Raw genomic sequence first — 288,358 nt, 5'->3', positions numbered from 1 at the left:
GAATGGGAAGCAACTGGAAGGAGCAGGAAGTCTTCTCCCTTTCAGCCTTCCACTTGCCCTGTAGTGCCGCCATGGGCAATGTTTATAGAAAGGCAGCTGGCAGAATACAAAGGTGGTCTCCAGAGTCCTAGCCCAGCATCACCGAGCCACTTATAGAAGCTTTGAAGCTGAGAGACAATAGCTCAATATTTAGCTCATTAACTTTATCCTAAATTAAATGAGCATATGTATGTGGGTCTATTTTGAGACTTTATTCTGTTCTAATGACTTATTCATCTATTTCACCACCAGTATCAAACTTTTTATTATTATTCCTTTTATACATTTTAGTATCTGGTTGGGTTAGTTTCCTCTTCTTAGTCTTTTCACAAAAAATTCTGGTTGTTTTAATAAGTTTGTTATATAAATTATATATTATATATCATTTTATCACTTTCTTTTGGGAGCCAGGGGTACTGGGATTCAAACCCAGGACCTTTGGACTGAATTACACACCCATCTCTTTTTTGTTTTTTATTTTGAGGCAGAGTCTGGAAGTCACTAAGTTGCCAAGACTGGGCTCCAACGTTCAATCTTCCTGCCTCAGCCTCCCAGAGTGCAGGGATTACAGGTGTGCCACCCTACTATTGTTATATTTTGTTGTAAATTAGAATGCTCTCATCAGTGATTAAGATTACATTGAATTTTTATATTATTTTAGAGGTCTAGAGAAGTTTACACTATTATTTTTAATCCAAGTTTTATCTTTCAATTTGTTAAAGTATTCTACTGAGTTTGCTCAATAAATTATTATAGTCTTAATTTGGTGGGGATGTTTTTGAGATGGGGTCTCACTGTGTAGTTCAGGCTGGCCTTGAATTCACTATGTAGCCCAGGCTGGCCTTGAGCTCACAGAAATCTTCCTGCCTCAGCCTCCAGAGTACTAGGATTACAGGCATGCATCATCACGCCCAGCTATAGTCTTATTTTTTTGGGTACTGAGGAATTTTTAATTTTATTCTTAGGTATCCTAACTATTAACTAGGTATAAATATACTAGTATGTCAGATAGCAATAAGATTATTCCTTACTTTCTTTTATTTTCATCTTTCATTCAACTAGGAAGCTAATTATAAAATTAATATACAGGATGCATTTCATCTAGAGTCACAAAGCTCAATTAGGACTGGAAGACAAGCTACTAGAGAGTGTATGTTAGGACAATTTCAAGAATTCACTAGCAGGGCTGAATGAACAGCTAGAACCTGGAGTACTGAATTTTCTGTCACTGGAGGAGTTCAAGCAGGTGCTGGATGAGTGGTCAAGGATGTTGGAGAACACTATGAAGTATGCAGTTGGGGTTGAACAAGGAGCTGAGTGTTAGATGGGTTTGTAAATATCTGAAGTTGGTTCTAATGGCCACTAGGTGTCACTCTTGTGTACAAACATTGAAAGCAGCAAATTTGTTTTCTAGTAGAGTATGAAAAATCAGAAACTTAACAGACTAGCCCAGGAAAGTGAAGTTTTATTTTAAAAATAAACATCTTTGTTATATGCAATTAATGTACATAAGAAAACTTAAATAACACTTGAAGTGAAATTCTCCAAGATTTATTCTCGAAACCAGATTAATTTCTAAATTTTCTTTTTAAATGTCTTCTGCTATTCACAAAATTCAATATAACTTACTTCTGTCCATCCACATCCATCTGTGGACCTCTCATCTGTCTTCTTTGCCTGCTATAAGAGATAGGAACTCTGTCTTGCTCTTTTTTTTGCACTATGCAGCACTTATAATAATGCCACTATAATATCTTACACTTCTGTTGTGCTTACCTAATCCATGTAAAATCAAGTGGTTAGATATGAAGAAACAGGCTGAGAGGAATTAAGAAATTTGCCCATGGTCATAGGTAAGAAAGTGCTTCCCAATTTTTGTGGTATTGAGCTATGGAGGCTCAGGAAATACCACAGGCTGTATATACTCTCCTGTTTGTTCACAGTGGAACTTGTACTAAAAGGCACTGAGAACTCCTGGAGTAAAATACCTGTCAAAAAATGTCTCAAATAGCTATCTATTTCTATCTATATCTATCAATCCATCTGTCTTTTTTGGAACATGAATATTTATTTCAACAGAAATAGAATGCTAAATAGAAATACCATGTGATGAGTGTCAAATTGAAACTACTCTCTCTTTAATTTAATTTATTACCAATGTTTCATAATCCAGAGCACATCAAGAACTAATAGCCTCAATTTTGCCATAGCTATTCAGTTATCAAAATAGGTCATTTCCACCCAGATGTTCTCTATGTGGAGAACTTGTTTTTGTATCTTCTTAGCCCTTCAGACAAACTGCATCTAGTAAGTGGAAGTTTTGGGGAGAGTTTTCATTTCTTCTTATTCCACTGACTTTCCTGATGAACCCAAAGGAGTTGGCTATGTGAGAATCATCTCATTTTCCTATACTAATTCTATAGCTTAGGCACAATAAAAGCCATTCAGCTTGTTCTAATGGCTGTTGTCTTATGTGATTTTAGAATGAGTTCAAAATGTCTTCATTATATTCAGTTAGAATATTAAGCCTAACCCCTGTCAGAACTGGTCACAACTCAGGAGATATTCTCTGAAAGGCTAAATATTGCTTTAAACAGACTAAAGGGTGAGAAGCCATTCTGGTTGGCTTAAGTTGGCTTTTGAATGGCAGCTGATATAGTTGGGAATCTTTTCTGTCACATGGGTGACAACCACAGAGAATACCTCCAAAAATACCAGGTTCCTCATAGTGGCCTTCTTATCTCTGTTCCTTAGGCGATGGTGTTTGGCATGGGCGGTACCATTCCCTAGAAAAGGGAGATGAGCTTGTGTATTAGGGCCTCCTTGTCTGTTCCCAGCAGGTCCTTGGCCTTGGGCTTCCTATACACAAAGAAGGTGGTCCTGTATGAGACAACCACAACTGTAGTGGGAAGGATGAAGACATAGAAGACAAAATGAATAGGACTGGGGTTTCTGGGAAGATCACATTGGTCACAACCATGCCGATTACATTGATGGACATGTCAAGACAGGCCAACTTCAGGACAGCCAGGTGGAGTGATTGATGCCATCATCCCACAGAAAGGCAGCTGCATTGCCTTGGATGCATACACCATAGAAATAGTACCAACAATGCAGGGTCAGCAGCCATGGACACATAAGCAGCATTGGCCGTGATCACAGGGTATATGAAGGGGTTGAAGATGGCCAGGTAGCAATCAAATGGCATCATGCTCAGGAGCACACACTATGTCTGCCATGGCAAAGGACAGTGCCACCTGCATAGCACAGGTTGAGAAAGCAATGGTTTTTGAGGTAAGGGGGGTAGGGTGGCAGGACGCTATCCAGGATGAGTGTGACCGATGAGGTTGTAAAACAGGTGTCCAGGAAGGAAAGGTTGCTGCAAAGAAGTACATGGGCATGTGCAGGTGGAGTCAAGGAACATCACTAGGATGAAGACCCCATTGTCCCAGCAAGACCACCAGGTATATCAGCAGATGAATACAAAGAATATTTTCTTCAGCTTTGGGTAGTCAGAGGACCCAGGAGATTGAAACCAACATGGAGGAAGTCTGATTGGCCTTTTCCATGAAATATTCCCTCAGTCATCAAAGCACAGAGTGTGGGGGTGAAGGGTGCACAGGTAATGGGGAAAAAAAATAAAAACCAAGATATATCATGTACAGGTACAAACACCCAATGATAAATGTAAACAAATTGTATACCCACAGCCCTGAATTTTTATATATACCTTGTGTTTTCTAATCCTGCTAAATTCAAATACAAGTTCTAGGGGCTCCTAGAGATTTCTTAGTATTTTCTCTGTGATGATCATTTCATCTACATATAAAGATTTTGCTTCTACCTTGCCAATCCTATCCTAATTGTGTCATTTTATTGCCAGACTATTTTGGTGGGGACTAGGTTTCAAAGTTTAATGGACAGATAAAGAGTAAGCATATCTGCCCTTGTTCCCCACCTTAAGGAGAAAGCATTGTATTTTCTCCATTCATACAAGGCATTCTTGCTGGAAGTATGGAGTACATGTGTTTAATCTATTGAGAAGGTTCTCTTCTACTTTTAGTCTCCTGATAGCTTTTACCATGAACAGCTGTAGAATTTAGTCCAATACTTTTTCTCCAACTAGTGACAGGATCATATGGCTTTCTCCTTTTCTCTGTTAAAATGATAACTTTTGGGGGTGGATCTTCCAATGCTGAACCAACACTGCGATCCCTATAACAAAACCGCTTTCGACATACTGCCAGATCTGACTTCTAATAGTTTGTTTTGTTAAACAAATTTCTATCTATGTTCATACTTTTTTCTTCTGTTATCTTTATCCAGTTTTAGGATTAGCATAATGTTGAGTTCCTAAAATGAGGGGAGAAGTGTTCCTTCTTTTTTCTGCTTTAATTGTTTGATATAATTTATCAGTTAAAATGTTTATGAGCCTGCTGTTGTCATATAGGTAGGTTTTCAAGCTAGGAATATACTTTCTTTAATAGGTGCTATTCAAATTTTATATTTCCTCCAGAGTTAGTTTCATTAATTTGTCTTGTAAATTACTTCTCAGAAGTTGTCAAATTTATTTCAAAAAAGATTTTTGAAATATGCTTTCTATATCCTTTTAAATTCTGTAAAATCTGTGGTAATGTCTCCTAGATCTTGATATTGTAACTTAAAAAATGTATAATTGATATTGTGTAACAGGAAGAAAAGGTCTAAAGGAGCAGGGGAAGTGGGAGGGGTGGGGGAAAGGAAGGGAAAAGAAAAAATATGAGAAAAGGAAAAAATGGAAACAAGGTCTTTGCAAATAGGGAAGGGTGGAGGGTGTGAAGGGAGGGCAGGGGAATGGGGAAAAAAAAGAACCAAGAGACTCATGTAATGGTACAAGATCCCAATGATGAATGTAACTGTATTTTATACCTAAAGTGTACCAATAAACATAATGGGAAAAAACCCCCCGAATTGTATACCTAAAATGTACCAATAAAGAACTAAAAAAAAAACAAGTACAGAGTGCACGTCAGGCTTTCTTGGGAAGACTCTTAGGCAATTTGTATGTAGTCAAGTTCTTGCTGCCTAACAGAACATATATCTTTAAGAGAACAATGACTGAAAGAGACTGTAGGAGTGTTGAATGGCGCTAGAAGAGAGAAGGTCAAAGCTGGACCTGCATTGGGAGAGGGCCTTCAATGTTCCAGCTGTGTGACAATTTTTTTCTGACCCCTTCCCAACATCCAAAAAGGTAACTGAAGCCTAGAAATGGGAAATGACCTCTCCAAGTCTTCTGAGCAAGGTAGTGACGGAGGCAAGACTTGAACTCATAGAACGAATGCATGGCCCAAGGCAAGCTTTTCCTCTATATTATGCTTAAGAGCTGAAAATTCTATGAGTTATTTTACCTTAAGTCATATTTATACAAATTTCATTCAATCTGGGCTTTCTTAGATGCTCAGAGAGAAAAATCCCCAAGCAGATCCAATTTTTAGAAGAAATTTCTTTAATAAACTTTAATTATATATGGTAGGAACTTGTATAAAAGTGTTAATCCACATACACAAAGACATAAGTCAGCTAAAGACTTAAATCTAAAGAGAATTACTTCTTTGGTCTGCTAAGACTGCCCTGAGGTTTACATTCATGGCTTCCCCCCCTCCAAAATGAAAATACCCTTTTTAATTCTCCTGTTCATGTATGATTGTTATAAATACATTCACATAGGCCTCACATTTTTTGATTCATTTTTCTGTAAGCAGTTTTAAGTTTTGTGATGACTGTGAATGATACATAATCACTTTATCATAATTTCTTATTAGTTTCTAGTAGAGCTGCACTCTAACTTATTTCTAATAAACAACATATCACCTGTGATACCTTATTCTTTTCTTTTCAGTATTTTTATTCCTTTCTTTTTTCTGATCTAGAGTCAGGTGGTAGTCTGGAGACTGATGTTACAGACATTGATAGCAGATGTCCTAAGAAGTTGTTGGTGTTTTGCCATCAAGTATGCTGTTTGTCATTATCCTAATATATTCATTTAGGTCAAGGATAGTTCCCTCCTTAAAGTATGCTAATTTAAAAAATTGTAAATTGCCAGTCACTGTGTCACACACCTGTAATTCCAACTACACAGGAGCCTGAGGAAGTGAATCCCAAGTTTGAGGCCAGCTTAGTGAGACTCTTATCTTAAAGTAAAAAGTAAAAAGGGCTGGAAAGGTAGCTCAGTGGTAGAGCAAATACAAGGCCCTGGGTTCAGTCCCCAGTAGAGCAAAAACAAAAGTCTTAAATACACGTGGAATTTTATCAAATGACTTCCCAACATTTGTTGATATAATTATTTTTCTTTTTAAACCTATTAACAGAATAGAGTACAGAAATAAATCCGCCAATGTTCATAATGTTAAAAATGTTAAAATTCCTTTAAAAATTCCACTAGATAATGTGTATTATTTGTTTTATGTACATTAATTTTTAATCTGCTCAGATTCAATAAATAACTACTTTTACTCTTTATTTTTTCATGATCATCTAATTCTTTGAAAAGCCTTTATCCTAATACTAGGCTGCCCGTACTGCTCTTAAAATTTAGCCCAGCATATTAAGACTTATATTTCAGTATCAGTGCAATGAATTATATTGTAAGATCCACCATCCCAACACACCCTTCCTAAAACAGGCTATTGTTGAGTTGTAACTTTGTCTTTCTCCATCTCCCAGCTTGGAGAAGTCATCCAGAATTGCAACCTGAGTTAGATCGTTGCTTTGTTGTCACTGTTTACAGGTGTCTCCGGAGAAATGGAGAAACAACAGTTGAGTGCTGCCATGCGGAGATAAGATGACCAAGGCTTCTCATGTCCAACTGCTCAACTGCCTTTGCTACCAGACTTGTTTAAAGTACCCAGTAGAGAGGATCACTGCAAAATTAGAACACCCTACCCTCTACAACCTTAGCGAGAGCAGCCCTCTCCATCATGCACACTGTGGCTGTCGGTACAGGGGACCCGGATGGAGACTGCTATCTGGCCCCATCTGGTCACCATGCCTAGCTTGAGGGTCTGTAATAAAAATACTTCAACTTTCTCATTTTGATTGTGCCTTGGAAACCATACCTGTAGCCAGACCCTGACAGAGAGGCCACTGCAGTGAGACCCATGTAGGTGGACCCCCTGCAAGTATCCTTCTGTCTGGGCCTCTGGTGACTGCTGAGTATAGTAGCTACCAGCTAAGTTAGTAGAGGAACTAGAAGAATTTCATTTTTTAAAAAATTCTTTTATTGGTATATTTTAGGTATACAACACAATTACATTTCTCATTGGGAACTTGTACCTTTACATGTTGTGTCTTGGTTCTTAATTTTTCCCCATTCCCTGCCCTCCCTTCATCCCCTCCACTCTTCCCTATTGACAAAGACTTTGTTTGCATTTTTCCCATTTCTCATAATTCTTCCTTTCCCTTCTTTCCTTTCCCCTACCCCTCCCAATTCCCCTACCCCTTTGGACCTTTTCTTCCTATTTCACATTATCAATTATTCATTCTAATCATTGGTACATTTTAGGTATACAATATAATGACATTCATCATTGGAAATTTACACCTTTACATGATCTCTCTTGGTTCTTATTTTTCCCCCCTTGCCCAGCCCTCCCTTCAACCCCTCCATCCCTCCCTATTTACAAAGACTTTGTTTCCATTCTTCCATTTTCTCATATTAATTCCATTTCCTTCTTTCCTTTCCCCTACCCCTCCCACTTCCCCTTCCCCTTTGCCCCTTTCCTTCCTATTTCACATTATCTATTATACCTTTTAGTCCTTATTTATACTTTCAGTTTCTCACACTAGAGAAACTATTCGGTATTTACACGTGTGTCCTATTTATTTCACTTAAGAGGATCGCCTCAATGTGCATCCATTTAGCTATAAATGTCTCTAATTAGAAGAATTTCATTTAAAATAATATGCTTTCTACTAATTCTTTCCTATTGTAATCTGCAAATTCGGCATCAACAATCAATTAGACTTTATTGGTCTTTTCATTGTTTGTACTTCTTAATTCCCTTTGTAGTATGCTTCTTGTGTAGCATGTTTGTCACGTTCTTTTAAAATTATTTCTTACAGTTTGTTGTGAGAACTTTCTAAAGCAATGTTTTTCAGAAGGAGGCTGCAGGAATGTGGGCTTTCATGTGACAACTGTCACTTTAACACTGATACCTGTGCACTGGTTGGTTATGTGTAGAACTTTGAACTCAAAACTCACTTCCTCCAGTATTCTGTAAACATTGTTTACTGAACATCACATTAGGGCTGCAGCACAGAAGACTAATGTTAGTCAGACTCATTCTTTGTTAAATAATTTTAACTTAATTATTAACTTTAGTCAGTAAATATTAACTTTTTCTACTATCAAAGAGTCAATAGAATATTTTGGTATACACTAGGACCAAAACATATCCTTTGATCTAGATAAAATATATATTTTCCTGAAATTCTTACTTAGAAGCTAGTGAGCTCTTTTGATCAAGAACCAAAAAGTCTTCAGAGAAAATTTTGTTTTTTCTTTTTGATCAATATTTGTCTCTTATCTGATCTGTTGTCGTTTTGTAGAATTCTGTGGTGGATTTATCATAGAATATAGCCCCCTGATCTGTCTTTTATGTCTCTCATATTTCCTCAAATAATTTTAATCTTGTATTGTTTTTATTCTGGCATTGAGACAAACATTTTAACTTGGTTTTGAGTTTAAAAATTATTTTTACTGGGCCGGGGATTTAGCTCAGTGGTTTTGAGGCCTGCTGTGCAAACGCAAGGACCCGAGTTCAATCCCCGGTACCAAAAAAAAAAAAAAAAAAAAAAAAATATATATATATATATATATATATATATTTACTATTGTCTTCTCTATTTTTCCATTTATTGATTTTGACTTTCATCTGATAAATAATGTTTTCTTTCTATTTCCAAAAAATGTTCTTGTCTTCCACTCACATTTTCTTTTAGACTCTTTTCATAGACTGCCCTAGACTCAAAGGCCTCTCACTTCTACTGAAAATATTACAAAGAATTAAACCCAAAACACATAAAACAAGCCACCAAATAAAATTTCCTCTTTTGCGTGCATTAACTCCTTTTCAGTAAAGACCAATTTGTTTGATTGTCAGTTTTGTTCTCTTTTGGGTCGATATCAGTGATTTTCTGATTATTTCAGTTTCCACATTACTCTGATGCCTCATGGGAGACCACTGCTTACTAGGAACAAACCCAGGGATGAACAAAATCTTCAAAAAGAGAAAAAAGAGCCTTTAACCTTTGCATCAATTTTTCCATACCTTCCGCATTCCACTGTCTTTGAGAATGAATGATTTTCTGGTAAGGACCTTGATTAAAGACAGAGATTAATTATGGAAACATAGGGAAAAATAATTCAGAAAACATTTATTAAGAATTTATGTTACAGTGAATAGATCAGGAGGAAGATAACTATTACCAGATGCTAGTCTATGTTATGTATTCTCAAGGTATAACTTAATATGGAGTACATAGTACTATAGAAGTAAAAACCTACTTAAATATGCTCAAAGAAGCCAATAGTAGTTGAACAGAAGACCTGAAGACTAGGGATTTTTATTTGCTAAACAATAAAAATTGGAAGAATCACCTTTCTGTGACCTCAGTTTGGTTAGTATTTATGACAAAGTGTGAGAACTAGGAGGCTAGACAAATGATGATATACATTTTGTGGAATTGCTCCTAGAAAGAGCTGGGAAGAGTTCTATGAAAAATTCCCGATTCACCTACAGCCCTTAGTGTAGTGGGATTTACCTATGTAATCTTTGATGAAATTGGCCCTCATAGTGATTTCATTCTCTGAGACAATCAGGTGGAAGTCACAGAGCACAGAATCATTGGGAAACCCCATTTCTCTCTTACCAGGCTCCTCACAGCAGCCTTCACATCTTTGTTTCTTAGGCTGTAGATGATGGGGTTCAGCATGGGGGTCACCACCCCATAGAAGAGGGAGATGAGCTTGTCTGCAAGGTCCTGCTTGTCTGGCCCCCATGGGTCCTTGGACTTGGGCTTCCCATACATGAAGAGGATGGTCCCATAGAAGACGACCACAACTGTAAGGTGGGTAGAGCAGGTGGAGAAGGCCTTTTTCCTGTCCTCAGCAGAGGGAATCCTCAGAATGGTGGCAAGAATGAAGACATAGGAGAAAAAGATGAACAGAACTGGGACTCCTACATAGATCATGTTGGCCACTGCCATGCTGATCACACTGATGGAGATATCAGCACAGGCTAACTTCAGGATAGCCAGGATCTCACAGGTGAAGTGGTTGATGACACTGTCCCCACAGAAGGGAAGTTGCATTGCTAAGGATGTCTGTACAGTGGCAGTGATACTTCCAGCTGCCCAAGAGCTGATGGCCATGGGCACATAAGCAGACTTGCTCATGACCACAGGATACTCAAAGGGATTGCAGATAGCCACATAACGATCAAATGCCATCATGCTCAGGAGCACACACTCTGTGGCTCCCATGGCAAAAGATAGAAACATCTGCACAGCACAGACTGAGAAGGAGATACTTTTCCTGGGGGTCAGGAAGCTGTCAAGAATGAGGGGGATTGAGGAGGTTGTGTAGCAGATGTCCAGAAAGGAGAGATTCGCCAGGAAGAAGTACATGGGCGTGTGTAGGTGGGAGTTGAGGATGGTCACCAGAATGAGTACTCCATTGCCCAGCAGGATCACCAGGTACATTGACAGGATGAGCACAAAGAATGTTTTCTCTAGCTTCGGGTGGCCTGTGAGGCCCAGGAGAATGAATCCCAATAGAAGGAAGGTCTTATTGGACTCAACCATTGTGTGTCCTATGTTACTTACAGGAACTCAGAAGGTCAACTTCATGATTCTCTAATGTCTAAAGTGAGAAAACCTCTTCTTGCCAAGCAACTGGAGAACAACTCTGGCAATCTGTGGAAGCAAGTTCTCTATGTTGTTCTAAATAAAATGCAGGAGAGTTGATCAACATTTATTTGATGGTGTCTAGCCATCCCATAAAGAGATCTGAAATATCACTTGACTGCATTTAACTATCCTGATCATACTCAGGACAGACATCACATATTTATTTCACTTTATACCATATGTGGATGATTCATTTTATTCAAATTTGGTAAAAAATATTAAACTTTGTTTTTGAAAATTTCTCCCCCTTGAAGCCTAGAAAAACCTGGTTTTCTTTGTCCGCAATTTGTTACTATTTTCATCTGTAACCACCGTTACAGAGTGCTCCTCTCTTCTTTTCTGAGTTCTTTCTCACAATATACAGGACCTTGATCTGTCTATCTATCCATTCATTCATTCACTAACTCACTTGCCAAACTCATTTGGAAGTTATTAGAGAACTGACATTCACTGATCACTGATATTTGGCTGTACATGGGAATCATTGTGTCCTCTTTCCTCTCTGGGCCTCTTCTCTCTAACATTCACTTTGGATAGGTTATTATTAGAGATATTCCATCTCAAGGACTAAATGACCTCATGAATTTCTCCTTCTTGGGCTTTCTGCTGCACCACTTCCATGTTCTTTCCTCTCACCCTAAAGAGCCTCCCTAAAGAACCTCAATGCCACTTAGTCTCCAGGTATGAAGGCAGGGACGGGGTGATCCTACAAGAGTTTCTGTATTCTTTTAAAAGTGCTCTCTTACCTTTCCATAAATATGATGATAAAGAAAATCACTTCTCCAAAGTCTGAAAATAACCCACAAGCCCCAAATAGGCAATCTAGTAAAAAAGCAGCAGACAAAGGAATAAGCACCTTAAAATGAGTGGAAGTTAAGTTTTCCTGTCTTTGTTCTGTATCTGGGTAAAATCCATGAAGGAGCATTCACTGCACATACAAAGTCATTTAAGTCCCACTGTGCTATTGGGATTCTCCATTCCCTGAAGTGATTTAAAGTTTTGAAACCAAAGTGATAAAGTTAAACTTTCTATACATCTGGGATTGAGTCCCCAAGATCCAATTATTCTGAAGTTTCTCCAGAAATACTTTTCTTCTCTCCTTCCTGCTTTTTCTACCCATTCAGCTAAACTGTTGGAAAACATTAGAGAATAAAGATCATTATATTCCTATTATAATAAACCCCCAATAAATGAGAACCCTCACCAGAGCACATAAAAAACTGGGCCATTGTAAAACTTATCAAGCAGGACAAATCCTTGTGGCTCAATATCCTTGGCCATTTCTAAATTCAAGATCTCAGGGCCAGATAAAGCAAGCCACTTCAAAGGTCTCATCTTACTAGGACTCCACCAAATGGATTGTAAGCTTCTACCATAACCCAGGCTTTTAAAGGATATTAGAAGGTCCTAAATACATGGGGCCATGGCTTTTGCCATGGGAGTTTCACATACATACGGGCCATGGATTTAAAAAGCTGATCACAGAAATGTTATCCATTGTTTGAAGTCTTCATCTGTGTGTGCCTGTGTGTATGTGTGTATGTGCATGAGTATCCTGTATTTATTCCTTGGTTATAGTGTATCTACTAAGTTATAGTGTAACTACTGAGATCCAGAAACTTTAATTCTAAGATCCAAAGCTAAGAGCTGTGATCACCCAGGCAGCAGCCAGAAGCATCTTCAACTTGGACCATTGTTTTCTGAGATGCTATGGTTCCTTAGCCACTTTCTAGTTTTGTGCTTCTCATTTAATTCTAATATTAGGAATGATGGATGTCGTATGTGTTGAGCTCTCAGTCCACAGATGTCCTTGGTGTACAAAAGAAGGTTGTCTAGCATCAAGAACAAATAAAAGACTTGGGCAATTCCTTCTGCCTCTTCCACAAATGAAGAACACATCTGCCTTGTGTTTTGGATTCTAAATCCTACAATCTGCATTCATAGTTGTAAATTATTGTGTCTTGCATTTTTTTTTCCTGTGAAGTATACTATACATACAGAACAATATAAAAAGTATATGTATACTATTTAAGGAAAAATAATAAAACACACACCATGCTTACTCAGATTAAGAATTAGAGTGTTCCAACACATTACTCAGCTGTCATCTTGCTTGCCTCCTTGTCCCATTACCTTAGAAGCCTCCCTTATTTTCTTCTCAAATTATATTCCCTTCTTTCCTTTCTTCTAGAGTTGACACTATTCCAATTTTTATATAAATTACTTTATGCTAGCCAGACAGGAGGAGCTTGTCTACCATCTGGAATAAAGACTCCACCCCACCCCATGATTTCCATCCTCTCATGATCAAACACTACCTAGGTACTGCTTTGAAGGGATTTTGTCATTGTAATTAAAGTCTCAAGTCAGTTGACCATAAGATTAGAAGATTATCCAGGTGGGTCTGATCCTGTCAAGTAAGAAGTCAGATTCAAAGGATGGGAAAGACTCCACATATCATTTATGAATTTAAAGCTGGAAGACACTACAAGCAAAAGCCAAAGAGCTGTCACAAGGAGGTAAGAATGACCTTTTAGAAAAGTCATCAGGGACACTGGGGCCACAGTCCACCAGCCACAAGAAACTGAAATCTGTCAATGACCTGAAAGGGCTTGAAAGATAATTTTTTTTTCTCAGCACCCACCCTAGCTCACCCAGACTTCTCACAGAACTATAAGATAATTGAATGTCACTTTATTTTTTATTTTATTTTATTTTTTTCTTAAATTCTTTTATTGGTACATTTTAGGTATACAATACGTTTACATTTATCATTGGGTGCTTGTACCTGTACTTGATGTATCTTGGTTCTTATTTTTTCCCCATTACCTGTGCGCCTTTCACCCCCTCCACCCTTCCCTATTTACATAGATTTTGTTTACATTTTTTTTTCTTTTCTCATAATTTTTCCTTTCCATTCTTTCCTTTCCCCATCTCCTTCCACCACCCCTACCCGTTTGGACCTTTTCCTATTTCAAAGTATCAATTATTAGTTATTAATCCTTTTAGTCCTTATTTACACTCTCAGTTTCTCACACTAGAGAAACTATTTGGTATTTACACATGTGTGTCTTATTTATTTCACTTAAGAGTATGTCCTCAATATGCATCCATTTAGCTATAAATGACTCTAGTTTGTCATTCTTTATGGCTGAGTAGTACTCCATTTTATAAAAAAACCACATCTTCTTTATCCAGTTTCCAGTTGATGGGCACTTGGGCTGTTTCCAAGCTTTAGCTATTACAAACTGTGCCGCAATAAACATGGGTACACACATATCTCTGTGGTATGATTCTTTTAATTCTTTTGGGAAAATACCCAGCAGGGAAATAGCTGGGTCAAATGGGACCTCCAGCCCTAGTTCTTTGAGGTATCTCCACACTGATTTCCATAGTGGTTGAACCAGTCTGCACTCCCGCTAGCAACGGAGAAGGGTTCCTTTCTCTCCACACCCCCGCCAGGATTTGTTATTGGTTGACTTCTTAATAGCAGTCACTCTTTCTGGGGTGAGGTGAAATCTCAGTGTTGTTTTCATCTGCATCTCTTGAATGACCAGTGATGTTGAACATTTTTTCATACGTTTATTTGCTGCTTTTACTTCTTTGTCTGAGAAATGTCTGTTCATTTTCAGATGCCCATTTTTGAATTGGGTCTTTGAATTTGGGGGGTCTGATATTTTTCAGCTCTTTATATATTCTAGGTAGTAGCCCTTTGTCTGAGTTATAGCTGCTAAAAATTTTTTCCCACATTTTGGTTGTCTGTTAGCTCTGTTGGTGGCTTCTCTTGCAGTGCAGGTTTTTAATAAGATGAAATCCCAGTTGTTGATTCTTTCTGCTAGTTCCCATGCTACTGAGGTTTTGTTCATAAAGTCTTTTTCTATGCCAAGGTCTTCAAGAGTTCTACCTAACTTGTCTTCCAGCAAGTTTAATGTTTCTGTCTTAATACTTAGATCTTTAATCCACTTAGATCTTAGTTTAGTGCATGGTGATAGATATGGGTCCAGTTTTAATCTCTGACAGGTTGAAATCCAGTTTTTCCAACACCATTTATTAAATAGGCTATCTTTCCTCCAATGAGGGTGCTTGGCTCCTTTGTCAAAGATGAGGTGGCTGAGTATGTCCGAAGTTGTTTCTGCATCTTCTAATCTATTCCACTGGTCCTCAGGTCTGTTTCTTTGCCAGTCCCATGCTGTTTTTATCACAGTAGCTTTGTAGTATAGTTTCAAGTTGGGGGTTGTGATACCCCAGCCATGTCTCTGTTGCCTAGAATTGCTTTTGCTATTCTAGGTCTCTTCTGGTTCCAAATGAATTTTTGGATTGTTTTCTCTAGCTCTGTGAAGTGTATTGTTGGAATTTCAATCGTCATTGCATTAAATCTACATAGCAGTTTTGGAAGTATGGCCATTTTCACTATATTGATTCTTACTACACAGGAACAGGGGATGTCTTTTCATTTTCTTTTTTTTTTCCTTAATTTTTTACCTTTCTGTATTGTTAATTTTAAAAACTGCATGTATAGTATGCCAATAGGCATTTATCACTGGTAGGTATATTGGCCCATTTTTTCCTTCTATTTAGTAGACCACAGTGTAAAGAAAGGACACATGATTAAGCCACTAAAAAAATCAACATGTCAATCTTTGTGTGTAGAATTTCTTATACAGGGTTTCAAAAGTATCACAAATACAATGCTGGGGGATAAACAGCCTTTTGAAGTCAGATATTTAATATTTAGTTGTTCCAATACAACTTCAAGCAAATACCAACTGGAAGACCAAGTCCAGGAATTCATAAAGGAAACAATCTCCCAAACAACAAGGAATATCAAGATCTTCTTCCATTTGAGTTGTAGTACTGGTAGTATAATGCTGCCAGTCAACCAGTATATTCAGATTATCAAGTGTTCACCACATCATCAATTTTCAAAATACTCCGGACAGTTTCAGTTGCTAGGGTCAGAGCACTGACTGAAACCAACAAAGGCTGGACAACCATTTCCTCCAGAATGTTGGAAATACCACCCTTTCGGATATTAATGCTTGTAGTTTTTTCTCCTTGGGCATGCTGGCTTCTTAGTTCTGTTACTGTAGAAATGGGATTCAGGCCAGCATTTTCAGCTAGTGTAGATAGAATGACTTCCATAGCATCTGCAAAAGCACAGACACAGTAGGATTCCATACCACTCAGTGTTCTTGAATATTTACTCAATCGGAGGGCCAACTCTATTTCTGGAGCACCACCTCCTGCAATAAGAGTTCTCGTCTTCACTAAGCAGTGAATAATACACAGGGCATCATGAATGGAACGTTCAGCTTCTTCAATCGCCAGTTTATTAGAGCCACGAACAACAATTGTAACTGTTTTCCCAGTGCTTGCACACCCAGTAATCTTGAGCAGTTTGCCAGAACCATTTAAATTGACCTCTTCAGCTAACTCAGCAGAACCTAGCATGTCAGCAGTGAATTGGTCAATATGAGCAACTGGCTTGGTTCCAATTGTCTTACAAATGAATTCAATGTCTTCTCTTTCAATATCCTTAACCACCATAATTTTCATCTTGTTCAGAAAATGTAATGCAAGATCACTAAGAGTATCTCTTAGGATAGACTTCTGTATGAGAAGGACATTACACCCTGTTTTTTAAATTTGCTTCACTAAATTTAAAATATAGGCTCTCTCTTCTTGCAGCACTTGGTCCATTTGGGCATAGTCAGAAACTACTATTTGATTATCCATATCTGTTTTGGGAGCAGATAAGCAAAACTGAATGAGCCCAATCTTAGCCTTTTCAACTCTGGTTATGCCGGAATTTGCCACTGTTTGGGTAAGAACTAGCCCTTCCACCAACTCACAGTCATCAATTGTCCCACCAAGCTTCTTAACTATTTTAATATCTCTAAGATCTACACTAGTAGCGACGGTGGGGTCAATCGCTTTCGTTACCTCATTTACACTCATTGGAGAAAGCAGACTTGAATACTGGGAAACCACCTTTGAGTCCAATGAAGTGGTTGCACTATTTAACAAAGTTTCTCTGTCACTCAGTTCCACAGGCTGAGACACGTCAGTTAAGATTTCAAGACCCTTTTCCAAAGCCTTCTGGAATGACTTGGAAATGATGGTTGGATGAATCCCTTTCTGAAGAAGCTTAGTACAGGAATCTAAGAGAGAGCCAGCAATGATGACCACTGACGTGGTGCCATCTCCTGCTTCTATATCTTGAGCCTTAGACAGTTCCACCAGCATTCTGGCTCCTGGATGTAACACTTGCATTTGTTTCAGAATGGTGGCACCATCATTTGTAACGGTCACATCACCTTTTCCATCTTGAATCATTTTATCCGTTCCTTTAGGTCCAAGGCTTGCTCTAATAGCATCAGCAACAGTTTTGGCTGCCGAAATGTTGCTGAAGCGGATCTGGGCCTGCTTGTCACGGTCCTGATAGGCATATTTTCCTCGGCTGCCAGCAGTCCCAGCAGGGGCCCCACTCTGGGGTGCCATGTTCTCTGGCATGGCAAATTTAACTAAGTCTGTGCTGCCTTAGCAAGGATGGATGGACATGGATTTTGGTGAGCTGTGGAGTATGGTACGTGTACACTGCCTTCAAGAACCTTCCAGTTTCCATTTTCTTATATCCTCCTCAATCTCCTTTTTTGGGGTGCTGTAGTTTTCAGTGTAGAGGTCTTTTGCTTCCTTTGTTGGATTGATTCCTAGATATTTCATTTTTTTGGATGCTATTGTAAAAGGAATTGTTCCCCTAATTTCTCTCTCAATGAGTCAGCTATTTGTGTATAAGAAGGCTATTATTTTTTGAGTGTTGACCTCATATCCAGCTACTCTACTGAATCTGTCAATTAAGTCTAGAAGTCTTTTGGTAGAGTTTTTTGGATCTTCTATGTAAAGTATCATATCATCAGCAAATAATGAGAGTTTAACTTTTTCCTTTCCTATCTTTATTCCTTTTATTTCTTTCTCTTTTCTAATTGCTGTGGCTAATGTTTCCAGAACTATATTGAACAGGAGTGGTGATAGTGGGCATCCTTGTCTTGTTCCTGTTGTTAGTGTGAAAGTTTTCAGTTTTTGACCATTTAGTATGATGTTGGCTGTTGGTTTTTCATAGATAGCCTTAATCAGGTTGAGATAAAGACCTTCTATACCAACTTTCTGTAGGGTTTTTATCATGAATGGGTGTTGGATTTTGTTGAATGCCTTTTCTGCATCTATTGAGATGATCATATGGCTTTTGTCCTTGACACTGTTAATATAGTGTATTACATTTATTGACTTATGAATATTCAACCATCCTGGCATCCCTGGGATAAATCTGACTTGGTCAGGGTGTATGATCTTCTTGATGACCCTCTGTATTCTGTTTGCCAGTATCTTGTTGAAGATTTTTGCATCTATGTTCATTAGGGAGATGGGCCTGTAGTTCTCTTTTTGGGTTGGGTCTTTCCCTGGTTTTGGAATCAAAGTCACACTTGCTTCCGGGAATGAGTTTGGAAGCCTTGCTTCCCTTTCAATTTCCTTGATGAGTTTAAAGAGTAATGGCATTAGTTCTTCTTTGAATTTCTTATAGAATTCAGCAGTGAAGCCATCAGGACCTGGGCTTTTCTTTGTTGGTAAATTTTTTATTACATTTTCAATTTTACACATTGTAATTGGGGTGTTTAGAATTTCTATATCTTCTCCATTTAACTTTGGCAATTCATATGTATCTAGGAATCTGTCTATTTCTTCTATGTTTTCCATTTTATTAGAGTACAGGTTCTCGAAGTAGATATTGATAATCCTCTGGATTTCTGCTTGTTCTGTTGTGACTTCCCCTTTTTTGTTCTTAATTGCATGGATTTGACTCTTTTCTTTCCTTTTTTTGATAAGGTTGGCTAAAGGTTTATCGATTTTATTTATTCTTTCAAAAAACCAACTCTTTGATTCATTAATTTTTTGTATCATTCTCTTAGTCTCCATTGCATTGATTTCTGCTCGGATATTTATAATTTCCTCTCTTGTACAAGTTTTGGGTTTGTTATTCTCTTCTTTTTCTAGGAGTGTGAGGTTCTGCATTAGGTAATTTATCTGAGTTCTCTCTGTTTTCCTAATATGGGCATTCACAGCTATGAATTTCCCGAATAGAACTGCTTTCATTGTGTCCCATAGATTCCTAAATGTTGTACTAGCATCATCATTTACTTGTAGAAACTGTCTAATTTCTTCTTTAATTTCCTCTGTGACCCATTGGTTGTTCAGGAGGGTGTTATTCAATTTCCATGTGTTTGTGGGAGTTTTGCAGTTTCTCATGTTATTGATCTCCAATTTTATTGCACTATGGTCTGATAATATAGAGGGGGTAATTTCAATTCTTTTACATTGACTTAGACATCTCCTATGAGCTAGCATGTGGTCTATTTTGGAGAATGACCTATGTGCAGCTGAAAAGAATGTGTATACTGATTTTGTGGGGTGGAACACTCTGTAAACATCTATTAAGTCCATTTGTTCAACAGCTTGGTTCAGTTCTAGAATTTCATTGTTAATTTTTTGTCTAGATGATCTGTCTATTTGTGATAGTGGGGTATTGAAATCCCCAACTACAACTGTATTAGTGCTTATTTGGTTTTTCACGTCCATTAATATTTGTTTTGTATAGTTGGGGGCATTTGTATTTGGTGCATATATATTTAGGATTGTCATCTCTTCCTCTTGGATTGTTCCCTTCACAAGGATGTAATGACCATCTTTGTCTCTCTTAATTAGTTTTGGTTTGAAATCTACTTTGTCTGCAAATAAGGTTGCTACCCCTGCTTGTTTCTGGGTTCCTGTTGGGTGGAGAACTGTTTTCCATCCTTTTACTTTCAGTCTATGAATTTCCTTTTGAGTTAGGTGTGTTTCTTGTATACAGCATATTGCTGGATTTTGCTTCTTAATCCATTCTGTCAGCCTACTTCTTTTGATTGGTGAATTGAGGCCATTAACATCGAGAGTTATAATTGATAGATATTGACTCATCCTTGTCATGATGTTTCACTGTTGTTGGCTCGTTTCTTTTTCCCCTTTCCCTTTAGTTTCTTGCCTTGTCTGGTGGCTTTCCTCTGTTGAGCCTCATGGAGTTGTGACCTTCATTGGCTTTTTCTAGGATATTGCTTAGAATTGTTTGAAGTGCTGGTTTGGTGCTCATGAAATTTCTCAGGTGTTCTTTGTTATGGAAGTATCTAATTTTTCCATCGATTTTGAAAGATAATTTTTCAGGATACAGCAGTCTAGGTCGGAAGTTATTTTCTTTTAGGGCTTGAAATACTTCACTCCAGGCTCTCCTTGATTTGAGGGCTTGTGTTCAGAAGTCTGCCATGATTCTGATGGGCATTCCTTTATAGGTGATTTGTTTCTTTTCTCTAACTGCATGTAGGATTTTGTTCTTCTGTTGGGTTTCTGGGATCTTGACTATTATATGTCTAGGTGTAGATTTTTTTTTTATCATGACTGGGTGGAGTTCTATATGCCTCGCTTATCTGTATGTCCAATTCTCTATCTCTGTCTGGGAAGTTTTCTACTATTACTTCTGTGAACAGTTTTTTTATGTCAGTTGTACTTTCTCCTGTTTTTTTGTGGACTCCTATCAGTCTTATGTTATTCTTCTTTGCATCATCTAGCAGCTGTTTAATTGATTTCTCATGGTCCCTTACTATTTTTAAGAAATCTCTGTTTTCATGGTCCTTCACTGCAATCCTGTCTTCTATATCTGATATTCTATTTTCAGATTCTCTTAATGTGCTCTGCATGCTTTCAATGGAGCTTTTAATCTCCTGAATATCTGTTTGAATCTGTTTCATGGATTCCATTTCTTTCTTCTGTTGGGCCATCATGGTTTCCATTTCTTTCTTGTGCTGGGCATTCCTGGCTTCCAGCCTGTTTCTGAGCTCCTCTATTTTTTCTTATCAGTTTGTGTTCTAGAACCTCTAATCATGTCTTTCACTGTGTTCACCATCTCTGTAGTTATCTGGGAGATTATTTCTGCTTTGAATTTTTCTAGAGCCTCATTCATCTGTTTTGTTATTTCCTGTGCTATCAGTTCAGGGTGTCCAGGTGGTTGATTATCAGACTTTTGCCCCTCATTTCCCCCAGAAATTGCCTTATGTGGGGTGGAAGTCTGGGTTTGTGACTTGCTTAAATGCCTTCTCATTTTTGTTTTTGGTACTGTCCCTGATTTAGTTCCTGGGTTGATATTATGAAGTTGTTTATTGTAAGTATCTTTGTTGATCTATTTAAAACCCTTATGGAATGATTGCTTCTCAGAGGTGTCTTCCAGATATAGCTGGTCTTTAGGTTTTGAGTCTCTAATGACTCTGAGGCTGTCTCATTTTCATTATACCAGGAAGGAAAACTGTTTAGATAAATCACAACACCTTAGCCCAAGTCATACAATCAGCAACACCATAGCATCAAATACCTCTTAAAGAATGACAATTTGTGGTAGTTATTAATCTATCACCTTTAAAAAATAAAGGGCCGCCTTCAAGGTGTGTCTCTGCTGTCACAATAGACAATGTGGGCAGCAGTGTGCAGTTACAAGTCAATGAGTCTCAGTAAGTTAGTCCCAGACCCATGAGATTCAGGGAGATTTCTAGTTGCAAGTCCTAAGTTGGCCTCCCTGTCCTCCTGCAGGGTTGCACTCTGCAAGTTTCTACTGCATGTTTCAGCTGCTTTTCCCCTGAAGAAAGTCCAGTTTCTGATGGGAGCTGATGATCCCTCCAACTTAGCAATCACGGTGGTCTGGTGTGCCTTTATTGCAGAGATTCCCTTCACTTTTCCAGTGTGCTTGTTTTCATCAGGGAGCCTGAGACAGGCACTCTCTCTGTTGTTCACTTCTGGAGCTCAGGACAATGGCTTTTATGTCCCTCTGTGCCTCTGCAGTGTGTAACCAAGTAGCTGAACAGCCCAAAGGCCAGAGGCCAGGGTGAGGGGGAGTATTGTTGGAGGTGCCCACGCAGCCCAGTTGGCAGCTGGTAGGCCTGCCCAGGGGGGTCCTCCTTACCCTGTCCTGGTGACTAGGGGCAAGCTGGTGAAGTAAGCCGGAGCCTGAATGTCACTTTAAACTGCTAATTTTGGGTCATTTGTTATGCAATGATAGGAAACTAATGAGCACTTTAAAATTTCTTTCATAACTTTACCATCTATAAATATATCAATGTACAATGAATTTTTCCATTTTGAAAAATGAAATGACAATTGCATACGTGGTTTTTAAGGAAAGGGAAAATTGCTACTATTTAAAGGAGGACTCCCATGAAAATAGAAGTTCGTGGTCTTAATAGCCCCTTCTAAGTAGCCAGTTAGGACTATAGTGTGGCCAACTAGCAGATATTTGGTACCAAATTTCATCAGAGGGAGTGGATTTTTTGATGTTTTCTCCTAAGCTCTTACTTTGGTCTCCTTTCTACTCGTAGGAACAGGTTAAAGCAGGATGCTGTGTTGGATGGAATGAATGTCCTTGACTAATCCCAGCAGCAAGACAAGGAGAGAGAAGAAGGAATTTTATTCATGTATGGTCAAGCTAAGGAAAGTGCAGGAAAGAATTTGGGCTTGGCTGTCTAAAGCATTGTATCCTCAATCATCATAGGCAGCAGGGGTCTATGACAGAGAGCCCATAACAGGCCTGTCTCTGGACTTCCAGGGCTTCCCTCTGTGGGCTGCCTTCTCTGTTGGGAGGATAGCCACCATGCCAGGATCTCCTTTCACCATCCTGGGGATTCCATACACTTCTGCTACAGGTTGGAGCTCCTGTCTTTTTTTGTTTGGTTTTTTTCTTGGTACTGGGGACTGAACTCGGGTCCTTGCACCTGCGCAGCAGGCGGTGAAACCACTGAGCTAAATCCCCGGCCCAAGAAAGGAAGCCTGTTTGTTTTTCTTTTAATTTTTCTTTTCTTGGTTTACTTTCTTGTTTAGGTGGGGCACTTACTTGATAGCTTCTTGAGAATGGCACATAGTATTCACATTTTTAAGACCTTATGCATTTGAATATATTTTTATTCAACTCATAAATGACTGATATTTTGTGTATTTATGTGTTTGTATTTTGTGTATTTGTATTATGTATTTGTTGGGGTTCTGAAGAAGAACAGAATATGCAAGGGGATTTATTAGGTAGGGTTACAAGATCAAAGACAGGAAAGTCCACAGTGGCCATCTGAAGGATCAGAAGCAAGAGTCCATGAGGGCCATTTGTTTGCTGGAGAACCTGATTATCCAATAGCTTTCAGCCCAAGAAGATAGAAGGTACAGAGCAAGAGGGATCAAAGATGCAGCACAGTCGGAGGTTGAAGGCTTGGAAGCTCACTGTAGAGTTGCTGATGTGAGCCTGTGTTGGAAGACTAAGGAAGCTGAAGATGGATGTCCAAAGGCATGGGAAAGATCGAAACTCTTCTAAAATGAGAATACTTCTGGGAAGAACATGGTGGCACACACCTGTGATCCTAGCACTCAGGAGCCCGAGGCAGGAAGATCACGAGTTTGAGGCTAGCCTGGCCTATATAGTGACTTCAAGACCAGCCTGAACTGCATAGTGAGACCTTGTCTCAAAAAACCAAAATGGCAACACTCCCTTCTTCTTTTCCCCTTTAACATGTCCCGGCTACAAGCCTATTGATTTGGGCCATTCAAACCAGGGATGGGTCTTCCTCCTTCAGTTTGCTTGGCTTAAAGGTCAGACATCCCCACCCTACCCCCCTGCCACCCCCTAGAACTGTGCTCCACTAATCTAGGCATTTCTTAATCCATTCAAACTGGCATACCATAATTAGTGGTCACAGTGGATTAGTCAGGGTTCTCCACAAAACAGTACCAAATAGGGTGTGTGTGCGTGTGTGTGTGTGTGTGTGTGTGTGTGTGTGTAAGTGGCTTATATAATTGTGTAGGTTGAAAGTCCCTGAAAATGTAGCCAGCAGGTGAAGATCCAGGAGAGCCAATAGAGTAGCCAATAGAGCCAATAGAGTAGTTTGAAGGCTGAGAAAAAATTAATGTCTCAACTCAAAGGCAAGAGGACTTCCCTCTTACTCATCATTTTTGTTCTATTCAAGCCTTCAACTAATTCTGTGTTATGTGCTTATGCATTTTAACCATTGTTTGTTGCCTACTCCAGTTCTGCTAGAATATTAGTTTCAGAGAGGTAGGATTTTTTTCTGAATTGTTCACACATGTATTCTTAATTATAAAAACAGGGCCTGGCTCACAGTAAGCACTCAATCCATAGCTGCTGAATGAATTATGAATGAGTTTGTGACTTACCCTTGTTTTCCTCTAATTTTACCCCATGTCAGTTTGATTTTAAATCCTATTTCATCTTTATCCCATCTTTCTGAATTTCTATTTTTAGAAATGTTGTAAATGTGCATAACATATTGGTACATAGGTCATGTATATATATATATATAAAATCAAAACAGTCTAAGTTATAAGGAAGCATGATTTTAAAATCTTGGAGATCATGAACGCCAGACATGTAAATTCCGACTATGACTGCACTTTTCCAAATATTCAACAAACCTCTCTTTTCTAAGCAGCTTGTAAACACTGGGAATATCTATTTTGAACAGAGCAGAGGTGCAGGATTTAGGGTTTCTGGCAGTGTTCAGAGGAGATATGCCAGCTTGCTTTTGGTTTGCATCACATGAGCTTTTTTGCCAGAAGTTGCTCTTTGATGAATGGAGCCCCATGGCAGCCCTCACCAAGATTTAGGAAAGTTACTGCTAAGCTATGTGATGCCCCAAAGTTTCAGCTTAGAGTCTTTCTCTCCTTGCTTTGGTCAATCTTGCAACTCTTCCCCAGCCCTCTGCTCCCCAGCGGCCCATTCTTGAACTCATCTGCTGTGGGGAGCTCAAGAACAAATAGAGGAGAAGAACACACACAGTCACCCAGGCCCCAGTACTCCTGATATCTCGGAAGGCCACTCACCTCCAGACAAAGTGACCCATTCAGGCCAGCTGTGCCCATGTCAGCTCTTGACATCTCATTATGTTTGTGTAACTTTAAGCTGTCTGAACTTTTCTAGAATAAGGGTAGGATATGCAAGAAGGAGATACAGGTATGAAGTCAACAAAGTTAGGTCACAATTCTGTAGCTTTTATATTGATTCTTATGGATGCACAATGCATTTGATCTAAATCTAAATATATTTGACTTAAACATGAATACTTGTACAGGTTTGTTTGGTTTAACAAAAGGGAGACTTTCTGAGAAATACATTGTTAAATAGTTTTTTCCTTGCGTGAACATCATAGGGAGTACTCACACAAGCCTAAATGACACAGCAATTACACACCTGGCCTAGATGGTACAACCTATTGTTTTGCCAGATTACTCTGATTTCTTCTGCTATTGCTCTTGCTAGATTTGCTCTAGCAACTTATTTTCTCCCACAATCACCTTAGGTAGAGTTTCAAAAAATTCTTCAGTTGCCTTCACATCGGCACTCATAGATTCTCCACTCGTTCTCATATCATGTAATAAATAACAATTCTTGAGTGGTTTAAACTACCCATAACTAGTGGTAAATTCAATATCACAGCCAGGTGGTCTTTTCTTTCAATATTACAAACAATTTTTTGCTTTGGCCATGATTGTCACGGTGTTGACAGGAATACACTTCTGTGTCTGGTTTTCTTTTAATTTTATTTTATTGGTACATTTTAAGTATACAATATAATGACATTCATCATTGGAAATTTGCACCCTTACATAATCTCTCTTGGTTCTTATTTTTTCCCCCTTGCCCTGCCTTCCCTTCAACCCCTCCATCCCTCCCTATTCACAAAGACTTTGTTTCCATTTTTTCATTTTCTCATATTAATTCCATTCCCTTCTTTCCTTTCCCCTACCCCTCCCACTTCCTCTTCCCCTTTGCCCCTTTCCTTCCTATTCCACATTATCTATTATACCTTTATCCTTATTTACACTTTCAGTTTCTCACACTAGAGAAACTATTTGGAATTTACACGTGTGTCCTATTTATTTCACTTAAGAGTATAGCATCAATGTGCATCCATTTAGCTATGAATGTCTCTAATTTCTCATTTTTTTATGGTTGAGTAGTACTCCATTTTATAAAAAAACCCCACATTTTCTATATCCAGTCTCCAGTTGATGGGCAATTGGGCTGTATCCAAGTTTTAGCTATTACAAACTGAGCTGCTATGAACATGGGCGCACATATATCACTGTGGTATGATTCTTTTAATTCTTTGGGGAAGACCCCCAGCAGGGGAATATCTGGGTCAAATGGGACTTCCAGTCCTAGTTCTTTGAGGTATCTCCATATTGATTTCCACAGTGCTTGCACCAGTCTACACTCCCACCAGCAGTGGAGCAGGGTTCCTCTTTCCCCACAGCCTCACCAGCATTTGTTGTTGGTTGATTTCATGATAGCAGCCGTTCTTTCTGGGTTGAGGTGGAATCTCAGCATTGTTTTCATTTGTATCTCTCAAATGACCAGTGATGTTGAACATTTTTTCATATGTTTATTTGCTAATTCTACTTCTTTGTCTGAGAAGTATCTGTTCAGTTCAGATGCCCATTTTTGGATTGGGTCTTTTTATTTGGGAGGTCTGATTTTTTAAACTTCTTTATAGATTTGAGATAGTAGACCTTTGTCTGAGGAACAACAAGTGAAAATTTTTTTTTTCACATTGTGGGTTGTCTCTTCACACTGCTGGTGGTTTCTCTTGCTGTGCAGAAGCTTTTTAATAAGAAGAGATCCCACTTGTTGATTGTGCTAGTTCATGGGCAACTGAGGTTTTGTTTATAAAATCTTTTCCTACACCAAGGTCTTCAAGAGTTCTTCCTAAACTCTCTTCCAGCTGGTTCAGTATTTCTATTTTAATATTTAGATCTTTAACACATTTCAATTTTAGTTTAGTGGATGGTGAGAGATATAGGTCTAGTTTTAATCTTTGGCATGTTGAAACCCAATTTTTCCAGCATCATTTATTAAAGAGGCCATCTTTCCTCCAGTGAGGGTGTTTGGCTCCTTTGTCAAAGATGAGGTGGTTGAGTGTGTCTGGAGTTGTTTCTACATCTTCTAATCTGTTCCATTGGTCCTCAGGTGTGTTTCTCTGCCAGTACCATGCTGTTTCTATCACAGTAGCTTTGTAGTATAGTTTCAAATTGGGGGTTGTGATACCCCCTGCCATGTCTCTGTTACCTAGAATTGCTTTTGCTATTCTGGATCTCTTCTTGTTCCAAATGAATTTTTGGATTGTTTTCTCAAGGTCCGTGAAGTATGCTGTTGGGATTTCAATTGGGATTGCATTGAATCTATATAGCAGTTTTGGAAGTATGGCCATTTTCACTATGTTGATCCCTCCTACCCAGGAGCAAGGGATGTCTTTCCATTTTCTGATATCTTCAATCTCTCTTTTCAGAGTGCTATAGTTTTCAGAGAAGAGGTCTTTGATTTCTTCTGTTAGGTTGATTCCTAGGTATTTCAGTGTTTTGGATGCTATTGTGAAAGGAATTGTTTGCCCTATTTCTCTCTCAGTGAGTCTATTGTTCGAGTACAGGAAAGCTATTGATTTCTGTATGTTGACCTTGTATCCAGCTACTTGACTTAATTTGGTTATTAAGTCTAGAAGACTTTTTGTGGTGTCTTGGGATCTTCTGTATAGAGTAACATGTCATCTGCAAATAATGACAGTTTGACTTCTTCATTTCCTATCTTTATTTCTTTTATTTCTTTCTCTTGTCTAATTGCCACAGCTAATGTTTCCAAAACTATATTGAACAGGAGTGGTGATAGTGGTCATCCTTGTCTCGTTCCTCATTTTAGTGAAGGATTTCAGTTTGTGACCATTTAGTATGATATTGGCTGTTGGTTTTTCATAGATGGCTTTTATCAGATTGAGGTAGAGACCATTGATTCCAATTTTTTGTAGGGTTTTTATCATAAATGCGTGTTGGATTTTGTCAAATACTTTTTCTGCATCTATTGAGATGATCATATGGTTTTGTCCTTTGCTCTATTGATATAGTGTATTACATTGATTGATTTGCATATGTTGAACCATCCCTGCATCCCTGGGATGAATCCCACTTGGTCAGGGTATATGATCTTCTTCTTTTTTTTTTTTTGTTATGGGGATCAAACTCAGGTCCTTGTGCTTGTGCAGCAGGCAGCAAAACAACTGAGTTAAATCCCTGGCCCCTTATATGATCTTCTTGATGATCTTCTGCATTCTATTTGCCAGTATCTTATTAAGGATTTTTGCATCTATGTTGATTAGTGAGATTGGCCTATAGTTCCCTTTTTCAGTTGGGTCTTTCCCTGCTTTGGGGATCAAGGAGATACTTGCTTCCAGGAATGAATTCAGGAGTATTGCTTCCCTTTCAATTTCATCGAAGAGTTTAAAGAATAGCCACAGTAGTTCCTCTCTAAATGTCTTGTAGAATTCATCAGTGAAGCTTTTCTTAGGACCCAGGCTTTTCTTAGTTGGTATGTTTTCAATTATGTTTTCAATTTCATTGATTGATATTGGGTTGTTTAGAATTTTTAGGTCTTCTTCGTTCAACTTTGGTAATTCATATGTATCTAGGAATCTGTCCATTTCTTCTGTGTTGTCCATCTTAGGTTCTTGAAGTAGGTATTGATGATCCTCTGGATTTCTGCTGGGTCCATTGTAATGTCACCCTTTTCATTCCTAATTGCATGGATTTGGGCCTTTTCTTTCCTTTTTCTGATAAGGTTGGCTAAGGGTTTGTCAATTTTGTTGATTCTTTTGAAGAACCAACTCTTGGCTTCATTGATTTTTTGTATTGTTCTCTTAGTCTGCATTGCATTGATTTCTGCTCTGATGTTTATAATTTCCTCCCTCATATGAGCTTTGAGTTTGTCCTGCTCTTCTTTTTCTAGAAGCTTGAGGTTCAGCATCAGGTTGATTAATTGGGTTTGCTCTGTTTTCCTAATATGAGTATTCACTGCTATGAATTTTCCTCGTAAGACTGCTTTCATCATGTCCCATAGATTCTGATATGTTGTATTGTCATTGACATTTAATTGAAGGAACTGTTTGATTTCTTCTTTAATTTCCTCTGTGACCCATTGGTTATTTAGAAGTGTGTTGTTCAATTTCCATGTGTTTATGAAACTTTTGTGGTTTCTTTTGCTATTGATCTCCAATTTCTTCGCACTATGGTCTGATAATATACAGGGGATAACTTCAATTCCTTTGCACTTACTTAAACCTGTTCTATGAGTGAGTATGTGGTCTGTTTTGGAGAACGACCCATGTGCAGCTGAAAAGAATGTGTATTCTCATTTGATTGGGTGGAACACTCTGTAAACATCTGTTAAGTTCATTTGTTCAAGAGTTTGATTGAGTTCTAGTATTTCGTTGCTTATTTTTTGTCTAGATGATGTATCTATTTGTGACAGTGGGGTATTGGGGTCACCCACTACTATTGTATCAGTGCATATATGACTTTTCATGTCCATTAGTATTTGTTTTATATAGTTCGGTGCACAGGTGTTTGGTGCATAGATACTTATGATTGTCATCTCTTCCTCTAAGATTGTTCCCTTTACAAGGATGTAGTGTCCTTCTTTGTCTCTCTTAATCAGTGTTGGTTTGAAATCTACTTGATCTGCAAAGAGGATAGCTACTCCTGCTTTTTTCTGGGTTCGTGTTGCATGGAGTATTGTTTTCCACCCTTTAACCTTCAGTCTATGAGTTTCTTTTTGAATTAAGTGTGTTTCTTGTATGCAGCATGTTGTTAGAACTTGCTTCTTGACCCATTCTGCCAGTCTATTTCTTTTGATTGCTGAATTGAGACCACTAACATTGATGGTTATAACTGATACTTATTGACTTATCCTTGTCATGACTTTTTCTTTTTGTTGGATTCTCCCCTTTCACATTTAATTTCTTGTTGTGCCTGATGGATTCATTCTGCTGTGCTTCTTGGGGTTGTGATCCTCATTGTCTTTTCCCAGGATATTGTCTAAAATTTTTTTGGAGTGCTGGTTTGGTATTCATGAAGTTCCTAAGGTGCTCTTTGTCATGAAAGTATCTTATTTCTCCATCAATTTTGAAAGATAGTCTTGTAGGGTACCTCAATCTGGGTTGGAGGTTGTTTTCTTTTAGGGCTTGGAATATGTCACTCCAAGCTCTTTTTGCCTTGATGGTTTGTGTTGAGAAGTCTGCTGTGATTCTGATGGGCTTTCCTTTGTATGTGATTTGTTTCTTTTCTCTGACTGCTTGTAGAACTTTGTTCTTCTGTTGGGTTTCTGGAATCTTAACAATTATATGCCTATGTGTAGAATTTTTTTGGATCAAGGCTAGTTGGAGTCCTATGTAGCTCACTTATCTGTATGTCAAGTTCTTTTCCCCTGCTTAGGAAGTTTTCTGCCATTACATCTGTGAACAGTTTTTTAATGTTATCTGCAGTCTCTCCTATTTCTTCATTGACTCTGATCAGTCTTATGTTATTCTTCTTTGCATCGTCTAGCAGCTGCCGGACTGATTTTTCATGGGTCCTTAAAATTTTAAAGCAATTTTTCTTTTCCTGTTCTCTAATTGCAATGTTATCTTCTATATCTGAAATTCTGTCCTCACATTGGCTCATTCTGCTGTGTAGACTTTCAGTGGAGTTTTTAATCTCCTGGAAATCTGTTTGCATCTATTTTATGGATTCCATTTGTTTCCTATGTTGGGATTTCATCATGTTCCTCAGCTCCTCTCTAGATTTATTAATCATGCCTTGCACTATGAGCACAATCTCTGCTGTTATCTGAGAAATTATTTCTGATTTCATTTTTTCTAGATCCTCTTTTGTTGCCAATTCAGGGAGTCCAGGTGGTTGAGTATCAGAGTGTTCCATCTCCTTTCCCTTTGGGGTTGCTGTAGGTGACCTGGAAGTCTGGTTTTGAGACTCGTTTACATGTCTTCTCATTTTGACAGGGGCTGGAAGGGGTGTGTGTGTTGCTCGCGCCTGGGTGGCTCACCTTCTCTGCACTGGGAGTGGTAGTATGGCAGCCAGAAGTCTCTTCCTCTGTGCGTGGAGAGGTGGTACGCTGTGTCTGGTTTTCAATTCAGATAATTAAGTTTCTCTCTATGTGTTAAGTCCTTGAAGTTTGTTAGTCTTATTGCCTTAAATGAAGGAGATCCTTTAACTACTTCTGTAAACTTGTTCTTGTTTTTCAAGATGGCTATGATGAAATGGGACATGCTTAACTTGTAAGCAATAACCATCACTGACTTATCATTGCTCTAGTCCTTCTCACTTTTAGTTTTGTTTCCAGGACAATCACTTGACATGGCCTCTTAGTGGGAAAACTCACAGTGGGTTCTGTATGATGAAGGACCATGTATGATGATGAAGAAAACAACATGAAATTAAATGAAGCACAAGAACAAAGGATGCAATCAAAAGCATGGTAAATGGGAGATGTCTGAGACTGCTATCACTGCAATATAGCTTACTACTATAAACATTCATAAGTAGAATGAGTATGCCCTAAAATAACACTACATAGTATAGTGTAGTAAATACATAAACCAGTAACATAGTTGTTCATGATCAAAATCAAGCTGTATGTACTGTACATAATTGTACATGCTATGTTTTTATATGACTGGCAGTGCAGTAGGTTTGTTTACACTAGCATCACCACAAATACATTAGTAATGCATTGCAATATTCCAAAGGCAATAGGAATTGTTCAACTCCATTATAATCTTATGAGACCACCATCATATATGTGATGTGGTATATCATTGATGGAAATGTTGTTAGCACATGACTAAATAGATAGATTTTGATCAAATACAGAATATATACTTTATATTCCCTTCTTTTTTTCCACTAAAAGGGCCTAAAAACCACGACAAACTCAATAGCACCTCTAGCAACCAGATTATAGTTTTTAAATACCATTTCTCACTGAAGGAAATGAGAGCTTCTTAGAGAAAAGGGTTGTTTCCAGTCTACAGAGGAAGTGTGAATGTTGATCCTGGAACATCTTGACCTACCAGAAAGCAGGGAAGTCATCGAAGATGATACAGTCATGCAAATAGTCTAGGAGCCATGGATTTGCAACTACACTTACATGAAAACTCCCAAGGCTTTAGATGTGATAATTAATTCATAGGAAATTCAGACAGACACCACAGAATGGCAATCAGCAAAATGCAGACCATGGTAAACTTTACAGTGTCCCATAGTGGGAAACTGTCCTTCAGAAAAATCAAGGAGCATAGTGGTGGGAGGAACAAAGTAAGGGGGAAAGTGGAAAAAAAGGGAGAGGGAAAGGAGAGAGAAATACAATTAAAAGAGGTAAATAATATATGGTTTTATTTGGATGCTGGTTCAATCAAATGAAATAAAGCATTTATGAGAAATTTTTAGGCATAAAAATTCTGGCTAATTGATGCTATCAAGTGATCATTGTTGAGATTTAGATATGATAATGGTAATTTATTTCTACTTTTATAAGCATACCAGTAATTTTTAGAGATAAATACTAAAATACTTAAACAAGGAATGTATGATTATCTAGAACTTGTTTCAACAAATCCAGGAGAGGGAAAAACAGCCCAAAGGGGGTTTGGATGAAAAGATTGGCTATGAGAAGATTATTGTTGGATCTGAGAGATGAATACCTGATTATTTCCTCTACTTTTCTATTGCTTTAAGTAGTACCATAAAATAAAAGTGAAAAAGATCTCAAAATTTAGCTCTTGTGTTACAATCTTTATTTCTGTTTTCATATGGATATGCTTCTCTTTGAGTATGTCATCTATCTCTGTAGACCAGCTTTCTCTTCCTCAATAGGCACATGACTGGGCCAGGCATAGTGGCTCACCCCTGTAATCCCAGCACTTAGGAAGCTGAGGCAGGAGGATTGTGGAGAGTTTGAGGCCAGCCTGAGATACATACTGAGTTCAAGACCAGCCTGAGCTACATACTGAGATCCTGTCTCCAAAAAAAAAAAAAAGAAAGAAAATTGGCACAGGACTTCAGTAGTTCCAGCTTTACATGGTTACTTTGTTCAAAAACTCCATGCCAACTAGGAGGTATCTCTATATTCAAATTCTAATTTCTTTGGAGAGAAAAATCATAGTATGAGTCAAGTCTGAAGTTATCTGTGGCCAGAGAAAAGCACAAGACTGCTGTGCCAACAGATTCTAAGGGAGGAGAAATTTTGCCATAGGCAGAAATTTTTAGGTAGTTGCTCCAGGCCACAAATGTGCCAAACCCAGGGTCTCCCTGGGGTCACCAATCCTGACCTATAGTGAATAAGCCTCCAGGTGAATTGCCTTCAGCTGTGGGTAGATTTACCTACTTATTCCGGGTTGCTGTATTCATCCCATTATTCTCTGTGTTTCGTGGCAAGAGAGTTTGAGAAAGAGGTGGGGCAGTGTGTGAATAGAAGATAGATTTCAGAGACATTTTCTACAATAGGAAATAAATCTCAAGATTATAACCAAAGTGCACTCTGAAGCTTCTGATACTAACAACACTGTACTGCCTTATCCAACTCTTCCTGTATGGTTTTTGTTAAATATTGTCAGCATCCTTAGATTCTGGAGAGAAAAGATCCATGTTATTTGAACATTAGAATTTGTGTGGTGTTACAGTTCAGGTTACCCCTGGGTAATCTGAGACAGATTAGGTGCAGGGGATCAATACAGGTGGAAGGGAAAGGAAGGAGGCAGTATTGGGCAGAGAGAAGTTGGGCAGTGATGCGGTCTCAACAAAAACCTCAGTCAAGCCTGCAGGGAACCATCGCATTGGGATGGCCCTTCAAAACTGTCCTTAGTGGAGGGCAAGACATATATATATATCCTTTTGTAATTGCCCGTGGGCTGAACCCATTAAGGAGACATGACCTTGAATGAGTCACTCATTTCAACCTAGCCTCTTCATTAGCTAATTTCCCCAAATAACTGACAGCTGAAGGGGTGTTCAATAGCAGTAGTTCCAGCAGCTAGAAGAACACGTCCCTCAGTCCTGTAGAAGGATCTAGATGGAGAACTAAACACAATTCTCAAAACTTGTAAGATAAAGTATGTTGAAAAGAAATTTAGTTTTTCAAGGGTATTTCATTTTAAAGTCAATTCTTGGCTTATGAAATTGGAATTTATCCAGAGTTGATGCCATACTCTCTGCAGCAGGCCATTAAGGGTATGAGTGGGCTTTATGATCAAAGACAAGGTCACACCAGGGCAAGACAGGTCACAGTGGGTTTGACATGATTAAACAGGCTCCTGCAGGCTGGGAGACTATTTCAAGGGTTACATAGGCAATGACTCAATGCCCACATTCTGCCTAGTATGAGCAGAAAGGCTCTGGGGAACTGAAGAGAGTGACCGGCTACATCCCAGACAAGAGAAGGCTGGAGTGCCCAAAGAAGGCCGGCACAGATGCTTTCCTACGAAATTTTGATTCTGAGGCAAAAATCATCATCTAATTGCCTCAAGGATAAAGAGACACTAAAAATTCTCTACCTCACAATATCTTGGCCCTTTTATATGTCTCTGGAAGCTGAGATACACACTTTATCCTGGACCTCTCCTGAGCTGCATGATGCACTGGCTCATGTCAATTTTCCCATTCCCTTCTGTCAGTCATCTTTGCTCTAGGCCATGATTTCCAACTCCTACCGGTCCTGTTTTGCCATCTGGGTTCCAGCTTCCCCTAGACTGCAGTGTTGCCTTGCTCTGCTCTTCCCCAAAAGTCCATCACTCAACTCTCCAGACTACAGGGCTAGACTGTGTACTTAAATGACACCTGCTAAGGGAAGGAAAATCAAGCTTAAAACTGGACACTAGCTGTGAGTGTCCTAGGCTAGGATTATCCACAAGTGTTTCAGGATCTGGCTTACTTGCTCTTAGAAGAAATGGTCTGCATGGATTCTACTTGGTCCTAACTCCTCTGGGCCCAGGGAAAGGAAACAAAACAAAACAAAACAGAGTAACTTCTTTCCCATCTCCAACCCCTGCCTCCAAGAAAAATAAAATCTGAAGGGATATAATTACATCTACAATGAAGATATATTTATACTATATTGTGAGCATAGTATATGACTACAAGCAATGTCATGAAGTTTGGCCTCACATTGTCTTCAGTGCCTCCTTTCAAGGAAATTGATATTGACTTTAGTTTTTTGTAACACAAATGTACGGAGAATAGGTTTTTTTTCTCCCCCCCAAAAAGGGGCCAATCTACTCACAAAGATGAATTCAGACTTGTACACTGGAATTAGAAAAATTGCTCATTTTTCAGCAGCACCTGCTTCCATCACTCAAGGCACACACCCAAGGGGCTTTAGATGTCATCATTTTTATTGTGTCCAGTAACAGCCAAAGCTCTCCAACACATGTGTAATTTGATTTTCTGGTAACCGCTCTTCACATGTATCTTGTTTGGGGAACACATTCTTCTGAGATTTGTGGATGAAGCAGCCAAGAGCATAAAACTCTGGTTACATCTATTATCCAAACATCACTGGGTGAAGTGCTTCTGAAATACCACCAGGTTCCTCACAGCAGCCTTCACATCTTTGTTTCTTAGGCTGTAGATGATGGGATTCAGCATGGAGTCACCACCCCATAGAAGAGGGAGATGAGCTTGTCTGCAAGGTCCTGCTTGTCTGGCCCCCGTGGGTCCTTGGACTTGGGCTTCCCATACATGAAGAGGATGGTCCCATAGAAGACGACCACAACTGTAAGGTGGGCAGAGCAGGTGGAGAAGGCCTTTTTCCTGCCCTCAGCAGAGGGAATCCTCAGAATGGTGGCAAGAATGAAGACAGGAGAAAGAGACGATCAGAACTGGGATTCCTAAATAGATCACATTTGTCACTCCCATGCTGATCACATTAATGGAGATGTCAGCACAGGCCAACTTCAGGACAGCCAGGATCTCACAGGTAAAGTGGTTGATGACATTGTCCCCACAGAAAGGCAGCCTCATAGCAAGAGATGTTTGAACCATGGAGGCAGCACCTCCAGCTGCCCAAGAGCTGATGGCCATGGGCACACAAATAGCCTTGTTCATGACCACAGGGTACCTAAGGGGATTGCAGATGGCCACATAGTGATCAAATGCCATCATGCTCAGCAGTACACACTCTGTGGCTCCCATGGCAAAGGACAGAAACATCTGCCCAAAGCAGGCTGAGAAGGAGATGGTTTTCCTGGGAGTGAGGAAGCTGTCAAGAATGAGAGGGACTGAGGAGGTCGTGTAGCAGATGTCCAGGAAGGAGAGGTTCCCCAGGAAGAAGTACATGGGCGTGTGCAGGTGGGAGTCAAGGATGAATGTGCAGGTGGGAGTCAAGTCACCAGGATGAGGACCCCATTGACTAGCAGAATCACCAGGTACATTGACAGGATGAGCACAGAGAAAGTTTTCTCCAGTTTTGGGTGGGCTTAGAGGCCCAGGAGAACAAACTCTGATGCTGTAGCTGTGTGGTTGGCACTTTCCATGGTGTGTTTCCTTTGTCACCTGAAGAAAATACTTAGAAGTCCAAACTCAACATTCTTTGGCTTGCATAGGTCCAGGGCATCTGATCTGGAATCCTAGTCTGGCTGAGTTATTAAAAGAAACCCAAAAAACAATTCTGAAAGCCCACAGGATCTATTTATTTCCAAGAAAAAGTGCAGCAAAAAAATTATTTTGAGGCCATAATACACCACATTTACAAGGTTTAAAATGATGACTGATGATTTAATGCATTTGATCCATGACAAAGACATACAACACATTCATTTAGTGATGCTATATCCTATATGGAAATTTGTCGCTGATCAGAAAATTGATTTTGTTTCATGTCCCCCCCACACACTTTGTGCCAGATAGTATTGACATTAGTTATGAATCCTTACTTTATAACTATCTCTTCTCTCTAGATCATTTTCACAGAATGATCCCAAGATCTTTTTCATGGGCAACAGTATCTCCAGAGCTTTCTACTCATTGATCCATTATGCTTCCTTCCTTCCATCCATACACTGATCCACCCAACCGTTAATTTATCTGCCATGTTTGAGCATTCACCCACCAAAACTCTTATTGATCAGCCAATATGTGGGTATGACAACTTCCATGAGGATTGGAGGTGATGTTTGGCCCAGGTTTAAATGGGGTCACAACCTGGCATGGAGGATAAGCATAAGAGTTTGGTAGAGGCCAGAGTATTCAAAAGGGCACCCTCAGTATTGATGAGACCAGGAATTATAGAAGGATGTCTATAATACATGTAACACAACTGGATCTTTAAAGGAAAGAGAAGGTTGGACATAGAGAAACACAAAGGAAAGAGGAGTGATTTCCAAGGTGACTTCAGGTTCTGAAAATTCTGATATGTCCCTACTAGTTTGAATCTGGTATTTCATGAAGATGAACAGAGATCTGGACCCAGAAATCCACAGTGGCTCCCAATTTCTGGAAATCCATTTCTTTTAGGCAGCTAAAATAGTGCTTCATATGAAAAAAAAACCCCAACTATTCTACTATGTTTCCTTTTCTTCCTTCTCTCTGGATGAGTGTCCACCCAGGAATCAGTGAACATATAGTCCTTGATCCTTTTGACTCAGCTATAAGTATGTCACCCAGACTTAGGTTCTGACACTGATTATGCTCGCTGAAAAGTCTAATCCAACTTTCTCTCCCATTCTAGAGTCTCTCCTTCACAACACTGATGCATAGCTTTTCAGTTTCAGCTTGATCTATTCTGGGGATGGAGAGCTTACCTCATTCCCAAACAGCTTATTCCATATTTTTAGAGATCTGTAGTTTCAGAGAATTTCTCTCCTTTATGTGATGGTGGTTCAGCCTCCTTCTGGAGTTGCCAGTTTGTGGAAGGTTATCAAGAGATCATCTCACTTCTGGGGAAATCTCTGAAGATACACAAATCTGAGAACTAAGCCTGGAAAATTTCACAGGATCCTTGCCATCGAGAATTGCTTCACTGTGTCCTTTCTCAAGCCCAAATCCCTTTGTAAAATCAAGTCACAAGTTAGGAATGTTACAGTGTGCTCATAAAAGGCTGAGATTACTTTTATAAGAACCTTTACTTACTGTTATCAGGAAACTACTGAGAAAGAGTGCTGTGGCCTAGGAAGAGTAGGTGGGCTAGGAATAGCAACATTAGTTTAAAAAGTCTAGACAGAGGTGGTACATGTGATTTGAAGAAGAGAGGAAAAGTTAGTTTTCCTACTCAGCATTGGTTCTGATTTAGGCAAAATCTTCAAATGGACAACAAATATCTGTAGAAAGCAGTTTGAAGTCAGAGCAGTGATTGGAACCATTGTGCTCTCTGAAGTGATAATAAGTTTGGCAATAGAATCATACAGTCAGGAAATGTTTTATACTTCTGGGACAATGTCCCCAAGATCCAATTATGTTGCAACACTCCAGGAAGACCTTTTCTCCCTTCTTTTATCCTGCTGAAACTTTCCACATTTAGGCCCACTGAAAGACATCAGGGAAAGAATTTCCTTGCCTATTAACATTCTTGCAAATTTCAAAATGACACAAATTCTTGAAGCTGGGGAGCCCCTCTAGGACAGCCCTGATCTGGAAAGAAGTTAGGTTTAAGTGTGTTGGTCGGGTCTGACATAGATGAGGCAGCCCTATAAAACATGTGAAAGAACACAAGCAGTATATTACTTACAGATCCAAGAGAGAAGAGGGTAACAGTTCTCACAGGGTCAAGAGGAAGAAAGGGGGCCACCCAGGTCATGTGTGCTCAACCAGTGAGTGGGAAGCAAGAGAGAGGGAGTTAAGGACCTATAAATCAAAGCTTTCACTGAGGTTCAGTTCATTCCCAAGCAGGTTTCCTGCAGGGACTTCTAATTGGTAGGTTTACAACAAGCAGGCACAAGTTCTATGGAGTTGCACTGTGACTGAGAGGTGCTCACTGTGCACGGTCCGTGCAGTGGGGTGAGGTGGGTAAGTTGTATCTATATGTCACATAAGGAGCTTGTCATCAAAAGGCAGTTATATAGGACTAAGCACTGCCTCTGGTACAAGGAGTCTGTCTTAGTTACTTTTCTCTTGTTGCTGAGACAAAATACCTGACAGCCAAAGTTAAAGGGGGTCAGTTTACTCAGCTCACAGTTTGTAGAGGTTTCAGTCCATAATCCACTAACTCCAAGGCAGGGTGGCATGGCAGAGGGGAACTGCAGAGAACCAGTTCATGGTGGGCAGAAGGCATAAAAGCAAGAAAGGGACCTTAGCAGCTTCTTTCTGCCCCTTTTACACTCTATCTAGGCTACCAGGATTAGGGCGGTGCCAATCTAATCAGTTGACTCATTTTGTAATCACCCACCCTAAATCCCAGCATCACACACTCTAGATTCAGCCACCTCTGAAAAAGCCCCACCTATGACCACATGAGGTTTTGGGGAGACATCTAGACACAAACCATAGCAAGGTCAAACCTCTATTCAAAAAGGATACTCAGGAAATATAAAATTTAAAGAATTTACTAGAATCCTTTTTATTGCTGAATATTAGTCCACTATATGAGCATCCTCTTTGTCCATTTTCCTTGTTGATGGAGATCTGGGTCATTTCCAGTTTGGGCTATTATGAGTAAAGCTATTGTGAGCATTCTTATAGTCCTCCTGTCTCAGCCTCCCAAGTAGCTGGGATTACGTGTATGTGCTACCACACTTGGCTTCATGCAAGTATTTTTGTAAACATAAATTTCAATTTCTCTTGGCTAAATACCTGAGAATAGGACTACTGGGTGATACCATAAATTAATGCTTAATTTTATAAGAAAATTATTTTACATTGCTGCCAATAATGCATGAGAATTCTAGTTATTGTCAGACTTAAATTTTAGTAACCCTAGTTGATGTGCAGTGATAACTCATTATGGTTTTAATTTGCATTTCTTGATAACTAATGATATGGAACACTTTTTAATATGCCTATTGGCCATTTATATATCTTTCTTTGTGTACTATTTATTCAAATCTTTTATCTGTTGCCATTTTGTTGTGTCTTTTAAAATATGGAGTTAGAGGAATTCCTTATGAATTTTGCATTAAGGACCTTTTTGTCAGATATGTGCATTGTAAATATTCTCAAGTATGGGGCTTTAATATTAATTTTTCTTGAAAAAATGGAAACAAAGTCTTTGTAAATAGGGAGGGATGGAGGGGTTGAAGGGAGGGCAGGGGAAGGGAGAAAAACAAGAACCAAGAGACTATGTAAAGGTGCATATCTCCAATGATCAATGTCATTATATTGTACACCTAAAATGTGCCAATAAAAAGATATAAAAATATTCATTTTCTTAATCTGTCTTCTGCTGAATAGATGTTTTAAATTTTGATCATCTCTATCAATTTTCTTATTTAGTTATTACTTTGTATGTCCTCTCTAAGAAATTTTGCTTACCCCCAGTCACAAAGATATTTTTTATGTGTTTATTATAAAAGCTTTTAGAATTTATGAGTTTTAGATTCTTATTTGGATGATCCATAGTGAATTAATTTTTGTGCATGTTATGGATTAGCAATTGAAGTTCACTTTCCTCCATCTGGATATCCAGGTGTCTCAGCAACATTCATTTTAGAAGAATTTTCCTTCTCACACTGAATTACTTTGGCACCTTTATCAAAAAGTCAAATGACCATCTACATAGGCATACTTGTCTATTCCATTTCTTTTATCTACTTCCATTTTCCTGGCCAGTATCATATAGGGTTGATTCTTGTAGTTCTATATTAAGTCACGAAGTCAGGTACATCTTTGTTCTTTTTTCCTAAGATTCAAATTTCTTTTGCATTCCTATATAAATTTTAGAATCACATTTTTATTATCTACAAAAAGTTCTTCTGGGATTAAAATTAATATTGCACTGGATCTATGGCTTAAATAGGAGGAGATTGGCAGTTTGGAATTTAGCAGATTGATCATGAGATGTCTATATTGAGACTTTCAATCCATGAACATGGTGTATCTCTTATTTAAATCTTCTGAATATACAGCTTTCTTTCTTTCTTTTTCTTTCTTTCTTTTTTTTTTTTTTTCAGTACTGGGTATCCAACTCAGGACCTTGTGCTTACAAGGCAGGCACAGTGCCACTGAGCTAAATCTCTGGCTCCTGAATATACAGTTTTTAATGTAAAGTTCTTGTACATATTTTATTTAAGTTGTATATATTTTTTCTTTACTATGAATGGTATTTTATTTCTTTTGAAAAATTTTAATTCTAAGATGAAATAAAAATAATGAAAACCTAAAAAATCAAATGAATGGCTTAATGAATTTTTATTGGGCAAACATTACTTGGTCAAAAAGCAGAAGTGGAATTGTGTCTGGGAATTCCCAATGTGCCCTATCCTAATACCAACTCCTTCCTTCGTAATTGATGATTATACAACCTTTATAAAAACCACCTTTTTGTATTTTCATTTTAATACTTTTATGTCTCAATGACCATTCCTAGACATAATAATTTAGTTTTACTTTACATTACAACTTTTATTTTGGGGAGATAAATCCTACTTGGTGATTGTCTTAGTCACTTTCCTTGTTGCTGGGACAAAACAACCAACACTTGCAATTTAAAGGAGGAGAAATTTATTTTGGCTCATGTTTTGGAAGTTGCAATTCGTGAAAGGTTAGCAGCATGGTGGAAAGACCTGGGCAGAAGAAAGCTGCTCACATCACAGCAGCCATGAAGCAGAGAAAGTAGCAAGGAGCCAGGAAGGAAGATAACCCTACCAGATCACATCCCCAGTGTCCTCCCTCTTCTGACCAGGCCTCATCTCCTAACATCACATTTAGCTATAGTGCTCTCTTGTTTCAATCATTTTAAAAAATCACTTCTGAGCACATGAGGCTTTGGGGGGGCCTCTAAATATAAATCATAACAGTGATTATATATTTTCTATAATATAACATGATTTCTATAATTATATATAATATGTGGGTATATGTATGTAGAGATCTCTTTAAAATACTGATTAATTTGATTTATAATATTTTGTTAGGGTGTTATGATAATTAGGAAATATTTTCATCTCTATTTTTTTTCTAGGATTTGTGATTTCTTCCTTAATTATTTGATATAACTCTTCAGAAAAGACATCTAGGCCTGAAGCTTTACTTATGGCTTTGTTTTTAATAATATATTCAATTTCTTTAATATATATATAGACTTCTTCAGATTTTCTATTTTATATTTTGATAGTTTTTTTTTTTTGGTACCTGGGATCAAATTCAGGACCTTGTGCCTGCCAGGCAGTTGTGGTGCCACTGAGCTATATTCCTGGCCCCTATTTTGATAGTTTTGATAAATTATATTCTTCAGGGGATTTGTGCAATTTAAACTAAATTGTCCAATTGATTGTCCTAAAGTAATTCATAATATTATCTTATTATTTTAATGTCTACAAGATCTGTAGTTACCTTTTTTAATTCTTGATTTTGATAATATATTTTTTCTCTTTCATTCCTGATTTTGATAATATGATCTCCCTGTCTCTCTCTCTCTCTCATCTTTCTCAGTCATTCTTTTTTTAAATTTTTTAATTTTATTGGTACATTTTAGGTATACCATATAATGACGTTCATCATTGGAAATTTGCACCTTTGCATAATCTCTCTCAGTCATTTTTATTAGGTTTGTTGTTCTTATAATATAAATTTGGATTTGTTAACATTTTCTATTTCATTATTTTTGTTCTTATCATTTTCTTTTTCTACTTCAGATTTATTTTGTTCTTTTTACTCTAGCTTCTTAAAGAAAAAAACTTACAAGGACCCGAGTTCAATCTCCAGTACCAACCCCCCCAAACAAAACCCTTAGATTATAATTATAGACCAACATCCTTGATGAACATAGATGCAAAAATCCTTAATAAGATACTTGCAAGCTGAATTCAATAGCACATTAAAAAGATCATACAACATAGCATCCAAAAAACTGAAATACCTAGGAATAAACCTAATGAAAGAAATCAAAGACCTCTTCTCTGAAAACTATGGCACTCTGAAAAGAGAGATTGAAGATGATATCAGAAAATGGACAGACATCCCCCGCTCCTGGGTAGGAAGGATTAATATAGTGAAAATGGCCATACTTCCAAAACTGCTATATAGATTTAATGCAATTCCAATTGAGATCCCAGCAGCATACTTCATAGACCTCGAGAAAACAATCCAAAAATTCATTTGGAACAAGAAGAGACCCAGAATAGCAAAAGCAATTCTAGGTAACAGAGACATGGCAGGCAGGGGGTATCACAATCCCCAACCTGCAACTATACTACAAAGCTACTGTGATAAAAACAGCATGGCACTGGCAAAGAAACAGACCTGAGGACCAGTGGAACAGATTAGAAGATGCAGAAACAATGCCAGACACACTCAGCCATCTCATCTTCGACAAAGGAGCCAAACACCCTCACTGGAGGAAAGATAGCCTCTTTAAAAAATGGTGCTGGAAAAATTGGATTTCAACTTGCCAAAGATTCAAACTAGACCTATATCTCTTGCCATGCACTAAACTAAAATCAAAATGGATTAAAGATCTAAATATTAAAATAGAAACTCTGAACCAGTTGGAACAGAGGTTAGGTAGAACCCTTGAAGACATCGGTGTAGGAAAACATTTTATGAACAAAATCTCAGTTGCCCGTGAACTAGCACAAACAATCAACAAATGGGATCTCTTCTTATTAAAAAGCTTCTGCACAGCAAGAGAAACCACCAACAGTGTGAAAAGACAACCCACAATGTGGGAAAAAATCTTCACCAGCTCTTCCTCAGACAAAGGTCTACTATCTCAAATCTATAAAGAACTTTAAAAGATCAGACCTCCCAAATTTAAAGACCCAATCTGAAAATGGGCATCTGAAATGAACAGACATTTCTCACACAAAGAAGTAGAAATAGCAAATAAATACATGAAAAAATGTTCAACATCACTGGTCATTCGAGAGATGCAAATGAAAACAATGCTGAGATTCCACCTCACTCCAGAAAGAATGGCTGCTATCATGAAATCAACCAATAACAAATGCTGGTGGGGCTGTGGGGAAAGAGGAACCCTGCTCCACTGCTGGTGGGAGTGTAGACTGGTGCAAGCACTGTGGAAATCAGTATGGAGATACCTCAAAGAACTAGGACTGGAAGTCCCATTTGACCCTGCTATTCCACTGCTGGGGATCTTCCCCAAAGAATTAAAAGAATCATACCACAGTGATATATGTGCACCCATGTTCAGAGCAGCGCAGTTTGTAATAGCTAAAACTTGGAAACAGCCCAAATGCCCATCAACTGGAGACTGGATAAAGAAAATGTGGTTTTTTTATAAAATGGAGTACTACTCAGCCATAAAAAATGAGAAATTATAGATATTTATAGCTAAGTGAATGCACATTGAGGCAATACTCTTAAGTGAAATAAATAGGACACACATGTGTAAATACCGAATAGTTTCTCTGGTGTGAGAAACTGAAAGTGTAAATAAGGACTAAATGTATAATAGGTAATGTGAAATAGGAAGAAAGGGGGCAAAGGGGAAGGAAGTGGGAGGGCTAGGGGAAAGGATAGAAGGGAATGGGATTAATATGAGAAAATGGAAAAATAGGAACAAAATCTTTGTAAATAGGGAGAAATGGAGGGGTTGAAGGGAGGGCAGGGGAAGGGGGAAAAATAAGAACCAAGAGAGATTATGTAAAGGTGCAAATTTCCAATGATGAATGTCATTATATTGTATACCTAAAATGCACCAATGATTAGAATGAATAATCCATAATGTAAAATAGGAAGAAAGGTCCAAAGGGGTAGGGGTAGTGGGAGGGGCAGAGGAAAGGAAAGAAGGGAAAGGAAAAAATGATGAGAAATGGAAAAAATAGAAATAAAGTCTTTGTAAATAGGGAAGGGTGGAGGGCATGAAGGGAGGGCTAGGAATGGGGAAAAAGTAAGAACCAAGATGCATTATGTAAAGGTACAATTCCCAATGAGAAATGTAATTGTGTTGTATACCTACAATGTACCAATAAAAGAATTTAATACAAAAAAAAAAAAAGATCATACACCATGACCAAGTTGACTTCATTCCAGGGATGCAAGAATGGCTCAACATATGCAAATAAATAAACATGGTACATGACATAAATAAAATCAAGTGTAAAAATCACATGGTCATCCCAGTTTACTCAGAAAAAGCCCTGAACAAAATTCAACACATCTTCATGATAAAAACCCTGAAGAAACCAAGTATTGAAGGGTCATTCCTTAATGCATGGCAGTGAAGCCATATATGAAAAACCCACAGCCAACATCATTCTGAATGGAGAAAAGTGTTTCCACTAGAATCAAGAATGAGGCAAAGAAGCCACTCTCACCACTCCTATTCAATACCATTCTTGAAATTTTGGTTACAGCAATTAGGCATGAGAAAACAATAGAAGGGATACAAATAGGAAAGGAAGAGATCAAATTATTCTTTTTTGCAGATGATATGATCCTGTACTTAGAAGACCCTAAAGATGCCACCAAAAGACTTTTAGAGCAGATGAACAAATTCTGCAAAAGGATATAAAGTCAACATTAAAGGATCAATAACTTTTCTATGCACCAATAATGGACTAACTGAAAACAAAAATAGGAAAACAATTCCTTTCAATTCACAATACTTAAAAAAAAAAAACACCTAGGGATAAATCTAACCAAAAAGGTGAAAGACCTCTACAATGATACTTTCAGAACACTGAAGAAATAAATCGAAGAAGATGCCAGAAGATGCTAAGACCTCCCATGTTAATAAATTAGCAGAACTAATATTGTTAAAATAGTCATGCTGCCAAAAGAAATCTACAGATTTAATGCAATCACCATCAAAATATCAATTACATTCTTCATTGAATTAGAAAAAAAATCCTAAAATTCATATGGAAACAGAAAAGCTCCAGAATAGCCAAAGCAATCCTAAGCCAAACAGCAAGGCTGGAGGCATGACAATACCCAATTTCAAATTATGCTATAAAGCCATATTAACAAAAACATTATGATACTGACACAAAAAACAGATATGTAAATCAATGGAATAGAATAGAAGTCCTAGAAACAAACCCACACAAATGCAGCTATCCGATTCTCGACAAAGGAGCCAAATATATATATATATATATATATATGCAAAGAAATTGAATAGACACTCCTTAAAAGAAGTGCAAGTGGTCAATAAGCATATGAAAAAACTTTCACCATCTTTTGCATTAGGGAAATGCCAGTCAAAGTACATTGAGATTCCATCTTACCCCAGCCAGAACGGTTATCATTAAGAATCCAAAAAAACACCTTTTCTTCCTATTTCACATTATCAATTATTCATTCTAATCATTGGTACATTTTAGGTATACAATATAATGACATTCACCATTGGAAATTTGCACCTTTACATAATCTCTCTTGGTTCTTATTTTTCCCCCTTCCCCTGCCCTCTCTTCAACCCCTCCATACCTCCCTATTTACAAAGACTTTGTTCCCATTTTCTCATATTAATTCCATTCCTTTCTTTCCTTTCCCCTACACCTCCCACTTCCTTCTCCTTTGCCCCTTTTCTTCCTATTTCACATTATCTATTATACCCTTCAGTCCTTATTTACACTTTCAGTTTCTCACACTAGAGAAGCTATTTGGTATTTACACATGTGTGTCCTATTTACTTTACTTAAGAGTATCACCTCAATGTGCATCCATTCAGCTATAAATGTCTCTAATTTCTCATTTTTTATGGCTGAGTAGTACTCCATTTTATTAAAAACCCACATTTTCTTTATCCAGTCTCCAGTTGATGGGCATTTGGGATGTTTCCAAGTTTTAGCTATTACAAATTGTGCTGCTATGAACATGGGTGCACATTTATCACTGTAGTATGGTTCTTTTAATTCTTTGGGGAAGATTCCCAGCAGGGGAATAGCTGGGTCAAATAGGACTTCCAATCCTAGTTCTTTGAGGTATCTTCATACTGATTTCCACAGTGGTTGCACCAGTCTACACTCCCACCAGCAGTGGAGCAGGGTTCCTCTTTCCCTTTCCCCACAGCCCCACTAGCATTTGTTATTGGTTGATTTCATGTCCAAAGAGGTAGGGGTAGTGAGAGGGCCAGAGGAAAGGAAAGAAGGGAAAGGAAAAATGATGAGAAATGGAAGAAATGGAAATAAAGTCTTTGTAAATAGGAAAGGGTGGAGGGGGTGAAGGGAGGGCAGGGGAATGGGGAAAAATGAGAACCAAGATATATCATGTAAAGGTACAAGTTCCCAATGAGAAATGTAAATATATTGTATACCTAAAATGTACCAATAAAAGAATTTTTAAAAAAAGAATACAAAAAAACAATAAATTCTGGCAGGATGTGGGGAAAGAGAACTCTTCTACACTGCTAGTGGGGATGTAAATTAGTACAGCCACTATGGAAATCAATATGGAGCTTCTTCCAAAATCTAAAAATAGGGCTGCCACTTGATCCAGCTATACGACTTCTTGGTATGTACCTTAAGGAATTAAAGTATACCATAAAGCTTCCTGCATACCTGTGTTTATTGCAGCACAATATACAATAGCCAAGATATGGAACCATCAACAGATGAATGGATAAAGTATGGCACATATACACAATGGAGTATTCAGTCATTAAAAAGAATATTTTGTCATTTAGAGAAAAATGGGTGAATCTGAATATCATGTTCAGCAAAATGAACCAGACTCAGACAAAAATCACATGTTCTCCCTGATATGTTGGATCTAAAAATGATGACAAGAAAGTAGAAGGGAAACTATTATTAGACAAAAGAAAGGGAGGGAGGATGAAGAGGGATGAAAGGGCAGGTAATAGGGAGCATATATATGATCAAAATACATTGAAATGCCCCTTTAAAAAAATATGTGAACTAGGAGGGAGTATCACTGACCCAGGAAAAGATCAAATTTAAAAATTCAAAGGGTGATTTCTACTGAATGTATACAGTTTTCACACCATTGTAAAGTCAAATAATTGTAGGTCAAGCCGTCATAAGTTCAGGACCATCTGCATTCCTACTAAAATATAGGTATGTACTTGTACTCAAAGAGGAGTTGAAGGCCAGCAGTCATATAGCTGAGCTCTTGTTAGAAATGTAAAATTTCTAGTCTCACCCCAGATGTAATGAAGGATATTCTGAATTTTAACAAAATCCCAGGTGCTTCATTTGCACATTAAACTTTGGGAAGCACTGTCTTCAGTAGTTCATTGACATTCTGGAGTAACACAGAGCAAGTGTTAGATAAGTTACAATCCTTTTTTGGCTATGTCCTTCACTTCTAATTTTTGTTGTTGTTAAATTCTTTTATTGGTACATTGTAGGTATACAACACAATTACATTTCTCATTGGGAATTGTGTCTTTACATAATGTATCTTGGTTCTTATTTTTTCCCCATTCCTAGCCCTCCCTTCACCCCCTCCACCCTTCCCTATTTACAAAGACTTTATTTCCATTTTTTCCATTTCTCATCATTTTTCCTTTCCCTTCTTTCCTTTTCCCAGCCCCTCCCACTACTTCTACCCCTTTGGACATTTTCTTCCTATTTTACATTATTGATTATTCATTCTAATCATTGGTACATTTTAGGTATACAATATAATGACATTCATCATTGGAAATTTGCACCTTTACATAATCTCTCTTGGTTCTTATTTTTCCCCCTTCCCCTGCCATCCCTTCAACCCCTCCATTTCTCCCTATTTACAAAGATTTTGTTCCTATTTTTCCATTTTCTCATATTAATCCCATTCCTTTCTATCCTTTCCCCTAGCCCTCCCACTTCCTTCCCCTTTGCCCCTTTTCTTCCTATTTCACATTACCTATTATACATTTTAGTCCTTATTTACACTTTCAGTTTCCCACACTACAGAAACTATTCGGTATTTACACATGTGTGTCCTATTTATTCCTCTTAAGAGTATCGCCTCAATGTGCATCCACTTAGCTATAAATATCTATAATTTCTCATTTTTTATGGCTGAGTAGTACTCCATTTTATTAAAAAACCACATTATCTTTATCCAGTCTCCAGTTGATGGGCATTTGGGATGTTTCCAAGTTTTAGCTATCACAAACTGTGCTGCTATGAACATGGGTGCACATATATCACTGTGGTATGATTCTTTTAATTCTTTGGGGAAGATCCCCAGCAGTGGAATAGCGGGGTCAAATGGGACTTCCAGTCCTAGTTCTTTGAGGTATCTCCATACTGATTTCCACAGTGCTTGCACCAGTCTACACTCCCACCAGCAGTGGAGCAGGGTTCCTCTTTCCCCACAGCCCCACCAGCATTTGTTATTGGTTGATTTCATGATAGCAGCCATTCTTTCTGGAGTGAGGTGGAATCTCAGTGTTGTTTTCATTTGCATCTCTCGAATGACCAGTGATGTTGAACATTTTTTCATGTATTTATTTGCTATTTCTACTTCTTTGTGTGAGAAATGTCTGTTCATTTCAGATGCCCATTTTCAGATTGGGTCTTTAAATTTGGGAGGTCTGATCTTTTAAAGTTCTTTATAGATTTGAGATAGTAGACCTTTGTCTGAGGAAGAGCTGGTGAAGATTTTTTCTCACATTGTGGGTTTTCTTTTCACACTGTTGGTGATTTGTCTTGCTGTGCAGAAGCCTTTTAATAAGAAGAGATCCCATTTATTGATTGTTTGTGCTAGTTCACGGGCAACTGAGATTTTGTTCATAAAATCTTTTCCTACACCAGTGTCTTCAAGAGTTCTACTTAAGCTCTGTTCCAACTGGTTCAGAGTTTCTATTTTAATATTTAGATCTTTAATCCATTTTGATTTTAGTTTAGTGCATGGCAAGAGATATAGGTCTAGTTTGAATCTTTGGCAAGTTGAAGCCCAATTTTTCCAGCATCATTTATTAAAAAAGCTATCTTTCCTCCAGTGAGGGTGTTTGACTCCTTTATCAAAGATGAGATGGCTGAGTGTGTCTGGCATTGTTTCTGCATCTTCTAATCTGTTCCACTGGTCCTCAGGTCTGTTTCTTTGCCAGTGCCATGCTGTTTTTATCACAGTAGCTTTGTAGTAGAGTTGCAGGTTGGGGATTGTGATACCCCCTGCCTGCCATGTCTCTGTTACCTAGAATTGCTTTTGCTATTCTGGGTCTCTTCTTGTTCCAAATGAATTTTTGGATTGTTTTCTCGAGGTCTATGAAGTATGCTGCTGGGATCTCAATTGGAATTGCCTTAAATCTATATAGCAGTTTTGGAAGTATGGCCATTTTCACTATATTAATCCTTCCTACCCAGGAGCAGGGGATGTCTGTCCATTTTCCGATATCATCTTCAATCTCTCTTTTCAGAGTGCCATAGTTTTCAGAGAAGAGGTCTTTGATTTCTCTCATTAGGTTGATTCCTAGGTATTTCAGTTTTTTGGATGCTATTGTGAAAGGAATTATTTGCCCTATTTCTCTCTCAGTGAGTCTGTCATTTGTGGAGAGGAAAGCTACTGATTTTTGTGTGTTGATCTTGTAACCAGCTACTTGACTGAATTTGGTTATTAAGTCTAGAAGACTTATGGTGGAGTTCTTGGGGTCTTCTATATAGAGTATCATGTCATCTGCAAATAATGACAATTTGACTTCTTCATTTCCTATCTTTATTCCTTTTATTTCTTTCTCTTGTCTAATTGCCATGGCTAATGTTTCCAGAACTATATTGAACAAGAGTGGTGATAGTGGACATCCTTGTCTTGTTCCTGATTTTAGTGTGAAGGATTTCAGTTTTTGACCATTTAGTATGATATTGGCTGTTGGTTTTTCATAGACGGCTTTTATCAGTTTGAGGTAGAGACCATCTATTCCAATTTTTTGTAGGGTTTGTATCATAAATGAACGTTGGATTTTGTCAAATGCTTTTTCTGCATCTATGGAGATAATCATATGGTTTTTGTCCTTGGCTCTGTTGATATAGTGTATTACATTGATTGATTTGGGTATATTGAACCATCCCTGCATCCCTGGGATGAATCCCACTTGATCAGGGTGTGTGATCTTCTTGATGATCTTCTGCATTCTGTTTGCCAGTGTCTTATTAAGGATTTTTGCATCTATGTTCATTAGTGAGATTGGCCTATAGTTCTCCTTTTTGGTTGGGTCTTTCTCTGCTTTGGGGATCAAGGTGATGCTTGCTTCCAGGAATGAATTTGGGAGTATTGCTTCCCTTTCAATTTCATTGAAGAGTTTAAACAGTACTGGCAGCAGTTCCTCTCTAAATGTTTTGTAGAATTCAGCAGTGAAACCATCAGGGCCCGGGATTTTCTTAGTTGATACATTTTTAATTACATTTTCAATTTCATTGGTTGATACTGGGTTGTTCAGAATTTTTAGGTCTTCTTTGTTCAACTTTGGTAATTCATATGTATCTAGGAACCTGTCCATTTCTTCTGTGTTTTCCATCTTACTGGCGTATAGGTTTTGGAAGCAGGTATTGATGATCCTCTGGATTTTTGTTGGGTCTGTTGTAATTTCACCCTTTTCATTCCTAATTGCATGGATTTGGGCTTTTCTTTCCTTTTTCTGATAAGGTTGGCTAAGGGTTTGTCAATTTTGTTGATTCTTTTGAAGAACCAACTCTTGGCTTCATTGATTTTTTGTATCATTCTCTTAGTCTCCATTGCATTGATTTCTCCTCTGATGTTTATAATTTCCTCCTTTGTATGAGCTTTGGGGTTGTCCTGCTCTTCTTTTTCTAGAAGCTTGAGGTTCAGCATCAGGATGTTTAATTGGGCTCATTCTGTTTTCCTAATATGCATATTCACTGCTATGAATTTCCCTCGTAAGACAGCTTTCATTGTGTCCCATAGATTCCAATATGTTGTATTGTCATTGCCATTTAATTGAAGGAACTGTCTGATTTCTTCTTTAATTTGCTCTGTGACTCATTGGTTATTCAGAAGTGTGTTGTTCAATTTCCATGTGTTTATGAAATTTTTTGAGTTTCTTTTGCTATGGATCTCCAATTTCATTGCACTATGGTCTGATAATATACAGGGGATAACTTCAATTCCTTTGCACTTACTTAAACATGTTCTATGTGTGAGTATGTGGTCTATTTTGAAGAATGACCCATGTGCAGCTGAGAAGAATGTGTATTCTGATTTTGTGGGGTGGAAGACTCTGTAAACATGTTAAGTTCATTTGTTCAAGAGTTTGATTGAGTTCTAATATTTCATTATTTATTTTTAGTCTAGTTGATCTATCTATTTGTGACAGTGGGGTGTTGAGGTCCCCCACTACAATTGTATTAGTGCATATATGACTTTTCATGTCCGTTAGTATTTGTTTTGTATAGTTGGGCACACTAGTGTTTGGTGCATAGATATTTATGATTGTCATGTCTTCCTCTTGGATTGTTCCCTTTACAATTATGTAAGTGTCCTTCTTCATCTCTCTTAATCAGTGTTGGTTTGAAATCTACTTGATCTGCAAAGAGGATAGCTACTCCTGCGTTTTTTTGGGTTCCCGTCATATGGAGTATTGTTTTCCACCCTTTAACTTTCAGTCTATGAGTTTCCTTTTGAATTAAGTGTGTTTCTTTTATGCAGCATATTGTTGGATTTTGCTTCTTGACCCATTCTGCCAGTCTATTTCTTTTGATTGCTGAATTGAGACCACTAACGTTGATGGTTATAACTGAAACGTATTGACTTGTCATTGCCATGACTTTTTCCTTTTGTTGGGTTCTCCCCCTTTACATTTAATTTCTTGTCATGCCAGATGGGTTCGTTCTGCTTTGCTTCCTGGGGTTGTGATCCTCAATGTCTGTTCCTAGGATATTGTGTAAAATTTTTTGGAGTGCTGGTTTGGTATTCACGAAGTTCCTAAGGTGCTCTTTGTCATGAAAGTATCTTATTTCTCCATCCATTTTGAAAGATAGTTTTGCAGGGTACATCAATCTGGGTTGGAGGCTATTTTCTTTTAGGGCTTGGAATATGTCACTCCAAGCTCTTCTTGCCTTGATGGTTTGTGTTGAGAAGTCTGCTGTGATTCTGACGGGCTTTCCTTTGTGTGTGATTTGTTTCTTTTCTCTGACTGCTTGTAGAACTTTGTTCTTCTGTTGAGTTCCTGGAATCTTAACAATTATATGCCTATGTGTAGATTTTTTTTGATCAAGGCTATTTGGAGTCCTATATGCCTCACTTATCTGTATGTCAAGCTCTTTTCCCCTGCTTGGGAAGTTTTCTGCCGCTATTTCTGTGAACAGTTTTTTTTTATGTCATCTCCACTCTCTCCTGTTTCTTCATTGACTCCAATCAGTCTTATGTTATTCTTCTTTGCATCATCTAGCAGCTGCTGGATTGATTTCTCATGTTCCCTTATAATTTTGAAGCAATTTTTCTTTTCCTGGTCATTAATTGCAATCTTATCTTCTATATCTGAAATTCTGTCCTCACCTTGGCTCATTCTTCTGTGTAGACTTTCAGTGGAGTTTTTCATGTCCTGGAAATCTATTTGCATCTGTTTTATGGATTCCATTTGTTTCTTATGTTGGGATTCCATCATGTTCCTGAGCTCCTCTCTAGATTTATTAATCATGTCTTGCACTAGGAGCACAATTTCTCCTGTTACCTGAAAAATTATTTCTGATTTCATTTTTTCCAGATCCCCTTTTGTTGCCAGTTCAGTGGGTTGGGTCCAGGTGGTTGAGTATCAGAGTGTTCCATCTCATTTCCCTTTGGGGTTGCTGTAGGTGATCTGGAAGTCTGGTTTTGAGACTTATTTACATGTTTTCTCATTTCAACTGGGCGTGGGCTGTTGGCACCTGCACGGATTACCTCCTCTGAGCTGGGAGAGGTGGGACAGAGGTCGGGACCAGTGGTAGAGATGGTGGCCCAAAAGCCCTTTTGTCTGGGCTGGGAGCAACGGGAGGGTTGGTGGCTGCGAAGCCCCTTCCTTTGGACCAGGAGCAGTGGGAAGGTGGCTCAGAAGCCCCTACCTCTGGGCCATGAGTTGCAGGAGGGATGGTGGCCCAGAAGCCCCTTCCTCTGGGCCAGGAGTGGTGGGACAGAAGGTGGCCCAAAAGCCCTTTCCTCTGGGCTGGGAGCAGTAGGAGTGATGGTGGCCTGGAAGCCCCTACCTCTGGGCCAGGAGCGGTAGGCCTCAGTACCGTGGTCTGGTGGTCCGGTGTCCTCTGTGTCTTTGTAGTGTGGAACCAGGTGGCTGTACAGAGGAGCAGGGTGGGGGGGGTGTCCAGTGGATTGTTGCTGGGGCACGGGCTGATTCGATGTGTTCCACGTGACTCCTGTCCTTCACTTCTTGGAACCTAGTATACGTGCTCTTGGGTCAACTTGAGTAGTATTGTTTGCCCCTCAGTTATGAGCACTACTTCCAGACTGGCCACCATCCCATACCAGCCTTGTGTTGTAACCTTAAGCTGGTGCTTGGCTCTCTGTATTATTTTGAAATCTGCTATTCATTCCTAGTGTTCCTTTACCACAACTAGCAAAAAACAGCTCCCAGTCAGCCACACGACCATGAGGGTAAACAACTAATATTCTAGTATTCTACAACTAATATTCTAATATTCCAAGTGAATTGTATTACTCAGCTGTGATGTTCAATAGGTTAGGAGTACTAAATAGAATATGCACAGCACCTTTGCTGCATGTAATGGTCACATTCCTTTTTGTCTTTGAAACACTGCTCTTTTTTTTCTCCATGGTTATGTTGTGCTTGATATGGGATCACTTCTGGACTAATATAGTTGCTTTCTTGAAAGGCAGGCAACCTGATTCTGAATCTTTGTGGTATTAGCCACTGTCAGAATGCAGTGGTCAGAGATCAGACCATTGCAATAGGCCTAAGACAGAGATTTCTGTGCAGGCCATTTATTTTTAAGTACTCCCAGGAACAACATTTATAAAGGAGTGAAGGGATCATGATTGAGTAAAAAGAGAAGCAGAACTTCAGTGTAATCACAACAGAGGACTCAGATGTTTTAGTGGGGAGCTATGGAACTTGAATAGTTCAGACTTACATTTTTAAGACTTCTAAAAAAAAAAGACTTCTGGTTGTCACCCTTTGCAGGCTGTAGTTGCTGCACTATTCATCACCATCAAAATTGGGTGGGGCAGTGCCAATAGATGTCCTAGGAGATCACCTGGAGATCAAATATTGCATAAAATCACCCTGTCTCCTAATGGCTGGAGTCAGTTGGCCACACTATGATGACTCCTTTCTTTACCTGGCATCTTGGCATAAAAAGTCCAACAAGACTGGAGGATAGCCATAGTGTAGAGTCCAATAGGTATGAAGTAATAGTCCTGAGTTCGATCCCTAGTACCAAAAAAATAAAAATAAAATAAAGCAATAGTCCAGAAATTAGTCCTTACATTTATGGTCAATTGCCTTTCATTGAAGGTGTCTAGGTACTCCCATGGGGAAATGATAATCTATTCAATAAATAGTGCTGAAATATTTAGATAGTCACATGTTAAAAATGAATGAGACTCTACTTCCCCCACACATAAATTAATTCAAAATTAATCACCGACCTAAATGTAAAATCTTAAACCATATGATTTCTAGAAAAAAACCTAAGACAAAATGCTTATGACCTTGAGTTGAATAAAGATTTCTTAGGTAAAGCAACAAAAACAGAATTCATAAAAGAAAATATTGACAAACCAGACTGTAAAATTTAAACATTTTGCTCTTCAAGTGACACCACAATAAGATGAAAAGACAAAGTAGGAGAATATATATGCAAATTATATATATATGATATATATGATAAAGGACATGTATCCAGGACATATAAAGAACTCTTATATATAGCTTAATATAAAAAGGCAAACAACGCTGTTGAAATATCATCACCAAAAAAGATATATGAATGGCTCATAAGTACTTGAAGAGATGCTCAATATTAGCAGCCATCAAGGAAATGAAAATTAAAACTACAATGAGATAATACTATACATTCACTAGAAGAGCTATATGAAAAAGGTTAATAATACTGAGTGTTGGGGAAAGTGTGGAAGGGCTGCTATACATTGGTTGAGGGAATGATACAACCACTTTGAAAACTAATTCAGTGGTACCCAGCACCCAGGAGAAGGTTCCCGGGCCACCATAGCACTGCTTCCAGCGAAGAGGAGGTGAACCACGTGGGTGTCAGCAGCACACACACACCCCCGCCCCGTCAAAATGAGAAGACACCTGAACAAGCCTCAAAACCAGACTTCCAGATCACCTACAGCAACCCCAAAGGGAAATGTGATGAAACAATCTGATACTCAACCACCTGGACTCCCTGAACTGGCAACCAAAGAGGATCTGGAAAAAATGAAATCAGAAATAATTTCTCAGATAACAGCAGATTGTGCCCATAGTACAAGATATGATTAATAAATTTAGAGAGGACACAGATAAAAAAATAGAGGAGCTGAGGAACATGATGGAATCCCAACATAGGAAACAAATGGAATCCATAAAACAGATGCAAATAGATTTCCAGGACATGAAAAACTCCATTGAAATTCTACACAGCAGATGTAAGGACAGAATTTCAGATATAGAAAATAAGATTGCAATTAGTGACCAGGAAAAGAAAAATTGCTTTAAAATTGTAAGGCATCATGAGAAATCAATCCAGCAGCTGCTAGACGATGCAAAGAAGAATAACATAAGACTGGTTGGAGTCAATGAAGAAAGAGGAGACAGTGAAGATGACGTAACAAATCTCTTCACAGAAGTGATGGCAGAAAACTTCCCAAGCAGGGGAAAAGAACTTGACATACAGATAAGTGAGGCATATAGGACTCCAAATAGCCTTGATCAAAAAAAATCTACACATAGGCATATAATTGTTAAGATTCCAGAAACCCAACAGAAGAACAAAGTTCTACAAGCAGTCAGAGAAAAGAAACAAATCACATACAAAGGAAAGCCCATCAGAATCACAGCAGACTTCTCAACACAAACCATCAAGGCAAGAAGAGCTTGGAGTGACATATTCCAAGCCCTAAAAGAAAACAGCCTCCAACCCAGATTGAGGTACCCTACAAGACTATCTTTCAAAATTGATGGAGAAATAAGATACTTTCATGACAAAGAGCACCTTAGGAACTTCATGTATACCAAACTAGTGTTCCAAAAAATTTTAGACAATATCCTAGGAAAGGACAGTGAGGATCACAACCCCAAGTAGCACAGCAGAATGAATCCATCAAGAGTGACAAATTAAATGCAAAGGGGGAGCATCTGACAAAAAGAAAAAGTCAGGATAATGATAAGTCAGTATGTATCAGTTATAACCATCAATGTTAATGGTCTCAATTCAGCAATCAAAAGAAATAGACTGGCAGAATAGGTCAAGAAGCAAGTTCTAACAATATGCTGCATACAAGAAACACACTTAATTCAAAAGGAAACTCATAGACTGAAAGTTAAAGGGTGGAAAACAATACTCCATGTGACAGGAACCCGAAAAAAAAGCAGGAGTAGCTATCCTCTTTGCAGATCAAGTGGATTTCAAACCAAAATCTGAAACGCTTCTGGTCCCAAGAATTTCAGATAAGGGATAGTCAACTTGTATGTACAAATCTATTATGAACACGTGTTTTCGTTCCTCTTAAGTAAAAACTTAAGAACAGAACTGTTGATTCTTAACAATAATACAAGTAATTTCTATATTATTTTCCAAAATGGTTTTATCATTTGATAGTCACATTAGCAGTATTTGAAAGTTCTAACTGGTTCACACCTAAGCTGACATCTGTTCTTTTAAAACTTTTAAATTCATCTCCCTAATGAGTGTATAATACAATCTTGTTATTGTACTGATTAGTATTTTTCTGATTCTAGTGTTGCACACCTTTCCTTGTGCTGTGCTGGCAACTTATCATCTTCTTGTGTGTACTTTTTAATTAGGTTGTCTATTAATGAGGTGTAAGAGTTCTTTATATATTCTGGCCATAGGTTATATGTATTATAAATATGGTTTAAGGACTACTTTTCATTTTCTTAACAATGTCATTTAAAGTTCTAAATTTTGATGGAATCTCATTTATCAATTTTTTTCTTTTATACATCATGTTTTTTGTATCCTAGGAAATTCTTGCCTACCCTAAATTCGTGAACATTTTCCTTTATAATTTCTTCTTAAAGTTTTATAGTTTTAGTCTTTCATATTTAGCTTCATAGATCCTTTCAAGTTATTTTTATGTATGGAAATAAAGGGTTGAGGTTAATTCAGATACCAGGTGTTCTAGTGCCATTTGCTGAAAACACTATCTTTTCCTCTACTCTTGAGTTGAGTTTATGTTCTATAAAATGTTAATGTTAAATAATCTTTCAAAACTCAGTGGACCATATATGTGTGGTTCTATTTCCAGATTTTCTGTTTTATTCCAATGATCTATATGTCTTTCCTTACCCCAATACTGCCTTGATTACTGTAGCTTTAGAGGAAGTCTTAAGATTAGGTAATAAGGGCTGGGGATTTAGCTCAGTGGTTCTGCCACCTGCCTCGCAAGTGTAAGGTCCTGAGTTAGAACCCCAGTACCAAAAAAAAAAAAAGAAAAAAAATTAGGTAATAAATGTCTTCCAACACTCTTTTTTTTTCTTTTTTCTTTTCTAGGTCCTTTGTACTCCTACATAACTTTTATTTTATTTTTTTGCTTAAATTCTTTTATTGGTACATTTTAGGTATACAATATGTTTACATTTATCATTGGGTGCTTGTACCTGTACATGATGTATCTTGGTTCTTATTTTTTCCCCATTACCTGTGCATCCTTCATCCCTCCATCCTTTCCTATTTACACAGATTTCATTTCCATTTTCTTTTCTCTTCTCATAATTTTTCCTTTCCATTCTTTCCTTTCCCCATCTCCTCCCACCACCCCTACCCATTTGGACCTTTTCCTATTTCAAAGTATCAATTATTAGTTATTAATCCTTTTAGTCCTTATTTACACTCTCAGTTTCTCACACTAGAGAAACTATTCGGTATTTACACATGTGTGTCTTATTTATTTCACTTAAGAGTATGTCCTCAATATGCATCCATTTAGCTATAAATGACTCTAGTTTCTCACTCTTTATGGCTGAGTAGTACTCCATTTTATAAAAAACCTCTACAGCTTCTTTATCCAGTTTCCAGTTGATGGGCACCTGGGCTGTTTCCAAGCTTTAGCTATTACAAACTGTGCCACAATAAGCATGGGTACACACATATCTCTGTGGTATGATTCTTTTAATTCTTTTGGGAAAATACCCACCAGGGAAATAGCTGGGTCAAATGGGACCTCCAGCCCTAGTTCTTTGAGGTATCTCCACACTGATTTCCATAGTGGTTGCACCAGTCTGCACTCCCACCAGCAATGGAGAAGGGTTCCTTTCTCTCCACACCCCTGCCAGCATGTTATTGATTGATTTCTTGATAGCAGCCACTCTTTCTGGGGTGAGTTGGAATCTCAGTGTTGTTTTCATCTGCATCTCTTGAATGACCAGTGATGTTGAACATTTTTTCATATGTTTATTTCCTGCTTTTACTTCTTTGTCTGAGAAATGTCTGTTCATTTTCAGATGCCCATTTTTGAATTGGGTCTTTGAATTTGGGGGGTCTGATATTTTTCAGCTCTTTATATATTCTAGATAGTAGCCCTTTGTCTGAGTTACAGCTGCTAAAATTTTTTCCCACATTTTGGTTGTCTGTTAGCTCTGTTGGTGGTTTCTCTTGCAGTTATCTGAGTAATTATTTCTGATTTCATTTTTCCCAGATCCTCTTTTGTTGCCAGTTCAGAGAGTCCAGGTGATTGAGTATCAGATTGTTCCATCTCGCTTCCCTTTGGGGTTGCTGTAAGTGATCTGGAACTCTGTTTTTGAGGGTTGTTTATGTGTTTTCTCATTTCCACTGGGTGGAGGGTGCTTCTGGCACCCACGCAGCTCACCTTCTCTGCCCTAGGAGCCTGGGATGGAGGTGGGGAGCTTCCTTCTGGGTTCTCTTGCAGTGCAGAAGCTTTTTAATAAGATGAAATCCCAGTTGTTGATTCTTTTTGCTAGTTCCCGTGCTACTGAGGTTTTGTGTACTCCTACATAACTTTTAAATTTCAATATCAAATTCTTCATTTATAGCAAGTATACATAGACCTGAATTTTTATATATACCTTGTGTTTTCTAATCCTGCTAAATTCAAATACAAGTTCTTGGGGCTCCTAGAGATTTCTTAGTATTTTCTCTGTAGATGATCATTTCATCTACATATAAAGATTTTACTTACACCTTGCCAATCCTATGCTAATTGCTTCTTTTTATTGCCAGACTATTTTGGGTTGGGCCTATGTTTCAATGTTTAATGGACAGATGAAGAGTACACATATCTGTCCTGTGTTTTTGCTGAAGTATGGAGTACATGTCTTATCCGTTGAAAAGGCTCTGTTCTACTTCTAGTCTCCTGATAGGTTTTAACATGAACAGCTGTTGAATTTAGTCCAATACGTTTTCTCCAACTACTGACAGGATCATATGGCTTTTTCCTTTCCTCTGTTAAAATGATGACTTTCGGGGGTGGATCTTCCAATGCTGAACCAACACTGCCATCCCTATAATAAAACCACTTTCTATATACTGCCAGATCTGACTTCTAATAGTTTGTTTTGTTAAACAAATTTTTATCTATGTTCATACTTTTTTCTTCTATTATCTTTATCCAGTTTTAGTATTAGCACAATGTTGATTTCCTAAAATGAGGTGAGAAGTGTTCCTTCTTTTTTCTGCTTTAAATGTTTGCTATAATTCACCAAGTAAAATGTATATGACCCTGTTGTGTTCATATAGGTAGGTTTTCAAGCTAGGAATATACTTTCTTTAATAGGTGCTATTCAAATTTTATATTTCCTCCAGAGTCAGTTTCATTAATTTGTCTTCCAAGGTACTTCTTAGAAGTTGTTTCAAATTTATTTCAAAAAGGATTTGTGTAATATTCTTTCTATATCCTTTTAAATTCTGTAAAATCTGTGGTAATGTCCTCTAAATTTTTATATTGTAATTTAAAAATGTATAAATGATATTGTGTAATAGGAAGAAAAGGTCTAAAGGAGCAGGGGAAGTGGGAAGGGTATGGGAAAGGAAAGGAGGGAAAAGAAAAAATATGAGAAAAGGGAAACAATGGAAACAAAGTCTTTGTAAATAGGGAAGGGTGGAGGGGGTGAAGGGAGGGTGGGGGAAGGTGAAAAAATGAGAACCAAGATACATCATGTAAAGGTACAAGATTACAATGATGAATGTAACTGTATTTTATATCTAAAATGTATCAATAAACTTAATGGGAAAAAAAACTAATTCAGTAGTTTCTTAAACACATTCTTAACCATTTGACCCACCAATTCCACACAAAATTGTGTACATGAATGTTCACAGCAGCATTATTTATACACTATTCCAAAACTGGGAACAATTCAAATGTCCTTTAATGGGTGAAGAGATGAGCACAAGGTGTTATATCTGCACAATGAAATATTGTTCCACAATAGAAGGAACAAGTTACTGATACATGATACCACTGGATGAGCCTCAGAAATGTTATGTCAAATGAGGAAAAAAAACAGACACAAAACTATGTAATGTGTAATTTTACTTATTTGAAATTAGAAAAAACAAATCTTTCTAAAAATAAATAAATTAGTAGTTGCCTGAAGCTGGAGGTAGTAATTGACTGTAAATGGGCATCAGGGAACTTTTTGAAATGATACAAATATTCTAAATTGGTTGGGGATGATCATATAACTATACAGACTTACTAAAAATCATTGAATTGTACCTTACAATGAGTAAATTTTGTGGTATTGAAGTTGTACCCCAATAAAAAGATGTTTAATGGGACTCTGAAGGAATCAGTTCTCTGAGAACTGGGCCTCTTAGGCCTTGGGTTGCTGGGATGAGAAGCTCAAATTTCCCAAGTAGGTCACTGGAAGGGATGGTGGCCCTGGAAAGCTGAATCCTGATGCTGTGAGGAACCAGCTCATAACCTGGAGGATAGGACATGTAGGTAGGCATATAGTATAGGTAGAGTTTATTATAAAGCAAAGCTATAGAGAGAACATGCCTTCAAGCAAGAAGGCAGGCAGCACCATGCAGGCATCTGCTCCAAGAGGGAGTTTGTATATCTTTTTATGCACAGGTAAGGCACTCCTAGGGTTCAGGAACTACAGTGATTATCATTGTTTTTTCTACAAGATGTATAGGTTTATTGACATATTTTTTAGAGGCTACTTTAACGTGTCACAATTTCACTGCTGCATCAACTCTTCCTTGTTCTTTTGAGATGGTCAGTGTTCCCTCAGGCTCTTAATCATGTAAGAAACATAAGAAAAAAATGTATGAAAGAGAAAATTCTAATCTAAATCAGGTCTCAGCCCAAGGCAGAAAGGGTCTTTAAAGAATCTCTCTCTCTCTCTCTCTGAGACAGGGTCTTGCTATGTAATTCAGGCTAGCCTTGAACTCATGGCAGTCCTCCTTCCTCAGCCTCTCAAGTGCTGGGACTACAGGCATGTGCCACCACATCCAGCAGGTATTTTTTCTTTTCTTATTTGTTTGTTTGTTTCCTTCTTTGTTGGTTTGGGGGTTTTGCTTATTTTTGTTTATTTCACCCATATCTCTACCACTTCTGCATTCTGTACCTGCTTGTTGATTCATTATATATTTTTTTCTGTTTTGATTTTTTTATGAGTACATGTTTTCATTACACAATGATTACGTTCCTTGTGGGGAGTTCATACATGGGCATAACACATCTCAATTCTGTTTTTCATCCCCCCTCCCTCCCCTCTCTTCCTCTTCCCTTCATCTCTTGATCCCCTTCCCATTTGAGAAAGATCCATCTCCCAACTTCCTATTATCTCCTCTTTATTTATGCTTCAGACTTTTCATATAAGGGAAACCATGTGATTTTCTGATGTTATTAGGCTGCCAGCCATTGCAACCAGGAAGACTTTATTCCTCGCTCTGGAAATGGACAACCCAGTGAATGTGCACACTATGTAACCCTAAAATGTCCTCATGTTCTGTGGGATCTTATTGGCTCTGACACCTAATAAATGGTTTAAAATGTATTATACATTGTGGTCCTGGTTTCTTCATTTAACTACAACTATCAAAACTTGCTTTTTAGGACCCTATTTGTCCCTCAGGTGTGATAATGTCTGACTACCTGCCTAACAGTGTTGCTTTCGCTACCACCCTGAACCCACGTGTTTTAACCTCTGGGAACACAGCATCATAGCATGGTCATAGATTAGATACTGCATTCTGGAGGAAAGTGCTTCATTCTCATAAGATCTTATCTTTAAGCTTGTACCTTACCTATGCTTTCAAAAGGCCATCAAGTCACTCTCCTGGGCCAGCTACTTGCTGGTGAGTATACGGAAGGATCAGCGGATGACAGCATCATGAGCTCACAGCTACACCTAGTCTTTTACGAGTCCCTGGTCTGATGAGCTATTATGCAGGATCCCATGTCATAAAATCAAGTCCCTTGTGAGCTTCCAGGTAGTGGGTTGCTAAAGCCCTGAAGAGGAAAGTCAACTCATATTCTGAAGACTGTCGATTTCAATCAAGATAGATCACTGCCCTTGCAGAGTGGAAAAGATATAAAGCAATCAACTTAACACCAAGTGGCTAATCAGTCTCTTCAACTGAGGGTTGGTTTCTGTGCCTGGCAGTTTAGATATTCAGCAGCTGAAGCAGTTATATGTAGTTGGTGAATGAGAGCCTGGTATCTAGTCCATAGATAGTGTCCTGCAACCATGGATACTCTGATCATTGTACCAATGGTCAGTATTGAATGACATCAACTGACTCAGCCATTCTATTTGGTTACTGAGCCTAGCAGGAGCCAAGTAGGCTCAGAAGGTGTACCTGACAAGTAGACAGCTAAGGAGATGGAAGAAAACAGACTCGGTTTCAAGTACTGAAATATAGTGTAAGACAAAACATTGCTCTGATCCCTTCAAGGGACTCTCCCACTGAAGAAAGGAACCTTTGAATCAGTGAAATTAACAGGTAGATGAAAGTGACCTGAAATATCGAGTACTATAAGCTCAGGATGAATCTGCTTAATAATTTTCAAGAGAGGCAGCCAAAGTCATGCATGCAGCTTTATGTTGGGAAGAAAAGGATTTAAACATAGACCTCTGGATGTACTCCAAATTTACTGTTGATAAAATCCACTGAGGGTAAAGCCATGGTAGCAGGGGAAGGGGGTAATTGATTACAAGAAACACTATATATTTAGTTCAGAATAATTGTTTCAGGACTAACTTCAAGATTTCAACATGCACAATAGCTTGGCACTATCTTATCTTTTTTTTTTTTTTCTTCAGTGCTGGGGATCGAACTCAGGACCCTGCACTTGCAAGGCAGGTGTGGTGCCACTGAACTAAATCCCTGGCAGAAATTATCTATTTCAAATAAGTTAGTATCACTAACTTACCAACATTAGATAAAACTTTTTTTGGCCACCCCCCCACAGCAAAAGCAACATAATCTGGATTAGTGAAAAATAAAATCTGGTTAAAACAAGATGAAAAGTTCAAGAATATGAATGTGACCATGTCTTAGGAATAACCACTGGGAACACAGTAGAATGCTCTCATTGTCTCTCCATTTGCTCTGCTATCTCTCTATTTTGCTACACTTTCTTATCACTCTGCTCACTACATAGTCAAACATGAGTCTCCCATATCTCCACTTTTACATGTTAAGGATCCAGTGACTCAGTTCCTGAGGACTAAAGACAATCCCCTGAACTGGGAAAAAAAAACTACATTGGTCTGGGTAGGCTCAGTGTTACCCAGCACAAATATGAGTAACTCACGCTGTATATGAGTAAGAGGGATGGCTAGAGAAAGTGCTCAGAAAAACAAAATTATTGGTTCATAACTAGAAAGCCACCCTAAAAGGTGCTGCAATAATAAATATGAACTGATTCAATTAAGTGTAGTGTGAATTCTGTCATCAAATGTCACACGACTTCCTTAGAAGAGTTATCTAACATTGATAGTTATTTTCATTAATAATAAAAATGTTCACTTTTTAATTGTGATATTGCTCTTTGGCAGCTACTTTGATTTTTTTTATATATATACACACTAATCCCCACAACAATGTCACAGGGTTAGCTTAATTATTTTCATTTCCCAAATTAGGAATTCAAGGATCTGCAAGATTAAATAATTCCTCTAACATGCTTGAAGTTACACAGGCAGAGGCACTCCATGTTGGTCTGGTTCCAACATCCATGCTCTTACTCACAAATATAATTATAAATATATTTGAGCAATTGTCAGTCTAAGACCCTGAAGAGACAGAGAGAACTGAGTTTGACCATTGGGACTGCAAAGATTAATTGTAGAGAAACAAAGGGACTCTGGATAAAAACCTTGCATTGTAGTAATGATTTATCTAAACAGAGACTGCTCGAGATTCTCTTCTTAGCCTACATTATCTAGAGTTTGATTGGTATTGGCACAAACTCCCCAGAAAATTTGGTTAAGAATAGGTGGGCTCTGTGTATAAGAAGAATTACCCAAAATCAGCTCTAGGATATTAAGCAGTAAATAATTAAACAGAAAACCCTCTGAGCACCTACAGTCAAAGAGGGGTTAAATGATGTCATTTGGGATATGCCGTGGTGTCTGTAAGTTTTCAAAAACAGTTTGGACATTAATTAAGTGACTTTTCCTCATTGTCATGCTCTTTATTGTATAGTGGAACAGAAAATGTAATTGGCACATACACTTTCCAGCTAGTATGCACATGAACAAAGAGAAGTGTATTTTTCACAAAGATTTTTGTTGCTTATCTTGTCAATATAAAAATAAATTTTAGCAGTCACTTATCCTTGGTGCTAGGTGATTTAGCACACTTACCCTCTTCATTCTAAAGAGTTGATATTTGATCCTCAGTCACCCAAGGAAACCCCGTCCCAGTGCACATCAGTTTGGAAACTGTGGTGTGGGATCACTGGGCAAATCTGTTTACCAAGTGGCCATTTCCTAGGTGACCTCTTGTGTTCACAGAACTACAAGATGCCCGATTTCCTCTATGTCTGTGTGAAACATTTCTGACTCACCAGGTTCTTCACAGCAACCTTCACATCCTTGTTTCTGAGGCTGTAGATGATGGGGTTGAGCATGGGGGTCAATACTCCATAAAATAGGGAGATGAGTTTGTCTGAAAGGTCCTGCTTGTCTGCTCCCCAGGGATCCTTTGATTTGGGCTTAGCATACATGAAAAGAATAGTCCCATAGAAAATTACCACTACAGTAAGATGTGCAGAGCAGGTGGAGAAGGCTTTTTTCCTGCCCTCAGCTGAGGGGATCCTCAGGATGGTGGTGAGTATGAAGACATAGGAGAAAAAGATGAATAGGACTGGGATCCCCAGGAAGATCACATTGGCCACCCCCATGCTGATCACATTGACGGAGATGTCAGCACAGGCCAACTTTAGAACTGCCAAGATCTCACAGGTGAAATGGTTGATGACGTTGTCCCCACAGAAGGGCAATTGTATTGCAAGAGAGATCTGCACCAAGGAGTTGGCTCCACCAGCCACCCAAGAGCTGATGGCCATGGGCATGTAGGCAGCCTTGCTCATGATCATGGGGTAATGAAGGGAATTGCAGATGGCCACATAGCGATCAAATGCCATCATGCCCAGAAGCACACACTCTGTGGCTCCCATGGCAAAGGACAGAAACATCTGCACAACACAGCCTGAGAAGGAGATGATTTTCCTAGATGTGAGGAAACCATCCAGGACCAGAGGAATGGAAGAAGTCATGTAGCGGATGTCCAGGAAGGAGAGGTTCCCCAGGAAGAAGTACATGGGCATGTGCAGGTGGGAGTTGAGGATGGTCACCAGGATGAGGACCCCATTGCCCAGCAAGATCACCAGGTACCTTGACAGGATGAGCACAAAGAACGTTTTCTGCTGTTTTGGGTGGGCTGAGAGGCTCAGCAAGACAAATTCTGTCACAGTAGACTGGTTGGATGCTTCCATTTCAAACCTTCTCTTTCATCCCTAGGAAAACTGAAGGCATAAAAATACATGTTCTCTGATTTGATTGAGTCTATACATGGTTATCACATTATGTCTTTAAAGTTGTAGATAAACCTACCCTCTGAAATTCAACTTTAAACCAAGTTATCTAAAAGATAGGCTGTGTTGCAAAACTTGGAAGAGCAGACTTTGGAAATCTCATGCTATTTAATAAAATGAAGGGTATTTCTAAAGCAACATCATATGCCATCTCGAGCACTTTGTAGGGAAGCAGGGGCCTCTGACCCACTCTGTCTCTGCCATTTAATTAGAGATCTTGGCCACTGAGGTCATATGGCCCATTCCTCTCACCTGATTCTTCCTCACCCAGCAATTTCTATTCTAATTTGACTTCTCACACAGACGACCTTATAGGGAGAGAATGTACTGGCTTGAAAACATAAACTTTCTTACCTCCTTAACAGTTTTATTTCTTACAGTGTTTGCTTTATTCTTTAGTCTTTTATGAGTTCAGTGTAAATCAGTTCATCTGATCTTAACACCCTTCTCTGCAAAATCTGACCAAACTGAATTTCTGGAAACTATAAGATGGTGTCCCTACCAAAGTCTCCAAAAATCTTATCTTGAGAGGATTCATGTATTTCCTCCTGTAACCACACCTGCCTGCCCGCATCTTTCCTGCCCTGAGACTTAGCTCGAGGAATAGAATCTTACTTGACTGTTGGAGCCCACTCAAAACTCACATTTCCCAGTTAGGGTTGGGTAGGAACTTTAGTCACACCTACATCAAATTTGCAGACATGCTCATATTCAAATCTACTCAACCTCCCAGAACCAAAATTGGCCCTGTAGATGATTACAATTTTACTGCCAATGAGCTTCCAAACGCCAGATGTCATCAGACACCACAGGGTCCCTAAAATGACATGGGACTGGCTGCCTCTGATTTTCTAGCCAGGTATGATGGCCTGTAATCCCAACACTCTGGGAGGTTGAGGCAGAAAGATCACAAACTGCAGCCCAAACTGGTCATGGTGGCTCATGCCTGTAATCCTAGCACTCTGGAGGCAGAGGCAGGAGGATCACTGTGAGTTCAAGGCCAGCCTGGGCTACATAGTGAGTTCAAGGACAGTCTGAATTACAGAGCAAGATTCTGTGTCAAAATTTAAAAGAAAAAAAAAAGGACCAGGAATGTAGTTCACCTGGGTTTCATCCCCAGATGCCCCCCCGACCCCGCCAAAATCAAATCTGATTTCTGGGTCCTTCTTTGTAGATTGCTTTGGTAATCTGGTTTTATTTTGTTTGCTTGTTTTGTTTTTTAAATAAAAGTTCCCACATGCTGTGAAGTATACCAGTCCTGGGACTCACTGACCTATTTCAATTCCTCCTCCTTTAAAGATGGAGAAATGGAGGTAAAGAGAGAGGTATGCAAATTGCACATGGTCCTGCAAAAGGGGAGCCTTTTTCTAATTGGTAATGGTAGAATATCCAAAAGGAATATCTCAGGATAGCAGAGATTAAAAGATGAGGAAATATTTTTGAAGAAAAGCTCCTTTCAGTGTCAAGGAAGTAGAATCTGACACTTGGCAGAATCTTGGGATATAAATCCAATCCAAGCCTCACCTTGCAGCCACTTTCACGGGATCCTCTTTTCAGTGGGTGATTTCCCAGAGTCTGTTGAAACATTTTGAAGAACTGGAGCTCACAACAATGTCATCGTCAGGACACCTGGGTTGTTAGAGTTCTTTCAAGATCTGAAACTTTTCTCTTCCTCCTCTGGTCCTTAGTCTACCTTCTGGGCTCATGCAAAACATGCTTGCTCTCTTGCCACAGCCTCAGCCTTCAGAAACAGTTGCCTTGTTGCCTGATCCAACCCCACTCTGGGTCTGCTCCCTGAGCTCTTTGCACAGCTGCCTCTTTTCTTCCCCCACAGCAGGTCACCTAGCAATTACTCAGGGGGGTTCAGTTCAGGCTGCATTAAGCACTTTCAGGAAGACAAGCTAGGGCAGTGGGGAGGTTGCCATTTTACTGGTGTCAGGAGAAGTGACTGGTTCTAGTGTCACCTGTTCATCAGGGTGCTACCCAGCCATGACCACAGAGCAGATCTTTCAGAGCTACACCAGGGCACACACTTTTTTCATGGCATATATTCTTTGACTATTGTCATCTGCTGCCTTGAGATGACCCTGAGTATAGAGAGGTCCAAGCCACCACCCCCAGAAGCCCTTGCCTGACCTTGGGGGTCAGTGAGGCAAGGAGACAAATGGTGGCTTTCAAGCTTGAGACTTCTTGAGGAGCCCCAGCCCAGGCAGTCTGGCTAGCAAGCTCTTTCCTCCATGCTCTGTGCTACTCTCCAGGGGGGACACAGAGACTCTCTCAGGAACTTCGGGCTGGGTTGCTGTGGGGCTGGGTCCTATCCCAGAAGCAATTAAAGTTTGGTGAGAGGCTCAGGGATTACACTTCATTCTATAGACCCAATTAGGCAATGCTGTGGAAATCTACCCATAACTCTCCTCTCACTACAAGGAAACTTCAGCTCAGAAAGTTTTCTGGTGCCAGTATTCAGAATGCTCCTGGGCTTTGATCACAATGATTGATTCAAAGTGGTTCTGTCACCAGAGAGTTTACAAGGGAAGAAGAAGAGATGGAGCTCAGTGATCCAAACATTACCAGGAACTGGAGGGCAGACAGATTCCCTAACTACCCAGTTTCCCAGTACCCCCCACCACCCCCGACCAGCCTTCCCATCACTCTATGCTACCAACATTTCTATGTGCCCGTGCCAGAGAGTTAGGATAGACTAGGGACATAATGACCAAAATGAGTCTTTGTTTTCAGAGAATGCCTAGAATGGAACAATCTATAGCCTGAGGTATGTCTGAGAGTAGCACAAAGCAGCAGGAGTGTGTGGACCTACCCTATGAAAAAGGTAAGAGAGGTGGAGAGGGAGACATTTAAAAGTAAGAAACTGCAGGATTTAGAGAAAGATCTGTGGTGGGAGATATAGGAGAGAAAAGAATCAATGATGACTAAGATAACTGCTGTACTTGGGATAGGCTACCCCAAAATATAGCATCATGGCATATAGGGGTTTTTTTTGTATTTTTGGGGACAGGTCTCACTGTGTAGATCAGGCTGGCCTCAAACTTGTGGTGGTCCTCTTGCCTCAGCCTTCCAAGTGCTGGGAATACAGGCATGCGCCACCACACCAGTCTAGAATATTTTAAAATGAAGGAATTTGAGAAACAGTGCTATAGTTTGGATCTGAAAAGTCTCCCAGAGGCCTACATGTTAAAGGCTTTTGTCCCCAACTTGGTGCTAGTAGAAATTGCTGGAAACTTTTAAGAGGTGAGCCCTTGCCAGGTGTGTGGTACATATCTGTGATATCAGCACTCAGGAGGCTAAGGCAGGAGGACCACAAGTTCAAGGCCAGCCTTGGCTACATAGTGAGACCCTGTCAAAACAAAAACAATAAACAAAGCAAACAATAAAAAGGAAGAGGTAAGTGCTAATGGGAGGTCTTCAGATCATTTGTGGTGTGCTCTTGCTGAGGATAGTGGGGCCCCACCCCTTCCTCTTTGTATCTTTCATATCCTGGCCACCGCTGAGCAGCTCTGCTCCCCCACATACTCTTCACCATGATGTGCTGCCTCACCACAGGCCCAAAAGCAACAGAGCCAATAACCTTGGACTGAATATACCTTTCCTCTTGATATATTGATTATCTTGGATATTTTGTTGTAGTAATGGAAAGCTGACTAACATAACATATACAGGAAAGTTTCTCTGACCTCTTGTTCTTCTCTCTTGACACAGGTCATAAAACCTAGGAAAGATTTTCTGACCTTCCCTAAAGCAGATGGCAAGTCCTGTGTGTGAGAAGTGCTTTGTACACCTAAAGCAAAAGGTTGTGCTTATCTCCCAAGATATGGGGAGGAATCTAAACAAGTAGGCCTGACTCTTCCCCCAATTTACTACACTTAGCTCATTCTTTTATACTATATGGGATATCTCTACTACTTCTCATTCTTCATCAAACTCACTATAAATAATATGCAGATTTAACTAGGATCTTCATTTTTTAAATAAAGATTTTGTATCATGGGAAATGTATACTTAATATATTTGTATGCGTTTCTTTTATTAACCCGCCTTTTATTCTAAGGGCCCCAGCCAGTGAACCTAGGATGGGTAAAAGAAAAAGATATCTTATCTCCCCCTACACACAAGATCTTTGTGGGGTTTTTTCCCGCTTTGTGGTACAGCTGATTGAACCTAAGGCCTTTTCACTGACCTACTTCACAAACCTCCCCCCCCCCCCCGCTTTTTTCCTTTTAGTGAGATAATGTCTCACTAAATTCCTAAGTTGGTAGGCTGGGCTCAAACTTGTGATCCTCGTTTCTCAACTTCCCAAAGTTCTGGGATTACAGGCACGTGCTACCAGGCCCAGAGACATGCCAGATTTTGATAACTGGAAGAAGGCCATGAGAGAAATAAGGAAGGGAACCTGTCTGGGCTAGGGTAGCTGTGGGGTTGTTTCTGACATTTCAGTAGCAGTTTCTGTATATCTGCTGTGTTGTGTCCAACTCTGGGATGGTTTCTAGAAATAAAGATATGACTAAGAAATAGTTTCTGTGATTGAAGAGTTTATAGCTGATTGGACTTATTACATTTGAGGTACTGTCAACGATGGCAGCATAACCAGATTTCAAGAATTTGGGGCCATATTCCAGTTTCTTATCAGACCGGCGATCAGTCTTTTCTTTCAGCTCAGCAAACTTGCAAGCGAAGTGAGCTGTGTGACAATGCAGTACAGGAGCATAGCCAGCACTGATATGGCCTGGATAATTCAGAATAATCACCTGAGCAGTGAAACCAGCTGCTTCCATTGGTGGGTCATTTTTGCTGTCACCAGCAACGTTGCCATGACGAACATCTTTGAAAGACACGTTCTTGACGTTGAAGCCCACACTGTCACCAGGAAGAGCTTCACTCAAAGCCTCATGGTACATTTCAACAGACTTCACTTCGGTTGTGACATTGACTGGTGCAAAGGTGACCACCATGCCAGGTTTGAGTCTCCACTCTGCTCACAGGGACGGTACCGATACCACCAACTTTGTAGACATCCTGGAGGAGCAGCCGCAAAGGTTTGCCAGTTGGGTGAGTGGGTGGCAGGATGCAATCCAAAGCTTGAAGCAGTGTGGTGCTACTGGCATTGCCATCTTTACAAGTGACCTTCCATCCCTTGAACCAAGGCATGTTAGCACTTGGCTCCAGCATGTTGTCACCATTCCAACCAGAAATTGGCACAAAAGCTACTGTGTCAGGGTTGTAGCCAATTTTCTTAATGTAGGTGCTGACTTCCTTAACAATTTCCTCATATCTCTTCTGGCTATAGGGTGGCTCAGTGGAATCCATTTTGTTAACACCAACAATGAAGTTGTTTCCACACCCAGTGGGTAAGCCAGAAGGGCATGCTCACAGGTCTGCCCATTCTTGGAGATACCAGCTTCAAACTCACCAACACCAGCAGCAACAATCAGGACAGCACAGTCAGCCTGAGATGTGCCTGTAATCATGTTTTTGATAAAGTCTCTGTGTCCTGGAGCATCAGTGATAGTCACATAATACTTGCTGGTCTCAAATTTCCACAGGGAGATGTCAATGGTGATACCACGCTCATGCTCGGCTTTCAGTTTATCCAAGACCCAGGTATACTTGAAAGAACACTTCCCCATCTCAGAAGCTTCCTTCTCAAAATTTTCAATGGTCCTTTTGTCAATGCTACCACATTTGTAGATCAGATGGCCAGTGGTGGTGGACTTGCCTGAATACATGTGTCTGATGACGACGATATTGATGTGAATCTTTTCCTTTCCTATGTTGGCTTTGATTTAGTGGTGGTTTTCACTACACTTGTGCTCTCATGGCAAACCCACTGCAAAAACACTGTAAGCCTCTTTCAACCACACCTGAGTTTGTGCTAATGCGGTGTCACTTATGGGCCCCTAAATAGTGTCAAGATGGAGGCAGGTGCCAAAGGAATGATCATGTGATTTGAGGGTTGGAACACTCAGCTCCATCCCCCCATCCAGGGAAGAAGCGGGGAGGGGGAGCTGGAGATTGAATTGTCACCAATGGACAATGATTTCATCATGCCTATGTGAAGGAGCTGCCCCAGAAAGCCCCAAACCAAAGGGGTTTGGAGAGCTTCCAAGTTGGTGAATATGTGAAGGTGACACAGTCAAGAGAGGGCACAGAAGCTCCCTGTCCCTTGTCACATACCTTGTCCTATGCAGGTCTTCCAGTTGGCTGTTTCCACATTGTATCCTTCATAAGCTGGCAGATGATAGTAAAGTGTTTCCCTGAGTTTTGTAAGCCATTTCTAGCAAAGTACTGAACCCAAGGAGGGGGTTGTGGGAATGATATAGGGTATATGATATGTGGATCACCAAATAATATAAGGGAAATATTATAACTCCCAACCTGCTAGATGTCTGAAATGCCAAGTTTGTGTTCTTTAAAATCAAAGAATGAATTCTAGAAACAAAGGGAAGTTAAGAGTAGGGAGAATTTATTGAGAAAAAGATAGCTTCTGTCTAAGGGAGACAGAAGGGGACTCAGAAAGTGGATTGCCCGCCAACCCCTACTTCTCAAGGGTGTTTTCTTGAGCAAAGCCACGAGGTGAGGTGGGTTCAAGGTAGGACAAAACTATATTTAACTAATAAGATTATAAATATAGTTGCTTAGGTAATATTGATCCAATGGGAAATCACAAAGTAGGTATGAAGTGGGACAAAACTATGGTCAATGAATAATATTATCACAAGTATAGCTGCCTAGGTAATATTGATTAAATGGGGAAACAAGTCCTGTAGCAAGCTCTTGAAATGAAAAATCCAGGAAGGAATGGGCTAGGGAGGTTCTGGTCCCCACCAAGGTGACTGATGTCTATTTAGAGTATCAGTCACTGCTCTTTATCCCTACAGGAAGTATGTGAGTGCAGTTGGTCCTCTGTTTCTTGATGCTTGGGCTTCAGTGAATGTGCCTCCAGCCATAATTGCTTTCTGTGCTGAGGGCCTGGCCCTGTCTAACTGCCTGTAATATTTGTAATTAACTTAGCTGTCTAGAATAGGAACACCCTGCTTTTATAGCTGGTTTGTAGACATATGGGTGGTCCTGACTTGTGACTGGCATCTGAAGGGGAGACAGTCTTATGGGGCCAAGCCCTTAATTTGTTTGATCTACATTAATTCCAAGTAGTGTCAAAATTAAGTAGTGGGATAACTCAGTTGGTGTATGGAGAGCTGCAATATTGCTTTACGTGTAGGAAAAAACCTCACACATTTGGTGTCAGAATTGGCATGAGCAAAACAGAGCCTAGTAGGAGAAGGATACTTGGATTGTGAGCAGGTGGAGGAACCTTCCTACATTGGGCTATAGCCTTGAATTCATGACATCTACCACCTTTGACCTCTGCCCTCTGGATGCCAGGAGCCTCCAGCTCTATCATACTTTGTTTCCTAAAAGGTTGGGGAGTGTTGTTGTGAGGTTCATGGGAGAGCAGTGGTGCAGTTGGGCCTCATGGTTGGACAGGTTTTGCAATGTCAGTCAGAATCAAAGTGAATCCTGTTGGCCCCTCTGTGGCAGGTCTTGATATGTCCCAGCTTTAGGAGCCTGCCACTTGGAGACTCAACCACTCTGGCCTTGCTCCTCTTGCTGGAGATGGGACTAACTACCCTTTCCTCTCTTACCTATCCCCCAGCTTCAGCTACCATAGATAACCTCCCTGCCTTCCATCTTTGTGTCATCTGCTTCTTCCTTCTGCCACTCATGATACAGAGCACAGAAACAATCTAAGGAACCTTCTCAGAAGGAGAATATGGGTGTTATCAGGTAAATGAAGCTTCCTAGAATGGAAGCTGCAAATCAGGCAAATATTGTTTAATAACCAAGCATTCATACACCTGATGCTACACACTCATTCCTCTACTTGATGCTGGCCTGAAGGAGTGGTCTCTCCACCACAAGGAGTCCCTCACCTCTCCTGGGGTCAACTGTCCTCCCCTATCTTCCTGTTTCACTCTTCAGGGAGGTTCTATTCCTCTGGACTTACAGTACCTCATTCTAGCTCTTGTTTTCTCTCAAAATGGTGATAGTTCTTTCTTCTTTCACAGAGGATGTGCGCTTCTCAAGATTCCTGACAGACTAAGTCCTTTGGCAGGGTAGAAACCTGGGATCTTTACACCATGGATCCCATAGAAGGTGTATGAATTCTGAGGGGTGTGATATCCACATTTGCCCTTCAGGAAACCATAGTAGACACATCCGTGTCCCCAAGAAATCCTGAGGTTACTCGGGTCAGGCTACCCTTGTGGTCAGCTCCACTTGTCCTTTGGCAAATCATATTTACACAAGCATAAGCACTCACACACGGAATAAGGAGATTTCTGACACACAAGGCTTTGTCCTGAACAATCAAACTCTAGCTATCCCTTGGAAATTCTGTAAGCATGGAGTTGGGAGACGGCATTGTAGGTGAACTGGTGAGGAGAGCCTGCTCCCCACACCAGGACTGTGGCCTCTGCTGCCTCTGGGCTTACACCACAGTGGGCTATTCTCTTTGGTTGGTAACTTTTTTTTCATATGCCTCTCTCTTGCCACTAGAAGGCGGACTCCCTGCAAGTAGAGAAGTGGGTTCCTCTGCACCTCTCTGCTTTCTTTTCAATACACACTCAATGAACCCGTGCCCAGAAAATGGGCCCATCCTTGTTCTAGGTCACACTCTTGTCAGTGACTCTCCCAAGGTCAAGGAGCACATGAACAGATGATAGTAAGCTGAACGTCACGGAGTTGGGTGCCAGTAAGGATTGAAGGATCAAAGGAGAAAGAGCACAGCAGGTTGCTGCAAGGCACCTAATCCAACAGCATAGAAATTTAGAAGGTATTATTCTTTCATTCACACTGCCCCATGGCCACTGAATAAACACAGACCTGGGCCTGGATGCAGCAAAAAACTTGGGGCGTCTGAATGAATCTCATATTCATTGACCAACATGGTCATTGTTGGACTCTGTTGATGAGATTATAATGTTCAGAGAGAAAGAATGGAGACAAGAAAAGGAGGAAGGAAGAAGAAAAGGAGGAAGGGTGAGGGGAAGGTAGGAAGAAAGAAAGGAAAAGAGGAAGAGAGAAAAGGAGGAAAAGAAGAAATAGACAGCAAATTTCCTCCAGTGCCTTCAGCATAATTAGATCTTGGGGATGTCATCCCAGAAGGATACAAAGTTCTATACTGAGTACAACTCACCTTCTAAACTTTAAATGACTTCAGGGACTAAATGGCCCCAAAGAACAAACTGGAATTTAAATTGACTTCTCAGGGTGATGGCCAGTCCTTTAGAGATGATGCCCCAAGCACGGGAGACAGGTGGAGTGGGAGGCTGGCCGACACTTCACCTCTCACACCACCCAAGCCCTCATTCTGGCAATTCAGACCGAGTGTTGCTGTTTCTGACGTGCAGCCTCTTTCTAATCCTTGGGAAATGGATAACCCTTGCTCACCATGCTTCTGAAAAAGGTAAGTAGAAGTTTTGATAAAAGCAATACCAAAATTTTCATTAGCACAGAAACATTTCTCTCATCAGCCTTGATGGTGATGGAATGGGGGCTCGAGGAGAGGAAAGATAAAGAGCTTTCACAGAGATACCATTGTTCTCACAGAATCAAAAAGGCCCATCAATCTTCAAGGATCTCTAACATCACTTGGCCTCATCCCATCACTCAACACAGGAAAAAGTTCCGCCAGGGACCCCACAGCTAGTAGCCTCTTCCTCACAATCAGCAGTTCCTTTTTGATTAAAATTATTAGGCTCTTACTGCATGAATCCAGAGTCTGACAATACTAATGAGTCATGTCTCTAGACCTGGTGGAGGGCATGGAGGGAACATTTTCTTCATATGACCCAGTTCCTGGGAGAGGCACGAGAGCTGGCCAACATAGAACCCAGATTGGGACTGTTTACTGTCCCTGCCCATACATCACAGGGGTAGTCTATCCTGGACACCCAGGCCATCTTCAAACTTGGGGACCATTCTCAGTATCAACCTTTGTAGTCAATTCCTGAGTAATACATTTGCCTCTAAGAGATGTGTCTATTTTTAAGGCCCTAGGGGAAAAAGGAGACTGATTCTTGCGTGTCTTCATACTGAAGTCAAACTATTCCTCTATATTTGGAGGGCTACTGTGTGGAAGAAGGATTAACTGCCTTCGGGGGCCTGCAGAGGACAGGCCCAGGTAAAAATTGCTAGGAGGCAGATTCCAGCTCAATAGCAAAGGATAACCACTTCAAAATGAATTGAGCCTCTCGGGGAGATAAAGAGCCCAATATCACTCAGACAGTCAAACCTACACTCCAGACCTATCAAGCAAGGAGCTTATAGTGGGCAAAGGAGCAGATTGCTAAAGAGACCCAAGGCCTGTTGTGAGAATTAGGGTGACTATTTGGTTGATAGTCACATTAATGATGCTGATGTTGTAATTATTTGTTTACAGTCTACTTCCCCATTAGATTTTGTGCTTATTGAGTCCAGAGGCTGTGCCTTTTGTTGCTGTGTTTCCAGCAACAAAAGCATGCCTGCCATAGTAGTAGATGCCCAATAAACATCTGTTAACTTGGACTGAATTTTTAAGGCACTGACTTGGTCACAGCTGTTATGTGCTAAATAACACAACAACAGAGGAGTGTTTCACATCTTCCCAGACATGAAGTGTCCCTGTAATAATTGAGGAAGAGGGTGGAACACTGACAGACCTTGGAGAGATAACTATCTGGGAAGCTCAAATAAAAATATTTTAGATAGAGTGCAAATAAAACCAAATCCCCAGAAGAGCATGGTGGCCCATGCCTGTAATCCCAGCACTCAGAAGGTTGAGGCAAAAGGATCATCGTGAGTTTGAGGCCATACTACATCACTACATAGTGATTTCAAGGCTAGCCTGAACTACAAAGCAAGTCCCTGTCTCAAAAATCCAAAACAAACAAACAACCCAAATGCCCAGATCCTTCAAAGTAGCAAGCAAATTTTTTATTGCCCCAGGAAAAAAATCCTAGTTTTGAGACAATTTAGAATTCCAAGAAAAGGCTTAAACTTCCCAGAAAAAGATCTATCAGGGCAGGACCAGGACTTTCTGAACAAAGAATAGCCTCTACTGCAGGCAGACCAAGAATGAAGATGAGAGAAGATTCCGTCAGAACGCTCATATAACTTGGCCATAGTGTACAAAAAAATCCCTTCACATCTCTGAGGGTACCAAAGGATCAACAGGCTACTAAGACCTTCTCATTGTAGTATCAAGGTGGTCTGGGAAGATTGTCAGAATAGGTGTCACCCAGAGCTGTTCTCCTGGTTCTCAGCACACCAAGGAAAGGGATACTTTATTTTCTGTTTGTTTTTATTTATGTTGTTTCCTTGTATGCCTTATTCTTTTTTGCCAGCAGTTGTATTTGCAAAATTATTTGCAGAAATGATTTAGTTAATGGGGTGATATTACCTTTCTTCAGAGTGGACTTGTGTTTGCTTCTGTTAGGTATATGGGGTCACTGAAAACTGGGACCACCTTAGTCCAACTTCAAGGCTTGAAGTACAGCACTCAAAATTGTCTTTATCCTTCTGGTTTGCCCTTATTCCTGTGGTGCTGTCCTTTCAGTCTCATCCCAAAGGGAGGAAGTTTAGGTAGAGGCCCAGCATGGCAAACCTTGGGCCTCAGAACCTGCTCCTCATCCCCATGAGGCTGTTAGTGGACCTTTGTGGTCTTGCTGTGGCCTCTTCCAACACATGGATGTGCTGCAGTTGAAACACAGCCTCAAGTGTCTGACTGCCTTCGCCAGGTCTGTTTTTCCCAGAATCATGACCCTAGGATGCCTCACTGCCTTATTACTGCTCCAATGCTTCACACAGATGTCTTATATATTTTGCCCAGCTTTTCTAATTACCATCTGCAAAAAGGTTACTATAAATTAACTTGTTGGTTCTCACTGGACATCCAAGCTAAACATGGATCTCTATTGTTTCTAGAACACCATAGAGATGAATGCATTGTTGAGTCTACTCTCTAGTGGTTCAGCAGAGCAAGATTTTCTGTCTGGCTGCCTAGGCACTTTTGGAGTGAGAGAATATGGAGCCTGACTTCCAAGTTCCTGAGGGTTTCAGAACTGAAGCACCGTGGATAGATTCAACGAGACTTCCTCTGTACTTGGGTTCATTCTCCTGGGCCTCTCGGCCCACCCAAAACTGGAGAAAACGTTCTTTGTCCTCATCCTGTCAATGTACCTGGTGATCCTGCTGGGCAATGGGGTCCTCATCTTGGTGACCATCCTTGACTCCCACCTCCACACACCCATGTACTTCTTCCTGGGGAACCTCTCCTTCCTGGACATCTGCTACACGACTTCCTCAGTCCCCCTCATTCTTGACAGCTTTCTTACGCCCAAAAAAACCATCTCCTTTTCAGCCTGCTTTGGGCAGATGTTTCTGTCCTTTGCCATGGGAGCCACGGAGTGTGTGCTGCTGAGCATGATGACATTTGATCGCTACATGGCCATCTGCAATCCCCTTAGGTACCCTGTGGTCATGAGCAAGGCTGCTTATGTACCCATGGCTGTCAGCTCTTGGGCAGCTGGAGGTGCTGCCTCCATGGTTCAAACATCTCTTGCTATGAGGCTGCCATTCTGTGGGGACAATGTCATCAACCACTTTACCTGTGAGATCCTGGCTATCCTGAAGTTGGCCTGTGCTGATATCTCCATTAATGTGATCAGCATGGGAGTGACAAATGTGATCTATTTAGGAGTCCCAGTTCTGTTCATCTCTTTCTCCTATGTCTTCATTCTTGCCACCATTCTGAGGATTCCCTCAGCTGAGGGCAGGAAAAAGGCCTTCTCCACCTGCTCTGCCCACCTTACAGTTGTGGCCGTCTTCTACGGGACCATCCTCTTCATGTATGGGAAGCCCAAGTCCAAGGACCCACGGGGGCCAGACAAGCAGGACCTTGCAGACAAGCTCATCTCCCTCTTCTATGGGGTGGTGACCCCCATGCTGAACCCCATCATCTACAGCCTAAGGAACAAAGTTGTGAAGGCTGCTGTGAGGAGCCTGGTGGCTCAAAAACACCTAATTGAGTGATTGTCATCAAACTAAGACTGACAGAATGCATGACCTCCAAACTCTTCCTAATTATGGAAAAGGTAACCTACAATAAAAGGAAACTTTTCTCAGGTCTATGCCATGGACCTTGAGACCAAGACTAAAGAATAAATTATTTTCCCCATCTTTTCATAAACAATGGAAGCTTCTTTTTTTTTCCCTCAATGATAAATGGATTTCATTATTTATTTAGATGTTTAAGCTCTCACACTAAGTTTTTTTATAATTGTATTTTATTGGTACATTTTAGGTATACAATATAATGACATTCATCATTGGAAATTTGCACCCTTACATAATCTCTCTTGGTTCTTATTTTTCCCCCTTCCCCTGCCCTCCCTTCAACCCCTCCATTCCTCCCTATTTACAAAGACTTTGTTTCCATTTTTTTCATTTTCTCATATTAATCCCATTCCTTTCTATCCTTTCCCCTACCCCTCCCACTTCCCCTTCCCCTTTGCCCCTTTTCTTCCTATTTCACATTATCTATTATACATTTTAGTCCTTATTTACACTTTCAGTTTCTCACACCAGAGAAACTATTTGGTATTTATATATGTGTGTCCTATTTATTTCACTTAAGAGGATCGCCTCAAATGTACATCCATTTAGTTATAAATGTCTCTAATTTCTCATTTTTTATGGCTGAGTAGTACTCCATTTTATTTTAAAAAACACATTTTCTTTATCTAGTCTCCAGTTGATGGGCATTTGGGCTGTTTCCAAGTTTTAGCTATTACAAATTGTTCTGCTATGAACATGGGTGCACATATATCACTGTGGTATGATTCTTTTAATTCTTTGGGGAAGATACCCAGCAGGGGAATAGCTGGGTCAAATGGCACTTTCAGTCCTAGTTCTTTGAGGTATCTCCATACTGATTTCCACAGTGGTTGCACCAGTCTACACTCCCACCAGCAGTGGAGCAGGGTTCCTCTTTCCCCACAGGCCCACCAGCATTTGTTATTGGTTGATTTCATGATAGCAGCCATTCTTTCTGGAGTGAGGTGGAATCTCAGTGTTGTTTTCATCTGCATCTCTTGAATGACCAGTGATGTTGAACATTTTTTCATATATTTGTTTGCTGCTTTTACTTCTTTGTCTGAGAAATGTCTGTTCATTTCAGATGCCCATTTTCAGATTGGGTCTTTAAATTTGGGAGGTCTGATCTTTTTAAGTTCTTTATAGATTCTAGGTAGCAGACTTTTGTCTGAGGAACAGCAGGTGAAAATTTTTTCCCACATTGTGGGTTGTCTCTTCACACTGCTGGTGGTTTCTCTTGCTGTGCAAAAGCTTTTTAATAAGAAGAGATCCCACTTGTTGATTGTTTGTGCTAGTTCACGGGCAACTGAGGTTTTGTTCATAAAATCTTTTCCTACACCAATATCTTCAAGAGTTCTACCTAACCTCTGTTCCAGCTGGTTCAGCATTTCTGTTTTAATATTTAGATCTTTAATCCATTTCACTTTTAGTTTAGTGCATGATGAGAGATCTGGGTCTAGTTTTAATCTTTGGCAAGTTGAAACCCAATTTTTTCCAGCACCATTTATTAAAGAGGCTATCTTTCCTCCAGTGAGGGTGTTTGGCTCCTTTGTCAAAGATGAGGTGGCTGAGTGTGTCTGGAGTTGTTTCTGGATCTTCTAATTTGTTCCACTGATCCTCAGGTCTGTTTATTTGCCAGTACTATGCTGTTTTTATTGCAGTAGCTTTGTAGTATAGTTTCAAGTTGGGGGTTGTAATACCCCCTGCCATGTCTCTGTTACCTAGAATTGCTTTTGCTATTCTGGGTCTCTTCTTGTTCCAAATGAATTTTTGGATTGTTTTCTCAAGGTCCATTTAGTATGCTGCTGGGATTTCAATTGGGATTGTGTTGAATCTATTTAGCAGTTTTGGAACTATGGCCATTTTCACTATGTTGATCCTTCCTACCCAGGAGCAGGGGACGTCTTTCCATTTTCTGATGTCCTCTTCAGTCTCTGTTTTCAGAGTGCTATAATTTTCAGAGAAGAGGTCTTTTCTCACACTAAGTTTTTACAAGCTGGTGAACACTGACAAATTATTTCTCCCACAGAACTATAATCACACATTCCCAGACAGTATAAATACATGGTTGAACTAACATTAATACACATCACCATTTTATCAATTACATAATAAAACAAATTATCAAGTATCCAAATATTAAGTTATGCAGCTCAAAAGGCATATAAAGTGTTAGATGTCTGTTCAATGCATTAGCAAAAACTCACTTCTGTTTTTTCCAAGAGGTTGGAAAGAGAAGGGGAAAAAAATCACACTTTAAACAAAATAAGGCAGTAAACAACTTCTGATAAGTATAGAAAAAATTACAAGAATTTCAGAAATTTTATAATCAAGAATGTCCTAGCTATAATAATAAAGCATCTTTACCTTTTAAAATATTTACTAAATTAAAGAGCATATTCTGCATGTTCTGCACAAGACAAAGGCAACATTTTACTAAAAATATTGGATAGCCCACTCCTAGTCTTATTTCAAGCCCTCCCTGTTAAGTTGTATCTTGGAGTGCAACTGTAAGGCTTTTCTTTGTGTGAGACATTAAAGGCATGTGCTTCTGTAACAATGTAGATTTTCAAAATTGAGGTTTCCCAGAACAGCACAAAATAAAAAACTTATAGAAAGACATTAAATAATCACTGTAAGTCTTGGTAATAATCAAAAAGAACAATCAATGTTTAAGCAAACCTGATGTGTACTGGTATGCATGTGAGCTGTAAACATAAAATGAGCAGGCAAATAGCCACACAGGCCCTACCATATTTGAAATGACTGAAGGAATAAACCACAGGTCTAGAGTGTTCTTAGTTCCTGGAAGTTTGGCTCTATGTGATACTAAAAATATGAGTAATGTGCTGGGTATTTTACCACCTAATCTTTCCAATTTCTTATGTATCATTAAGATTCTGGCATGGGAATAGCCTTAAAGACATAATTCAGTACTGCATAATTTCAGGAAAGTCAATTGGCACAAATGACAAGCACAATTTAAATGCTGAACAGTAAGAATCTTGTGGTAATTGTCCAGATATGTTGATCATAACCCAAACACAGAGGTTGCGATTCTGTTAAGCTTGTGTGTAGCCTGTACAATTGTTTTCCAACACTCCTGCAGAAGCTTCATTAGACTTATTCACCAAGCCAGCACATGACAATTAGGTCCTGCCTCAAGCTGCAAGTCCAAGACAGTCGCATCAAGCACCCCAGTTTTATTGCATGCAGCAGTTGTTCCTGTGACAGCTGGAGTCTTTGAAGTGTGGCTGCATTTTAGGATGATACTTCTCCAGATCTGAGTTGCTTGCTGTTAAAAGCTCTGCGCTACTTTTGTCTTATGAACTGTAGTGCATCTTCATATTTCATTCTACCTTCAATTAATGCTAGGGCAACAGCACTGGAGCACTCCGAAGGACCACAACACAATGGACAGCAATACAACAAACAGGTTCTTCACGAAACTTAATTTTTATAAGATTTAACCAGTCATCAACAATCTGGTTGCACGGTGGTGCACCGTCATCAAAAGGTCAATCAAAAACATGGATGCCTTCCTTCTCCACAAGAGTAGTGTCATACGTTGCTTCACATACTCTTCCTATTGTGGTAACTCCATACTTCTTAAGTTCCTCTATAACTTGTTTAAGGTTGCATTGGTTAGATTATGCATAATGAGGAATCTCATGCTCTTGTACGTGACTTCCACAGGAGCTGAGTGGTTCATTCAAGCCATTTTAATTTAGTTAAAAAAAAAACACTTAAGAGGATTATGAAAGATTTTAAAACTTGAATAGAAATGATGCAAGAAACTGAAGTCTACTTTAATATACTCCACTTGAACTTCTCAGTGCTTTGAGTATGGCGTTGGGAGTACGGGGAAATGAAATGAACCTCCTAACAAGAAGAAACAATCCTTCGATCCAGTAATACTGAGGCAAGAGAAAGGAAGTGCGTTAAGGTTTACCCCATCCAGGTCAGAACTCTTGTAAAATGCTCTATGATTTCAATTCACCGCTTCTGTGTCCAGGTGAGCCTCTCTCAGGGGGGCTTCTTGGTGGAGCAGTAATGGATCTCTACAGTTCACTTGTCTGCAAAGAGCTCATGCTATGCCTGGCAGGAATCTCCACTGCCCTTCAGAAGCTCCATAAATGTGTGACCAAGAACACCACAGAACTGAGGAATACATGTACTCATTGAAGATTGTGGCCTAATCATATAGCTGATCCCAAGGTGGCAGGAGAGAACATGTCTCCAAGTGGGTGCAGCCTAGCAGCCCATACACACACCAGGGCCCCTTCTAAGAACTGAGAAGAAAAGAGCCTTTACATTTCTGGAGATGCTGGCTAGTTACTGGCTTTGTACTCATACCATAACTATTTTATGCTAGAAAAATCTTATGTCCTCTACCACCAAAGCTGGTCATATCTATAAGGAGCCATTGATGTATGCAAAATTACGAGACAAATGCAAAACCTGATTTTAGTGGCATTGGGTCTTTCTGTGTACAATTTCCCCTTGTGTAGAATTGCTGGATATAGTACATACTTTGGTGTTATTCCAGAAGCCTGTGTTTAGTAAGAAAAGCATGAAAAATATCATTCCCACTACCACCGTGTGTTACAGTTGCACCATTACAAGGATTCCCCTCCACCCTTAGCTCCAAGAAAGAGGGGTCTTACCATGCCCTTAGCTGTGAGGGAATACAGAAATGTTTGCAGCCTTCTCTCCCTACCCCAGCTCCAATCTCACAGCAGCACAGGGCTGCATATCTTGGAAGCAGTAGCCCTAATCTTTTCTTTCCCATGCAACCCATACCACTCTCAGCATTAACGCCTACCAACATGCCTATGGGTGTGCCCAGACTATAAAAAAATAAAAGCTGGACATGGTGACACATGCCTGTAATCCCAGCACTCTGGGAGGCTGAGGAAGGAGGATCACAAGTTTGAACTCAGCCTGGGCAACTCAGTGACTTACTGAGACTGTCTCAAGATTGAAAAATCAAAGGGCTTTGATGTAGCTCAGTACAAAGACCCTAGATTCATTTTCTAGTTCTAGTGCTGGCAAAAAAATTAGAGGGAAAGGAAAGAGATATCATGATTATCAATTGCACAGTGATCACTGGTCATTGGACTTGCTTGCTCCCCACCAACTTGCTCTGGCACAGGTATGATAGGCTGTGGGTCTATGGGTCGGGACACTTGCATGGTTGGCACAGCCTTGACAGCATGAGAGATTGGATACTACAACAGGCAGAAGACCTTCAGTAGCAAAAAAGGAGCTAATGCTACTCAAAATCATTTTAATATAATGTGGATTTATTCAAAAGTAGGCCCAGCTTCAAGGCTGAAAACCAGGCTGCTGCTCCTTTGCCCTGAGATTCCTCTTACTCTTCACTCTTCCATGCTGTAGGTTTGTTCTCAGGCTGACTTTTCTCATGGTCACCAGCATTCTGATACGCTTACAGGATAGAAACTACTGGTCTCCACAAGGAGAGAACGTGTGCCCTGGGGTTTGCTCCTGACACAGGAGGTGGGGTCACCTCACCTAAGCCTACCAGTGGCGATACCAAGAGAAATCTGGAGTTGTTGAGAACGAGGTAGAGAGTAATGGATCCTAGGAGAGCAACCAACAAAAGTCTACCATGTTCTGGGCCCTGGAAAAGGCTGATTTCCCAGGAGAAATCCCCCTGAAGTTGGAATGCTCCTTACTGCTTAAAAAGATTGAAGATTCCCAGCAGCCTGGTCAGATAGGGACTTGGTGTCACACTCAATTTGATAAAAGTGAAGAAATAAATGTATATTTCTTATACAACTGAGTTTTTTCTCATGAGATTCAAACCTGCTACCAACATGATGTTTCACATCTCTCCTTCACAGCTACGAATGGCGCTCTTGATGGTCTGCGTTTTGAAGTATCTTTGAGACAGGGTCTCACTATGTAGTTCAGGCTGATCTTGAGCTCTTAGTGATCCTCCTGCCTCAGCCTCCCAAGTGCTAGGATTATGGCATGTGCCACACACCCAGACTGTCAAATGTATTTTTTCAGTTACCTTATATTCTTTGCGAGATGATGCTAGGCATAAATTGAAACCAGCAGAAGGAAAAGAAAATGAACCAATGACAAAATATAGCAGTGGAAGTGGGAGTGGTCTGACTAGAGTTCCTTTTCTGGCCTTCAGCTGTCTCTCTCCCCTGCTGAAAATTAGTTTTACATTGGGTGGTCTGAGGTCCTTTCAGGTCTGACTGTCCAAAGCAGTGATTCTAACCCAGTCCCATGCCTGGTGCAATGGTTTGGGTATTCTTTGAGTATGCCCCCCAAAGGTTCATATGTTAAAGCAGGTCCTCGGTATGGTGATGTTGAGACATAGGAGAGCCTTTCAGAGGTGAGACCTAGTGGGAGTTAAGTCATTGGGAGTATCACCCTCGGGAGAGATTAATGTAATTTTGGGGGGACACCAGTTAGAGTGGGCAGTTGTAAAAAGGGGAAGACTGGCCTCTTGAATCTCTTTGGCTTCCTGTCTTACTAAGTGATCTCTTCCATATGTACTTCTACTGTTACAATGCCTTCTGACATGAAGTCCTCACTAGGTCCCAGATAGATGGGGCTGCCCAATCTTGAATTTTCAGCCTCCAAGACTGTGAGCTAAATAAATCTCTTTTCTTTATAAAGTACCCAGCTTTGTGTATTTTATTATAGCAATGGAAAATGGATTAAGACAGTAGGTATGAGTGTAGGGATGGGAAAATTGGATGATGGAAAAGTCACTTTCCAGTATCACTGTCCCTAGGGCACCCATGTGTTGCATTGCCTGCACCACTACCAGTCCCTTGGATTTATTGATATATGTTATGCGGCATGTACAAGAGACCATGATTATTTCCACGTATGTATTTGGATTTACCTGAATACAAATCTCTGTGCATGGGTCTCAGATCCCATGTCACAGACACCTCAAAAGGTTATATCTATGCTATCTGATGACTACATTTCCAAGAATCTGCTCCAGCCTACATTCTGGGTGGTGACAGAGGTTCCTTTCATGTAGAATTTCTTATAAAATACCAACCTATATGCCAAAACAAAGGCTTCTTGTGAACTTTCTAGAAGAGGCAAAAGAGCAAGCCAAGCTCCACCAAACTACTGTTTGGGCATGTGAACAGTGAGAAGTGATCTGTTTGCACCTCCTTCCCTGGAAATCTTTAAAATGAGGGCCCTGCTGTATGGAGTCATTGAACTGGCACAGTCCTGTCAACCTGACCACCCCGAGGAGGGTGGGGCCTCTGCCAAGAAAAGGAAAGTGGTTGTAACACACAGGTGTGTTACTCTGAGGCTCTTTGGTGATGCCTCTATGTATCTGTCTCTACTTTTCCCTTTTTCCTTTCTGACTCACTGTGCTAACATTGTGGTAAAAGCCAGTCTTAGTAGTGCTTATTTTTTCCAAGTTTAAGGTATAATTGTCAAATAAAAATAGTTGCCACTTAAGATATAAAATGTGGTATTATATATGTATACATGGTGATTATCACAATCAAGGTACTGACATATCCATCACTGCACAGAATTACCATTTATGTATGTAGTAAGGGCACTTAAGATTTACTCTTGAGCAAATTTCAAGTATATAATTCAGTATTATTAACTACAGACTCTCTGATATACATTAGATCTGCAGAACTTATTCATCCTGCTCAATTGAGACTTTATACCCTTGGACTGACAACATATCCCAATCTTCCTCCCACTTACCCACCCCAACAGCAACCATTCTAGTCTCTGGTTCCATGAGATCTACTTTTTAAGATTTCCTGCATTAGTGAGATCATTCAGTATTTTTCCGTGCCTGGCTTATTTCCCTTTGCACAATGTCCTCTACTTTGTCGCTGGATCCTCTTCCCTTTAAAAGCTCAATAGTGATCCTCTGTTTGTATGCACCACATTTGCTTTATCCATTCACCTACTGACCCACAGTTAGGTTGATTCCATATCCTGGCTATTATGAAAATGCTGTGATGAACATGGGCGTGCAGATACCTCTTTGAGATACTGAGTTCCTTCCCTTTGGATATGTACTCAGAAGCAAGATTGCTGCCGAGTGCACTGACCCATACCTGTACTTTGAGCCTTAAGAGGAATTCTAGCCTTGGGAGGCTGAGGCAGGAGGATCACAAATTCCAGGCTAGCCTGGGCAACTTAGCAAGACCTTTTCTCAAAGTGAAAAATAAAAAGGGCTGAGATTGTAGCTCAGTGTTAGAGTGCTTGCCTAGTATGTGCAAGGCCCTGATTCATCCCTTAGTACGATACACACACACACACACACAGAGGATTGATGGACCATGTGATAGTTCTCTATTTGATCTATTTGAGGAACTTTCATAATGGCTGTACTAATTTATCATTCCTACTAATGATTAATAATAGGGTAGGAATAAGGATCATTATAACTCTTTGCTCCCCCCCACCAATTTTTTTGAATTTTCTTATACTCTGGAACACACTGTTCAAGCTCAAATGGCCTCAACTATATCAAGACTTCTTTTTTTTTTTTTTTGGTACTGGGGATCGAACTCAGGTCCTTGCGCTTGCGCAGCAGGTGGGGAAACCACTGAGCTAAATCCCCAGCAAGACTTCTATTTTTTTAATTCTATGTGATTTCCCTAATCAATCCTAGTATATCCAAAAAATAAGAGAAAAATGTACTGGATCAAGTGTTTGGTCTGCATTAAAACTGATGATGTTTTGTTCCCTTAGGGGTTAAGTCAAGATTCTGAGTATTGTGGAAAGCCCCCTCCCCCCATTGATAACCCAGATTGAGTCATCACAACAGTGGCTTCTAGCACTCTGGGAGGAAACAAGAGAATGGCTCAATGAACAACTAGGAGGAAAAAGAGGGTGGACACCCTGTGCTGGGCTGGCTAACCTATTTTCCTCCACCCCTACAGAAGTACTCTGGGCCCAGGCCTGGCAGCCAGACACCAGCCTTCCAATTCTGGTTCAAACATGATTTGCCATTGCTGAGCTCTTATCTAAGTGTTTTTCCCACTCTAGCCTCCAATTTCTTTGCCTGTAAAATGAGAGTAGAGCCATTTCTCAGACAATGCACATGAAGCCAACCAAGGAACACTCCCAGAGAAGGGATTCATTGTTCACAGTCACAACCTGGCACCTTCTGATTGAGGTTGTCCTGAGGCCCTCTCCCCCAGCCTCTTGCCTGGCTCTTGAGCAAAAGCCCCACACTTCTAATGCACTTAGGGGAAGACTACAAGGAGCCTTGTGTTGCTAATGGTGGCTCCAGCTCCCTGTGCCTGCTCCAAACCTGCCATCTGGGCGTTTCCTTTTTTTTTTTTTGGTACCAGGGATCGAACTCAGGTCCTTGTGCTTGCGAAGCAGGTGGCAGAACCACTGAGCTAAATCCCCAGCCCCTATCTGGGCATTTCTGAAGCTGCCACTTGGAAATTCCTAGAGCTCCTTAGATCAGTGCTTTGCAGACTTTGGGGATCTTATAAAAATGCAGATTTGGATTCAGTGAATCTGAAGTGGGGTCCACGATTCTACATCTCTGACAAGTTCCTGGCCAATGCTCATGCTGCTCTGCAGGCTAGGCTTGGAGGACCATGACAGAGAAGAAACTTCTACATGGAGGTCTTTTCTATCTTGTACCAGACCCTGCGGTATGGGCAAGCCTGCCAAGGCAGCCACCTAGCCTGGCAAATGCCATTAAGGCAAAAGCCTAAAACATGAGTTTTTAAATCCCTAAATTCCAGATTTCACTTAGTTTTTGGTCTTTGATTATTTCTGAAAAGCTCACCAATACATTTTAAAAAGATACTGTTCTTCATTTTACTCAGAATATACAGTTGTTTTGCATACTTACTGGAGGGTTGCTCAAGGGATCTAATTGTTCATATTGCCAGAAAGGTAATTCTTGAGTAGTGTGATTTAAATAGTCCCCAAATCAAGTTGCTCAGTAGTTCGCCCTGTTCAATTGCTAGATTTTACTAATTCATGGGAATGGGCAGATTCTCCCTAGAACAGCACATGTGTTTTTCTTTTAGAGTGTTAAATTAAGACACTAATCTTACATACTAAGCTTTCTGAAATAAAAGGGGTTTTATAAAAATCCAGCATTTTCCTTTTATAAATTAAGAGCAAAGTTTGGGTTTACCAGCAAATAACTTTACTAAAAGCCATTGGAGAGAAAATTCAGGATGTAATTATAACAGAAGTTTCCCACCTCCTTGTGGGAAAATGGAGAGCTTTCTGACTGGAGAGCTATTCAAGCAAAAGAGAGAAATGGAGAAAAAGAGTACTAGAGTAAGACTCCACTGAGTCAAAAGGAATCTAGCATCCTCTCCACGCTGGGCTGCAGCCCAAACTAAAGGTTGCACGTGATGTTGAGCCTATAAAACTTCTGATAGAAATTCCAGATAGGTTAAGTGAGAATTCACAAGTATCAACTGGTTCACTACTTCTTCCAAGTAACCAACATGTTACAGAAACTTCAAGGCCAAAGGGGCTGGACAACAACTCAGGATCATCCTGGAGACACCCTCAGGCCCCGTATCACACCAAAGGGGTCCAGAGGAATGTCATGCAGTGATAGAGCATTTGCCTAGCATGCTTAAGGTCCTGGGTGGGATGCCAGGCCAGAGAGAAGGAAAGCAAGAAAAAGAGAGAAAGAGAAAGAGAGAGAAAGAGAAAGACAGAAAGAGAAAGACAGAAAGAGAGAGAAAGAGAAAGAAAGAGAGAAAGAAGAAAGAAAAGAAGGGGAAAAAAAGAAAAAAATGAAAATTAATGGGAAAGCAGCAGATTGGGAGAAGATAGTGATAATGCATATATTTGATAAAGACTTGTATCCAAATATATTAAAAAAACTCATAAGAAGAAGCAAACAACTGCCCAAATTGTTGAAAAGATTTGAACCGACGTTTCTCAAGAGTTTCACAAAAGGTTTATGAATGATCAATAACCTTAGGAAACATGTTCATCATTAGTCATTGTGAAAATTCAAATTAAAAAACACAATGAGATTCCACTATGTATGCATTAGAGTATCTAAATTTTAGGACTGAAAATTTTGAGTTAGGGCAGATATGTTGCAACTAACACACACACATTGTTGATAGGCAAGTCAAATGATAGAACCCTTTGGAAAACAGCAACTAGTTTCTTATAAAGTCATGGCTCAGTCATTCCAGTCCTGAGCTATGTGTTTTCTCAGTTTCTGTATTTGTCTATTTGACAACCATTAATGACAGAGCCAAACTAACAGCCACAGTTGTTCACATAGCTCCCAAGATTCAGACCTCTCACTGTGAACCACCTCCTTATCTAACTCTCCCAACTGCCGTAAACCACCTCTAGTTTATAGAGACCATCTCTGTAACCTAAAGTCCACCAACAGTCAGACTAGCCAATCCTAAACTGTTATTCTGCCCTGCCTTCCCTTTGCCACAGAGACCTTAATAAAGGTTGTAGTTTAGGGTTTCCCCTTACACTGTTTTGGCCTCCTGACCAACCTTGGTGCTTCCCTGTGCAGTGTGCCCCCTATAAAAATCGTCCTTTGATGGTATTGGCATCCAGTTACTTACATAAATTAAAATACCTGAGGTACATTTTGAGAAGTGTTTATCCCACGGAAATGAAAATAAATGTCTTCACAATGACTTGTACACAATGTTCCTGAAATCTTTATTTATAATAGCCACAAACTGAAATAATTCAACTGTTCATCAGTAAGTCAAAAGTTATAAAAATTGCAGTATGTCCATACCATGGAGAACTACACAACAATACAATGGAATAAAGTATACCAAAAATGCTAGATGACATGATATTGTCTCAAAAACATTATACTAAATGAAAGAAGCCAGACACAAAAGAGTATATGGGGTATGACTGGAACTGTAGAAAAATCAAAGTTATTATATAGCTACAGAAAACATCAATTGTTGCCTAGTGCTGGAGGAAAATGGGGTTGATTCCAAGAGCAGGGAGAAGATTTGCTTGGGAGTGGTGGGAATGTTTTATGTCTATTTTATGGGGAATCTTTCCTCTCCCTCTCTCTCTCTCTCTCTCTCTCTTTCTTTTTTCAGTATGTGTAATTGAACCCAGGGCTTTTACAATGAGCTACATGCTCAGCCCTTTTTTATTTTGAGACAAGGTCTGGGTAAATCCCCAAATTGCCAGGGCTGAGCTGGGCTCAAACTTGTGACCTTCCTGCCTATGCTTCCTATGTGCTGGGATTACAGGCATGCACCACTAGGTCTGCCAGGAATGCTTTGTCTCTTGATTTTGTGATGGTACTTATATAAGTGTGTACATTTCTCTCATTTGCTTTTTTTTTTGGTACCCGGGATTGAACTCAGGACCTTGCACTTGTGAGGCTGGCGGCAGAACCACTGAGCTAAATCCCCGGCCCAGTGTGTACATTTCTTAAGAGCCGTGGAACTAAAGCTTAGAATGAGTAATTTATGCAAATTATAGAAGTTGATCTTAAAAGTATAATAAGCAATATGTTTCTCAGTTCTCATTTCTTACCTGAATCATTATATATAATTTTTTATCTGATTGAATTAGTTAATTTCTTTAAAAACTACCTTCTACTCTACTCAAACCCTAATTCACATCCCAAATGGTTCTAAATGCAGACAATTGCAAATAGACATAAAGATGTAGTCAAGAACAAAATAAGAGGCATAAATATACTGGAGGAAGAAATACATGTCAAGTGTTGCAAAAAACACAATTATAGTATTTCTAAAAATTATCCAGAAAACTAGCAGCACTAATATGAGTTTAGAAAAGTTAAGAGATAAAAACACTTTCACTCAAATCAAATGTATTCCTATAAATCTACACAAACATGACAGATCTAGCCAAATAAAAGTTCTCAGGCTGGGAGTGGTGGCACATGCTTGTAACCCCAGCATTTCAGAGGCTGAGGCAGGAGAACTGCTGTAAGGTTGCAGCCAGCCTGAGCTACATAGTGAGTTCACAGCCAGCCTGAACTACATAGTGAGTTCACAGCCAGCCTGAACTACATAGTGAGACCCTGTCTCAAAAAAACAAAACAAAACAAAAAAGTTCTAAAATCATGGTGGGACTATATGGGGAGGGAGCGCTATTGGCCAGGGGCTTGGGAGGAAGAACTTCTGTAATTTCCCTAATTCCTAAGGTGGAAGCTCTCAAACTGTAAAAAACAAAGCATAAAACAAAACGGCTTCTTAACCATACATATTCCTTGGTTTTATCCTCAGAGATTCAAATTTAATCATGTCTGCAGTAGCTGATAGGAAATCTGGCCCTATAAACACAGGTTTTGTTTGCTGTTTTGTTTTTTGAGATAGAGTTTTGCTATTGTACTTCAGGCTGTCTCTGAACTCACTATGTATCCTAGGCTGGCCTTGAACTCAAGTCAATCCTCCTGCCTCAGCCTCCTGAGTGCTGGGATCACAGGTGTGCACCACCATAGTTATGTGGTATTTAAAATTCCCCAAAGACTCTTCTGACATACATAATTTGCTAGTGAAGTATAATTGAACAATACAAGGATCTTTTGAAGGTAATACTGTTATTCCTACCATATTTGAATTTATTTACAAAGTAACAATTACTGAATCATTGGTGTTTGAAAGTTTCATAAACTTTTTTTTTTTTTTTTGGTACCGGAGATCGAACTCGGGTCCTTCCGCTTGCAAGGCAGGTGGCAGAACCACTGAGCTAAATCCTCGGCCCTGAGTTTCATAAACTTAAAGATGTGGTGACTCAAGCCTGTAATCCCAGTACCGTGGGAGGCTGAGACAGGAAGATTGCAAATTCAAGGCCAGCCTGGGCAATTTACCAAAACCTTATCTCAAAATAAAAAATAAAAAGAGCCTGGGATATAGTTCAGTACAAAGGCGCTGCTGGCTTCAATCCCCACTACTACTGATTTTTAAAAATCAATAGTATCAACGATACCAGAAAATGAATTCAAACTATAAGAATTTAATACATACATGGCAGATCAAATTAGTAATATAAAGAATCACTTTCGGGGCTGGGGATTTAGCTCAGTGGTTCTGCTGCCTGCCTTGCAAGCGGAAGGACCCGAGTTCGATCCCAGGTACCAAAAAAAAAAAAAAAAAGAAAGAAAAAAAGAAAAGAATCACTTTTTAATAAATAGTGGAACTGGCACAACATTCAGTTGAATGAAAGTTTGCCTTTGATCTATACATCACACCATATGCTGCCATAAACCTCAGCTGGATTAGAGCTAAACACAAAAAGCTAAAAAAGAACAGAATGTCATATTTATGCCAGCTGTGGAAGATGGTGCGATTCATTGTTTTGAAGGAGAAAGAGGATATCAGAATTAAAATAAATATGTTATACATACATCTAGGGATTGAACCCAATGCCTTTGCACTGAGCTATATTCTCCAGCCTTTTTTCTTTTCTTTCTTTCTTTCTTTTTTTTTTTTTAATTTTTGAGACAAGATCTTGCCAAGTTGGTAAATTGCCTAGGTTGGGCTCAAACTTGAGATCCTCCTGCCTTGGCCTCCCAGAGCACTGGGATTACAGGCATTTGCCACTGTGTCTGGCCATTTAATATGTATTAAGACAATGGATACATGCAAACTTGTTGTGTTTCAAGTTTTTACATACTAGAGGTCATCATCATCACATGAGTGGGTATGCTATCAAATTGACTCACTCTTATGGAACTGTGGAATAAATATTTTCCTGTCATCTCTGGGCATTTGTTTTATCTTGAGGGTGTCCTTATTAGAAAATCCAAGCCCATGCATATCAGTCACATTAAATTATGCAAGGAAGTACACATATGCACTGTTCTCAATTAAGTATTGGGTAAGGCTCAAAACCAACTGCTTGGAGCACATTCTCATTATGGTGTCCTAGCCAAGTGCACCATAACAAGGGAACACATCATGCAGAAGTAATGTCATTATAAATAGTATCAGCATGAACCATAAGTTTTGATCACTACTTCTCTGACTTTACATCTACTAGGTATATAAGCAGTTCTCAAATCTCATTGATGAATCAATTTTTTCTGATTTGTAATGTTTGATTTAAAAAATTAATACAATTTATTTTCAAGAGCAATTTTTGGTTCATAGCAAAACTGAGCAAAAGTACAGATAAATCTCCAGTCCCCACATGTGTACATTTCTCTCACTATTAGCATCTTACACTAGCATGGTACATTTGTGTTAAACTGATGAACTACACTGACACATCATTAACACCCAACACCGATAGTTTATAGTAGGCTTCATTCTTTTTTTTTCTTTTTTTGGTACTGGTGATTGAACTCAGGACCTTGTGCTTTCAAAGCAGGCACAGTGCCACCGTGCTAAATCCCTGGCCCTTCATTGTTGATGTTATATATTCTGTGGTCTTTGACAAATGTATAGTTGCATGTACCCACCCATCATTATACATGTATAGGGTCATGTATCCAGCACTGTAATATTCTATGGAATAATTTCAATACCCTAAAAATCCCCCGTGCTCTGTTTATTTATCCCTTCCTCCCCCTAAGTCCTGGCAACCACTAATCTTGTTGCTGCCTTTAAGGTTTGTCTTTTCCAGAATTTCACATAACTGAAATCATACAGTTTGACTTCTGCAATGGCTTGTATCTAGATGTCCCCCCAAAGCCTCATGAACTCATAGGTGGGACTTTTGGGAGGTGACTGGATCATGGGTGTGATTATGGATCATGAGTGTATGATACTGGATTAGTCCACTGATTAGTTTAGCATAGTGCTGGGTGTAGATGGACTTACTGAAGAGAGAAGACCCACTGTGGGTATGGGTGGCACCAACCTATAGTCCTGTAGCCTGGATGGAATAAAAAGGGAAAGGAAGGCTTGCTGATTCCTGCCCACCATGCCATGATCTGTTTCTCCTCTGCCATGGTGCCCTGCCTTGGAGCCAGCTGACTATTAACTGAAACCTCCACAAACTGTGAGCTAACATAAACCTTTTCTCCTTTAACTTGTGGATGTCAGGTATTTTATCCCAGCAATGTAAAAGTAACCAAGACAACTTCTTATACTTAGTAATATGCATTTAAATTTCCCCCCTGTGTTTTCATGGTTTGATAGCTTGTTTCTTTTTAGTGCTAAATAATACTCCACAGTTCATCTGTGGAGCAGTATAACCACGCATATATTGAAGGACATCTTGGTTGGTTTCAAGTTTTGGCAATTATGAATACGGTTGTCATAAACCTCTCTGTGCATGCAAGCTTTTGTGTGGATACAGTTTTCATGAATCAATCTTGAAACAAAAATTTTTCAGTATTTTTTTCACAATACCATCTTACTTCAAAGCATTTTTTCAGATTGCAAAGTAAACTACTATAAAAACTGTGACCCCTTGCATCTGTATATATATCAGGATTTTCTCTATAGCATGCAACCAAAACAAAAATACAGAAATAGGGCTGGGGATTTAGCTCAGTGGCACCGTGCCTGCCTCACAAGTGTAAGGCCCTGAGTTCAATCTCTGGCACTGCAAAAACAAAAACAAAAACAAAAACCCAGAAATAAATTGAAGCTAATACTTGGGTGACTGCAATTATTATCAATTAATTCCAGATTTCAAGTTTTGTATTCTTCAAAATCTCACTGTCCTTGAATTTTTCTTTGTTGTCCTTGAACCAAGTAACTGTTACAAATTTGAATTTGTAAAATAAATATAGCAATAAAACACAGTTTTTCCACCCTGTTTTATGTAGCAAGACTATGTAAGATTTTGTTGGAAAAAGGATCTCATTGATAAAAGATAACTTTTTACATTTGAAAATTAATGAAATAGAGTAGCCAATGGGGGGCAATTTTATACAGGTTCATAACTTTAGAAGGCTCACGGAGACTTGCAGGATATTGTACTGTATCTCCCAGGCTGAGAATCACAATGCTGAATTTCAGAATATGTTAGTGTTGGGTGCTTTGGGGTAGGGCTTTTCTTCCTCCTCTGAGAGGTCTCTCTGGGGGTCAGTGGGGATGTCTGATCTGCCAATTCTGCTCCAAGGCACAGGAATGCTTTGATGTCTAAGGGCCACATTCTGTTACTAAGTTAACAGTAAACGTGACACATAACTGGAAAATATTCTTTTGGTGGGCAGTGGCTTCAAAGCAACAACTTCTAGAAGGTGTGCTCAAATCTTCAATGGATAGTTGACTCTGCACATCCCTTTCCTGCTGATTGACTAAAACTTAATTTTAGTTCAGTGACATTTTAGTTTAGTCAAGATCACTCTTAAACTCCCTCCCTACCTTTGAAAGGCATATAGAGGCAAAGCCAATACACAAGAGTGGAGAAGATAGCAGGATATCTGGTCCTCAGTTGTCATCATCAATGCCTGTTGACACTTGTCTTCTCATCTGGTGTCCAGCAGTATATGGCAAACAACTAACAGCTAGAGGCACTCATTCTGATCGACCTTGAGGCCTCTTCAGGATCTGTTCTCTCAACTTTTCCCTTGGCTCTCTTAAGAGGCATAGAAAGCATGAAGCTACTCTTCCTTGGGGAACAAGGAACAGAACACTCTTGTAGCCATTTCTACTCTACACCTGCACCATGCTGAGTGCATGGGGAATTTTGTAAGGTCTGCCATTTCCCCTACTTCCTCATGGGAAGTAAGGGTCAGACCTCCTCTTAACTCATATTCTCAAGCCTTCCTGGGGGTTTATCTCCCATCCTACTGCATTCCCTAGAAGCTACCCCTTCTTCTTGTCTAGTGGTTCTCCTCGTTCTATCAGAGTGAATAAAACTGTTGGGACCTGATGAAGGTGGGAGGGGATATATCTGACTAATCAGTTTTCTTCCATGTCTGGTGTTCGTGCACATATTTTATGCCCTCAGCCTTTCTGGTCAGGTTCCGATATTCCTAAACATTTTTTCTCTTAAAACTACTGTGCCTGGAATTTCAAATGTCTAATTTTTCAATCCTAAAGCTAGGAACTGTCCTCTTTGTCTACCTTTCAACTGAAATGATAATCCCTAAAGAAATAAATGTCTTTCCCCTCATGAAACAGGGAGACAGATAATAAACAACCAATATATCAGGAAAGCAAATAGTATATTTTATATGTTATTGTAATACACATACATAATAACCTATCTAGTGTGTTAGAAGGTAAAGCAGCTTTTGAAAAAATAAAGTGTGAAAGGGGAAAAGGACTGCAGGGGTGAGAATGAATTGCAGTTTTAAAGTGGGTAATGAAGTAAGTCCATTTGAGTTAGGACCTAAAAAGAAGAGGGAGAATTGTGAAATTATCTAGAAGAAATGGATACAAATGCAAGGATCCTGACGTGGGAGATATAAGGAGCAACTAAAGGTACGGAGCAAGATCAACTAGAGCTCATGGATGAATGAGGCAGGAATAATAAGAAATGAGGTCAAAGAGGTAACAGGAAGAGGCAAGGGTGTAAGACCTTGAGAACCATTTTAATAAATTTGACATTTTCTGTGAGATGGGAAGACTTTGGAGAGTTCTGAAGAGAACAACAACATATATGGAGTTATTTGAAGGGATCACTGTAACTGCTTTACTGAAAATGGATTGTAAGGGATGAAGGGTAAAACAAAAGCTATCAGTCAGGAAGCTATTGCAATATTCCAGGCAATACATGATGGCATTTGGGGCTAGGTGGCTAAAAGTGATCTTCATTATTTCTATGAAATGTATTATTATATATGTATTATTGTATGAAATATATAAATGTTTAGTTTTCTTGTATGCAGTTAGTCATTTTTCTGTGGCTAATTTTAAGTTTTCTGTTTTTGTTCAACTACAAAGTGTCTAGGTTGAAGTTTTTTTTAAATTTGTCCTTCTTGGGGTGCATTAACTTTTTTGGGTCTGAAAGTTGATGTCATCCACCAACTATTAGTCTTTTGATTTTTTTCTATTGTATTAATTCTCTTGTCCTTCTAGGACTGTAATTAGGCATAACAAAAATCTCAACACTGTTCTCCACAAGTTACTGAAGAAATGTTCATTTTCTTCTAATCTTTTACCCCTTGTTCTTCAGATCAATTGATTTTTGTTGATTTAGCTTCAAGTTCAATTATCCTTTCTCTTGACATTTTCAGTGTGGTAAATGTTTAATTCACATATTGTACTTTATAGGTCTAGTATTTCCATTTGGTTCTATTTCCATAGTTTCCATTTTTTCTGCTGCAGTCAGAACCATGGCTTAAGGGTGGGGACCATCCTCTTATCTAAGCAGCATGTCCAAGTTCCAGCAAAATGTAAAACTTTTACTGTGAAGAAATTAGAAAATATTATTAAGATTAAAAGCAGTCAATAGAAATCATTGCCCAGATTACCCAGATGTTGGTATTAGCACACATGGACTTTAAAGCTCTTGTCTTACACATATTTAAAGATGCAAAGGAAAATATGGTCACACTGAAGAAACAGATGAGTGATCTCAGCTGATCCACAAGTAATTGTATGTCTTTTTAAAAAACATATATTCTTTGAAGAAATACGCACAAAAACTTTAGTGTTCAGAATATAAAATTAACAATGTATGCCATCCAATCAAAATTCTTTCAGCATGTAAAGAAGCAGGAGAAATATAATCAGGAGAAACATATCAATATAAACAGATACAAATGATAGAATTATCAGACAAACATTAAAATAGCTCTAATACATATTATAAATATGTTCCAAAGTTGTAAAGGAAAATATGAATATAATGTGGAGAAGAATGAACATATAAAGAGACAAAGAAAATTCAATAGATGAAAAATATAATACCTGAAATGAAAATACACTGGATATGGTTAATAGCAGATCAAATGCAAAGAACAGTGAACTTGGAGACATGGCAACGGAAACTACAAATGAAAAACAAAAAGAAAAAAGGTTGAAAGAAAAGGACAGACTCAATAACTAATAAAACTACATTTAATGGGAATCCCAAAAGAAGAGATCAAGGGAAAAGAGATCAGGGGATGCCGAAAAAATTTAATGAAAGTAAGAGCTGAAAGTTTCCCAAATTTAGTAGAAGCACAAATCTATAAGTCCTGCAATCTCAACATAACCCAAGCAAGATAAACAAAAAAGAAAACTAAAACATATTGTAACCAAATTGCTGAAATCCAGTTTGTGAGCAACAATATCCCAGCACCACAAAGACAAAAACAAAAAGAAACTTTCAAACAGGGGAGAAAGATAATCTGTATTACCCAGAAGAGTGACGATGAAAATAACAGAAAGCTTTCTGTTTGAAATTTATGCAAGCTAGAAGACAGTTGAATGACATTTTTAACATTTCCTGTTTAGAGAAATAAAAGTGAAGCTCACTGCCAATGTACATTTTATTTTCAACTATCAAGAATGACTATATTTTATGAATGGAAGGACCATTACGAAAAACAGAACGCTATAAACAGAATGATGTCTTTTGTTTCCAAAGACTATTGATAATATTAGAGCAATGCAAAATAACTTTAGGGATGAGTTAGAACTGTAATTTCCACGTTATTTCACGGCAAAGGCTACAGCTACAGGTGACACCAGCAAATACTCTTGGGGAAAATGGGAAATGTATTAAAGTGTTGAATGAGTAAAAATAACGTCAAACTCCACACCCAACCCGCCTTTTAAAAGTGAAGACAGAACAAAGGCTTTTTTTTTTTAACAAAAGCTGAGACAATTTATTGCCAGTATACCTGTATTATTAAAAGAAAAAAAGGTTGGGCTGGGGATGTAGCTCAGCAGTGCTGCACCTGCCTGGCAAGCACAAGGTCCTGATTTCAATCCATGGTACAGGGGGTTAGGGAGGAAGGTTAAAGAAAATACTACAGGCAGTAGTAAAACAATATCGAAGAGAAATCTAGATCTGCACAAATAAAGAACATCTGAAATGGTTAATATGTGGGTAAATTTTAAAAACCAGTTGTCATTTTATAATCTTTTAAAAAATTGTTTAATGAAAAGTAATGTATGAAAGCAAAATGTACACATTAGTGCCAAAGATGGGAAGGGGGAAATGGAGGTTTGTAGTACTGTTGCCACATTCTTAACGTTTTAAATGAAATGAGATCATTTGAACGCATACTGTAATGTGTTAAAATGTATTTGATAAACCTTAGAGCAACTGCTAAAAAAAGGGAGCCAATAGTAGAGACAAAAGGAGATCATAAAAAGCAACACTTTATTACTCCAAAAGAAGGCAAGAAAAGAAGTGAAAGAATGGAAAAAAGAAATAGAGCAAACAGAAAACAAATACCAAGAGAGTAGATTTAAACTCAACCATATCAATAATTATTTTAGATCCAAATGGCCTAAATACTCCAATTAAAAGATTGATATTGTCAAATCAGATTAAAAAGAAAAACAAATACCCAACTATATGATTTTACTAAAAATCCGCTAATATGAAGATAGAGCCAGGAATGGACGTGCATGTCTGTAATCCCAGCACTCTGGGAGGCTTAGGCAAGAGAATCCCAAGTTTGAGTCCAGCCTGGACAATTTAGTGACTTAGTGAGACCCTGTCCCAAAATAAAAAAATAAAAAAAGTTGGGGATATAAATTAGTGCACAAGCTCTGAGTTATCCAGTACAGAAGGAAAAACAGAAAAAAGAAAGAAAGAAAAAAGACACCAGTTAACAGTAAAATCATGAAGTGAAATATACCAGATAACCACTAATCAAAAGATTTGATGAGTTATTAAATTTTATTTACCTAAAATACAGACAGGTGACTTTTGGCTCAGGACAAAATTACTGGAGAGTAAAATTTTTGAAATGCTATACTTCTCTCTAAACACTAACCTTTTTATAAAATGAAAGATCAATACACCAACATTAGAATAGAAATTTAATATGAGCCCCCAAAATAAGCCTTATACAAAATTTTAAGGTTTGTTTGTTTTTTTGAAACAAGGTCTCACTATGTAGCTCAGGCTGGCCTTGAACTTACCATGTATACCCAGGTTGTTCTCGAACTACCAGTGATCCTCCTGTCTCAGCCTCCTGAGTGCTGGGATTACAGGGGTGCACCACCATGCCTGGTAAAATTTTAAGTTTTCTAATAGCCACCACATTCTAAAAAGTTAAAAGGAATAATGATAGATACACTTTATTATACATTTATCAAAGCCCTTAGCATGTACAACACCAAAGTGAACCCTGTGTAAGATATGGATTTTGGCTGATGATGTGTCAATGTAAGATCATGGATTGTTAACATGTATGTCCCTCTGGTGTGCGGAGTGGATGTAGGGGGAGACTATGTAAATGGAGGGTAGCGGGTATATGACTTTTCTACTCTCTACTTAATTTTGCTGTGGACCTAAAACTGTTCTAAAAAATAGAGGCTTTTTAAAAAAAGTAAAACAAAACAGGTGAATTGATTTTAATATATTTTTCATTCTTGTTTTTATACTATCTTTAAAATCTGGTTTCAGCACATTTCAGTTTGGACTAACCACCTTCCAGGCCAGAGCCATGCATACTGTTACCATAACGCACAGTCTAGGCTTTTTGACCTTTCTTTCTTGAGAAGGAGCAGGGAGCAAGGTGGGAAGTGAGTCCAGCCAGTGGGCCCTGTGGTCCATGAGAAAGGAAGATCTCTCTCTCTCTTTTTTTTTTTTTTTTGATACCGGGGATAGAACTCGGGACCTCGCGCTTTCGAGGCAGAAGGAAGATCTCTTGAGATTGGTAACATTATTCACACCGTCAAGTACTGTGTTAGACATTTTAAGTACAGTACCTTCTTTAATCTTCTCAAGAAGGCCAACATAAAAAGGAAAGAACATAGGAAAGAACATAAGAACAGAACAGAGACTTAAATGTCTTTGCCCACAGTCCCGGAGCTAGTTAGGGGGAGAGGCAGTTTGAATTTGAGTATGTTAAGCCCCTACACTTTCCACTACATTATTTTGCTGCTCTCTGTTCCATGGGAAGGCTAAGTGCTTCTAGTGGTCTAAACAGAGGAAACCAGTAATAAGCTATTGGTTTTATCACTGAACAGCAAGGTAATTCCAAAAAGGGTGTGCTATTTGTTGGGGTGGGGGTGGGGATATCGAGAGAAAAAGGCACACCCACACAATGAATTAGTTTTGATTGCTAGTGGACCCACTCACTCTCCACAATAGCTTCTGTAGTGGTGAGAAGGGGCACTTTCACATTGTCCTTTTTTCCCCCCTTCGGTGCTGGGGATCAAAGCCAGGGCCATGCTTGGCCAAGACTCTCCCGCTGGCTCTCAGCCTAATCGAATTGTCTCGAACAAAGTTTGAACTCAGTCTGACGTTCAAGGCTCTCCGTATCTAGTTACACAAGCATCTTCAACCCTTTTCCCGAAAATAGTTGTTAAGAATATAGGAAAGGCACCTAACTACATGTAAATCTGCGCCTCTGATTCTGGTGTGAGGGTCGAGCTCTTCAGATTTTGGGGAAGGCAGGTGACTCCACCTCTTTGGGGTTTAAAACAGCACTCGGGCAGAAGGAATACTGAAATATCACTGAGGGTACGAGAAGAGGGGAAGCCCGTGGCTCAACCTTGACTTAGCCCTTGGGTCTCAGCTGAACTTCAGTGTGGTCTTGGCGTGTCGGTCTCCTCTCTCCTCTCAGCAGCCCCACGTGTAAACCTCAGGAGGGGGCAGAGGCGTTCTTAGGATCCCTCCAGCTCTGACAGCCCAGAGGCCTTCTCGCGTCCCGGAGAACGCTGCCCGAGGCTAACACAGCTGGGCCAAAACAAAGAGCCGGGGTCCCAGGCGCGTTGTCGCCCACCAGGAGGTTTTGGAAACTTTGTGCGACCGGAGGCGGGGCTTGAGCGAGCTGCAGCCTATCACCACAAGCCTGGGGCGCCAGGGGCGGGGCCTGGAGCGAGGGGCTGCGGCGGCCAAGCTGGGTCCGAGCATCCCGCAGCTTCTGACCCGCCTGGCCCGGACATGGCGATCGTCCGGGCCTCCCTGCGAGGCGCGCTGCTGCTTCTGCTGGCCGTGGCGGGGGTCGCGGAGGTAGCCGGGGGCCTTGCTCCGGGCAGTGCGGGTGAGTAACCGCTGGAGCGGCTGTTCCGGGCGGTCCGGAGTGGCCGCCTCAGCGCTCCAAGATGGCGCGGGGCAGGGGGCGGGGGTGCGCGCGACCCCAGACCCGGCCCACGTCCGGTGACCCTGGGTCCAGAGGTCTGGGCCGTCCGGGGGGAGGGGTGCCGAGGCAGGACTAGGGAGGGCCCCGGCCCCTCCCCACCCTAGCCCTCTCCCAGGAAGCTCTGCTGAACCCCTGGGGGCAGCGACCCAGGTTGGAGGCCTTGCTGTGTCACTCACCAGATGAGGACCCCCTGCTCCGCCTTCACCCCCTTATGTGCAGTCCGAATGCCTTCGCCGAGTATGGTCGCCACGGTCACCACCGTTCCGGCCAGTTACTGTTACTTTTTGCTTGACCCACACTTGGTTCCAGCCTCGGTGGCCATGAGCGTTGGAGGGTCCCGAAAACTGCCTGGCGGGGTTCCTGTGTGATGGACAAGTTGGGGCGCTAGACCGTAAAAATCAGAAAGCCCTGCTCTCTGGAGCTGGCGTGCTTGAGAGTTGTGTTCTTTCCCTAGACCGAGGAATAAAGCCAAGAATGGATAGGAAACTTCGTGCTTATGACTATCTCTTACTTGCTGGGCTTTCGGATTGGATGCTAACTCCTGCCCTCCAGGAGAGCTCAGGCTTGGAGTTGGGATAGGACTGAAGCTCGAATTCAAGGCAGCCAGTGTTCAGAGGAGATGCAGAGCCGTGGGTGCACAGAGGGAGAGAGATGGCTTCTACCTAGGATGGGGCAAAATTGAGCGATGCCACCTAACTCTACTAGCCATCACAAGATGGCTGGGATTGGTGCTACAAAAGTGGTGAAGTGCACTGCTTACAGGTAGATACATCTAGAAAAAGCAGTCAATCCTAGTAAAATTTTAAGGTAGCCTATAATGTTAAGAATGAAGATTTTTAAAAAAGGGAAGCAGTTGAAGAAGGGAGAGAATTGAGTCAGGAATCTGTAATTCAATAGTTAACTGTAATTGAGTTTGAAATTCATCTGTAAGTTAGCCCTCAGAAACCAAAGAAATAAAGAGAAAGAATGCTTTGTGTTATTGGGTAACTCAGCTTACCTTTCTGGGCCCCATTTTGCTCACTAAGTTAACAGAGATTGAAGTAAAGCGCTTAACAAAGGTATGGCCCATGAGCTACTAGTTGTCCATTCTCATCCCACAGCTAATCTGTTCTGTGGGAGATACACTGTAGTAGATTGGTGTGTTTAAGAACACTTGTGCAAATTAGCCTTAATCTTTTTGTTCTTTAATATCCATATTTATATATGGTACCTCCTAGATTTTATTATGAGAATTAATTGAGGTAATAGACATACAACATTTAGCATAGTACTGAAAGCAGTGAAATATTAGCTATTAAATGTCTTTGGGAAACATGGCACATTGTATCCATTTTATAAATTCACAAAACACATTAGATTTGCAATATTGGACTGAAGGATTCTTGTGGTAAAGAAAGACACTTGTTGGCTGGGGGAAAAGAGAATGGATACTAGGGAGTGTAGGGTTTCTTTAGAACATGAAAATGTGCTAAAATTAATTGGCAGTTGCAAAACTCTGAATATACTAAAAATGACTGAATTATACACTTCAATGAATTTCATGATATGTGAATTATATCTCAGATAGTTACAGAAAGAAAAAACTTGTTTGCTTATAAAATTCTTTTTCTTTGTTACACCTAAAATGCCCTTTAGAAAATGCTGGGCTAGTTGATTTCTAACCACCCTACCAACTGTAAAAGTCCATGGTTTTTGTTGTTTGATAAAAAGAAAAATTCCAAGTTTGATCTTAAATTGAGTCTTGTTCCTTGTACTAAATTCTAGGAAGTATATATTGCCTGGTTATTTACATAAAAGACATTGAGTAATATAATGAACAAAAGCCTCTACTGTGCGCTGAACAGAAATTGAGAACACAATTATTAAATTGTATTTCAATGAAGGCTTGGCTTGTATTGCTGCCCAGATGGTCTTCCATTCCCCCCAGCCAGGGTTGAGTACTTCTGTCTTCTCTGATACAAAGCTTTACAGGTCACTGACTTCTACTGAGTATTCTTACTCTGGTCCTTGGGCTTGCACAGCAGGCAGTAAAACCACTGAGCTAAATCACCGGCCCCCTACTGAGTATTCTTATAGTTGGAGAATGGAAGTAAGGAAGTAATAAGACCTACTCAGTTATTTCTTTGGAGGGTGGAATAGAAATCCATGCTTCAAGTCTCAGGAACTGTGTCTCATGGCACCAGATAGTAGATCTGTTTCTTTTTAAGATGTTTTGCAATAGTACAAAGGAGAGAGAAAGATGTAACGTTAAAGGCCAAATTTCATCAAGTTGACATTTAAGGAATTATGTAATAGTCTAGAATCCTGAAAAAGAATGTAATGAATTTGAAGTTAGAAAAAGAAACGCCAGTCTGGGGGAAAGTAATAAGAATTAGATTCCCTTTACAATGAATTACTACCTCTGTCCACACTGTAGAAAGAGCTAGGACTAGTTTTAGACCAGATATGACAGTTTGTTCTGGTATATTGCTAAAAGTTCCCACTTTTCACTATATACTACTCCTAAAAGAAAGTGGGAATATGTTAAGGAGGTAAATTTCATGTATTGCAAATGTTGCTTTTAAAAGAGCAAAACAGATACTGTGAACTTTGTTTATCCAAAAATACTGATTACTCAGTATACTGAGTGAACAGTATGTCAGGAACTGTTCTAGGTGCAGAGCTGCTGGTCTTGAGCTTACATTCTGGGGAAAGAAAATAGACGATAATTATTTCTGGTTGTGACAAGTGTGCCAAGAAGAAACTATACCAGATGATGACAATCTTGTGAATGTTACCAGGTTTGGGGGTAATGGAGTCTCCTTCCAGAGGTGGTTTTTAGGGTCTTCTTGGCTTGAACAAAGAGTTGGACAAAATAAGCACAGAAGGTAGCAAGGTTTTATATTTATTAAAGGTAGAAAAAGAAACATACTCTGCAAACTGAGTTTGGGCCAGGTAAAAGTAGAAAAGAAGTACACCCTGCCTCGTGAATGTATTACTGTGAGAGAACACAGTAGCAGAAAGTTTAAGGGCGACTGTTCATTTTGTATCTCCCACTCCTCAGACTGACCTCAGGTCTAGGCTGTCTTAACCAAAACTGCTCAAGTTCTTGCGTGCAGGGCTTTGGGAACTGCTCTGTACATGGTCCTGGAACTTCCCAATTAATAGGTCATGCCTACTTCCCTAGCCATTCTACCATACCCTAATTTCCTGCCTCATGAGTAGAGGGGAAATAGTTTCTTTTTGTTGTTGTATTAAATTCTTTTATTGGTACATTGTAGGTATACAACACAATTACATTTCTCATTGGGAATTGTACCTTTACATAATGCATCTTGGTTCTTATTTTTTCCCCATTCCTAGCCCTCCCTTCATGCCCTCCACCCTTCCCTATTTACAAAGACTTTATTTCTATTTTTTCCATTTCTCAGCATTTTTCCTTTCCCTTCTTTCCTTTTCCCAGCCCCTCCCACTACTTCTACCCCTTTGGACATTTTCTTCCTATTTTACATTATTGATTATTCATTCTAATCATTGGTACATTTTAGGTATACAATATAATGACATTCATCATTGGAAATTTGTACCTTTACATAGCCTCTCTTGGTTCTTATTTTTCACCCTTGCCCAGCCTACCCTTCAACCCCTCCAGTCCTCCCTATTTACAAAGATTTTGTTCCTATTTTTCCATTTTCTCATATTAATCCCATTACCTTCTATCCTTTCCCCTAGCCCTCCCACTTCCTTCCCCTTTGCCCTTTTTCTTCCTATTTCACATTACCTATTGTACATTTAGTCCTTATTTACACTTTCAGTTTCTCACACCAGAGAAACTATTCGGTATTTACACATGTGTGTCCTATTTATTTCACTTAAGAGTATCGCCTCAATGTGCATCCACTTAGCTATAAATGTCTCTAATTTCTTATTTTTTATGACTGAGTAGTACTCCATTTTATTAAAAAACCACATTTTCTTTATCCAGTCTCCAGTTGATGGGCATTTGGGCTGTTTCCAAGTTTTAGCTCTTACAAACTGAGCTGCTGTGAACATGGGCGCACATATATCACTGTGGTATGATTCTTTTAATTCACTGGGGAAGATCCCCAGCAGTGGAATAGCGGAGTCAAATGGGACTTCCAGTCCTAGTTCTTTGAGGTATCTCCATACTGATTTCCACAGTGGTTGCACCAGTCTGCACTTCCACCAGCAGTGGAGAAGGGTTCCTCTTTCCCCACAGGCCCACCAGCATTTGTTATTGGTTGATTTCATGATAGCAGCCATTCTTTCTGGAGTGAAGTGGAATCTCAGCGTTGTTTTCATTTGCATCTCTTGAATGACCAGTGATGTTGAACATTTTCTCATGTATTTCTTTGCTCTTTCTACTTCTTTGCCTGAGAAATGTCTGTTCATTTCAGATGCCCATTTTTGGATTGGGTCTTTAAATTTGGGAGGTCTGATCTTTTTAAGTTCTTTATAGATTTGAGATAGTAGACCTTTGTCTGAGGAAGAGCAGGTGAAGATTTTTTCCCACATTGTGGGTTGTCTCTTCACACTGCTGGTGGTTTGTCTTGCTGTGCAGAAGCCTTTTAATAAGAAGAGATCCCACTTGTTGATTGTTTGTGCTAGTTCATGGGCAACTGAGGTTTTGTTCATAAAATCTTTTCTTACACCAATATCTTCAAGGGTTCTGCCTAAGCTCTGTTCCAACTGGTTCAGAGTTTCTATTTTAATATTTAGGTCTTTAATCCATTTTGATTTTAGTTTAGTGCCTGGTGAGAGACATAGGTCTAGTTTTAATCTTTGGCAAGTTGAAGCCCAATTTTTCCAGCACCATTTATTAAAGAGGCTATCTTTCCTCCAGTGAGGGTGTTTGGCTCCTTTGTCAAAGATGAGATGGCTGAGTGTGTCTGGCATTGTTTCTGCATCTTCTAATCTGTTCCACTGGTCCTCAAGTCTGTTTCTTTGCCAGTACCATGCTGTTTTTATCACAGTAGCTTTGTAGTAGAGTTGCAGGTTGGGGATTGTGATACCCCCTGCCATGTCTCTGTTACCTAGAATTGCTTTTGCTATTCTGGGTCTCTTCTTGTTCCAAATGAATTTTTGGATTGTTTTCTCAAGGTCCATGAAGTATGCTGCTGGGATCTCAATTGGAATTGCATTAAATCTATGTAGCAGTTTTGGAAGTATGGCCATTTTCACTATATTAATCCTTCCTACCCAGGAGCGGGGGATGTCTGTCCATTTTCTGATATCATCTTCAATCTCTCTTTTCAGAGTGCCATAGTTTTCAGAGAAGAGGTCTTTGATTTCTTTCGTTAGGTTAATTCCTAGGTATTTCAGTTTTTTGGATGCTATTGTGAGAGGAATTATTTGCCCTATTTCTCTCTCAGTGAGTCTGTCATTTGTGGAGAGGAAAGCTATTGATTTTTGTGTGTTGACCTTGTAACCAGCTACTTGACTGAATTTGGTTATTAAGTCTAGAAGACTTATGGTGGAGTTCTTGGGGTCTTCTATATAGAGTATCATGTCATCTGCAAATAATGACAATTTGACTTCTTCATTACCTATCTTTATTCCTTTTATTTCTTTCTCTTGTCTAATTGCCGTGGCTAATGTTTCCAGAACTATATTGAACAAGAGTGGTGATAGTGGACATCATTGTCTTGTTCCTGATTTTAGTGTGAAGGATTTCAGTTTTTGACCATTTAGTATGATATTGGCTGTTGGTTTTTCATAGATGGCTTTTATCAGTTTGAGGTAGAGACCATCTATTCCAATTTTTTGTAGGGTTTTTATCATAAATGCACGTTGGATTTTATCAAATGCTTTTTCTGCATCTATGGAGATAATCATATGGTTTTTGTCCTTGGCTCTATTGATATAGTATATTACATTGATTGCTTTTCATATATTGAACCATCCCTGCATCCCTGGGATGAATCCCACTTGATCAGGGTGTATGATCTTCTTGATGATCTTCTGCATTCTGTTTGCCAGGATCTTATTAAGGATTTTTGCATGTATGTTCATTAGTGAGATTGGCCTGTAGTTCTCCTTTTTGGTTGGGTCTTTCTCTGCTTTGGGGATCAAGGTGATGCTTGCTTCCAGGAATGAATTTGGGAGTATTGCTTCCCTTTCAATTTCATTGAAGAGTTTAAACAGTAGCGGCAGCAGTTCCTCTCTAAATGTCTTGTAGAATTCAGCAGTGAAGCCATCAGGGCCCAGGCTTTTCTTAGCTGATAAGTTTTTAATTACATTTTCAATTTCATTGGTTGATACTGGGTTGTTCAGAATTTTTAGGTCTTCTTTGTTCAACTTTGGTAATTCATATATATCTAGGAATCTGACCATTTCTTTTGTGTTGTCCATCTTATTGTCGTATAGGTTCTGGAAGTAGGTATTGATGATCCTCTGGATTTCTGCTGAGTCTGTTGTAATTCCACCCTTTTCATTCCTAATTGCATGGATTTGGGCCTTTTCTTTCCTTTTTCTGACAAGGTTGGCTAAAGGTTTGTCAAGTTTGTTGATTCTTTTGAAGAACCAACTCTTGGCTTCATTGATTTTTTTTTGTATCGTTCTCTTAGTCTCTATTGCATTGATTTCTTCTCTGATCTTTATAATTTCCTCCCTTGTATGAGCTTTGGGGTTGTCCTGCTCTTCTTTTTCTGGAAGCTTGAGGTTCAGCATCAGGTTGTTTAATTGGGCTCGTTCTGTTTTCCTAATATGCATATTCACTGCTATGTATTTCCCTCGTAAGACAGCTTTCATTGTGTCCCGTTGATTCCGATATGTTGTATTGTCATTGTTATTTAATTGAAGGAACTGTCTGATTTCTTCTTTAATTTGCTCTGTGACCCATTGGTTATTCAGAAGTGTCTTGTTCAATTTCCACTGTTTATGAAATTTTTCCAGTTTCTTTTGCTATGGATCTCCAATTTCATTGCACTATGGTCTGATAATATACAGGGGATAACTTCAATTCCTTTGCACTTACTTAAACATGTTCTGTGTGTGAGTATGTGGTCTATTTTGGAGAATGACCCATGTGCAGCTGAGAAGAATGTGTATTCTGATTTTGTGGGGTGGAAGACTCTGTAAACATCTATTAAGTTCATTTGTTCAAGAGTTTGATTGAGTTCTAGTATTTCATTACTTATTTTTAGTCTAGTTGATCTATCTATTTGTGACAGTGGGGTGTTGAGGTCCCCCACTACAATTGTATTAGTGCATATATGACTTTTCATGTCCATTAGTATTTGTTTTATGTAGTTGGGTGCACTAGTGTTTGGTGCATAGATATTTATGATTGTCATGTCTTCCTCTTGGATTCTTCCCTTTACAAGGATGTAGTGTCCTTCTTCATCTCTCTTAATCAGTGTTAGTTTGAAATCTACTTGATCTGCAAAGAGGATAGCTACTCCTGCTTTTTTTCGGGTTCCTGTCGCATGGAGTATTGTTTTCCACCCTTTAACTTTCAGTCTATGAGTTTCCTTTTGAATTAAGTGTGTTTCTTGTTTGCAGCATATTGTTGGATTTTGCTTCTTGACCCATTCTGCCAGTCTATTTCTTTTGATTGCTGAATTGAGACCACTAACGTTGATGGTTATAACTGAAACGTATTGACTTGTCATTGCCATGACTTTTTCCTTTTGTTGGGTTCTCCCCCTTTACATTTAATTTCTTGTCATGCCAGATGGGTTCGTTCTGCTTTGCTTCCTGGGGTTGTGATTCTCAATGTCTGTTCCTAGGATATTGTGTAAAATTCTTTGGAGTGCTGGTTTGGTATTCACGAAGTTCCTAAGGTGCTCTTTGTCATGAAAGTATCTTATTTCTCCATCCATTTTGAAAGATAGTTTTGCAGGGTACATCAATCTGGGTTGGAGGCTATTTTCTTTTAGGGCTTGGAATATGTCACTCCAAGCTCTTCTTGCCTTGATGGTTTGTGTTGAGAAGTCTGCTGTGATTCTGATGGGCTTTCCTTTGTATGTGATTTGTTTCTTTTCTCTGACTGCTTGGAGAACTTTGTTCTTCTGTTGTGTTTCTGGAATGTTAACAATTGTATGCCTATGTGTAGATTTTTTTTTGATCCAGGCTATTTGGAGTCCTATATGCCTCACTTATCTGTATGTCAAGCTTTTTTCCCCTGCTTGGGAAGTTTTCTGCCATTATTTCTGTGAAGAGATTTTTTATGTCATCTCCACTCTCTCCTGTTTCTTCATTGAGCACAATCAGTCTTATGTTATTCTTCTTTGCATCATCTAGCCGCTGCTGGATTGATTTCTCATGTTCCCTTATAATTTTAAAGCAATTTTTTTTTCCTGGTCACTAATTGCAATCTTAACTTCTATATCTGAAATTCTGTCCTCACATTGGCTCATTCTGCTGTGTAGACTTGCAATCGAGTTTTTCATGTCCTGGAAATCTATTTGCATCTGTTTTATGGATTCCATTTGTTTCCTATGTTGGGATTCCATCATGTTCCTCAGCTCCTCTCTAGATTTATTAATCATGTCTTGCACTAGGGGCCCAATTTTTCCTGTTATCTGAGAAATTATTTCTGATTTCATTTTTTCCAGATCCCCTTTTGTCGCCAGTTCAGTGGGTCCAGGTGGTTGAGTATCAGAGTATTCCATCTCATTTCCCTTTGGGGTTGCTGTAGGTGATCTGGAAGTCTGGTTTTGAGACTTATTTATGTATTTTCTCATTTCAACTGGGGCGGGGCCCTGTTAGCGCCTGCACGGATTATCTCCTCTGAGCTGGGTGAGGTGGGACAGGGGCCGGGAGCAGCAGTAGCGATGGTGACCCAAAAGCCCTTTCCTGTGGGCTGGGAGCAGCAGGAGGGATGGTGGCCGCAAAGCCCCTTCCTCTGGACCAGGAGCAGTGGGATGGCGGCTCAGAAGGCCCTCTGTCTGGGCCGGGATAGGTGGGAGGGATGGTGGCCTGGAAGCCCCTTCCTCTGGGCCAGGAGCAGCAGGACAGAAAGTGGTCCAAAAGCCCTTTCCTCTTGGCTGGGAGCAGCGGACGGGATGGTGACCCGGAAGCCCCCTCCTCTGGACCAGGAGCAGTGGGACGACAGCTCAGGAGCCCCTACCTCTGGGCTGGGAACAGCGGGACTCAGTACCTTGGTCTGGTGGTCTGGTGTCCTCTGCGTCTTTGTGGTGTGGAACCAGGTGGCTGCCTGTCTGCAGCGGGGTGATTCGGTGTCTTCCCCGTGACTCAGGACCTCGGTAGGGCGTGCACAGACCTTCTTGTGTGCAGCGGGCTGATTCGGCATATTCTGAGCGACTGGGGACCTCGGTAGGGCGTGGGCAGACCTCGGAAAATAGCTTCTTAAATGGAGTTGACAAGAGCTGCCTCTTTGAGAAGGTGAAGTTTAGAGTTAAGATCTGAAGGCCGAGAACCAGGCAACGTGGTTCAGGTCTGTAATTGTAGTTGCCTGTAATCTCAAATGAAAAAATAAAAGATGTAGCTCAATGCTGCCTGTATTCAATCTCTAGTTGGTGGTGGTGGTGAGGAGTTAGATCTAAAGGCCAAGAAGGTGCTATCCTTATGACAGACAAGGGTGGAGTCCAGGAAGAGCAGAGGCCTGAAGGCATAAGGACTAGAAGGTCTATGTAAACCACATTTGCCCCCAAATAAGACATAGCTGGAAAATAATCAGCCTTGAAAATTAGAGATCAAAAAATGCCAGCCCCAGTCAGCCTATCCTTGCCTTGCCTCCCTTACAGAGTAGCCACAAGCAAGAGAATGGTGATGGCAGGTAATGCAAGTATAGACCGAATTGGGCTGGCATTTTTCAGAGAGAGTAGTGAGCAAGAAAGTAAGCTACTGGCTTGATGATGCTGTGCTTTGCAAGAAGCCACTTGAGGATAGAAGATTTTATTCTGTGTGCAGATAGAAGCTAATAGAGTTTTAAATAAGAATGATATGGTTTGATTTATATTTTAAATCACTTGCTGCTAAATGAAAAAAAATTATAGTGGGTAAGAGTAAAAATTGTAACTACAAGGCCATTGCAGTAGTCAAAGCGGAAGTTAATCGTGACTCAGAGGAGAGTGGTAACAGAGATAGAAGAGGAAAGATTCAGGAGATGTTGTTAGGGCTGGGGATTTAGCTCAGCTGTGCCTCATACTCAAGGTCCTGAGTTCAATCCTTGGGGGTGGGGGTGGTGCAAAAAAACAAACAAAAAAACTGGAAGAGATGTTGTTGATGGATAGGCTGTAGGAAGTGAGAGAAAGAAGAATTAAGGATTACATAGGGTAGCGGGTTGTTTTGTTTTTATTCTTAGCAGTTTAAAGTTGATGCCAAAGACTGACGTAGTAAAGATAGGAAGGAGCAGGCTTGAGAATGGTGAGGCAGGAAGAGAATAAAAAATTCCATTTTGGAGTTTGGCAATGTAGTTCAGTGGTAGAGTAATTGCCTAGCATGTACAGTCTTGGGTTCAATCCCCAGCACTGAAAAAGAAAAGTTAGATTTTTGTGTATGTTTAAAATGGATGTTAAGTATAATTGCCTCTTGTCTATTGCTTATTAGGCTGAATTTCATACCTGTCAGTAATTCATTCAGCAAATATTTGTTAAGCTGTTAGTAGTGCTAGACATGATGATAGTCACAAGGTATAAAATGTAAGCAAAAACAGACATGATCTGTACTTTCATGGGGCTTAGGGGAAATTTTAAGGGGAAATTCAGACATTAAATATCACCAAAAAATGTATAATATCTATATTGCTAATATGTGACTATATTAGCACATAGCTATTTATAGCCTAAAATGAGAATATATTGGAGGAAAAATCATAGGATTTCATTAAATATATAGCGCATAATATGATGGATATATAAAACAAACAGATAACATAAAGACTATAAGAAAAATATAGTATTGAGGGACACATTCTGACCAAAGGATACACTATTTGGGAGCCAGATTTCATATTTTTAGATCTCTTGTTTTCAAATAGGAACCCTATAGCAGAGTGGGGAAGTGAGTTATCCAAGAATACTCACTATTAGCACATTCAGGAAGATTTCAGAAGAGTCATTGGCTTTAGTCATTTCTTAATGATGAATGACTTGGTTGCAGTACTTTTGATCCCAAGAGCAGACAGGTAGCTCAGATTACGGGGCTAGTTATGACCTCTAACAGAAAATCACATGGAAAACCAAGGATTGAATGTTCATTTTACTTCTATCTCGGGTACTGCTGGGGAAACAGGAAAGTTGTCAGAACCAAGACTATTTTCAGAGGCAGATTCTCTTTCTCTCATCACTTCTGTGTGCCTCTTCTTGCATTTCCTTTCTCCACCAGTTTCCTCTTTATACTCAGTTTCTGTACTCCTATAAAACTTCACTTTCCCGAGTTTCAATTCTTTTTGACCTTATATCCACCTGGGTGCTCATCTCTTGTCTTCTGAGTATTTGACTGGCTGTAATTTATGTTTTGACATTGGCCAAAAAACATGTATTTGCTAAAAGTATGATTAAGTCACCAAATAACATGTGTTACTGAGATGATACAGTGAGAGAAAACTTCTTGCACTTTTTTTCTTTTAGAAAGGTATTGTATTACAAAGATGTTACTACTTTTTTTTTTTTTTGGTACCGGAGATCGAATTCGGGTCCTTGCGCTTGTGCAGCATGCGGCGAAACCACTGAGCTAAATCCCCAGCTCCTATGTTACTACTTCTTAACCAGTGAATACTTTTTTTTTTTTAAACTGAGCACTGTGCTTACACAAGAAGTTTATAATCTGAGGATACATGTCACCCACATGACATGATTAGAATTAAGTGTTAAAGGTTCCAATTCTAACTAGACTAGTTGGGTCTTAGTTAACCAAATAGTCTGAAGTAAGAGTTGGGGTGGGATTTAAGCCTTTAATGGTACTGTGTATGGAATTTAGATCAGCATTGGAAGGGGACACTGAACATTTCAGGTAGAAGGTAAATGTAGCTTTTCCTTGTTCAAAGCAACCTGAAGTTAGGCAAGGAAAGGCTAAAAAAAAAAGACTTCGAAAATTGAGAGTTGGATAGCAAGAAGGCATGGTAGGCCCTTAAGAGTAACATCATGAAAATGCTGTTAAAAAAATTAACTTGGCAATCATTTTGGTACTACAATTGAAGGACTGTAATTGGTGAAGCAGCAATGCAGTATGAGACAAGCACTAAAGGATTTCTGTAACTTGCAGATGATTCAGAAAAAAATCAAAGTATATGTTTCCACGTAATCTGCTTATACATATACATAGACAGGCAGCTAGGTAGTATGACAAGATGTTAGCAATATGGGTAATCATTTTACTGTTTGTCTCTTCCTTGGCTGACAATATATTTTATATAGCTACACACATATACATATATTTTTACAGGTTAAATGTAACAATTGCATGAATGTATTTATAAGATTGCAGTTGTCATTTAAACATTTTTAGCTGGCCATGGTGATACACACCTATAATCCTAGTACTCAGAAGGCTGAAGGAAGAGGATTGTAAATTTGAAGCTAGACTGGGCTATGTAGCAAGACTCAAAAAAACAAAAAATAAAAATAAACATTTTTGGAGTGGTTGTCATTTTCCAAGTTGTTTTGAAAATAGAAATGTGATTTAAAAAATAGGATTTCACATAGATACTAATAAGACCAGATTCTAAGTTAGTTGTGGTGGTACACAACTATAATCCCTGCACTCAGGAGGCTGAGGCATTTCCAGTAGGCTAAGACAGGAGGATCATTGAAAGTTTGAGGCCAGCCTGGGATACATAGTGAGTTCAAGGCCATCCTGAGCTACAGAGTGAAACCCTGTCTCAAAAAAAAAGAGAGAGAGAGAGGGTAAGGCCGGAGAATCGAAAGTTCAAGGACAGTCTGGGTTACTCAGTGAATTCAAGGCTGGCCTAAACTACACAGTGAGACCTTGTCTCTACCTTCACCCCCCATCACATTTTTAACACTTGATTTTTTAAAAATTAAGAATGACCTTTTACCAGTATTTGCTCCAATTTAGTTTTTTCTCCCTCAATAATATGGGATAGAGATATCTATCTTATCTATCATCTATCTACCTATCAGTGTGTATGTATTTGTATATCTATCTATATGTGTATATAGGTATATATTGTGTGTTAAATGATTTATAGGAAAACATTAATTATAGGGAATCTGTATCTTCTTTAGACAAGAAAATGAGAATGGCTTCACGTTAACCAAATTAAAGTACAGCTTTTGGGAAGCTTTTGTGGCAAAACCCCTTTTAATTTCAAACCTTCTATAATTCTATGAATATTTCTTTCTTTTTTTTTTTTTTGGTACTGGGGATCGAACTCAGGACCTTGCACTTATTGAGGCAGGTGCTGGAACCACTGAGCTAAATTCCCAGCCCTCTTATTTTTAGATTAGGGTGTGTATTTGCTTTTTAAAATGCTAGTTGGTCTTAGAAGTTCCATTTTCTGCATGTGGCTGGAGCATGTGCTTCCTGCTTACTTGCCTCTCTTTTGTAGACACATGGCCTAAACTAGCAGCCAAACCTTGATGTTTCAAATTATTGGGTAATTCTGCTCACATATTTCTAGACCACACTGATTTCCTTCTTAAAGTCAACACACATGGCCTTTAGTAACCAGTTGTTAATTTTTATTAATTTTATAATCATAGACTCTTGGAATAAGATGCAAGATATATGACATCTGTTTTGTTTTTTTGTTGGAGGGGGTACTAGAGATTGAACCCAGGGGTACTCCACCACTGAGCTACATCCACAGCACCACCTCCCCCACTCCAGATTTTTTTAAAGGCAAAGTCTTGATAAATTGCCCAGGCTGGCCTTAAATTTACCATCTTCTCACCTTAGGCTCCATAGTAGCTGGAATTATAGGTGTGCCCTACTATACCTGGTTTCAGTGTCTTTAATGAGGGAAACATCTGTTTTTTTACCATCTGAATATCAGATTTTAAGCTATTTTACCTTTATTCAATTCCGTTTTATAAGAATAAGCAGTTTTAAATTATTTTTCTTGAAGAACAACTTAGAATCAAATTATAAAAACAAAACATTTCAAGAATTCATTGCCTTGTAGAAAGCAGTAGGCCTTAGAAAGCCCTCCCCCTATAATAATTGAATGAGATGACTCAGTTAATCCTTTTAAAAATTAATTAATTAATTAATTTTGGGTTTTTGAGGCTGGGTCTCACTATGTAGTTCAGACTGGCCATGAACTCACTATGTAGCCCAGGCTGGCCTTTATCTCCCAGCCATCCTCCTGCCTCAGCCTCCTAAGTGCTGGGATTATAGGAGTATATTATCACACCTGGCCAGTTAATCCATTTCAATTGCTCTAAAAAAGATAAAGACCTTTAATTGCTGCAGTAATTGCATTTGAGTTCCTCCCCAATCCTTAAAGAAAGCATGAGTTAATGTTTATTTATAGGCATTTATTTCTTGAAAAGATATGCAGTGGTCATAGATCCTGATACATTTTTATTGTTTCAAAGGAAGTAAAACTACTAATACGGTAATGGCTGAGGTTAAGAATACAATGTGGAGGGCTGGAGATTTTGCTCAGTGGTTCCAGTGCTTGCCTCACAAGCGCAAGGTCCCGAGTTCGATCCCCAGTACCAAAAAAACCCAAAAAACAAAAAAGAATACAATATGGAAAATGTGATGGAGCAGAGGCTCCTCAACTTGTTCATGGAGGGTGGCAGTCTTTCAAGGGAAGAAATGTACTATTACAGAGGAATGTTTGGTTGAGAGGGGGAAAGGGATTATTACCAGAAGACTTCAGGCTGCCCTCTTTCATCTTATTTTGTCAGAAACACCAGAAAAGGCTTTTTGGAAAGACTGGAAGGAAATCCACCAGAATGTCAACAGAAGTTGTGGCAGGACAGTGAGAGTATAGATCAATTTTCTTTTCCTTTTTATTTTCCAAATTTTGTAATTTTTGTAAGATTAAAAAATTAATGTTGGCGGTCACTCTGTTATAAATTTAACCTTCATCATTAAACAAGGAAAAGGGTTTTTATATTTATATTTTAAATAAAACCTTTGGTTGTTATTAGAGTTTTAATTATGACACATTTTGTGTTTCTATTTTAGATAGACCTTTGCTCCAAGAAACTTTTTCAAAATTCCCTAGTCCCAAATCAGACTCCTGTCCGCCTGATTGTTTACTTTTTGCTGAGGCTGTGTTTATTGGGACCATATGTTATTCTGAGTTATCTTTGCTTAAGATCAGCTGGATTTTCTGCCTTCGTATGACTTCCTTGTGTTTGAGCATAGTAGAAAAGTGCCAACTTCTACGACACTTCAAAAGACCGCATCAGTATTTTGCAGGGGAGCTTTTTTTCTGCCTGCCCTCACATTCTAATGAGGTTAGGAACATAAACAGTCTTAGGAGATGGGGATAGTTTGGTGTGGTATTGCAGGGGGTGCAGGGCTCTTGTGAGGAAATCTCAGAAGTGCTTGCTTGGGTCCTCCTTCAAATTAGAGTTTCTTAGAAAATAAGAAAAATACAAGGCGCTTTCAATACTTACAGTTGACACACTTTTTGACCTAAAATATAGGCTTTTTAAAAAAGTACTAGGAATTGAACCCAGGACTTCCACACTGAGCTACTTCCCCAACCCTTTAAAAAAATTTTTAAGACAAGGTCTCATTAAGTTGTTAAATTGGCCAAGCTGGGCTTGAACTTGAGATCCTCCTACCTCATCCTCCCAGGTGATATTTTTATGTTCTTTAGAGTTCTGTATGTCAAAAGTTTAGAATTTTCAGACACCTTTTCCCACAGAATTAATATTAGAAAGCCAGCTACACAATAGTCTTTTATTAAACCAAACTATAGTAATATGCCAATAATATCATAGACTGAAAAAAAAATCATAGACTGTCATTGTTTTGTGGAGAAACAATTTCTGGTTTCAAGCTTAGAAGCCTTGTTTTTTAAGATTTTAAAAGGACACCTTTTATTCATTTGTTCATTTCCCTGCTCTACTAATGCTACTTTCGATCAAAAAAAGCTCTGCTTTTGTTTCATTTGTATACTAAAGTAGTTTAGATTTTATTTGAATAGATCATATTGCATTTATTAGTATATATATCCATGTGTGTATAGGTTTATATGTTTTAAGCCATTGTACCAGATCTGCTTGCCTGAAATATAATATTCTTACCATATTCTTGCCAGTCCTAAATAGCCCCTAATCATTTACCTTTTTTCTATTTGATATTTCTCAAATTGGCATTCTGAGATGCTAATAACTGGCATGAAAAGATGTTCTATGCTTTGAGAATTCTGCGTACTAATTCCTTCTTTAGCAGATTAGTAATGTACCTTAATTTTTTGAATGGCTTCATGAGGTCCTGCAGTAAAGAAATCTGTTTAATTTTGTTTTATCCTTTATTTCCCAATGTATTTGAATATGAAACATTTTTTTTCTTGAGGCATAGGTATTAACTCATGCAACAGTGCTCCTTTAAACACAAGTTTGATAATACACTGGTTTTTTCTTTTTTTTTTGATAGCAGTAATTGAACTTCGGTCCTTGCACTTGCAGAGCAGGTGGCAGAACCACTGAGCTAAATCCTCAGCCTAAGGGATCACTGGTTTTCTAATGTAGGGACTCATAGCTATAAATTTTCCTCTTATAAGTGCTTTCATTGTGTCTCACAGATTCTGATATAACATTGTCATCTGTGACCCATTGTTTGTTCAAGAGTTATTATTCAATATTTAAGTTTGTGTAGTTTCTGAGATTTCTTTTGCTGTTGATTTCTAGTTTCATTCCATTATGGCCTGACAGGATGCAGGAGATTATTTCAGTTTTTTTGTGTTTATTGAGACATGCTTTATGGCCTAAAATATGGTCTGTTTTGTTTTTGAGATGGGATCTTTCTATATTGCCCAGGCTGGGCTCAAACTCACAATCCCCAGTAGCTGGGATTGCTACATGCTGCTACACCCAGCAGCATTAGTCTGAGAAAGTGGATGCTCTCAACTTTCCTCTTTACTTGTGTCCTGAAATCTTTTCCTCTTGTCTAGATTTTGTCCTACTACCAGACTGTAACTTGGCTGATGTAAAAAAACATAACTTTTGTTCACTGATGTTTCCCTGTTTCCAAATACAACACCTCTTATTGAACCCACATCCCCTTTCAGGAATCATGTCATTTCTCTACATTCTGTTTGACCTTCAACTGGGTATACTGCAAGTCAGTTCTGCCACCGGCTATCCAGAGTCAGCACAGACTCCACAAATTAAAGGGCATAGTCCCTAACAAAGGTGCCCTTTGTGTAGATATCAACCTCACTTCATGGGTTCCCAGGTCACGTACACTTTTGACCTGGGTTTAAATCTGGAGTTCCCATGATTCAGTAATTTATTAGAATAACTTATGGAACTCAGCAAAGTACCCTACCTAAAATCAGTTTGGGGCTGGGATGGTAGCTCAATGATTGAGTGTTTGCTTAGTATGTGGGAGCCTCTGGGTTCAATTTCCAGCACCAACAGATAAAAACCAAAAAATCAAATTACTGTTTTATTATAAAGAGTACAAATCAGAAGAAGGGCAAAGTCCGGAAGGAAATACAAAGCTTCTGTGCCCTCTGCTCATGGAATCAGGATGTATCGTCTTCATCTTACTAGATTCTGGGGGTACTGAGGACCCCTTGTAGATAGTCAAGAATTAGTCAAAACAAGCACAAAAGCCAAAGAGGTTTTGTGTTTATTAAAAAGAAACATGCTTTGCAGAATATGGGCCAATTAAAAGTAGGAAAAGAAGTACACTCTGCAGGATGAGAGCAGACCACTGTGAAAGAGAACACAGTAGCCCCAAGGAAAAATGGCCACTGTCTTTTGTATCCCCCACTCCTCAGGCTGATGTAGGTCTAGATTGTCCTATCAAAAATCTGCTCTAGTTCTCAAGAGAGGATTGAAAATAGCACTCCAAGGCCAGGGATTTAGGTCAGTGGCACTGAGCCTGCCTCACAAGCACAAGGTCCTGAGTTTGATCCCTGGTACCACATAAAAAAAGAAAAAGTAGCATTTTGATTGGTTTCGGGTTCAGGGTTTTGGGAACTGTTTCATGCATGTTTCCTGGACTCTGTGATTCACAGGTCACATCCACATGCCCAACCTGGTTGCCGTGTTCTAATCTGCCTCATTACCAACACATTGTATTCACCAACCCTGGAAGGTTCAGTGAGCTTCTGTGTCCAGAGTTTTTATTGATATTTCATTGCATATGCACAATTGATTGAATTATTAGTTACATGGTTAAACTCATTCTCCAGTCCCTGTCCCTCTGTCCCTTCAAAGGATTAGGGGAGGTCCCGTTGAGAGGTGACCGAAAGCCCCAACCTTGTAGTTACATAGCTTGTCTTTCTGGTATGGCCAGCCCCCATCCTGAAGACTTCGTTACAAAGAGACTATTACTCTGGAAATTCCAAGGATTTAGAGTCCACCAGGAATAGAGGACAAAAGCAGGAGATTCCTCATTTTACATTACCAATCCTTGCCAGGCCATGGTGGTGTATGCCTGTAATCCCAGCACTCAGGAGGCTGAGGCAGGATTATCACTATGAGTTCAAGGCCAGCCTGGGCTACATAGTGAGACTCTGTCTCAAAACAAACAAACAAACAAACATTGCTAATCCTTAAAAGACTTTTACATTATTCAGTTTTTTCTTGAACTCATTCAGGCTCACCATTTCACACTGATGACACTTAAGGTCATTAGTATCCTTCACCTTGTTAAATACTGTGATAATATGAAATTCTCAGTACTTACAACATCTAACACCTCTTTCTGAAATGTTTGGTTTACTTGACTTTTTGGTTACCATTGTTCCTCTTAGTTCTCTTCCCATACATTGGCTACTCTTCTCCATTCAGATATCTTATGGACATCTCAAAATTATTTAGAAAACTGAATTTCTGATCATCTCCTTACCTGCTAAAGTTTTCCTCCTTATTGTTATTCATTTTTAGTAAATGCTGTTTCCAGATACTTATATCTTCTCACTTCCTTGTACCCCAAATCTTGCAGGCATCCTTGGCTTTTTCTTTTCATATTTTATATCCAATCCAGTAGCATATCCTGTCAGCTTTATATTCATAATACATCTATATTTTGGCTACTTAACCCTCCACTGCAACTGTTGTCACCAGCTAGTGTGGGTCTTTGCTTTATTAGAAATGGAAATTAAAACTAAAGCATGATTTTTCCTGCAAATACTGCATGAAAAAATTTTAAATTTTCTTTCTTTTTTGGGGGGGGGGCAGGGTCTCATTATATATCTCTGGCTGGCCTTTTAAACTCACTAGGTAGCCCAGGCTGGCCTTGAATTCACAGTGATCTTTCTACCTCAACCTCTGAGTGCTGGTTGAAAGAGAAAATGGTAAGAGACTTTAGCTTGAGGAGCTGACAAAGATCAGGCTGGCCCTTTACAAAACAGAGTAAGAAAAGCTAGGAAGACTCCAGCATGAGGATCTGAAAGGGGCAGATTCTGATGAAGAGGATCAGACTGGCCCACCCACAAAAGCAGGAGGCCCACTTTTAAAGATTAGCTGAGGTGGGCCAGGTTCTAGTTAATTATTATTTCAGGCCTGGTTTCATGAAAGTTCAGGTTGAATCCTTGTGACTTGAGGGTCAGTTTTATTTATTATGGGAGGAATGTGACTGGAGGGAAAATTCATTTCCTGTGAGAGGTATTCTTATGACTTGAGGGGCAATTTTAGTCAAGTGAGCCTCTGCTAGAATCCAGGGTGACCTTAGGATAGGATAGTAGTGGTGAACCTATGGTGTGCATGCCACAGCAGGCCATTTGTGTCATTGAAAGCTCTAAAAGGTTTGCCATCACTAGTTTAGGGCAATGGAAACCTCTTGAAGGGTGATGAGATAGGCAAGTTAGATTTAAGACTAATGGACACTCCACATGACTAACATGTCTATTATGCAAAACTGAGAAGGATTTGACCCAGGGCTTCACAAAGTGAAGGACAAGCTGTGTTCTCTTTTTTGTTACCTATTGGGCATGTGTAGGTGCAAGTAAAGAGTCAATTTTTAGCAAAAACCACTTTTAAGACCCTGACTGCCTCAGAAGAAAACACAAGCTACTAAGGGCCCAGGAGTTTGTTCTTTGTCCCTATGATGGTCTGACTATTGATGACTGTCAGTGTCTCCAGATAAAAGTTCAAGGATGTCCCTTAACGAGATGAGGCGCTCACTGTGGCCTAGGCAGGTTTTTTTTTGGGAGGGGGCAGGGTGTGTGTGTGTTTTTTGAGACAAGGTCTCTCGGTGTAGTTCAGGCTGGCCTTAAATTCACAATGTAGCCCATACTGGCCTCGAACTAGTGGTGATCCTCCTGCTTCTACCTCCTGAGAGCTGGGATTGCAGGCATGTGCCACCACGCCCGAGTTTTTTTGTTCATTTGTTTGTTTTGCTTCTTTTTGGTTTTTTGAGACAGAGTCTCGCTTTGTAGCCCAGGCTGGCCTCAAACTCGCCCTGATCTTCCTGCCTAAGTCTCCTGAGTGCTAGGATTACAGGCATGTGCCACCATGTCTGACTTCTGGCAGTTTCTTGACATCTTGTAGCAGAAAAGCATTTCAGTTAGTACTCATTGTTGTGCCCAGATTACGAAGTCCCAAAGACCACCAGGAGGCCGTTTTTGATGTAAGCACACGAGGGTCGTTTATTCAAGCTTAAGCAGGGACTCTCAATTGTCACCGACACAGTGGATCGAGATTGAGAGCCCCGAGTTCTAAATTAGCAGGGTTTTTATTGAGATTACAGCAAGCTTCGGTCATTAGCAGCCATATGATTGGTTAACATTTAGCAAGTATGAAGTGTAGAATTTTGATTGGCTAGGCTCATTGGGGGTTGAAGAGGATTACGTATAGGTTTTTACAAGAAAAATGGGGACAAAGGTTAGTGGTCTACTGTCACGTACTGATGGTCAGCAGACATCTTGACTCATGGTCATGACCACCTTGTGTGGATAGTCAGCACGTTAACAGATTGTCCTATAGATAGTGGGCCCGGGACACTTGTTTCTAGGGCAAACAGATGGCTGAGTAATGAGCTTAGAAATCTTGAGTTACAGATCATGTCTTTTGTCCCAGATTAAGCACATTTAATCATTAATTTAAAAGAACAAAGGAGACTGTTCCATTTTGGACAAAATGGAGTCATTCTGGTCTCACATTAGCAAAATAGAGTCACTTTTGGTCTCACACTCATCAGTGAGAGACACAGATTTGGTAGGCAAAGTTGGAATTTAAGAGAAAATGGGAAGAGACTTCAGCTTGAGGAACTGAAGAGGACACAAGTCTGATGGAAAGTATGACTGTCCTGTTAACAAAGAAACAAAAACAGTTTTTATAGAGTAGAAGGGTTGGCTGGAGTCTGACAGTTACTTCAGTTCTGGTTGTGCAAGATGTCTCTGGAGAAGTCTTTATTCCTTAGGGGACAATCTAGTCTTCATGAGGTGATTGTTTTTGCTTGGGGCAGTCTCAGAAGGTCTGCTGGAACCCAATGAGATAATAGATTTAGGAAAATGGTTGGAGACCTCTGGGTGCTCCTCGTTAGTTGAAGGTCCCTTAACTCTTGAAAGGGGGTGAGATAGGTTATGTAAATTTAGGGCCAATCAATTTTGTATTACCAGCTTTTAAACAGACTCTCTCTAAATGATGAACATGCTAAGCAAGGATCTGACTCAGATTTATGGCAATGAAGCAGACAGATACAAAATAAATGTCAAGCTTTGTTCTGCTTTTAGTTAGTTATCCATGAATATCTATAGGCCTGTCACTGGTAAAGGTCTGAGGAAGTAAGGAACATTGACTTATCCTACACACAGACTAAGTTTGTTGGTGGTCATCGCAGAGAAAGAATTTTCAAGACTAGTCAGTAAGAGGTACAGAAAATATTTATTTAGAAGAACAAAAGTACACAGAAGGGAGTTGAGAGAATGAGATGCATTATGTTCTGAAGCTGGGAATATTTATGTATTTTGAGGGGAGTGAAAATCTGTAGAATTTGTAACTCTATAGAAAGTTCTGGCTTGGTTTACAGGAGAAAAGGATGGCCCACTCATAGGTGAAAGATAATGGGTCATTTTACAGGTGAAAGGATGCCCCATTTTATAGGAGAAAAGCTTGGACCCAGTCTGTGGTATTTTTTAAAAATGGGTGATCCAAGATGTTTTGACTAAAAACATTTTTTGAACTCTCTTAATATGTTTCTTTAAGGTGAGGTTTCTGTGCTTTATCAATTAAGCTAATTTGTGGAGTTATAGTATCTGTAAAGGATTTGGGATATAAGGGGCCTGGAAGAAAAAACAAATAAGCCTAAGAATCGTAAACAAAACTAGGGAGTATGGATTACCTGGTGTCCAGAGGTTGCAGTCTTCTTAAAAGTACAGTTTTAAAATTATGACTTTGTCTTCTTTCTACTGATTTTATTTGATCCTACCTCAGGCTTAAGTGAAGAGTCACTGTATTTTTAGCAAAAGCAGCTTTTGGGTTCCTCGCTGCCTCAGAAGAAAACACGAATCATATTTTTAATGAATAACAGGTTAAGGGCCTAGGGTGTATCAGACCTTTGTCCCCATAGTGGTCTTGTCACTGGATAGTCTGAGGAGTTGCTACAAAGAGGAGGTGGGGACCTCAACACACCCACCCACAGAATAGGTTCCCAGACTTTCATCACAGAAAAAGAATTTTCAGGACACACAGAAAAGATTATTGGCAGAAGAAATGTACACACTTGTTTCTGGGTTTTGAGGTGCTAGAGTCTCCTTCTGGAGGTAGTTTTTTTCTGTCTTGAGCAAAGAATTAGTCGAGACAAGCACAAAAAGTGGTAGCAAAGTTTTTATTAAAGGCAGGAAAAGAAAGAGGCTCTACAGAGCGAGTCTGGATCAAGTAAAAGTAGGAAAAGAAGTACACCCCGCAGAGTGAGAGTGGGCCACCATGGAAGACAGAACACAGTGGCAAAAACTCAGTGTGTATTGTCCTTTTCGTACCACTCCTCAGGCTGACATTAGGTCTAGGTCATCCTTTTGAAAACCTGCTCAGATTCTGAAGAGAAGCCCATGTGCAGGGCTTTGGGAATTGTTCTGGACTTGTGTTCTGGAATCTTGTCAGGCCTCCTTTCTCAGCCAGTTTTTGTCATGACCTACCTACCTTCATGTCTCACAATGAGGAAGGTCTACAGGCATTTGTACAGTGAGACACATTTATGACCTCATGCTGAGTATATTTATGTTTTTTGGGTGGTAGAAATCTGGAATTTGTTAATCTGTAGAAAATGTGGGCTCAATGTACAGGTGAAAGCTCCATTTTACAAGAGAAAGGCATGGGCTCTGTCTATTGTATTTTTTAAGACTAAGGAATTTAGGAATCAGTAGCCTAGAAGGGGAAGAAATGTAATCTTGGGTGGCTTTTATCCTGAAGCTGCAGTGTTTAAAAAGCACAATTTAAAAATTATGATGTTGCTTTGCCTATTTATTTCTTCTACCCTACCCTTCTGTCTCACTATCAGCTTACTCCAAGATGCTATAATGTCTTGTCAGTACTACTGCAACAGCCTGTTGATGTTTCTTCCCTTGTTCCTCTATAGCATATTTTCTAGCATGGAAACCAGAATTATCCCTTTAAAATATTATTCAGATTATGGCATGCTCAAAACCCTCCAGTATTTTTCCATCCTTCTCAGAGTAAAAGGGAAAGTCCTTACAATGGCTTGCAGAAGCCTGTATGATCTAGGCTCTGACCATTTCCTCTCAGTCTCTTTCTGTTTCTTCTCATGTCTTAAATGTTGCTTTTCTTTAGAATCTAGTGTTACATTTATTTCCCAGTAGAAACTCCTTAGGCAGTGTCATTTTCATATACTTCTTTTGTAGTGGTGACTTCTAAATTTGGATCTTTAGGCTTGACCTTTTTTTGAACTTTAGGATTCAATATCTGACTACTGAAATTTCCAGCTGAATATCCCATAAGAACCTCAAATTCAACATATCTGAAACAAAATTCACTATTTTAAAAAAATCATTGGACTTTGTATTATAGGTATAATAATAGAATCTAGTCACTAGGGTAATTGTAAGGATTGAGTAAGCTAATACTTAAAACAAGGTTCAAATTCTGGCATGTAGAAACCACATAGTAAGTAGTAACTGCTATTATTACATGACAATTTCACATGTAAGCTTTTTGAGGGCAAGGACCATATTCTCAAACCTACCATTGTCTTTGACTTGTGATAGATATTCTTCAAAGGTTGAGTTAAAATGAATAATAAGGGGCTGGGGTTGTAGCTCAGCAGTACGGCATCTGCCTAGCAAGCGCAAGGTCCTGAGTTCAGTTCCCAGTACAAAAACCAACAACAACAATAATAACCTATTGGATGTATGGTTTGTATAATCCTCTTATTATCTTATTTAACAGTGGGATGACATCAGATATTTATTTTTTCTCCCTAGGTGCATTATGTTGTCATCATTCAAAGGATAACCAGATGTGCCGTGATGTTTGCGAGCAGGTAAGCTTGATGATAATTGTAGACGCTATCAGTTACACAACGTTTTAAAGTTAGTTATGAAGAAATCTGTTGAATAGCACCTTAACTATGCGATCAGGATTCATATCTCATTAATGGAACAAATTGACCTATGCCTGCTGACATGATGCACTAAGAATACAGTATCTTACAAAGGGTTCCTGCCAAAAATGTATAACCTAAATCATGAGGAAACAAACAGAGAAACCTAGATTGAGGGTAATTCCTCAAAACAACAGCTTTTATAGGCTTGGAAATATCAATTATATTAAAAATACTCATATCACAGGCCAGAGATTTAGCTCAGTGGCACTGCGCCTGCCTCGCAAGCACAAGGTCCTGAGTTCAATCCCTGGAACCCCCCCAAAAAATTCGTATCAGTTATTATGAAAACAAAGTCTAAGAAACTCTTCCAGATAAAAGGAAACTAAAAACCAGGCGTGGTGGTACACTCCTATTGTCTCAGCACTCTGGATGGAGACTGAGATAGAAGGATGATGAGTTTGAGGTCAGCCTAGCCTACATAAATAAATGAGAGAGAGGAGGGAGAGGAGAAAGAGTGGGAAGAAGAAAACCAAAGAGACATGGCAACTAAGTGCAATCTGTCATTCTGAGTTGGATCCTGGAACAAAAAAAAAATGGTCATAAGGGACTTTATTGAGATAAATTAGTAAAATTTGAGTATGGACTAGATCTTAATTAATAGTATTGTGTCAGTTTTGTGATTCTGAATTTGGTCATTTTTATGGTTTAATGTGACAGTGTCCATGTTCCAGAGATTTGTACGTGCCAAGATTTAGAAATGAATAATCATAATGTCTACAATTCTTAAATGGTTCATCGATATCATAATAATGGCATCTGTGTATATATAGAGTTGAAACAAATTTTGTGAGATTTTATTTATTTATTTATTTATTTATTTTTCCAGTACCTGGGATTAAACTCAGGACCTAGCACTTGTCAGGCAGGTGCAGCACCACTGAGCTACATCCCTAGCCCTTTGAAAGATGTTAACAATGGGTGAATCTTGGTGAATACCATGTAGGGGTTGATTGTATTGTTCTTAAAACTTTTTAGATAGAATTTTTCTAGTTGACCCTTTTTATGCAAATTCCACAGTTTATAAAGTCCTACCTTTCTTTCATCATATTAGTTGCGTTATCTAGTATTAGCACTTGAAAAATAATAATCTCAGTCATTTCTTGAAGTTTTCTACTAAGTGTGCTGTTAGGAGGTGGAGGCTAGTTGGAGGTATGTCACTGGGGGCATGCCCCGTAAGATCTGTCTCCCTCTCTGGCTCTTCCCTTTGCTGTCTGCTTCCTGGTTGCCATGGGATAAGCACATTTTCTTCAGCCATACCCTTCTGCCATCCCATTTCTGCATTGGAGCCAGTCAACCATGAACTGAAACCATAAGCCAAAATAAATCTCTCCTCCTCTGCGAGCATAACACTGGCTTTCACAAACACATCCTTTACTTTTCTACTGTAAATTTTTACTTTAGCGTAATAGTTGCCAGCTGTGTGACTTAGTACCTTTCCCTGAGGGATACAAGAAACAATCATTGTGTTTATTCACTTGATATGACGAAGGGCAAGGTGTATGAATGTGTACAAAAGTGTCAAACCAGGATTTTCACTCACATGATGCTCCATCTATCAGGTTTTGCATATGTTCACTTGAGCATCACAGAGGGTATAATACACCCACACCACTGTAGGATTTGTTTTTTGTTTTGTTTTTGTTTTTTGGTACCGAGGATCGAACTCGGGTCCTTGCGTTTAGCATTTGTTTTTTAAAAAGTTATTTTAAAGTTTTTCTGGTAGAAGTAGCCTAATTCAGTGCAATGACACATGAAAAACCAGATGTGCAAGTTTTGGAGGAGATCAAAAGTGAATTAGCAAATTACTCATGCATGGATGATGAAGGTGATCTATTACGGTAAAATACATGTTTTCATAACAGAAGAGTGGTGTGGGTGGATGATGGTGATGATGGTGATGATGATGAGGAGGAGAACAACGATGACAACTTTGACGTTGGGCATGTGAGCCAAAGTTCCTGTGACAGTGAAATGGAATGAGAATCAAATGACACAGACACAGGGAACGAAGATCTCCTTGATTCAGGTGACAAAGAAAACAGCAGTGTGAGTACATATTTAACTAGTTGATATGTTGCACAATGGTCACGCAACCAAATGGAACAATCCAATGTTAGAACTAGGTCCAAAAATATAGGGAGAATCTTGGCAGGGGTGAAACCTATTAGACAGAATGCCCGAACTGCCGTTCAGTTTTGGAAATTATAACAGATGAAATGCTACAAGATGTTGTGAAATACGCAAAGGCTAAAAGTAAAACATTATGTACCAGGAGCCATATTCAACAATGTTTTTATGGCACTTCACTAGCTGATCTGAAAGCATTCATAGGTCTGCTGTACTTAGCAGGGATTTCTCATGGCAATCTAAGGAATGTAAAAGACTTATGGCAAGGCAATAGGTCAAATTATGGCATAAAAATTTATGCCCTTGTAGATACAAAGACTTATTATACTTTCAGTTTAGAAATTTATTCCGGAACTCAGCTATCAGGTCCTAATTCATACAGTACTAAGCCAAATGATATTGTGAACAGACTTGTTGCTTTCATCTCTCAAACTAATCAAAATGTAATATTCAACCATTGGTTTACCAGTTTCCAGTCGATGTTGCATTTGCTAACAGAGTGCAAGTTGACCATGGAACTATACACAGGAACAAAGCAGAAATTCCAAATGAAATATTATGATTTCAAAGCAGAATTTTATAGTACAGTCTTTGGATTTCAGAAGGATATACATTGGCCTCATATATGGCAAAGAAAACTGGTATTGCTGATGTCAACATTGCACCATGATGGAAATATTGATAGGCAAACCTTGACAAAATGGAAGCCTGAGATAAAAACTTTCTACAACAAAACCAGAGGTGGAGTAGATGTTGGTGAGCTATGCAGCAACTATGATGTCACTCAAAACACAGAGCATTGGCTAGTGGTTGTATTTTACTTGATCCTAAACATGTGTGGCATAAATAGTTTACAAAAAAAAATAACAAGTGTAAAATACCAGAGAAATTTTCTTAGAGAATTGGGACTAGAACTTATGAGCGATCATTTATAGTAGAGGAAAAACAAAATGTTTCTGCCCAGGGAACGACACAGAAAAATTGTGGAGCACACTGGTGAGCTGACAGGTGAATAGGCAGCCACAGCATACCAAAGAGTTTACTATGACAAACAACTTTCCTTACTAGGAAAACCAAAAAGATGTCAACTGTGCCCTACAAGAGATGACGGGAAAATGAAACATACGTGCTATCAATGTAAGGGATACTTGTGTATGGAACTTACAATTTTCATGTGTGAAAATTGCCTTGGGTGTGACAGTTGAAGCAAAGACTATTTCTGTTGTATAGTTCTATTAGTATATTACAATTGGTATTATCATTTTAGTTCATATAAGAGCTTTTTTTTTTGCTTAAATTCTTTTATTGGTACATTTTAGGTATACAATATGTTTACATTTATCATTGGGTGCTTGTACCTGTACATGATGGATCTTGGTTCTTATTTTTTCCCCATTCCCTGTGTTCCCTTCACCCCCTCCACCCTTCCCTATTTACATAGACTTTGTTTCCATTTTTTCCTTTTTTCATAAATTTTCCTTTCCCCTTCCCCTCCCACTTCCCTTACCCCTTTGGACCTTTTCTTCCTATTTCAAATTATCAGTCATTCATTTTTTTTTTTTGGTACCAGGGATCGAACTCGGGTCATTGTGTTTGCGATGCAGGCAGCGGAACCACTGAGCTAAATCCCCGGCCCAGTTATTCATTGTAATACTTATTTACACTTTCAGTTTCTCGTAATAGAGAAACTATTCGGTATTTACACATGTGTGTCCTATTTATTTCACTTAAGAGTATGTCCTCAGTATGCATCCATTTAGCTATAAATATTTCTACTTTCTCGTTCTTTATGGCTGACTAGTACTCCATTTTATAAAAAAAAAATGACATCTTTATCCATTTTCGAGTAGATGGCCACTTGGGTTGTTTCCAAGCTTTAGCTATTACAAACAGTGCCACTATAAACATGGGTGCACATGTATTGCTATGGTATGATTCTTTTAATTTTTTGGGAAGATACCCACCAGAGGAACAGCTGGGTCAGATGGGACCTCTAGTCCTAGTTCTGTGAGGTATCTCCATACTGATTTCCACAGTGGTTGCACCAGTCTGCACTCCCACCAACAATGGAGAAGGGTTCCTTTCTCTCCACACCCCTGCCAACATTTGTTATTGGTTGATTTCTTGATAGCAGCCATTCTTTCTGGGGTGAGGTGAAACCAAAACTGCTATATAGATTTAATGCAATGCTGATTGAAATATTTCACAAAACTACAGAAAACAATCCAAAAATTCATTTGGAACCAGAAGAGACCTAGAATAGCAAAAGCAATTCTAGGCAACAGAGACATGGCTGGGGGTATCATGATCCCCAACTTGAAATGTGATAAAAACAGCACAATACTGGCAAAGAAACAGACCCGAGGATCAGTGGAATAGATTAGAAGATGCAGAAACAACTTCAGACATACTCAGCCACCTCATCTTTGACAAAGGAACCAACCACCCTCAGTGGAGGAAAGATAGCCTATTTAATAAATGGTGTTGGAAAAACTGGATTTCAACCTGCCAAAGATTAAAACTAGACCCATACCTATCACCATGCACTAAACTAAGATCAAAGTGGATTGAAGATCTAAATATTAAGACAGAAACACTAAACTTCCTGGAAGATAAGTTAGGTAGAAATCTTGAAGACATTGGCATAGGAAAAGACTTTATGAACAAAACCTCAGTAGCACGGTAACTAGCACAAAGAATCAACAACTGGAATCTCATCTTATTAAAAAGCTTCTGCACTGCAAGAGAAACCACCAGCAGAGCTAAAAGACAACCTACAATGTGGGAAAATATTTTTAGCAGCTGTATCTCAGACAAAAGACTATTATCTAGAATATATAAAGAACTGAAAAAAAAAATCAGACCCCCCCCCAAATTCAAAGACCCAATTCAAAAATGGGCATCTGAAATGAACAGACATTTCTTAGACAAAGAAGTAAAAGCAGCAAATAAACATATGAAAAGGGCCAGGGATGTGGCTCAGTGGTTTCGCTGCCTGCTGTGCAAGCACAAGGACCCGAGTTCAATCCCCGATACCAAAAAAAGAAAAAGAAAACAAAATTCAACATCACTGGTAATTTGAGAGATGCAGAAGAACTTATTTCTCCACCCCCATTATGTTTATTGGTACATTTTAGGTATAAAATACAGTTACATTCATCATTGGGGTCTTGTACCATTACATGAGTATCTTGGTTCTTATTTTTCCCCCATTCCCCTGCCCTCCCTTCACCCCCTCCACCCTTCCCTATTTGCAAAGACCTTGTTTCCATTTTTTTCCTTTTCTCATATTTTTTCTTTTCCCTTCTTTCTTTTCCCCTACCCCTGCCACTTCCCCTGCTCCTTTAGAACTTTTCTTCCTATTATACAGTATCAGTAATACATTTTTAAAATTATAATATCAAAATCTAGGAGACATTACCACAGATTTTACAGAATTTAAAAGGCTATAGAAAGCATATTACAAAAATCTTTTTTGAAATAAATTTGACAACTTCTAAGAAGTACCTTGGAAGACAAATTAATGAAACTAACTCTGGAGGAAATATAAAATTTGAATAGCACCTATTAAAGAAAATATATTCCTAGCTTAAAAACCTACCTATATGACCACAACAGGCTCATATACATTTTACCTGGTGAATTATAGCAAACATTTAAAGCAGAAAAAAGAAGGAACATTTCTCCCCTCATTTTAGGAACTCAACATTGTGCTAATCCTAAAACTGGATAAAGATAATAGAAGAAAAATGTATGAACATAGATAGAAATTTGTTTAACAAAACAAGCTCTTAGAAGTCAGATCTGGCAGTATGTAGAAAGTAGTTTTATTATAGGGATGGCAGTGTTGTTTCAGCATTGGAAGATCCACCCCCAAAAGTCATCATTTTACTAGAGGAAAGGAAAAAGCCATATGATCCTGTCACTAGTTGGAGAAAAAATATTGGACTAAATTCTACAGCTATTCATGGCAAAAGCTATCAGGAGACTAGAAGTAGAACACAACCTTCTCAACAGATCAAAGATATGTACTCCATACTTCCAGCAAAAACACCTTATATGAATGGAGCAGATACAATGCTTTCTGCCAAAGGTGGGGAACAAGGGCAGATGTGCCTACTCTTCATCCATCCATTAAACTTTGAAACATAGGCCTAAACCAAAATAGTCTGGCAAAATGACACAATTAAGATAGGATTGGCAAGGTAGAAGCAGAATCTTTATATGTAGGTGAAACGATCATCTACAGAGAAAATATTAAGAAATCTCTAGGACCCCCTAGAACTTGTATTTGAATTTGCCAGGATTAGAAAACACAAGGTATGTATAAAAATTCAGGTCTATGTATACTTGCTATAAATGAAGAATTGGATGTTGAAATTTAAAAGTTATGTAGGAGTACAAAGGACCTAGAAAAGTAAAAAGAAAAAGAAAAGAAAAACATTGTTGGAAGATGTTTAGTACCCAATTTTAAGACTTCCTCTGAAGCTACAGTAATCAAGGCAGTGTTGGTGTAAGGAAAGACATATAGATCATTTGAATAAAACAGAATCTAGAAATGGAACCACACATATATGGTCCACTGAGTTTTGAAAGATTATTTAACATTAACATTTTATAGAATATAAACTTAATTCAAGAGCCGAGGAAAAGATAGTCTTTTCAGCAAATGGCACTAGGACACTTGGTATCCATATATAAAAAAACTAACCTCAACCCTTTATTTCCATACATAAAAATAACTTGAAAGGATCTATGAACCTAAATATGAAAGACAAGAACTATAAAACTTTAAGAAGAAATTATAAGGGAAAATGTTTATGAATTTAGGGTAGGCAAGAGCTTCCTAGTTTACAGAAAACAAGATGTATAAAAGAAAAAAATTAATAAATGAGATTCCATCAAAATTTAGAACTTTAAATGACATCATTAAAATGAAAAGTAGTCCTTAAACAGACCATATTTACAATGCATATAACCTATGACCAGGATATATAAAGAACTCTTACAGCTCATTAATAGACAACCCAATTAAAAAGTAGACATAAGATGACAAATACCCAGTACAGCACAAGGAAAGGTGTTGTGCAGCTCTAGAATCAGAAGAATACTAATCAGTACAATAACAAGATTGAATTATACACTCATTAGGGAGATGAAGTTAAAAGGTTTAAAAAGCCTTGTCATGACTTTTTCTTTTTATTGGATTCTCCCCTTTTGCATTTAATTTGTCACGCCCAATGTATTCATTCTGCTGGGCTTCCTGGGGTTGTGATCCTCATTGTCTTTTCCTAGGATATTGTCTAAAATGTTTTGGAGTGCTGGTTTAGTATTCCTGAAGGTGCTCTTTATCATGAAAGTATCTTATTTCTCCATCAATTTGAAAGATAGTTTTGCAGGGTACATCAATCTGGGTTGGAGGCTGTTTTCCTTTAGGGCTTGAAGTACATCACTCCAAGCTCTTCTTGCCTTGAGGGTTTGCATTGAGAAGTCTGCAGTGATTCTGATGGGCTTTTGTATGTTTTTTGTTTCTTTTCTCTCACTGCTTGTAGAATTTTTTTCTTCTGTTGGGTTTCTGGAATCTTAACTATTATATGCCTATGTGTAGATTTTTTTTTTGGTACAGGGGATCGAACTTGGGACTTTGCGCTTGAGAGGCAGGTGCTGGAACCACTAAGCTAAATCCCTGGCTCTTATGTGTAGATTTTTGATCAAGGCTAGTTGGAGTCCTATATGCCTCACTTATCTGTATGTCAAGTTCTTTTCCCCTGCTTGGGAAGTTTTCTACCATCACTTCTGTGAACAGTTTTTTTATGCCATCTACACTCTCTCCTGTTTCTTCATTGACTCCAATCAGTCTTATGTTATTCTTCCTTGCATCGTCTAGCAGCTGCTGGATTGATTTCTCATGGTCCCGTACAATTTTGAAGCAATTTTTCTTTTCCTGTTCACTAACTGCAATCTTATCTTCTATATCTGAAATTCTGTCCTCACATTGGCTCATTCTGCTGTGTAGACTTTTGATGGAGTTTTTAATCTCCTGGAAATCTGTTTGCATCTGTTTTATGGATTCCATTTGTGTCCTATGTTGGGATTCCATCATGTTCCTCAGCTCCTTTATTGATTGATTGATTGATTGATTGATTGCACCAGGGATTGAACTAGGGACCTTGCATGTACGAGGCAGGTGCCGGAACCACTGAGCTAAATCCCCGGCCCCTACTCCTCTATTTTATCTGTGTCTTGTCTAAATTTATTAATCATGTCTTGCACTATGGGCACAATCTCTGCTGTTATGTGAGAAATTATTTCTGATTTCATTTTTTCCAGATCCTCTTTTGTTTCCAGGTCAGGGAATCCAGATGCTTGAGTATCAGATTGTTCCATGTCATTTCCCTTTGAGGTTGTTGTAGGTAATCTGGAAGTCTGTTTTTGAGGCTTGTTTACGAGTCTTCTCATTTCCCGGGGGGGGGTGCTGCTGGTGTCCGCGCGGCTCACCTCCTCTGCCCTGGGAGTGGTGGAATGGCGGCCGGGGAGCCTCCCCTCTTGGGTGCTGGGATTGGCTCACCTCGCCTGCCCTGGAAGCCGTACAGAAGTACTTATTTCGATGCTTACAAAATCTAAAAGATAATATCAGAAATAAATTCCTTTATGAACTGTAATGAAAATACCAAAAGCACTCTACAAAAATCTTTGCTTCAGTTGTCTTGCCCAAGGCAATCTTCTCACATGACAACTGCATGTTTCATGCACATGTCTTGCTTACACTGACAGCACATGTCCTTAGTTTTCCTTTCCTATGTTGCAGGCCATTCTTATCACCTCCCTTCTCCTCCTGTTTTGTCAGGAGCTTCCTACTATGTTGTACAATGTGCATTTAGCAGGGAAATCAGATATCAATAAAATAAAATATCAAATGTGTAATGAGTAATAAAAACCTATGGAAACTACAAGGAAAATACCAATAGAGCTATATGACAAAAAATAATCTTTTGGTTTTTCTAGTAAGGAAAGTTGGTTGTCATAGTAAGTCTTTGGGATGCTGTGGCTGCCTATTCACCTGTCAGTTCACCAGTGCGCTCCACAATATTTTTGTGTATTTTTTCGCTATAGATAGATTTTCTTTGGGATTGCATTAAAAATGTATATCAGTTTTGGAAATATGGCCATTTGACAATATTGTTTCTGTCTATTCAGGAACATGAGATATCTTTCTATTTTCTAATGTCCATTTCAGTCTCCTTTTTCAGAGTAGTGTAGTTTTCTTGTAGAGGTCTTTCACTTTCTTCATTAAGTTAATTCCAAAGTGTTTAATTTTTCTTGATGCTATTGTGAATGGTATTGTTTTCCTGATTTATTTCTCAGTGAGTTCATTGTGTACAGGAACACTAGTGATTTTGTGTGTTGATTTTGTATCCTGAATTTGGTATTAAGTCAAGGAGTCTTGGTGGAATTTTTTGGATCTTCAATGTATAGGATCATGTCATCTGCAAATAATGATAATTTGACTTCTTCCTTGCCTATGCATATGCTTTTTATTTCTTTTTCTTTCCTGATTGCTGTGGCTAATGTTTTGAGTATTGTGTTGAATGGGAGTGGTTATGGTGGGCATGCTTATCTTACTTCTGATTTTCAAGAGAAAGCTTTCCGTTTTCCCATTTTATGTGATGTTGACCATTGGTTTATAATAAATGGCTTTTATCATAGTCAGGTAAGATTCATCTGTACCTATTTTCTTTAGGGTTTTTTTTGTGTTTGTTTTTCCTTTTACTGTATGCCAAGTCCAGGATTTCTTTTTATGCAGTTTTCCAGTAACAGCTCACAACCCCAAATGAGTAAAGAAAGATTGAATTTGTCTTGATTTCATGGGACTGGGAATGGAAGCCAGAGCCTCACTCATGGACCTTGCTCATGCTAAGTGTGTGCTCTACCACTGAGCTACATGCTTAGCGAAGACTTGTCAAAGTGAGACCATGGGTGCCACTAAATAAGCCATCTGTTCTACACATTATGAAGTGAATCTGTACGTTGAAATAAAGCAAGAAAAGCCAGAGACCGCAGAGTGTGATATGCTTAGACACTTCATCAATATAATTTAAATCATAATACTTGCTTTCCAAGGTCTTTTTCAACCCGTTTCTTATGGTTTGGGCCTGGATGTCCCCTGAAAGCCTCATGCAGTTTTGTTTTGTTTTTTAATTCTTTTATTGGTACATTTTAGGTATACAATACGTTTACATTTATCACTGGGTGCTTGTACCTGTACATGATGTATCTTGGTTCTTATTTTTTTCCCCATTACCTGTGTGCCCTTCACCACCTCCACCCTTCCCTATTTACATAGATTTCATTTCCATTTTTTTTCTTTTCTCGTAATTTTTCCTTTCCCTTCTTTCATTTCCCCTTCCCCTCCCACCACCTTTACACCTTTGGATCTTTTCCTATTTCAAATTATCAGTTATTCATTTTAATCATTTTAATCCTTATTTGCACTTTCAGTGTCTCACACTAGAGAAACTATTTGGTATTTACATGTGTGTCCTATTTATTTCACTTAAGAGTATGTCCTCAATTTGCATCCATTTAGCTATAAATGTCTTTAGTTTTTCTTTATGGCTGAGTAGTACTCCATTTTATTGAAAAACCACATCTTCTTTATCCAGTTTCCAGTTGATGGGCACTTGGGCTGTTTCCAAGCTTTAGCTATTACAAACTGTGCTGCTATAAACATGGGTGCACATTTATCGCTGTGGTATGATTCTTTTAATTCTTTGGGGAAGATACCCAGTAGGGGAATACCTGGGTCAAATGGGATCTTTAGCCCTAGTTTTTTAAGGTATCTCCATACTGATTTCCACAGTGGTTGCACCAGTCTGCACTCCCACCAACAATGGAGAAGGGTTCCTTTCTCCCCACATCCCTGCCAGCATTTGTTATTGGTTGATTTCTTGATACCAGCCATTCTTTCTGGCATGAGGTGGAATTTCAGTGTTGTTTTCATCTGCATCTCTCAAATGACCAGTGATGTTGAACATTTTTTCATATATCTATTTGCTGCTTTTACTTCTTTGTCTAAGAAATGTCTGTTCATTTCAGATGCCCATTTTTGAATTGGGTCTTTGAATTTGGGGGGTCTGATGTTTTTCAGTTCTTTATATATTGTAGACAGTTGACCTTTGTCTGAGGTACAGCTGCTAAAAATTTTTTCCCACATTGTAGGTTGTCTCTTAGCTCTGTTGGTGGTTTCTCTTTAAGTGCAGAAGCTTTTTAATGAGATGAGATCCCAGTTGTTAATTCTTTGTGCTAGTTACCATGCTACTGAAGTTTTGTTCATAAAGTCTTTTCCTATGCCAATGTCTTCAAGATTTCTACCTAACTTATCTTCCAGGAAGTTTAGTGTTTCTGTCTTAATATTTAGATCTTCAATCCACTTTGATCTTAGTTTAGTGCATGGTGATAGGTATGGGTCTAGTTTTAATCTTTGGCAGGTTGAAATCCAGTTTTTCCAACACCATTTTTTAAATAGGCTATCTTTCCTCCACTGAGGGTGGTTGGTTCCTTTGTCAAAGATGAGGTGGCTGAGTATGTCTGAAGTTGTTTCTGCATCTTCTAATCTATTCCACTGATCCTCGGGTCTGTTTCTTTGCCAGTATTGTGCTGTTTTTATCACAGTAGCTTTGTAATATAGTTTCAAGTTGGGGATCATGATACCCCCAGCCATGTCTCTGTTGCCTAGAATTGCTTTTGCTATTCTAGGTCTCTTCTGGTTCCAAATGAATTTCTGAATTGTTTTCTCTAGTTCTGCGAAGTATATTGTTGAAATTTCAGTTGGCATTGCATTAAATCTATATAGTAGTTTTGGAAGTATGGCCATTTTCAGTATATTGGTTCTTCCTACCCAAGAACAAGGGATATCTTTCTGTTTTCTTATATCCTCCTCAATCTCCTTTTTCAGAGTGCTGTAGTTTTCAGTGTAGAGGTCTTTTGCTTCCTTTGTTAGGTTGATTCCTAGATATTTCATTTTTTTGGATGCTATTGTAATAGGAATTGTTTCCAGAATTTCCCTCTCAGTGAGTCTGCTATTTGTGTATAAGAAGGCTATTGTTTGTTGAGTGTTGACTTTATATCCAGCTACTCTACTGCATCTGTCAATTAGGTCGAGAAGTCTTTTGGCAGAGTTCTTTGGTTCTTCTATGTAAAGTATCATATCATCAGCAAATAATGAGAGTTTAACTTCTTCCTTTCCTATCTTTATTCCTTTTATTTCTTTCTCTTTTCTAATTGCTGTGGCTAATATTTCCAGAACTATATTGAACAGGAGTGGTGATAGTGGGCATCCTTGTCTTGTTCCTGTTGTTAGCGTGAAAGTTTTCAGTTTTTGACCATTTAGTATGATGTTGGCTGTTGGTTTTTCATAGATAGCCTTAATCAGGTTGAGATAAAGACCTTCTGTTCCAATTTTCTGCAGGGTTTTTTATCATGAATGGGTGTTAGATTTTGTCAAATGCCTTTTCTGCATATATTGAGATGATCATATGGATTTTGTTCTTGACTCTGTTAATACGGTGTATTACATTTATTGATTTACGAATGTTGAACCATCCTGGCATCCCTGGGATAAATCTGACTTGGTCAGGGTGTATGATCTTCTTGATGACCCTCTGTATTCTGTTTGCCAGTATCTTGTTGAGGATTTTTGCATCCCTGTTCATTAGGGAGATGGGCCTGTAGTTCTCTTTTTGGGTTGAGTCTTTCCTTGGTTTTGGAATCAAAGTCACACTTGCTTCCAGGAGTGAATTTGGAAGCCTTGCTTCCCTTTCAATTTCTTTGATGAGTTTAAAGGGTAATGGCATTAGTTCTTCTTTAAATATCTTGTAGAATTCAGCAGTGAAGCCATCAGGATCTGGGCTTCTCTTCATTGGTAAATTTTTTATTACATTTTCAATTTCACTCATTTTAATTGGGGTGTTAAGAATTTCTATATCTTCATTTAACTTTGGCAGTTCGTATGTACCTAGGAATCTGTCCATTTCTTCCATGTTTTCCATTTTATTAGAGTACAGGTTCTCGAAGTATGTATTGATGATCCTCTGGATTTCTGCTTGTTCTGTTGTGACTTCACCTTTTTCGTTCTTAATTGCATGGGTTTGAGCCTTTTCTTTCCTTTTTTTGATAAGGTTGGCTAAAGGTTTGTCTATTTTATTTATTTTGAAAAACCAACCCTTTGATGCATTAATTTTTTGTATCATTCTCTTAGTCTCCATTGCATTGATTTCTGCTCTGATCTTTATAATTTCCTTTCTTGTACGAGCTTGGGTTTGTTATGTTCTTTTTCTAGGAGTTTGAGGTTCTGCATTAGGTTATTTATCTGAGTTCTCTCTGTTTTCCTAATATGGACATTCACTGCTATGAATTTCCCTCATAGAACTACTTTCATTGTGTCCCATAGATTACTGTATGTTGTACTGGCATTATCATTTACTTGTAGAAACTGTCTAATTTCTTCTTTAATTTCCTCTGTGACCCATTGGTTGTTCAGGAGGGTGTTATTCAATTTCCATGTGTTTGTGGGAGTTTTGCAGTTTCTTATGATGTTGACCTCCAATTTTATTGCACTATGGTCTGATAATATACAGAGGGTAACTTCAATTCTTTTACATTTATGTAGGCATGTCCCATGAACTAGCATGTGTTCTCTTTTGGAGAATGACCTGTGTGCAGCCAAAAAGAATATGTATTCTGATTTTGTGGGTTGAAAGACTCTGTAAACATCTGTTAAGTCCATTTGTTCAATAGCTTGGTTCAGTTCTAAAATTTCGTTGTTCATTTTTTGTCTGGATGATCTGTCTATTTCTGATAGTGTCGTATTGAAATCCCCCACTACAATTGTATTAGTGCTTATTTGATTTTTCATATCCATTAATATTTGTTTTGTATAATTGGGGGCATTTGTATTTGGTGCATATATATTTAGGATTGTCATCTCTTCCTCTTGGATTGTTCCCTTCACAAGGATGTAGAGACCATCTTTGTCTCTCTTAATTAGTTTTGGTTTGAAATCTACTTTGTCTGCAAATAAGGTTGCTACCCCTGCTTGTTTCTGGGTTCCTGTCATGTGGAGAACTGTTTTACATCCTTTTACTTTCAGTCTGTGAATTTCTTTTTGATTTAGGTGTGCTTCTTGTATACAGCATATTGCTGGAGTTTGCTTCTTAATCCATTCTGTCAGTCTATTTCTTTTGATTGGTGAATTGAGGCCATTAACATTGAGAGTTATAATTGATAGATATTGACTCATCCTTGTCCTGATGTTTTACTGTTGTTGGCTCTTTTATTTCTTATTTTTTCCCCTTTCCTTTTAGTTTCTTACCTTGCCTGGTAGCTTCCCTCTGTTGGGCCTCATGGAGTTGTGACCTTCATTGTGTTTTTCTAGGATGTTGCTTAGAATTTATGGAGTGCTGGTTTGGTGTTCATAAAATTTCTCAGGTGTTCTTTGCAGTGGAAGTATCTAATTTCCTGATCGATTTTGAAAGATAATTTTTCAGGATACAACAGTCTAGGTTGGAAGTTATTTTCTTTTAGGGTTTGAAATACTTCACTCCAGGCTCTCCTTGATTTGAGGGTTTATGTTGAGAAGTCTGCCGTGATTCTGATGGGCTTTCCTTTGTAGGTGATTTGTTTTCTCTAACTGCCTGTAGGATTTTGTTCTTCTTTGGGGTTTCTGGGATCTTAACTATTATATGTCTATGTGTAGGTTTTTTTGATCATGGCTAGTTGGAGTTCTATATGCCTCACTTATCTGTATGTCCAATTCTCTACCTCTGTCTGGGAAGTTTTCTACTATTCTGTGAACAGTTTTTTAATGTCAATTGTACTTTCTCCTGTTTTTTTGTGGACTCCTCTCAGTCTTATGTTATTCTTCTTTGCATCATCTAGCAGCTGCTGGATTGATTTCTCATGGCCTCTTACTATTTTGGAGAGATCTCTGCTTTCATGGTCCTTAACCGCAATCCTGTCTTCTATATCTGATATTCTATCTTCACATTCCCTTACTGTGTTCTGCATGCTTTCAGTGGAGTTTTTAATCTCCTGAATATCTGTTTGAATCTGTTTCATGGATTCCATTCCTTTCTTATGTTGAACGATCATGGTTTCCATTTCTTTCTTATGCTGGGCATTCATGGCTTCCAGCATGTTTCTGAGCTCATCTGTTTTTTTATCTGTTTCTGTTCTAGAGCCTCTAATCATGCCTTTTACTCTGCTCACCATCTCTGTAGTTATCTGGGAGATTATTTCTGCTTTGAATTTTTCTAGAGCCTCATTCATCTGTTTTGTTACTTCCTGTGCTATCAGTTCAGGGTGTCCAGGTGGTTGATTATCAGACTTTTCTACCTTGTTTCCCCCAGAATTTGGCTTTTGTGGTGTGGAAGTCTTTATTTTTGCCTTACTTAAATATCTTCTCATTTTTGTTTTTGGTACTGTGCTTGGTTTAATTCTTGGGTCGATACTTTGAAGTTGCTTATTTTAAATATCTTCGTTGATGTGTTTAGAATACTTATGGAATGATTGCTTCTCAGGGGTGTCTTCCAGATATACCTGGACTTCAGATTTTGAGTTTGTAATGGGTCTGAGGCTCATTTTCATTATACCAGGAAGGACAACTGATTAGATCAATCACAACACTTTAGCCCAAGTGATACAATCAGCAACACAGTAGCATCAAGTACCTCTTAGAAAATGACAATTTGTGGTAGTTATTAGTCTATCACCTTTAACTGTGTGAATTAAATGAAAATCAAGGACCAACCCAACATATGTTTATAGTGAATAAACTCTTCAATATAGCAACTTTACACTGGGATGGGGAGTTAGAAGGAGTTGGGGAGGGAGGGATAGGTGTGAGTAGAAGGCTAGGGGAAGGTTAGCAGTGAGGCCAGAGGGCACAGGCAAGAGAAGGAAAGATAAGAAAAGAAAGATAAAGAAGAAATACGAATTAGGGACAGAAGAGGAACACAAAGGCAGATGATGAACAATGTGGGACAGCAAGGGAGTGAGTAAGAGAGAAAGAAAAGAGAAAAGAAAGAAAAAAGGAAAAAAATTTAAACGTGTAGCAAAGAAGAAAAAAATTAAAAATAAGAGCAACAAAAATAGTGGTAATTTTGAACATAACAGAAGATAAAAATGAAGGGCCTCCTTTAAGGTATGTCTCTGCTATCACAAGAGACAACATGGGCAGCAGTGTGCAAATGTAAGTCAATGAGTCTCAGTAAGCCAGTCACAGATTCTTGAGATTCAGGCAGATTTCTGGCTGCAAGTCCCAAGTTGAGCTCCCTGTCCTCCTGCAGGGTTGAACTCTGCAAGGTTCTACTGAAGGTTCCAGCTGCCTTTCCTTTGAAGATAGTCCAGGTTCTGATGGGAGGTGATGATCCCTCCAGCTTACCAAGCATGGTGGTCTGGTGTGCCTTTGTTTGCAGAGGTTCTCTTCACTTTTCCAGTGGACTTCACTTTTCATCAGGGAGCCTGAGAGAGGCCCTCTCTCTGTTGTTCACTTCTGCAGCTCAGGACAGTAGCCTTTATGCTCCCCTGTGCCTCTGTGACTCTGTAGTGTGGATCCAGCGAAGAGCGGGGGGGGGGGGGGGGTGGGCGGGGGCTGTTGGGCTGTTGTTGCAGGTGCTCGCGTGGCCAAGCGGAGGCTGCTGGGCATGCCCAGGGGTCCTCACTGGCTAGGTCTCTGGCTAGGTCTCCTGGTCGAAAGTGGACGGAGCGATCCGGACTGAGCAGGGCGCACTCAGCCCGTGCCTTCTCTGCACGCATGCACGGCCAAGCTGGAGGCTAGTGCGTGTGCCCGGGGATCCTCACCGGCTGGTGGGCGTGCCCGTGGGTCCTCACCGGCTAGGTCTCCTGGTCAAAAGTGGGCGGAATAAGCCTGACTGAGCAGGGCGCACTAGCCCGCCTAAGTTTTTTGTTTTTTTAAATCATGAATGGGTGTTGGATTTTGTCAAAAGCTTTTTCTATATCTATTTATAGGATCATGTGGTTTTTTGTCCCTGCATCTGTTTTTTTTTTCCCAGTACTGGGGATTGAACTCAGGACCTTGCACTTGCAACACAGGCATCGCGCCACTGAGCTAAATCCCCAGCTCTCCCTGCATCTGTTTATGTGGTATATTGAATAATGTTGGGCCATCCTTGCAACCCTAGGATGAAATCTACTTGGTCAAAATGTATGATCTTTTTGATGATTTGTTGCGTCTGTTTGCCAGTATCTTGTTGAGAATTTTTGCATCTGTGTTCATTAAGAAGATTGGCCTAGGGCCAGGGATTTAGCTCAGTGGTTCTGCTGCCTGCCTCAGAAGTGCAAGGACCCGAGTTCAAACCTTGGTACCAAAAAAAAAAAAAAAAAAAAAAAAAAAAAGAAGAAGATTGGCCTATAGTTTTCTTTTTTAGTTGGATCTTTGTCTGATTTTGGATCAAAGGGATAATGGCATCCAGAAATGAGTTTAGAAGGACTCCTTCCCTTTTTATTTCATTGAAGAGTTTGAAGAATATTCTTATTGTCACTCCCGTAAAGGTCTTACAGAATTCAGCAATGAATTCTTCAGGTCCTAGGCTTTTCTTAACTGGTAGGTTTCATCTTTTGTTGTTGTTATTATTGTTTTGTTTTTTGTTTTTTCTGCCCCATTTCATTGCTTGTTGTTGGATTGTTCAAGATTATTATCTTCTTGGTTTAGTTTTGATGATTTATATGAATCCAGGAACCTGCTGATTTACTGAAGATTTTCCAGTTTGTTGGAGTACAATTTTTCATGCTAGTTACCAAATATCTTCTAAATTTCAACAGTGTCTGTTGTGATTTCACCTTTTTCATTTCTAATTTCATTAATGTGAGTCATTTTTCTCTTTCTTTTAATAAGTTTGGCTAAGGGTTTATCTTGTTTATCCTTTCAAAGAACCAGCTCTTTGATTTGATTCCTTGTATTTTTTTAAAGTCTGAATTTTATCAATTTCCACTCTGATCTTTATGATTTTCCTCTTTAAACGAGGTATAGGCTTGAATTATTGTTGTTTTTCAGGTATCTTGCAGTTCATCAATAGGTGATTTATTTGAGTTTGGTCTATTTTACTAATGTGAGAATTGATTGCAATAAACCTCCCTCTTAGGACTACTTTCACTGTGTTCCATGGACTCTAGGATGTTGTACTGATATTGTTGTTTGATTCTAAAAATTGTTTAATTCCTTCCTTGTTTTTTTCTGTGACCCCTTTGGGTGTCCAATAGTATAAAGTTTTCAGGTATTTATAAATTTGCTGTGGTTTCTTCTCTGATTGATTTCTAGTTTCAGTGCACACTGGTCTGATAGTAAGTATAGGGTGATTTTGCTTGTATTTATTTAAGCAGGCTTTGTGGATTGATATGTGGTCAGTTTTGGAGAAAGTGCCTGTGTTGCTGAGAAGAATGTATACGTGTTGCAGTAGGGTAGAACATGGTAGATATCTGTTAAGTGTATTTGTTCGAAGGTGTGGTTCAGCTCTGATATTTCTTTGTGATTTTTTTGTTTAATTGATCTGTCCTTTTGTGAAATCTGGGTGTTGAGGTCACCCACTATGATTGTATTGTTGTCTATTCAATCTTTTATGTCCAGGAGTATTTGTTTTATGAAGTTAGGTGCTGCAGTATTTGATGCATATATATTTATAAGTGTGATCTATTCCTGTTAGATTGTTCCCTTAACTAGTATGTATTGACCTTATTTACCTCTTCTGATAAGTTTTAGCTTGAAGTTTACTTTTGTCTGAAAGTAAAATTACAGCCCTTGCTTACTTTTGGGGCCTTGGTGCATGAAATATTGTTTTCTATTTGATTTTTAATCTGTGAATGTCTTTTTGGATTAGTTTCTTGAATGTAAGAGATGGTTCGATTTTGTTTTTTGACCCAGTCTGTGAATGTGTGTCTTAATTGGGGAGTTGAGTTAATTAATGTTGACAGGTATTATTGGAAGGTATTGATTTATTCCTGTCATTGCATTCTTTTGATGACCTCTCTCTCTCTCTCTCTCTCATTGTTGTTTTTTATCTGTTTGCCTTGTTTGATGAGTTCATTCCATCTGAATTTATGGCTTTGCTGGCTTTGTGGTCTCTGTCTAGGATATTGTTGAGTATTTTTTGTCTTCTGGTTTGGTGTTCATGTATCTCTTTAATTTTTGTTTTTCACGGAATATCCTTATTTCTCCATCTATCTTGAAAGAAAAATTTATAGGCTGTATTAATTTCTGTTGGAAGTTGTTTGCTTTTAGGGCTTGAAATACTTCACTCCAGGCACTCCTAGCCTTTAAAGTTTATGTTGAAAAATCTGCTGTAATTCTAATGGGCTTTCATTTATACGTGACTTTTTGCTTTTCTCTGACAGCTTTTAAGATTTTGTCTTTTAGTTGGGACATCTGGGATTTTGACTAAGATGTGTTGTGGGGAACTTCTTTTTTCATTTAATTAGTTGCTGTTCTCTAAGCCTCGTTTGCCTGTTTGTTGAAATCTTTCCTCATACTTGTGAAAGTTTTTTTATTATGATTTCTGTAAACAGATTTTTAATATGTGTGCTGTCTTCTAGTTTCTCTAACTCCAGTTACCTTCAGATTGGTCTTTTTAGAATCACCTAGTAGTTGTTGGATGACTTTTTCTTGTTCTCTCATTATGTTTAAAACATCTCTGAATAATTTGTTTTAATTTACCATTTTGACTTATTTTAGAAACCTTGGGGCCGGGGATATAGCTCAGCTGTGGCGGCGCCTACGGCGCCTACCTGGCAAATGCAAGGTCCTGAGTTCAATCCCCGGTACAAAAAAAAGAAAGAAACCTTCTCTTCACATTTCTACAATTTATGAATTCTGTACAATTTGTTATTTCCTGAATTTCTGTCTGCTGTGCTTCCATTTTTTAATTTGTGTCTCTCATATCCATATCAGTTTGTATGATAGTTCCATGAAATTTAGGGTCATGTTCTCTTTTAATTCACCAAGTTTCTTTACCTCTTCTTTAATCAGTTCATGAATCTCTGCTACCTAATACTTGCTTTCCTCTCCAGTGGTGCTCTCTGATCTACTTTGAGAGAATTGGGAAACCTTGGGCACCTTTTGTTGCTTTGTTTTCCCATGTTTGTGGGGTGTGTGTGTTCTGGGGATTGAGATCAACTAGAGTGAAGAGAGATTGTAGTTAATATGAAGATTTTTTAAGTTATATTCTGCCTTCCAGTGGTGTGTTTTTGGCTTCATTTGTCCAAAAGTAGTGCTCACCCTTCAGTTATTTAATTTAAATGGTTTGGACCCTATCACTTTGTTGTGAGAAGAAAATTACTGCTGGTTATAACAGCATCAGCAGATCTGATCATACATCAACTTGCATTTACACTTTCACCTTTAATCAGTACCCTTTACAACCTGTGCTATATTGCTATTAGCAGTTAGACTGTAATATAGGAGGAGAAGGGAAGAGATGGAGAGATGGGTGAAAGAGGGGTATAAGTTAGCAGGAGGAGAGGTAGATAGGAGAAATAATAGGTAAAAAAATTAGATAGGGATCAGTTTCTGTTGGAAGTCTTTTATAGTTGAAATAAAGGGTTAGTGTGGAGGGTTTTAAGAAGTTATTTGTGGGGGCAGGATGGGATGTAGGAGCAGAGAGGTGTAAATATGGGACTGAGGAAAGCTTCGAGGTTGTCAGAATCTCTTGGTATATTTGTGAACCTGTAAGGTGGAGAAGAGGCAGGGCAAAACAAGGAGGTAAGCAAAATAAGGAAGAACAAAAACAGTGAGATATAATGGACAGACAGTTAATATGAGAGAAGATAAAAGATAGAAAGCAGAATATGGGGGGAAAACTTGAAAAGAATTTGAAAAGTGGGAGAAACAAGCAAAAAATAAAATACTGTTGATAGAGACACTAGAATTGAAGAAAAGAGATAGGGAGTAGACAAGAAAGAAAATAACAGCTACATCAAAGAAAAAGAAAAGTAACAACAACCAATATGGTAGAAATCCAGATTAGACATTCAACAAGAGAAGATACATGAAATTCCCACATCTCCACTATGCCACAAAGTGTGATTGTCCGTATGATTCCCTTCTTGCCTTAGTTCTGGTTGGTCTTCATGTAACCACACGTATTTCCCCCTTTCTGTGTCCTTCTGGCATGACTAACTATAGTCTTTTGTCTCTGTCCCACTGTCTGATCACCGTAATTAATTTGAAAAGAAGAGGCTGTGAAATAATTTTTCTGATCCAGCTCTTCTTTACCTTCTGCCAATGTCCTATGCCTTCCAGTTGCCTTTGTGCTGGGAAAACCTCTGTGCTTTTTTTTCTTCTTTTTTTAAATAGCAAAACATTTATTGGTACATTTTAGGCATACATAATGATAACACTTATCATAGGGAATTTGTACCTGTACATGATACATCCTGCCTCTTTTTTCCCCTTCCCCTTCTCCCCTAAAATCCCTTCCCCTCCCTGTGTACAAAAGCTTTGTTTCCATTTTTTCCTTCTATTTTCACTTTTTTTTCTTGTCCCATCCTTCTTTCCTTGCTTCAGATATTTTCCACCTATTTTGTTGCCAGTAGTTCTCTGCCCCAGCCTGTCCCATCTTTTTCTTTGCACTCATATTCCAAATTGATGCTGTCTTAAGAATTCACCTTTCCTGCTAGCAAGCAGAATCTGACACAGTTCCCAAGCTTGGGTTAGAAACTCTTCCTCCCAAGCATGATGATGATAGCAGTTCAGGATTTCCTGCTAACTCAGGATTTTCTGGTGTTTGTGGAAACAATAAGGAAGAGCTCCTTCTGGAACAACTGATCAGTCTTGTTCCTTCCGCTATATCCAGGGATGTGGTCCATGGTGGGGCCCTGCTAAGGCCAGTGGGCTCAGCTGGTGCTGTTTGCTGTATTTATCCTCTCCATCTGGGGTGGGCAGGGCTTTCCTCACCCAAGGTGAGCACTGGAGAGGGTGCCACAGGGATGCAGCTTTCCCCGATGTTGGGGTGAGAGGGTGATGGGGAGAAGGAGCGGATATGTGCAGTCTGTCCCAGGACTCCGCAGCACTTGTTAGTTCCTGTGGGTTATTTGTATACTCTCAAAGTGGCTCCTCCCCAGAGGGGAAGTGTGGGGCACTGCTTCCTCTGTTCAATGATTCAGATATTTGGTTTGATCTACATATTATCATCTTTCAGAATCATTTTCCTTTTCAGTGTGAAAGTACCTCCTCTGCTTCAGAATACCTGTATTTTCAGTGAATCTTCTCTGCATCTCTGGTATGACTCCTCTAGTCAACCATGTTGAACCTCTCACCCCAACTCCAGCCCTTTTTGTTTTTTATTTTGAGACAAGGTCTTGCTAACTTGTTTAGGTAGCCCTTGATCTTGGAATCCTCCTGCCTCAGCCTGTAGTTGGCATTACAGGCCTGTACACAGTGCTTAGCATTAAGTTTTTTAAATTAAAAAAATTCAGATATAAAAATGTATTCAATTTTTATGTACATTTTATGTTCCTGATTGTTATAAAGTCTGAATATAGGGACACTATGTTGTATTCGTCTATTGTACTTACGCCCTCGGTCATAGAAGTTGATCAGTGAATGTTTGCAAGTTGACTAGTGAAGAAGTGAATGCAAAAAAGAGGAAAAAGTTAGAGAAGTTAGGGCAGAAAATGAAGATTTGTCTGAAGATGAGTGGTTTGCTTCCTTGACAATAGGGGAAATGAATTATGAAAGAGGGAGAAAATATGTATGAGTAAAAAGAAAATCAAATTTAGGATTTTGAGCTCTGTGATCTGATTATTTCTGGCTTGAGTGGATAGAAGCTGGGTTATGGATTTTTTTTGTTCTAAAGTGATTTGTATAATGATAGTATATATTCATCCTTTTTAAAAGATATGATTACTGGTTCAGTATGAATATTCAAGTCTACATTATTATCTGAAAATGCATACATACTGATTTTTTAAACTAAATGTATTCTTTTTTTTTTGCTAAATGTATTCTTGATAATTATATTTCTCAGTTTAATTCATTCTACTTTATAGAATCATAATTTAGAGACAGAAGGGACTGATTATCTAAATTCTTAATTTTTCTCATTAGCTCTCTAGAAAACTGGAACCTAGGAGTGAAATTCAGTTTTTTCTCTATGTGCCAAGCCCTGTGCTGTACTTCTTTAAATACTTTATTTCATTTAATTCTCACACCCAGCTGTTGAAATAGGTAATGTCATCTGCATTTTATAGTTACAGAAATTGAGGTCGAGAAATGTTACATAACTTGATAAGGCCCCCAGGTCAGTGATTTGAGGCGCAAGGACTCAGCCAAAACTGTCTGATAACATGGTCCATACTCTTAGCCACGAGGACGTAACCACCTCCTCTGAGGCCAAGTTGGTTGCCCAGTTACTCAGAGTATATTATTTGAGATCTCAGTTTCATGTGTTTTTCTATTGTTCTAACCTGTTTGAAGTGCTTAAAAGGTTTTGCTTTTTTGTTGATTTTTGAGGAGACAGAAAATTGATACTGGGATGAGTTTGAAAACACAGCTTTCTCTATGCTTGTTCTCATTCTACTACAATTGTCATATTTCTTTCTTTCTCTCTTTCTATTCTTTCTTACATTGTTGTCCTTTTACCCATTTATTACTCTTTCTTTTATTGATTATAATAGAAAATTTCAAATATATATAAAGGTAGGGAAAAAAGTATAGTGAACCCTCCTTTTCAGCTTTAACATTTAACTGTGTATCACTTATACCCCCCTCCTGTTTTCATTCCCTCTCCTCTATTTGCCCGTTATATTGAGGCAAATCTCAATTGTCATATCATTTGATCTATAAAGTTTCAGTTTGTATCTGTAAATTCTGAGGACTCATGAAAAATAATAGGGCTAAGAAATAATAATAATAATAGGGCTGAGAGTGTAGCTTGGTGGTGAAAATGAGACCATGCCTATCATAAATGAGGGCCCTGGATTTAATACCCCCTGAAACACACACACACACACACACACACACACACAGACACACACACACACACTTGCCTCAATACCATTATCACTTCTTTGGAAATGTAATAATAGTATCTAGTTATTATTCGCATTTATTAATTATTTCATAAGGCTTGCTTTTAGTTTTGATCAAGATATAGGTGAGTTTGTATCTGTGTGTAACAACCAGTTAAGCAATTTGCAATTAAATATCTTTTGATTTGTAAGTTTCTCTATTTAGTGAATAAATTTGGTCAATTATACTGTAGAGTCTCCCTGTCCAGACTTTGCTGTTCAGAGCCCTTTTGTGTTTTGTTTTGCTTTTGTGGTAATGAGGGTTAAATCCAGGGCCTTGCATATGCTGTACCATAAGCAAGCTGTACCATTGACCTACATCCCCAGCCCTTTTTTATTTTGAGACAGGATCTAACTAAATCACTGTGCCAGTTAATCTTGTCAAGTTGACTGGATTAAGAGACTCCTGGAGAGGTGATTGGGTCATAGGGGCAATATATGTATCAGTGAATCAATCCATTGATGTTCATAGCTGAATGTGCTCTAATAAGGTGGGGCCCAATTAGAGGTAGGTCACTGGGGTCGTGCCTTTGGAGGGTGTATCTCTTTTTCTTTCTGGCTCACCCCCTGTGCTCTGTTTCCCGGCTGAAAAGGGTTGAACAGTGTTCCTCCACCAGGTTTTTCTGCCGTGGTGTTTCTGCCTTGCAGCCAGCTGATAATGGACTGAACTCTCTGAACCCAAAAGCCAAAATAAACTTTTTCTTCTTTAAGTTGCAGATGTCAGGTATTTTGTCCCAGAAACAGAAAAGCTGACTCAAACAGTTGCCCATCCTGGCCTTAAACTTGTAGTCCTCCTCCTGCCTCAGCCTCCTAAGCAGTTGGGATTATAGGCATACACCATTGTGCCCAGCTCAGTTTAATGTATCAGTGTTGTTTAATGTATCCTTCTTTCCTCTATATTTCTTAGTAATTTGTAGCTAGATTTATAGAAGAGCTGTCTAATAGTACTTTCTACAGTGATGAAAATATTCTATATGTATGTGTTAGCCTCTAGCCACTTGTGCCAAGTGAACACTTGAAATGTGACTAAGGAGACCATTTTATTTAATTTTAATTGATTTAAGTTTAAATGCAAAAGCTACACATAACTGGCAGCTTTTACCCTTTGAGACAGATCTAGAGACTTCATTAGAGTGAAGTGAGGTTTCATTTTTGTTTTGCGTGTTTGGCAAGTCTTTCCCATAAAGGGTATTGTATCTAGTTGTTTCTTCTTATGATGTTAACGATTATTGCTGATAATTGCCTAAATGCATTAGTTCACTAGAGCTTGCGAAATGGTGATATTCTAACTCTTTTTACTTCCTGATTATAGTTGATAGTTTTGGTAAAAATATGGTTACTAAATAAGCTAACTGGAGATAAATCCTTTGTTGTTGTCCTTAGCATTTATGGATTTTAGTCTCAACTATTTATAGGTAACTGTGAAGATAGGTTTGATACATGTACTGATTTATAATTTACTGAGACATCAGATTGTGATTGCATTAATTTCTTTCTCAGCAGTGAATTATTTAGCCAGATGAGAACCTTGTGAGTTCCTCAGCATCTGTATTAAAAGATAGCTTTGTTTCTATTTTATGGCATTTTATGGAGAGCTTATATACCATAATGCTATTCACCAATCTCATCTTTACCAATATCAAGGGTATGGCATAGTTTATTTTTAAATTGTCATTTGACTAAAAACAATGTATAGAACAGTTTAGATATATTTAAGATTTTTTCTTCCTTTTTCTTTCTCTCTTTGTCCAGCCCCAAGTTCAGTGGATTCAGTTTTTTCCACCTTTGGCTCATAGAAAAAGATGTGTTTGCTGTATTTGGACTATCTTGATTATTTGCCAAACTAACCAACCTTTTAAGAAACATTACCTCATCTTAATTCAAATCCTTCTAAAGAGTTTTCATTTATAAAAGAAGTTGGAAAATACTCTATATAATTGATAAATCTCGAGGATAATAAATTTTACCCCTTCTTGATTTTTTATAGGAAAAAAAATCACACTTTTTTTTTGTCAAATAGATTTTCTCCTCAAAAAGTGAATCCCGACTGAAACACCTATTACAACGAGCCCCAGATTATTGCCCGGAAACAATGGTAAGTCTTACTTAACTAGGGAAGCTTTTTTCTAAATGAAACCATCTAATATGTTACTTTTAGATTTAGCAGCTTTTTAAATGTGTTTGGGATTTGTGGTCCATGTAAAATGTTAGATTTAACAACATACAGTATTTTTAAACAATCTTCACACAAATTGCTAGATAGAATATTGTCTTCTTTTTATCTATCTGAGGATGTAGGTCAAAAAGCAATCTTAAATATGAATGTATTCCAATGTTCAGATTTTACTATAATATTTTATTTGGAATTTGGAATTGTTTTGACTAATTTTATGAAAACTGTAATAACTAAATTTGTATGTATTTTTATTTTGAAAAGTTGAATCTGGGATAAGGGCAAAATATATAACATAGTATTCTCATCTTTCCATTTTCTGACATACCATAGATATATTGCTTGCCTGTCAGAATCAGGTAATTTAACATGTTTTCAGGGCTTGAGCTAACCTCAGTGTTTGGGTGCTCATGGGTCAGGCCAAGAAAGCCTGAGCTTGCATGAAAGCTGTGGAAGGGAAATTCTGTGGAAGAGAAAAAAGCTGACAGCCAAACAGGTCTGACTAACATATTTTCCTTACGTCAGTGTGTGAGATACTTTTGTCTCTGTGCTTGGAATCAGTATCCTGAGTAACCAGATTGGTCCCTAGTACTTTTAGATGAGAAAATAGGAAAAGAATAAGCAATGTTTTCGTATCTTGCTTTTTTAATTTTTATTTTTACCGAACGATGTGTATTTAACCTAGAACACTGATTGTATGGACCAGCCATAACCAAATTACAGTAACTGTACTTTAGAAATAAATTATCATCTATAGAAACTGGTTATCTACATAAGGTTTTTTGGTGATTACAATTTCAGGTTGAAATTTGGAGTTGTATGAATTCATCTTTGCCAGGTAAGCAATAGCAATGTAATATTTAACATTTTAATTTTAAAAACTTATTTTATGGATGTAAAATCTGTGTCATAGTTCTGCAAGCTAATTTGTATTTTAGAATTTTTGTTCTTCTCTTCCAACCCTCAATTTTTTTTTTTTTTTTTGTACCGGAGATTGAACTCTGGTCCTTGGGCTTGCAGGGCAGGTGGCAGAACCACTGAGCTAAATCCCTCGCCCTACCCTCAAATTTTTAAATACATTTTTAATTTATTCTCATCTAAGTTCATTCCTTAACTTTGTTCTCTTGCATCTATTTTGCCCATTCTCCTGAGTCTTTGAAAGATCGCTGAGATCTGATTCCCAGATCTTATGGCTTTTTCGCAGTATTTACTGTCTTTGATTTTATTGTCTTTTATTGACCCTCCTTACGACTTCAGCTTGGCCTTAGGATCTTATTCTCTCTTACCTTTCTCCTCTTAGCTGCCGTAGGACTGTAGTTCTTCCCGTGTGCGGTGTCCCTTCTTCCTCTACCCTCACCCTCATAGTCTCATTCCTTTCAGAATGGTTATCAGATTAGCTCTAGAAAGGGAACTCTGAAATCTTATTTGTTTTTTGTTACTTATAGACCTCTCTACCTGAATTTGTGTATCCAGGTGGCATCCGAAGTGCAAATCCAAAATCAAACACATAACTGCCCCTACTGAGAATGACACTAAACTGGAAACTTGCAAGTTATCTTTGATTCCTTTTTCTTCTAGCTTCATTGACTGTCCTCTTGCAAAACTTTGCATCTGTCTTTATTCCTTATTCAGGTCATTGTAAAATAGAATATTATAATAAACTTATGTTTGCCATTTCAACATGTTATGTTCATCTTCCCTGGCCCCTTCAGAAAGAATCCCTCAGAGGATATCCATTGGAATAAAAGCCAGACTCCCTAGCCTGGCATTCTTGGTCTTCTAGAATTAAAGCTTATTTTCCAGTCCTGCTTTAAAGCCAGTGCCGTAAAAAAGGAATGTACCTTATGTGTCTCTGAATTTTAAAACATGTTGGAAGTTTACATTTCAAACAAATTGGGTGTTGCCTTCCTGGAATTACCCACTTCCTTGCCTCTTCTAATAATCTTTCTACCTAGTGTCCTGGAATTTACACACACACAAACACACACACATGTGCTCACACACAGTTCCTACCCAACTGTAATCTCAATAATAAAATGAGTCATATGTTTTATCTATTTCATAATTTTGTAGTTGACACAGCACTAAATAGAATATATTGTACTTAGTAGGGACTCAGTAAATGTAAAAGCTTGTTGAATAATTTAATATTTCCTAAGGCCACTGGATACATGGAAATAGCAGCATACTCCATTATGTATAATAGCTCAGAGTTTATGGACTTATGTGGTTTCTATTCACAATTCTGTTTAACACATGAGAGATTCTGAAGAGTAAGCAACAGAGATTCAGAGGAAACTGCTAGGGTATTGGGCTAGATGGGAGTCTGTTGGTCTTGGTACTCTTAAAATATAAAGAGATAAAGAAGCTTATATGTAGTCTTTTTAGTCAATTTTTATAGTGGAGGTGTTTTATATTTAATCAACTTAGGGGACAATTTTGAGAAATTTGTATGTCTATAAACCATTTTTTCCTTTCATTCATTTTGCTTTGTTTTTTAGAAGAACACTTCTATTTGTCATATTAAGTCCTAGCTCCATTTAGAGAACTGTATTCCCTATTACCTTGAATCCTTACCATGTCTTCCAAATGTAAATAACAACCTAATGCAGATTTGGATTTGCAGATCTGTAAATTATGTGGAAGTAGCATAAAGCATTTTTTAAAGGAAGCAAGGAATATGCACATCCCTTCAAGCTTGTCTTTTCTCTTTGCATGATTATTTCATCTCTTTTTATAATTATTTCTTATATCTCCTAATTTTATACTAGGAGTCATTTGTTAACATTTATGGTTGCAGAAGGGATCTAAAAACATATTAAAAGGTTTTTTATGTATTATCTTTTGATTTCACAGTAATTTGTTTAAATCACTGCTGTGCATAAATTGAACCAAAAGAGTACATAGTAATTTTGCTCTGTGATTAAATGAGCCCATCAAAGCAAGGCTTGACTCAACACAAAAATTGTTCCTGCATGTTTTCTAAGTATGAAGGGGTGCTTTTTTGGGGTTGTTTTGTTGGTGGGGATCAAACACAGGGCCATGCACATGCTGGACAAGCACTCTACCACTGAGCCATCCCCCCAATCCCTAAGTGTTAGTTTTAAAACAGGATCATAGTTTTTATGCTCTTCTTCATATTTAATATTTTGAACACAATAGCACTTGTGCTCTTTTTTTTGTTTGCTTATTAAGTTAAATTAGAAACTTTGCCTCTGATTCATAGTCTGATAGTTAAAGCATAAATTTCTTACTCTATATGTCCTCTGATAGAGATACTAACCTCCATAAAAGTTAGAATTACTTAAAGAGAGTTAAAGGGAAGTAAAGAAAAGAGAAGAAACACAAAGGACCCGATAAGTATGCTGTGGGGGGCTTAAGGACTAGCGATGATAGCATTGGGAGTAAGGATGAAGAGAAGGTCTTAATAATTTTGAGGCCCTGCTATCCGAGCTAGTTTTCCTGTGGACATCTTTTAGTGGTATCTGTGGAACAGTTTGATGTGTTATTTGTCTCTGTCACTACTTACTACCAAAATTTTGGACATTTTGTTTTTAAGGTGTGTTTAAGAAGTCTGACGGCTGGGTTGGCTTAGGCTGCTGTGAGCTGGCGATTGCCTTGGAGTGTCGACAGGCATGCAAGCAGGTAACAATGGGCAATTGGGCTTTTTAAGCATCATGAAATACAGTTTGGGTTTCAGATGTGCTAATCTTTTAGGCCTTGCCTACTTCATAGCTTTGGAGAGATGACCCACAGAAACTGCAAATTAAGCATTTCTTGCATAGACCATTTCCTTTTAGAATTGTTGCTTTTTTAGTTATGGCTACTGCAGGTAAGACCCTCAGCTGTCTTGTATTTATTTTCTTTTTTTTTAAATTAATTTTATTGGTACATTTTGGTTATACAATATAATGACATTTATCATTGGAAATTTGTATCTTTACATGATCTCTCTTGGTTCTTATTTTTCCCCATTCCCTTGCCCTCCCTTCAACCCCTCCATCCCTCCCTATTTACAAAGACTTTGTTTCCATTTTTTCATTTTCTCATATTAATTCTATTCCCTTCTTTCCTTTCCCCTTTCCTTCCTATTTCACATTATCTATTATACCTTTTAGTCCTTATTTATACTTTCAGTTTCTCACACTAGAGAAACTATTTGGTGTTTACACATGTGTGTCCTATTTATTTCACTTAAGAGTATCGCTTCAATGTGCATCCATTTAGCTATAAATGTCTCTAATTTCTCATTTTTTATGGCTGAGTAGTATTCCATTTTATTTTTTAAAAACCCACATTTTCTTTATCCAGTCTCCAGTTGATGGGCAATTGGGCTTGTTCCAAGTTTTAGCTATTACAATTGTACTTCTATGAACATGGGTGCACATATATCACTGTGGTAGGATTCTTGTAATTCTTCAGGGTAGATACCCAGCAGCGTATTTATTTTCTTACCTTTCCCTCTCTCTGCCATGCAAAGAAAGAATTTTATAGGAATCAAGACCTTCCATACTTTGTTCTGTAGTCAGGCTGAGTCATTGCAGACTGACTCCAAGTAAATAAATATGCTTTGAATATGCTTAGATGAGAGCAGTTGATAGAGTTGGTTTATGTCATTTTCATCTTCCCTTCTCTCTGAGACTTTATCCTGGCATGTTCTCATATCTCCTACCTGCTCCTAAAGGAAGTGTGACTCCTACAGTGAGTTATGGCTTTTCTTCTCTAGTCCAATTCTAGTTAGGCCCCTGAGTTCTTCCTTACTGCATATATTCATAGTGGTACCTCAGAATGGAAAACCAGCCTCTTAGCTTCTCTACTCAAAGTGGTGGAAGTAGACTTATCTGAGAAAAGTTAGATAAGTTGTTTAGATGATTATTTAAATGAATCAAAAATCACAACAACTGAGAAGCCTTCTCAAGTTTTTTTTCTAGAGATTGGTCTTTGGACAGGAGTATTGGAGATGTGGTGTTACACAAACTAGTGTATTATAGCCTGAACAACACTCTTTGGGCAGAACACTTTTGGCCTAGCTATCTGCTGCTATCTGTATGTATTGAAGTGAAACTGAGTTGTAGAAAATTTGAACTGTAATAGGTCTAGTGAGACAAAGCATTTGCCAGCCCATTCTGCTTCTTATGTTCTTCATCCTCATCAGCTGGCTTGTTCTAAATTACATGGGCCTAGGTGATACAATAGGAAGAAATGAACAAGGGACCCAGAGCCTATGTCTCTGGAACTTTAAGTGGAAGCTGATATCATGTGAAAGAATAACCACCTATCAGCAGATTTGTTTTGGCTTGTTTTATTCAAGTGTAGTAAATAACTTGCTGTTTCTCTGAGCACCAGTTTCCTAATCTGTAGAGGGCATAATATCTTCTCCATAAACTTGTTATGAAAATTCCATAAAAGTAACCTTTGTTAAATGCCTGACATGGTACTCATCCCTTCTTTAGTTATCCTCTCCATTATAAATAGCACTTTTCTGAGGGAATGAGGCCAGTACATTCACTATAAAAGCTTTGAATATGAAGGGTTAAAGAAAAAACAAAATGTAAGTGCCCTGGCAGACCTTCAGAAGAAAATTTGCTGTGACAAAGCTTCACAAGAAAATTTGCTAGAGCAGAATTTAGTTTAAAAAAAAAAGTCCTCTGATTTACATTGCCTTCAAAGTCATCTAGTTTCCTAAATAACAGAAGAACCATGTTATTATTATGTGAGATTAAAACCATAAAAGTTAGAGTGAAGCTCTAGCATATTGAATAGGTCCTATTGATTTTTTAAAAGATACGGCCTGAGGGCCGGGGATTTAGCTCAGTGGTGCTGCTGCCTGCCTCACAAGCACAACGTCCTGAGTTCAATCCCTGGTACCAAAAAAAAAAAAAAGATATTGCTTGAAATTTGTTATATTTTAGAAACTTTTAAGTATTTGAGTATAAGGTTTGCTTTGATGAAATAAAGAATATTACACCAGCAATTAACATATACTAATTTTTGTTCTTGTCCTGTGCTAAATAGCATGTATAATAAATTAATGGAGAAATTTCTTGGCTTTTAGGCATCTTCAAAGAATGATATCTCCAAAGTTTGCAGAAAAGAGTATGAGGTACGGATTTTATTTAACAAATTTGGATAGACTATTCAGATGTTATCAGAATTGATAAAATAATGAATTCATTTTTTTTAGTAAATTACCTTTTATCTTGCAAAAGATTTTAGCCTTGACAAAAATGTCATTTACTTTGTTTAAATATGTTACAACTTTAATTTATTTTTGTTGAAACTAAGTATTCATTTTTAAGTGTCTAGATCTCATAGACAAAGGATTTATAATGTTTTCATAACAAAACAAGTGGTACTCAAGATTGTGTAATAGTTTTTCTCAGGTTCTGTATCCTCTTTTACTCCTTTCCAATCTCGTGACCCATCTAGGTGTCCATTTTTTAAATATTATTTCTATCATGAAAAAATGTAAACAAAGAAATAGAATCACACTGCCAGTCTGAATAGCTTCAGACTTTACAAACATCCTGCATTTGGGGGGAAAATACTGAGTTACAAGGGCTGCATTAAATCTGAAACTCTTTGTCTTCCAAAGATGTGATTTCGGGCCGGGAGTTTAGCTCAGTGATTTCGCCGCCTGCCTCACAAGTGCAAGGTCCTGAGTTTGATCCCTGGTACAAAAAAAAAAAAAAAAAGATGTGATTTCAAGCATTGAGGCATCTAGATTTGGGAGCTATTAGAGCAAGAGTAGAGGAAGAGAAGGAGTAGAGGGGGGGATACACTATGTATGTATGTGCAGATGATTGTCCCTGATGTGAAAGGGCATCATCAACGGGCTACTTTGTTCATTTTCTAGAACCTATTGTTAAATGTGATCATTTTATTGTTTTTCATAGTATAAGGTCAAGGCCATGTAATTAAGGAGATTTAAGTGCACATGCCTCATTCATCATTTTTATAATTAAACATTGGAATTTCTATTGCTTTTAATAATCTGTGTATTCTTGGAGAAGAATAACTCATAACTGCTTCAAGTTTATAGTTCTAATTTTTTTTTCTTTTCTCAAAGCCTGTAATTATATCTCTTGATTAACATTTTTCAATTGGAGAGTCTTATATCATCTCTTTGTAGTATTTTGCTAAGTTATATTTGTTCCTCTGAAGCAAATTTCCAAATTAACTACAGCTCTCCTCTGTGTTTATTGAAAGGAACCTTGTTACAAAGAAGTAAAAGGTCCATTCTTCCTTCCTGCCTTTCTTCGTTCCTTTCTTTTCCTTTCTCTTTTTCTTTCTCTCTTTCTTACTTTTTCTTTCTTCTCTATTTTCTTTTCTTTCTTCTTCCCCCTTATATTTCTACCTTTAAAATGATCTGTTTTGGTTTCCCTTGAACAAAGTGGCTGATAATTCCTTCTTTTCTCCCACTTGATGTTTGACATTGTCTATCTCCTATAGCCTGCCTTCTATTATTTGAGTGTGCTTCCTTCTCTTGTCTGGATTTCTGCATTGCCCTAGGAAGTCTGCCAGTTTGTGTTGATGAAGGACTGGACAGGAAAAGTGAGAGAGACAAATACTGTCCTATGATAGAAATCCTAGGAACAGCTTGGTTTTCCCAGCCTGTCCTCTCTTGTTTACCTAGAATTAAGCAACCATTAAAGAGTTTACATAACAAGAACATTCTTTATTTTTTATATTAAAAGCTGACCCCTCTGGGAGGCTGAGGCAGGAGGTTTGCAAGTTTGAGCCCAGTCTGGGCAACTTAGTGGCTTAGGGAGACCCTGTCTCAAAATAAAAAATAAAAAAAAGAACTGGGGATGTAGCCCAGTGCAAGGGCCCTAGGTTCAATCCCCAGTACTGAAAAAAACAAAAACAAAAATTGTCTCCACAAGGGCTGGGGATTTAGCTGAGTGGTACCACTGCCTGCCTTGTAAGCACAAGGTCCTGAGTTCAACCCCCGGCACACACACAAAAAAATTGTTCCCACAAATTATTAAGGGTAATTCAAGACTTGATTTGATTTTTTACATTACATGTTATTTAGAAATAAAAAGATAAGTAAGAGCACTTTAATGCAAGAAGAGTCTGCATTATAAACCCCAAGTAACTGTACCTGTCGTGATTGTTGAAGTCTAGTCTAGAAATAGTGTATTTTTTATAAATTGTGTAAATTTGCTGTGATACAGCCTATTTTAATGTAGAACAATATCAGAATAATTTATAAACCTGAGCTTTTAGTATCTTTTTCCTGGAATGGTCCTTGGGGTGAATTTCTAGATGTTGAAGCCATTACTGTAGGCTTACAATTTTAGAAATAGCGTTACCCTGAAGGATGATTTTGTGTAGTTTGATTAGAGATGCAGAGAGTGAGTAATTACTTTTGGAGAAACTAATTATCCTTATTGGAAAATGGATCTGTGTTCCTTTTGAGGGAATTTTCTAAGAAATTTATTTAAATAAAATTTTAAAAATTTAATGCCATGTAAGATTCTGTTTTGTTCTAACCAAACTAAGATAAATCAATTAAATGTAAAGCATTGTTCTGATTTTATAAAGTCTGGTGTCTTATGTTAATCAACAGTATTTATTGAATACTGAAAGGCAGTTTTATATATTAGAGCAAAAATTTTAGAGTAAGACTTAAGTTAGAATTCTGGTTAAACAACTTAAAAATCCCTTAACTTCAAAGACTAAAAAATTGTATCTAATTGATTAAAATTAATTAAAATATATACTGCACACACAAGGCTCAGGGAAATTAGAAGCAGAGCAAACATGTTGGGAGTTATCAGGAAAAAGATTGGTATCATTTAGTTAAGAAGGCTGTGGATCAGAGGCATATTAGCAGAAGTCCTCATGGCTTATGCAGAGGGCAAAAAGAAGATAGGCCTATTTTGGGCTGAGAATCTGTGCTTGAATAGCTAAAGAAGAACCAGATACTAGAATGTTGACATTTTGGAGCTCAACCTATTATTAAATGATGATGAAGATTTTGTAAAAGAAGGCTTAATATAACAAAGCCAGTATTTTAGAAAGCTTTAAGACTTAGCTATGTGCAGGCTGTTTTAGACATTCCAAAGTCTTCTTAGAAGCTTAGCTAAAAAGAGCTAAGACCCAAATCTAGGACTATAGCAATAAAGTTCTGCATTCAAAAATAAATCAGAGATTTGAAAGCAGAATCTATCAACAGGGTTTGTTATGATGGATTGACTATAATGGATGATGTTCAAGGAGGTAGAATAATTCTTTGAAGCCTAGTTTCCTGGCATACATTTACTATTCTCCTGTGCTTGAAAACACTACATTGTATATAGAGCTTACTTTCTGGAAATAGGGGCTGACTTGATACTTACACCAATACTCTAGGTAAAAAAGAAATTTTAAATGGCAGCTTAATTTCCTAGAAAGAAAATATGGAATGCCCAAGCCAAAAACTTAAGTGAAGCCAGAACAGTGGTGCAAGTCTATAACCCCAGCTAATTGGGAGGCTGAGGTAGGAGAATCACAAGTTTAAGCCCAGCTCTGGCAACTTACCAAAACCCTGTCTGAAAATAAAACGGGTTGGGAAGAACCAACAGCCCTGGGTTCAGTCACCAGTGGGAGTGAGGAGTTTTGGGGAGGCCACTTAAGACAGGAATCTAGAAAAGTAAAGGCACTAAAGAAGATGGTAGCTTTAAGAACATTTGCTGAATCGGTTTTCATAGCTTTGTAGCTTTATGGAGATCAGAAGTCCGGAGGTCAATCTCTGGTTCTGATTGATAGTAGAATATGTAATTGAAGTCCCCTTCCCTTCCCCACCAGTAAGTTTGGAATCCCAGAGTATGCTCATGCTAACCTACAAGGAAAATTGTTTCTCAAACCTTAATGTTACCTCCTTTGAAAACTTAGAACTATGTATCAGCTGGCCTTCACTTGAGTTTTCAGCCCAAATCATACTGAGTGTTTTTAAAAACCTTGCGCTGAGAATTTTTTTAAAGTGACTCTAAAATGGTGGTGTCTCTTTAGTGCCTGGGACAAGCTAACACAGATCCTCTATGGAAGAACTAATCATTATTTCATACTCCTCGGAATTTCTCCAGATAATGTTCTAAGGAAAATAAGCAGTTCACAATAAATACATCACCAAATGCATCAGCAGAAAACAAGACTCATCAAATAAGAGCCATCAGGACAGAGCTGAACAGAATCAGACCTGAAGACACTTTAGATATAGAAGTTATCAGGTGCAGACCAGAAAATGTTTAAGAGATAAAAAATAATCTTTTTTTTTTTGGTACCGGAGATCGAACTCGGGTCCTTCTGCTTGCAAGGCAGGTGGCAGGACCACTGAGCTAAATCTCCTGCCTCAGAAATAATCTTGGGAATATGAAGAGCAAGCATTGTTGAAAACCGATTTCCAGATAAATAGAATTGAAGGTTGGGGATTTAGCTCAGTGGTTCCGCCGCCTCACTTGTAGGCACAAGGTCCCGAGTTCGATCTCCGGTACCAAAAAAAGAAAAATAGAATTGAAATGAAAGCATGATGGATGAGCGTTGTACTGATTAGATCAGTGAACTGAAAGCTAGAACTAGAAAAATTATATTAAAAAACAGCACAAAGGGACATGAGGCTAAAGAATAAAAGAAAGGATAGAAAATATTCTAATTGGAGTACTAGAAGAAAAAGTATGGGCAGAGGCATTGTTAAAGAAACTCAACAAATCCCCAACAAGTTAAAAAAAATCTACAAATTATAAACACAGATATGGCTATATTAGTTAAGGTTATCTAGAGGAATAGAAAATATATGTGTAATTATGCAAGAAGATTTATTAGGTAGGCTTAAGGGATCAGAGGTGGAAGAGGCTAGAGTGGTCATCTGCAGGATCAGAGGTGGAAAAATCCACCATTACTGTCAACACACTGAAGAGCCAGAGCATTCAGCAGCTGCTCAGCCCAAGAAGATGGAAGCTGCAGAACAAGAGGGATCAAGGATCCAGCACCAGTCCAAGGTTGAAGACCTAGAAGCTCACTTGCTAGTGCAAGTCTGCGTTGGAAGTCTGAGGAAACTGGAGGCTGATATCCAGAGGTGATGGCAAAGACTAGAGTGTTTCTTCCAAAACAAGGACACTTCCTTCTTCTTTTCCCTTTTGTCCAGTCCAGGCTACAGCCCTGTTGGTTGGTGCCACCCACATCTTAAGTAAGTCTTCTTCCCTCAGTTTGCTGGCCTACCTGTCAATCATCCATAGACACATGAAGAACTGTGCTTTCCAATCTCCTAGACATTTCTTAATCCATTCAGAGTGACAGACATATTACGATTAATGGTTACAATTGCCAAAAATCTTGAAAGCAGTCAGAAAAAAGACATTCCTTTCAAGAGTCCAAGAACTGATTTCCCAGTAGCAAGAGAGAAAGCCAGAAGACAGCAGAATGATACCTTAAGAGTTCTGAAAGAAAAGAACTATCAGTCTGGAATTCTGTACCTACCAAAAATATTTGTCAAGAAAGAAGGTGACTGTAAGATATTTCTAGACAACAAAAACAGAATTACCATTACTAGACCCTTTCTAGAAGTTTTCCTCCAAATGGAAAATTACTTAAATGCAAAAGGGATCATGAAAATAGAAAGTGTATAAATTAAAGCACACAGATTATGTAAAACAATAGTATTGAATTTTTTTTAATTACAGCAACAATAGCATGTGCACTGGGAAGGGGCTAAATAAGAAACATACTGAATTTTAAGTTTTAATGTAAAGACCATATCTCAGATGTGGTTAGGAATACGAGATTAAAGATAAGCAGTGATGTTATGCCCACGGTCAATCTTGAAGTAACCCTTGAACCTTGAAAGTAAATGAAGACTGAATGAAATACAGAGAACTGATTTTTCCTGGGTTGTCAAGGTTGCTGTGTGTGTATGTGTGTGTGTGTGTTACAGGGAATTGAACTTGGGGCCTTCATATGGAGCTACTTCCCCAGCCCTTTGGGACTCAAATTTATTATCCTCCTGCCTCAGCCTCCCAGAGTTCTGGGATTATAGGTGTGTATACCACCATACCCAGGCAAGATTGCTTCTTTGGGGAAGTGGAGGAGTAAGACTGATACTGACATTTCATACCAGTGCCCAGAATAGAATGAGATGTTTCCAAAAAAGAGATCATCCTATCAGTAGAAATATTCAAGCAACAGCTTACTGTTTTTACATATTGAGGAGATTGTAGCAATGGACAGGAAATTTAACTAATGATCTCTCTTCCAAAACTACAGTTATTTTGACCAATAACCAAGAAAGAATACTTCCTTCAGTATTTACAGAGTGCTGCTTTAGTTGGGCCGGGGATTTAGCTCAGCGGCAGTGTGGCTGTCTTGCAAGCTCAAGGTCCTGAGTTCGATCCCAGTAGCTTTGGTCTGTAGAAGCTACCAAAATCAACCATTAGCCTGACAATTTCTGCATAAACATGTTCAAGTATGGACATGCTCATTTTCACAAGCATGGACCTTGGCTCACCTAGGAGTATTGGTTAGGCAACATGAAATTCATGAATGTGCTTTGCTAGAACCTGAGATCATATTCAAAATATTCAACAGCTGGAATACATAGACACCAACAGTCAGAACAGATGTTGGCTGTAAATCACAGGTACAACCATATTACTGCACATTGGCTGATTAGAATTAAAGTAAACATGAACTCATGTTTTACATGAGGTGTGAGACATAAAGTGTAGATTCTTCTTGCATAGCTTTTGTCCACACCTGAGCTGTGCCCCTTTCTTCTGACCACCAAGATGGTGTTTTTAAAATTTTGATTATTGATAGTTATTTTCTTTTTTGGGATATCAGAATAAATATCATTGAGATTGCATGAGGCTGGTGAATTTCCAGAGACCTGACAGTGTCTGTAAAGTGATAAGATAAACTGTTCATTTAAGATTCATAAATCTATTTTATACCTTTAATGTCAGACATTACCTGTCATTCTCTTAACATAGTGACTATAACCATAAATAACTTTCCAGCTGCTGCATGATCCATTGAAATACAGTGCTACAAATTTGTCATCAGACTTCTTTTTTTTTTTTTGGTACCAGGGATTGAACTGGGGTCCTTGCGCCTGCACAGCAGGCGGAGAAACCACTGAGATAAATCCCCGGCCCTCATCAGACTTCTTCTCTGGGTTTTTAATTATATTCTTTTCAGAAATATCATTTTTATTTCTCTCCTTTATTTCCTGGCTTCAGTCTAACTTTTTATTTCATTAATAATTTCATTAAGGAGGGTGAGAAACTATGAAGGAAAGCTGGTAGGAGGTATTTCTGTGAGAACTTTTTTTTTAATCTTAAAGCAGTTAAGTTTTAAACTAAATCGTTGCTAATATAGGTAAATATTGTTCTGCCACTGGCTTGTGGTTCTTTGAGAATGCTAGATTAAAATTGAGCTGGGTGTGGTGATGGACCCCTATAATCCCAGCACTTAGAGGCTAAGGCAGGAGGAAGGAGGATCACAGGTTTAAGGCCAGCCTCAACTATATAGTGAGACCCTGTCTCCAAAAAGAAAGAGAAAGAGAGACTCTGAACGTATTTCTGAGAGGCTCTCAGAACCACAAAAGCAAAACCACTCAGCCTTGTGAGTTCCAGGCACAGTCAGTGCCACCTATCATAGTTGTGGAATATGAGTTGTATTTCACTTTTTGGATATTCACATGGTTTGAAATTCAGAATGGTATGTATCGCTTTCCCACCTCCTGTACCACAGCCACCAAGTCCCTAAAGTTACCGGAGATAGCCCTTTTCTGCCTCTCTTTACTGCAAATGGTAGATTACCATACATTTTGTTCTGCCCTTGGATGCCATTATTTGGCATATTTTTATGTATGCCTGCACAGGCTGTATAGTGTATCCTCGCAGATTGTCACAATAAACTGTTCTGCTTAAGATTTCCATGTATTAATTTTATTTTGTTCTTTTTTCTCTCAAATTAACCGTGACTCTAGATTTATTACCACAAGCATAAAGGAAAGAAGATGAAAAAGTCTCCTTTAGAGATAAGAGGGTCAGGAATATTAGAACCAATAGGATATACTGGACAGCTAGAGGCCTCTTAAGCTTCTGTATGATTGGATCTATGCTACAGTGTTTTTTTTGTTTGTTTGTTTGTTTTGGTACCAGGGATCGAACTCGGGTCCTTCTGCTTTTGAGGCAGGTGGTGGGACCACTGAGCTAAATCCCTGGCCCCTACAATGGTTTTAAGAATAGAAGAGACTGGGGTTGGGGATTTAGCTCAGTGGTGCCACCACCTGCCTTGCATATGCAAGGACCTGAGTTCAATCCCCAGTACCAAAAAAAAAAAAAAAGAGGCCATCTTATTTGCAGGTGACAGCTTAGCTATGGACAACTATGTTGTTCCTCAATGTATCAGCTCTTGGGTTTTGTTTCTGTTGGGGTTTTTTTTGGTACTGGGGATCAAACTCAGGATCTTGCGCTCATGAGGCAGGAGGTGGCATCACTGAGCTAAATCCCAGGCTCCACTTGGGTTTTTTTTTAACAAAATGAATTATGTGGGCTGGGGGTACAGCTCGGAGACCTTGGGTTAAATCCCCAGCACAAAAAAAAAAAAAAAAAAAGTGGTACTTTGCCCCACCAAAGCCTTCAGGACCTAAATGTAAAGTGTATTTTAGTTAATGCTGCAGAAATGTCAATAATTTTCAGGATATAGTGAATAGGAGAATGAATGGGCAATGAAATGGTAACATGCTATACAGGTATACCATATCAGAATAGATTAGAGCCGTTACCTGCAGCTGATGAGCTCCAAAAAGAGCGAAACCTATTAGGTCCTGCAGTACTGGCTTAAGATAGTATAAAGCCTTGATTATATTCCACTTGTATGTTGTTTTGTCATATTTGTATTGTAGTTTTGGGAGGGGAGAAACTCCTATTTAGTAATCCTTGTTGCTAGTGTATTTTCTTTTCAGTTCATTTTTCTCTGAAGTCACCTGAATGAGATCATCCCCAAATGGAAATGTGGTTAAATCTGTAGATTGTGGCCTGGTCTAATCTTAAATGCCAGAGTTTTCCCACTAGCCACCTGCTCCCATAGTCTTTTTGAGGAGTGGGGTTGGGGTGAGATTTCTGATGCCTAAGGATCAAATCCATACTAGGCAGACACTGCCACGGAGCCACATCTCCAGCCCAACTCCTATATCTTTAATTGCTCCTATGTCAGATGAATCAAGATAGATTTCAAATCAACCAAACTATTTCCTGCATTCTCTACCTCCACTGGGCTCTGCCTTTCCCCATATAGCACCATACATACACAGACACACAGACTCCACCACAGAAATATTTTTTATACTTTTCTTTTGGTTGTACCAGTACAGTCCTCCCAGAAATAACTAAAAGCCTAACAGGTACTTTCTTCTTTCTCATCACTTACCACAAATTACTGGCTGTTAAGCCCTAAAGATTCGCCTCCTAGGGTCGGGGATTTAGCTCAGTGGTTCCACCGCCTGCCTCTCAAGCGCAAGGTCCCAAGTTCGATTCCTGGTACCAAAAAAAAAAAAGATTTTCCTCCTAAATAATCTTAAATCAGTCTCCTTTCTAGACCCTCAGTTATTGCCTTCGTTTAGGTCTTTACATCACTTTACTGGACTATTACAATGGCTGCCAAACCAGCTTTCATAAGTCTAATTTCTCCTCTTAACTATTATCATCACTTTCTTCTAGAGTGATCTCTTTAAAGACTAATTTGATTTTGTCACTCCCCTTCTTAAAACCCTTTAGTAGCTCCCCTATGGAGTATAATCCTTGCTCCTCAGCCCATAATACCAAGCTTTTCTCAATTTAGTTCCTCACTCTTCCCTCCCTACACTTCAGCAGCATGCTACCTGTAATTTCCCAGATTGTGTCATTTTGTTAGTTGTAGCTGTGCAACCTTTTTGTCTGACCTGATATTCTTTGTTCCCTGAAATTCCATCCTGATATACCCTCATCTAGTGATATACTGGAGCTGGCTCTTGCAAGTTAGGGAAAACTGATTGTTAAATACTTAGACTTCTTCAGGCCAGTTTATAACTTGAAATCAGCCATGGATAGGGGTATTTATATCATGAACATCAGCAAATACTACAAATTAGAACTTTGTCCCTCTTGTGATCCACTCTATTCCCTCCAAGAAAGCTGGTTGCAACACACCGCTACCTCTATTCACTAGGCAATCCTTACCTCAAATTCTAGTTTAGATGGTACCTCTTTGAAACATACCTTGCCCATCCCTCATCTCTCCACCCACATAAGATTGATTGCTACCTCTAAACCTTTTATGTGCTTTATCATAGCATTTGTCACCCTCTAGTGCAGTGGTGGTGAACCTATTGCACACATGCTGCAGTGGGCTATTTGTATCATTGCAAGCTCTAAAAGGTACACCATCATTGCTCTAGTGTAACTGTGTTTACATGCCACTTTTCAATAGTAAACTCAGTTCCTGGAGCAGAGTCCCTACAGCTGTCTTTGTATCTTTCATTCTTTCACTCAGCATTCATTGAACTGATACACACTGAACTGATAATATGCATCAAGTACTATTCTTGGGGTACAGAGATGAAAGGATTTAGCCATTCTCTATAAGAAGCTCATAGTCTAGTCCTGTGATAGCAAACCTTTTAGACCTTTCAGTGATACATATAGCCTGCTTCATGCCATAGGTTTGCCACCACTGGTCTAGTCCATAAGAAGAGAGAAATTCAAATAGACCATTATAATACAGTGAGCTGAGTATATTTGTGTAAGCCTGTACAAGACACATTCGGACCTGGAGGAAAAACCTCTGCCCAAGGTAATGGGGAAATCTTCACAGAGCAGAAGACTTAGGCTAAGCAAAAAATTGTAAGTAGATAGTACTTTACACTTGATCTTAGCCAGGCCGAGAAGCGATTAGTAGATAGTACTTTAGAAACAGTTTAGAACTTTTTTTCACCCTGGAAAACTGAATTATACAAGGTTAGTTTTATGTGAAAACCCTGTATAAATAACTGTAAATTAGACCTTCTTTGAATGAGTACAGAATACTCATACTAAGTATTGTAGTTGTTATCACAATAGTGTTGTTCATTAAATTATTCCAAACCTCTATAGCTTAAAAGAGTAAAAGTTTATTATTTCTATAGACTGTAAGGGCTATCTAAGCAGTTCTGGTCTGGCCAGATTTCACCAGTTCTGGCTGGACTCACTCAATGCATTTGTAATCAGTTGGCAGGCAGCTTGGTTTTAGGGTGTCACTGGCTAAATCATCTCAGTTCTGGGGTTGATGTGTCTCTCCCATCCCTCTAGGAGGCTACCTTAGACATGTTCCCATGTCCACACAAGGTCCAAGCCAGGAAGTGGAAACATGGAAATGATTATTAAAGCCTCTGCTTGTTTCATGCTTGCTAATGTCCCCTGAACCAAAGCAAATCACATGGCCAATTCAGAATTAGTGTGTTAGAAACAGATAGAAAGACATGTGAAAAATTGGGACCACCACTGCAGTCAGTCTACCACCCCAAGGAAATACTCCAGTCTAGGCTGTCTTCTAGCCTTGTGTTACACTGCAGTGAATTTGCGTTCAGCTGATTGAATGCTGTGTAGTGATAATGAGCAAACTTCTCTGAGCAGTCTAGACCAGTTAATCTCATTTCAGTTTTGGGTGTTCATTTTTATGCAACTATTGAAATGACATCATTTTGGGAGGCTGAAGAAATTAAAGAATTGGTTGTTTATTGATATCCAGGACATGATAGTAAGCTCCTTTAGATATTCGAGCCACCTGTGCTTTTTGGCACATGTTTTTGTTTTTTGTTTTTTGAGACAGGGTCTCTATGTAGTTCAGGCTGACCTTGAACCCACTATGTAGCCCAGCCTGGCCTAAAACGGTGATCCTCCTGCCTCAGCCACCCGAGTGCTGGGGATTACATGCATGTGCCATCATGCCTGGCCCACCTATGCTTTTGACAATCATACTGTCCAAAAGGAAAAAACAACTTGTAGAGCTTTTAAAACTAGCTCTGTTTTTAAAGGTATATTGTTTAACTTCTCCAGCTTAGCATTTGATGGACTGGATTCCTTATGTGAAGTGCAAAACTTCAAGGTGAGGAAATTTTCAATTCATTTGTAAAAAGCAGATTTTTACTTATTGATGCCTAGGAACAGAGCAGTGACTAGTATCCTAGTTAAATAGGAAGCACTGGGAGTAGAAAGCATTAAATAATTCATAAGCTGGGTGTGGTGGCACATTCTGAAGATAGGCTGAGGCAAAGGGATTGCAAGTTTGAGCAAAGCTTGGAGAATTTAGTGATTTAGCAAGATCCTATCTCCAAAAAAAAGAAAGGAAAAAACAACAACAGGTGCTGAGGATGTAGCTCAGCATAAAGGCCCTGAATTCAATCCCCAGTGATGGAAAAAACTAACAATCATAAAATGGGGTCTTTTTTTGTCTTTGTCCAAAAGTGAGTAAAGCATTCCAAAATTCAAATATTCATTCACTTATTTATATTTTGACAGAGGATCTCACTATGTAGTTCAGGCTGGCCTCAAACTCATGGTAGTCCTCCTATCTCAGCCTCCCAAGTGCTGGGATTACAGGCGTGCACCACCACACCACACCACACCCAACTTCAGACCTTTAATTTTCAAAGATTCAGATGATCAATGTTTGTTTAGTTTTCACCATAGTCATCTTTGGTGAGAATGAGAGAGGGAGCTGGAGTGGCCAGTCATAGAAGAGCAGTGGACACAAAAAGAACTGAAACAAGTGGACAGATGGGGAAGTGTTACAAAGGCACTCAGCTGAAAGAATAGGTAACTGGGGCTGAAGGTAAACCTGCAGAACTAAGTTGTGAAGTAGAAGCTGGACTGGCAGAGTCTGCCTCTGAAGCATACCCATAGGGTCTTCCCCTAGAAGGAAGGTCAGTGTGTTGAGTTCCCTCACTTTGATTCCACTCCATCTCTTTCTCTGCCAAGTTTGCCCCTGGGTTCCCTGCTTTCCACTCCAGACAGAAGGGTTTTTGCCTTTTCTCTAAAACCAGTAGGAATAGGGAAGGAGACTAGTTATTGAAAGTGGCTACCAGAAGAAAGACTTCAGGATCAAAAATATTTTAGGGAAAATAAATTTAACCTCAAGAACTTTTTTTTCCACTAAGGTGCTAGTGTAAAGAATAGGAGACTGTTCAGATTGATTACTCCGTGGACATAATTCATTCAAGGGCTGAAGTCAGAACAATAATCCAGTAGAGTATCATGGAAGTACATTAGTGGGGCAGTACAGGGTGTGGCTCTGGCTCAGCCCTTGCCTACTTTCACGCTTGGCTCTCTGCTGTATAGTGAAAGCTTTGGGTTTTTACATTCCCAAGAGAATGTAATCCTGTCATCCTCCAGCAGGCTGACATGTTTTGGGTCTCTGAAGTGTGATACATCCTCACCTCAATGCCACTGTAGTTTTGACCTATTTTCAAGTAAGGCAAATGGTGTGAGGGAGGCACAGTGGGTATGATACTAAGTAAGCAGAAGGTCAAAAGAGGCTCCAAACAAGTGAATATAAACCCTCAGTTACTTCCTGCATTTGCCCCCAGATGGCAGTCAGACATTTGAAAGACTTAAGACTTGACTAAGGCCGCAGGGTTGGCAATTTAGCAAAGAATTGAAGTTAATGCTATAATTCATTATATATAACTCATTACAGATATACATATATCTTAAACCCTGTCAACTAATCAACAGTAGTTTAAACTGAAAAGATAGAGTTTCTTACAGTAAATTTAGGAATTTCTCATCAAAACAGGGTTATGATCAGTCTGAAATCAAGACAGATCAAATCGTGATGGGTATACCATAGAAATGGTGAATTCATCAATTGTCAGTATACTAGTGTGAACATTCTTTTAAACCTTAAACTGGGTAAAGAAATAAAAATGGTTTTTATTAACACTGAAGGTACCACCAAGTAAAAATATAAAATTTTTTTAGTTCAACAAATTGAGGTAAACTTGTGCATAAAAGGTTTATCAGTAAACATTAAAACAAATGAGAGATGCTTGGGGACATCTCTGAATTCTGGATGTGGCATCAAAGGAAGCAGCTGTTTCCTTTTTCTTCAGCCTGACAGATAACAAATATGTTTAGGCTTGCAGACTATATAATCTGTCTACTGGACTGTGTTACAGCATGTACAGTGTGAAGTAGATATACATGAACAATTGGATGTGGCTCATTTCAATAAAGTTTTATTTACAAAAACAAGGGTTAGGCATGATTTGGCTATGTGCAGTTTATCAACCCCTGATTATGAGTGAATGCTAGAGTTCATAGATATTTCCCTTTCTAGGCCTTAGTCTCTGACTTGTCAAATAAAGAAGTTGGGTTAGATGATGTCTTATATTTCTCAGGTTTTGTTTCCTTTAATATGCGTCTTAAGCTAAATGATCCACCAGAGAGTGACATTGCTTTTTCTCTTTGTAAGTTCAGTTTTTAAAAATCCAGCTTGAATAAATTTGTAAGTCCCTAGGGCAGAGGTTCTTAGACTTGGCACTGTTGACATTTTGGCACTGTTGACACGGTCTGGATGCTCCTTTGTTTGAAGGGCCAGGAAGAGATGTTGTGTGTATTATAGGATGCTAATCACAAACATTCCCCAGTTTTGATAATCAGCAGTGTCTCTAGGCATTGGCAGATGTCCCCTGGGAAGCAAAATCACCCATGGTTGAGGGCTACCGCTCTAGGGACTTTCAGAGTGTCTAGAAAAATCACAAAAATGGAAATCAGACCATGCACTCCAGGACAGCTAGCAAAATAATAAATATACTCCTTCAGGCACAAAGTCAAAAAAGTCAAAGCCAAAAGGAACAGTTAGCTTATCAGAAAAAGGTCAGTTAGAATTACATTCATCCATTAAAAGGGGCCAGAAAGTTGGTAGGAGGTTGTTATTTAATATTAATTTATATGATTTATAAATGTTCCTGGATCCAGTGAATCCCATAAAAGCTGTCTATAAATGAGCAGCTGAAAAGTCAAATTAAAACAAGGAAACATAGGTGAAGAGTAGTATAAACAAGATCAGTAGTAAATAACACTATTTACTTTTTCACTTTGATTGCTTGACTACCTCTAGCAGAAAAGAGTTCAGTCTAGGTGAGTTTATTAGTCTAATGAGGCTCAGGGATTTTGTTTTTTTAATTTTATTTTGCTTTAAGTGAGTAAATCAAGTTTGGCTTATTCTACAGTGAAATATTATTTAGTGGAGAAAACGAATTTAGCACAGCTGTTTCAGCTACATAGATGGATCTTTGAAGTTAGGTTTTCAGTGTTAGTAAAGTTGGCTCTTTAGAGGACAGCTCACTTAGCTGCCTTGGGATCGATCTACGATTAAAAGCCAAAATCATCTTGATTCAAATAAAGTAAAGGTGTATTTGATTTCCATACATTTTTTTATGCCCATTATTATCTCTTTAAAAAAAAGAGTTGTTAATGGTAGTTATTAATAGCTGACATGCCCTGAATATCTAAGTGGCTTTGGACAAAGATTTTTTTCACTCTCAGATTGTTTTCCTTCTTATTTTCCTTCTAGTGGCATGTATACAGGGTGATACAGTAATCTGATTCTAGAAACTAATCCTAGTCTCAGGCTATGCTTTTGACTTGTTCTGTGATCAGGGGTGGGTCTCTTTATGCTGCTGAGGAAATGGTTTTTTCATTTGTAAAATGGTAGGGAGATTCCCAAACTCTGGTTTGAGGAAGCCTAAAAAAGAACTATTCTTGAAGCCTTATTTGAACTTTTAAGTTTCTGAGCCCCAACCCCAGATTCTGACCCTTTTTAGTCTAAGAAGGCAGGGAAAGTCAGAAGACAGCCATGGACAGGAAGGACAGTGCACAGCCATGTTTCAGAACCATTAGAGATGAACTCTAAGGTCCTTTCAGCTCTAAAATGCAGTGGTTGTATGTATATATTTCCTTACATGTCCTTGATTAGAATGCTTTCTGGAAAATGTTTTATATCTTACAAGAAATGATGGAGAGTAATAATTGTAACACACACGCACACATTGATAAAACTAACAAATTTTGTTTGCTATAAAATGGCCAATTTATAGCTCATGATCCCCAATATGTGTTAGAAGATGTTTTCCCTTTTTGCTAGGCGATCATTTTATAACTTCTGTGTTTTCAGCCTTCAACTTCCAGAAGAATTATAGTTTGATATCCTGATTTCCATATAACCATAAAATGGAATAAAATTAGAAATTCTGTCTGGTTGTTAATTTCTGTTTATTTGTTTTTTCTTTAATTTGCAGAATGCTCTTTTCAGTTGCATTAGCAGAAATGAAAGTAAGTATATTGTTGGTAGTTACACAAAGAGCAACACGGTTTACAGAACCTGATTAGCTGTTACAAATACTGCCAAGATTCTGGCATTATAACTTAGGCTGTTAATAAGCCATCTGAGGGAATGTGCACAGCAAGATTCTGCTGGGCTCTTTCCTCTGGGGTGTTCAAGTCATTCATGTATTATAACAGTTCCTACTCTTAATTGCAGATTTACAAAGGAGACACAAGAGCTAGATGTGCTAGAGGAAGGTAACAGTAATAATAGGATCACTTTCAGAGGTTAAGCACATCCACATTATATAATGTAGCACTTGTCAAGGGCTGCCTCTCAGTTCATTTAGAAGACATTTATTGAGTATTTGCTTATTTGGGGGCAGACACACAGCTATGGGGAACATGACCTGTACTCTTAAGAACTTTAGGATGTGGTAGATTATGAGATAGCACACTGAAACAGTTCAGAAGAAGGAGGAATCACTTCCTGCAAGGGTGCTTAGAGGTGACTTCCTGGAGTTGGTGGCTCAGCTGGGCCTTAAAGAGTAGACTAGATATGAACAGTGGAGATTGGAGGAGGGGTACTCCAAGTGAAAGGAATAGTGACAGCATTTAGAGATGGGAAAATATAACTGAAAAACAAATAGTTGTTAGGTTGGCAGGGGGCTTATATCAAAGGACAGTAAGAAGCATTAGCTGTCTATCTTTTATCCTTTCAAACTGGGACATAGTTCAAGATTTTCGGATAGTCTCTGGTAAGTAATCTTATGTCCTGGTAAGGAAGCTAGTCTAATGAGGTAATAAAAAGATAGGCGTCATGTCCTATTCTACTTTTCTATCTTCACCATACCCCACTACCACTACTAGTTTATCCTTATTGAGGTTTGCAGTAGTAAATGTAGTCATAAATAATTGTGCTTTATGAGACAAGGGATATAGCTTAGTAGTAGACTACTTGCTTAGGATGTGCAAAGTACTAGATTTGATTCCTGGCACTACATAAAAAAATAATAAATAATTGTTTTGTGATTAAAATAAACTCTTTGGAAGTGGGCACAATAAGTTTGATAGTTCTTGCAAGTAAAAACAAGTAGCACAGGGCTGGGGATTTAGCTCAGTGGTTCCACTGCCTGCCTCGCAAGAGCAAGGTCCCAAGTTTGATCCCCAGTACCAAAAAAAAAAACAAGTAGCACAATAGATATGCAACACTTTCCTGGCCCTGGAAATTCACGCTTATCCTACATCCATTAAGTTACATATTCTGGAATCCACCAAAATTCTGATTCTAGTTCCCCAGTATCTATCTCTAATAATTATCCAGGAATTCTTACCTGCTTTTCTGTCAGTCTCTTCTCCTGTATATTTGTCGAGTCTTTCTTCAGCCTCCCACAGACCCCTGTAGACTCCTGTGAGGATCTCTTGGTCTTTTTCACTATAATTTCCACATTGCCTTCCCAACTTCTTATCACTCTCTCCCCATATACTTTCAGTGGCAGCCTATTGGTGCTTTTTAAAATACATAAATCCAGTCATATTTATTTCAAGTGAATTTTACTTTTCAATATGGGGGTAGATCATATCCATTGTTAAAGGGAGAGTTTCCTAATTTAGGCATATTCTTGCAGATGTTCAAACTGTATAGAAGTTTTTGAATTTTGTTTCAGTATACACAGTTATAAAATTGTCAAACTTATGTATTTGATTTATTTTAGTTTTTACTAGTCCTATGATAAATGTGAGGCATTTGGGGTTTTATTTTATTTTGGTATTGTTTTCTTAGTTTATAAGACTCTATAAATCTAATGCGGAAGGAAGCTGTTTCAGTGGTTCTCAGTGGGGCACTCTTAGCATTTTGGAAGACAGTTTTGGTTATGTAAGACTATTGTATATTGAAGGATATTTAGCAGCCCTGACACCCATGCATTAAATGACAAACGTAGTCCCCAAATCATCACAATAACCAAAAATACCTCCATATTCTTCCAGGGCGTAGTACCATTCCTGTGGAGAATCACTGAACTCTAAAGTTGATGAATAATGATTTTCTTCTTCTATCAGTGAGCACTTGAATATCCCCATGACAGTGCCTACAGTAGAACTGATTTTAAGTGTTTGTCTTCTAGAGTATGGTTTTATTTCTCAAATTCAGAAAGACAAACTGTTCCATCTTTATGACGATGATTTATTTTTAACAAAACGCTATTACTTGAGTGTTGTCTCTTTTTCCCCCCATAGTGGGTTCAGTGTGCTGCAGTTATGCAGGTCATCACACAAATTGCCGAGAATACTGTCAAGCCATTTTCCGAACAGACTCTTCTCCTGGTCCATCTCAGATCAAAGCAGTGGAAAATTATTGTGCCTCTATTAGTCCACAACTAATACACTGTGTGAACAATTATACCCAGTCTTATCCAATGAGGAACCCAACAGATAGTAAGTAAAAGAGACGTTCTTCTCATTTCAGTTTTTCTAAAAGAAGTTTATAAGAATAAAGTGATACATTCTTATAGATACATGTAATCACTATGGAAACACCAAGCTTCCTTTGGTGTTTAGATTTGGCAGATTGGACATTTTTGTCACAACAGGTGCCAAGAAAGATGAGACTGTCGAGACTATGAGGAAATGGGAATTCTCTAGAGTAAGAGTAAATTCTTTGGTTTAGATATTTTGGGGGGAAGTTGAATAGTGACCATTAGAATTCCAGATTATCATGTCTTTTGATCTAGCAGCTGCATTTCTCAGAATTTATCCAACAAGAAAACTTACTCAAATTTGCAGAAATATATTGTATCTATTAATATGAAGGATATACAGCATTGGTGTAATGGAGACAAATTAGAAATAACCCAAACGGGGCCAGTGATTTAGCTCAGTGGCGTCATGCCTGCCTCACAAACACAAGGTCCTGAGTTTGATCCCTGGAAAAAAAAAAAGAAAGAAAAAAAAGAAATAACCCAAACATTCATCATTAGGATTTTGATTAAAATTCATTAAATAAATTATGACATGTCTACATAATATTGATACTTTAGAAACAAAAAGGGAATATATTTACATAAAAGAAGTCCAAGATATATCAAGCAAAGCAAGTTATAGAACCAAAGTTATGGTGTGATATATTTTTAGCCATATACCTAGTTATTTTATATTTCTATAATGCTTGAATTTTTACAAGAGCAGTTATTACTTTCATAATTTAAAAAGTGAAAAGTCCTGCATTTTTAAAAAATCAGGGCCTCATAATGAACCTACGGGAATCTTCAAAGCCTCATCTTTGTATATTTGTTTTCTTCATCTATTCTAGAAATAGTCAGATTTGAAAGAACTGAGTGATTAATGTAACTGACAAAAGACTGACTTACAAGCCAGGTGCCAGTGTTTGACTTATTATACTGAGATACTGAGAGACTTGTTTTATAAACCCAAACACAGTGTACCTTGGCCATGATTGAAATCAGAACCCTAAGGCTTTTGACGTTTTGTGATGTGGCTGTGTGGTGAAAATCAGTAGATGAATGAAGCATTTGCCACAAGAATCCTTTATTTGTTTAAAAGGAAGTTTTGTGTTCCCTGACAGAGGTGCTGTGGAGCTAAGGAGTTAATAGCTTTTTAAAAAGTGGCGGTTGGGGAACAGTTGTTTTAAGGATAGAGCAACAACCATCTCTAGTGTCTGTGCTAATACAGACAAATCTGGAAAAGAAGGCTACAACCTAAAAAGGTTTCTCCAAAACTCAGACATACCTTAGAACGCCTTAAAGGACTCCTTCTGAATTGTATAGTCTGGTTGAAAGTGTTCTTTCATTTTCTGCTTTTTTTGTAGAAATTAAAGGCAGAGGACTGAGGTTGTAGCTCAGTGGTTGAGCATGTGCTTATTAGTATGTACGAGGCCCTAAGTTAAGTCATGAGCATCAAAATGAAAAGAAAATTAAAGGTAGAAGCAAACTGGTATCTTGTCAGTTTGCTACTGTTTTATTTAAATTATAACACATATTAGTTAACTTACAGGTATATAAAAAGTTTTGTTCTGTCTTGGAATATGATGGAATACAGTGTTTGTTTTTGTTACTATAAAAATTAATTGTCTCTCCTGTGTCAAGAACATAATCCCTTTTAGACATTGGTCACTAGCAGTAAATAATTCCACTTTGATCTATGTAGTAATACTTTTCTGAGAAAGTAAGATTCCTTTTACATGAGGATTTCTTGTATGTAGAATGATTTTGTACTTTTGTAAAGATAGTGCTATAGGGCCTGTGACTGGGGATAGGGTTAAGTTCAGGTAATAAATATTTTAGTTCTTCCACTTTAGTTCTTTACCTATTTTCTGCACTCCAGGGTAATGAAGACAGTATTTAATAGACTCATATACTGCAGCTAGAGATATAGAGTAGCAGTGATTTCCACTGTACTGCTATGTTCTCTTCTGAGCAATGCATGATATAAAATTGCCACTTATATTCTGAAAATGTAGGTTTATATTGCTGTGACAGAGCTGAAGACCATGCCTGCCAAAATGCCTGCAAGAGAATTCTGATGTCTAAGAAAACAGAAATGGAAATTGTTGATGGTCTCATCGAGGGTTGTAAGACCCAACCCTTGCCTCAGGATCCTCTTTGGCAGTGCTTTCTTGAAAGCTCACAATCTGTTCACCCTGGAGTCACTGTACACCCTCCTCCCTCTACTGGCCTTGATGGGGCTAAATTGCATTGTTGTTCTAAAGCCAACACTTCAACATGTAGGTTAGTATCTCATTTTTCTTTATTAAAATCATTAGAAAAGTAGCATTTTAATCATTTTAAGCTTAGCAAATATATGTTATATTCTTCCATTATGTAGGCTTGATGTTTAGAAGATATAAAATCTTTAATTCTTTCTGGAGAAGAAATGAGCTTACCTAGCATGCACAAATCCCTGGTTCGACCCCCAGAGCCACTTAAAAAAAGATACTGTTAAAATTTTAAATTATTTTATCCAACAAATATTTACCAAATATGGTATATATACACAAAAGATTGTTTTGTAATTGAGTGCTAAAAACACTGTTTTGGGATGTGAAGAATTAGCATTGGCAGGACAATAAATATTTAAAGAATAGAAGATCATTAGGTAAACTTATAATTTAGATGGGTTTTTTTGACATCTCAAGGGTATTCTATTTATTAAATTACAAAACTAAACTTAACAAACATTTTGTTATATTGGTAGGTAACTTGGGTGGGCGCTCATATCTAAAGTTCTATGTTGGTATATTGTCGTTCGTCTGTTACATTTAAGGGTTAAAAAATAGAGGAGCTGGGCCAGGGATTTAGTTCAGTGGCACCGCGCCAGCCTCACAAGTGCAAGGTCCTGAGTTTGATCCCCAGTACCAAAAAAAATAGAGGAGCTAGGCGTCATGGCACCAACCTATAATCCTCGCATTCAGAATGCTGTGGCAGGAGAATCAAAGCCAACCTGGGCTACATAGTGAGATCAAGGCCAGCCTGAACTACATAATGAGACCCTGTCTCAAAAAAACAGTAAAAAACATAATATATGATACATGCACACATATATGATAGAGAAAACACAGTCTGGAGATAAGAATAAGTGGAGACAACTAAGGTCATGCTAGAAAATGGAAGAAATAGAAGTTTGCTTTGTTAGAGATATTTGGCTTGAAAAGGGTCCACATTTTAGTAGGATATCCCGAAATAAATATAAGATACTAGGAGTGAACAACCTTTCCTGTATTTCTAAATTGGATGGACCTTTAACCAAAAAAATTGTGCCTGGAATGGTTTATCAGACTTTGTCAAGGTTATAAAAAAAAAAAAATCCAAAGAAAATTAGTAGAAGGGCTTAAAGGGAAACTAAGTTGACCCTGTAATTAAGGAAAGTGGGTTGCCTGTAGAAGTTAATAAATACAATAATGAGAAGGGGGCTGAATAGTACTTTGCCCATTTTAGAGTTTATACCTGCTTAAGAGTTGCTAGGGATTGAAATGGCAGTGTTGTCCCAGAGGTGCTTCAGTGAAAAAACTGTTTTCTCACCCTTACCTTGAAATAGGATTTCATGGTTTTCTAAGTGCTTTCACTTTCATCAGATATGATCTTCGTGGAATCTTATGTGATAATTTGGGAAATTTGTGTCATTTTGGTTTTGCATGTAAGAAACTAACTTGGAAATGTTAAATAATCTGTTTAAGGTGAATATAGAAAGTTAAGGAACAGGGCCGGGGATTTAGCTCAGTTCTGCTGCCTGCCTCAAAAGTGCAAGGACCCAAGTTCTATCCGTAGTACCCAAAAAAAAAGAAAATTAGGGACCAGAGAAAGCATTGGTTTCCAGATCAAGGTGCCTGACATAGCCTGAGCTGAGCTTTGTCACCCTCATAAATGCTAAGCTTCATTGAGAACAAGGACCTTATCCATTTTATTCACCACTGCATTTCTGTGCCCTCAATAAGCACTCGTAAAATAGGCACTAAGTAAACACTAGTAGAGTAAATGAATAAACATAAAAGTAAAGACACCCTATTTGTAGGGTAGTTATGAGAGTCAAAATGTAAGGAGAGTGGACAGTTTTTACTTGTAACTTTGTATATTTCAATAGTATTAAAATTGTTTATATAGTGAATATCTATAACTTTTATAAAGAAATATAAACTAGTGAATATTAAGTATGAAAATATTTTGGAAATGGTATATTGTTTTAGCTATATACACACGCTTAAGTTGCTTTGTAATCATTAATGAAAATAAAAACATCGTGTCTCAACTACAATACTATATAGAGGCTTTGGAATTTCTTAAAGAATGTAAGTGGCTTGGGGATAGTTGTTTTTTTTTTTTTTTGTACTGGGGATCCAACTCTGCACCTTGCACTTGCAAATGGTGGAACCACTGAGCTAAATCCCCAGCCCAGCTATAACTGTAATATGGTGGGTTTTTTGGTACTGGGGATCAAACTCGGGTCCTTGCACTTGCAAGGCAGGTGGCAGAACCACTGAGCTAAATCCTCCACCTTTGGGGATAGTTTTTTAAGCAGAAACTAGTAAACTTAAAGCCTACAGTTCTTCACCCCTCTTCCTCACCCTTCCACCCACTCCTTGTTCCTGTTCCTCTCCCTCCCCCACTCCTTTTTTTCTCCCTTCCTCCTCCTCCACCTTTGCTGGAGATTGAACCCAAGGCCTTACACATCCTAAGCACACACTACCCTGAGCTCCACCCCCTGCCCCTCCAGTGCTTCTTAAAAGTAACCTTAGAACTGTGTGCAGTTTTGCCTCCTGTGACTAAACATAATTATAGGGGAATATACCTTTGTAGAGGCAAAATCATGCGCTTTACTTTGAATAAAGGTAAAAAAGAGATCAGAAGGATATAGGGGGAAATAATTGTACCAAGAGCTGAGGCTGTACAAATACCATAATTGAACATTAAATTCAGCACTGAGCATTTTAGCAGCCATGGTGAAAAGGGAAAATATGGATGATAAATAAGGTCATTTTTCATTGGAAAAGATCACATTTTCTGGCTCCAAATTCTAGGAAATGATCATTTATTTTTTTGTACTTTATGTTCCAAAGTACATATCAAATAGAATGTGAGTTTTATTCATTTAGCTTATCTGTATGTTTCTGTTTTTGTTTCAGGGAACTGTGCACTAAACTTTACAGTATGAGCTGGGCCAATACACAGAGTTGGCAGGAATTTGACCGCTTTTGTGAATATAATCCAGTGGAAGTATCCATGTTGACCTGTCTAGCAGACGTCCGGGAACCTTGCCAGTTGGGCTGTAGAAATCTTACTTATTGTACTAATTTTAACAACAGGTAAGAATATATTATTATACATGGAATGGAAATATTTTACCATTAATTATCTGATTATTAAAAATATGAAAATATCATTTTACTCTGATTTTATTCCTGCAGGGTTAAAAGAAAACTGTAGCTGAGCATAGTGGTACATGCCTGTAATCCCAGAACTCTGGGAACCTGAGGCAGGATCAAAAGTTCACGTCCAGCCTGTACAATTTAGCAACTTAGTGAGACCCTGTCCCAAAATCAGAAAAAAAAAGGTCTAGTTAAGTGTGAAGGCCCTAAATTCAATCTCTAGGTACTGCAGAAAAACAAAGAAGACTTTTTGTGTGTGTGTGATTTCATCTTTAAATGCTATCTTCCATCTGAGAAATCACCTCTGGGGAAAGGAAGCACTATTACAAAGTTCCTTCTAATCTAGAGATGCCTCAGGCTTCTGGAATTCAGAGAATCTCCTCTGCCTTCAGTCCCTTCTCCCTTCTACTCCACTGCTAGGGGAAACAATTCATTGCAGAATAAATAATTGTAAACTGTTTGATCATGCGGATGTCCTTCTGAAGACAGGTTGCTTTAAAAGACCTTCAGACTGGTTTGAGGTTCCTGCTCACCGACTCTCATTTCATGCAAAAATATTTCTTTACAGAAGCAATTCAAATGGGTGTTTTCCTAAAGTAACTAGTAAGAAAAATAAGGAGCCAAGGACTAAGTTTTGAGCATATATCCAGTTAATGACTGAGTAAAATTGAAGAAAAGAGGCATCCAGAACACGGAACAGAACTCTAAATGAGAGAAGCCAGAGAGGTTTGGTTTTATCAGAGAACCAGAGGGCAGAAGGGAAGAGAATCATTCAGTTGGGCCAGAAGGAAGTTTTAAATATTTTTGTTATGTGATATTTACCTCAAGTTAACCCAGTATCCATTTAAAAGTATTCAGATTATTAGTTGGAGTAGGAAAATTGAGAAATCAATGAAAATAAAATATACAGGAATGCTTCAAAATATTCAGTAGTTAAACAAAATGCTTCTAAATAATCTGTGAGTCAAAGAAGAAATCATAAAAGAAATTGGAAAATACTTCCAGCTGCATGATAATGAAAATGCAATATATCAGAAATTGTGGGGTGTGGCTAACAAATGCTTAGAGAGAAAATTATGGAGATATATATATATATATATGTATGTGTGTGTATATATATAGAGAGAGAGAGAGAAAGGTTTCTTGGTTTTTTTGTTTTGTTTTGTTTTTTCTTGCTGTATTAGAGACTGAACCCAGGGCCTTTGTACTGAGCTTCATCCCCATCCCTTTTTAAAAATTATTTTTATTTATTTATTCATTTTTTAATTTTGAGACCAGGTCTTACTTCATCAACTTGTCCAAGCTGGGCTTGAACTCACAGTCCTGCCTTGGCCTCCCAGAGTTCTGGGATTACAGGTATGTACCACCACACCAACAAGAGCCCATTAATTTTAAGAAGGTAAATGAGTCCTGAGATCAGAAAGTTTGAGAACCCCTAGAATAAACAAATTGCCATGTATTTATTTTGCCAGGTTTTTTGAAACAGGCTCTCGCTCTATAATTCAGGCTGGCCTTGAATGCACTATGTAGCCCAGGCTGGCCTCAAACTCACAGCCATCCTATTGCTTCAGCCTCCTGAGTATTGAGATTACAAATGTGTGCCACCATGCCCAGCACTTTGTGAAGTTTTTTGGGGTTTTTTGTACCAGGGATTGAACTCAGGACCTTGCACTTGTGAGGCAGGCGGCAGAACCACTGAGCCCCAGCCCTGTGAAGTTTTAAACTTCACAAAAATCTATTTTACAAAGAAAACAGGCCAAGAATGTAGCTCAGTGGTGCAGCATTTGCCTGGCAAGCTCGAGTCCCTCAGTTTGATTCCCAGTACAAAAAAAAAAAATGTATTACTTTTCTCTAGAAAATAATTGCTGATTGGCTCTTGGTTCGTTTGTTTGTTTGTTTAAGGCCAACGGAACTTTTCAGGAGTTGTAATGCTCAGTCAGATCAAGGAGCCATGAATGACATGAAGCTGTGGGAGAAAGGAAGTATAAAGATGCCATTTATCAATATACCTGTTCTTGATATTAAAAAGTGCCAGCCAGAAATGTGGAAAGCAATAGCTTGTTCACTGCAGATTAAACCTTGTCACAGTAAATCTCGGGGAAGTATTATTTGCAAGTAAGTTTCTTTCATTATATATTTTGCAAGTAAGACTCCAGTTTTAGTCCTCTACCTGAAGCCTGTCTTTACAAGTTTTTCTCCCCATTTCTCGTTTCCTATCACCTCCCACTTGTCAAATGCTTTCCCACTTTTTTCCCCTTTGCTTGACTTACTGATACTCCATATCCATTTGCTCACTGCCTGCTCCTCTTAGCTGCTTTCAAATACCAGACATTCCTATGGCATCTTCTCACATTTCCCCAGTTCATAATGATTTATCATTAGTACAAATTCCTATAGACTTTTTTTTTGGTACTGGGATCAAACTCGGGTCCTTGCGCCTACGCAGCAGTCGGCAAAACCACTGAGCTAAATCCCCGGCCTTCCTATAGACTTTTAAAATGTATTTTATTTTGGAACTTAGTTCAAGAAACATTTACTGTAGCTCAGTGGCATGTGAGGCCCAGAGTTTGATTCCTAGCACGGGGGGGGGGGGGGGGGGGGGGGAGGAAGGAAGGGAAGGAAGGAGGGAAGGAAGGAAGGGAAGGAAGGGAGGGAGGGAGGGAGGGAGGGAAGGAAGGAAGGAAGGAAGATTTAGTAAGAGGAGTTGAAGACAACTGTATCTTTGTGCTTTTTTTTGTTTAGGTTTTTTGTTTTATTTTGTAGTACACAGGATTGAACCCAAAGCCTTCATACTGAGCTACATTCCCATCTCTTTATTTTTTATTTTGAGACAGGGTCTTGCTAAGTCACTAAATTGCCCAGGCAGGTTCAAATTTGCAGTCCTCTTGCTCAGCTTCCCAGAACGGTTTATTTTTGTATCTTAATGTGTGTGCTTGTTTTATATTCTGTTAGACTTTGCTCTCTTTTAAGGAGTTTATTCTTCTTTGTGTCCTTTTTCTTTTACAATCTTCTTTTTCTCCTCTTCAAATATTAGCATAATCCTGTGACACAGTAGGTATCCAATAAATATTTGCTGAGTGAGCTTATGCATGCATCCTTAGGGCCTGTTTCTAGTAAGAATGGTTTGCTTAGGAAATTTAGGATAAAGTAAAGATCAGAGCCCTCTGGTGGATGAAACCAAAAGTATTTAACTGCATAGTAATCTGTTTCAGCTGTTATTCAAGCATCTTTTTTTCAAAAGCTTTTCTAAGACCAAGTTAATATTTAGCTCCTAAATTGCTGATGTCTGGTTTAAATACTGCTGGATACTTGATGACTCATTTCAGATTATTTCAACCTTAAATAAGGTCTAGGCCTGTTTTCTGACATGCTACAAGAGGAGAGATACTAAGGTATAACTACTGGGTGACAAGCAGGAGGCAACAAGTAGGAAATAGAGTAGACTCAGCACAGAAATCAAATCTCTATTCAAGACTAGAAAACTTTAAAGTAGTGGACTTTTCAGTTGTTATAAGCCAACACCTTACTGTGGATAACTAAAAAGATAATTTAAAAAGGAGAAAGAAGGGGAAAAGGAAGTAATTAAGCATAAGGTTTTGAAAGTAAGGACATGTGATTTTGCAAAGATCAAATCAGACTAGTCTAATTTCCTTTCAAAGATGGTTGGGCTCAGTGATTTCGCCGCCTGCTGTGCAGGCACAAGGACCTGAGTTTGATCCCCGGTACAAAAAAAAAAAAAAAAAAGATGGTGAAAAACCACAGTGATGGTAGGAACAGGAAGTATAAGTATAAAATTCGAAGAAGGCCTTTGATCTCAGGTAAGAAAAAGCTCGATATGCTTTGAATTTACTGTTCAGCCCAGGTTCATTGTGAGTCCTTTTCTCTTTCACCATACTTAGACAAAATCAATTACAAAACATAACTAAGTTATGGAAACACTTTCTAACCAGCCGGAGTGGTGCATGCCAGTAAATCCCAGTATTCAGGAGGCTGAGGCAGGATTGCCACAAGTTCAAGGCCCACCTGTACTACATAGCAAAACCCTATCTCCAAAAAAAACGTGGGGGCAGAGAAGAAACTCATTTTCTGGAAAGCTTTGAAAAACAGAAGTGATTTTAACTAGACAACATGAGGCAGTTCCTTGAACCCTAAAATTGTGTGCATTTTTATTTTTAAGATCAGATTGTGTGGAGATTCTTGAAAAATGTGGAGACCAGAACAAATTTCCTGAAGACCATACAGCTGAAAGTATTTGTGAGCTTCTGTCACCTACAGATGACCTGGAGAATTGTATACCCTTAGATACATACCTCAGTAAGTACTGCTTTTGTTTGATTTTAGATTTCATATACTTTCATAATCTCTATCCTTGCTCTTTGTTTTATATGGGCAGCTGTCTGTTGAGAACATGAGATTCCATGATACCATCTGTCACTTTGCGGGGAGGGGGGGAGGTGTAACTAAAGATTGAACCCGAGGCCTTTGCACTGAGCTACATCCCCTGCTCTTCTCTTTAAATTTTTATTTTGAGATAGGGTCTTGCTAAATCACTAAAATGCCCAGATTGGACTCCGTACCTCAGGCTCCCAGACTGCTGGGATCACAGGTGTGCACCACAACACCCAGAATCAGTCACAGACACTTATTTCTTTGGCTTTTTTGACCCAAAAAAGTGTTGTCATCCTAAAATTTGTAAGCATAAGTGATTAGTCTGAGGAGGTGTGAACTGTCAGCAATCAGGAATTCTAAGCAGTGAATCAAGGCCCAGTATTCTCTTATATTATGCTGTCTCCTTGCCATGATGTGACCAGAAACTGGAATTTTCCCCAGGGAGTATTCAGCTTTTTGTCATCAGAATGTCAGTGTACCAAGCCAGGCTTGATTTGCACTTACCCACCCAAAAGACAGTAAAAAGTGATTGTCTGGATTAGTACAAGGAAATGGAATTTATGTTGCTACTTCAGCTTCTTTCTGCCAAGAGCTACAGAATAAGTTGGTATCTCATTGAGGTGTTTTGGAGCTGAGCTTCTTGGCAGCAATATGATGATGTAGTGGAGTTGAGGGGATAACGTGTAGAACTAAACTACATGCTCAGTAGATGAGTGACGTATTTAGGCTGTGAGCAGCGGGGATTAATACAGTAAGCTCTCTGGAAAGGGAGCTGGTAAAGTCAACTCCTATGGTACTTACTTTGTTTTCCTGTGTCAGAGAGGATTAAGTTCAGCTGCAAATTACAGAACAGAATGGCAGATAAAACTAAAACCCCAGAAATAAAATAGTCTAGGGCTCTGCCTTGGTGGTATAGTGGTGAGCATAGCTGCTTCCCAAATAGTCCAGGGCTATTATAGTGGCTCCATCATCAGGAATCTAGGTTCCATTTTTATTTCTCCACTCTCATTCAAGATTACCTAATGGATTCTTATTATCATAACATGGTTACTGGAGTTCTATCTGCCATATTATAGTTACAGATGCAAAAACGGAAGGAGGAAAGCAAACAATTTCTCCTTAATTTCATTGGCCACTCCTGGTTATGTGAAAAACTGGGAAGATTATCTTTAGCTACAGGCCCCTTGCCACCCTAAGTAAAATTGAGAATCTGTTAGTAAACAGGAAGAGGCAAGTAGATGCTGAGTTTATAGCTGGTGGTATCTTTTTCTTAAAACCAAAACACTATGTCCCTTAACCTTGTGACCAGCATAGCAAAAAGGAGAGCATTAGACTAGAATTTAGACCTCTGTGACTTTGAGCAGATCATTTCTTTGAGCCTCAGATTTTCCATGTATGGACTGAGTGGGCTAGATGAGATGACTCCAAGAGCCCTTCTGCCTCTGCTAGAGTCTCGGTGTAGCCTAAAATTAAATAAGCAAAATTAATATAGTCACAATCCTAGACTCTATTACAGCACCCAAATGTATGTTTAAAAAGAAACTATTTTTATTGACTCACCATTCTTGGTTTATTTACTTTTATTTATTTATTTTTTATTTGTTATTTTTTGGTACCAGGGATCAAATTTGGGTCCTTGCGCTTGCAAGGCGATTTACTTTTATTATTTATTAGAAGGAAACTTTCAATGAGAAGAAAATTAAAGAATTTTATTTGAATTTCAGTACTGTTTAAACATCACACATACTTCATCTTAAGTGAGATTCTTAGTCATAATTTCAGAAATTAAATATAATCATGGTATAATATTACCATAATAAATTATCATTTATAATAAAACATGCTAAATTATCCCTCTTAGACATAAACAGCTACTTGTCATCATATCCAAAATATACCTGTCACTTTCCATCCTATTCCATTACTTATAATTGCCTTTATTTTTTATTTATACGGTGTATTTGTTATTTCTTTACCAGATGTAAACTCTTGTGTTAGAGATTTGTCTGTTTTGTTCATCAACATATCTCTAGTGCCTAGAATCTTGCCTGGCATGTTGTAGGTACCCAATAGATAAATGAATGCATGTATTTTTACACTAAATTCACAAATTATGAAGGAATTTAATCAGGCCTTGCTTTATGCCTATGAGCTCTTCATTTATTGTAGCTGTAGTTCAAATAATTTGCAGATATCTGTTATTCTTTCAAGTTGGTTAAACTGATCTGTTTTGTTTTTTTCCAGGGCCCAGTACTTTAGGTAACATTGTGGAAGAAGTGACTCATCCCTGTAATCCAAATCCTTGCCCAGCCAATGAGCTCTGTGAAGTGAACCGAAAAGGCTGTCCATCTGGAGAGCCTTGCCTTCCATATTCTTGCGTTCAAGGTGGGTGTGGCTGTGTCTTAGTTACTTTTTTGTCCCTAAGACAATACCTGACACCCACAATTTAAAGGAGGAAAGATTTATTTTGGCTCATTGTAGACATTTCAGTCCATAGTCAGCTGGCTCCAAGGCAGGGTGGCATGGCAGAGGAGAATTGCTCATGGCATGGCAGTGGGAAGCAGAGAGAGAGAAAAGAAGGACAGGAAGAGATAAACACTTCTAGGCCATGCTTCCAGTCACCCTCCTCTTCTGACTAGATCCCACCTTCTAACAACAAGTCAGCTACAAACTCATCAGTGGACTAATCCATTGATGACTGTCACACCCCCATGATCCAGTCACCTCCCACAAGCCCCACCCATGAGTGCATATGACTTTGTGGGGACATCTAGACATACCCTATAACAGGGTGTGGGATGAACATGGATAGGTGGTGCTGGTGTTTCTAGGAGTTATCTTTGGCATGTGGTTACAAGGGAATTTGGTTTTTTGTTTGTTTGTTTCGGTGCTGGGGATCGAACTTGGGACCTTGCGCTTGTGAGGCAGGCAACAGAACCATTGAGCTAAATACCTGGCCCCGGGAATTTGTTTTGCTTTGTGTTTTTGCAGTGCTGGGATTGAACCCCAGGGTCTCATGCATTGTAGGCAAGTGCTCTCCCACTGAGCTATATCCCCAACAGTACATAATCTTTTTTTTTTCCAGTTTTTATGTTTTAGTAGTATATATTTGTATTGCATAATGATTACATTCATTGTGGGGAGTTGGAACATATACATAACATATATCAATTCTTTTTTCATCCCCTTCCTCTCTCTTTCCCCCTTCCTTTCATCTCTTAATCCCCTTCCCATTTGTAAAAGATCTCCCTACTTCCTATTATGTATCTTTTATTTTGCTCTTTATTTATATTTTGGTTTTCTCATATAAGAGAAACCATGCAATATTTAAGCTTGTGTACATAATCTTTAATAGCTGCACAGAACCTATAGACTTTTTGTAAAGTATATCTAATGTCATAGAACAGTACCATCAGCCTTTTTTTTTTTTTGGTACAGGTTGCAAACTGGGAGAAGCATCTGATTTCATTGTCCGTCAAGGGACACTAATCCAAGTGCCATCATCTGCAGGAGAAGTTGGTTGTTATAAAATCTGCTCATGTGGACAAAGTGGACTCTTAGAAAATTGTATGGAGATGCATTGTATAGACCTCCAAAAGTCTTGTATTGTTGGAGGAAAAAGAAAAAGTGAGTCTTGAAGTATATTTGTTTGTTTTAATTACGAGATTAGTTATCTTGACTTTGTTGAAAGTGACACATATCTGTAATCCCAGCTACTCAGAGGTACAGGCAGGAAGATGGCAAGTTCAAAGCCAGCCTGAGCAAGCCCTGTCTCAAAGTAAAAATTTAAAAATAGCTGGGGATTTAGAACAATGGTAGCGTGTTTGCCTGGCATGGGCAAAGCTCTAGGTTCAACCTGCAGTTCTGAAAGGAAAAAAAGCCACCTTTTGTTTGCTTTCCCCTAACAAGCTTAATGTCCTGCTCTCCCAGGCTCCTTAACCATCTTTTTTTTTAATAACCCTAACAACTGTTCAAGTCAACATATGATTTCAAAAATTGTGGCTGGGGATTTAGCTCAGTAATTCTGCCGCCTGCAAGCACAAGGTCCCAAGTTCGATCCCTGGTACCAAAAAAAAAAGAAAGAAATTAATATTTGGGCAAAAAAAAATACCACTTTGGGGTTTTTTGTGTGTGTTTTGGTTTGGTTTGGTTTTTGAGATAGAATCTCTGTGTAGTCTAGGCTGGCCAGAACTCTTGATCTTCCTGCCTCAGCCTCCTGAGTGCTAGGATTATAGATGTTCACTACTACACCTGGCAAAAATACCACTTTTGAAGATTGACTTCCTCTCCACATGTGCATTTTGTTTCCCTACCTCTGCTTCCATTTTTCATAGTAGCTTAGTTTTTTATGCTTTTAGGTTTACTCTTATTGGAAGGAAGAGTGCTCTTAGCTAAAAAGAGCTTGAAAGTTTTCTATTCTAGGGAAAGTCAGGTATTTGTTTCTTAGTCCATAGTCTATTTGTCTACAATAGGAAGAGCTAAGTGGTGGCACATGACTGTAGTCCCAACACTTTGGAGGCTGAAGCAGGAGGATCACCATGAGTTGGAGGCCAGCCTGGGCTCCATAGTGAGTTCAAGGCCAGACTGAACTACATGACAAGATCCTGTCTCAAAATACAGTAAAATAAAGGAAATTAGGTACCTTGTATTACAGGAAATATCTGAGGACAAACAAGTTTATTCCTTGTATACACATTTATTAACTAAATGCCTATTCTGTACTAGCGCCTTGTTGAGCTGCAGCTGAGGGGATGGGATCGTGCTTTATTTTATATGGTAAATGGGAGAGAATTTGAGCCATAGAAAGTTGCATACAGTGTACTGTGGAGCCAGTCGTTTCTGGCAGGGCATCAGGGGGGTCTTCAACACAAAGATGCCATTGGGTCTGGCCCTGAAAAGATGAACAAAGGTCCAGAAGGGAACATTTGAGGCAGGAGAGCAACCAGAAACATTCTTAGAGAACACACGGCAGCCTGCTGTGACTAGCATATTGCAGGCCTGGAAGAATGCAGTGGGAGGTGAATACAGAAATATAAATATCTCAGATTTAACTCCCCACCTTGTATATTCAGAAGTAATCTTTCAAAAATTTTCATTTTAAACTGGGCATAGTGGCAATGGCTTGTAATCCTAGTCCTCTGGAAGGCTGAGACAGAAGGATTGCCTAGGTTTGAGGATTGTCTAGATTTGAGCCCAACTTAATGACTTAGCAAGACTGTGTCAAGTCTTATTTGAGGGGGAATATAACTCAGTGTAAAGGTCCTAGGTTCAGTCCCCGCTATTACCCTCCCCCCAAAAAATGCCATTTTAGCTGGGGATTTAGCTCAGTGGCACTGCGCCTGCCTTGTAAGCACAAGGTCCTGAGTTCAATCCCCAGTACCAAAAAGACAAAACAAAAAAGCCATTTTAAAACTTTGAGCTGGATGTGGTGGCACAAACCTATAATTCCAGAACTCAAGAGACTGATGTAGCAGGATTGCCAAGTTCAAACCCAGCCAGGATTATGTAGTGAGACCCTCAAAAAGCTAAATAAATAAATAAAACTTTTGAACTATCAAATTTTTAGTTTATTTCTTAACATAATATAAATTGCTGTTTTCTTCCTCTTTCTCTGAGGTCATGGAACATTCTTTAATATCGATTGCAATGTCTGTTCTTGCTTTGCTGGCAATTTGGTGTGTTCTACCCGCCTCTGCCTCAGTGAGCACAGTTCAGAAGATGACCGTCGCACCTTCACAGGTGACCATGGGCACCCAGAGGCTGTTGTTGAGGGAGCTTTTGTTGGTGGGGGCAGCATACTTCTGCACATCAATTTTCCCTTCAAAGCAGCTCCTCTGGTCTTGCTTTAACTGCAGATTTACAACCATAAAATCAATATAGAATTGGAGCACAGGATTCTATCTCTCTCTGAATTCAGTTTCATCCCTGGACAAATTGAAGACATTATGCTAAGTGGTTTCTTAGGGCCCTTCCAGCACTAATACTTTGGGATTCCATGAGTTAAAAAGTACAGAGCCAGTGATTGGCATGGTTTCAGTTAAATGGAACTTTCCCACCTGGTGAAATACTATTTACCCTATCATGATAATCTAAAGTGTCCATGTATTCTCTAAGTTTGTTTCTCACTACCATTTTTCTCAGTCTTCCTTAAGTTTCCTGGTTCACTTAGGCTTCCACAAACATTAACCTCCCGGAATATTACTTTCTTGACTACCTTGCTCTGCACTGGTGTTACACTCATTCCAGCCCTGACAGGTATAAAACCTGGTGAAATGGGATGTTTCCTTCTGCAAAGCTGCAGTTGCCAACAGCAGCAGCCCAGTCAACTGATGTCTCTGGGTATTTTCTTTCTTCCACATCGGAAATACCTTTGGTTCATTGGGTAAAGAGGCACTAGGTAGCTGCCTTGTCCCCCATTTCTTGCTTCTGCATTGGCAACTTAATTCTTCTTTCGTTGGGCTTAGTAGTATACACAGAGAGTGATGGGGTTTTGGGTAGGGAGGACAGGAACAGGATTTACCAACCCTGTACCTCCATCTCATTGGAAGTAAAAAGGAAACCAGAAAGGAGAGGTCTTCAGCAGACTGATGGGGAAGTAGGAGCAGGACCAACTCTACTTCAGTGAGGACCAGCCTTCACTGCTTTATTATCACCATCATCATCATCTTTTATTGTTGTCCTCTGTATGCTCAGCTCTGACCAGGACAATTCATTCTGCTTAGAGAAACCATAAAGAGATGTGGGGATGAAGAGTGAGCTAAAGATTTACAAGGAAAACTTTTATTTATTTTCAATATCTTGATGTTTTTGGAAGGTGAGCTTTACACCTAATAAGACCTTATTCTCTAGTATGTGGCCTTTACTGTCTTGGGATAAATTAAGCCAATGACTGTTTAACTGGAAGACTCTAAGGGAATTCTACTGGTCCCAAACAGTACCACATTTGTGTGACTCAGTGTCCCATTCCAAACATGTCTCTGAAAGTGATACTCACAAAACTTTTTCTGGGGCAGTACTAGGGACTGAGGCTTTCACATTGAGCAACATCCCCAGCCCCCCGCCCCTTTTTTTTTGAGACAGGGTCTCACTGAGTCACCAAGTTATCCAGGCTGGGCTCAAACCTTCCATCCTCCTGCCTCCATCTTGTAGCACCACTACACCCGTCTGACAATTAGACTTGGCATATCTTAAAATTATAATAATCTGGGCTGAGGACATAGCTTAGTGGTAGAGCACTTGCCCAGCATGTGTAAGGTCCTGGGTTCAATTCCCAAATTGCAACAAAAAAGAAAAATGACAATAATTTCCCAAGCTACTTTCTTATTCTTCCTTGTTGCTAAAGGACATGAGAATGGAAAGAACTTACATAGGAAACTTAAAACCTTTGCATTGTCTTATTTTGGGGATTTAACATTCAAGAAATCTCTGAAGCCAAAACCAGGCATTTTGATGCATGCCTGGAGTCCTAGCTACTTGGGAGGCTGAGGTGAGGATCTCAAGTTTGAGGCCAGCCTGGGGAACCCAGCAAAACCCTGCCTCAAGAGAAAAAGAAAAAGAAATTCCCTAAGCCAGACTTAAACATCTAAATTCTACATTTTATATGCTAGCTCAGGAGAAACATGCTTAACTTTTGCTACCTGTAGCCTTCTTATAGGGAGTTTGTACCCGGGATCAACATCTGGAGGCCCTCAGTTAGCTGGCAATAAATAGCACAAAGGAAAGCTGTCTTACAAATGGCTTTTTAGAGCCTTGCTGCTTTTAAAAACCTTGTCCAAGAATGCAAGAAAGTTTTTTTCTTAATTTACAATTCTAACATGAGACCTCTACATGATTTTCTTTTTTTCAAAAGTTTTATTAGGCAGAATTGAAGGAGTATACATTCAAAGAGACTAGAATGAGGCCGTTGTATATGATTGTTAATGGTTTCCTTCAAAAGGCTTAGTGTGGGGAAGAGGAGCATATGCATACATATTTTTGAGTGTGTTTCTTCCCTTCAGGTCTGCCTTGTAACTGTGCAGATGAGTTTGTCCCTGTGTGTGCGCAGAATGGACGCACTTACCCCAGTGTCTGCATTGCTCGCTGTGTGGGTCTCCAGGACCGTCAGTTTGAGTTTGGGTCATGCATTTCAAAGGATCCTTGTAATCCTAACCCCTGCCAAAAAAATCAAAGGTAAGTCAAATGGCTACTTTTTTTTTTTTTGACCAAAGACCAGCACTTACAAGGCATATGCCATGCATGTACCAGACAGTAAAAATACAAAGGTGAATCAGTAGTGGTCTCTTCCCCAAAGACTGTGGAATGTGGAGAGAAAGAGAGCCACATAGGACTGCTTGACAGTGTGTTGGGGAGCCCAGATGTGGGGCAGTTAATGCAGCCTTGGAAGGAAAGACTTTGTTTGGGAGGGTGACACTCAGCTGAAAGTGGGGAGATGAGTAGGAGACTGCAGGAAGGGTTACAAGAGGAAAGCTGGCCTAGGGGAAGCCAGACCACAGCAGCTGGAGTCCTGGGTGCTGGAAGTGAGGAGATAATGTAGGGACTGCTGGGAGCTCCAGCGGTTGTGTGAGATTGAAACAGAAAGAATAACATAAGGAGAGGTAGCAGGTGAGACAAGAGAAAAGGGTACAGCCTTACTAGCTGTTTATGTCTGCTAGTCAAGGGAAATTTTCTCCTACTATATGCCTTTATTTTAGGAACAGGACATGAGAAACCCCAGGAAATGCAATTTATGTATTATTTGAAACTATCTGGTTTTGGGCTCCCTTCTCTGCAGTTTCCTCACTGAGCTCAGAGGACAATTGCCCTGCCCTTGGTGGATTTCTTCATGTGGTGGCCAAAGGCAAGGGTGTGGCTGGCTGATATTTCAGTCTTCTGGAACTAGAGTTTCCAGTGGCTGCCTGAGAGACCTGAGCAGGCCACATCCTAGTGCCACAGGCCTTTCCTTATGAGGGATTTTGTGGACAACAGGCAAACCCTGGTGTAGTGTGGAGGGAGGAGAAGATTTTCTTAAATGTAAATGAAATGGCAAAGACTCAGCCACCCACCTGCCAAAATTTAGACAATAAAAACTAAGCTGAGAAAGTTACTATGAAAGACAGGATGTCATACAAAAGAAATAAGCCAAAAAGATAATATATGCTGTGTTGGTAATAGAATTGGGGTATTTTGGTGTTTGTTTGTTTTTCTCTACTGGCTAAACTTTCTGAGTAGTTTGTTGCTTTTATAATAAAACAAAAGAAATTTCAAAGTAGAAAGATTTTTCTGGATATAATACAAAGCCAATATAAAAGAAAAGATTGGGAAATTCAGCTAAATGAAAATCGAAATTTCCTGTATGGTTACAGACAAATAAACTGGGAAGAATACCACAAGTGCTGCTGTCCTTATAAGGAGCCCCTAGAAGTCAATATGCAAAACATAAACCTGAGTAAAAAGGGACAAAGATCAGTAACCTAATAGAAAAAATGGGCTTGGAAAAACATACTTGAAAGATGGTCTTGGTTCTTAAACACTTGAAAAAAATGCTTTTATTTGTTAGAGTAAGTAACTCTAGATATTTTATACAAATCCTAATATGTCATTACTTTCATATAGACAATAAAATGAAATACATTTTTTACTATAACCATAACCAACTGCCAGGAAGACTGAGAAATATAATCTAGATGTATGCCCCAGAAGAAAACTAAATTAATTTGCCTGGTGTGGTTGTATGTGCTTGTAATCACAGCACTTGGGAGCAGGAGACAGGAGGCTCTTGGGTTCAAGGCCAGCCTGAGCTACAGAGTGAGACTTTGTCTCAGAAAAAGAAAAAAAAAGTAATAAATATATGGCCAGACTGATTTAATGCTTTGCTTTCTTCATATTACAAAGAAGCCTTCTTAATATAAATTAAAACTACAGTTGTTTGCCATTTTCCAACACTCAGATTGGTGAAGACAAAACATAGGAAAATAGGTACTGTCAATACATAAGAGTCTTGGGGAGGATTGGCGTGTCCTCTCTGTTAAGGCACTTTGGCCCAGTTGGGTTTTAAATGTGCATACCCTTTGGATCAGCACATAGAAATGCTCACAAAATGTCTCTGGAAGGATAAATAATAAATTGATAAGAGTGGTTTCCTCTGAGAAAGGGAACCTAGATGGCTGGGATACAAGAGTAGGAGGGAGATTTATTTTTCACTGTCTACCATTTTGTACATTTTCAATTTCACCATGGACTTGCATTATCTATTCAAAAAGTAATTGCTTAAGAAATACTGGTGGGTGTGGTGGTGCATATCTATAATCCCAGCATTGGCGGCCAAGGCAGGAAAATCGTCATGAGTTTGAGGCCAGCCTGGTCTACATAGTGAGTTCAAGGCCAGCCTGAACTATATAGCAAGACCCTGTCTTAAAAAACTAAAAAGATTGTATTCACTCATCAAGTCTGTGCTGATGTACCAGACATTTTTCCTAGTGATAGGACACAAGCAAGACAGACCGTACCTGCCCTGATCATCTCACTTGCACTTGCTCCACAGATTCTCAGTGTTTTCCTATGATCCTCCTGTTTCCATATATGCAAGTTGACCATTTTTCCTCCCCACATCACCAGTGTTCTCATACCTTCCTCGTTAATGGATAATGAAGTTCTAAATACTCTTTTCCATCATTCCTCTTCAGACACCTTACATTTCCATGAAACCCTAAGTGCATTTTAACCTCAAGTCACATCAACAAAGGCAACCACACTTGGTGGTGGTGACTTTAGTACAGGCTTATCCCTAAAAAAATTCCCTTTGAGATTAACGTAACACTAGGTATTGTATTACTCCTCTTTTGTTTTATAGACTGATATTTGTATTTTTTTATATTTGTATATTATTTCAAATACCCAGTAGAAGCTAAAAATTTTCATAGGTCTTCTTACAGGAAGTTATATATGCCTCTTGAAAACTTGGGAGGGCAGAAAAAGTCTAGAGCAGAGAGCCACCACCTTCAACTCTCTGAAGGAGTCAAGGGCTGAGAAGGAAGTAAGACCCACACATTACTAGGAAGGATCATATGGGTGGGATTCTCTCAATGGTTGCACCCAGCTAGTGTTAACCACTCAAGTCTTGTTGGCATAGAAACTGGGGAATTTTACAATAGAATGAAGCCTTTTCTCAAGATGCTCACATTAGCCAAGCTGAAGACTCAGCACCTGAAAATGTTCCATTTGTTATTATGAGACCTCCAGGTTCAGACCCCAACCCATGTGTTGGCCTTAGCACAGGATGTCTGTCCCATGCATATGTCTTTGGCTCCTGTTCTCAGGGTCACCTGTCCCCAAAATCGCATCCTTGAGCACACCTCGTGTTCATGGCTGCTCTTTCAGCCTGGCCTGCTGGGCAGCCTTCTTTGCTGGCAGGCTCCAGTTAGGACACCTGCTCCCCAGTGCTTTCCCTGAGTTCTCAGTCAGTATCATTTCCTGCTCTGTACCTACCATGTGGGTATGCTTGACTCTCTCACTCAGCGTAAGCCCCTTGGGAAAAGAACTGTTTCAGTATAGCTCTTCTTTGTCCTCAACCCCCTGGCCTCCAGCCCCATCACAGTCCCACCTTATGGTGCTGCATTCTTGTTTTTCAGATGTGTATCCAAACCCCAAGTCTGCCTGACAACTTTTGATAAATTTGGCTGTAGCCAATATGAGTGTGTGCCAAGACAGCTCTCCTGTGACCAGGTCCGAGATCCTGTTTGTGACACAGACCACATGGAGCACAATAATCTCTGCACTTTATACCAAAGAGGAAAAAGCCTCTCTTACAAAGGCCCATGTCAGGTGCGTTGTTTGTATGACAAAACAAAGTGTACTGGGCATAGAATTGGTGATCCCTGACAGATGAGTCAGCAGTAGACCACCTGAGGGTCTTCTGTGAATCCTTTCAAATCTAAAGAAGCCAGTCCTTCAATAAAAAAGAGGAGCAACTCTTTTTCCTAACTCTGAAAGGCTGTCTGGCTGGCATGCAAGCCGCCCACTCTTAGGAAAAGAACTAACCATTTTCCCCTCCCATCATTCTGTGGGTCTCTCTAGAAAACTAACCAAGTACACTAGAGGAAGATGAGTTAAAACAAGTAAAGAAAGAGTTTTCTCACTCTTTCCACCACTGTCCAGCCTCCTACAATACTAAGATGTGATTGAAAATTTTGCTTTCTACATTTTAAGTCAACTTAACTCCCAATCTTTTAGGATTGTGGAATCTGCATTTCTGTTAAATAAATACACCCAAGGACAACTCCTTAGAGGCTTTCCACCTGCACCACTGATTTTATGCTGGCCTCTCTCCTAGAGGAGTCCCACCTTTGGGCCCCACATCCCCTGCCCACAAGCCCTAACAGCTGACATGAGTGCTTCTCATACCCAGATCTTCATGGTTAGAAAACTCCCATCAGCTTGTCTGCTAAGCCTGTTTTCCTTCAAAGTTGTGTTTCATCTGCATTGAAAGCATCTACTCTGCATTTTCAGTCTTCTCTTCCTACTTGTTCCCTCTTTCTGCCTGTGACTTAGTTTTCTCTGATATATTCCTAGCCCGCCTGATGGCAGGACCAGTCTGGTCTGACCACTGACCTCTCCACTCTTCCCTCCTCCTCCATATCCACCCTGGAAGGGTAAGGCCCTACATCTGGATGAAGATCAGTCTTGTTTTCTTCAAGCAGATGTTCCGAGATACTGAGAAATCTGGGCAGAGGGAGGAGGCGATAAGAGGGGATATTTTTATTTTGTGGTGGTTCGTGTGGAATGAGCATCAATGGCCCAGAGAGGCTAAGGAAAGTACTGTAATCTTTTCCGTTCATCTTGAGTCAATTCTATGGCCTCCCACTCCCCACTTAACCCACCTCAAGGATCCCCACACTATACCTGTGTCTTTTCCTTTCTGAAAGTAGGGAGGTATGCTCTTTACTCTCTTTTTTTTTTTGATACTGGGGATCGAACTTGGGTCCTTGCACTTGCAAGGTAGGCAGCAGAACCACTGAACTAAATCCTCCACTCTTTACTCTTGGTTAGGAAAGGTTTACCAGAGTTTTCAAGCCTGAATGTGACTTGTGTCCCCCAGCCTTTCTGCACAGCCACAGAGCCCCTCTGTGGGCACAACGGTGAGACCTATCAGAGTGTGTGTGCTGCCTACTCGGACCGTGTGGCAGTTGACTACTACGGGCCCTGCCAGGCTGTTGGGGTCCTCTCGGAATACAGCTCTGTTGCCGAGTGTGCTGCTGTGAAGTGCCCTTTGCTCTTGGCTGCTGGGTGCAAACCCATCATCCCACCTGGTAGGCTACCCAGATTTGGGGTGGACAGGGGTGCAGCTGGAAAAATCTACTTAACCACCACCAGGCACTGAGTTGTTAAGAGGAAAGTTGACTAGTTTATTTAAATTTTTCAAAAACTCTTGAAAAGACCCTTATGCTGATTAGACACATCACAGTGAGTTGACCTCAAAAAGTTATAGATTACCTTAGGTATCATCTGGGCTTTTGCTTTGTTTTATTTTGAGACAGAATCTCACTATGTAGTCAGGCTGGCCTCAGACTCATGGTGATCCTCCTGACTTAGCCTCTCAAGTGCTGGGATTACAGGCATGTACCACTATGCTCAGCTTTGATCTGGTGCTTTAAACAATATGTCAACCCTTCCTCAAGCAAAATCTTATACCAAACACTAATATATTAAATGACAAAGTAAGATTTAATTACTAAAATTAGGATTATTAGTGGGGTTTCTTTGGTTCTTTTTTGAGGTACTGGGGATTGAACTCAGGACCCTACACTTGCAAGGCAGGCAGGGTGCCACTAAGCTAAATCCCCAGCCCTAATATTTACTTTTTTATAATGTCTACTTTTAAAGTTAGTAGCAATAAATTAGTAATGAATAATCAAAAAAGTTTTGATGAACACATTTGAAATTGAGATAAACAGGAGAAAGTTACTGTTTTAGATGGGCCTTGGCATTTAATTTAATTGGTTTAGTTATTTAGAATCAGGAAAGTCCTGTTTCATACAGATGGTTGAAAGCAGTAAGTTTTACTAAGCAGCTTACCTTACAATCTCACACTTTTTAGTTAAACAGAGATAGCAGAAGGGACTTTAATCCAGGTGCACAGAACAGGTGAATCTGGAGTCTGCAGAGTTCTCTCCTCCATCCATCAGTCCAGCAATTGTTTACTGAGCTTCCTCGAAGGGCCAGACAGTCTTCCAGCACTGGGTCACCGCAATGAGCCTTTCTCCACCTGAAGGCCACGAGCCATAACAGGTTACTGTGCAAACCCATACTGTCTGGTGGCAACAGACACGATGAAGCAAAATCAAAGTAGATAGTGAAGACCCATGCTGAAGAGGTCATTAGTAATGGATTGGTTAGTGATCTCTGTTGTGTTAAAATTTGATATAATAGCCAGTCATGGTCTCACACACACCTGTAATCCTCAGAAGGCTGCGGCAGGAGGATCACCATGAGTTTGAGGCCAGCCTGGGCTACATAGTGAGTTCAAGGCCAGCCTGAACTACATAGTAAGACCCTGTCTCAAAATAACCCCCCCAAATATGGTGCAGTACTCTATTTGATTATGTCATATCTTGTTAAGGTTTTTCAAACAGTGTAAGATAATTTTGAAAATGAAAAGTGAAGCAAACACTCATGGAACCCTTGAAACACCAGTTCCCTTATATTGCAAACAGAAAAACAAAGACCCAGTGAGTTTGGAGGCCAGCGAGGTCAGGCCCTGTACTCCTGAAGGGCCACTGTCTCTGTGCGCTGTCCACAGCCCCTCACCCGAGCCATGCTGAAGGATGCAGCGGCGGCGAAGGGAGGCCTTTGTAAATGCACAGATTATAAGATCCCAGGCTAGTCAGGCAACAGCCCCGAAGGTGCAGACATCAGGAGAGCGGCTGTGGCCCAGAATGAAGGGTTGATCACCAGCCATTTTGAATTCCTTGTTTAATTCTGAACACACACAAAATGGTTTCTCTTGCAGGTGCTTGTTGCCCATTATGTGCTGGGATGTTAAGAGTTCTATTTGACAAAGAAAAACTGGACACTATTGCTAAGGTAAATTGCCTGATATGCCAGGTGCTGTTGAAACCTTATTGCTAAAACTCCTAGGAATTCTGGAAAGCAGAGTATGTTGTACCCATTTATAGATAAAGAAATTAATCCTCAGAAAAGCAGTTGCTAACCAGGTATGATGACACATGCCTGTAATCCTAGCTACTTGGAAGGCTGTGGATCATAAGTTTAAGGCCAGCCTGGGCAACTTAGCAAGAACTTATGTCAAAATAAAATGAAAAGAGTTGAGCTCAGTCCTCCTTGAGTTCGATCCCCAGTGGAAGGGTGTGGGGGAGCAACTTGCCCAAGGCCCTACAGTTCCTAGTCAGTAGAACTAGGGTGGGCTGATTCCTAATTTGTGCTCCTTCCTGCCACACCCTGGCTCTGTGGTCAGTCAGCTTGTGACTAGCAGATGCCCAGAGGGTTGCAAGGTCACCTCCCCTCACACCAGCCCCTTCCTCCAAGGGGACCTTCTAGAGCCTGCCATCTCCCCTGGGTAGTTTTGCCCCTTTTTCTTCTGCACCATCACATTTTGCAGTTTCCATCTGTGGAGACAGAGCTCCAGGATTGTAGCAGCCAACACTTGCCACTTCCTAGAGAATTCCTCCCATTTTGGTTAATACATCTCTATAGAAAGACTTTATGTCCCTGTGGCCTCTAACTCAGAAGAGTCACTTTTATAAAAACTCTTCTGGTAAGTGTTTATCTTGGCTGCAGACCCCCACAGGCTGGCAGAACCACCTTGTACGGAGCCCGCAGACTTAGGACTTGGCCCAGCAGAGCCTGGTTGGGGCTGGCACCACAGGGTTCCTTGGTGAAAGGGCCTCCTCAGTGGGCAGCTGAAGTAAGGTAGCGAAGACTGTAAAAGAATTCTCCTTTTCCAGTAACAGAAATGTTCTCTCTCTCTCTAGGTAACAAACAAGCCAATAACGGTGCTGGAAATACTTGAGAAAATCCGAATGCATGTGTCTGTCCCGCAGTGTGATGTGTTTGGATACTTCAGCATTGAGTCTGAAATTGTGATCCTGATAATTCCTGTCGATCATTACCCAAAAGCTTTGCAGGTGGGACTCAGCACACATTGTGCAACCATCTTGTCACTCTCAAGTTTGGCGAACTTGAGAGCAAGGCACAAACCTGGACTGGGAAAGGATTGGGGCTGGGTGAGAAGTGGGGGCACTTGGGGAGGTTGGAAGGGTGGGGGAGAAAAGCAAGGCAGTCTCTGAGGGGCTGAGCATTTTCCAGACAGCTGAGGCCTAGAACACATTTGATGGCAGAATGCAGAGGAGCCAGGGGAGGGGAGAGGTTAAGTTCCTGTGACTTTGTGTACAGAGGTTAAAGGGACCTAAGAAATCATTGGATCCAATCCACCCATTGTGCACCTGAGGCCTAAGGGAGAAGGGACTGGCACAGGTCATTCAAAAGCCAGTTACAAAGCCAGAGTGGACTCTGGTCTCCTTAGGGCCATGCTCCCACTGTGGAGATAGATCTGATCAGAGTGTTTTGTAGGCCCTACTTTTCTTCCTCACAGCATGTGGAAGCTCATCCTAGTAGGCCCAAGTTTTAGTATCAAAGTAGTGAGAGCTCATGTGAAGGGGATGTCTGAAGGCAGTTTGTGATTCATTACTGTGTTTACAGAGGCATTGAAAGTACATTCCGTAGGGCTGTTTTTAACCATGGAAAGATGATCTCTAAATGTAGGTAACCAGCTGGTGTGGTGACACATGCCTGTAATCCCATCTACCTGGGAGTCTGAGGCAGGAAGCGCTCAAATGTAAAGCCACATAGAGCCTCACCCATCTCAAAAAAAGACATTTTTGGTCTTGGGATGTAGTCCAGTGATAGAATGCATGCCTAACGTGTAAGGCCCTGGGTTTGATCCCCAACACCACAAAAAACAACAACAGAAAAATGTAAACAAGGAGTAGAAAAATGAAAGCAGCTGACTGATTAGGGCAGTGGCATTGTGGATCATTTCTTTTCTGATTTGATTTCCATTAATGCAGTTATATCTATGTAATAAATTAAGACTATAGTGAAATGTTACTCTGCATAAGAAAGACGGAGAAAGCAGACTTCCTCTGGGGCCACATTATTTTGGAGATATAAGTGGAATTTGACTTGATTTGTTCTTAGGTTTGTGGCTTTGTATTGAAAAGATCTTATTTTTCCCTCCAGATTGAGGCCTGTAATAAGGAAGCAGAGAAGATTGAATCCCTTATCAACTCAGACAGCCCCACCCTGGCATCCCACGTCCCTCTCTCTGCCCTCATCGTTTCCCAGGTGCAGGTCTCCAGCAGCCTGCCATCTGCCAGCATTGGGGTCCCGCCTCCCTGCCACCCCCTGCTCCTCAGCCTGGGCCTCGCCCTGCACATGCTCTGGATGCAGCCCTGATGCCCACACAGGGTGCAAACTGTTCCTCAGTCCAACTCTTCTACCTTATGAGCGACATTCTAGACTGCTGGTTGGTAGTCGGATCGTGGCCAAGCAAAAGCACATGTCACCTCTTTTCCCCCACACAGTATTTTTTTAATTGCCAATATTGGTGAGGTTTTTGTCTCGTTTTTACAAATGTTAATGTTCTCTCAAGTGCTTAGGAAAGAGAGTGCCTCTTTTTGGAGATCACTGCCTCATGAATTACATTTTGCTCAGTGGATGGGTCCCCTACTCTAAAACAAATTTAATAACACTGATAATGATCGCTGTCTAGAAGAGCTCACTTTGCTATTGGGTTCATATCACAAAAACTTCATTTCAGAGTTCCTTAAGTATTAAGTTTGCCTTTATGTTTGTTTTTGTATATACAGATGCTACCTTCTGTATCTGGTGTGGGAGGGTGCTGGTCAACACCCACTGCTGTCAGACAGCATGAAGTAAAAATAAAGCTTCTTCGAAATTACCATGTAAATCATCAGGCAGATTTAAGTTAATTTACAGAAATTTCATTCAGGACCCATCTACTGTGTAAGCTGACACTCCTATAATGATATGTGTAAGTGATAATCTCAGCAGTCACTGATTTGTGCCTGTGTTTTCTGTAAAAGGGAAAGGTTACATTGCATCAAAGCATCCTGCAATTTTATATTAAAACCAGATATATATTCTTTGGTATTCATGGAGTTAAATTTAGAGTGTTAAACATCAATCTTTAAACCAATTGCTGCTACTTTAAACAATTGCCAAAAAGTTAAATACTTAGTAAGTAGTTCATGTAAATAATACATGATTCTTCTATTTTATTATGAAGGTGAATAGCCATATTTGTAAAATGACAATCATGTGTGTTAACGCAGTACTTTCCGTTCACAAAGACACATTTGCTTTTTGTGATGTGCACAATGTAGATAAATGTTCTGTCTTTCTATTTTGATATAGAATTATAAAGAATTGCGGTTTATATATTTAAAAATAGCAAGCTGAGTATTAAAATATTTGCATGTTGTCTAAGAAATTGGATACTTTGAATGTGTTTCACAGTTTGAAATAAGCTATTCAGTGTAATACTTCTTGTTTGTATGCACCTAAACTTAGTTTTGTTTTTTGGGGGTTTTTTTGGTACTGGGGATCGAACTCGGGTCCTTGCGCTTACGTAGCAGGCAGTGAAACCACTGAGCTAAATCCCCGGCCCTAAACTTAGTTTTTACATGAAGTATTTTTTCAGTATTATGCATACCCTCTGAAATATATAGGGATATGCTTATTATACCAAAATGTTTTGAAAAGTGAGCACTTAAAGCTTTCAGAGTATTTCAGTATTTCTGATGTAGCATGTCTGTTGCAATTGCTTATTTCTGTATAAATGTCTTCAATGCAATATGTTAGAAAGCTTTCCTATTTTAATAAAAATAATTTTTATATCATCAAGTATACTTCCAAGCAATGTGAGCATTTAAAATGAAGCAATTGATCACTCTTGGTTTGTGCTATGTCCTTTGCTCTGATAAATCTCTGAAGTCATGGAGTTTTACTATCCCAAGCCAGCGTCCCTGGGGGAGCAGGGAAGCAAGAACAGAGCAGACCCAGGCAAGATCAGAGGGCAGTCAGTGGCAAAGTCAGGTACACAGGCCCTGGCTTCAGTCAGGCCTTCAGGATAGAAAGAGCTATCTCTGAGACCCAGGAACAGACTAAGTCAGTGGTGGTGAACCTATGGTGTGCATGCCACAGCAGGCTGTTTGTATCATTGAAAGCTCTAAAAGGTTCGCTGTCACTGGACTAGGTAGTTCTGTTTTCCACTCCCCTGGTCTCCAGCTCCAGGGCACATGCCAGGCAGCTTGGATACAGAAGTTTGAGGATGAATGACCTGTCATGGAAGAGGTTGTATTAGTCAGCTTAGGCTACATCCCCCACATAAGAGGGGCTTCTTTCCTATTCCCGCACTGCAGGCCAGCATGGGTCAGCCGAAGCTTTTCACACCGTCTTCATTCCAGGACCCATTCCAGTGTCCTCAAAGAGAAGACATAGGGACAAGCTGGCTCTGTAGACTCTGCAGGCTCTACAGGCTCTACTCAGAAGTGACATTGTCATTGCTGCCTTCATTTACTGGCCAAAGCAAGCCGTGAGCCTCTCAAGTGTTCAAAGGGTAGGGATGTAAGCTCTTCCATGGCATTGTATGCATTATGGGCAGGAGCAAGGTAGTTTGAATAGCACAGTCTACCCTAGAGGGGCTTCTATATCAGACTGACAGCCAGGACTGACTCGATCTTCTATTGCAAAAGCAGGAGAAGGGCGTACACCAAGGAAGAGAAAGATCTAAAGGTTGGTCTTGTTCTGGGCACACAATATGAAAATTCCAAAAATGGTAAGAGAAAGCAGCTCAGGCCAGTTCAGGGAGATAATGCTCCTAGAGTGCCAGCTGCCTCAATGGACGTGGAACCAGGCATGGTGGTGCATCCCTGTAATCCCAGCACTCAGAAGGCTGAGGCAGGAGGATCACCATGAGTTTAAGGCCAGCCTGGACAACGTAGCAAGACCCTGTCTAAAAGACCCTGTGGAAAAAAAATATAGATGGAATGGGTTTTCTACAAGAAAATTCTATTCCTAGAAGACACCTTCTGTTAGGTGTGTCCTCTAGGGCATATGCATCTCCCTACCAGACCATTATTTCCCGAACCACTTCAACCTGTGACCCTCAGCAAGCTAGGCACACACCTGTACATAATGGCCAGCACATCCCACTAACAATCGGGGAGGTGCAAATTCAGAAACCAAACTCAGGAGTGAGTTTGAGTGAAGAACTGGCAACTTGGGGATTGTGCTGGCTTTCTTCATACTCAGCTCCAGCTCTTCTGTGGTTGTGGGTGTTTGTGTCCATCCCAAAATTCCTACGTTGAAATCCTGACCACTACTGTTGAATAACAGGCAAGCAGAGGTGTAACACCAATCAGATGTGATGGGCTTGAATGCCATGCTAGAGGGACATCCAAAGCCTCCGCCCCTACTGTTCCAGCTACACAGACCAGCCTGGACAACCCTGGTGTGCAGAGGATTGTGAGTCAGATGTTATCCACTGTCCTGCCATTGGGGAGTGCTTCCCTTCCCACTGTCCTGAGAGCATCTTGAGCTCTATTGAGAAAACACAAATTGAGCTCTAGGGTTTCAGCTCCACTGTGGGAAAGTTAAACCCACCGGGACACAAAATCCTTAGAAGAAGTACTATTTTCCTTTATTTGATTTAATGCTTCTCCTCCAGCACTGAGCTGATGGGAATGAAACCCAAACACTCCCACAGGGGGTGCTCTGTTTCCCAGAGGGTCAGGACCCCACTCCTGGACCCTTCCCCTCCTCACCTTCCCTCCTTGCTGGCTGCAAGAGGCCTGAGTCATGTGCTTTGTGAACTTCAGGGAAGGGAAGGCAGAGGAGTTGTTCCTGGGGAAATTCCTTCCCCAGTCCAGCATTTTGGGCCTGGAGGGTAGATCTCACTGTGTGGAGGGTCACACACTGGGTCAGGGCAAGGCCACAGCTGGAGGCCAGGTCTAGGCTTTCCCTGGCACAAGGAGCATCAGGAGTTGTAAAAGTAACAGTCACGGCTGGCCAGCAAACTTTCTAGTTTACATAGTGCTTGATGTACACAGACAGAAAACATCAACTCCAAGTCTGAGTCACGTTCTGGATCTGTGCCTGGAGAGCTACACCGATGGTGTGAGGGCAGGCAGGAGGCCCCTGAGACCCTGGGAACATGCTGACGCCCTGCCCTGGCCCACCCACTCTGCCACTTTACCAGAATGAAGACTGTGCTGTCTTTTCTAAAACATTATATGTGCATACCACCCCCCACCCCACACACACACACAAAACACCTGGAAACATGAAAAAGCCTCACACTTTCTTCTCTGAGCCTCTACCAAACAGCCATCTGTCTCTACAGGTGTCTCACTGAGTACAACTGAGGCAGGGTCCCTCTTCTGTCCACCATGCCAGGGGTTACCACATTGCCCTGTGATGTAGTTTTGTGTTTGGGACATCATCTGCTGGTGAGTCCTTTCCTGCCTAACCGTTCACAGGTGGAAGCACCCCTTGGGCTGAACCTACCAGGTCCTCAGGATAAGAAGCCCGCGCCACCTCCTTCTCTCTTCCCCTGACCAAGCTCCATGAACTGTGCTGCAGATGTGAGCAGTTGCTTTACTGAATACTCTGGTGAGCATTTATGTTGGTCAGGGTCCCTGCAGGAAAACAGATGACCCACATTAATTAGAATTAATTTGCGGAAGGTTTAATAAAGGGACTGTTTTCATGGTGGGCAGGTGTAGGGGGCCACAGGAGGTGCATGGAACACTGGGCTGTAACAGTGGGGCTGGGCGCTTCCTGAGCCCAGTGGGTGAGGCAGTTAGAACCCAAGGAACCAACACCCCCTACCCTCCTCACCCCATGGAGAAGGCAGCTCCTCCCTCCCTCGGCCCCCTGTAGCTCCCTTTGGGAATCCAATGGGAAACTGCGGGAGGACAAGGAAACCTACTGAGATGGCTGTACAGCTCAGCTCTGAGGCAGTGAGCAAGACAGAGTCAATTTATGGAAGGAAGAGGAACAAAAAGAAAAAAACCAAGAAGATGGACGCAGCATGACAGCCTAGGACAGTGCCAAGCAGAGGAGCAGGAGTTGTGACTTTGTTCACTCCACTGCATCACCTGCCATAAGGAGAGGCCACCGAATGCCTCTTCCTTCCTGACCTCCCATCTTCCTCTCCTCGCCCTTCTTCACACATCCCAGTGTCTCCACCCAGCTCCCTGAGAATTCCCTATCTCTGTGCCGCCAAGCAAAGGAGTCCCGGCCCTCTGCCCCTTTGCCCCCGAGTCACACAAATGCCACACTGAGGCCACAACACTCAGGACTGGACTGGAGTTCAGGCTACGCTCATTGAGACGATTGCAGAAACTCTTCTGCCCAGGTTAGCTGGTCCTGGATCTGAGGGCTGGGAGCAGCTGCAGCACGGAGCTGCCCAACAGAGCCCAGCTCATCACAATGAGTGTTCATTTTCTCCCTACAGCAGCCTAGTCTGGTGATGTGTGAGGAAGGAAGAGTCCTTGTAATGAAATGAATTTGGTTGTGAGTCTGATGGAGTCTAGGTTGGGAGATTTTTAAAGACATTGTTGCTATTGTTTCCCCATGACCTGCTGGATCCAACTGGTTACTAACGCTATGTGAAAAAGCTATTGATTTTTTCTTTTTTTTTGCAAAGTATAGTGTTGCATGCCTGTAATGCCAGCATTTGAGAGGCTGAGGCAGGAGGATCACTGCAAGTTTGGGGCTAGCCTGGGCTACATAATGGGTTCAAGGCCAGCCTGAACTTCATAACAAGACCTTGTCTCAAAACAATAACAACAAACAACAAAGCTCTTTATTTTAAAAAATATTTTCCTTAGACTTGGCTGTCCTTTTAAATTTTTCTATTAGTTTATTGAATTGTCTTAGGTTTTCCAGGGAGAAGCTATAAAGTGTTGCTCTTCCTTTTCCAGTATCTTATCCTTCTTTGTTCTAATATCTGCTAGAACTTCCAGAATATTATTAAAATAACAGTGGTGACAGCAAGAAACCTGGATTTTATTGGGAATGTGGTTTTTTTACCATTAAGCATAACATATTTGAATTAAGCACAACATTAATATTAGTTTTATTATTAGTATCATTATTTACCCCTAGTTTCAAGGTAAATAGGCTTTATCCTGCTGAAAAGAAATCAGAGTTTTTGTTTTGTTTTGTCTTTTGCAGTGCTGGACATGGAACCCAGGGCCTCCTGCTGGCTAGGCAAACACTCTCCCACTGAGCTACACCTTCAGCCCGAAGGTTTTTTTAAAAACTAAGGAATAGATACTGAATTGTACCAAATATACTTTCAGCATTATTTACATTATATTTTTCCTCTGACATTAATTTTATAAATTATCAATATATTTCTTAATGTTAAACCATCCTTCTATACTTGAAATAAATTTTATTTGGTCATGAAGCATTATTTTATTAATATACTGCTAGATTAAAGTTGCTGACTTTAGAATTGTAGTGTTGATACTCAAATGATGTTACATTATAGCTTTTTTTATTTGCTATACTTTTGAGGTTTTGAAGTCAGGATCTATGTAGCTTCATTAAATGAATGAAGTAGATTTTCTATGCCCTAGAACATGTAAATACAGTTGGCCCTCCACACCCACAGGCTACGTATCCATAGATTTAATTAATTGTGGATCAAAATATTCAGAAAAAACTACAACTGTACTAAACATATACAAATTTTTCCTGTGTCATTATTTCCTAAATGATACAATATGACTATATGTCATTCACATTGCACTATTACACAAACTATAAGTAATCTAGAGACAGTTTAATGTATATGGGATATATAATGTATATGCATAGATTAGAGGCAAATACTGTGTCATTTGTATAAGGGCCTTGATCATCTGTAGATGGTGGCATAGGGAGGTGCTTCCTGGAACCAGTGGCCTACAAACACCAAAAGACAACTGTAAGACCTGATAACTGTCTTTCCATCAAAGGTCTGGTAGAACTTGCCTAGGAACCCATCTGGGCCTGGCTTTCCCAAAATAACAGAATGGAGTATCTTTGTAAATCAATGAATGTAAGATTTAGAATTGTAAAATACAGGTATCAGTAATAGGGATCTTTCAGTAATTTTCCTTCTTTTCAAAGCAAGGAAGTATCAAGGAGTAAGAAGTGCTTTTTCCTCAGCCCTTTGATGGGAATCTTCTCACTGTTTTCAGCACTCTGCACAAGAGTCAGATAAGAGTCTCAGGAAGGGAACACATCTATAGCTTAGCTCCCTAGACATAACCTGGTAATACTTCCCTTTCTACCTTCCTCCGTTCCACTCATGTATTTAAGACTGCCAGAGATGTTACCTAACTCCAGTTTTTCTTTCTCATTTGGAGCCCTGCACATGAATTTGCTCTGTATATCACCAGGAACATTACTACAAATAACACTACAAATCAGCAAAATGTAAAATCTAGAAAACACTCATGCTTTTTTTTTCTTTCTTTCTTTCTTTCTTTCTTTCTTTCTTTCTTTCTTTCTTCTTTCTTTCTTTCACCTTATACCTATGATCTCCTGGAACTAGAACAGCTTGAGCTTTGTGTATTATGCTCCTGTTGACAGTTTCTACTGGAAGAATTGGACACATGACCAAGTAACCAAGAAAGGTTCCTGATCTACTTCCTCAAGGTTGTCCAAGTATTCCTGTCCTATAAGCATAGTATCAGATGCTTAAAATAAATTATCTCATGGAATTCTCACAACTATAACCTTTCTATGAGACAAACATGTTACCAACACTATTTATCATTGACACAACTGTCTTAATTACTTTTCTCATTGCTGAGATAGAATACCTGACACTCAAAGTTATAGGAAGAAAGATTTATTTAGCTTATAGTTTGTAGAGGTTTCAGTTCATGGTTGGCTCCAAGGCAGGGTGACATGGCAGAGGGGCATTGCAAAGGCGAAACAGTTCATAGGAGGCAGAAGGCAGGAAATCAGTGAAGTAGTAAAGCAGCAAGCAACAAAATACCACACTAGTAAAAGGGGAAAGATTTATACAATCTGAAGAGAAACCAGAGTGTCAAGCTACCACACTAGCCCTCTTTCTGTCCAGGCTACCCGCCCCTAGGGTGGGTAGCACTCACACTCAGAGTAGGGTACCCTTAATTCTACCCAGAACTGTGCCAAACCAATCAGTGAACTAATTTAGTAATCACACATCCTTGATCCCAACATCACATACTTAATTCCATCATCACGCACTTGAGATCCAGCCAATCTCTGTCTGAAAAGCCCCACCTATGACTACTTGAGGCTTTGGGGGGCACATCTTGACACAAGCCATAATAAAAACTAAAACCTGACCTTACCTGTACTGACTGGTTGGTGAAAAGGTGTGACTACAGACTCACTCAAACCTAACCCTGTATTTCTTCTAAGAACAGTGGTTCATCAAGGTCACACAGAGAGCTTAAGACTTAAATCCAAATCTAACCAAAAGCCTATGTTCATATGTATCATACTATATATTTTCACTTTTGGCTGCATCCTATGTATTTTCTAACAACAGCATAAAAAGAGAACTGGAGGGGAAGATCCTTCACTGTTGCTTTTCTTGGAGAAGCTTGCCGAGGCTGGTTTTCCTGATAAGAACCCAGCTGTTATTGTTAAAGGAAGCCCGGTCCTCACTATTGCTGGGAATGGTTGCTGTTCTTGTCAGGGGAGCTCTGATCTGCGCCTTAAGGATCGCTTCCTGACTCCAGCGTAGATCCTTTAGCCTGGTGGCACAAATCCTTCACCCTGCCAGTGCAGCCTTTCTAGTTTCCACCACTGGCCTTTGGGCCTTCTCCATGCAGATCCTCGATGTGGACTTGCATGAGACATTGCCATAGGCTCTAGGGCTCTGGCTGGACTTCTGCAGGACACTGCCATGGGATAAAGGCCCTTGGCTGGATTCTTTGGGTCTCTAGTGTATGGACAGATCTCTTGTACTCCTCTACATTGACTTTTTGGATGAATATTATAAAATACTACTATAAATTATGTAAACAACAATGGGATTGGGCATGGTGGTTCATACCTGTAATCCTAGCTACTCAGGGAGTTGAGGCAGGAGGATCACAAGTTCCAGTTCAGCCTGAGTAACTTACCAATTTAGGGAGAACTTGTCCCAAAATTAAAAATTTTTAAAGGGCTGGGGATTTTTTTGGTGTATGGACAGCAGGAGAGAAGAAGGAGGGAAGTGAGTCCCCAGAAACCTGGAAGGATCTGAGGTGAGATTTGAAGTCTACAGGGAGAGTGAAGAGAGACTTTAACGAAAGGAGGGAGGTACCAAGCAGTGCTCTCTCCTAGAGCCAGACTCCCTGAGGAAATAGTGGGCCAAAACTGCAGACGCACAGTGACTACTGAGGACACCAGAGGCCTCCATGGAGAATCACACCAGTGGAACAGAGCAGTGGACAAACTGGACTGCAGCTGATAGTGAGTTATCTGGGTTCAGACCTCACCCAGGAGAGGGTGATTGGCCAACTTAGAGAGGAGCCATCTCAGCTTGGAACTCAGAACAGCTGCAGGTGGACTCCATCTAGTGGCTTCTGGTGCCTTGGTACAGGTACTGAGTTCAAGTCAGCAAGAGGTCAGGAAGTGGAGTCCCAGCCAGCAGGAGACACATAGACTGCTGTAGGCTCAAGGAATCCGGTTCCAGCCTCATAGCCAGAAACTGGCCTAAACTTCAGAGGAACTAGAGGCAGCTGGCTGGGATTATCCACTACCCTACCATGAAGCTGCAGCTAGCTTGCCGGGATGAATCAATTTGGCTCTGGAATCTATTTGCCCACATTGCCTAACAGTGATAACAGAGGCATACCTTGAATTGGACGTATTTGAGGTTTTTTCTTTTTTCTTTCTTTTTTCCTCCTTTCTAGCTCTTGTTTTGTTTAGTTTTTTCTTGATTGTCTGAACACAGTTTCTAGTTTTTTGTTGTTGTTCTGTTCTGTTCTTGTTTTTATTTTTTCCTTTTCTCTTCCCCACCTATCTTCTTTACCAGTTTCCTAAAGTTTGTCCTCCAGCCTTGCTTCTGATCTCTTCCTCTTCTTCTATTTCTGTTCCCCCCCCAACCCCTTTTAAATCTTCATCCCTAAGGGTAAAAATGCCATATTAAGGGTTACAATTTGTCATTTTCTAGGCTGATTTTGATGCTATTGTTATTGTTGATTGTTCTGCTTTAGCTAAGGTGACATAATTGTGCTAATCAGTTGTTCCTCCTGGTATACCAAGACTGAGATTGCCCAATGGTCTAAAAAAAAACCCCCAAAAAACAAAGAAACAAAAACCTATAGGCCAGTGACAAAGAACTGGCAGCTGGGAAAAATAGGCAGAAACTTCTCATTCCAATTAATTCAAGAGGTGAGATCCTGCAACAGACTCAAAACCCAAAAGCTAGCTACACCTGGAAGACACTTCTGAGGAGTAGTCATTTCCTAAGGGTTCTGAATACTGGCAATAAAGCTACTCACCATAAGCAATGTATAAGCATCAATCAAACTTTTAAAAAAATAGAAAATGAGAAGATACTTAAACAAGATACAGCCCCCACAGACTTTCAGCTCACCAAAGGCAAACATCAGGGGCCACCCACCTGGGCCACCCACCTGGACCCTCTGAAGTGGTAATAGCAGAACAAAGCAGATGAACGAGGCTCTAGAAAAAATCAAAGCAGAAATAATTCCCCAGATAACTACAGATGGTGATCAGAATGAAAGCTACAGGTTAAAAAAAATAGAGGAGCTCAGGAACATGATGGAAACCATGAATGCCCAGCATAGGAAAAAAATGGAATCCATGAAACAGATTCAAATAGATATCCAGGAGATTAAAAACTCCATTGAGTTTTTAATGCCGCATAATGATCCAATATGAGGACACAATATCAGATCTAGAAGACAGGATTGCAGTGAATGATCATGAAAAGAGAGATTTCTTAAAAATAGCAAAGGACTGTGAGAAATCAATCCAGCAGCTACTAGATGATGCAAAGAAGAATAACATAAGATTGATTGGAGTCAATGAAAAAGCAGGAGATACCGCAAATGACATTAAAAAACCTGTTCTCAGAAGTAATGGCAGAAAACTTCCCAAACAGGGAAAAAGAATTTGACATATAGGTAAGTGAGGCATATAGGACTCCAACTAGACATGATCAAAAAAAAAATCTTCCCCAGGGCATATAATATTCAAGATTCCAGAAATTCAACACAAGGACAAAATATTAAAAGCTGTTAGAGAAAAGAACCAAATCACCTATAAAGAAAAGCCCATCAGAATCATAGCAGACTTCTCAACACAAGTGAAGTGAAGTATTTCAAGCCCTAAAGAAAAACAACCTCCAACACAGATTGATGTACCTGCAAAACTATCCTTCAAAATTGATGGAGAAATAAGATACTTCTATGATAAAGAGCACCTGAAGAAATTCAGAACCACCAAACCAGCACTACAAAGTGTTCTGAAGGATATTCTAGAAAGAGACAATAAGAATAACAACTCCATGAACCCCAACAGAATGAATCCACCAGGCAAGGCAAGAAATTAAACAAAAAAGGAAAGAAGGAAAATAACATGACAGATATAAGACAATACATATCAGTTATAGCCATCAATGTTAATGATCTTAATTCACCAATGAAAAGAAACAGACTGGGCTGGGAATTTAGCTCAGTGGTGTCACATCTGCCTTGCAGGTGCAAGGTCCTAAGTTTGATCTCTGATATGAAAGAAAGAAAGAGAGAGAGAGAGAGGCTGGCAGAAAGGATCAAGAAGCAAGATCCAACAACATGCTACATACAAAAAATACATTTAATTAAAAAACAAGTTCACAGACTGAAAGTCAAGGGCTGGAAAACAATATTCCATACAACAGGAAACCGGAAAAAAGCAGGGGTAGCTATTCTATTTGCAGAAAAAAATGGATTTCAAGCCAAGACTGATTAAGAGAGACAAAGAAGGTCACTACATCCTGGGAAAGGGAACAATCCAAGAAGAAGAGATAACAATCCTAAATATATTTGCACCAAATAGCGCACCCAACTATATAAAACAAATATTAACAAACATGAAAAATCAAATAAGCACTAATACAGTTGTAATGAGGGACCTCAATACCACACTGTCACAAATAGGCAGATCAACTAGATAAAAAATCAACAATGAAATATTAGAATTGAACCAAACTTTTGAACAAATGGTCTTAGTAGATGTCTACAGAGTGTTCCACCTCATGATATCAGAATACACATTCTCAGCTGCACATGAGACTTTCTCCAAAATAGATCATAATTCTAGCTCATAGAACATGCTTAAGCAAATGGAAAGGAACTGAAATATGCATATTATCAAACCATAGCACAATGAAATTGGAAATCAATGGCAAGAGAAACCACAAGAAGTTCATAAACACATGGAAATTAAATAACACCCCCCTGAGGGCCAGAGGTTTAGCTCAGTGGTTCCACCACCTGCCTCACAAGCACAGGGACCCGAGTTTGACCTCCGGTACCAAGAATAAAAAAAAAAGAAATCAGACAATTTCTACAATTAAGCAATAATGACAATACAACATACCAGAACGTATGGGTTGCAATGAAAGCAATGCTATGAGGGAAATTTATAGCAGTGAATTCCCATATCAGAAAAACAGAATAGACTCAAATAAACAACCTAAAGTTGAACCTCAAGCTTCTAGAAAAAGAAGAGCAAGTCAAGCAAAAATCTCATACAAGGGAGGAAATTATAAAAATCAGAGCAGAAACAGGAGAGAGTGCAGATGACATAAAAAAAACTTTTCACAGAAGTAATGGCAGAAAATGTCCCAAGCAGGGGGAAAGAACTTGACATACAGATAAGTGAGGCATATAGGAATTCAAATAGCCTTGATCAAAAAAAATCTACACATAGGCATATAATTGTTAAGATTCCAGAAACTCATCAGAAGAACAAAGTTCTACAAGCAGTGAAAGAAAAGAAACAAATCACATACAAAGGAAAGCCCATCAGAATCACAGCAGACTTCTCAACACAAACCATCAAGGCAAGAAGAGCTTGGAGTGACATATTCCAAGCCCTAAAAGAAAACAGCCTCCAACCCAGATTGATGTGCCCTGCAAAACTATCTTTCAAAATGGATGGAGAAATAAGATACTTTCATGACAAAGAGCACCTTAGGAACTTTGTGAATATCAAACCAGCACTCCAAAGAATTTTACACAATATCCTAGGAACAGACATTGAGGATCACAACCCCAGGAAGCAAAGCAGAATGAACCTATCTGGCATGACAAGAAATTAGATGTAAAGGGGGAGAACCCAACAAAAGGAAAAAGTCATGGCAATGACAAGTCAATACGTTTCAGTTATAACCATCAATGTTAATGGTCTCAATTCACCAATCCAAAGAAATAGACTGGCAGAATGGGTCAAGAAGCAAAATCCAACAATATGCTGCATACAAGAAACACACTTCATTCAAAAGGAAACTCATAGACTGAAAGTTAAAAGGTGGAAAACAATACTGCATGCGACAGGAACCCGAAAAAAAGCAGGAGTAGCTATCCTCTTTGCAGATCAAGTAGGTTTCAAACCATCACTAATTAAGAGAGATGAAGAAGGACACTACATGCTTGTAAAGGGAACAATCCAACAGGAAGACATGACAATCATAAATATCTATGTACCAAAAACTAGTGCACCCAACTGTATAAAACAAATATTAACAGACATGAAAAGTCATACATGCACTAATACAATTGTAGTGGGGGACCTCAACACCCCACTGTCACAAATAGATAGATCAACTAGACTAAAAATAAGTAATGAAATACTAGAACTCAATCGAACTCTTGAACAAATGAACTTAACAGATGTTTACAGAGTCTTCCACCCCACAAAATCAGAATACACATTCTTCTCAGCTGCACATGGGTCATTCTCCAAAATAGATCACATACTCACACATAGAACATGTTTAAGTAAGTGCAAAGGAACTGAAGTCATCCCCTGTACATGATCAGACCATAGTGTGATGAAATTGGAGATCCATAGCAAAAGAAACTGGAAAAATTTCATAAACACATGGAAATTGAACAACACACTTCTGAATAACCAATGGGTCACAGAGGAAATTAAAGAAGAAATCAGACAGTTCCTTCAATTAAATCATAATGACAATACAACATATCGGAATCTATGGGACACAATGAAAGCAGTCTTACGAGGGAAGTTCATAGCAGTGAATATGCATATTAGGAAAACAGAACGAGCCCAATTAAACATCCTGATGCTGAACCTCAAGCTTCTAGAAAAAGAAGAGCAGGACAAGCCCAAAGCTCATACAAGGGAGGAAATTATAAAGATCAGAGGAGAAATCAATGCAATGGAGACTAAGAGAACAATACAAAAAATCAATGAAGCCAAGAGTTGGTTCTTCAAAAGAATCAACAAACTTGACAAACCTTTAGCCAACCTTGTCAGAAAAAGGAAAGAAAAGGCCCAAATCCATGCAATTAGGAATGAAAAGGGTGAAATTACAACGGACCAAGTAGAAATCCAGAGGATCATCAAAAGCTACTTCCAGAACCTATATGCCAATAAGATGGACAACACAGAAGAAATGGACAGATTCCTAGATACATATGAATTACCAAAGTTGAACGAAGAAGACCTAAAAATTCTGAACAACCCAATATCAATCAATGAAATTGAAAATGTAATTAAAAACTTATCAACTAAGAAAAGCCTGGGCCCTGATGGCTTCACTGCTGAATTCTACAAGACATTTAGAGAGGAACTACTGCCACTACTGTTTAAACTCTTCAATGAAATTGAAAGGGAAGCAATACTCCCAAATTCATTCCTGGAAGCAAGCATCACCTTGATCCCCAAAGCAGAGAAAGACCCAACCGAAAAAGAGAACTATAGGCCAATCTCACTAATGAACATACATGCAAAAATCCTTAATAAGATAATGGCAAACAGAATGCAGAAGATCATCAAGAAGATCATACACCCTGATCAAGTTGGAGTCATCCCAGGGATGCAGGGATGGTTCAACATATGCAAATCAATCAATGTAATACACTATATCAATAGAGCCAAGGACAAAAACCATATGATTATCTCCATAGACACAGAAAAAGCATTTGACAAAATCCAACATGCATTTATGATAAAAACCCTACAAAAAATTGGAATAGATGGTCTCTACCTCAAACTGATAGAAGCCATCTATGAAAAACCAACAGCCAATATCATACTAAATGGTCAACAACTGAAATCCTTCACACTAAAATTAGGAACAAAACAAGGATGTCCACTATCACCACTCTTGTTCAATATAGTTCTGGAATCATTAGCCACGGCAATTAGACAAGAGAAAGAAATAAAAGGAATAAAAATAGGAAATGAAGACTTCAAATTGTCATTATTTGCAGATGACATGATACTCTATATAGAAGACCCCAAGAACTCCACCAAAAGTCTTCTAGACTTAATAACCAAATTCAGTCAAGTAGCTGGTTATAAGGTCAACACACAAAAATCAATAGCTTTCCTCTACACCAATGACAGACTCACTGAGAGAGAAACAGGGCAAATAATTCCTTTCACAATAGCATCCAAAAAACTGAAATACCTAGGAATCATCCTAACGAAAGAAATCAAAGACCTCTTCTCTGAAAACTATGGCACTCTGAAAAGAGAGATTGAAGATGATATCAGAAAATGGACAGACATCCCCTGATCCTGGGTAGGAAGGATTAATAGAGTGAAAATGGCCATACTTCCAAAACTGCTACATAGATTTAATGCAATTCCAATTGAGATCCCAGCAGCATACTTCATGGACCTTGAGAAAACAATCCAAAAATTCATTTGGAACAAGAAGAGACCCAGAATAGCAAAAGCAATTCTAGGTAACAGAGACATGGCAGGGGGTATCACAATCCCCAATCTGCAACTCTACTACAAAGCTACTGTGATAAAAACAGCATGGTACTGGCAAAGAAACAGACTTGAGGACCAGTGGAACAGATTAGAAGATGCAGAAACAATGCCAGACACACTCAGCCATCTCATCTTTGACAAAGGAGCCAAACACCCTCACTGGAGGAAAGATAGCCTCTTTAATAAATGGTGCTGGAAAAAATGGGCTTCAACTTGCCAAAGATTAAAACTAGACCTATGTCTCTCACCAGGCACTAAACTAAAATCAAAATGGATTAAAGATCTAAATATTAAAATAGAAACTCTGAACCAGTTGGAACAGAGGTTAGGTAGAACTCTTGAAGACATGGGTGTAAGAAAAGATTTTATGAACAAAACCTCAGTTGCCCGTGAACTAGCACAAACAATCAACAAGTGGGATCTCTTCTTATTGAAAAGCTTCTGCACAGCAAGAGAAACCACCAGCAGTGTGAAGAGACATCCCACAATGTGGGAAAAAATCTTCACCTGCTCTTCCTCAGACAAAGGTCTACTATCTCAAATCTATAAAGAACTTTAAAAGATCAGACCTCCCAAATTTAAAGACCCAATCTGAAAATGGGCATCTGAAATGAACAGACATTTCTCAGACAAAAAAGTAGAAATAGCAAATAAATACATGAAAAAATGTTCAACATCACTGGTCATTTGAGAGATGCAAATGAAAACAACGCTGAGATTTCACCTCACTCCAGAAAGAATGGCTGCTATCATGAAATCAACCAATAGCAAATGCTGGCAGGGCTGTGGGGAAATAGGAACCCTGCTCCACTGCTGGTGGGAGTGTAGACTGGTGCAACCACTGTGGAAATCAGTAAGGAGATACCTCAAAGAACTAGGACTGGAAGTACCATTGGATCCTGCTATTCCACTGCTGGGGATCTTCCCCAAAGAATTAGAAGAATCATACCACAGTGATATATGTGCACCCATGTTCATAGCAGCACAGTTTGTGATAGCTAAAATTTGGAAACAGCCCAAATGCCCATCAACTGGAGACTGGATAAAGAAAATGTGCTTTTTTTATAAAATGGAGTACTACTCAGCCATAAAAAATGAGAAATTAGAGACATTTATAGCTAAGTGGATGCACATTGAGGCAATACTCTTAAGTGAAATAAATAGGACACACATGTGTAAATACCAAATGGTTTCTCTGGTGTGAGAAACTGAAAGTGTAAATAAGGACTAAAATGTATAATATGTAGTGTGAAATAGGAAGAAAAGGGGCAAAAGGGAAGGAATTGGGAGGGCTAGGGGAAAGGATAGAAGGGAATAGGATTAATATGAGAAAATGGAAAAATAAGAACAAAATCTTTGTAAAAAGCAAGGACTGGAGGGGTTGAAGGGAGGGCTGGGCAAGGGTGAAAAATAAGAACCAAAAGAGATCATGTAAAGGTGCAAATTTCCAATGAAGAATGTCATTATATTGTATACCTAAAATGTACCAATGATCAGAATGAATAATCGATAATGCAAAATAGGAAGAAAAGGTCCAAAGGAGTAGGGGTAGTGGGAGGGGCAGGGGAAAGGAAAGGAAAAATGATGAGAAATGGAAAAAAATGGAAATAAAGTCTTTGTAAATAGGGAAGGGTGAAGGGGGTGAAGGGAGGGCTAGGAATGGGGAAAAAATAAGAACCAAGATGCATTATGTAAGGGTATAATTCCCAATGAGAAATGTAATTGTGTTGTATACCTACAATGTACCAATAAAAGAATTTAACAAAAAAACCCAGCCTGGTACTGTCAAAAGAACAGACCTGAGGATCAATGGAACAGACTAGAAGATGCAGAAACTACCTCAGACATACTCAACCACCTTATCTTTGACAAAGGAGCCAAACACCTTCATTGGAAGAAAGATGGCTATCTTTCTTTATTATTTAATTTTCATTATTATTTAATTATTTTATTTAATAAATGGTGCTAGAAAAACTGGCTTTCCACATGCCAAAGATTGAAACCAGACCCATATCTTTCATCATGTACTAACTTAAAATCGAAATGGATCAAAGATCTAAGTATTAAAACAGAAACAACCTGCTGGAAGAGAGAATAGGTAGAACACTTTAGGACATAGGAGCAGGCAAAGACTTCATGAAAAAACCCCAAACCACACAGGAAATACTACAAATAATCAAAACTGGAACCTCATCTCATTAAAAAGCTTTTGCACAACAAGAGAAACCACCAACAGAGTGAAGATACAACCCATAGAGTGGGAAAAAATACTTACCAGCTAGTCACATAAAGTACTATTATCTAGAATATATAAAGAACTCAAAAATATTAGATCCCCAAATTTAAAAACCCAATGCAAAAATGGACATCTGAAATGAAAAGACACTTTTCAGATGAAGAATTAGAGACAGCAAATAAATATATGAAAAAATGTTCTACATCACTGGTCATTCATGAAATACAAATTAAAACAATGCCGAGATTCTATCTCACTCCAGAAAGAATGGCTGCTATCAAGAAATCAACCAATAACAAATGCTGGAGGGGCTGTGGGAAAAAAGGAATGCTTGTCCACTGTTGGTGGGAATGTAGACTGGTGCAACCACTGTGGAAATCAGTGTGGAGATACCTCAAAAAACTAAAAGTACACAAGGACCCGAGTTCGATCCCTGGTACCAAAAAAAACAAAAACAAAAAACTAAAAGTAGAGGTTCCATTTGACTTAGCTGTACCTCTTCTTGGTATCTTCATGAAAGAATTTTAAATACCATACCACAGCAATATATGCACACCCATGTTTATAGCTGCACAGTTTGTAATAGGTAAATCTTGGAAACAGCCCAAATGCTGGTCAACTGACAAGTGGAGAAGGCAGATGTGTGTGTTTTTAAAAATACAATGGAGTACTATTCTGCCATAAAGAAGGATGAGCTTCAGACATTTATAGTTAAATGGATGGACCTTGAGACCATACTCTTAAGTGAAATAAATTGGACACACATCTTTAAATACTGCATTGTTCCTCTGGTGTGAGAAACTGAAAGTGGAAATAAGGACTGCAATGTATAATGGATGTTAGGAAATGGGAAGAAAGTGTTCAAACGGGAAGGGGAACAAGGGAGAAGGGAGGGAGAAAGGAAGGGAGAAGAAAAAAGTGAAAATAGAAGGAAAAAAATGGAAACAACTTTTGTACACAGGAAGGGAAGGGGCTTTGAGTGGGGGAATGGGATAAAAATAAAATAAAATTTATTTTTAAAGGGGGCTGGAGATGTAAATTAAGGGTTGGGCAGGGGTTGGAACTCCCAGTAGCAGAGCTGTTGCCTAGCATGTGGGAGGCCCTGGGTTTGATTGCCAGTGCCACAAAAAAGAAATAAATAGAATAAAATAAATCAATTAAATTTTTTGAAGTCTGGGGATATAGATAAATGCAAAGGCCCTGAGTTTCATCTCCAGTACCACCAAAAGAAAATCAACAACAATAATGATAAAACTGTTCTAAGTACTTCACACAGCTCATTTATATTCTTACAACTACCCCATGAGAGAGCTACGTTACTATTTCCCTTTTACAGAGGAAGAAACTGAGTCAAGTAGTTCATCTAAATTCACACACTGGTCACCTGGAGTTTGTATTTTTATTTTCTTTTTTGTTGTTTTTGGTACTGGGGATCAAACTTGGGACTTCATGCTTGCAAGGCAGGCAGAGGAACCACTGAGCTAAATCTCTGCCTTTGTATTTTTTATTTTTTACAAAGTGTTAAATTACAAGGGATTTTGTGTAAACCTTAGAGCAATAAAGCAAAAAGCATATATTTTTGCCTTATTGTGCAAATTTTTCTTATATACTTCATACTACTCACTGTACCTAGCCTTCAAAATATATCAAAACCAACTTTTATGCCAGGAAAGCTAGAATTCTACAAAATATAAAAACAAAATTGTATTTTGTTATGTCAAACAATAGTTTTCTGAGTTCCTTTTTTTTGGTACTGGGGATCGAACTCAGGACCTTGGGCTTTCAAGGCAGGCAGCGGAGCCACTGAGCTAAATCCCCAGCCCTATGGTTTTCTGAGTTTGCTGAAGAAAGAAAAAAGAAAAAAAAAAAGTTGAAAGATAGAAATTAGATGAACCTGCCAGGTATGGTGATGCATGCCTATAATATCAGCACTAAGGAGGCTGAGGCAGGAGGATTGCAGTGAGTTGGAGGGCAGCCTGGGCCACATAGTGAGTTCAAGGCCAGCTTGAACTACATAGCGAGACCCTGTCTTAAAAAAAAAAAAAAAAAAAAAACTGAAAAAAAAAAAAAAAGAATTAGATGAACCTACTAAAATTAATTGAAAAAACACAGAATGGCTATAGTAGTATCAGACAAAATAGATTTCACAGGCAGGAACATTACCAGTGACTGAGTCCTTCCATAATGATAAAAGAGACAATTTACCAGGGGAGGGGTGTCAAGTATTTGTCTAAAATTTCTGAGGGCCTAGGTTTTACCTACTACCAAAAAAAAAGACTCAATTTATCAAGATGATATAAGAATCATAAATGTTTATGCTCTGACTACAAATGTTCGAAGTACATGAAGCAAAACTGATAGAACCTAAAGGAAAAAAAGACAAACCCACAGTTATAGCTAATGAGCTCAAGGTCCCTCTGAATATTTGCTAGAATAGACAGAAAATTAAGAATGCAAAAGACTTGAACAATACTATCAATCAACTCTATCTAATTGACATTTAAGAGCAGTCTACTCAACAAAAACAGAATACATAGTTTTTTCACATGTACAGAGAATATTTACCAAGATGGGCCACATCCTGAGCCATAAAACAATTCTTAGTAACTGTTCAAGTTGTAAAATCACACTAAGTATATTCTCTGTCCACAAAAGAATTCAAGTGGGATCAATGACACACAAAGATATCAGGAAAGGTCCCAAGTATTTGTAATCTAACATTTTAAAAATAACTCATAAATCATGAAGAAAATTAGAAAGTACTTTTAAATGAATGAAAATGAAAGCAGAGTTTATCAAATTTAGTGGCATGCAGATGCCATTACAGGGAAATTCATAGCATTAAACGTTTATATGAGAAAAGTAGAAAGGTGTAAAATCAATAGCCTCAACTCCACCTGAAGACACTGAAAAAAGAAGAAATTAGCTAGGTGTGGTGTTGTAGGCCTGTAATTCCAGCTACTCTAGAGGCCAAGGCATGAGGATCAAAGTTCGAGGCCACCCTGCACAACTTAGTGTGATCCTGTGTCAAAATAAAGGAAGGGCTGAGTATGTAGTTCAGTGGTAGAGTGCTTGCCTAGCATGTGTGAGGACCTGGGTTCGATCCTCAGTACTGCCAAAGGAAAAAAAAAAGATTAAAAAAGAAATCAGTAGGGGCTAAGGATTTAGCTCAGTGGTTCTGCCGCCTGCCTCACAAGCACAAGGTCCCAAGTTCGATCCCCGGTACCAAAAAAAAAAGAAATCAGTAAAATAACAATTGGGAAAACAATAGAGAAAATCAATGAAACCAAAGGCGAGTTCTTTGAGGTTCAATAATACAATTTATTCTCATCATTCATGGTAGTTAAGTCCCAAAAAGTTTCTGGGAATACTAAATTAACTAATACTGAACAATAGCCAAGTTTCTGTGATCATCTGAGCAGAACTCTTTTTTTTGCTTTTTTCGAGACAAGGTCTCTTGCTGGCCTTGAACTCTTGGCAGTTCTCCTGCCTCAGCCTCCCAAAAGCTGGGATGATAGGCATGCGCCACCATGTCTGACCTCTGGCCACAACTATTTATCAACCAATTAGCACATAAGTTTGTTTAATGTGTGCTTCTATTTAAAGACATCTTATTTAATATATATTGTCGATGTAATAAAATTGGACTGGTGCCGAACAGTATTACATATAACTCATGCTTGAATGAAACATCCAGTTAAAACACATTTTCTCTCTAAGGCATGGAACAATCTTTTTGCACTTAGAAATACTAAATGGGATTTTAACACCATGTTTTTGAGCCATTTGAAGAAGCAAAATCACCAAGAAAAACACAAAAATGCAATGAGCATGTCACTAAATAGACTGCAGGAAGAACACTGAGTGGGACAGCTGACACAAGAGCCTCACTTGTGCAGCCTCAGCTGGGGACTCGGGTGTGGGGCAGCTCAAATGCTTTGCCACTCCCCACGAGTCTGCGGATGATCATGGAAGCACCCGGATACGAATCTGAAAGAGTCCGTAAGTCCTAGTGAGTGGACAAATTCATAAAAGTGAATGCACAGATAATAAAGGTCACCTATATTGGTGAACCTCGGGAAATGACCAACATTAGGAATTACAAGGAGACACCACCACAGGTCACATAGACAATAAAAGAAGAACAAGAGAAATGTTATGAACAATTTTATACCTATAAATTTGACCACTTAGATTACGGACAGGGACAAATTCCATAAAACATCCAAATTACCTCTGCTCACTTATGAAACTGAATCTGAAGTTTAAACCTACATCTTCCCCCCCAAAAAAACAGAAATAAACTACCTAGGCTTCATTGTTGATTTATAGTAAATATTTAACAAGGAAACAACATTAATTCTAAACAAATTCTTCTACAAAATAGGAAAGAAACTGTCTCAAACTTATTTATTTATTTATTTGTTTATTTATTTATTGGTACATTGTAGGTATACAACACAATTACATTTCTCATTGGGAATTGTACCTTTACATAATGCATCTTGGTTCTTATTTTTTCCCCATTCCTAGCCCTCCCTTCACGCCCTCCACCCTTCCCTATTTACAAAGACTTTATTTCCATTTTTTTCCATTTCTCATCATTTTTCCTTTCCCTTCTTTCCTTTCCCCTGCCCCTCCCACTACCCCTACCCCTTTGGACCTTTTCTTCCTATTTTGCATTATCAATTATTCATTCTGATCATTGGTACATTTTACATATACAATATAATGACATTCACCATTGGAAATTTGCACCTTTACATAGTCTCTCTTGGTTCTTATTTTTCACCGTTGCCCAGCCCTCCCTTCAACCCCTCCAGTCCTCCTTATTTACAAAGATTTTGTTCCTATTTTTCCATTTTCTCATATTAATCCCATTCCCTTCTATCCTTTCCCCTAGCCCTCCCAATTCCTTCCCCTTTGCCCCTTGTCTTCCTATTTCACACTACATATTATACATTTTAGTCCTTATTTACACTTTCAGTTTCTCACACCAGAGAAACCATTTGGTATTTACACATGTGTGTCCTATTTATTTCACTTAAGAGTATTGCCTCAATGTGCATCCACTTAGCTATAAATGTCTCTAATTTCTCATTTTTTATGGCTGAGTAGTACTCCATTTTATAAAAAAAGCACATTTTCTTTATCCAGTCTCCAGTTGATGGGCATTTGGGCTGTTTCCAAATTTTAGCTATCACAAACTGTGCTGCTATGAACATGGGTGCACATATATCACTGTGGTATGATTCTTCTAATTCTTTGGGGAAGATCCCCAGCAGTGGAATAGCAGGATCCAATGGTACTTCCAGTCCTAGTTCTTTGAGGTATCTCCTTACTGATTTCCACAGTGGTTGCACCAGTCTACACTCCCACCAGCAGTGGAGCAGGGTTCCTATTTCCCCACAGCCCTGCCAGCATTTGCTATTGGTTGATTTCATGATAGCAGCCAATCTTTCTGGAGTGAGGTGAAATCTCAGCGTTGTTTTCATTTGCATCTCTCAAATGACCAGTGATGTTGAACATTTTTTCATGTATTTATTTGCTATTTCTACTTTTTTGTCTGAGAAATGTCTGTTCATTTCAGATGCCCATTTTCAGATTGGGTCTTTAAATTTGGGAGGTCTGATCTTTTAAAGTTCTTTATAGATTTGAGATAGTAGACCTTTGTCTGAGGAAGAGCAGGTGAAGATTTTTTCCCACATTGTGGGATGTCTCTTCACACTGCTGGTGGTTTCTCTTGCTGTGCAGAAGCCTTTCAATAAGAAGAGATCCCATTTGTTGATTGTTTGTGCTAGTTCATGGGCAACTGAGGTTTTGTTCATAAAATCTTTTCCTACACCGATGTCTTCAAGAGTTCTACCTAACCTCTGTTCCAACTGGTTCAGAGTTTCTATTTTAATATTTAGATCTTTAATCTGTTTTGATTTTAGTTTAGTGCCTGGTGAGAGACATAGGTCTAGTTTTAATCTTTGGCAAGTTGAAGCCCAATTTTTCCAGCACCATTTATTAAAGAGGCTCTTTCCTCCAGTGAGGGTGTTTGGCTCCTTTGTCGAAGATGAGATGGCTGAGTGTGTCTGGCACCCAGGAGCGGGGGATGTCTGTCCATTTTCTGATATCATCTTCAATCTCTCTTTTCAGAGTGCCATAGTTTTCAGAGAAGAGGTCTTTGATTTCTTTCATTAGGTTGATTCCTAGGTATTTCAGTTTTTTGGATGCTATTGTGAAAGGAATTATTTGCCCTATTTCTCTCTCACTAAGTCTGTCATTTGTGTAGAGGAAAGCTATTGATTTTTGTGTGTTGACCTTGTATCCAGCTACTTGACTGAATTTGGTTATTAAGTCTAGAAGACTTTTGGTGGAGTTCTTGGGGTCTTCTATATAGAGTATCATGTCATCTGCAAATAATGACAATTTGACTTCTTCATTTCCTATCTTTATTCCTTTTATTTCTTTCTCTTGTCTAATTGCCATGGCTAATGATTCCAGAACTATATTGAACAAGAGTGGTGATAGTGGACATCCTTGTCTTGTTCCTGATTTTAGTGTGAAGGATTTCAGTTGTTGACCATTTAGTATGATATTGGCTGTTGGTTTTTCATAGATGGCTTCTATCAGTTTGAGGTAGAGACCATCTATTCCAATTTTTTGTAGGGTTTTTATCATAAATGCATGTTGGATTTTGTCAAATGCTTTTTCTGTGTCTATGGAGATAATCATATGGTTTTTTGTCCTTGGCTCTATTGATATAGTATATTACATTGATTGATTTTCGTATATTGAACCATCCCTGCATCCCTGGGATGAATCCCGTTTGATCAGGGTGTATGATCTTCGTAATGATCTTCTGCATTCTGTTTGCCATTATCTTATTAAGGATTTTTGCATGTATGTTCATTAGTGAGATTGGCCTATAGTTCCCTTTTTCGGTTGGGTCTTTCTCTGCTTTGGGGATCAAGGTGATGCTTGCTTCCAGGAATGAATTTGGGAGTATTGCTTCCCTTTCAATTTCACTGAAGAGTGTAAACAGCAGTGGCAGCAGTTCCTCTCTAAATGTCTTGTAGAATTCAGCAGTGAAGCCATCAGGGCCCAGGCTTTTCTTAGTTGATAAGTTTTTAATTACATTTTCAATTTCATTGGTTGATATTGGGTTGTTCAGAATTTTTAGGTCTTCTTCGTTCAACTTGGGTAATTCATATGTATCTAGGAATCTGTCCATTTCTTCTGTGTTGTCCATCTTATTGGCATATAGATTCTGAAAGTAGGTATTGATGATCCTCTGGATATCTGCTGGGTCTGTTGTAATTTCACCCTTTTCATTCCTAATTGCATGGATTTGGGCCTTTTCTTTCCTTTTTCTGACAAGGTTGGCTAAAGGTTTGTCAAGTTTGTTGATTCTTTTGAAGAACCAACTCTTGGCTTCATTGATTTTTTGTATTGTTCTCTTAGTCTCCATTGCATTGATTTCTCCTCTGATCTTTATAATTTCCTCCCTTGTATGAGCTTTGGGCTTGTCCTGCTCTTCTTTTTCTAGAAGCTTGAGGTTCAGCATCAGGATGTTTAATTGGGCTCGTTCTGTTTTCCTAATATGGGTATTCACTGCTATGAATTTCCCTTGTAAGACAGCTTTCATTGTGTCTCATAGATTCCGATATGTTGTATTGTCATTGTGATTTAATTGAAGGAACTGTCTGATTTCTTCTTTAATTTCCTCTGTGACCCATTGGTTATTCAGAAGTGTGTTGTTCAATTTCCATGTGTTTATGAAATTTTTCCAGTTTCTTTTGCTATGGATCTCCAATTTCATCACACTATGGTCTGATCATGTACAGGGGATGACTTCAGTTCCTTTGCACTTACTTAAACATGTTCTATGTGTGAGTATGTGATCTATTTTGGAGAATGACCCATGTGCAGCTGAGAAGAATGTGTATTCTGATTTTGTGGGGTGGAAGACTCTGTAAACATCTGTTAAGTTCATTTGTTCAAGAGTTCGATTGAGTTCTAGTATTTCATTACTTATTTTTAGTCTAGTTGATCTATCTATTTGTGACAGTGGGGTGTTGAGGTCCCCCACTACAATTGTATTAGTGCATATATGGCTTTTCATGTCCGTTAGTATTTGTTTTATATAGTTGGGTGCACTAGTGTTTGGTGCATAGATATTTATGATTGTCATGTCTTCCTCTCGGATTCTTCCCTTTACAAGGATGTAGTGTCCTTCTTCATCTCTCTTAATCAGTGTTAGTTTGAAATCTACTTGATCTGCAAAGAGGATAGCTACTCCTGCTTTTTTTCGGGTTCCTGTCGCATGCAGTATTGTTTTCCACCCTTTAACTTTCAGTCTGTGAGTTTCCTTTTGAATTAAGTGTGTTTCTTGTATGCAGCATATTGTTGGATTTTGGTTCTTGATCCATTCTGCCAGTCTATTTCTTTGGATTGGTGAATTGAGACCATTAACATTGATGGTTATAACTGAAATGTATTGACTTGTCATTGCCACGACTTTTTCTTTTTGTTGCGTTCTCCCCCTTTACATTTAATTTCTTGTCATGCCAGATGGGTTCGTTCTGCTTTGCTTCCTGGGGTTGTGATCCTCAATGTCTGTTCCTAGGATATTGTGTAAAATTCTTTGGAGTGCTGGTTTGATATTCACAAAGTTCCTAAGGTGCTCTTTGTCATGAAAGTATCTTATTTCTCCATCCATTTTGAAAGATAGTTTTGCAGGGTACATCAATCTGGGTTGGAGGCTGCTTTCTTTTAGGGCTTGGAATATGTCATTCCAAGCTCTTCTCGCCTTGATGGTTTGTGTTGAGAAGTCTGCTGTGATTCTGATGGGCTTTTGTTTGTATGTGATTTGTTTCTCTTCTCTGACTTCTTGGAGAACTTTGTTCTTCTGATGAGTTTCTGGAATCTTAACAATTATATGCCTATGTGTAGATTTTTTTTGATCAAGGCTATTTGGATTCCTATATGCCTCACTTATCTGTATGTCAAGCTCTTTCCCCCTGCTTGGGAAGTTTTCTGCCATTATTTCTGTGAAGAGATTTTTTTATGTCATCTCTATTCTCTCCTGTTTCTTCATTGAGCCCAGTCAGTCTTACGTTATTCTTCTTTGCATCATCTCGCAGCTGCTGGATTGATTTCTCGTGTTCCCTTATAATTGTGAAGCAATTTTTCTTTTCCTGGTCACTAATTGCAGTCTTATCTTCTATATCTGAAATTCTGTCCTCACATTGGCTCATTCTGCTGTTTAGACTTGCAATCGAGTTTTTCATGTCCTGGAAATCTATTTGCATCTGTTTTATGGATTCCATTTGTTTCTTATGTTGGGATTCCATCATGTTCCTGAGCTCCTCTCTAGATTTATTAATGATATCTTGCACTAGGGGCACAATTTCTCCTGTTATCTGAGAAATTATTTCTGATTTCATTTTTTCCAGATCCCCTTTTTTGCCAGTTCAGTGGGTCCAGGTGGTTGAGTAACAGAGGGCTCCATCTCATTTCCCTTTGGGGTTGCTGTAGGTGATCTGGAAGTCTGGTTTTGAGACTTATTTATGTGTTTTCTCATTTCAACTGGGGCGGGGGGCTGTTAGCGCCTGCACGGATTACCTCCTCTGAGCTGGGAGAGGTGGGCCAGGGGCCGCGAGCAGCGTTAGGGATGGTGACCCAAAAGCCCTTTCCTGTGGGCTGGGAGCAGCGGGAGGGATGGTGACCGGGAAGCCCCTTCCCCTGGACCAGGAGCAGTGGGAGGACGACTCAGAAGCCCCTACCTCTGGGCCGGGAACAGTGGGACTCTGTACCTTGGTCTGGTGGTCTGGTGTCCTCTGCGTCTTTGTAGTGTGGAACCAGTTGGCTGCCTGTCTGCAGCGGGGTGATTCGGTGTCTTCTGCGCGACTCAGGACCTCGGTAGGGCGTGCACAGACCTTTCTGCGTGCAGCGGGCTGATTCGGCATGTTCTGTGCCTGAAACTTATTTATAATGCCAGCATTACTCTGATCCCTAAATCTGAAAAAAAAAATTACAAGTATAAAAAACAAAGTACTAACATCCTACTACAAAGGTTAGAGAAATCAAAGAAGATATAAACATAAACATACACTATCTTGCTAGATCAGCAAACTCAATATGTTGAGGTCAATGCTCTGCAAATTTAAATGCAATCCCAATGAAAATCCCAGCAGCCTTTTGTTTTGTTTTGTTTTGTTTCCTAGTATTTGACAAGCTGACTCTAAAATTTATATGAAAATGCAAAGGATCTAACTTGAATAGAACAAGTTTGGAAAGAAAAATAATACAAGATTTATACTACCTGATTTAAAAACTTATAAAACTACAATGCCAGGCATAGTGACACACCTGTATTCCCAGCACTCTGAGAGGCTGAGGCAGGAATACTGAAAGCTCAACCTTGGCAATCTAGCAACTTAATGAATACCCTGTCTCAAAATGAGTTTTTAAAAAAGGTCTGGGGATGTAGCTCAGTGTGAAGGTCCTTGATTCAATCCCCAATACCCCCCCCCCACACACACACTGCAGTAATCTAGACAGTGTGGTATTAGTATTAAAATGCATATGTACCATGGTGGTGCATTTCTGTAATTCCAGCATATTCGGGAGCTTGAGGCAGAAGGATTGCTGCAGGTTCAAGGCCAGGCTGGGCTACATAATGAGTTCAAGGCCAGCCCAGGCTACATAGTGAGATTCTATTTCAAACAAAACAAAAATGCATATGTAGATCAATGGAACATAATAGACAGCACATATACACGTATACATATGTATGTATATATGTATATATATGTATATGTGTATATATATGTTTGTATATATATATATGGAAAGGAATAATCTTTTCAAGAAATGGTACTAGAACTGAGGTAGATATAGAGAAAGTACAAATAAACAACAAGAAATGTGAGGCAAGGATCAAGAAAGCAGATAGCAAGGAGGACTATGTCAAAATATCAGGAAACCGACAGATAAAGGTCACCCTGTCCTCCCAAGATCCTCAGGCATGCACAAAACTGAAATTACGTGACCCTGGCCAGTATCCAACCTCATTTGCCTTGTGGTTTTGACCCCCTAGTGGGCTTTGGACACCATGACACTTCCTCTAAAATCCTTGTATAGTCAAAAAAACAAACAAAAAAAAGCCTCCCTCCCAACGGGTGGGCTGAGTCAGGTTCCCATTGACCCATGATTCCTATCAATTCCAACTGTGGATCTGCCGGTAATCCTAGGACTTTAAGAGACCGAGTGCTGCCCCCATAGGGACTGCAAGCTTTTCTCACTGGCCTGCTCCCACACTGAGCAGTGTACTTTTATTCCTTTTGCTTTTAATAAATCTTACTCTTGTTACTCCTTCTGAGTGTCCTGCTCAGTTCTTTGTTGGGATATCAAGAACCTGAAACAACTTCCCAGGAGGAGGAACAAAGCAATTGGATATTTACATACCAAATAAGAAAAAAGGAACACAACCTTTACCCCACACCCTACACAATAATCAAAATGAATGAAAGAGCTAAAGTTAAATGTTAGAGCTGAAACTGTCAAACGTCCAGAAAAAAAGATGAAATGTTCATGATTTTTTTCCCCCTGAAGTGCTGGAAATTGAACCCAAGGCTTCCTCTGTGCCAGCCACATGCTCTACCCCTGACCCCAAACCCATCTCAAAATTACTGAAATAAGACATAAATACAACAACAACAACAACAACAACAACAACAACAACAAAGATAAATTGGAACAATTGCTCTTCTTTGTGTCAGATCTTTGCTACTGTTTCTTTCTTCTGTGTCTGCTGGCCTGCGTAGTCTCCCTCTCCCATGACCCATGGCCCTTGCTAGGGGTCAGTTTGGTGCTGCCCTAACTCCACCTGGCACACCGTCCATGTGCCTGCTGCCACCCGCCCCACACAGCTCCCACAGATGTCACTGTGTTAGGAATGTGGTCCTTCCCCCGGGAGAGCCCTTGCACCTCCAGGACATGCCTCTGTACAGGTGTGGGTGAGAAATGGTGGTCCCAGATGGGTTTCCCACTAGGCTCAGCTGTCTCCACCCATGGCCTAGTTTTGGTTATACAGAAATAGCTTTCTAGAGATTCAAAGGTCAATATAGAATTCTCTTGTGTTGGTTTTGCTCATTTCAATGTTGATTTATTGGTGAAATGGAAAAGAGAATTGAACAGAGAGGGTTTAGATTCCTGCCCACCATCACAGATCCCTTTTGAATCAGAGTGGGTACCAGTTTGACCCACTCTCACACTGTTGAAAAGTCTTGAAATACAGTAAGTGTATTTGTTTGACACAGGAGAAGGAATAGAGAAGACAGTGCCCAAGGCAGCTGTAGTCCTATGGGGCCATTGGTATTACAATTTCTGCCCTCATAATTAGTGACTCTGTTTGTTTCAGGGTCCATTACTTAGAAGGTCTTTAATGAGGTGTTCAGAGTCCCTTCCCCAGTAAGGAGTTATGGGGGGGGGGTCTGGCACAGGCGACTCAGGCTGTGCCGTAATCAGGGTGTCTCACACTGGGCTCTCCCAGTACCAAGTGTGGTGGTTAAACTTGATTGTGTCAGCTTGACTGGAGCTGCCCAGGGGATCTGTGGAGCACACTTCTAGGTGTGTCTGGGCGGGTCAGGGAGGCATCTTTGCTCTACAGTGCTCTGCTGCCATGATGTTCCTTCCTTGGAGGCAGCTGACCATGAACTGAATCCCCTGAAACTGTGAACTGAATCAAACCTCAACTTCTTTGAATTGTGAGTGTCCAGTATTGTGTCCCATCCAGATAAAACTAATCACCAAATGTACACTGCCACAAAGATGAGGAAAGGTCAGGGGCTCTGGAAGCTGGAAAGGCTCAAAGGCCCAGAGGGATGGGCAGGAGTTGAATGGAAAGAGAAAGGCCAGCAGCCCCACTCCCGGCTGAGGAAACAGCCTGAGCAAATTCAACGAGGGGAAATCCAGGAACATGTTGGGAACGATGAAGAAATAATGCTAAGCAAAGTAAATCAGACACAGAAGGTTAAATATCACATGGTTTCTCTTATATGAGAAACCCAAAGTATAAATAATTTAAAGAGCAAAATAAAAGCCAATAAAGGATCCGAGGATTTAGCTCAGTGGTTTTGCCGCCTGCTGCGCAAGCGTAAGGACCCGAGTTTGATCCCCGGTACCAAAAAATTTTTTAAAAGACAATAGGAAACAAGGAGATAGACCTTTTGCAGATGGGGAAAAAATGGGAGGGGGAGGAAGGAGAAATAAAAAGGCCTAAAACGTGACGTGTGTGTGTGTGTGTGTGCGCGCGCGTGTGTGTATACCAACTCCCCAGTATGAGTGTATTCATCATGTGTCGCAAATCTGTGTTAATTAAAAAAAAGAAATCTAGTTTGATGGGGTATGCCGGGGCGGGATTTCAGGGTAGGGATTTGGCTGGAGCCGAGAGACACGGAGGTCTAGCGGACAAGTCAGAGCCAGGCTGTCGGAAGCTTCCGGGGTAGCGGGCATCCAGTTCCAGCTCGGACTCGAGTTCTGGGGAGAAATGCGTCCAGTGTCCCAGCCAGTGACCCCTTCGGGGCCCAGTGTCACCAGGGAGGGGAAGGGGCACACCGGGAGCCTGAGTGTCGGGTCACGACCCCTGGTGGCACCAAGCGGAAGCGTCCACCGCGGTGCTCCCACGAGTCTGCCGCAGCCCGGTTGCTCCCGCGAGCACCGTGGAAGGCGCGGCTCCTCAGCGCGCCCCAGTCCCTGTCCGCAGCGGGGCCGCTGTCCCGAGGCCCGGGATCCACGATGCTCGCATCCTGGGGGCCCAGGGCGGTGGCCCAGTTTCCCCGCCAGTCGAGCGTCCCAGCCCGTCCAGGGCGGCCCCAGGAACCTCCTCCGCAGCCGGCGCTGCCTTATAAGGCGGGGGAACGGCGCCACACCTCTCCCGGGCCCCGCCTCGCCCCGCCCCGCCCTCCCGGTCCCGAGCGCCTGGCCGGCACGAAGCGCAGCGCAGCCGCAGCGGGAGCCGAGGAGCGGAGCCAGCCATGGGCAGTTCAGGTGAGCCGCCCAGCCGGGTGCGAGGGGGACTCCCGGCCCTGGGCTCTCGGACCCTGCCCTCACCCTGCCCTCCGCGGACCCCGACAGCGGAGCGATCTGGTTCTCCGAGCGCGGAACTCGGCTCGGACTTCGATGCGGGACCCCGGGGTGCAGGATGGAGGGCGCGCGGGACAAAGCGCCCAGACGGGCAGTGCAGGGCAGTTTCTTGGGCAACCAGGGAGCCAGAGTGGCTGAGGGCACCCGCAGAGAGGGAGGGAAGGCGAATCGGAGGGAGGGTCTCGTTCGGCTGTGAGCCAGAGATTGCGTCAGGGAGGGCTTCCAGGGGCTAATGGGATTAGCGCTCCGCGTCCGGCCAAGGCGTGGCTTTGCTTTGTTTCAGGAGAAGAACAAAGTTACCGTTAGAAAAAGACCCCCAAACTGTGGCAGCATCTCTCCCTGCAAAAACAGCTTGCCCCTTTTCAACCCTCTTAAGAACAGCTCTGAGCAACCTTTTCATTCTTTCTTGGCTTCTCTCCTGAGCTCCTCCGTGCCAGGTCAGGTGCCAGGTGCAGCCTGGCTCCCTAGTTTGTCTCTGACCTGTTGCTGCCCATCCTCACCATGGTGGCTGTCATGGTGAAGTTTCTGAAACACGGAACTCCTGTCACTTCCTGTTTCCACCCCAACTTCTGCGAGGTGAAAGGGCACACTGTGAGCACCACCATCAGGCCCTCTGGGCATTGGTTGCCACCTTAGGCCTGCACCCTGCTCTGCAGCTGGCACTCTGGTCCCTTGCCTGGGTGCCCTTGTCCAGTCCTCACCACCCCCAGCCCCAACCCGACAGTTCTCCCCGCCCTTGTAAGCTCCTGGGAGCCCATCACCCTTCATTCCTTGACAGAGGGACAGCCAGCCCCTCATGGTCTTTGCTACAGCCCCTCCTGCATGCGCCTCGTCCAGTTGTTCACAGATAGACCTGCTGTCCCCAGACTCGCTCCTGGCCCTCAAGGCTGTCTGTGTTTATCTCAGTATAGTTCCTGCCTCAGAGGACACTGAAGAACAGCTGGAGATCAGAGCTCAGAAGTCCTGCTTTACAGGCGTTATGAGGCTCAGATGACTACGGTTTGGTCCTTTCTTGGATCTGTCTTCCAAGACCTGGACTCCTGAGGTGCCAGCACTGGGAGGAAGTGCCTTCCCCTGCCATTGGTCCTAACCTGCTTTACCTCAGGCTGCAGTGGCAGGTCTGGCTTGAGAGCCCTGGCCCTGCTGATCACTTGCTGTATGAGATTAAGCCCTTCCCTTTACCCCTCCATGCCTCAGTTTGCCCATCTGTACAATGAGGGCAGCCCATATGATCCCCAGGGTCCTTCGCAGAATGGAAGGGTGACAGAAGAGATTGTGGAACACAATGGTAGGTGCTGATGGGGCAAATTATGGCTGCTGTGAGAGAGCACGTTGAGATCTCAAGAAATCAGCTTCTCTGTAGATTTAGGGGAAAAATCCACAAATTCTCTACAACTACATTTTAGTCAGTTTTATTTCTCGCTTTTTCCCCAAGACAGTTTTCAAGAACTGCTAATATTCAGCTGTGTACCCATTCTTCTACCTGTTCATTCCTCTCTCTCCTCTTCATCCCTCTTCCCATCCTTCCTTCCTTTCTTCCTTTTTGTTTTCTTTTTTTCCTTCTTTCTTGTGGGGCTGAGGATGGAACCTGAGGCCTTATACATGCTAGGCCAGTGCTTCAGTACTGCACTGCAACTCAAGCCACCCCCATCTGTCATCTCCACCAAGCTGTGGACTCAGTGCTTGGAGCCATGGCTCTATCCTCAGTAGTGCTCATTTGAATTGTAAAATGAATAAAGCTGGTGGAGCACTTGCTTGGCACTGCAAAAATAAATTGAGGCTGGGTGTGGTGGTGCACACCTGTAGTCCCAGCACTTGGGAGGATGAGGCAGGAGGATCACCTGGTCAGCCTGGGGTGCATGGTGAGTTCAAGACCAGCCTGAACTGCACAGTGAGACCCTGTCTTAAAAAAAAATTAATAAATTGAGTAAGCTGGTCTGGGGATAGAAAGGCACCATAATACTTCAGTAAGAGATGGGAAGTAATCTAAGTCAGGCAGCATCCAGATGAAGGATAGGAAGAGATGTACTGTCAGAGGCTTGCCAAAGGCTCCTGAGAAAGTGGTCAGTCCCATAGAGTCATGGGAATTTGGGCTTTATATTATAGGACCTGGAATTCCATTGAACATGGAAGGACCAGAGTTGTGTTAGGATGGAGGGAGGATCAGAAGGGGAGAGGATGGAGGTGGGAGATGGAGGAAACATCTGCAATCACAGACAAGAGGACACAGCCATATAGGGTGGAGTTGAAGGCTAGAGAGAAGGAGATGGATTTGCAAGATGGTGGCATTGAGCAGTCCTGGTGACAACTTACTGGGAAGGACCAGAGGCGTGAATCTGGGTACAAGATAGCAGTGATGTAGGACTAGAGATCTAGCTTTGACAGCTTGCAGAGGAGGATGACTCCACACTCTGAAGGGGCTGGTGGCAGAAGAGAAGTTAGAGCTGGTTGAGTTAGATGCCCCCTCCACATGCTCAGGTATCTTCCAGAATCCTAGTCCAGGCCTAACTCCCATATAGTCCAATGCATTGTATTTGTTTTTCCTGTATAAGACTGAACCACCAGCTTAGTGTCTAGCTCTTTTTAAAAATTAAAAACAATTTTTTAATTAAGCTTATTGGTACAATTTAGATATACTCTAGCTCTTCTAAGGGCCCCTAAGAAGTGATTTCTGAGTGAACAAAGTGAGTCTTCAGCATAAGCCCAACCTTGAAGTTCCAGGCCACCAGCTGGGGTTTCTGTCTGCACTCAGGAAAGGTAGCACTGATGGGTGTGGACCCACTTAGGGTCTATGTGACTCCAAAATGACTACCATAAAGCATCGGTCCCTGCCTCTTCTGGGTCTCAGTTTCTTCATCACTGTTCAAGACCCAGGCTCTTTTCATCCCTGGCCTCAGATATGGCCCCAGAGCTGTTTGGAGTAATGGGCAATCCTGTGACGTCCTCACAGCTGACCAGGCTCCACTCCCAGAAGATACTCTGTACAATGTGGGGAGATCCAAGGTCCAGCTCCCAGCCCTGCTCTCTCGAGCTCAGTGTGCAGAAAGTGTTCTGGGCAGAAGAAGCCAATGGCCTTGAGCTCAGTGGAAGCCTCTTGCCCTAATAATAATGATTACCAATCATTACGCTTCTACTGCACACCAAGAATACAGCTAGGTATTTCATGTTACGAAGCTTTGTAACTGCACACCAAGGCTGTTACTGTCAACTCATTTTATAAACTTACAAAGTTTCAGTCCCTTGCCCTAGTTCACACCCTGACCAGTAAGAACAAACTGGGATTTGAACCCAGCTCTCTGTCTGCCCAGATGGACTCTTGCCACTGGGGACCCCCTCCCCTGTTGTCTCTAAGAATCATGGTGTCTCTGAACACAGGTCTCCTAGCATCAGAGGCTATCAGAGCAGAAGGCCTTTAAGGACTAACTAGCCCAGGAATTTTCTACTGTGTGGGACCCTCTGCAGGCAGAGGCTGTGAGGGTCACATCAACCCCAGCAGTTCCCCTTTCATCTGTTTTCTTGCCGGTTTCATTCAAAGCAAGGGTTTCCTTGCTTTGAAGGCATTTTGAAAACCACAGCTCTCAGCCCTTCCTTTGCACACAGATGGGGAACCCGGGGCCTAGGGTGCAGGGACTTTTGGCTAGGCAGGCCTGAGTAACATAGGCAGGGTTGGAGGTTGGCCAGCCCAGCAAGCATGATCCCCTGCCCAGGGTCCTTCAAGCCTCCCTCAACCATATGTATCTGGGCATCTATTGGAGAGGCACCCTGGAGGAGGTATTGCTCCAGGAAATGTTCCTTGTTTCATAAGCACTTGAGCAAGCCTTCACTGCCTCTTTTTTTATTAGGAAAAGACGTAACTGTATGGAAAGTGGACTCACTGGATGATCTTGGGCAGTTCACATACTGCCCCAGACCCTGATTTCCACATCTGTTCTCATACTTTCACTGTGCAGGAGTGACAACTTCATTCATTTGTTCACTCACCCATTTACATGGCAAACATCCAGGCATGCAGGTACTGAAAGATGCCTTCAACAATCTTTTTTGTTTCTTTTGAAATGGAGTCTTGCTATGTTGTCCAGGCTGGTCTCAAACTCCTGGGCTTAAGCTACCCTCCTACACCAGCCTCCTAAGTAGCTGGACTACAGGTGCTCTGCTTAACAATCAACATGAATACAGTCAAACTTGGATTGTGAGTAACTTGGTTTGCGAATGTTGGGCAAGATGAACAAACACTTCTAAGAAATTTTAACTTGATAAATGAACAATATCTTGCAATACGGGTAGTATGTCACCCTAAATGTCACAGGATCTCAACTGGCTCTCTCTCTCTTTCTCTCTCTCTCTCTCTGCTTTGATATACAAATGCTTTGAATTATGAGCAGAATGAATTATTCTTGCAAACCAAAGTTTTACTGTACTAGCATCCCTGCTTGCATTAAAGCCAGGAAAGAGATCAGATGGGGCAGGTTCTCCCGAAGCCAGAGCTGAAGGGTTTCCACCCAATAGTTAGAAGTGTAATTGACATTTTAAAATTGTTCATTATGTTCCAGAACTGTCCTAAAGCATTTATGTAGATTAATTCACTTAATTCTCACAACTACCTTGTGGGGTAGCTACTGGTACCCTCATTTTATATATGGGGAAATGCAGCCGAGATGGGTTAAACAGCAGGAGCCAGATCACAGTAAATAAAAGTCAGAGCTAGGATTCACCCTTGAATTGTCAGAAACCCAGGCTTTAGGAGCAGGAGCTATCCACTGGGCATTCTTTCTTACTTTTTTTTTTCCTAGTTATCGACTTTTTTACTCCTTCCTGATAAACAGGCAAAACCAGCTTTGCCCCAAAGTTGGGACCAGGTTGCTGCCCAGCCTCTTGCCAAGGTGACAGAAGGGGCCACTTTACATTTCCTGCCCTGTCCCTTGTCATGGTCTCCTTCATAAGGAGTCTGGAGAGGCCGGAGGAGTCAGGGAGACCCCAGAGGAGAAGATGATGTTGAGAGAGAAACCTGGTTATGCCCAAAGGCGGAGAAGCTTTCTTCAGCCTCCAGAGCCTGTGCCTTCAAAGGACTGTCAAGGGTCCGGAAGAGCCCTATCTGGGATTTCTGCGCTCCGCACCCCAGCAAATGGCTGCCCTTCCTGTCCCTCAGTTCCAGGCAGTCCCTGCCACCTCCAGCAGCCCCGGTCACGACAGCCTCATGATCCCTAGCTTGCTGGGACCTCTGAGGAACTTGACACAAAGGAAGCTCTTGAGAAATCATAATTCTTTTCTCCACTTCCTTCCTACCTCTTCTTTCCCTTAAGAGATCAAAAGGCAGCAGCCTGGTGTCTCTCTCTGCTGCTCTCTTCAGCTGGCCCCACTCAGCAGGATCCATTTCCTAGGTGACCCATCTGTCATTCCCTTTGGCTTGTGACCTGTGGGCTGTAGGGTGGGGGCTTGGGACAGGGCCTTGTGTCTAATCCAGCTTCCCCCACAATGGACTCATCCCTGGACTATTTTGGGAATTTGTATGGCTTACTTAACTTCTCAAGCTTCAATTTCTTAGTCATAAAAATGAATACAGTACTGGAAGCTCCCACAAAGGTAGTGAGAAGTTAAGAAGGGCACACACAATTCCAGCACCAGAAATAGTTGGCCGGCAAGCAGGAGATAGCATGAGCACAGTGTGAATGGGCCTGCCTCTCCCTACTTCTGAGCTGGCACTCTGAGTCTGTGTGACCTTTCTGAGCCATCAAGTGGCTGAGGGCTCTCCCTGCCTAACTGGGGATGGTGGCTTTTCTTTGACTTTCCCTCCTATGTTTGTCTTTGATCTTGGGTTTTTGTACAGAAGTGAGTATGCCTCTTACAAGGTATGGTCACTGTTGATAACTTGCCTCCCTGGGCTCACGCCCTGCTCAAAGGAGTCACCTGAGCTAGGACTGTTTGCTGGGGTAGGAGGGAACTCTTGGGACTGCCCCATGCTCCCAGCCAGGGTAGGAGCAGACTCCCTGCTGAGATCTCCTGGCCCAGGGAGCCTAGCTCTACTGGGAACAGTGCCTGGCTTCGACTTCTGGGCACTGAAGTTGGATTGGGCACAGGAACTTTCACTTCTGTTTCTTCTGACTTGCCTGATTCTGAGAGTGCAGTGACCTAGTTTTTAGCAGCCTTATATGTCCCTCTCTGCCAAGGAGGCTGCAGAACCTACAGCACATGGGAACTGGAAGGGACTTTCAGATAGGCCTGGCCAAGCCTGTCACTCAGATGGGAGCTCTTCGTCACCTTGTACGCCCACACGTGCCTTGCCTGTACACATATACTTGTTTTGATCACTCTGACTCCTTAAAGAAGCTCAGGAAACCCCTGGAACTCTTAATTCATCTTGTCTCCTCTCACCTACAGCCCAATGGGACCTCAGCATTAGGCAGAGCTTCAGGGTCATCTGAGTCTTCACTGAGGCCCTGAATCCTGCTGAGAGGGGCTCACCTGCTTGCATGCGCCTAGTGCTAGACAGCTCAGCACTGTGTGAGGTAGCTCTTTTCTGGCTTCAGAAAGCTTTCATTGGAAGAAACGTCTTAGTCTAAGATGAAATCTTTCAACCTGCCCTTTCTGCCTATCGGCCCTAGCTTTGCCCTATTAGGGTCCCAGAATTCATCAGGAGCCCCCAAGTCTGGTTCTCCAGGGCGACCATACCCAGAACTGACAGCCAATCCTCACAAGAACCCATAACCAGCCTCTGAACACATGTCAAAGGATTGCCTCTTATCATACAAGGCAGGTACTCGGTTGGGTGAAGCCTCTCATCACCCAGGAGCCTGTGGTTTCTGGCCAGCACACCCCCTGCTGCTGGCTCCTCCACCTACTGTCTGCAAGCCCCCAACTCCCACGAGTTGCTCTGGCCCCCCTACTTCCCCCAGAAACACATCTCATAAAATGTACTATCTTAGCAGTGATTAGTCAGCAGTAGTAAGTGCATTTACACTGCTATGAAACAGCTCCAGGACCTTTTTTTATCTTCCAGAGCTGAAACTCTATACTCATTAAACATCACCTCCTTTTTCCTGTTGCCCTAGGAGACCTGAAATCCTTGTCTTTCCTGTTAACAAGGGTGAGGCCCTCCTCTGGTCCCAAAGACCTGAGGGCTTCAAGTTGTAGCTCCACCTCCTGCTTATTCCTAGTCACTGGTTACCATGGTTTTTACTTCATGCCCTCCTCCTGTCTCCCCATCTCTATCTGTCAACTAAACCTTGCAGGTGATCCCTGTCATACCTGCCCCGCCCACATTCCTTTGTAGCCACCCTAAGCCCCAGAGTCTGTGCTCAGGCTACTTCCTCTCTAATTGATTGGAAAGCCCTTGGGTTCCTAAACTGCTGCAGGCAGGAGCTGTGAAGGCCAGCCCTGGGTCTCCTTCACTCAGAGGCCCCATGATATTTTGCCTTGAAGGTCCGTCTCAGTCTGAAGGATAGGGGAGGAGAGCTCCTTGTTGGGCCATCTCCTCAGTCTTGGGTGAAAAGGCAGCAGAGAAGGGCAATGGTAGATATGACCTAGGGCAGAGGAAGGAGTATGGCACTTCCTTCATGCTCTGGTTTATACCCTTCCTGCCGCCACCCACAGCCAGACCTCAAAGAGGGACCAGCCTTCTGTGGCCTTTACTCACAGTCTACCCCACTCACTCCTTTATCCACAGAGGGCAAATCCTAAGGAATACTTTATACATGGTACCTAGTTCCTTTATGATCTTAGCCTGGCTGGCCCCGGTTCAGACCTGTTTGGGGCCTCAAATCAGGGGTCACCTCCTTCACGATCCCCGGAACTTTTAGGTGGCTCTTCAAGTTCCTCTTGCACCAGTGGTTACTTGCATTGTGCCACCTATTGTAACAAATAAAAGGAGAAAGAAAAATTTGCAGCAGAGACAGGCTTTACTTAAGATAAAGACCTGAGAGAGGCCATTGGGTCTGAAATGCCAAAAACACCTCTCTTACAGAGTAAGGGTTTATAAGGTGTAAAGGGAATGAGGAAAGGGCCTGCTGTTCTCAGGATCGGTTCTTTGACTCTGTGGTCACTGGCCCATTCTGTGTGTGTTTCTGTTCAAGAGACTGAACACCCTGTATCTAAAATGTTTTGTACAGTAAACAGATTTAATGGGGTTCATAATTACAGGGCACAAGAATGTGGGTCAGGGTCGCATCTCAGAGGAAAATGTCCACTGGCTTTTCCTTTCACCTGTCACACTACTATCATGTTTACAAGGCCGTCTCCCCTCTGTGTGCATTTGAGGGCAAGACCTGGCTGATTTGTCTCTGACCCCTAGCACACAGTGTGAGGCCTGGCATGTAGGAGGCACTCCAAGAGCAGAACAGATAAATGGATTGGGATTGAATGGATGGTGGAGGGATGGATGCTGCTGCTGAACAAAAGACGAATGAGTATGGGATGAATGATGGAGGTTTGGATGGGTGGATGGGTGGTTGATTTGGGATGGGTGTTGAATGGATAGGTAGAAGATGCTGGATGGGGCTCCATTTTAGATCCAAATTTTTGGGCTGTTCATTGTTGATGTTGCCTGCCCTTGGCTGCACTCACTTATTTGCTGTCTAACCCCAGCCCAGTAGACCTTGCCTTTTCTGAGGTTAGTGCCCAATTAGGGGTAGGCTCCACCTTTTTCCTCACTGCAGCCCCAGGCCCAGCCACTCACATCCTGTCCTTTATCTGCATCACTACTGCTTTCTTTTCTATACTCTCCCCTTATTCCATTTCCCAAATGCTGCCTTCTCTCATCATCTTTTCTTTTCTGAGATGGGGTCTCACCACGTTACCCAGTCTGGCTTCAAATTCCTGGGCTCAAGTGACCCTCTAGGCCACCGGCCCCTGCATAAATAGGACTACAGTTGTGTGCCACTGTGCCCAGCTTCATTCTCTTTTCTTTATCCTTCTGTCTGATTTCAAGACACCTTCCATCCCAGCTAGGCTGCTTCTCTCTGGGCTCCCAACTTTAGCCCTTCCCAGCCCCGCATAGGTCTAGCCTGAGATTTCCAGTCTCCTTCTGACTTTCTCTCTCAGCGCTTCTGTTGCTGACTCTCCAGCCCCTCAACCTCTGCTCTGCACGTCCCATCCGTCCCCCACTCAGCAGTCAGCAGGATCAGAAACACAAGTCCAGTCAGCTCCTTCCTCTGCTCTTGCCCAGCACCTTCCTGTTGCCTTGGATAAAGACCCAAACCCCTATCATGGCCCAGAGGCCCCACATAGTCCATTGGTTTAGACATGCAGAGACACGGAGGGAAGGCATCAGGATGAGCGCTGGTGAGGAGCAGGGCCATTTGGCTTGGATTCCAGTGTCCGAAGGGACCACAGTCTATCCATGTGACCTGAGGACGGAGCTGGGTGTTGCTCTGACGTATGCCTTGTACTTTTAGTGGGGTTCTTTTCTCTGTGCTGAGCCATTCTCCTTTTATCATCATTCCAGCTTCCAAACAGTTTCATAATGAGGCCCTGAAGGCCCACAATGAGTACCGACAGCAGCATGGCGCCCCCCCTCTGAAGCTCTGCAAGAAGCTCAACCAAGAGGCCCAGCAGTGAGTCCCCAGTGTCCAGAGGCTCAGGCCCTTCGGAAGGCTGCTGCTGCAGCCCCTGAGGGGAAAGGGGTGGTTGGAGCAATGTGGGTTTGGGGATTAGATATAACAAGGCTTGGATATCACTCTGCCACTTACCCAGGCAAGTCCCGAGGCTCCTCTGAGCCTCAGTTTGCTCCTCCGAAAAATGGGACTGCTGGGAAGCCCACAGGCCATTCGTGTGTGATGCACCCTTATGCCCTCTGCAAGCTCAGGCAGGGAGAAAGAAGGAAGCTCAGTCACACCAGCCTGGGGCACAGACACTGTGTGGAGTGTCCCCTGGGGTGTGCCTGCTCTGAGGAAATACCATGGATTCCGGCAGGTATGCTGAAGCCCTGGCCAACACGAGGATCCTCAAGCACAGCCCAGAGTCCAGCCGAGGCCAGTGTGGGGAGAACCTTGCATGGGCATCATACGATCAGACAGGTGGGTCGCTTCCTTGGGCCCCCTCGCTGCTGCTCCTGGAGCTGGGCCTACGCCAGGGCCTCTTCAGCACTTTTTGTGGTTTAGGTGTGGTGTAGCCGCAGACCTGGGAAGGGAAAGGAAACCCAGGGTTCTCCATCTCTGCTCTAAGGCTGACTCCTTCACCGCGTCCCTGAGGGTCGACTCAGGGCTAGGGCCGTGCTGGGAGCCAGGGACACAGAATGAATCACACTGACTTGCCTCCCCTGTGGAATCTCCCTGGCTGAGGAGTGGGGGCAGGAGAGGACAATTTCTGGACAGTGTCTCAGCCCAATTCTGTGGAGGCCAAAGCATTCCCAGCTATTGAGAAATTTTGCTTCCTTCCCAGTTTTCTAAATTATTTTTTATAGTGCTGGCATATTGCTTTTATAACCAGAGAAAAGTGATAGAGCCTTTTTCCATTTTGGAAAAAAAAAAATGAAAAAGACAATTCCTCCATTTGTCTCAGTCTGGAAAGATCCCACTATAGTGACCAAACGTTCTTGAGCTTTTCTGCTCCTCCAGCCCAGAAATGGCTTTTTAGGAAAAATATCCGAGAAGGCTGTCTGATCCCTGAGGTTTTCGCCAAACCTCGTCTGGAAGATGACTCACTCTCTCCCCAGCCTCACATTCCTGGGAGATCCCTGGGGAACCCCTGGGGCCTCTTGGTTTTCCCAGCATAGCAGAGCAAGGCCTCCCCTGGAGGGAGCTGTGTGCCTGCTCCAGCAGAAGCAGGAGCCCGCCCCCACCCCCACCCCCAGACCTCCCCTCACCCCGCAGGCTCCTGCAGACCCAGGCTCTGGCCAGCTTGGGAGAAGGCTGGGGCTGGAAAGACGCTTAAGTGGCAGTCAGGAGATGTAGGTCCTTCCCACCCTTGAGCCAGATCCCAGGGGCACTGTGATCAAGTCACTGCCCTCTCTGCACCGTTTCCCCACCTCTACCGAGAAGGGGTTGCCTTAGGTAGTCTATAAAACAGTGGTCCCCGCCCTGGCTATACATTGAAATGTTATTCAGAGCTTTTAGAAAATATCAGTGCTTGGGTTTCTTCTCCAGAGAGACTGCTACAACCAGTCTGAGGAAGGACCCAGGCCCTAGTTAGGTTTTTTTGTTTTGTTTTGGTTTTTTGATACAGGGTCTCACTATGTAGTTCACACTGGTCTTGAACTCACTGTGTACCCCAGGCTGGCCTTAAAGTCATAGCAATCCTCCTCCTGCCTCAGCCTCCCCAGTGCTGGGATTACAGGCATGTGCCACCACGCCTGGCCCCAGGCCCAGCCCCAGGCCCTAGTTTTCAGAAATGGTCCTAAGGTGAGGTTAATGTATGGTTTGTGAACCAGCAGCAGCATGTTATTTGTTAGAAAACCAGATACATGGGCTACTGAAATTGGAGTCTACATTTCAACAAGATCCCCAAGTGATTCCTAGTCAAAATAAAACTTAAGACCTCCTGCCCTGACCTCTAGTTCCCAGCTCTAGACCTTCGATCCTGCAGGTGCCTCCTGCACCACTTGCAGGCCAGGGGAATCCCCAGGCGAGTGCTCTCCTACAAAGTAGAGACCCCGGGCCACTAGCCCAGCCATCTTTCTCCCTGTGGGTATTTCAGGAGCCAGATGTGGGGTGGGATAAAGGAGTCTCCCAGAAACTCTGAGTGCCTTTAGAAGGGCTTTGGAGTGCACTGTGTTCAACCTTCCTGTTGACCTAGCAGAGGGCAGGGACCTTGCTGCAGGACCCCTGATCCCAGACCTTTTGAGCCCTGGCCAAGGCTCTTCCCAGCTTCCATTGGGGCTTGCTCTTCAGCCCGGATGTGCCATGGGCAAGAGCCTCCAGGAGGGGCTTCATCAGACCCCTAATTGTGGGGTCTGTGGAGAAGATGGAGAGATTGCAGAGTTTGGATTTTGTTGCTGAATGACTTTTCCACACAGGAAAGGAGGTGGCTGATAGATGGTACAGTGAAATCAAGGACTACAACTTCCAGCAGCCTGGCTTCACCTCTGGGACTGGTGAGTGATGGCATGCCGGTGGCCTGGACAAGTTGCAGGTTGGGTGTCTGTGTCTGTCTTCGGCGGTGGCAAAGTTCTCCTTTCCCTGACACCTCCCCAAACTGTTCCCCTAACCACATGTGCACCTTCCATCTGCCCCCAGCTCAAAGCTCTGCACATTCCTGCAGTGTGGCATCTGGAGACTGGATGGTAAAGGCTGCTGAGAGCTGTGTTCCCTAGTTGGTGCCTCAGCCCTTTAACTGGTCACTCTACTTTTCTAGTCTTTTTTCCTTCAGTCCTTCCCATTCTCCAACAGTTAGATTTCTTTTTTGTTGTTGTTGTTGTTTGTTTTTTGAGACAGGGTCTTGCTATGTAATCCAGGCTGGCTTCAAATTTGTATGATCCTCAGCTTCCCAAGGGCGGGGATTATAGGCATGCACCACCACATTCAAACACTTCTCTCTTTTTTTGGTACCAGAGATCGAACTCGGGACCTTGCTCTTTCGAGGCAGGTGGAGGAACCACTGAGCTAAATCCCTGGCCCTATTTTTTATTTTTTATTTTTTTCAGTACTGGGGATCGAACACAGGACTTTGAGCTTGCAAGGCAGGCATGTTGCCACTGAGTTAAATCACCAGCCACATGACCACCACATCTAGCTCAGAAGATTTCTAAAATCCTCTCTGTCCCAGTGCTCTCTTCAAACTGCTGTGGCTCCCTGGGGCCAGCAGGAAAAGGATCAGGCCAGTCTTACCTTCCTCTTCTCTTTGTTCTGCCTCTTTCCTGCCCACCGTCTCCCCTCCCTGATATTCTCCCTCGTCTTTCCACTCTACAGTGTAGTTCAGGTGAGCGTGGGCTGCAGAAAAGCTGGATCTTGCCTTAGCTCTGATACTATTTGTTGTGTGAACTTGGGTCATTTCTTTTTTTCTTCTTTGTCTAAGGTAGATGGACACAGTGGTGGTTTCTAAGGGGCATTCTGAGAGCTAGTGATTCAAATGTAGGGAGGAGCCTTCATGGGGACAATTGCCTTTCTCATAGACCTCTTCCGGGGTGAGTGATAAACATTTACTTAGTTCATTAAAGCTCTGAGAAAGCCAAGTATTGTGTCATATACCTGTAATCCCAGTACTCTGGGAGGCTGAGACAGGAGGATCCCAAGTTTGAACCTAGCCTGGGCAACTTTGTGACTTAGCAAGACTATCTCAAAATTAAAAAGGGCTGTTGATATAGATCATGTGAAAGCCTGGAGTTCAATGCCCAGGACCACAAATCAGTCAATAAAAATAAATCCCTGAGCAGCTGGACTCCCTCTCGCCCTTTGCTGACCTCACCAGGTACCTGTCTTTCCTCAGAGCTGACTTAGACTCTGCCTCTGCCGCAGATGGGGTCAGAAGGAGTGTGAGTCCGGTTGGAAGGCATCCAGGAACTGAAAAGGGAACTGTTGGCCTTCGCCATCCCCTCTGTCTGCCTTCCCACCCATGGATAGAGCCCGTTGGGCCTCCTACCCACAGAAGGATTTCTTCATAAGCAGGAAGTGATGTTTTCAGAGCCAGTCACAGTTTCCTGTGGTTTGCTGCTCACTCTTTCAGAGTAGGGGTTCTTGCAACATGTGGCTAGGACTCTGGGGCATTGCTCTTTCTGGTTAGCTCCGCAAACCTCAAGTGAGAGCTGACATTGCTGGAGAATGATCGGGGAGGGAGCAGGGGTTAAAGATGTGCAGGCAGAGCCTTGTTTTCTTTTAATACAGATCCAGAAGTGTTTTATTTCATAGCTTCTAGAATTGCTTTTCCTATGAACAAGATTCTTGAGCAATCAGACATGAGTGGGAGTGAGTTCTTGGCACTGTTCCTGCTGCACACCACCAAGTAGCAATGAAGCCTCCACATCCACCACCTCGATAGCCTCGCAGCACCACTTCAGAGCAGGGCTTTATTCTGCCATTGTGCAGAAGAGGACTCTGAGGCCTGCAAAGGGCAAGAGGCTTTTCTTATGCCTTCTGTCCTTGGTTGGATGCCTCTTCCATGGTCCTTGCTCCAAGGCAGGAATCTCACAAGAATCAGAGCTAGGAATGGGGCTCAAATCCCCATGATAGCTGACCAGCTGTCCGTTACCTCATATCTCTCATCCCTAAAGGGGAAAACCCCAGAAAGCCAGCCCTGTGTCATCCCAGGCACCAGTGGACAGTGCTGGGGATGGACAGAGCATGAGCTGGCTTGTAAGACTCTTGAAGATCCTCGTGCCTATCCTGACTCAGCCTAATGCTGCACCATCATTTAGGGGTTCTCTGCCCTGAGTCCATTTTGTAGGTGAAAGGCCTTCGAGATACCCTAAAATATATCTGCACCCTCAGCCCACCCCGGGCCAGCATCTTGTGATAAAGGACTGACCCTTGCTTTGTGCAACATGAAGAGAAACATTTCTTATGCTTACTTTATCATATTCTGTTTAAATGAGTAGGTTTGTTTATTTATTCTGCATAAGTAATCCTTTTAAATGATATGGAATTTGAAAGTGATAAAGTATAGGCTACATAAGCTCTGACCTCTGACATTTTCCTTCCAAGAGGTAACCAGTTACAACAGTTTCTTATATACCATTTTTTGTTGTTGTTTTGGTTTTTTGTTTTTTTTTTTTTGAGACAGTGTCTTGCTATAGTCTTTGCCATAGCAAAGCTGCTATGTAATACAGGCTGGCCTCAAACTTGCAATCCTCTTACCTTAGCTTCCTGGGGGCTAGGATTATAGTCATGGCTCATGGCTAGCTTTTTATTCTAGTTATCTGAGCTTGTGTCAACATGGGTGTGTATATGAACTCTTTTTCCCTTTTTTTATATGCTGGTGTCAGAGTATGTGACCTGCTTCACACTTGTCAAAAATTGTTCCTTATCAGTAAAAGAGTTTTGATAGTCATTGCACATTATTCCTTTGCAAGGATATACTGTAATTTATACAGTGTGTTTTTCAAAGGCATATTCCGGGAACTTGGGTTCACATCAAGAAAGAGGATGTGATCCTTCAAGAAAAGAAAAAGGAACTGTTATTAGTAGACTGGAGTTAGAAACCAGTGTGTATCTGATGGTTGGCAAGGAAGCTGTATCCTTTAATTAATCTCTAAATACCTCTAATTTAATTATCTCTGCAAATAGAAACCTCCTCAGCAAGAGGAAAAAGATGACTTTGGAAAAAGCTGCCATCAGCATTTATGCTGCTGATATGCACTTGTATCTAATCATTTTCTTGACACCTAGTGAATGAATGGAGGCTTCTTGTTTCTCCAGGAGAGCGAGAGAGGGAATGGTTAATGGTCAATACAAGAAGGCTTGTGGGAGAAAGGGTTTGAGCCCTGGCCAAGAGGCAGCCCAGAGAAGCAGTTATACCGGGTGAAGCTGCCAAGTGCCTGGAGCTATGGTCAGTATCATTAAGGACCAAGGGTGAATGGGCAAGAAGTTTTCTTCTGTTCAGAGTGGGAAGCCAGAGTTTATTGAACAGAGGTCGATCCAAGTTAGTGATGAAGATGTGTACTTGTACTTAGGGTTTATTTTCCTTTCATTCTTGCTTCAGGTGTATCATATTGTTGATATGAATTAGCATTTCTATTTGGCTGTTTTGTTTTGTTTTTGTTTTGCAGTACTGGGCATTGAACCCAGGGCCTATGTACTGAGCTACATCTCCCACCCAACCCCTCTTTAATTTTGAGACAGATTCTCACTAAGTGGCACAGGCTGGACTTGAACTTTCCATCTTAAAGGATGGAAAATGTTTTGGCTCATATATTCAGAGGTTTCAGTCCATGGTCAATGACTCCATTGCTGTTAGGCTTGTGGAAAGGAAGAAACATGGGAAAAGGGCATGCAGAGGAAAGCTGATCTTTTCACAGCAACCAGAGAAAAGAGATTGTACTGAGGGAAAGAGTTTTTTCTGTCTGGGCCCCACCCTTTTGGATGGTACCACCCACATTCAGGGCTGGTTTCCCTGCTCACTTTACCATCCCAGGCATCTCTGGAAACACCTTCACAGACACAGCCAGAAGTGTGCTCTACTAATTTCCTACATATCTGTCAATCCACTTAACTTGCCAATCAAGATTAACCATCACATCGCTCTTTAATTTTATAGTAAAACATATATGATATAAAACTTATCATTTTAACCATTTTTAAGTGTACAGTTCAGTGGCATTAAGTACATTCACATGTTATACAACCATTTATCCCCAGAACCCTTTCAAAAATATTTTTTAAATGGGAGATTAAACCCAAGGCCTTTCCACCAAGCTACTTCCTCAGCCCTTTTTTACTTTTTATTTTGAGACAGGGTCTCACTAAGTTGCTAATTTCCGAGGTTGAGCTCAGATTTGCTGTCCTCTTGCCTTAGCCTCCCAAAGTGCTGAGGTTACAGGCATGGACCACTGTGGCCAACTCTTTTTCACAAATTGAAACTCTATACCCCTTAAACAATAACTGTTCATCCCTCCTAACCCTGATACCCATATTCTACTTTTAGTCTCCATGAATTTAGCTACTCTGGTACCTCATGTAGGTGGAAACATGCAAAATTTCTCCCTTTATGTTATGCTTATTTTACTTAGCATAATTTTTTCAAGGTTTACGCACTTTGTGTTGTTATCAGAATTCCTTTTAAAACCTGTATATTTCATTGTATGTGTGTGTGTGTGTATATATATATATAACTTAATAAAACATATATATTTGCAACAAACAATGGATTATTGTACACATATGCACACTTATGCCATATTTTATTTACCCATTCATCAATGGACATTTGGGTCCTGTGACTGAGGCAATTGTCTAATCTCTGTCCTGTAAAAATGGATATATGGGGCCGGGGATTTAGCTCAGTGGTTCCGACACCTGCCTCGCAAGCACAAGGTACCCTGTTTGATCCCCGGTACCAAAAAAAAAAAAAATGGATGTATGAATATCTGAATCCCCATTTCAGTACTTTAGTAGTTTATACCTCGATGTGGGATTACTGAATCCTAAGGTGAATCTATGAGGATCTGCCATTGTGTCTTCCAAAGTAACTGAATCACTTTACATTCCCATGAACAATACACAAAAGGGCCAGGGATTTAGCTCAGTGGTTCCGGCACCTGCCTAGCAAGCGCAAGGACCCGAGTTCTATCCCCAGTACCAAAAACAAACAAAAAAACACCGAACAATACACAAGAGTTATCCAAGCATAAGACGTGTTCAGTAAATAAAAGGATGATTAAAAGGGCTTCTTTGAACAAGTGCCATTTTCAGCCTGAGTCCTAAAGGACAGCAAACTGTTGGTCATCACAGAGCTTTCCACAGTGGCCAATGTATTGCAAGGGCTCCTGTGGGAAACACCCTAGTGTTTTGTTTGGGGTTTTTTTTGTCTTGTTTTGTTTTTGTTTTTGAGACAAAGTCTTACTATATAGCCCAGGCTGGCCTTAAATTCATATCCTCCTCAGCTTCTTGAGTTCTTGGATTATAGGTGTGCATCACTGTGTTTAAGGAATGGAAAGGAGGCCACCAGGCCAAAGCATTAAATTTTATTCTAGCTGCAGTTAGAAGTGTGTGAAGGATTCTTATGCAGGAAAGGCAATGAATATGATTCATGTTCTCAAAATGATTGCTCTGGCCACTTAAGTGAAAAATGAATTGGAGGGGCCAAAGTGGATATCAAATAATAGGCAGTTCTTGCACTGGTCCAAAACAGAAACATTTGTGGTTGGGACCAAGGATTTAGAAGGAGATAGATTTGAGATGTCCTTTAAAGTTTAATTCTTCAGGGCTACTGAGAGGGATATCAGGGAAAGGGAAGATGCAGCCCACCCCTAGGAATGAGTGTATCGAGGTGCTGCTGGCACGAGAGGGACGGTTGGAAGAGGAGTTAATCTGTGGGGACCAAAGTTAGGTGTGAGTCTTAGTTGGATTACGTCTGAGGTACCTGTGAGTCATCCAAGTGGAAATATCCAGTAAGTCATTGTTCCTAGGACACAGAGCAGAGATTTGAGTAGGAGAAATAAACTTGGGAGCCAGGGAAAAGTAAACTCACCTAAACAAGAGTGTAGAGAAAAAAAAGACTGTGTCCAGTAAGATGAAGACAGAAAATGACCACTGGGCTGAGTATGGCATTGCACACCTGTAATCCCAGCACTCTGGGAGGCCAACAGGAGAATTGCAAGTTTGAGCCTCCACTAGGCAACTTAGCAAGACTCTATCTCAAAATTTTAAAATTTTAAAATGGGATGTAGCTCAGGGTGGAGATACTGGGTTCAAACCCCGGCACTGAAAGAAAAAAAAATGTGACCATTGCAGAGTATTGCACAGACTGCAGTTTGGGATTGGGGTTAGAAGCAGGTACCAGGTAGGGTAGTATTCTAATTACTGGGGTCAGTAGGCTTGGCAGTGATCTGAGAGACCACTGGAAAGTGCTGAGATGGCTGTAGCTGATTGAAAGGACCTACTTTAAAAAATCTGACTGTGAAAGCCAGATGTAGTAATGCATGCATATAATCCCAACACTCTGGGGGACAGAGGGAGGAGAATTGAAAGTTTGAGCCCAACTTGGGTAACTTAGTTACTTAGCAAGACCCTGTCTCAAAATTTAAAAAGGGCTGGGGATGTAGCTCAGTGCAAAGACACTGGGTTCAATCCCTATACCATACACACACGCACAAAATCTGATAGTTGAGACATATGTGGTGGCATATACCTGTAATCCCAGCACTTTAGGGACTGAGGCAGGAAGACCACTGAGAGTTTGAGGCCAGCTTGGGGTACAGCATGAATTCAAGGCCAGCTAGCCTGGATTGTATAGTGAGACCCTGTTTCAAACAACACAACAGTTGTGTTTGCCTCTTCCTCTGATTGGCATCTGCTAAGATCAAGCAGCCAAGCCTAGCAGGATAGGGAAAGGGTTCAAGAATCCCTCTTGACATCCCTCTCAAATCTCCACTTACTCATCTACTGCCCTCTCCCTCTATCTATTTCTTACAGGACACTTCACAGCCATGGTGTGGAAGAATACAAAGAAGATGGGAGTGGGGAAGGCTTCTGCAAGCGATGGGTCCTCCTTCGTGGTGGCCAGATACTTCCCAGCAGGAAATGTTGTCAACCAGGGCTTCTTTGAAGAAAATGTTCTACCTCCAAAGAAGTAACTTATCGATCATAACAGGAAGGCAGACGACTAAGAAGATGGATTTGAAGTGCCCTAGAACAGTGGGAGCCCACCTATGCATCTCTTCCTGTGGATGTATGTGCCTGTGTGTGATGCAGGTGGGCATCTCCTGTACACACACTTGGATCTATAGGTCATTGATAGTAAAGAAATGAGCAGCACCTGATGCATCTACCCAGAGATTACCCAGACCACAATTATTTGGATTTAGGAAGGCTATCAGTTTTTTAATTTTTTTGTTACTTTTTAAAGCAAACTTCTTTTGTACCTTTCTTACTTCTAATATTCATCCTTGGACATTTTGTATCCCAAATATTTATGATCCCAAGAAGTTTGTTTATACGATCTTCATGCATTGTATCTACTTTGGTAGATGTTTGAATATTAAACCCGCATTTCGATGTGACAGAGCTTTAAACACATAAAGCAGCTTGCATCAGAAGCATGGAGCAGCTAGGGGCTCCATTTCATAGAATCATCGAGATTTCTCAGTTGTAAGACATGATGTCATCCTGCATGCCTCTGGGGATCCTCTGATGGGATTGCCAAAGAACAAATGGAGAAAATAGCTTTACTTCCTTTCGTTTTTCTACTTTTGAATACCAAAGTACAGTACCACCACCACTCTTGCCACCCCCACACACCTTTTATCTTGAACTCTTCTACATTTCAGAGCTCCATATGCTGCTGGTGAGTTCAGCTAGGCCTGGAACACCCTTCCCGCCCTTGCTATGTGGCTGGCCTGATCTGGGAGAGAGCCCCTCACAATGCCTGGGCTCTGGGCCAAGAGGCCTTGGGTGGATAAAGTCAGTAGTATGGGGATGGAGTGAGCTCACTCAGGGGTCCTGGAGGAAGCCCAGCAGCCTCTGTCCTCCCCCAACACAGGGTAAAGCCCAAGCCAGTTCCTGGCAGCTGTGGCTGCAGCTGTGCTGCTATTCCCTCCAGGAATGTGTGACAAGCCCAAATGTTCCAGGGAGGTGTCCCAGGCAGGGGGGTTAGAATCCCTAATTTGGCTCTGGGTTTTGCCTCAAACTACAAGGTTCCCCTGAATAGCAGTTTTACAAGGTCCATCGGGGAGGGGCACTTAGCTGTCCCAGCTGAGTGTCCTTGAAACCATGGTATCTGAATCTGCCAAGGTAGCAGGGGCCCAGGCACTGGCCTAAAGTCTGGGACAGCCAGTCTTTGAAACAGCTTCTGAAGGTCTCTGTTGCAATATGAACAATCTCATGCTGTGCCCCTCATTTCATCTAGGGCATATTAATAATAAAATCTTTGTTTTGTATAATATCTTCCTCCAGTATGATTCATGCCCAATTCTTAGTTGGTGGCTGAGGCAATTCAGAACTCTGAATTCATATCACGAGTAACTCAAGCACCTGGGATACCTCTGACCCCTCCACTGTGGACTGCCCTGCTTAAGCAGCCAAGATTGGAACCATGTGACCCATGAACTCACAGCTGATTGGGCCACATGGACATCTGATCCAAGGGCAGCCAGTCCCTAGGCTGGTCATACATACTCTGGGAGTTGACCTAAGACTCGGGGAGAGAAGTTACCAGTAGAACTGAAAAAACTAAAGATAAGAATTCAAAATAGGGCCATGGCAAACCAAAGCCATATGCAGACCAGTTATATGAGTGGGAAAGTCAGAAGTGAAAAAGCCAGGTGTTAAAAGGGCCATAAGAAGAGGACACTAAAAGGGACTGTTTGTAAGTGTTCAACTTCCAGCTAATTCTATTATCAAAGCATGGCCCTCACTTTCTTCAGGATTCACAATACACTGACCTATTACACTGGTATTCTCTCAGGATTCAAATATTAGAGTACCCTCCCCAAGAATCTCCATGAACAACAAATGCTGAGTGGGTAAGTGAAGAGATCTGGCCCAGGTCCTTTTCTGGCCAGTGAACTCCCTGGTGGCTCCCAGGGACACCAATACACAAACACAGAGCCAGGTGGTGGAAGCAGGCATGCAGCCAGGCTCTATAGGCTGGACGGTTTCTACAGTTGGGGGGATTAAGAAAAAAGCTGCTTTCCAGAACTGAAAAAAAATAAAGCCAGACAGTGAAACCAGCTGAGCAGGTGGATGCTCTCACTTCTTTAATGGATTGTTTGAGACAGACTCTCATTATGTTACATATCCAGGCTGGCTTTGAACTCTTGGGCTCAAGCAGTCTTTCTGCATCGCCCTCCAAAGTAGCAGGAACTACAGCTATGTGCCTGCACCCATGGCTCTTCAGTAGTTTCTTAAAGATGGCAGTCCCATAACCCAATAAGACAGCACAGTTACATGGTCCACTCTCTCTTGCAGCCAGAGAGGAGGGCAGAAGATCTGAGTCTAAGCCCTAGTTCTGTGAGCTGAGTTCCCCACCCTGGGCCACTGTGGCCATCCAGAGAAGCCCTGGCACATAGATAGAGCCCAGCCTGTCAGGTGCTCTCAAGTCCCCCTCACAGCCCCAGGTCATCTCTGGATAGAAACATCTGATGAGAGAGCTTCCTGCTCTGGTGCTCTGGGATGCACTGACTCCCGATCCAGGGTAGAGACACCCCCAGAGGTCAGGTCTGCCCGCTGGATGCCAGTGGATCAGAGGATGTTGAGCATCAGCACTGAGAGGCATTGTCCTTCAGCCAAGCGGCCTCTGCTCCTCAGATCACAACTGGAGAAGCATTTGGTCTCAGTATTCTCCAAGAGCTGGGACAGGAGCTGAAACACAGTGATCTCTGGCAGAGGGAATGAATTCTGAGCCTTTCTCCCATGGGGGAGACAAGTTCTGAGACCTGTACAGATGCCATATAGGCATCAAGGTGAACAAAGCAGAATGATGATCCACCTCACCCCAGAAAGAATACATTTTGGCAATTGATATAAGAGAAATCTCCAGAATAAACTAAATTCCCTGGCTGTAGGAAATAGAGAAGAAAGGAACCACACAGGAGGGTGAGGACACATTTTTTTTTTTAATGATTTGGCATTTGAGATTTTCTTTATGATGGATTATGAGGGATTTTTCAACCTTAAAGGAAAAATAACTCTCTCTGAAAAAGTAGAAACTAGAAGTGGTAAAGGAGGATTTTCTAATGTCACAGAGTAACCTTGGAAATTCTGCCTTGAAACCTGAGAGTTATTTTTAAGATTTGTGCTGTTCAGCAATGGGCAGAGGCCAGTGGGGGGGGGGGGGTCCAACCAAAAAGGTAGTTTAAAAAAAAGCAGAGTGATGGTCATATATATACATTTTTGGGGGACAGGGGCTTGAACTGGCAATCCTCTTAACGATGCCTCCTTTCTCAGGGCCTGGGGTTCTCTCCTGTGAAATGGGAAGACTCTTCTAGATGATCTGTTAAGGTCCACAGCCCATCCCCTTATCTCTCCTGCATGCACCACTCCCCACTGCCACACCCAAACTGGCTCTGACATTCCAGCAAAGCCTTGAACTGAGCTTTCAAAGTATCAGTGGGCACGCCCTACCAAGGTCCTGAGTCGTGCAGAAGATGCAGATTCAGCCCCCTGCAGGCAGGCAGGTCTGTGCACGCCCTACCAAGGTCCCAAGTCACGCAGAAGAGCTGAATCACCCCGCTGCAGACAGGCAGCCACCTGGTTCCACACTACAAAGACGCAGAGGACACCAGACCACCAGACCAAGGTACTGAGTCCCGCTGCTCCCGGCCCAGAGGTGGGGGCTTCTGAGCCGCCGTCCCACTGCTCTTGGTCCAGAGGAAGGGGCTTCCTGGTCACCATCCCTCCCGATGCTCCTAGTCCACAGGAAGGGGCTTTTGGGTCACCATCCCTATCACTGCTCCCAGCCCCTGTCCCACTTCTCCCAGCTCAGAGGAGGTAATCCATGCAGGCGCTAACAGCCCCCCACCCCAGTCAAAATGAGAAAACATGTAAATATGTCTCAAAACCAGACTTCCAGATCACTTACAGCAACCCGAAGGGAAATGAGATGGAACACTCTGATACTCAACCACCTGGACCCATTGAACTGGCAACAAAAGGGGATCTGGAAAAAATGAAATCAGAAATAATTTCTCAGATAACAGGAGAAATTGTGCCCCTAGTGCAAGATATCATTAATAAATCTAGAGAGGAGCTCAGGAACATGATGGAATCCCAACATAAGAAACAAATGGAATCCATAAAACAGATGCAAATAGATTTCCAGGACATGAAAAACTCCATTGAAAGTCTACACAGCAGAATGAGCCAATGTGAGGACAGAATTTCAGATATAGAAGATAAGATTGCAATTAGTGACCAGGAAAAGAAAAATTGCTTCAAAATTATAAGGGAACATGAGAAATCAATCCAGCAGCTGCTAGATGATGCAAAGAAGAATAACATAAGACTGATTGGGCTCAATGAAGAAACAGGAGAGAGTGGAGATGACATAAAAAATCTCTTCACAGAAATAATGGCAGAAAACTTCCCAAGCAGGGGAAAAGAACTTGACATACAGATAAGTGAGGCATATAGGACTCCAAATAGACTTGATCAAAAAAAATCTGCACATAGGCATATAATTGTTAAGATTCCAGAAACTCAACAGAAGAACAAAGTTCTACAAGCAGTGAGAGAAAAGAAACAAATCACATACAAAGGAAAGCCCATCAGAATCACAGCAGACTTCTCAACACAAACCATCTAGGCAAGAAGAGCTTGGAATGACATATTCCAAGCCCTAAAAGAAAACAGCCTCCAACCCAGATTGATGTACCCTGCAAAACTATCTTTCAAAATGGATGGAGAAATAAGATACTTTCATGACAAAGAGCACCTTAGGAACTTTGTGAATACCAAACCAGCACTCTAAAGAATTTTACACAATATCCTAGGAACAGACATTGAGGATCACAACCTCAGGAAGCAAAGCAGAATGAACCCATCTGGCACAACAAGAAATTAAATGTAAAGGGGGAGAGCCCAACAAAAGGAAAAAGTCATGGCAATGACAAGTCAATACGTTTCAGTTATAACCATCAATGTTAATAGTCTCAATTCACCAATCCAAAGAAATAGACTGGCAGAATGGGTCAAGAAGCAAACTCCAACAATATGCTGCATACAAGAAACACATTTAATTCAAAAGGAAACTCACAGACTGAAAGTTAAAGGGTGAAAAACAATACTGCATGCGACAGGAACCCGAAAAAAAGCAGGAGTAGCTATCCTCTTTGCAGATCAAGTAGGTTTCAAACCAACACTGATTAAGAGAGACAAAAAAAGGACACTACATCCTTGTAAAGGGAACAATCCAAGAGAAAGAGATGACAATCATAAATATCTATGCACCAAACACTAGTGCACCCAACTATATAAAACAAATACTAATGGGCATGAAAAGTCATACATGCACTAATACAATTGTAGTGGGGGACCTCAACACCCCACTGTCACAAATAGATAGATCAACTAGACTAAAAATAAATAATGAAATATTAGAACTCAATCAAACTCTTGAACAAATGAACTTAACATGTTTACAGAGTCTTCCACCCCACAAAATCAGAATACACATTCTTCTCAGCTGCACATGGGTCATTCTCCAAAACAGACCACATACTCACACATAGAACATGTTTAAGTAAGTGCAAAGGAATTGAAGTTATCCCCTGTACGTTATCAGACCATAGTGCGATGAAATTGGAGATCCATAACAAAAGAAACTCAAAAAATTTCATAAACATGGAAATTGAACAACACACTTCTGAATAACCAATGGGTCACAGAGGAAATTAAAGAAGAAATCAGACAGTTCCTTCAATTAAATGACAATGACACTACAACATATTGGAATCTATGGGACACAAAGAAAGCAGTCTTACGAGGGAAATTCATAGCAGTGAATACGCATATTAGGAAAACAGAACGAGCCCAATTAAACAACCTGATGCTGAACCTCAAGCTTCTAGAAAGAGAAGAGCAGGACAACCCAAGATCAGAGGAGAAATCAATGCAATGGAGACTAAGAGAATGATACAAAAAAATCAATGAAGCCAAGAGTTGGTTCTTCAAAAGAATCAACAAAATTGACAAATCTTTAGCCAACCTTGTCAGAAAAAGGGAAGAAAAGGCCCAAATCCATGCAATTAGGAATGAAAAGGGTGAAATTGCAACAGACCCAGCAGAAATCCAGAGGATCATCAATACCTACTTCCAGAACCTATACGCCAATAAGATGGACAACACAGAAGAAATGGACAGATTCCTAGATACATATGAATTACCAAAGTTGAATGAAGAAGACCTAAAAATTCTGAACAACCCAATGTCAACCAATGAAATTGAAAATGTAATTAAAAACTTATCAACTAAGAAAAGCCCAGGCCCTGATGGCTTCACTGCTGAATTCTACAAGACATTTAGAGAGGAACTACTGCCACTACTGTTTAAACTCTTCAATGAAATTGAAAGGGAAGCAATACTCCCAAATTCATTCCTGGAAGCAAGCATCACCTTGATCCCCAAAGCAGAGAAAGACCCAACTGAAAAAGAGAACTATAGGCCAATCTCACTAATGAACATACATGCAAAAATCCTTAATAAGATACTGGCAAACAGAATGCAGAAGATCATTAAGAAGATCATACACCCTGATCAAGTGGGATTCATCCCAGGGATGCAGGGATGGTTCAATATACGAAAATTAATCAATGTAATACACTATATCAATAGAGCCAATGACAAAAACCATATGATTATCTCCATAGACGCAGAAAAAGCATTTGACAAAATCCAACATGCATTTATGATAAAAACCCTACAAAAAATTGGAATAGATGGTGTCTACCTCAAACTGATAAAAGCCATCTATGAAAATCCAACAGCCAATATCATCTAAATGGTCAAAAACTGAAATCCTTCACACTAAAATCAGGAACAAGACAAGGATGTCCACTATTACCACTCTTGTTCAATATAGTTCTGGAATCATTAGCCATGGCAATTAGACAAGAGAAAGAAATAAAAGGAATAAAGATAGGTAATGAAGAAGTCAAATTGTTATTATTTGCAGATGACATGATACTCTATATAGAAGACCCCAAGAACTCCACCAAAAGTCTTCTAGACTTAATAACCAAATTCAGTCAAGTAGCTGGTTACAAGGTCAACACACAAAAATCAATAGCTTTCCTCTACACCAATGACAGACTCACTGAGAGAGAAACAGGGCAAATAATTCCTTTCACAATAGCATCCAAAAAACTGAAATACCTAGGAATCATCCTAACGAAAGAAATCAAAGACCTCTTCTCTGAAAACTATGGCACTCTGAAAAGAGAGATTGAAGATGATATCAGAAAATGGAAAGATATCCCCTGCTCCTGGGTAGGAAGGATCAACATAGTGAAAATGGCCATACTTCCAAAACTGCTATATAGATTTAATGCAATTCTAATTGAGAACCCAGCAGCATACTTCATAGACCTTGAGAAAACAATCCAAAAATTCTTTTGGAACAAGAAGAGACCCAGAATAGCAAAAGCAATTCTAGGTAACAGAGACATGGCAGGGGGTATCACAATCCCCAACCTGCAACTATACTACAAAGCTACTGTGATAAAAACAGCATGGTACTGGCAAAGAAACAGACTTGAGGACCAGTGGAACAGATTAGAAGATGGAGAAACAATGCCAGACACACTCAGCCATCTCATCTTTGATAAAGGAACCAAACACCCTCAGTGGAGGAAAGATAGCCTCTTTAATAAATGGTGCTGGAAAAATTGGACTTCAACTTGCCAAAGATTAAAACTAGACCTCTATCACTCACCATGCACTAAACTAAAATCAAAATGGATTAAAGATCTAAATATTAAAATAGAAACTCTGAACCAGTTGGAACAGAGGTTAGGTAGAACCCTTGAAGACACTGATGTAGGAAAAGATTTTATGAACAAAACCTCAGTTGCCCGTGAAGTAGCACATCAATCAACAAGTGGGATCTCTTCTTATTGAAAGGCTTCTGCACAGCAAGAGAAACCACCAGCAGTGTGAAGAGACATCCCACAATGTGGGAAAAAATCTTCACCTGCTTTTCCTCAGACAAAGGTCTACTATCTCAAATCTATAAAGAACTTTAAAAGATCAGACCTCCCAAATTTAAAGACTCAATCTGAAAATGGGCATCTGAAATGAACAGACATTTCTCACACAAAGAAGTAGAAATAGCAAATAAATACATGGAAAAATGTTCAACATCACTGGTCATTCGAGAGATGCAAATGAAAACAATGCTGAGATTCCACCTCACTCCAGAAAGAATGGCTGCTATCATGAAATCAACCCATAACAAATGCTGGTGGGGCTGTGGGGAAAGAGGAACCCTGCTCCACTGCTGGTGGGAGTGTAGACTGGTGCAAGCACTGTGGAAATCAGTATGGAGATACCTCAAAGAACTAGGACTGGAAGTCCCATTTGACCCCACTATTCCACTGCTGGGGATCTTCTCCAAAGAATTAAAAGAATCATACCACAGTGATATATGTGTGCCCATGTTCATAGCAGAACAGTTTGTAATAGCTAAAACTTGGAAACAGCCCAAATGCCCATCAAGTGGAGACTGGATAAAGAAAATTTGGTTTTTTTATAAAATGGAGTACTACTCAGCCATAAAAAATGAGAAATTAGAGACATTTATAGCTAAGTGGATGCACATTGAGGCAATACTCTTAAGTGAAATAAATAGGACACACATGTGTAAATACCAAATAGTTTCTCTGGTGTGAGAAACTGAAAGTGTAAATAAGGACTAAATGTATACTAGGTCATGTGAAATAGGAAGAAAAGGGGCAAAGGGGAATAAAGTGGGAGGGCTAGGGAAAAGGATAGAAAGGAATGGGATTAATATGAGAAAACGGAAAAATAGGAACAAAATCTTTGTAAACAGGGAGGACTGGAGGGGTTGAAGGGAGGGCTGGGCAAGGGTGAAAAATAAGAACCAAGAGAGACTATGTAAAGGTGCAAATTTCCAATGATGAATGTCATTACATTGTATACCTAAAATGTACCAATGATTAGAATGAATAATCGAAAATGTAAAATAGGAAGAAAAGGTCCAAAGGGGTAGGGGTAGTGGGAGGGGCAGGGGAAAGGAAAGAAGGGAAAGTAAAAATGATGAGAAATGGAAATAAAGTCTTTGTAAATAGGGAAGGGCGGAGGGGGTGAAGGGAGGGCTAGGAATGGGGAAAAAATAAGAACCAAGATGCATTAATGAGAAATGAGAAATGTAATTGTGTTGTATACCTTCAATGTACCAATAAAAGAATTTAATTTTTTTAAAAAAGGTATCAGTGGAGGGCCGAGGATTTAGCTCAGTGGTTTCGCCGCCTGCCTCGCAAACGCAAGGACCAGAGTTCCATCCCTGGTACCAAAAACAAACAAAGTACCGGTGGGCGTGGTAGCCTATCCTTGAGCTTCCTTCAGAGGTCTGGGCCCTAGGCCCTAGGTTAGTGGTGGCGAACCTATGGCACCCGTGCTGCAGCCGGCTGTTTGTTATCATTGAAAGGTCTAAAAGGGTCACCCTCACTGCCCTTGGCCCTCTGAGGGTGGAAAGCCCCCCCCCCCCCCCCCCCGCCTCTGAGAAAGGCCTCAGGGGCCCTGCATTGTGACGACCTCACCCACTCTATGACATCATCTCTCTCCCACCCCACTCCTCTCTGGCCAGCTACTCTGCAAGCAGCCATCAGTCTGAATCCCACAGGCCCCAGAAATTCTGTTCTGTACGACCTCCCGCTGATCTTCTGCCTCACCCAGCCAGAGGCACCATGAAACTGGCATTCACCAAGAAAAACTACAACAGCTTTGTGCTCCAGAGCCTGAACAAACAGAGGAAACAAAAACAGTATTGGGACATGGCCCTAACCGTGGACCACCACGTCTTCTTTGCACATTGCAATGTGCTGGCTGCCGTCTCTGCGCTGGCGAAGAATCTCATGCCCGGCAACGACGTGACGACCACCGAGCTCTTCATCACCATTGACGCCAACTACCTGAGCGCGGCCACGGTGGAGCAGCTCCTGGACTACTTCTACAGCGGCAAGGTGGTGATCTCAGAGCAGAACGTGGAGGAGCTGCTCTGGGGCGCCCAGTACCTCAACACACCGCCTCCAAGTTCACTGCAACGACTTCCTTATTAAGTCCATCTGCCAGGCCAACTGCTTGGGCTACCTCTTCTTGGCCTAGCTGTTCGAGCTCAAAGAGGTGTCGGACCTGGCCTACTCCGGCACTCGGGACAACTTCCACTACTGGGCCAGTCCCAAGGGCTCCGCGCTCTTCATGCACTGCCCGCCCCGTCATCTTCGGCCGCCTGCTGCCCGATGAAAACCTTCACGTGCTCAACGAGGACCAGGCGCTCAGTGCGCTCATCAACTGGGTGTACTTCCAGGAAGAGGAGCAGGCCAAGTACTTCAGGAAGTTCTTCAGCTACATCAATCTCAATGCCGTCACCAACAAGACGTTGGTGTTTGCCAGGAACAAGTTCGTGGGCATGGAGAGCAGCTCGTGCCACGTCACGCTGATCGAGAGCGTCCTGGTGGACCGCAAGCAAGAGCGGCCATGCAGCCTGCTGGGCTACCAGCGCAAAGGGTCCCTGCTTGACTCTGCGGTGCTCCTCGGGGGCCAGAAGGCTCAGGGCAAGTTCAACGATGCCTTGTTTGCCTATATCATCCAGGAGAACCTGTGGCTGAAGCTCTCCAAGATGTCCTACCGGGCAGCGGCTCTGAGTGCCACTTCTGCCAGTCGCTACATCTATATCTCCGGTGGCACCACGGAACAGATCTCAGGGCTGAAGACAGCTTGGCGGTATGACATGGATGACAACTCCTGGACCAGCCTGCTCGACCTGCCCATCGGGCTGGTCTTCCACACCATGGTGACCTGCGGGGGCACGGTGTACTCGGTGGGCGGCAGCATTGCCCCGAGGCGCTGCATCTCCAACATCTATCACTATGATGAGCTCAAGGAGGCCTGGTGCCTGGCAGGGAAGATGAGCATCCCCATGGATGGCACGGCCGTGGTTACCAGGGGTGACCGGAACCTGTACATCATCACTGGGCGGTGCTTGGTGAAAGGCTACATCTCCCAGGTTGGGGTAGTGGACTGCTTCGACACCAGCCCTGGGGAGGTGGTCCAGTGTATCACCTTCCCCATCGAGTTCAACCACCAGCCCTTGCTCTCTTTCCAGCAGGAAAACATCCTCTGCGTGCACACCCACCGGCAGAGCGTGGAAATCAACCTGCAGAAGATAAAGGCCAACAAGACCACTGCCTTGGTGCCTCTCTTGCCCAACGACTGTCCCTTGGATGTGTCCCATGCTATATGTTCCATTGGAGATGACAAGGTGTTTGTATGTGGAGGTGTCACCACAGCCAGCAATGTTCAGACCAAGGACTACACCATCAATCCAAACACCTACCTGCTGGACCAAAAGACTATCGAGTGGCAGACCCTGGCCTTCCCCCCCGGAGGCGCTGGACTGTCCCGCCTGCTGTCTAGCCAAGCTACCCTGCAAGATTCTTCAAAGGATTTAAACAGCTTTTTAAGTGGGAGAATAAGTAAATGCATTATCATTCACAATTTCATGAGAGAAAGAGGAAGGTGGTCTTCTGCTTCCCTCTTAATCTTCCAGGGCCTGCTTGGCCCTGAAGGTGCACTTGTTAGGCCAGGGCTGCTAAGCGTGGCTGGAAACTCAGGGCTAGCCTGTCACTGGAGGGATCCAAGAGAGACTGGACCGGATGGAGTCTCTGGTGGGTGGGACAGAGACATCTCCTGGGTGCTGGCTCCCAGTGGGTGAAAATCAAAGCTACTCTGTCGAGGGAGAGGGACATCCAAACTGAGGCTGGAAAGAAGGATCCCCACAGGGTGGGGTCTACCTCCCAATCACTGGCCAAGGTGATATCTGGAAAGTCCCCTGTTCTGCAGAGGTGTAGATTTGGGGGCCGGGTGGCCTGGTTCCATACATTCTGTCCCTCATTGGGTGATCCTCCATGAGTCACTTAACACCTCTCGGCTTCGGTTTCTCTTTCTTCAAAAGAGAGTTAATAAGTGTGCCTACTTCACCGTGTAAAGGTGAAGTTTAAATCCATGAAAAATGCTTAGGACAGTCCTTGGCATGTTCTGAAGTGCTGTAGAAACACTTTTTTTCAGGATTGAAGAAGGAGGGTGAGGCGAGGGTCTAAATCTTGGGCCTGTATATTAAGTAAGTCCCCATAAAATGCTCTTTGAGACTCTCTATCTAAAACTGTTAGTGTGCTTTCCTCAATTGTAAGTATTTGTTTCCCTTTTGATTGTTTGGGTACTCACATCATAATCCTCACATAATAATATAGAAGAAATGGATTAGCCCCGAGAAAGCTGGTCATATGTAATCCTTCCTCACCCATACCGTCATTCATTTGTGAATTCACTTCCTCATGCACTCATTCATCAGACCACCTGCACGTGTCATCCACTCTGTGCTCCACTTTGTGCTAGTTCCCTGTTCTGGGTGCTGGAGCCACCGCATGACACAGACACCCCAAGTGACAGAGAAGGGAGTAGCCACCCCCCATGTCATGAAGCAGGAATGTAACATGAGCCACATGTGTAATTTACATTTTTCTATTAGGAATGCTAAAAAGCTGGTGAAGTTAACTTTAATACATATTTTATTTAATCCAGTGTATCAAAAACATTATTATTTAAATATGTAGTCAATGTAAAAATTATATAAGCTAATCAACATCTTTTGGATGCTGGTGTGCATTTTGCATTACAGCCTAGCTCTGTTCAGTGGAACCATACATGCTATGTATAGCCCACTGAGATTAGCGGCACTGCATTAGACCATGGAGCACACTTCAGACAGGCTCAGGGTTCAAATCTTGTTTTCTTTCTTCCCACTCTGTCCTACTCAGCCTGCTCAGCATCACCTTCCTGACCTCTGTTGAGACAGGGTTGACTGTCTCTTCAAATGCTACCCTCTGTCAGATCTCACTTCCCTCTGTGCAGCCAGGACCTTGGATTTCACACTGACCCTCTCTCCCCTCCCCTGTGACCCTTCCTACATTTGGCACTTCTGCAACCCAGGGCCCCCACCTCTGATCCCGTCTCTGCAACCACCCAGCTGGAACAAACAGGGTCTTACACATCTGTGGCCTAAGCTCAACTGCCCTGCCCCTGGCTTAGCTGCTCACCGGCCCACTTCTCTATACCACTTCTGAGAGCTGAATCTGTGTCTGAGGATCCCAACTTCTCTTCTCCCCATTCTCAGCCATTTACCTTTCATTCTGCCACTAGCTCTGCAGGGAAAGAGAAGGCAGATGACCTGAGATCCATAAACAATCTCATGTCCACCAAAATCTCACCAGAGCTTCTTCTCCTTTTCCTCAGCCCAGAGGAAGGTGTGCTTCCATGAATCAAAGCCAATCCCTGAACCTGTCTCTCAGTTCTGTCACCTACCACCTCTGAGCGTCCTCAGTTCTCTTCTGTCTCCATGCTCCTCCTAGCTTCTTCTCTTCATTCAGGCTCTCAAATTCCTCCTACTCTAAACCACACACCTCCTTCAGCTCCATGGTATACCTCTTGCTGTCTGCCTGTGTTTCCCCAGTGGAGGCTCCTAAATGCCTTGTGCTCTCTGCCTCCATCGCTCACTTCAAAATCAATCTCTAGCTCACTGCATCAGGCTTCTGTTCCCACCATGCCACCAAACTGTCTTGATAGCATCCTCCTCTTTGTCCTTTTCTCAGTCACATATCTTTTCCTTGAAGAAATGGGCAAAATTGACTGCCTACATCAGAATCACTAGGGTGCTTGTTCTAAAATGGCAGATCTCTGGCCTGGCGGGGTGATAACTTGGTATATTGACTGGTGTGGTGTCCCTCCTAAGCCCATCCCACACTAAAAGTGGACCACCAGGGCTAAACCTCATCAGATGGGAAGGCCTTAGCATCCTGAGGAGCTGGCACAGTTGAATGCAAGAATCAGTCACTTTTGGGTTTTGCTGCTAGGAGAGCTTTGTCAATTTGTTTCATTTGAATTACAACCCTGGTGTTCAAACAAGGGGAATTCAGTCATACACGCATGATTTTAAGGGTATCAGTTTTGAGATCCTCAACTTCTTTCCAAATATGGACCTGAGAATATACCTGTTGGAGGTTTCATTCTAGATCTCTTTTGCCTTTCCAGATATTCCTAGGATGCACCACTCCAGGATGCCACCGAACGGTAAAACTGGTGTCAGCAAAGCCCCCTTTCATCAAGATACCAATTACTTAAGGAAGAGTTTCCTGTCATTTTCCCTATTACCTTACAGTGTTCCTGTTAAGGTGGGAAGGCTGGTGCTAAAAACTGGGGTATTTTGGTCCTAACTGTGTTGTTCAGAAATGAGTAATACCATGGAATGATGATATATTTTAAAGAGCTTTTGGAGAAATAATTCCCACATCATACAATTCACTCATGTAAAGCCTGAAATCAATGATTTTTAGTATATTCATTCACTGAACTTTGCAATCATCCTCACAATCAATTTTAGCATATTGTCATTACCTCAGAAAGAAACCCTTACCCCTAGCTGTTTCTGTGTAACTTTCTCAGTCCTATACAGCCACTAACCTTTCTGTCACTGTGGATTTTTCTTTCTTTCCCTTTTTTTTTTTTTGTACTGGAGATCGAACTCAGGACCTTGTGCTTGCAGGTCAGATGTGGTGCCACTGAGCTAAATCCCCAGCCCTTTGGATTTTTCTATTTTTGTATATTTCATATAGATAGACCCATACATTTTTTTCTGGCTTCTTTCACTTAGTATAATGCTTTTCTAAGGTTCATCTATTAAAAGGATAGGCCATATTTTGTTTATCCATTCAACAGCTAGTAGATATTTGGGTTATTTATACTTTGGGCTATAACAAAGAATGATACTGTGAACATTAATGTACACATTTTATGTAGATATATGGCTTCATTTCTCTTGGATAGTGTACTTAAAAGTGGAATTGCTGAGTTGTATAGTCACTCTTAAGTTTAATACTTGAGGAACTGCCAGACTTGTTTTCTAAAGGAACTGCACCATTTTACACTCCTACCAGCAATGTATGAGGGTTCCAATCTCTCCAGTCCTCACTGATATTTAGTGTCTGTCTTTCTGAATACAGCCATCCTGGGGATGTAAATAGCATCTCACTGGGCTCTTGATTTGCACTTCCCTGATGGCTAATGATGATAAGCATCTTTTTGTGGGCTTATTCAATGATAGTTGTTTAATAACGCTACCTCTTCCATGCTCTGGTGTTACCAGAGAAAGTATTATTTCTAAGGAAGAGTTCTGCAGAAACAAAAATAAAGCTAGCAGGGCTCAGAATCATTGAATACCGCCGTGCCTCATTTTAGAGGACAGAAGATGGCTAATCTCCTTGGCCTTCTCTATCTGTTGATGTCTCTTAGAATATTCCTGATTGGTTGAGAACATGCTGGAAAATACCCACTATCAGTCATGTCTTTGTCTGCAGTTTCACCATTCTGTCGTGAGAAAGGGCTCCCATTCTCCCCTGTGTCACTGCATATTTTGCATCATTTAAAGACTAGCATAAAAAGTTCCACATTTACTTGCAAAAGATCAGTGTTACATCTTTGAAAAGGAAGAAATATATTGCTTAGAAGTAGAAGGCTTATTCATACTCATAAGAAATATTTAAAATCTTTTATTATTAATATAATACACACAGAAAAGTGCAAGATACATAATAGTGCAATTTAACAAACTATTGTAAATATCCTGTCACCACTTTTCTGTTGAAGAAACAGAGCATTGTTAATAGTCCTAAAAACCTCCTAAATGGTCCTCTTCCTGATTTGAACCCGTCTTTCCCAACTGAACTTTATGATACATTCCTTTCTTACTGTACAGTTTTACCTTCTAAGTAGGCGTTCCAATAGTACAGTTTAGTTTGGCCTGCTTTGAACTTGACCCAAGGATTATATAGCAGAAATTATTTTGTGCCTGGCTTTCACCAAATTTACTTTTAGTAATTTATCTACATTGCTGCATGTAGATATTGTTCTTTCCATTTCACCTTCTTTATACTGTTCTGTCATGTAAATGTTTCATTTGATTTATTCATTCTCCTTTGATGGACATTTTCTTGGTTATATTCAGCTTGGACAATTACAAAAAGGTGATTTTTGTGAAAGTATCTTGGTGCACATGTACTCCTATTTATCTAAGTATACACCAAAAATCAAACTGCTGTCTTTGTTGCTAGATAATGCCAAACTATTTTTCACATTGAAAATCCAATTTATGTTTCCATTGGCAGTATAGAATTCTTAATATAGATTGGGTATAAAACCTTTATGGGTTACACAGTATAAATATCTTCTCCCACCATAGCTTGCCATCACTCTTTTTTGTCTTTTTTTTGTTACTGCTCTTTGATTTTTTTTTTTTTAAACTGTACCGGGGATTGAACTCAAGACCTTGTGCTTGTAAGGCAGACATGGCACCACTGAGCTAAATCCCTAGCCCTGCTCTTTGATTCTTGAAGACAACATCCTACCCAGAGGTTGTCACCAGGAACCTGCATCCTAATGCCTCCACGGTCTGACACTGCCTGGAACTGGTGACACACCTCAATTCTTTGTGTCTTTGATGAAAGATTTCAGACAAGACACATAGGCCATTCTATAGAGTACAGATAGAATTTACTGCAAAATAATATATTTTCAGAGAGGGAAAGAGAATATATCTTCAAGGACAAAGGTAGAAGACAAGGGCCAAAGTGGCAACTGCACTGAGTGAGGCCTGAGGATTCATTGCTATGAGTAACTGGAATTTCAAGAGATATCCTTTCTTTCCTTCAAGGTCATTGCTCTTTTACAAGGAAAATGGGCTGTTACTGGACTAGGTCTTTGTTTACTCCCTAGATGGGTGGTTTCTGTTTCATTTCTTCGTGTTTTTCCAATCCCTCAGCTATAGTCTGGACTTTGTATGGGCTCTGGATCTTATCAGCATGCTGAGAGGAGGTTACATTCTTCAACCTAAACTTAGAAATCATAAGCTTGTGTGAACTTTATCTATAGATAATGATTAAGAAACTGAAGGAAAAAGAAAAAACCCACCACAGCTTCTTTGCTTTTCAAGTAACCCCCAGCCACCTGTCTCCAGTCCTGCTAACATCTAACTTTCTGCCTAACAAAGTCGCGGAGTACTTCTTCATATTATCTTCCAAAAACGTTGCTGTTTTTCCTTTTTTTTTTAGGTCCATAATCTGCATAGGATTGATTTTTGTCATGATACTAAGTAGGATCCAATTCCTTTAAACACATAGCTATTCAGTCCTCCCAGTACTCACGTCTATGCAGTGCTGCCCGTGTTGTAAATCATTGTAACAAACAGTGGAGGAAAAAGATCACCTGAACAGTGAAGGGAAAGCAAAGAGGTACAGACTTTGTTCACCTGGGCAGAGGTGGACTGATGGCCAGTCCTGACCAAAGAAAAGGCAGGAAGCTTTATAGGCATCGGAAGAGAGGTCTAGCACGTCTATCACCTATAGCAGTCAGAGCAAATATTTGTGGTCAGGGTCCACACAGAAATCAAGGCAGATGTATGGATATTTTCAGATCACTTGGCAATTGAAAGGATGCTGCACTTTGTAGATGTTATTTCTATGTTGGGAACATCCCATTCTATGTTCTCTCTTCTATCTGCTCTGAGGTAGCATGCCTTTTGTTGGGTGGAGATAGCACCTGCACCAGCTGCCTGTTTTGTTGTGGGTTTTTGTATCTTGTCAAACTGTAGCTCGGAATTAAAGAGCATATTCAGTAACCATTTCAGGACCAGGTCAGTCCTGACACATCTGAGATAGGGCACCAAATAATCCAAATAAACAAAATAATCCAAACAAGGGAAAGAAATATCATAACTTTCAATCTGCTAGATATCTGAAACTCTGAATTTGTGTTCTCTAAAATCAAAGAATGAATTCTAGGAACAACAGAGGTTAAGAGCAGGAAGAATTTATTGAGAGAAAGATAGCTTCTGTCTAAGAGAAACAGAAGGGGGATGGAAAAGTGGGTTGCCCACCCACTCACTCCACTTCTCAAAGGTATTTTGTGGGGCAAAGTCACAAAGTGAGGTGGGTACAAAGTGGAGCAAAACTGTAAGATCCAGTGGAAAATCACAAAGTAGACATGAGATGGGACAAAACCATGATCAATCAATAAGATTACAAAAATATTCACCCAGGCAATGTTGATTAAATGGAGATCAAATGGGGAGGCTAGTCATGTAGCAAGTATACATGGATTTCCCAGAAGGAATGGGCTAACTAGGAGTGTTTTGGTTCCTAATTAAGATGATTGATATCTATTTAGAATATCAATCAATCACTGCTCTTTATCCCAAGAGGAAGTATATGGGTGTAGCACTTTCTGTCTTTTTAATGTTAACCTTCAGTGAATATGCCTCAATTATTTTCTATGCTGACAGCTCAGCCCTGCCCAATGGTCTTATAATATTTTCTAACTAATTAGCTGTCTGCAATCCTGCTCTGAAGAAGTATCCCTAACTATGGTTAGGAGAGAAAGGGCGTAGTTTCTATCTAACTTCTTCCAGCTGAGAAGGGTCAATGTGGGGGAGACTGCAGTCAGGGGCCCTCTCTAGACAGCTAATCTAATGGGCCTCAGATAGAAGTCATGTTGTAATTTAGCAGTTCATAACTTTCTATATAATGTGGATTGGGTGGACCCCAGTAAAAGGAATCTAGCACGGTTGTTGATGGTTTTATCTGTAGAATAACTTGGAATTTAGCAGCCTCTAGGCAAGAATAAACAAAATTTTTGAGAAATTAGAGCATGTATAATCTAAGCATGAGCACTGGAATGGAAAGGCAAGTCAGGGAAAGAGTCACATTTAGAAACTGAAATAGTGATTATAACCCTCTGGCACTTAGACTATTTTACTGATGGAGGTTATCTATAAGTCTGATATTTCATCATAAGTCGCTTTAGTTTTAGCTGTAAGAAGATAGAGACAATTTGAAGAACAATTTTACCTAGGAAATTTAAAAACTCTTGTTGAATTTTTATATATTTTATCGTAGGTTTTTGTTTTGTTTTGTTGTTTTTGTACTGGGGATGGAACTCAGGACCTTGTGCTTGTGAAGTAGGCTATGGCACCACTGAGCTAAATCCCTGGCCCCGTTGTAGTTTTTTAATGACCCATAACAGTGGTAAGCTACTGGTATGGCTGAAAATTGCCAAAAAGCATCAGCAATTGCAGCCCTCTTTTTATATCTACCTTTATTATTATGGTCTTGACTTAATATCTTTAGTTATACTTTTCTATGGGTGTTTAAGACCAAGTTAAAGTGAGACCTGTGTCAATCAAATCAACTTCTTACTATCTATCAAGGACAGTTAACTCTCCTTAGGGATTACCTTGGAACCATATATAGAGCTTCTCAGCTCTTCTGTCAGTGTCAGCCATCAGGATGGGTCAGGCTTTGCTTGACCATGTTGCTTTCTGCGAAAGTGTGGGAGACTTTTTTCCTTTGGTGACCCTTCTTTGGGACGCTGTACATTTGTTAATTTTTGTCCTCTGGTGTCCAGCAATCTCCCTGCTCAGGAGGTTGGGTGACTTACCAAAGTTGTAGGATCCTATAGAAAAAGTTTCCTCATGTCCTGGGTACTCATTGACCTTGGAAGGCCAGGGCCAAAATATTGGCTGTCCTCTTAGCCCAGTTACCTTTCTACTTTTGCTCTCTAAACTTTAGTTGTTGAACATCCAGAAGATCAGTGACATTATCAGTGCAGTAGGAGCAATGTGCTTAACTATAATAATTTTACCTAGGTATCAAGCATTTTGAAATATAAAGTATAGTTAGAGGGCTGTTATTTTTATCAACCATGGTTGTTCTAGTAGAATATTAACAGACAACAGTTATATAGTTTTACAGAGAAAACATGGTATTGAGGGACACACACAGTATTTTAGTATGATGATCATGATGACATTATCTTTGTAACATACTTAAATGTTTATCTCAATATAGAGTAGTCTTATCTATCTATTTGTTTATTTATTTATTTTTTGGTACCAGGTACCAAACTCAGGACCCTGTGCTTGTCAGGAAGACATAGTTCCACTGAGCTAAATCCCCAGACCTGCAGAGTAGTCTTTTAATCAAACACCTCTATCTGATCACAAGGCACTAAATGATACAAAGAAAACTCTCATCTGATTTGTTATCCTTTAATAGGATTCCATCTAAAGAGAACCCACTGGCCTAAAAATGTACCTTAGAAGTTTATAACATCTAGCCTCTAATTTTAGTGTGTGACCTTGTTCGAACTGTTTGGTGCCTGAGCATCTCTAAATGTAGTGATACATATAACATACACATCACATAAAAGAAACTATTGTTTCACTGGTGATCTCATGCTGGCTTGACATGTATCTTATCACAAGTAGCTGGAGTGCAAGAGAAAGGCAGATACCTGAGTCAAAAAAATCTTATTACCATAAACAATATCTTAGAAGACCTGTATACCTGGAAGGCATGAATACATTTGTACACCATGAAATTAGCAATAATAACTATCACAGATATATGAAACCCTTTGTCCCTTAATTTAATTTTATATGAAGAGCATCTTTTAATAAAACATTGTTTTTCCACAGAAACCTTAGCCTTTTGACAATGTCTAATGTAAACATATCACAATAATATGTTTATCAATGTTTATTGGGGTGTATTTTCCATAGGGCTATGGAAATTATTGGGGTCCCCTTTGTGAACAAAGGCTGGAGAAATATTTTCAGGGAGCTGTCCCCTTATTCACCAAAGGGAGTCCTGTCCAGAAATTTTCCTAAGCCTAAGGATCCCCATTTAATTATTTTCACAAATTTTTAGATCACCTATGAGAACCAGATCATAATATCAACACATTATTTGTAAGCAATGAAAGATTCTCGAGTTATTATATACTGACAAAAATAAAACCAATCTTGACATCATTTTGATTAGCTGGAAACCTGGGAGTGGGGGGAGCATGTATTTAACTTTCATGACATTTACTTATAAGCCAACCTAAATTACAGGCAAACATCTTTTTTCAAAATCCAAAAGGGCAAAAAGAAGAAAAAAATTGTTGAGCTCAAACAAAACAGATGTCTGTATTATAATAAACTAAACAGACAGACAGACAAACACACATAAGATAACTTGTCTATAAAGCAGAGTTTACCAGATGTATTTGACCAAGTTGAATTATAATAACCCTTTTAGAATTTTTAGGTTTGTAACTATAAATAGGACTAGTCAGAAATTTTGTAGGTCAATTAACAGAGATCTTTTATAATAAGAATTAGAAGAAAAAACCTTTTATATATGTGAAAGTAAAGACTTTTTAAAAGATAGGCTCTAGGCTGATGGTTTATCTGATGGGAATATCTAGCTATATAGGCTTTTTATTGTTGCTTTGACAGCCATAGTTGTTGGATAGTAATTGCTTCTCGGCCTTTGGGCTAAGATCAAGTGTAGTTGTTGGATAGTCACTGATGATAGCCCAAACTGCTGTTTTGATAGCCACATGTAATTGTTTCCTCTAGAGTGGCAGACTGTTAAAAGATAATTTTAACTATTTCTAAGGGTGGGTGTGTAAGCCAGGTCTGAGTGTAGAAAAAGAGACTAGATGACACCCATTGGAGCTGTTGTGGTTTGGGTGTAGATGTTCCCCGAAAGCCTCATGCAGTCATAGGGGGATGAATCTATCATGTGTGATGCTAGGATTAAGGGCATGTGATTACTAAACCACTACAGGTGACTGGTTGGTTTGATACTGCCCTAATCCCAGTAGTCTGGATGAGATAAAAGGGGGAGAAAGATGCTGTTAAGGCCTCTTGTTGCTTTTGCTACCTTGTGGACACCATGAACTCTTTCTTCTCTGCAAAGTCCCTCAGTCATGTGTCACTCTGCCTTGAAGCCAGCCGATTATGGACTGAAACTTCTATGAACTATAAGCCAAATAAACCCCTTCCCCTCTAACTTTGGGTCTTGAGTATTTTGTCTCAGCAATGAAAGAAAAGTAATTAACACAGAAATTTGGTACCAGAGAAGTGGGGTCATTGCTGTGACATTACTTAGCCATGTGGCTCAAGAGTCTTTGGAACTGGCTTGTGGGAAGGGGAAGAGTTAAGAAAGGTTTAGAGATGCTGGCTGAAGAAATAGAGCTGGAACACCTTAGGATGTTTTGTAGGAAGTTCTGAGAGCTCAGAAGACCAGAAAGCTGGTAAAGATTGGGCTCAGGAGGTTTCTGCTGGGAAGAAGGACTGCATTGCCTGTTGGACTCTAGACAATGTGTGTTATGGCTTGACAGAAAGCTTGTCTGCATTTTGCTCATGTCCAGAGACTTTGCCAGAGACTGAGATTAAAGGCAGCAGACTAATCTTGCAGAAAAATTTCAAGGCAGTCTAATGTTGAGGAGGTGGCATGGCTACTGTTGGGGGCTTTTAGCCAGATCTATATTGAGAATCAAGAACAGAGAGCCCAGCACAATATTTTAAAACGTTTTGAGTTTGGTCAGAAGGGAAGCTCCAGTAAAGCTGTGGACTGCAAAGATAGAGCAGAGGAGACCTTGATTTCTGAGAATAAACAGGAGAATAGAAAAGATGTCCTGAGTGCATCACAGGAAGCAGCAGGACTCTACCCTTTGCAGCCTCAGAGTTGTAAAGGTGAAAGAATTTGCTTTGAAAAGAAAGTTCCAGAGCACCATGTTCCAGAATGGCAGCAGCCTAGAGAATTTGTTCTTCAGTATTGGATTCAGAGTGCTCAGTGATCACATTCAACCCCTACAGTCAAGAGAGAGGGAAGCCTGCTACTGCTCCAGCTGGTAGCTGACCTTGGTATCATCCATGTAGTGCTGGTTTTAGACCCATGCAGAATGGAAGAGTTGTGGGTCCAGGAAGGCTTCCACTCAGATTTCAGAAGAAGGTGGGGGAGGCCAGGCAGGGTGCCCTGAGAGGGCAGTGTCTGAAGCTGTGCGTGTGAAGCCAAAGGTGCAGTGGAAACCCCAGAAGTTTGGAGAAGCCAGGAGCATGGATTGCCTGAGAAAAACTGTAAAGAGGGAGCAGAGTGGGCCCAAGAGGGAAGCTATGGAAGCTATAACCACCAGCAGTTCCATAGAGGCGGAGCCACTAAAACCCTTTGAAATTCACAACTTGCCACAGATTACTGGGGATGCTGGAAATGGAACTGTGGTATTTAATGTTTACCCTGATGGATTTTGGACTTGCTTTGGACCCATTCCTTGCTGTCCCCCAGTTTGTAACTTTTGGAGTGGAAATGTCTATCTTGTGCCATTGAATGTTGAAAGTGTTTAACTTTCTTTCATTTGCACAGCTAAGAGTTTTCCTTAAATCTCAAAGGAGACTTTGGACTTGTACTTTTCAGCAATGGTGAAACTGTTAGGACTTTGGTAGCTCTTGGAGAAGGACTTTTGCACAAAGGGATGTGAATGAGTCTGGGGGGCGGGGGTCAGGGGTGGAATGTTATGGCTCATGTCTATATGTCCCCCAAAGCCTCATGTGGTCATAGGTGGGGAAGGTGTCTGGATCTACAGTGTGTGACACTGGAATTGATTCATAATGTAATGCTATGCCTGAGAGCACTAGGATTAAGTATGTGAGTGCTACCCATCCTAAATAGTCTGAATAAGATAAAAGGGGCAGTGGGCCAGGGATTTAGCTCAGTGGCACTGTGCCTGCTTCGAAAGGTCATGAGTTCAATCCCCACTACCAAAACCAGAACAAAACAAAAGATAAAAGGGACAGAAAGACCTTGTTAAGGTCCCTTGTTGCTTTTGCTGTGTTCCACTGCCATGACCTATTGCCATGACCTCTGCTACCCTTCCTTGGAGCCTGGCAATTATGGATTGAAACCTCTATGAACTATAAGCCAAATAAAGCTTTCCCCCTTTAACTTTGAGTATCAGGTATTTTGTCTCAGCAATAAGAGAAAAGTAACTAACACAGGAGCTAAGTATGTATTTTAAACAAGGTTCTAATCTTTCCTGGTGTAGATGCCTAGTTTTTCTCATTTTGCGGGTAACCCTTGGACCATACTTAGCCAAAGGCCTTTTTTTTTTAGAGCCTCAGTTAGCATATCTCTGAAAATAGTGGCTGGCCTGGCAAGATGTCCTGGAGAGAAATCATGACAAGAGTCAGTACTCTGGGGTATGAGGCTGTGCCTATTCTTTATGATTTCTTTTTATTGGGGGGGGGGGGTTTACCAGGGATCAAACTCAGGACCTTGCACTTGCAAGACAGGCACAGTGTCACTGAGCGAAATCCCCGGCCCATGTGCCTATTCTTTAATACCTGTTTTTGTTTAAAACTGTTGTTAAACTCATAAAGTTCCCTATGAATGTTTTGTTCCATCAATGAAATTGTCTGTGTTATAAAAATTAGTCAGTTTGTCCTGTTATAAAAGCCAGTTAGCATCATTCTTGGGGGGAGAAGGAAGGAAGAGAAGTTAATCTCTAGTACTGCCTAGGGGCTGAAAGGCTGAAACTTGAACTAAATTTTTATATTTATTTTTGAAAGTTTCAGGATTAAATCAGTTTTTAAAATATGGCCCAGAGATAAGTGAAGGTCAGCTTTATTCTAGAAGGGTTCCAGCGAGGGGAAACTCATCATTCTGGAAGCTTTTTCCTAAAATCCAGCAGCCACAGAAGAGAGGCTTGCCTTGAACCAAACACTGTTGAAGACTGTTATTTTTTAGAGGCAGGGCAGTGAAGAAAGTAATAAAGAGAATAACCTAGCACCCCCGCCCCCATTTTTGTCAGCTTTAGCCACTTGCCTGTCAGTTAACTATATCTGGGTGCCTCATGCCAAAGCCCTCCAAATGGATAATGCTCCTACTTCTTAGCCACAATGTTCTCTTCTCTTCTGTATATAAGCACACAATCCCCTGACCTCAGAAGAGGAAGGCAAAATTTAAACTTAGATATTAGATAAAACACTAAAGGCCATAACTAATGCCCTCTGACACCTTCCCCTTAATCTTTCCCCTCCCTGTGACAGCTGTTTGTCTTGCCCTAACAACTCTGTTCCTAAAGATAACAATTTTGCTATATCCTGTTTCCGTGGGAACCTGTTTCTCTTCACTGGACAACCAGATGTGTTAAGTTACAAGCTGTCACTATTTGAGTAACTGCTTTTATTCTGCTTCTATAGTTTCTGTATAAAAGGAGTAACATAACTCTGGCTCAGCATTTAGACTTTGGAGAGTTTATTTCCTCTGGGCCCGTTAGCATACTAAAGTTTTTTTTATCTCTCTATTTCTTCAAGTGCTGGTCTTTTCCTGTGTCTCCAGCAATGCTAAAATTGCTGTAACAAAAAGACAGAAGAGTGATTCTAAGTATGACACAAGAACTAAATCTTAACCATCTCAGGTGCAGAAAGACAATTAAGATCAAGATGGGCCGGGAATTTAGCTCAGTGGTTCCAGCACCTGCCCGGCAAGTGCAAAGTCCTGAGTTCAATCCCTGGTACAAATATATATAGATATACATATAGATATACATATAGATAGATAGATATAGATCAAGAGCTTTTTCCAGAGTGAATCTCTAATTTACAGCAAAACATGTCTTCAGAGACAAGAGCTATGGCTGACTGTGTGGCCAAGCAGAAAATTAAACCAATAATCAAAGAACCTGAATAGCTGATTTTTAACCTCTTGAAAGAGTGAGAGAGAAAATGAAAGTGTTAATCCCAGGTTAAAATATGAGTATCTGTCTTGGATTTCTTTATAAACTGATGGAGGGAGGTCTCGAAATCTCACTATATCCTGCTACCAAAGGTGACAAAAGCCTGTAATTCTTAGGAATCCCCTTAGCTGTTTTAGTGTCTTGGGCCGTGGGAGGGAAAGAATTGGTTTAATTCTTTTTTTCCCTGAGTCCTCATGTTCCCTTAGATATGATAAGGCCCCAGTATTTTATCTTAAGGCTGCAAAGCTGTTCCTTAGATCTAGAAACCTTATAACCACTGTCTGCTAAAAAATTTAGCAGAGCCAGGGTGCCTTGGCTAGAGAGTTCTTCTGAGGGGGGCACATGACAGTATACCATTTACATATTCCAAGAGTGTGACTTGGGAAAAACTATAGTATTTCCTTCTATCAAATCAGGAGCTAGGGATGTCCCTATCTTTTTCTTGATAAATAGTTGACAATTTAAAATAACTGAAGGGCTTAATTCTCATCTTTATTTGGACCTTTAAGAATACACTTCTGAAAATGGTTTCTAGTTTAATCTGTCTGGTTGGTAGGCCAGTGGAGGTCTTGTATAGGGACTGTTTGGTTTCTAGTAGGAACCAGCTGTTCTTTTGACCAGGCAAAATCTTGGATGAGTGGTAGATCCCTGATCTACATATAATTTTTATACTTTACATTTAATTTTTATACTTTACATTTCAGAAGAAGGTGGGGGAGGCCAGGCAGTGTGCCCCTGAGAGGGCAGTGTCTGAAGCTGTGCGTGTGAAGGCAAAGGTGCAGTGGAAACCCCAGAAGTTTGGAGAAGCCAGGAGTATGGATTGCCTGAGGAAAACTGTAAAGAGGGAGCAGAGTGGGCCCAAGAGAGAAGCTATGGGAGCTATAACCACCAGCACAGAGCTGAGAACCTAGGCATAGTCTTGTTACTAGGGGCACGTACAAGGATACCACTCTAACCCAGTTAATCCAGTTCCTACCGGTGATAACAATTTAACAAAAAATAGAAAAAGGAGAGAGTGTGTACCCATAGGACACTTCTGTGTCTAAGTGTGACCACTATTGGTGGCTCCTTTGCACTATAGGTTGCCTCTCCAAAATCTGTCCCAGAACATCCTGCTGCCAAGAGCATACCAAAGGAGCACACCTCAGAGCTCCCAAAGCAAAAGACATCTTTTTTTGTCAAGGCGGAAGCAGGTGCCAGATTACAGGGACAGGATGTCCACAGCAACTGCCACTGGTCAGCTCTGGGCAATGGTAATGCCACAGCTCCTCTCCCGGACATGTGCCCTAACCTGAGACATGAGCAGATCTGCCAAAAGTAGCCATGGAGTGACAACATGCGTCCTCATTGCCTTATGAAATTATGGCTTTCATTTCAACGCAGACTACAGGCTTAGGACTACTAAACTGGAACCAAGTGCAGCCAGCCATTACTATTCTCCTCAAAGAGAAGAGGCAAATTCCAGAAATACTAGGTAAAGTCTACTAAAATCCAACTCTAGGGCTGGATCCACTTCACCAGACTGTGGCACAGGGTAGAGAATAGCACACATGCCAAGTCACCCTCAATCCCCTTTGGTGCACAGGCAGAAGATTTCATGGTCCATGGGCATGTACTTCTCAATCTGAACCCCTCTACCAGGCTCCGTACCTTCCAAGTCATCAATGGTCTTTTCCAGTTTGGCTACTGATCTCTCAGCAAACTCAGCATAAGTCTCCACCTCCTTGAGTTTATCAGTAAGAATTTTATCTCTTCCTCATATTTGTCTTCTTTTGGGGAGTACTTTTCTTCAGCAGCACTCAGACACTTCAGGTTATGGTCCATCAGGTTGATCTGCTCATCCATCTCCCGGCAACAGGACTCTTCCAGCTTAGCTCGTTCCTCTGTGCATTCCAAGTCTCCTTCAACAGATAGTCTCCTTCAACTTACGAGCCACCTCTTCATACTTCTTATCTGCCTCTCCTCCAATGTGTTGAGCTTCTTTAAGTTGGATTTCCCGGAGTGCCATCTTCTCTTCATCTTTTAGGGCCCAGTTTTCAATAACCTCCATACCTCTCTCACTGTTAGCGGCAGCTTTCTCAGCTTCCTCCAGCTTTTGCAAGGCAGTGGCCAGGCACTCCTGTGCATGGTCCAGCTTCTCTTCAACCAGCTGGATCCTATGGTTCAAGGAGGCCACCTCTGCCTCAGCCTGTTCCCGAGCCCACCTTTCTCCCTCCACCCGCTGCTGGAGGTGTTCAGCCCTCTCCTCTGCATCATCGGCTTGCTGCTGAAGAACCTGGATCTTGTGCTTCACCGCCTCCATGGTGGTGATCCCAGCCATAGTGCCCAACCAGCTGCCTCTGTCTCAGCCCCTGCCTCCTCGGTTCGGTGCTGTAGCTGCTTCTCACCTCTTTTGACCTTTTAAAACTAAGATATTATTTATCTCTAAATGTAGTAGCAGCTTGTAATGCTGCTTGTCTCTCACTAGAAGTCAATGTGTGATTTAAGAGTAACATTATATCTTTCTAATCTAGTTTCTAGGAATGAGCAAGTCTTCTAAAGACCTCAAAAAACTCATTAGTGTTGTCTGAAGACTTTTTTAGGTCTGGTTTGATCTGTCTTGGGTCACTGAGAGGTGAGGACATATAAACATGAGTAGTCCCATATTTGCCATTTATTTCCTGTAAGAGATTTTCAACAAATTAGCTAAGGATGGATATAGCCCCATAGAAGCCTTAATTATGGCTAGCTTAGAAGCCTCACACTCAGCCCCTAAGGACAAGGAGGGGAAGCCTCAGGATCAGTAATAGTGGCAAGGCTTTGATAAAGGTTGGAAACTTTATTCTCAGGTTTAGTAACAGTAGGTGGGGTTTTGACTAAGGTAGCCTTGGAAACCTTGCCCTCAGGTTCCAAAAGGCAAAGGGGTCAGGGCTGTGATAGGGGGCCAGAGGTGTCTGGCTTTCCTGTGGCTTACATTCTTATTTTGAACACAAGCAAGGATTATTTCTTAATGCAAAGAAATCTGAACATAAGGCAATTTTGACCATTTTTCTCTCTCTTAGAGTACAATTTTAATTGTGAAACAGCATCACCATCAATACTTCCCTCTGTATTCTATTTTGGCTCTAGAGGCTAGGCATACCATTGCCACTTTGACATTGAATCCCCCAGAGAAAGAATGGCATCCCTGTACTTTCTGCTTGCTTTCTATACCCTTGAGACATATTACAAGTTGATTCCACTCCATAGTTGGTGTCTGCTGTTTGGACAGAGACATAGAACATAGAATTGAGGTGAGAAGGTATAAGGGGGGGAAAATAGGATAAAATAAAATTTATTTTTAAAAAAGAAGATAAAATCAGACTGGACTGTCTACCTCTTTACCAACGCATGATATCATCTTTCCAGGAGACTCCTGTTCCTACCCCTGTAGGTACTCCTAAAGCACACATTACAGTTGATTTTAGCCATAACAATCATGTTTAGAGAAAGAAACATTGCTAGCAAAACCAGTAATCAAGAGATCAACCCATTCTAGTTTTTTTTTTTTTTAAGAAACTGAGGTAAATAGGTCAATGGTCAAATTAAAGCACTTTTTGCCTGCAAAAGAGATCACCTCTAAAGACAGGTAGAGTCAAGCATATGACTCAGAGAGATCCTGCCTTCATCCCTAGGGTGGAGAGGCCTCTGAGACATTCCCATTGTCTATTTAGTCACCTAGGCAAACTTCATTAATAGCAAGATAAAGCTACAAATCATTTAAAGTCCATGTTTAATCATTAAGTATCTGAAACTCACAGGTTAAACTAATGTTCATCGCCTAGCAACCACAATTCACATGCTAGCAAAGGCACATCTATCAGTTCTCTATGCACACATGGAAAGAGAAAGGCTAAGATCCCCTCCCCCCTTTTTTTGGTACCAAGGATTGAACTCGGGACCTTGTGCTTTCGAGGCAGGTGCCGGAACCACTGAGCTAAATCCCCAGCCCAAGATCCCCTTTTAATTCTAGTTAG

General features: G+C 40.2%; 6 protein-coding genes, 1 long non-coding RNA gene and 6 pseudogenes across 11 annotated transcripts; 4 read left to right on the top strand and 9 right to left on the bottom strand.

Annotated features, from left to right (window-relative positions):
- Window positions 1-2,637: 2,637 nt before the first annotated feature.
- On the bottom strand, window positions 2,638-3,449 carry LOC110346785 (olfactory receptor 13C7-like; annotated as a pseudogene).
- Window positions 3,450-9,894: 6,445 nt separating this feature from the next.
- LOC101703603 (olfactory receptor 13C7) lies at window positions 9,895-10,881 on the bottom strand. The gene has a single exon (XM_004870164.2). The coding sequence runs from the start codon at window positions 10,879-10,881 to the stop codon at window positions 9,895-9,897; it is 987 nt and encodes a 328-aa protein (XP_004870221.2).
- Window positions 10,882-15,679: 4,798 nt separating this feature from the next.
- On the bottom strand, window positions 15,680-17,499 carry LOC101711306 (T-complex protein 1 subunit delta pseudogene; annotated as a pseudogene).
- Window positions 17,500-35,475: 17,976 nt separating this feature from the next.
- On the bottom strand, window positions 35,476-36,455 carry LOC101710937 (olfactory receptor 13C7-like; annotated as a pseudogene).
- A 29,638-nt stretch (window positions 36,456-66,093) lies between these two features.
- On the bottom strand, window positions 66,094-67,053 carry LOC101703255 (olfactory receptor 13C7-like). Its single transcript, XM_004870163.3, has one exon. It carries the CDS (start codon window positions 67,051-67,053, stop codon window positions 66,094-66,096), a length of 960 nt encoding a protein of 319 aa, XP_004870220.3.
- A 4,547-nt stretch (window positions 67,054-71,600) lies between these two features.
- LOC101702897 (elongation factor 1-alpha 1 pseudogene) lies at window positions 71,601-76,120 on the bottom strand (annotated as a pseudogene).
- Window positions 76,121-78,891: 2,771 nt separating this feature from the next.
- LOC101702545 (olfactory receptor 13C7) lies at window positions 78,892-80,284 on the top strand. The gene is made up of 2 exons (XM_021248504.2): window positions 78,892-78,944; window positions 79,275-80,284. The coding sequence occupies exons 1-2, from the start codon at window positions 78,892-78,894 to the stop codon at window positions 80,236-80,238; spliced, it is 1,017 nt and encodes a 338-aa protein (XP_021104163.2). The 3' UTR covers window positions 80,239-80,284.
- A 3,220-nt stretch (window positions 80,285-83,504) lies between these two features.
- LOC101710570 (protein tyrosine phosphatase type IVA 1 pseudogene) lies at window positions 83,505-84,013 on the bottom strand (annotated as a pseudogene).
- Window positions 84,014-98,379: 14,366 nt separating this feature from the next.
- Window positions 98,380-104,872, bottom strand: LOC110346781 (uncharacterized). 2 transcript variants are annotated; one of them, XR_015440017.1, is made up of 3 exons: window positions 104,599-104,872; window positions 102,252-102,376; window positions 98,380-99,574 (listed from the first exon to the last, which is right to left on the bottom strand). It is a non-coding gene; the product is annotated as an uncharacterized LOC110346781 (long non-coding RNA). The 2 variants fall into 2 exon arrangements; XR_002391006.2 differs by lacking the exon at window positions 104,599-104,872 and adding an exon at window positions 103,832-104,075.
- On the top strand, window positions 104,152-208,943 carry Reck (reversion inducing cysteine rich protein with kazal motifs). Of its 4 annotated transcripts, none has more exons than XM_087183709.1 (22): window positions 104,152-104,323; window positions 128,874-128,932; window positions 155,280-155,354; window positions 156,234-156,270; window positions 158,992-159,077; window positions 161,488-161,535; window positions 177,736-177,769; window positions 179,999-180,196; window positions 182,238-182,505; window positions 185,394-185,573; window positions 186,915-186,992; window positions 187,539-187,751; window positions 189,814-189,950; window positions 192,270-192,410; window positions 193,464-193,652; window positions 195,642-195,764; window positions 198,023-198,194; window positions 201,632-201,824; window positions 203,098-203,308; window positions 205,009-205,082; window positions 205,991-206,143; window positions 207,258-208,943. In XM_087183709.1, exons 1-22 carry the CDS (start codon window positions 104,224-104,226, stop codon window positions 207,471-207,473), a joined length of 2,985 nt encoding a protein of 994 aa, XP_087039835.1. In that variant the 5' UTR covers window positions 104,152-104,223; the 3' UTR covers window positions 207,474-208,943. The 4 variants fall into 4 exon arrangements, with proteins under 4 accessions (XP_087039835.1, XP_021104153.1, XP_004870174.1 ...); XM_087183710.1 differs by lacking the exon at window positions 104,152-104,323 and adding an exon at window positions 130,918-131,101 and having other exon boundaries at window positions 128,876-128,932; XM_004870117.3 differs by lacking the exon at window positions 186,915-186,992 and having other exon boundaries at window positions 104,153-104,323.
- Window positions 208,944-239,247: 30,304 nt separating this feature from the next.
- On the top strand, window positions 239,248-259,900 carry Glipr2 (GLI pathogenesis related 2). Its single transcript, XM_004870116.3, has 5 exons — window positions 239,248-239,346; window positions 248,879-248,987; window positions 249,346-249,449; window positions 251,387-251,464; window positions 258,435-259,900. The coding sequence occupies exons 1-5, from the start codon at window positions 239,334-239,336 to the stop codon at window positions 258,593-258,595; spliced, it is 465 nt and encodes a 154-aa protein (XP_004870173.1). The 5' UTR covers window positions 239,248-239,333; the 3' UTR covers window positions 258,596-259,900.
- Window positions 259,901-268,269: 8,369 nt separating this feature from the next.
- Ccin (calicin) lies at window positions 268,270-270,145 on the top strand. The gene is given in 4 exon segments (XM_004921202.3): window positions 268,270-268,719; window positions 268,721-268,904; window positions 268,906-270,069; window positions 270,071-270,145. Coding segments are annotated over 4 exon segments (1,761 nt in total). The 5' UTR covers window positions 268,270-268,381.
- Window positions 270,146-285,927: 15,782 nt separating this feature from the next.
- On the bottom strand, window positions 285,928-286,683 carry LOC101702197 (uncharacterized; annotated as a pseudogene).
- Window positions 286,684-288,358: the final 1,675 nt, after the last annotated feature.

This window comes from Heterocephalus glaber, unplaced genomic scaffold (genome assembly GCF_053883595.1).
Source record: "Heterocephalus glaber isolate CG9 unplaced genomic scaffold, H.glaber_assembly_v1.0 deba00001481, whole genome shotgun sequence".
Classification (NCBI taxonomy): Eukaryota; Metazoa; Chordata; class Mammalia; order Rodentia; family Bathyergidae; genus Heterocephalus; species Heterocephalus glaber.
The sequence above is the reverse complement of the archived record's forward strand: the minus strand, read 5'-3'. Positions and strand labels throughout refer to the sequence as shown.

Bases quoted from the DNA above. Each gene is read 5' to 3' on its own strand.
- LOC101703603 (XM_004870164.2), bottom strand. From the start codon at position 10,881: ATGGTTGAGTCCAATAAGACCTTCCTTCTATTGGGATTCATTCTCCTG.
- LOC101703255 (XM_004870163.3), bottom strand. From the start codon at position 67,053: ATGGAAGCATCCAACCAGTCTACTGTGACAGAATTTGTCTTGCTGAGC.
- LOC101702545 (XM_021248504.2), top strand. From the start codon at position 78,892: ATGGATGTGCTGCAGTTGAAACACAGCCTCAAGTGTCTGACTGCCTTC. The intron at 78,945-79,274 runs GTCTGTTTTTCC...TCAGAACTGAAG, and splicing joins TGTCTGACTGCCTTCGCCAG to CACCGTGGATAGATTCAACG.
- Reck (XM_087183709.1), top strand. From the start codon at position 104,224: ATGGCGATCGTCCGGGCCTCCCTGCGAGGCGCGCTGCTGCTTCTGCTG. The intron at 155,355-156,233 runs GTAAGTCTTACT...TTACAATTTCAG, and splicing joins ATTATTGCCCGGAAACAATG to GTTGAAATTTGGAGTTGTAT. The intron at 180,197-182,237 runs GTAAGTAAAAGA...CTGAAAATGTAG, and splicing joins AATGAGGAACCCAACAGATA to GTTTATATTGCTGTGACAGA.
- Glipr2 (XM_004870116.3), top strand. The intron at 248,988-249,345 runs GTGAGTCCCCAG...GGATTCCGGCAG, and splicing joins CTCAACCAAGAGGCCCAGCA to GTATGCTGAAGCCCTGGCCA. The intron at 249,450-251,386 runs GTGGGTCGCTTC...TTTTCCACACAG, and splicing joins GGCATCATACGATCAGACAG to GAAAGGAGGTGGCTGATAGA.